Source organism: Aphelocoma coerulescens, chromosome 14, assembly GCF_041296385.1.
Source record: "Aphelocoma coerulescens isolate FSJ_1873_10779 chromosome 14, UR_Acoe_1.0, whole genome shotgun sequence".
NCBI classification, from domain to species: Eukaryota; Metazoa; Chordata; class Aves; order Passeriformes; family Corvidae; genus Aphelocoma; species Aphelocoma coerulescens.
The window spans coordinates 9,787,298-10,032,799 of record NC_091028.1 but is presented as its reverse complement, the minus strand read 5'-3'; the positions used below and the strand labels follow the sequence as shown (position 1 = coordinate 10,032,799).

At 51.4% G+C, this 245,502-nt stretch overlaps 4 protein-coding genes across 4 annotated transcripts; 2 read left to right on the top strand and 2 right to left on the bottom strand.

Annotated features, from left to right (window-relative positions):
• Positions 1-2,385: 2,385 nt before the first annotated feature.
• Positions 2,386-160,177, bottom strand: CACNA1H (calcium voltage-gated channel subunit alpha1 H). Its single transcript, XM_069029698.1, has 34 exons — positions 159,897-160,177; positions 109,999-110,110; positions 108,208-108,341; positions 103,528-103,625; positions 98,110-98,269; positions 91,472-91,784; positions 79,103-79,195; positions 76,470-77,262; positions 71,410-71,825; positions 47,666-47,817; positions 46,420-46,605; positions 45,761-45,878; positions 44,094-44,249; positions 41,023-41,113; positions 38,689-38,897; positions 36,554-36,985; positions 35,771-35,871; positions 35,292-35,415; positions 35,105-35,173; positions 34,811-34,995; positions 32,850-32,976; positions 32,412-32,537; positions 31,834-31,923; positions 30,895-31,108; positions 23,515-23,666; positions 21,635-21,744; positions 20,992-21,125; positions 20,177-20,247; positions 13,796-13,874; positions 11,824-11,945; positions 10,902-11,228; positions 7,364-7,547; positions 4,197-4,375; positions 2,386-3,496 (listed from the first exon to the last, which is right to left on the bottom strand). Exons 1-34 carry the CDS (start codon positions 160,175-160,177, stop codon positions 2,387-2,389), a joined length of 7,248 nt encoding a protein of 2,415 aa, XP_068885799.1. The 3' UTR covers position 2,386.
• Positions 160,178-172,950: 12,773 nt separating this feature from the next.
• TEKT4 (tektin 4) lies at positions 172,951-180,699 on the top strand. The gene is made up of 6 exons (XM_069030026.1): positions 172,951-173,469; positions 175,028-175,098; positions 176,352-176,495; positions 177,329-177,551; positions 178,741-178,895; positions 180,406-180,699. The coding sequence occupies exons 1-6, from the start codon at positions 172,951-172,953 to the stop codon at positions 180,623-180,625; spliced, it is 1,332 nt and encodes a 443-aa protein (XP_068886127.1). The 3' UTR covers positions 180,626-180,699.
• An 11,693-nt stretch (positions 180,700-192,392) lies between these two features.
• SSTR5 (somatostatin receptor 5) lies at positions 192,393-200,184 on the top strand. Its single transcript, XM_069029990.1, has 2 exons — positions 192,393-192,427; positions 199,095-200,184. Exon 2 carries the CDS (start codon positions 199,105-199,107, stop codon positions 200,182-200,184), a length of 1,080 nt encoding a protein of 359 aa, XP_068886091.1. The 5' UTR covers positions 192,393-192,427; positions 199,095-199,104.
• An 8,934-nt stretch (positions 200,185-209,118) lies between these two features.
• On the bottom strand, positions 209,119-214,337 carry C1QTNF8 (C1q and TNF related 8). The gene is made up of 3 exons (XM_069029754.1): positions 214,291-214,337; positions 211,957-212,185; positions 209,119-211,139 (listed from the first exon to the last, which is right to left on the bottom strand). The coding sequence occupies exons 1-3, from the start codon at positions 214,327-214,329 to the stop codon at positions 210,592-210,594; spliced, it is 816 nt and encodes a 271-aa protein (XP_068885855.1). The 5' UTR covers positions 214,330-214,337; the 3' UTR covers positions 209,119-210,591.
• Positions 214,338-245,502: the final 31,165 nt, after the last annotated feature.

The window sequence follows — 245,502 nt, the reverse complement described above, 5'->3', positions numbered from 1 at the left end:
TTCCTGACTCTGCCATGGCCTCAAGCCCTTCCAAATAGTTCTACAACCCCCTCTCCATCATCACCATCAGCCACCAACCCCATGGCGAGAGGCTTTTTCCCCGAAGGGAATTCAGGCACAGGGCCAGAAGGGAATTCAGGCTTTTTCCAGCACAGCTAAATAATCCCAGTGGTAAATGACACCCTGAGTGTCCCTTTATGCCGAGGGACACCCCGGAGCATCCCACACGCCTCCAGGCAGGATTCAGCTTGGAGCAGAGGGATTCACCTCCCCTCCTTAAACTGCAGCAAAAGGAGTTTGTCATCCTCCCCAAAGCACTGTTAATCATGGATTTTATGGCTCTTTTCTGGAATTCCTCGCTATCCCGCCGAGACACAATCATTATTTACAATAATTCTAAATGACTCTTAATTACAGCGGCGCAGGTGCTCCTCGGAAGCAGCCGGCACAGAGCTGGATCAACATATGGACACTCTTGGGTGAGGTGAGGGATTCTCTGAGCTCAGTTGGAGGTAGGAGAAGCCTCAAACTCCAGTGGGGATGGTTCACACCTGGGGGCTGCAGCTTTGAGAGGTTGAGCAGAGAGGTTTCAGGGAATGCCGAGCTCTGGGAGCGGGAGGGACACCTGGGCTCCCCCCGCTGCGGCACAAAGGGAGGCCACGCTTCCAGTTTATACAGTTTAATAGATGTGAAACAAGATACATTTCCTTTGGAGTAATGGATGCATCGATAACAGAAGATAAATGTGAATGCATAAATATGAGGCGGCACGGAAGGAACCAAACGGAAACGACTGGATGGGTTTTATCCCCCCCTCAATGTCCGGGCTGCTGCCACGGGCTCCTTCCTGCTCCTATTTCCCATGGCCAAGCTGTGCCGTGGACACAGGGCCTGCAGGAGGGGTGGGGAAGGGGCAGGGACCAGAGGCTAAAAAGGAAAAATCAACCCCAAAAGCTGCAAAAAAACCCCCAAAGTGGTGTTAAAAGGTGACCTGGATTCCTCTAGAGGCTTCTGGAAGGGCCTTGGGAAGAGAACATGTCCAGGTGTGGGTGCAGGGATGGGGAGGGAAGCACAGGGAGAGCAAACTGCCCGAGGGGTCAGAGTTGTTCTGCCACTAGGAGGACAAATCATCACCTTAAATGCTCACAAAGAACATCACCTATGACAGCTCCTTACACCTTTACACACTGTATCAATAATTTACTTAGAACTGCAGTAAACAAAATACATTTCTTAAATAATTTACTATTTATTTGTTCAGTTTCTTTTTTTTTTAATCTCTCGGTAAATGTAGTTTTCTTTCCTTTTTTTCATTAGTTGCTTCTCTTTGTAACACAAGAAACCGTCTCTGTGCACGTTAGTTCAGATTATTGCGACGTTTAACCTGAATTTCAGTTGAAAAGAAAGGGAGGGGGAAAAAAAGCAACAGGACAGTTGGACAGACAAGAAGAATGAATAACTTATTATTGCACTGGCTACAATTCAGTAGTGATTTGGTTTTTTGTCTGTAATTAGGACAACCTCTAAAGTACAAAAGAAAAATGAGCGAGATGTCAGAAGCATCAGCTGTGAGAAGAAGCTGGTGGGGTGATGGTGGAGGGAAGGGAAGCGAGGAAAGAGAAGAAACATTTGGAAAATGAATGGCTGGAATAATTAATTCCACAGAAAACCCAAGGAAACACCACCCATGTAATGCAAAAAACAGCATCTCTGTTTCTCTATAAAAATATGTGCATTATGGAGAGAGAGTTTTTGTGGGTCTGTTTTTTTTTTCCAGGTTTTTTCTTTGTTTGTTTCTTCATTTTGTAGCTCACAAATACAGGATTTCTATTTATAGAACTGCTGATATACAGACAATGTCCAGCTCCCGGGCACTCTGGCGTAACGTGACAGCTCGAAAAGGTGCCTTGGGAAAAGCTGAGCATCTTTAAAAAAAAAACAACAAAAAACAAACCCAACAAAACAACAAAACCCCAAGAGAATCCCCCCAAATCCCAACCGCCACCGCCTCGGACCCGAATCAATGTGATCGAGGCCACGGAGGGGGGGTGGGAGGAACGAAGCCACCCCTGCATCAACTCCACCTTCCCCTTAGAAAAGAAACCCCAAAACCTCTTGCCAAATCCACTCCCCATCCCCAAAAGACCCATCCCCAGTTTCGTCCAGCCGTTCGTTTGGTTTCTTTTTCATTTCTTTGTGTGTCTGTGTGTGTCTCTGTGTGTGTGTGTGGTTTTTTTTGCAAACTTCCACAGCGCTTCCCAACGAGTGACCGCAGCGAGGGGACGGCCCCGGTGACGGCCACCCCCGACCCCTGGGTGCCCTCGCTTTGGAACCCCCACACTGGTGACAAAGCCCTTGAGACCCCCCCGCTCCCCCGGCCCAGCAGCTATACTGGGTCATCCGTGCCTTCTTCTGTGGCAACAGTCATGGGGCCCAAGTCCTGCTTCCGCAGGGGGCTCTTGGCAGTGCCCAGCAGCTCTTTGCTCCTCTCGCCGTTGCTCCACTGAGTTTTTAAGTGATCCGTCTTTTTCAGCTCTGCGTCCGGCCGCGAGTCCATGGAGGCCGGCGTGGACTGGCCGCTGTCCAGCAGCTCTGAGAGGCTGCTCAAGGAGCCGCCGTCCAGCTGCTCGAAGGAGAAGTTGGGGATGCTGAGGTGCTCCCCGCGGCACGGGGGCTGGCTCTCCGCGAGCTCCAGGGATTCTCGGTAGGCCGGGAACTCGCAGGACGGGGTCCTCCTCCGCAGCAGGGTGTTCTCGGAGGGTTTGGTGCGTGGGGCCGCCCCGGTGTCATCCTCCATGGGAGGATCTATAGAAATGCAGGGCGGGCTCATCTTCTTCTTCCTCCGGGCTCCGTGGATGTAGTCGGCCTCTGGCTGGACGTGGGCAGGGGGCCGCTGCTTGTCCTCGGCGGGGTCCTGGAAGCCGCAGTCCGGGGCGCCGCCGGAGGGGCAGATCTCGATGGAATGGCGCCGCTGCTCGTCGGCCCAGCTGGGCTTGCTGAGGAAGCCCTTGGTGTCGGTGCTGTAGAACTTCTTCAAGTCCTTCTCCTTGCAGGAGAGGCTGCTTGTGCTGCAGTTCTTGAGGGGCACAGGGGACGGGGCCGGCGAGGTGAAGGGTGAGGTGGAGCGGCTGCTGGGGTCCGAGTGCTCCTCTGCCCAGTCTTTGGCTGAGCTGTTGATGTGCCGAACCTCCTCGTCAGCCAGGTCCGAGGGCTCGCCCTGGCAGCCCTCGGGGCCAGAGGGGCTGGCGGGGCTGGGTGGCCGGCTGGGAATGCTGTGCTGGCCACATGTGTGCTTCCGTGCCAGGGGGCCAAGGGGTCGGTGAGGGGAGGATGGGGGGGAGCGCGGAGGGGTGGCTGGGAGGGGGGAATGGAGAGGGCTGGGGGTGAGGGTGCTCTGGGGCTGCTTTGCTGATGGTTGGGGCTCTCCAGGCTCTGCTTGCAGGCTGTCCTTGCGCTCCTGAGTCTGTCCGTCCACCGAGTCCGTCCGAACGGCCTCCTGGAAGGGGAGGAGAGAGAGGTGGGGTGAGAGCCTGGGGACGTGTTGGGCAGCAGCACTTCCAGTGATGGACACAGAATTATAGAACCACACTCTGTTGGAAGGGGCCTGAAAGCTCATCTCCTTCCACACCCTGCCATGGGCACCTTCCACCAGGCCAGGGTGCTCCAAGCCCCGTCCAGCCTGGCCTGGGACACTCCCAGGGATGGGGAGCCCATGTTGGTGGGTCTAACACACCCCACCTCATTCCTGCCCCACCGTGCCAGTCCTGTCAGACCCTCCTGTACAGGAGGATAAACTTCTGCTGGCAGGAGCCTTCGTGTTCAGGGCTGGCATCTACTGGGCCTTGGTCTTGGTCCAGCCCCAAATCCTGAGCCAGCACAACCCATCACAGTGTAGGGCTCCCTGGAGGCTTCTCCCACCACACATAAAATGGATTTGGGCTTTAGCTCTTATTTCCTGGAATAGCACAGCCACGAAGATGGAAGGAGGGAAAAAGGGCCTTCCCACATGTCCTTTGCTGGGGCAGGAGCGTATTAAAATGACTAAATTATATTAAAATTAAAATTGCACGTTTTGTTCTAAAACAGGAACTCTACTCTTAGCTCCAAGCAAAGAAACCCAAGAGAGGACTGGGAAAGAAGGGAAGGAACACAGGTGACAACTCAGGAGTTACCTCTGGGTGCTCTTGGCCTCTCACCTGTCTGCAGAGCAGCTTGTTGAGAGCAGGAGATCGGGGGGTGCCGTGGGGGGGAAGGACCTTCCAGCGGTGCCGCCCTTCGTGGCCGGAGGAGCGCGCGGCCAGCGGCAGCGACTCCATGGGCACTCTCAGCGAGGAACTCGTCCCCACGGGCTGGGAGCGGATGGAGGTGATGGATCCTAGGGCAGGACAGAGGGAGCAGTCATTGCTTGGCCTGTGGGCTCTCTCAAGGTTTGAGGCAGAAGCTTCAAGAGGGGAGTAAACAAAGGAGGGAGAAGGAAAGACCCGTTAGGCCTGGCTGAAATCTCGAACATCAGTGTAACCCTTGGGCAACACTGGGATTAAAAACCCTTGTCTTGTCTCCTGCCTTGAACCTCAGCAGGGATGGCAGGGAGGTCACAGATGTTGGGGTGTCTGTGCAGGGCCAGGAGTTGGACTGTGAGCCTTGTGGGTCCCTTCTAACTCAGGATATTGTACACCTTCTCTGGGAGCAGACACCGCTGCAGGCCCAGGGCAGTTCTCCCACCCACCACAGCCCAGCCACCATCAGGGCTGTCCCCAAGGCACAGCTTGGCTCAGCGTGGTCCCACCAGGAGCTCGGAGCCTGTTCCAAGTGCTCTGACAGCTCTGAGCTGTGGGCAGGCTGAAATCTCTCTCTTCCTGAAGCTGCCTAGGCTGGGTCTGAAGGCAATCTGTCCTCCCCAGCCCCTCTGTGGTGCTGCTTTACTGTGCTTGGGAGTTGTCTGAGAGATCTGCTTCTCTGGTTTTTTTGGCTGCAGGATTTATTGTCCTCATTAGTTTGAAACCCAGCGTCTGTTCCTCCAGTGCTGCCCCACTCCGTGTTAAAAACACCGTTATCCATCACTCCAAGAGATCTCACCCAGGGCTCAGGGAACTTGAACCTCTGACAAAAGCCATCCAGACACATTGCAGTTGCATTTCACAGACAGATTTGTTGGTGGGGAGAAAGAAAAGTGAGTGTTTAATAATTTTTCTTTCGGAGCTTTTCTCCAGAACACCGCAGAAGGAATTCTCACCCCCACCCCACTTCTCCCCAGGTTTTTTTTGGGCTCTCCTAGATCCAGAGTTTCAGGTTGAGCCTGTGCTGTTCATGTGCTATTCCAGGCTTTATAAAATGCTTTTTATGATGCAGAAAAACTCTGTCATAAAATCTGTCACAAACATGGTCATAAAATCCAGACCCTATGCTCTACTCCCTGTCCTCAGTTGGAATTTCCTCCTGTTGGAAACTTTCCATCGAGCTCTCATATAGAAAACCCAAACCCCCTCCAAACTGGATGCTCAGGAACACTGAAGATCTCTGGAGCTGGATATTCTTTCTCTTGTTTTTCTAGGAAATCAGGAAACTGCATCTAAACCCAAAATATCCTGAGATCTGCTCATCCCACAAGATTTTCCCTGGGTGGTCGGTGGGGTATTGGGAGAAGATCAGACATCCTGAAGCCCATGGAAACACAGATGCTCATGGGAGTCTCCATGGGCTCAGTTTTACCTGGATTTAATTTATGGAACTGTGCCTTGAAGCAGAGTTTGGGCAGCTCAGCAGCAGCACAGCTCGGGGTGCTGCTGGTTTTCCCAAAGAAGTCATATCCATCACATCCCTGTCATATCCATCACATCCATCCCTCCAGTGCTCTTGGAGAGAAATTTGGGAAACATCAGAGAATTCTTGGTGGGTTCTACCCACCCCTGGCAGCATCACAGCAGTTTTATATGGATATAAATCCTGCTTTACAGCCACTCCAGGGATGAAAAGCAGCCCCAGGAGGCCGCCCCTGAAACTCAACCTCTGTTTTCTTTCCTTCGCCAGGAATTTGCAGGTGAATAATAACAAACACTGAGCAGAGAACATGACCTGGCTCCCAGAGAGTCTGAACAAACACAGAGTTCCTTCTCCCAGGGAAATCAGAGCAAATCAGGCTCTGCAAACCCACTGAGCAGTTCTTGCATTTCAAACCATGCCGGATCAAAGGAGACCAGGCTGGGAGAAGATCTTGGGAGCCACTCCAGGAGCACGTGTGCTTTTAGGGAGGCAGAGATGGTATTTCGTATCGATTTCTCCTTCAAACCAGCTCGACAAAAGGGACAGAAAAGCATTTTCAGGGAAATGGACTCGGATGCAGTGGATGAGTGCCCCCTCAAAGGCTCTGTGCACTTGTGATTCCTGGATTATGGGGTCACTCCATGGGGTCTGCCCATGACATTCATTACAAGGCCAGGCTTGGGAAGAGCCAGACACTGGTTTCTAATCTTTCTGCTCCCAAAGAAACTCCTGCAGCTCTGAACTCGATGTGTGGTGCTAAAGGCAGTGCCCTGAGGCTGCAGCCTGCCTGGAACGATGAGGAGCTGTGCCCGGAAGCAATCCTGACTCCGGCTTTTATTCCTGGGGATGTTATTGATCCGCAGGCAGGATTCAGAGGGAATGCACAGGGAAGGGAAATGCTCCCTTTTCCTCAGCTAACAGCCTGTACCCTGTGCCTCCAGCACTGCTCGGGAGCCTCACTTCTCCCCAAAGATCTGAGCCACCAGCTTGCTCCTGGGAAAGTGATGGAAACGTGGAATTGTGCCCAGTGTGGGAAACGTTCGTCGTGCTGATGGAATCAAATCGGAGCAAGGCCTGCTCAGGCCATGTTTGGGTTGGTTGCTCCCCACTGAACCCCCCATGTGCAGCTGCTGTCCCGTCGTTGTAATCATGGAATCATAAAGATTGGAAAAGACCATCAAATCCAACCATTAACCCAGCACTGCCAAGGCCAGCACTAACCCATATCCCCAAGTGCCACATCCACAGTTTTTGAACACTTCCAGGGATGGTGACTCCACCACTGCCCTGGGAACCTGTTCTGATGCTTGAACACCCTTCCAGGGAAGAAATTTTTCCTAATATCCAATCTAAACCTCCCCTGGCAGAACTTGAGGTTGTTTCCTCTCATCCTGTCCCTGTTCCCTGGGAGCAGAGTCCAACCCTGCCCCCTCCTGTCAGGGAGTTGTGCAGAGCCACAAGGTCCTGTTCTCCAGGCTGAGCCCCTTTCCCAGCTCCCTCAGCCGCTCCTGGTGCTCCAGCCCCTTCTCTGGACACTGCTCCTCTTGCCATGAGGAGCCCAAAGCTTCATCTCAGAGCAGGGGGAAATCCCCATGGGTGGTACCTCTTTGGGCTTTGCAGGGATACGTCTCCATCTCCACCTCGTGCAGGGGGAACGGGGCCTTTGCCGGAGTCACGGGCCGGAACATGTAGCTGTCGTTGGGCAGGGAGTGCATCCGGGCCACGGAGATCTTGCGGACGGTCAGCAGGTTGTGGGAATCCTGGGGCCTCAGGGAGGCTGCACTGCCCTGCAGAGCGAGGAGAGATGGAGATGGGGTCACCTCAGTGGGGAATTTACAGGGAACTCCTTCCCTTTTTGCTTCCAAACCTTGTGCTGATGTTCCCACTGGGATCTTCCCCACAAGCTGCGGCCCCGGGGACTGCATGGAACAGCAAAGTTACACTGAGGGGAGAGCTCAGGATGGAGCTGGAATAAAGGGAGGCATCAGTGACCCACCACTCAGCCAACTCTTGGACACACAGGAAAAGCCAGGAAAAAGGGGCCTATCTGTTAAAAACATGAGAAATGCAGCATTTCTCACATTGTCCTCATCTGATGTTCCAGGGAGGTGCTTTCAGGAGGCCTGAGGGTGACGTCCCCCTCCTCAAACAGGGGACAGAGGGGCCAAACCAAGTCCTTCTGGAAATTCACGTGTTACCTCCCCAAAACAAACTCACAGGGCAGACATTTAAACACATCGACACCACTGCAGACCCTGAGGCCTCTCTCTTACAACCTGGAGCATTTTGGGCACCACTGACCCCTGAAGAAAGAGGCAGCGGGAAGGAGAAGACATCGTGGCAGTGAGGCTGGGGGTGTGGAGCCTCTTTGGGGGTACAAAAGGGGTTCTTCTTTGCTGTCACTGGAGTGGCTCTGGTTGGAAGTGCCCACACGGAGCACACCACAAACCTTAAATCTGACTCCTCACAGGCACCTCACAGCAAATCCGTCCTGGGGTCTCAGGAAGCTTTAGGGACACAAATGACATCCCTGAGGTGCTGATGGAGAAGCTGAGAGGTGATGCCATGACTTGGCCAAGTGGTGGGGGAGCAGGAGCCCCCAGGCCAGGCCCTGCAGCCTGGCTGGACACATTCCCCTCCCAGTTTCCCCTTTTATCTAAAACACAACTAATCCCTCTGGTTTTCCTTTAACGTCAGTCTCCCAGTGACTGATTGAAAACATTTTCCCAGCTGCATGTCTTAAATTAAATGTATTTTGCTCTGCTCTGCCGGGCTGTTTTCCCTCTCTGCCAGCAAAACCTGGCCCTGAGATCCCTCAGGTTTGGGGCTCCCCAAGGATCTGGTTCAATCTGCTTTTTTCCTTGTATTTCTGCCTTAGAAATGTCTTTCCTCAGCTCCCTGAAGCCACACCTCCCAAGATGGATTACTCTGTGCTTTTACCCTGTGGAGCTTGGCTGGGAACAGGGGGAGGCCAGCAGGTATTTACAGCTCGTTGGCATTCAGCTCTGCCAACTGTGGCTGTGCCCAAGAGCCCTCCGGGTGCCACCCAGGGCTCTCAGCTGATGAATTAAAGCCTCAGCAGCCGGTGCCAGTTGGTCCCTGGCCATCCCAGCTAATCAGCTCCATCAGTACGGCATCACCTGAGCTGGGGGCAGCCGGGTGCTTGTTCACAGCCCGGAGCCACAGCGAGAACAAAGGGTCTCGCTCCACTCGCTCAGCACTTGGACAGAAGGATCTCAGGATTTGGCTCTTCAAGCTCAGCTTGTCTCTGGCTGGAACAGATGAACAGAAAGCCCTTCTTGACATCAGCCACTTCAGTTTTTAAGGGTTCAGCTGTTGAGACCTGACTGAATTAGGGATGTGGGCAAATTTCAAATGAAATAAGTGCTTGAAATATGAACCACGGATGGGAAATTTGTTGGCTCCCACCTGGAGAGCTGCTCTGGACAGTGAGGATGGTTTGGAGACAGCACTGCTGCTCCTCCTCCTAGCTGGGAAACACCTGCTGCACTCCAGAGCCTGATCCCATTCCCTGGAAATTGCGGGCATGTGGGGTGATCGGGAGGGACTGAGCAGAGGGGTTTGCTGGGAATCTCCCTGGAGCACCTCCTGAATCCACAGCTCTGGGGATTGCTGGAAGCCTGAGGTGTTGATCCCCTCTGGCCTCTTTTTCCTCAGTATCATAAACAAGTTCTTACAATAACAACAATAAAATCAAACCTGGCACTGTTTTCTCCACAAAGAAAAGACTCTGCCTTTGAAGTCACACTGCTCACACACTGCCCCGTGCACCAGACATACATTTTAAGGGCTAAAAAGAGGATTTCGCTCCTGTCCCACACAGGGCTGATTCCTCTGGGAAATGCTGTTTTCCCAGCTGGAAAGGACAGAGGCTGGAAAGGTTGTGGCTGTGAAGGGACAGGTTTGGGACAGTTCAGGCACAGCCCCAAAGCACATCAGCACGATGGGTGGGACAGCAGCCACCTCAGCCTGGTGGCCTGGGCTTCTGTGGGAAGGTGGCAGGACATGGTGGGAAGCGGAGCAGAAGGACAGGACGCTTTTCCCCTTATCACCTCTCCCTGTGGAGTTTCCAGGGTTAACAGGAGGCTCTGCCCAGCTCCTGATGTGCTTGGAAAGTATTGGAAGAGGAGGAAAACCCAAGGAGAATGGACTCGGTTTGCAATCCCAGCCTGTATGAAAGGACGTGCCCTCTCTCTCCCCACAATTAGAAAAAGCAACCTGTGCATTTCCCTGCAGGAATGTCTGTGAGGAACAACATTCAAATAGCCAATTCCCCATTGCTGTGTAACCAAATCTCCTTTTCCTTGCCTTAATGGAGTCTGATGGATTTCACAAAAATCTAATTTAATGTAATTTAATCTGCGAGCCCCCACTGATTTCACGGTAGATTTATTTGTGATCATGGTGACAAAGCAGTTCCATGTTCACTCTTAATCAACAGGCTGCTGACACGGGATGAGACAATTATCTCACGCCCTCCTTCCCCCTGCACTTCTGATTGTTCTCCTAGAGGACTGATAGGAATCAGAGAGCAGGCAGTGTCTGGAAAAGCAACCCAGGAACCTCCAGCTTCTTGCTGAGAGGCTCTGATGTTTCCCAAGTCATCCACGTCCTCAGCAGAGCCAGTGGGGAGCTGCAGGTTTACACCAGCACTGAATTGCTGCAGGATCCTCTGGAAATCCCAAAGTGGGATTAAAAAGAACCTGAGCAGTGTCACTGGGAAGGGAATTTATCCCAGTGCCAGCATTCCCGGGATTTATGGGATTGCTCCCTGGTGCTGCTGCCCTGATAAATGACAAGGACTGGCTGGGACAGCAGGACAGGGAGCTGTGGCTATTGTGGCTCTGAACTTAAAATCCACAACCTGGGAATGAACTGGAGAGATGGACTTTCACCCCTCCCCCGAACAACACTCAGGAGAGCATTTCCAGCAGCCTCCACCTGCAGGAGCCCTGGGAGCTGACTCAGGATGCGGGGTGGTGGTGACATCCCTGCTGAAGGGGGACTGGGACAGCTCCTTGTGTCCCATCCCTTTAGCTCCATGTGGAATCTGTGTTGGATCTGCTGGCCAGGCTGGTGGATCCATGCCCTCCCCACCCCAGCTCTGTGTGGGCTCTCACCAGGGCTTGGTGCTTCCCCTGCAGCACGGCCTTGGTGTGCTCCTGGTTCCCGTGCAGCGCCCGGCTCTCAGGGGCCCCCGCCCCTCCCCGGCTCCCGCCAGCAGCATTGGTTCCTCTGGACATCTCCAGCTCGATCTCAGCATCCATCTCAGCGTCCTCCTTGGCCTCCTTGTTGCTCTCCTCCAGGTGCTTCATCAGCACTGCCACCACCACGTTGACCAGGACGAACTGGGCGATGAGGACGAAGGTGACGAAGTAGACGGGGGAGATGACGGGCAGGTAACTGAGGCAGTGCTTGTCCTCCCGAGTGCATTCCCGGAGCGTGTCCTGCAGCAGGGAGGGACAGGGCAGGGATTAGTGGGGCTCTGCTTGGGCTCCAAGGGCAGAAACACCAAAAGAACACAAAGTGGGTACAGCTGAAACGGATAAAAGAAAATGCAGAGACCAGGAATTACATCAGCTACAAAGAGGGGAATGTGTTGCCCAGAAGTTGTGGATTCCCCATCTCTGGAGTGTCCAAGCCCAGGCTGGGTGGGACTTGGAGCAACCTGGGATAATGGGGGGTGTCCCTGCCCATGGCAGGGGGTGGAATGGGATGAGCTTTAAGGTCCCTTCCAACCCAAATCATTCCATGATCCTGTGATCCCATGACACATCCCAGAGGCACAGGACACAGAGCACATGGCTACCCCTGTCAGCCAAAAAAAGGGCATAATTTTCCTTAAATATTATATCCAGGAACAAAGTTTCAGGCTGGGACAAATCCCTGCTTGAAAACACACCTGGCTTTTAAATTAAGAAGTCTCATTTTGATGTTTTAAGAGGAACCATTTTTGTTTTCACCCAAGAGTTGCCTAAATCCATTTGAAAACTGTACCTACAGCTCTCTTGAGAGGAGGAAGTACCCAGAGATTGCACAGACCTTCATGATCCCATTCCAGTTGTCCCCCGTGGACACCCTGAAGAGGGTGAGGAAGGCCATGCCGAAGTTGGTGAAGGTGGCGTGGCGGCTCAGGCCTTCACAGGGGTTCTCATCACTGCAATCTGCGGGACAGGGAAGGAGCAGCACATCAGCCAAGCCACGCTGGATTATCCACAGCAGCCCCCAAAGCTGGGGGTGGCACCCTGAGCTATGTCCCATGGATATATGGCATCAGGGCGTGGTGACATCCTGCTCAGGAGGAACAGGGAGGACAGTGGGAAAGCTGTTTTCATCTGGAGAGCCCTGGGACAGGACACCAGGAGATAGGGAAGTGGTGGTGGTGGAATTTTCATCCCTGGAAACATTCAAGGCCAGGTTGGATGGGGCTTGGAGCAACCTGGGATAGTGGGAGGTGTCCCCACCCATGGCAGGGGGTGGCACTGGATGGGATTAAAAGTCCTTTTCAATACAAACCAATCCATGGTTCCATGATCTTATGATTTCTGTGATTTTCTTTACTCCTGCTCTATAACCTCCTTTGTTTTCCTCTTGTGCCCTTGCCCTGATGATTTTTACAGGGTACATCCACCACGAGGGATATTTTCACTGAGATAAAGTGGAGCAATTTGACATTTTCCCCCTGAGAATTAATATCCTAATGAATGCAAATTGAACATATGAAATATCCATCTTCCCATAAAACACAGGCTCGTTAAATATCCATTAGGACAGGCAGCAACAGCTCTTGGTTGGGCATTTCACTCTTAGATAATTATTCAGAGGTAAATTGGAAGGAAAAACAAAAAACCAAAAAAAAAAATCCAAGAAAAACCCACAAATGACCAGTTCTGGGGGAGAGAGTGCTGACAGTTCCTGTGGCTGGCATGGACCGATCAGGAAAAAGGAGGGAATATTCCCATCAAATTGGGCTGGAAAGCGGAGTCCTGCCCCAGAGGGGTTCCCTGGGCTGGCATTGTCCAGGTGTGTGTGTGGAAACACCAGAAGAGCCATGTTTCACCCCTGTGACTGAACAAATACACCCACAACTCCAGGGATGGAATATAAGCCCACACTGTTTCACTCAGGCTGGATGCAGGACTAATTCTTTCCCTGGAATTTGTGGGAGACTGAAAAATAATTTGGTTTTGGTTGAAAGAATTATTCTGCTCTCAGGCACTTGTAATCTGAGCAGAGGGCTGGGCTCATAAAGGGGATTAATGACAGCCATAAACTCTGCTCAGGAAGGGCCCTGCTGGTGCTCCTGGAGCTCTAATTGGGATGGAAATGTCGAGGATGCAGACACAGCTCCTTCCAACAGCATTTTCCAGGCTGGGCAAGGCAGGGCTGGGTGTTTGCTCTGATTTTAGTGATGGGCACATTCCTGAGCAGCTCCAGTATCCTCAAACTGGAGGATTAATTAATTAATGGTGGACAGCCAGGAACCACTGGATGCCTCCTGATGGATGGAGAGAGGGGAAGGTGATGCTGAGAGCACGGGGCAGACAAGCCCTGGGCAGCTGGAAGAGCAGTGGCAGCCAAGAGCAGAGAGCTGATGGCGTGTGGGGGAAGCTCCGAGCAGGGACATGTTTATGGTGGCACCTCTCCAGCAGGAATCTGACCCCCATGCAGCTCTGCAGACTCATGTGCTGTCTCCAGTAGCAAACTTCCATCTTTGTGAACAAATCCATGCTGGGCAATGAGATTGAAACAGCAAATAGCTCCTGCACAGCCAAGGGTGGCGTTGGACAAATCCCTAAATGTGTGTGTGTGTGTGTGTGTGTTAGACAGGCTCTGCGTTACATCCTCGCGTGTCAGCTGTGACCCTGAGATCAAGAGACAACTTTCATCTTCAGAACATGAGTGTGAAGCTGAGCAAGGCCCAAGAATGAGAGAGAGAGAGCAAAAAGGAAGCAGCCAGATACCAAATAAACATCAACCGGATGAAACGAGCAGCGTCAGGCCCATTACTCACCGAGCTTGCCAAACAATTCCACTCCCAGGGCAGCATAGATAAAAAACAGGAGCATAAAAAGTAGGCCAAGGTTCCCTACCTACACAAGGAGAAAGCAGAACAAGGGTCAGGCAAGTCGAGGTCATGAATGAAATCACTCCATCACATTTTTAACACAAGCAAAGGAGGGTGGCCAGAGGCAAAGCAACTTTCCCTTGGCTTCCAGCACCCTGGTCCCTCTCAGAGCTCTGCTTTAAGGGGCCCAGAGAGGTCTTTGTGTGGGGGAAGGAGCAGAAACGCTCTTGTGGAAAGCAGCAGCCTCTCCATGACCCTCTGGAATTTGGCCACCCCAGGGCACCCTGCAGGGCAGGGCTGGTGTGGGACCTGGGGCTCTGGTTTGGGTTTGAGGGGCCTTTGCCTTCTTGGGACTCTGGGACAGCAACAAGCCACAAGAGGAACTACCTGGTTTCCAAAGATTTCACTGGCATGGAGGGCTGTCAGTGCTCCAGGGAGAGGAGAACTCCCTGAGCCTTTTCCTTTACAGGCACTTCTCGACAACAACTTCCCGGATTTTAGCTTCCCGTGTCCCGCAGGAAAAGCCTCATCCCATACACCAACACTGCAGCTCCAGGTGCTGCTGGAGGTGCTCCAAGCCCCCCAAGGCGACTGAAGGGGGTGACAAGTGCTCTTCACACCACCAGCATCACAGTTCTCCGCGCTGGATTCCATCCCAGCACAGAATCCAAGCCTCCAAAACATCTCCAAGAGCACATTTTTGGTGACTCAGGCAGAGAGCACGAAGGGCAGAGTAACCTGACCTGCTATCACCTGCAAGGAACTGCTCACATTCATCTCTCCTGCCACTTTAATTGCTCCTGTTAGCAGCTCGTAACTGAGACAAAGTGAGTTCTTGGCACCACAAGCAGGATTTTATCCCTAAAAAACAAGGAATTAGGAGGTGATCCAGGCAGTCAGGCCCAGGGATTGGTGATCTCTGAGGTGTATTTTAGGGAACTCTTAGTTTTGGGAGAGTTTTGTTCTCTGAGGTGGCCACAACAGCATTGCTGGGTGCTTTGATTTAATTTCATCAGAGAGTTTATCAGTGTGATATCTGTCACTGTAAAATTAACACAGCTATTGCTGATGAAAGAGGGGAATTTTTATATTAAAGAAATGGGAATATTCCAATCACCCGGTGCAGGCTGTAATTGCTATAAAGCCTAAACTGGCTCTGCAATTTCCCTGACATTATTACCATCCTCCAGGGAATAATAAAGATAAAACAGGGATGTGGATGGCTGGGCTGGATTATCTCATCTGCCTCTGCTGCCTTCTGGAATAGCTTTTCCTACCTCACGTCTGCTGGACCACTGATGGTTTGGGAGACATTAGAAATGAGCAGGCTCAAGCACAAACACAGCACGAACGCTGCTGGGGAGGCAAACGAGCAGATAATTACAGGGAATTAAAATAAAAGTGATAAACTTTCGAGGCTGAGGTAACAGAAGAGGGTGCTGGATTTTGCTCTAAGCAGCCAGAATATTTTGATGCCTAAGTAATCAGCCTGCAAATGTATGGCACTGATAAAATTCCAAAGAATTTAGGCTAACTTGGAAGTTGATACCAGGTTATGAGTCAAAGCTGTTATCTGCTTTCAACAGAGGAGAGGGAAGAGGGAAGGGAGGAGAAGGAGAAGGAGAAGGAGAAGGAGAAGGAGAAGGAGAAGGAGAAGGAGAAGGAGAAGGAGAAGGAGAAGGAGAAGGAGAAGGAGAAGGAGAAGGAGAAGGAGAAGGAGAAGGAGAAGGAGAAGGAGAAGGAGAAGGAGAAGGAGAAGGAGAAGGAGAAGGAGAAGGAGAAGGGAAGAAGAAAAGGGAAAAGGGAAAAGGGAAAAGGGAAAAGGGAAAAGGGAAAAGGGAAAAGGGAAAAGGGAAAAGGGAAAAGTCCTTCTCAGCCCATGGCCTCCACCAAGGCCTGAGCACAGAGAAGGACCCCAGGCACATTCCCAGGGATGGGCTGAGGAGCAGGAGCAGGGTCAGGGACTGAGCACAGGGGGGGCAGCCCGTGTGTGTGTCTGTGACCTTGGTGAGTCATCCCTGTCCTGTAACTCCACGTTCCCCTTTGGAATTCCCTCGGGGATACGTAATTAATGCCTCCAAAGCACTCTGAGATCTACCGAGACCAGACAAGGAAAAGATGGTGAGTGAATCATGCTGCTGGAAGGAACAGGAGAGGGCAGGAGCTTTTCTCCAAAGGCTGGGCTGGATGCTCCACCAGGAACAGAAATCCAGCTCTGGGCAGGAGCCTCAGCTCTGGCAGCCCCAGCAGGCTCTGAGAAGTGATTCTGGCTCTGAACAGCTCAGCCCAGGCTCCCTTATCCATCCAACTCCCCCTCACTCAGGCACAGAAAACTCCAGACACCCCCTCTCTCTGGCAGCCAGGGGCTATCCATCATTTCCTGGGAATCCAGTGCCAAGGAGGAGCTGAGGACTGCAGGGAGAGAAGCACAGATGAAGAACATCTCAGAGATGTTGTTGGTGCCCTGAAGACCTCAGAGAAGCCACAAGAGCTGGAGATGCCAGTGAGTATCTGTGATTCCTCCCGGACCTTCCCTCTGGAATGCTGGCTGGCAGCACTGGCCCTGTTCTGGGATGCTGTGGGGACACGGGCAGAGTCCTCCATCCCCCCTCAAGGAGCAGGGAGAGCCTCCAGGAGGGGCTGCACTCTCTCCCAGTGTATCCCAGCTGGATCTGTGCCCTACCACTGCAAAAGCTCTGGAATAAGCTGCTCAGCTCAAGGGAAGGGGCTTCCCTCTCCACACACCCAGCTGGCTCTGGGAGAGGCACTGATGGAATTTGTGTCTCCTGCTGCCGCACTCCTGAGTGAAGCCACTTCCTCCTGTGCCTCTTCCTGCTCTGACATCCATTGGCATTCCCGGTGTTGATGCCCTCAGCTCCCTGGGATGCCTGTCCAGAGCGATTCCTCATCAAATTAAGCTCCTGCCAAGCCTTTCCAAGGCCATGAGTCCTCCCTATCCTCTTCCATCACTCTCCAGCCAAGGCAATAATCCTGGCAGTGGGAAAACACAGCCTAATTCATGCACTGGGCCCAGGAGTAAATGGACACCTCTGCCTGGAAAACAGAGGCCAGCTGTGAGAATTCCAGGTTTTTTGGAGAGACACAGCCTTGGAGGGTGAAGTCACCTCAGGCTGACCTGAACAAGGTCCCCTTTCTGTGTCCCCTCAGCCCCATGGAGCCCAGCCCCAGGAGCCAGCAGGATGTTTGTTCCTCTGGAATTCTGTATCACTGCTCCAGTCCCTCAGGGATCTCTGCAGCACAGCCCACACCTCCCTGTCTCCCCAAATCCATCATCCCCAGTGCTGGCTGCTCAGACATTCCCATTCCTGCTCTCTGAGTTCACATCCCTATGGCTCTCCAGGGGCTGGCAAAGGCAGGTTGTTGTTTTTGCCCCCCAACTGCAGTCGGACAATGCCAGAAAAGCTCTTCAGGAGCTGAAGTTGAGATAAGCCCAGGAATTCCAGCACCAAGAGGAGATAAACTCCAGGACAGGAGCAAACTTCAGGTCCTGCCCTTCAGGGCTCTGCTAGGATGAGGAGTTCTTTGCTTTTTTCTTGGCACAGAGTCCCTGTGGGGGCAGTTCCAAGCTTTTGAAGACAAAGAGGAGTCTCTTGTCCAGCCTGCAGGGAATTAATGTGCCATCCAAGGATCAAGCGAGACGAGAGAAGGGAAAACAACCCAGATCTTTTGATAGGGAAGTTTCACATCTCATTGGTGTTGGAGGATGGGAATTGGGCTGGATTCCAGTTGTCCTCTCCACCAGGAAGAGCTGTGGCAGCTCAGCAGTGACTGCGGGGGGATTCACTTCCACCGGGAGCACTTTAAACCAAATTTAAATTCCAACTTTGCTACAGAAAGGGTGGACTTTGGAAAGCTGGGAATGGGAAAAGGGCTGAAGGATCACTGTGAAACAGGAGGCTCAGGGAGCAGCCTTTGCCTCCAAACCCAACAGCCACCAGACACAGAAGCAAGGAGATAATCAGTGATGGATGAGCGGTGTAATTCATTATCGAGCCTCAGCGAGGACAGAGCTCAGAAAGAAGAGGAAAACACTTGAAGCAGGTCTTGAAAAGCTGCTCCACACTGAGAGATTAAAGGAGTTCATTTCTCTCCCGTTCACAAGAGATTATTTTATCTACCACCGCTCCGAAAAGGAGATGTGCTACAAGAAAAAAAGCAAGATTACATCCAGTGAAAAAACAAACGCGGCTAATTCAGACTGAAAACACCAGATTTTTTTTTTAGCAGGAAGAGTAAATAAGAATGTATTCCATCAACAGGGGATGGCTGATTCCCTAACACTTTGAATCCTTAAACCAAGAACCAGTGTTGGGGTTTTTTTCTGGGATTGAGAGGACATGGAGAAGGTGGGCAGAGAAGGTGCCAGTTTGAGATCATTCCCTGACCATTCTTTCTGTCTCTGTGGCCTCTCCTCATTTTTTTCCCTCTTCTCCATCTCATTTTTTCCAGAGATCAGGTGGAGGAGAAGGTCTCTGACCTGGCAGACAGAGGTTACCACACAAGGAAGGTGCAATAGGAACGGTTTGAAAAGAGCAACTCAAGCTCAGTCTGAAGTCCCAAAAGAGGAGATTAATCCTGTGACAATCTTGGATCAACATGCTACATTCCCCCAAATCTGGGGATAATTGGTTCTCCAAGTGTTACTCAAATTGCTGAATAAAAATCAAATCCAAAGCTGATGAAAATCACCCCCCAAAAATGCAGTGACAGTTCCTTGTCATTGTCAGCCCATAAATGGGCATTCTCCACACACCAGACAAAGAATTCCCCCCCAAACCTTAATGAATAAACATTAAATTAGCTTTTTTTTGTCACTTAGAAGCCACATTCAATGAGGATTTTCCAGCTGTGGTTTTAGGATGCTAATTTAATTAGGCTAGGAACTCATCCCTTGCCTTGGAAATGAAAGCTGCAGCTTTATGAAGAGTGATGGTTGTCAGAGAGCTCTTCCTAAAATCCCCTTCTCATTTTCCCAGCTTCACTGGAGGCCAAAGTGGTATTTTTTTATCTGCACGAGATCTGCTCGGAATATCCCTGGGGTCTTCCCTTTGCAAGAGACCTCGCCTGGAATGCAAACTGCAAGAACACCCCAAGGAAGCCAAAAGCCTGGCCTGGAGCCACCCTATTGTTTGTATGGGGGAAGAGAAAACAAGGAGGGAGAGAAAATATGGTCTGTGGTCACAGGGCTTTGTAAATTAAAAACCAGACACAAATGCAAGGATTCCATGAAATGCCAGCCCGGGGGTCAGGCTGGTGAATCCCTGCTTTAGTCTCAGCCGAAATCCTTCAGATCTGGAGAGCAAAGGGCAAATGCTCAGATTAGAAACATCTTCATGGCAATGATGAAGAACAAAGCAAAGGGGTCTTTCCAAGGTAAAAAGATTCCCTGTTTTCCAGTTCTCTTGGAACTGGATCATGGTTCTTGGATCGTGGGTTGCTCTGTACTTAGGAACTGAGGCCCAGGGTGGTTTTGGGTATGTTTGCTCCTGGTTCTCTTGTGGCCACTTGTCCTCTGGAGGAGACTCCCACATGATGTCTGCCCTTGGCTGCTCCTGGGATCCAGGGAATCGGAATGTGCAGGCAGCTGCGTTAACCCCAACCACAGAAAGCTCTGAGCTCACACCAGCACACCCATAAACGAGCAGAACACACCTTAAAAAGGGTAAGATTTAAAAAAACCCTCAACACCTTGGAATTCTGACAGAGGACTGAAAGCCGGCAAAAAGTTTCTTTCCTTCTTTTCTCAAATAAACAGATCCATAAAAAAGCAGTCCCAGGAAGTGAACACTTGTGGGATCCTATCAAATATCAGCCTGAGTCTGGCAGAGGTGCTGCTCCTCTTGCAGCTCAGGAGAGTTTGGTGATTGGAGACCCCAAATCAAGATTTTAACCCTCAGATGCATCTCCCCAGTTTGCCTTTCCGAGGCTGCAGCTCATCTGTCAGTAATTGTGGTTTTTCCTGCCTCCCAAACAAAACTCCTGAGTTGGAAGCTCCCAGTCTGCTCCCAGTGCTTTCTCCAACACCCTTCTCTGTCTATCCTGGCATTTCCCAAACTTGCCAGTGAAATGTGGGGTTCATTGGAGCTCTGCCTACAGGAGTTTGCTCTCTGGGAACTCTTTTCCCATCATTTTGGTTCTCCCATCAAACACGCTCCAGGATGAGCCGTGCAAAACTCCACTCCCAAGGCCTGGAGAAAGCTGAGACCCTCCCCAGGTGGCTTCTAGAGGCCACCAAACACGGAGCCCCAAAGGCACTTGTGTTCCCAAGGGGGACACCCTGGGCATGGAGGAATTTTGGGGGCTTACCTGGGGCAGGGCTTGCACCACCGTGTCCAGCAGAGCTCTCATGCCCGTGGCCATTTTCAGCAGTTTCAGCACTGAAATGAGGAGCAAATCCTGCTCAGCAGGGCTGGGGAATATTGCAGGGAAAATGCATGAAGGAAATCCAGGTTCAGGTCTGGCAGGGAGGGTTTCAATCTCTCTTACAGCCGTTTATCCACGTGGGGAGTTCTCTGCATCCCCGCGGGGCTGAGCATCCCACTGTCAGTCCCAAGGGGAATGGATTCCCACTGCCTGAGGGCAGGGAGTGATGGGATATTGGGAAGGAATTCCTCCCTGGGAGGGTGCTGAGGCCCTGGTACAGGGTGCCCAGAGAAGCTGTGGCTGCCCCTGGACCCCTGGAAGTGTCCAAGGCCACTTGGACTTGGAGCACCCTGGGACAGTGGAAGGTGTTGGGGTTGGAACTGGATGGGCTTTAAGGTCCCTTCCCACCCAACCCATTGTGGGATTCTATGAAAATGGACAAAAACCTGCAAGAACTCCACTGTGGGCAGGCAGGAAAATGGGAGAGGGATGGGGAGCCACCTCATCAGTGAAGAGCATTTTCCCAAGCTCCAACTGCCATCACTTCCCACTCTGCTCTGGACCAGTATAAAAAGCCTGTGATCCCGGGCTAGAATCAGAATCCAACCGAGGATGCCACTGGAAAACCCAATGGAACCCCCAACTTGTCTCTGAGCTGACATCTCATGTTCCCCACTGGAAGTGAACCAGCAGGGTGTGAAGGATGAACGTCCAAAGGGTTTCCTGGGGTGGCTGGAGACCCCCAGAGCAGGACACACCTCTGGCTATCCTGAGCACCCTCATGATCCGGATTATGGTGGGATTGATGGGAAGCGCAGCGTTCATCTCGATCTCCTCCAGCGTGATCCCCACGATTGATAGGAGAACTATGGCCAAGTCCAGCTGATTCCACCTATAAAGAGAGGAAGGACACACAAAATCCAAATGATACATGGATAGACGTCCAAGAGGAGGGAATTTTATGTTAATAACAGGCACCAGCAGATCCCAAGTGCATCTCCTCATTCCCATCTGGGCCCATGAATTTTAGGTGGTACAAAACCAGCTCAGAGCAGCTGGCACAGACATTCTGTGAGCCACAAAATCTGGGAAGTGACCAGGAGCTGACTGGGAAGTGTTTCTGACCTCTGAGCTGAGCTGGTCAGGCCTCATGGAAAGGGAGGTACTGGGGGAAAAGATGCTTTTGAAATTTTGGGAGATTTCCGGAATTCCTCCTGCAAAGCCCAGCCAGCAGTTCTTAGGATTTCTAGCTCTTACACTACAAAGTCTGCATGCACAGAGAGCAGCCCTGGGCTCTTCCTGTGCCACCACAGCAATGCTGCATCTCCCCAGCATCTGGCCCTGAAAGTGGGTCAATCCAACCCCAAATCCCAAATCCACAGGGCTTCAAAGTGCTCCCACCTGTCCTTAAAGAACCTCCGGAAACCAAATGCCACCAACTTCAGGAGCGCCTCGAACACAAAGACGATGGTGAACACGTAGTTGCAGTACTTGAGGGCTTCATCCAGGGACTGAAAAGAGAGATCTCAGTCAGGCCAGCCCAGTAAGCCCAGCCCAGTTATCCTTTCCTAGACCACCCCCTAGACTGGCAGGGAGCAGGGCGAGGGAAGCACAGAAATATCAGGAATTGAGTCGTAAAGGCTGGCAGAGCTCACTAAATCACCCAGCAGAACTCAAATAAAGGCTCAGCCCCCTAGTCAAAGAAAACCCTCCAAAGTACCAAGATTAGTTCTGCTAAAAATGTCAGGTTCAAGCTCAGTGCACAAATTGTTCAGTCTGGGCCAGACACAAAAACTTCACCCCTTCCCCATCTCCTGAAGATTCCTGGGTCTGAAGTGCCCAGCCTTGGGGAGAACAAAAGCCTCGATGGATCATTTCTTGATTCCAGCCCTCGGGACAAAGGCTTTGCTTAAAAAGCTCAGAAAAATAAATAAACCTTGGAGATGGATTAAACCTTTCCTTCTTGAAAAATGGGACATCTCCAGAGCTGGGCAAAGCGTGTCCATATTTGGTGCAACGTCCCCACTCTCCACGGAGCCGCTCTCGGAAGTCAGGAATCCACAGTGTTTATACTTGAGGATGATGAGTGTTTATAATGGATTTCATTGGAGCTCTGGGCCAACAATAGCAAAGGAATCTTGTGGGGCCTTAAAATAGACAACTGGGGAGGGACTGGGGACAGGAGGCAGTGAAAGGGAATTTAGCTCAGTGTAGCACGGGACTCTGCATTTCCACTAAAAAATGGGAATTATGAGCATCGAACCAGACAAAATTGGAAATAAATGCAACAGAGGAGTCTGCAAAGCACTTCTGAGGAAGTCCCAGGGCACAGGAAAGCTCTTTTTGTCCCCTTTGTGTGATGCCTGGGCTTTGCTGACCCCACACACACAGCGGGGTCACCAGGGCATGGCCATGCCCCGATTTTTGGGACTCAAGAGCTGAAAGTTTCTTCTGTGTTGGCAACAATCCCTATTTTTGTTCCAGGGCCTGAAATAAAATGGCAGCTTAAAAACCATGGGACAATTTCCTATTCCATCCAAAGCCTGAGCCTGACTTCTGCCATCATTTGTGACCGTTTGCATTTGGATTTACAACTCGGTGTTAAGTGAACGTAAACCAAGTGTAAATAAGACCTCATGTGGGTAAACATTTCCATGGGAAACAAAGGAATTTTCCTGCTGTAAAACACACACACACACACACACACACACACACACACACACACACACGTGTTACCCTCTGGCTCAGTATCCAGGAGGCATTTGCAGGTTACCATGGAATGCTGGAAAAGGAAATGCTGAGCCAGAGCTTCATCAGTGATAATGAAATGGAAAATTTATATATGGACAGCCCCCATGATTTATGTCCAAGGTGTTCTGAGGGGAGAATGATTTTATAATATATAAAAAAAGGGAGGATTGGGCTTTTAAATTAGTTTTTTCTAACTTCATTGAGGAAAGAAAACGCTCTGCACGCAGTAACTCCAAGTTTATATCTGCTAATGGAATGTTCCAAAACCCTGGACTGCTCTCCAGTGTGAGGCTCACTCATGTCTGGGATCAGGAGAGGAAATATTTGGATTGGTCTTTTCCTGGTAAAAGCTTAATTCACTCTCCATTAGCGGGGGGTTTTTACCCAAAGCAGGGAAATCAAGATTTTGCCTGAAGCAAGCGACTCCTGAACGGCAGAGCTGGATCAGAACGCCGAGGCTTTCCAAGAGCTGGGAATGGCCCCGTGGCTGCTTGGATCCCAAGGGAGCCGTGCTGAGCGGCAGCTCCTACCTTGGGCTGGTTGTAGTGCTCCATGGACATGGTGATGACGTTGACGCCGATGATGAAGGTGATGAAGAGGTCGAGGTAGTGGCTGGTGCACAGGCTGTGGATGTATCTCCGCGCCGGCGAGTAGTCGGCGTAGTAGGGCCGGCGCTGGGCTTCTGCAGGGGACACAAAGGGCACCAATGAGCCATGAGTGCTGCAGGGCTGGTGGCCACCACCACGTGGCCTGAGGGTCATCTCCCACCTGGACGCAGGGTGGAGAACGGAGCTGAGCAAACCACGGGAAGTGGCTGAGTGATTCCTGAGTGATTCCGCCTCCCAGGACTGCCCCGGTGGGGTTTTTGGGTTGAGCCCACTCTGGTGCCAGCCAGGTCCTTCCCTCTGCCCTCCCCTCATGGAATGGGAAGCAGGCAGGGGGAGGAGCAGGATGGACACAGGACCCAAAGCCAAGGGAAAAGCTTCAAACCAGCGAAGCTTCAGCTGCAGGTGAGGCCGAAGCTTTGGGCAGGGCTCATCTCTCCCAGTCCTGCTGGTGCCAGGCATATTCCAGGTGGGATAAGAACATGCCCTGAGCTCAGCTTGAGTGCCAGGAGGTTTTTGGGGCGTTTGGAAGGCCTGAGGAAAAGCAGCAGTGCTGTGGCAGGGCATTCCCGAGGGTTGGGAGCACACAGGACACGGCCACAAAGCGCTTGGCTCTGCCAGGACAAGCAGCACAAGCTCGTCTGCAAACAGAAATATAAATTTCTATTTATAAAATAGATCATTAAACAATATATCCAGGGCTCAAGGCACAGCTGCATCTAAAACCATTCACAACCACGTGAATTTTACATCTCTGCCTCTGGTTGTGGTCCCTCCTTTTTTTTCTCTTTGAAATGGGGGAATTTCTGCCTGTGACCAAATTCCTGGGGCTGCTCCAAGGAGAGTGTTTGGACCCCAGGACTGTATTTACTGCGTGTGTCTGTCTCAAATGAAACTGTGAGGGCACTGGATGGAGTCAAATTCCTTTCCAAGTGAAGCAATGTAAATATTCCAAGTTTACACAAGGCCAAGGCAGCATTGCTGTGGATTTTACAAGTGGAAGAGACACTGAGGCCGCACCAAGTCAGAGCAGGATTGTTCTTAACAGCGAATATTTTGCAAATATTTCATCAAATTCAGCTTTAAATGCATGAAAAGCTCAGAAGTTGCTTCACCTTGAAAGTAAGGAGGGAAATCAGTTGGGAAGTACTCAGTGCCCTCCTGAAATTCATCTCCCACTCCTCTCATCCTGCTAATACCTTTCAGATGGAAGGACTCTTGAAACGTGGGAGATTTTTTGTGCTGCAACTGATGCCAGATTAAAATCCAAAACTTTGAAATTAGTTGGATAAAGGGAAGCAGAATCTGCAGCTCTCTTTCAACTACATTTTTTTTTTCCTGGTCGTTAAAAGTACAGTGGAGGCATTTAAAAAACATTTCCTCCTGACCAGGGTCACCAAGCCTTGGGTTTTTTTTCTGCTAAGGGGTGTGGAAAAACAAGATGAAAACAACCAGAGTTGGTTTTGAATACATTTTTTTTTTCTCTTGCTTTCATGTGCTTAATCCTACGAGTCATCTTGGACTGCTGGGGCTGTCTCTGCTACTGAGCTCAGCCTGCCTGCAAAATAATAACAAAACCATTGCAGTATAATATTTATTTCAGCCCAGACGAGGTGCTTTCATGTGTGTTCAGCATTACAACATCCTTGTCCTTTTTTTTTTTTTTTTCATTTTTTAGGGAATGTCTTCTTGGGAGTGCAAATCATCAACTCCTTGGGAGGTCTGAGAAGACCCTTAAATGTTATATTTATTACTGATGAATGGTTGATGAATGGATTTCAGGACGTGAGCAGGGATGCGTTGGCAGCACGTAAGGAAAAGAGGTTGCAGGTGGCTTTAACCACCCCTCACCTGCCCAAATGCCCGATTTATTCACTATTCAGCAAAAGATCAGGTGTCTGTTCTACTTTATAAACCAATTACGTAAGGAGAATCACAAGAAGACATTTTCCACTGTCAGGCACTGAACCGAAAACCTCTTGAATTTCCTGGCAGCAACACAGCTCCTTCTTTGCATGGGCTGGAGAGGAGAAAACCAAGGAGCAAGCAGCCAGCCCTAAAGGTGGGTCTGTCCTACAGCACAGAGGTCTCTCTCTCTCAGCACTGCCTGGGCCTGCCCAAATTCCTGCTGGGAAACCTTGGGACAGGCTTAAGCTGAGGGAGCTCTAGGAGAAGCCTGGCTGCTTTAGGATGCACACAGCCCAAAGCTTAAGGGGCAGGAAGGAAACTCCCCCGGGGGGACACATGCAAGGACGGTGGGGATGGAGGTGACAGAGGTGACAAGAACCACATGCAGCAGGGCCGTGCTCAGGAGGACCCCATGCAGTGCCCACTCGAGGAGATGCTGCCCGTGCCAGGCTGGAGGAGGGAGCTGGCATGTGCCAGGAGGAGCCAGGGCTGGACTGGGAGATCCCGGGAAGGCAGAGGGGTTGCAGCAGGGTGGCAGCAGTGGGAGAGCAGCCCCACAGCTCTGGCAGGAGGGAGTTGCAGAGCTCCAGAGCCTCAGCTCTGGTCATTCCCAATCCTGTCAGGATTCCCTTTGGGAAGTTTTACCTCTGTTGACAGCACAGAAGGGGCTCTGAGCTCCTCTCAGGTCACATTTTTAACTCTTAGAGGGAATTTTAAGTCCCCAGATTGTGTTGAGGGTTCACTGCACACACCCTGACTGCTGCTGGCACAACCAGAGCTGTGGGATCTGCAGGAGAACCTGGATGAGGAGGATGCTGCTCTGTGGGATGTGGGCAACCAGGGGCCACCTGATCCATTATTAATCCCAGCAGGCAAAACACGACCTGTGCCTTGGTTTCCCTGGGAAAATGGTTTTTGGGATGAGACTCCCATCAGCCAACTGGCAGATTTCGGTCATCATGGAATGGGTTGGGTGGGAAGGGACCTTAAAGCCCATCCCATGCCACCCCCTGCCATGGGCAGGGACACCTTCCACTGTCCCAGGCTGCTCCAAGCCCCATCCAGCCTGGCCTTGGGCACTGCCAGGGATCCAGGGGCAGCCCCAGCTTCTCTGGGAATCTGTGCCAGGACTTCCCCACCCTCACAGGGAACAATTCCTTCCCAAAATCCCATCTAACCCTGCCCTCAGGCAGTGGGAAGCGATTCCCCTTGTCCTGGCACTCCATGCTCTGTAAATGCTCTCTCTCCATCAAACACAGACAAGTTTCCCTTCAGCTGCTGGTTCAAACTGGTGGAAACACAGCAGGGAAAAAAGAAACCATCAAACAGATGAAAAACAGGAAAATCCCAGCCCTTCCTCCCCCCACTTTTAGATGCTGGCTAATGCTTGAATCTCACCTCTCTGCAGAGTATTTAAACTTTGCTTGTGGTTCTGCTGACATGAAAATTAATGAAGCACCATCCCCTGGCTTAAAAGCATTTTTAGTTGGCATTACAATCCCCAGCTCCAGCTCCTCCATTACAACGCTCTGCATGAAACATTAGAAAGCCCTAATGGGGTTATTCATGCCTGGAACAGAGCAGCTCTGTACCTGCAGCTGCCTGGAAAAATAAGCAGCAGGGTTGGATAATTCCCTGCTTGGAAACTCTGAACACTCAGGGATACAGCACCCAAAATTGGAGCTCCAGCTCAAATGTTTCTGGCGAATACAGAGAGGGTTGTGGCACTGAGGGGGTGCTTAAATTGGAATATCACCGTGTGCCACCCTCTAGAGAAAGGTTTGCAGTCACTGCTCTGAAAGGCACCTCTGCCGGGGCTTAAAACCGCCTCATCCTTCCACAATTCCCAGCTCTGCCAGGAAAAGCCTCCGAGGAACAGATTTGTGGCCACTCTCCTCTCATAGAGAGGAAATGAGGAAAAAGTATATCTGAATTCTCAGTTTTTGGGGTCTTCCCAAAGGGACACCACTGGAAGGCACTCTGCTCCCAGCTACAGCCTTCCCTGGGCTGGGATTCTGGGATTTCCAGCTCTTCCTGCTCTGCTTTCAGCCCCCAGTGTCACCCAGACCCCCCTGCAGCCTTTGAAGTGCGGAGCTGACCTGACACAGCAGATCCACGAGGGCTGGATTTGGCCCTGGATCCCCAAAAGAAGAGGAGATCAAGCTGATCCACGTGTTTTTAATCAAAACCTTCAGTCTGGGGAGGCTGCTTTCAGTCTGTGTCTTCTGAGAAGCTCATTAAAAGGCTGAGAGCAGCAGGATTGTTAAATTACACTTGGATATAATGGATGGAGCAGGGACTGCATCAGGAAAAATATTCTGGTTTATCTTGATTTTTTTTCCTTTCACATAAAAAAGTTCACGGAGCAGTCCTGCCTTTAAAACCACATCAAATGCATTTCTCAGTGTCCTCACCCCCTGCCCTCCGCTCTCCTTGAGCAGAGTGAACCTGCAGCCAATCCCTTCAGCAAAGTGGCCCTCAGATGGGAAAGAGGAAATATTTTGGAAAGGTCTGAGGTGGTGACAGCAGAGAATTGGGCTGAGAGGGACTTTTCTGCTGAAAAATCCCCCCAAGGCAGGTGATGAATCCCCATCCCACCTGAGAAGGAGCTGGGTCCTGCTGCAGGGCCGTGTTCTCCATGGAGCAATCCCTCTGCCGGGCTCGAAATCCTGGATCCAGCCTGGGATCGGTGCCCAGCTCACCCAGCTGAGGTTTATCCCATTCCTAGGGCCTTGTTCTCCATGGAGCAATCCCTCTGCTGGGTTCCCAGGCTCCAAATCCTGGATTCATCTTGGGATTGGTGCCCAGATCACCCAGCTGAGGTTTATCCCATTTCCAGCCCCGATCCCAGCCTGCCACAGCTCCGTGGTGCATTTTTGTGTGTGCAGGTAGGGACAGATCCCCCAGCCCCCAGACCCCAGGGGACATCACAGACAGGGGACAGGGACAGGACACACAGACAAGGTGCCAGGCAGACAGCGAGCCCAGAGGGTGCATGTGTGGCTTAAATCTTGCTCCTCTCCTGGTCTCTCCAACGCTGGGAATGGTGACTGAGTTAAAAGCAGGGAGCTCTGTCAGCCTTCCCACAGTCCTCACTCCTCTCCCTGGGCTGACCAGGCTCTCTCCTGCTGCTCCACAGGGGTGGCACAGAGCGCTGGGACACATGGAAGCGGTGGAAGGGACACATGGAAGCAGAGGAAGCTGCCAGCTGCTGTCACCATGCAGATCCCACAGCTCCACGAGCACACATACACCCCACAGCCACAGCTCACATCTTTCTGAGTCTGCCACGGTTTTTTCATCAAATCCATTGTCTTTGAAATCACCCAGGAGGTGCAAACCCCTCCCAATCGAAACAAAAAAGAATCCCTTAAAATGGAAACAGCAATCTTCCCAAATGTGTATCAGATATTTGGGTTCACCTTGTTAACAACTCCAGTCTGGATGCCAAGCTGTACCTGAAGGTAGAGCCAGACAATTTCAGGGAACCTTCTGGAAGCCCAGCACATGGCCAAATGTTTCACTCCTCAGCTGCTGTATTGACTTGATCCCCTTCCAGAAATCTGTCCTCCTCCCTGTGTGCTCTCCGTGAAATGTTACAACCCTCATCTGTGCAATGGCTGCTCCGAAATAGCTCCTTGGAGGTGGTGGATAAAGAGGGACAATGTCACAGTGTCCATCACTTTGACAGGGACTGGCTCTTTTTTTGGTGTCTGAGCTGTGGAGTCACAGCCAGGCTTTAATAAGATTTATTTCCTAATCAGGAACTGAGCTGTGCCTTCATACCTGTGCCCCTGTTTTCTCTGAGGATGCTTAAAATTGCTTTATTTTTTAAAATGTCATATAAACTTTGAGTTTATCTGAATGTCTTTGAGGTCAGCACTTTGGAGCAGAAGCTGTACAAGGAGGACCCTGGGGAGCCTGTGACTGATTTCCCTGTGCTGGAAATGCTGCCTTCAGGATTTCCACCCTCAGACTCCCAAAGCAAAATGGGAAAAGGGGAAGGAAATTGCATTTGAACTCTTTGAAATCTCTGGAGAGAGTCAGTGTCTGCTTGCGCTGGCTTTCATTGTAAGCCAGGCACTGAACTCACAACTGGCCAAAATGAAATGGGCTTGGCTCTCCCTGTGGGGACAACGGTGCCACCATTTAGTGCTGAGGTGTCCCCTGGCTCTAACAAAGAGCACCAGAGGAGCAGGAGAGGGGCTGTGAGGGACACAGCTCCTGCCTCAGGCCTGGACAGATGCAGGGAATGGGATGGGGTTTCTCCCAGCAAAGCCTGTGCCTGCTGTGTCCTTGGAGCTGGGCTGTTCTTCCAGCTGGAAATGGATATCCATGGCTTGATGTTTGGGAGACAACAATTTGTCACAATATTGGGTCCTTCCAGGAGATGACACAGCCAGGCAGAGTCACAGCACTGCTGCAGCAAACAGGGCCCGAAAAGCTCAGCCTTACCCCTGACTAAGCTCAGCTTTGATCTCAGTGGCCAGGTTTCCTCACTCCTCAAAAATGCCTGGCAGGCTATCCCTGCTCGCTAAAGCTTGTGGGAAAGCTGTGGCTGCTTTCCTGGCACCTTTCCTGGGAATACCCACTCGATGCTAAAGGCAGCCAGTCCCAGGTGCAGCCTGCCCGGGGGAGGTGGGAATGAACAGGTTTGGGGCAGGAAAGGAGCACAGGCTCAGGTGGTTTTTGGGTTTGACAGTCCCTGCTAGATCCACTGAGAAGGAAATTTAGGCTAAAGGCCTTTTGTTGCACCTTAATGTCCCTGCCCCTGGCCAGTGTTCCAAGGACAAAACGAGTCCCGGGAGTGAGTCCCAGCCTGGAATGGGACAAGCATCTCTTGTCATGGACACCTCCCCACGAGGAATTGTCCCTCCAGCCCCAGCCCGGGGCTGCCCTGCTGTCCCCAGGCCGTGGCTCTGCCCATGCCCCCATGCAGTGTCCGTGGCATGCGGGGCCATGCTCCAGGACTCCCAAACAGCATCGCTGCTGTTTTATCTGAGAAAAGAACTCACAAATCAAACCCCGCCACCATCCTCAGATGCAAGCGGCGCGTTAAGGCACGGGGGAGCGTCGGAGTGGCCTCCAGGCACAGGGGAAGCACTGAAGCTGTTCACCCCTGTGTCCCTCGGTGCTGGGGACACTGTGGCCTTGCAGAGAGGACTCTGCTGGAGGGGGATTTTCTCCCCAGCCAGGTGAACAGGTACCGCTTCCCACCAGCTCATCCAGGACAATCCCAGGGCATCGCCAGCCCGCAGCTTAAAGCACCGCCAAAGAGGTAACGAAGCAACACAACCTCCTGGACCCCAACAAAAAAAAAAACAAAGGAAAAGGAAATCTTGCTTTGGGAGCAGGCAGGGCTCAGAAAGATTTTGGTTTGTAAGGCACTCTACCGACCAGACAGGTACATCTCCTTACTCCTGCGCTTTTTCTCCAGGCGGCGGAGCCGCTTCTCCTCCCGGCGCCGCGCCTCCTCCGCCTCCTGGTGCTGCCGGCACTTGTGGAAGTTCTCCACCACCACCCCCACGAACATGTTGAGCACGAAGAAGCTGACGATGAGCAGGAAGGAGATGAAGTAGAGCAGCATCCAAGGGTTGTGGTTCTGGATGGGCTGGGGGAGGTAAGAACAAGGGAGAAGTGGCACAGGCAAGGTGGGTTAAGTCAGGTTTTTGGGTGCTCTGGAGCAATGAGTTGTGTGGGGAGGAGGAGAGGACTGGGAGGAGATTTTTCCCAAAGCATTTTCCTCTCCTTCACCTTCTCACTGGCTACAATTCACTTTTGGTGTAAAGCCCACTCTAAACTGCCTTACAGGATTTAATTATTTTGGTATGTATTTCACACAGCTTCAGATAAATCTCAGTGGATGAGCATCATCCCACCAGCAAGATCGTTTCGGCTAAAGACAGGCTCCAGATTTTTAATTTTTCAGATGTGGGCTCTTGGTTAATGTTTCTCAGTTGTTACCAGATCTTCAGAAGTGGGGGAAATTAAGTCCAAAGTGTTACTGTGGCTCCGTGTGGGTCCTACTCATGGGAGACTTGACTTCCCACGGAAAATGCCACCTAACTCACAAACTGAACGTCTCTTGCACAACACTTCTGGTGGTTTCCCATCCTCAAATACCCTCATTCTAATTCAAAACCCCACTAGACCTTGCCTGTACTACAGCCACTGGAAAAGCAACTCCAAGGAGTGGAAAACTTTGGCAGCTCAATGGGTAACTGGGACCTTGAGGAGGTTCTACAGCTCTGCTCCTTCCTGGGACTTGAAAAACCCTGGATTGCCCACGCCTGAGGCTCGAGAGAGCAGCACAGCTGGGCTCTGCAGGACAGGTACCTGTTGGTCAATGCCCACGGCGTCCAGCCCATCGTACATGATGTTCACCCAGCCGTCCTTGGAGGAGAGGACAAACAGGGACATCAGGGCCTGGAAAATGGACAGAAGAGGTTGGTCTTGCCTTTCAGTCCCCAGAGAGGAAACTCCCAGCTCCTCCTGTGGCCTGGCTTTTCAGCCAGAAGGAAGCACCTTATTTTCTTCATTTGCAAACAGAACAGCAAGAAATCGAGAGGCTAAAAGGGGCAGCTGAGGGGTTGCATCCCAGAGCAGTGGCTTCAGGACAACACTCCTGAAAACAACGAACTGCGCAACCTCAGCAAGAGACCAAGTGTTGATCTGATCCATTTTTAGTCATTTAGAGCAAAAGACAGAGATTTCCAGATAAAGTCACAGAATGACCGAGGATGGAAAAGACCTCTAAGGTCACCGAGTGCAAATATCAACCCACTGATAGATGATTGCAACACTAATTCTGGAAACTTCCTATGATGGAGGCTCCACGCCCTCCTGAAGCCACACATTTTAAGTGTACATCCATGAAAAGCTGGCCCTGAAAATCTCTGCAGGGAGGACTTTACCTGCCCCAAATTGTCGAAGTTGTACTTCCTCCGGACCCATTTGTAGTGAGCGTTGGTGCAGTCGGCCTTCGTGGTGATGTTTTTGACATCAGGGCCATCACAGTAGTAGAACTTGCCTTTAAAAAGCTGCATTTGAGAACACAAATTAAAAAAAAAAATGAACAAAACCCAAGCAGCTTTAAAAAGTCTGATTTATCTTTCATTCCTTTAGAGGAGTTCATCAGGGAGGTCTGTCTGTTCTCCTAATCCTGAGATCCTTGCTGGGAGCAGGTGCCAACCCCACCCTTTTCTCCTAAAGCCTGGCTCTTCTTCCCCAGCTGAAATCTTCCTCTGGAGGCATTTCAGCTCATTATTTCCACCTCAACCCAGCAGGTGAGAAAAGCAGCTTCTCTTTGCAGCAGTTGCTTAGAGGCAGCCACAGGGAGGGAAATACTCTACCTGGACCCCTAAAATCCCAAAGATGATGAAGAAAGCACAGCAGATGAGAACAATATTCCCAATAGGCCTCAAGGAGGAGATCAAGGTTTCCACCACCAGCTTCAGACCTGGGGCTCTGCTGATGACTCTGGAAAAAAGAAAACGACAAGACAACGAAGCTTTTAATTGTTTTGTTATCACTGAGCTGCTTCTTGTCTGCTCTCTGAAGCTGGCACAACCCTCCTCCACCTGCAGGCAGCGCTCAGAGACAATCAGGGACTTCTTCAGACAACCAGAGCGTTCCCAGTCACGTCAGATGGAATCCAAGGAGTGACAGCTGGGCAGAGTGAGGAGGGGAGACTCCCTATGGGCAGGATCTCAGAGTTCCCCCGTTGGGGTGTTTGTACCTCAGTCCAGGGGAGTGATCCCTGCAAGGGCTCTGATCCCAGCCCAGGGACACAGGCAGGATCCTCCTTCCTCTCCCAACACGTGAACACCTTCCCAGCAGGACTGGAGAGCACGTCTGGTGCTCCTTCTGCAGTAGTGACCATGACAACTTTCCAAACAGAGTAATTCCAATTTGTTTCCTAATGAGTTCCTGAACTGGCTCGTAGCTAACAGGAGCCTGTGATCAACAGCTCCACAGCCAAAGGGTCAATCCCGTTGGGAAGCAGCTTCCTGGTGTGCTCTGAGGCAGGTTTTGGGTGTTATGAAGAACAGGAGCATTGCTTTCCTGGAGGAGAGCCTGAGGAATGCACTGCTGTCCCCTGGGATGTGTGAGTGGAACCAGCCCAAGCCAAGCTTTCCTGGGAAGGGCAAGGTGGGAGTTTTGCCTGGAAAACATCAAAGCTGTTTTTAGGAGGGGCCTGTGGAGGGTGAGTCCTTGCAGGGAGCTGCAGCTCACACCGATAATGATGCCTTGTGCCTGCCAAGCCCAGAGAAAAGAGTTTTGTGCTGCAGCATTTCCACAGGGTCTTGTTTGAGAGAAATCATGTGGAGACTGAACTGCACCTCCAAAGTGTTAGGAATGGTCCCTGGAGCCATCCTGTGCCGTGGTGAGAGGTGATGAATTCCTTTCTATTCATAGGATCTGGCCTAGTTATTCTCAAAGACCAATTCCCTCTTTCCCCCTTCCCTTTCCTGATGAACTGCCTGTGCCCTCAATTCTGTTCCTACTTATCTGGGTCACACAGGGTCACTTGTCCAGGGTGTCCTGGGGACCCTGATGCCACCAGCAGAACAGAGAAGAGCCAGAAACACCGACTGACTTGTCACTAAGGTGGCACAGAGCACAAAGAGCTGCTGTTCTTGAGGTCTAAAAGATTCCCTCTTCCTATCACTCCCACAAGCACAGCTTTGTCCCAGAAAGTTCACGGGTTTTTGGAGGTGACTGTCTCATTCCCCTGAAATTTCAGTAAAAAAAGGCTCCTGGTTCTTGCCAAGCAGGACGAAACCACAACAGGAGCTGATACAACTTCCCCCCAAGCATTCTCCCTCTTTGTTATTGCATAATCACAACCAAAACACAAATGATCTTTACTCCTGTTCCCAAACACCGAAGCTCTGCCCTCCTCTGCCTTGCTAAGGGAGGAGCTGCTTTGCAGGGATGTTTGGCAGGCTCGGGAGAGCAGGGAAGGATGCTGGAGCTTGTCAAATCCTCATCAGCACCTGTTCAACTGCAAATCCCTCTTTGCTGGGGAATGCCTGGGAGGCTGTGCAGCTGAAGAAGGAGCCAGAGTGATTTGGAAAGGGCTGATAAAAATGCAGTGTGGAGGAGGCTCTGACTGCACTCACTCCAAACTCCAGCCGCTCGTATCCAAGCTGGAGAAGATGAATTGGAATTCATTTCACTGTTTTCAAACAGTTTCTCACTGAGTTTAGAGCTCCCCAAAGATGCTCCTACCCGTGCCGTATTTCAGTTTTTCGTCTTGTTAAGCAAGACCTTGTGCATTTCCCACACGCTCTGATTTATCAGCGCGTACCGCAGAGGTCTCAGGGTCCGCAGAAGCCTCAACACACGAAGGACTCCCAGGATTTTGGCTCCTCCTGCTGATGCCATGGACACGATGATGTCAATGATGGATACAAAGACCAGGACTCCATCCAGGACGTTCCAGCTGCTCTGCAGGTAGGTGTTCTCCCCAGAGAAAAAGCCAAGGGCCACCACCTGCAGCCAGGAGAAGGGAGACGTTGAAATCTTCACCCAGATCGTAACTCTGGCACGGGCTGGTCTTTGCCAGAATTTGCTCTGAGCCATGGGATGGAGTTCTAATTACCTTAACCATCATTTCAGCCACAAAGATGGCAGTGAAGATGTAATTAGAGACACTCAGGAATATCCTTTCCTGGAAAACACAGAACAACGAAGAGAGGCAAGTTAAAACCCCAACGTTTATCTTGCAGGGTCTGGTCCTGAGGAGATGAAGATCTGGATGGTGGATGGAGGAAGGAAATGCCTCTCACCGTGCTCAGGGGGTCGATGTCTGGTCTCTCCAGAGCTATGGTGATGCAGTTGAGGAAGATAAAGACCAGCACCACGTGGTCAAACATTTTGTGGGCAATGACCTTCTGGCACATCACTCGGAACCTGCAGCAAGGTGGGACAAACAGATCCTTTAGAAGTTTGGCTCAGGAATAGGCTCCTCCCCAAAAGCTTTCTGCAGCTGTGCCACCAGCACCAGCCCAGGAGGTGAGGCAGCATCTCCCCAAGCTTCGGCCATGATCATAATTAATTATTAATAATTAGTAATGCTGGTGAGGCCACTGAAGCAATGGAGTGAACCACACAGTTCTTCCCACACCAAACGGAAAACGTGACCTCCAAATCAGGGACTGGATTTCTAAAACTCCGAAGGATTTTTCCCAAGGGGAGACTCGCTAGGAATGCAGTATTCCATCACCTCAAACACCTGCTGGGCTGGAATTTCAGTGGAATTTCTTACCTGTTCTGTGGGGAAAACAAGTAGAGGGACCAGTCCTCGTGAGTCTTGCACCAGCGGGGTTTGTAGGGCTCCAGGGCTTTGCGGATCCGGTAGCAATAACTCTGGATAAAAAAGAAGAAACACCTTTTCTTCCTCTTTTATTTTCCTGCCTCTCCAACTTTCACAGTGTTTTTGTGGAAGGAGGGGGGCAGTAAATGGCTTTTCATTGTCACTGTGGGCAGTCACAGCTTTTGGGACAGAGCTGTGGTGGCCATTGTCACATCTGTCTGAGAAAATAAGGTGGAAAGGGGTGGAAAAAGGGAGGACATGGCCATGACAAAGCAAGACTTCTAGGCCCAAGTAACTTTGAGATACAGAGTTGTTTTAAATCCCAAAAGGCCTCAAACAACCAAGAAGTTAAGTGGAAAACATTTCTTTTTAGACTTTTGAGCTTTCATGACACCAAACAGCTCCTGGAAGTAGAGCTATTTACCTGTTGTGTATGCAGCTCATTTTTGGAGGCATCGTGGGCCGGTGGGACAATCCCAATCAGCCCAAAAATGAGGCATTTTTGGAAAAAAGGAAGTTTTACCTCACGGGACACCACTGCAATGCCCCAGCCCAAAAAAGATCTCTTTAAAAAGGGATCTTTCAGGTAGTAAAGACCCATCCCTAGGCTCAGGATCGCCATTCCCGACCCCAGCCTTGAGGAGATAACACATTTCCACGCCGGATTTTCAACCATCCTTCCCAGGAATGGAAAAGCCACTTAAAACACGAGCACCCAACTCCCGCAGGACTCACATCCTCCAAGTCATCCTCGTAGTCCAGGGCGTCCTCCTTGTGGCCATCCACCCTCAGGAAGAACTCTCCGGGGCCGTGGCCCATCTTGCCATTGCAGTCGTGGAACTCGGCGGGCAGCAGGGCCGCGGGCCCCAGGCCGAGCTGGCGCACGGAGGGCACCCGGAGCAGCTCGGGCAGCTCCAGGGAGCCGCGGTAATCCAGGGATTCCGCCCGACGGGGCAGCGAGGGCCGGCTGAGCGTGCTGGACTTGGCGTCGTCCGAGTCGTCGTCCGTGCTGCCTTTTCCCTCTCCGGACAGCAGGGACTCCCGTTCTCCCGACTGGTTCTTCTTCTTGAGGCTCGGGGCCCTGCCCAGGCTGTTCCAGCTCGAGCGGCGGCTGCCCCAGTTGCTGCTGGTGCCCCAGTTGGCGCAGGGGGAGCTGCGAAGGCTGGACTGGGAGAGAAGCAGATGTGGGAGGGGTGGTTTGCAGGAGGAAGCCAAAGGATTGGGGTGCTTTGCCCAGTGGTGAAAGCCGTGTCCTCCCCTTCCTGGTTTTTGCACCGCTCTGATTCCAGCCTTGAGATGAGAGCAGCTGGCCAAGGCCACACTGAAGGTGCTCCTGGAGTACACCTGGAGCACAGCCACCAACCCTCTGTCCTGGCAACATCCACTCCCCATTAAAAACGAACCCAAAGACACTGATAAGTGGCATTTTGCTGAACTGATGTTTTCTTGCCTCACTTTCAAGTGCTTTCAGCTCACAACTTCCCTGCCTTCCAAAGGGAACCTGAGTCACCCAAGGGCCTGGTGGGAATTGTGCCCTTATTTCCATTACTTTCCCTCCATTTGCTGGGTGAGGACGTGGAGTGAATGTTTCTCCTACACAAATTTCAGCACGTGTCCGTGCACTCGGGCAGGTACCAGGTAATTCCCAGGACGAGGGAGCTTAAGGTCAGAAAAGCCAGGAGGAAAACTCCCTTTTCCCTCCATGGCTTCCTCCCAGCACAAATCAAGACGAACTGCCTTCCTCCTCCTCCTCCTCCTCAGTGCCAGCCGGCTCTCCCCTGACTGCTTCATCTGCCTTGGGCTGGTGGCACCGCCACGCTCCCCGGGAAAGGATTGGAAGGATGAACATCCCTCTCCAGCAGCTCACAATCCCATGAAAGCCCAAGGCAAACAGCAGTCATCTCTGTTTTCTTTTCAAAGGCATTAGGTTGACTAAGCAGCTTAGCAAGGGGGATGGTGGCTGTGCCTCGGCGTGAGGAGCCTTCACGGTCTGCTGCCTTGATTTGAACATGATCTCGCAGTTATGGAGCACAGGAGTGGGACAGATGAACAGCGGCAGAAATCCACTTTGCCTGGTGCCTCTGCTCCCTGTTTGCACAGAGCTGCCCTCCTGCCCCCCTTGCCGCAGGCACAGCTGCCAGAGCAGCAGCTCCAGCCAGATCCTGGTGCAATCCAGCAGCTCATCCCTTGTTCCCTCGATTTCCCTCCAACAGGGCTGCTGGACCGTAACCAGAGCTCAAGGGAAAATGCTTCATCCCCCTGACACAGCGTAAATTCAAGGTACAACCCTAAAACACCAGGGGTGAAACAGGTCCCATCCTCATGGGAACACCTGGCAGCTTCTCCAAGACATCCCCAATGGCCAGTGTGGTTGGAAAAGATTCCTGCTCCTCCTCTGAGGGGGTCGGTGGTGTTACTGAATGAACTTATGCCTTCTTTAGGGTTACATCTCTCCTGTGGCATGGTTTGGCAAGGGCTCCCAGCGAGGCACCAGGCAGGAAAACGCTGAGTCCTGGCACATCCCTGGGCTCCCTTTTCACGCTCACCATCCTTGGCTGTTCTGTGTCACTGCCCTCCCCCAGCACTGCACACCCCGACTCAGCTCTCCTCCCGCCTTTCCACACACTTCCCACCTCCATCACCCTCCTTTTTATTTTCCAGCAATGTCTGTCACAAATGTCTCCCATGACCCTGAGCTGAGCTCAGTTGGGGCTGATAACACCAAACTGGTGGGATCAATCCCTGTAAGGGCCATTCCCTTGATCCTTGTGGCTCCCTTCCACCCCAGAACATCCCATGACCTGGAAACAAAGGCCTGTGACCCCGTGCTCTGTGTCACTGAGGGGGACTTGCTGGCCACAAGAACCTACCAAGGACTTCTGGTCGTAGCCTGTGGGCTCCAGCGAGGCGTTGCTGCCTCTCCTCGAGTCCCCAAAGGCGTGCAGGGAGTCCAGGTGTGGGGAGCACTTTGGGGTGGGCATCGGGGTGGCTGCCGTGCGCATGATGATGGGCGGGGGCATGGCCCCCCTGCCCTCCAGGTGCCCGTTGGGGGTGACAGCCAGGGAGTACATCTTCATCTCTGCACAGGAGGGGACAGAGGACAGCACGTGAGGGGACACTGCTCCTGGGGACCTCCAGGAGCTCTGCCAAATGGAGTTGTGGGCAGTGAGATCCCCCCCACTGCGTTGAAAGGCAGTGGGTGAACGTCACAACCTCTTAAGGGGCCTTTGGGAACTCAGTGCCCTCCAAAGGAACCATGGAATTACAGAATGGCTTGGCTTGGAAGGGACCTTGAAGATCATCTCATCCTGTCTCATCCCATCTCCTCATTCCAAGTCTCCTTCCATGGGCAGGGATGCCACCCACTAGATCAGGTTGCTCCGAGGCCCTGGAGCCTTGAGCACTTCCAGGAAATTTTGCTCTCTGTTCCTTGAGATTTAGAGAGTGGAATTACAGTTTTGGGGCTAGCAGAGAATTTCCAGGCTGAATTCCACCTAGGAAGTTCACCTCCTGTTTGGGTCATGCAGGGCTGCACAGGGATTTTTATGTCTTCGGGATGTGCCTGAAGTTCCCTCACGGGAAAGGCACTTGGCAAACACTGAGGACAGGAAATGGAAGATGCTTTTACACCCCCACCCACAAGACAGAAATCCAATGGCACAGCACTGTGGCAACCCCAAAAATCCACTATTTTAGCTGTATGGCAAGAACAGGCAGCAAAAACCAATACTGCCACTGAACCAAGCCAGACCTAACACCCCGAGCCCCGTGGAGTCCCGTAACAGAACCAAAGGCTGGTGTCAAACCCCAGACTAGAGCTGAACCAACTCCTGTTTTACCAGGCTGAGTGGATCCTGGCTGCAAGTCACAAATCAACTGATACTCAGATTCAGCCTTAGGAGGGGGAAGGATCAGCAGGGAAGCAGTTTGGGTCTGCAGGGAGAAATCCAAGTGAGTGCCTTACCCCCGCTCTGTTTGTTCCTCTGGGGGCTCTTGCAATACAATTGGCTTTAATTGGATCTGTTCAGCTGCTGCTTTGTGCACAAATCCCTGATCTGCACCCCAGAAATCCATGGGAACACTGTCGTTCACCGTGAGGGTGGAAATTTCAGCTAAAATTTGCTAATCTGCCATACACATCCCTGCTGCCCCTGTGTGTGTTACACACCAAGAGCTTTGCACTGGAATTGTTAAAACCTTTTCACTGTTGAGTCACCAGCTGGCCCCTCTGAGGCTCGTGGGGACACACAGTCACCCCTGGACTTGGCCTGATGGCACGTTCAGCCCTATTTTCTATTTCTGTGTCACCTGAGCAGAGGTGACAATATCTATTCCCCCCTGAAATCTCTCATTATTTGAAGCTGGTGCAGATTTGGTGCTGTGGGCTCCTTCCCAACCATTTGCAAGGGACATTTGATCACTTGCTGTTGAGGATTTGCTGCTTCATCTCCAGACTGAGCAGCTCCATCACCTCTCTGTGATCCAGCTCTGCCTCACCTTCCCCAACAAATGATTCTGCCCCTTCCTCAGCTGAATTCCATCTGCTCCCCACAATCAACATTTCTGTGGCCGAAACGAATCCTGCTTTAGAAGCATTTGGAGGCATCCTAGTAGAGCCCAAGCTGGGAATCAAAGGAAGCAGGAACTGAAGTGGCTCCTGTTTACCATCATTCACTGTTAAAATGTGTGATCCCTTCTCGTCACCCCTCTGGCTGCAAAGGGAAGGCTGTCACCTACAATTCCATGGTTTTGGTACACCAGCACAGTGTGGGCCTTCCCTCAAATCGATTGCCAGGCCCCCCTGGAGCACAAATGAGCAGCAACATTTTCCATCCATCAAACCTCACTCGAATGCATTTTGTGTGGGAAACCAAAAGGAACAGATGAGAACATGATTGATTGGAAAAGCTGCCGAGAAGTGGGGTGAGAACATTGCTGTCAGCAAAGCACTCTGTGGTAATGGTGCAGGAGGAAGGATGAGACGCAGCTAAAAATTTCTTGGGGAAGTTTAAATTAGAAAAACATCTGTCTAAAGGAAATATCAGCGCTCATTTAGCTTCCCCTACACTTTGCAGAGCTGCTCTGCTGACTTAGCTATCAGATTAATTGCCAAAAAAAACGGATTCTTCCACTTTCTGTGGGAAGATGTGGAAGCAGAGTTGTAGCTCCCAGATTCCCAGGAAAATGCAGAGACAAAAGCCCACCTGTTGCTCGGAAGTCTTTCAGCTTCTCAAACTCATCCTCGAAGTTGGCAGATGTCTTGTCCTCATCTGTGTCTGACCTGTTGGCATCTCCCTGCAGAGAGGAGGAGGGTAATTAACAGACCAAATTAATATGGGTTCCTCAGCAGCTCAGAGCTGCCTCTGCTCCCCGTGGCTGGTTGAAGCCAAATTCCCTCTGGAATGATCCCAGGCAAGTCCCTCTTCCTTGTTTTCACTCATTTGGGACCTGGGACAGACAGGATGATGCTGTGGCTGTCACCACATCCCTGTACACTGCTCCAGCCTCCTGGAAGAGCAAATCCCAGGGGAAAACATCCCAGAGCAGCTGGAATTGCAGGAATGACTGAAAAACCTGGCATGGTGCGAGTTCCTTGTTTGCACTCTCTGTAATCCCAACTGAAAGCACTTTGGGTTTGATGTCAAAGGATGTCAGAGGGTTTTAAGTCTGTATTTGACAGCCCTTTAAGTTTGACTTAGATCTGGAAACCCTGATTTGCTTCCTCCATGCTGGCTGGGAACAGATTGTTTTGGGAAATCTCTTGGCAACCTGAGGCAGAGGGAATGAGGCCAGTTTTCCTGGTAGCCCTGCATCACCTCAGGACAGGGAACAGTCACCCTCACCCTGCCTTTCCTCCTGGCAGTGCCGCTCATTTTCCCTTTTGTACATATCTGCTACCAAAAATGATCAGCCTGGGACAGAGGAGCTGTCCTCAGGTTCTCCTTGCAGGGGGAGGGATTCCAGCAGAATGTCAGCAGGACTCTGGCCGGATTCCTCAGGACTGCAGAAATCTGTGCAAATTGATAGCAAATGGCTGGATTAAAGAGCTGATCCCAGAAAAAGGAGCACAGTTCCTTGCCTGGTGCCTGAACAAATCCCCACGGCTTCCAGAGACACGGTGCTGAAGTGGCAGTGAGCTTCATTTTGTCTGTGATTTATTGCCGAGCGCTGCAGCCAGAATGACTGAAAGGCTCGAGCTCCCTGATTCATCTTCTCTGTTTCAGAGCAGAACCACCAGTGCAGAGTAGATGAAAGATCTGCACCATTTTGGAAGGTTTGTCTGCTCTCCCAGAGCAGCTCCAGGGGAGGTTTCAAAGTGACATGGGAACAGTGTAAGCACAAATATGCAATTACGGCCCTGTTTGAAGTCTGGCTACTTGTGCTAAGCACAAATGTACTACAAATGGGTTTGTGGCCATTTAAGTCCGTTCTCTTCTAGGAAAACTGCTGGCAAACTTGCTCCAGAGGCAGAGCAGGACCTGGAATCAGGCTGAGAGCCTGTGCTATGGTTCACAGGACAATTTTTAGTGTCCTTGCTGAAACCCTGCTGATGGTTCTGAGTTGAGAGCAGCTCTCAGCTACACAAATCTCCCAGGAGTCCCTCTCCAGATAAATAAAAGAAACACCTGAGCAAATGGAGGAGAAATTCTCCTCAGAGACTCCTGTGACTGCTCAGAACAGCCCCTGTCAGAGGGCAAAGTCAAAGAGGTCAAAACAAGAATTCTGCCGCATTCCCAACGTAGCAAGGGAACCAGGGATGACAAAAGAAAACCCAGCTCCACTGAGAATTCTTCTTTGGTTTGCAACCAGAGCAGCCTGGTCCGGCGGAAGGCTCCCTGCCCAGGGCAGGGGGTTGGAACCAGGCCTTTAAAGTCCCTTCCAACCCAAACCACCCCAGGATTCCATGATTTCTCAGTGCAAGGCTTGAGAGGAGCCCTGGGAGCTGAAACGCAGCCTGGAGAAGGGTTTTCTGTAATTCCTCTCCCTGAGACGAGCGCCGAGCCCACAGGCCTAATGTCAGGTTTGATAATAAATGGGAGTGGAGAGCAAAATGTGCCCTGCAAATGTCATGCCCGTGGTTGCCGGCATTTGGGGAGGCAGCGTGGGGTGAATAAGCCGGGCCTGGAAAAGCAGAGCTTACACACATTTAAATCCTGGTCCATAACAGCTCTGAGCCATTAAGGCTGAGCAGGGAAACCACAGCCATTTGTCTGGAGGGGTAATCAGGCACTCAGAGAGTTCTGCCCAGCTCTGGCTTCACATCAGCAGGAGGTTCAACCTCCCAGAGGGCAGGGGAGGAACGGGATCTGTTCCCTGCTAAGCTCCCTATGGGCTGCCAGGATGCTGAGCAGAGGAAACTTCTGCCTTAAAGCATCATCCTAAATATCTGAGAATTTCACATTAGGAACCTGGAAACAGCTTTTGAACAGCTGTGCTCGTGGCCTTAAATGTCCCAGAAGGGACAGAGTTCCAAGGAAAGGCCTGGACTCCGAGCCAGGTCTCCTCCTGCCCGGTCCTCAGGACTAGGACTGGCTGGAACATGTGGAATCACAGAATATGCAGTCATGTGTAGCACATAGTCCTTCATTCACCTCTGGAATGATGGTATTCCATGAAAAACAGGCTGGAAAGGGGCAAATATCCCACTGTGAGCACTTTCACCACACAGGTGGTTTCATGAGAGGAAAGTCCTGCTTAGCAGCCCTGATTTCCTTTTAGGACAAGGTACCCACCCCTTATCAAGGGAAGCCAGTTGATGTAGTCTTTTTGGGTTTTAATAAAACTTTTAAATATATTGAAAGCTTGAGTTCCACCATAAAGAAACACAAACCACGGGATATACGGGAGATTTGGTGAGATTAAGATTAATCCTAAATTATTCCTTCTAGATCACACAGCAGGCCGTGTAGAAGATCAAAGTCCTGGTCCCCCAATTCCCATTCCACATCCAGTGCGCTTTAACTGCAAAGATTGGATTCAGAAGAGCTTCACGTGCCCAGCACAGATCATCTACACCCCTTAAATTTAAATTTAGGGCTGCAAAGATTGATTCACAAGAGCTTCACGTGCCCAGCACAGATCATCTACACCCCATAAATTTAAATTTAGGGCTGCAAAGATTGATTCACAAGAGCTTCACGTGCCCAGCACAATCATCGGCACCCCTTAAGTTCACGTTTTGGGCTGACTGCACGGGTAGATGTTTTCCCTGACATGGCTCATCCCCACAGGTGTGTGTCAGTTCTCTGCCCCTCCCTCTGCCTGGATCTCTCACCTCTGCCTGGAATCCTTCCACCAGGATGGCCACCAGCAGGTTGAAGAGCACGTAATTGCCAAAGGTCATCAGGGCCACGAAGTAGAGGGCGGCCCACGAGGAGGTGGAGGCCATCCCGTTGTACAGCACCACGTTCCAGTCCTCCTGCGTGAGGATCTGTGGGGAAAGGGAAGGGGAAGAGGCTCAGTGATTCCACTCCTCTGTGCAGAGCAAATCCTGCCATTTTCCCTCTCCTTCTGACCTTTCCAGCGAAACTACTCACAGGTCTCATGAGATGAGCCAGCAGAAATTGCCTTTATTTAGGTCTTTGCATGTGATTTCAGATCACATTGTAGAAGTGCCCCTAATTTAGATCTTTGCACCTCTCCTGGCCAAGCCTCCCCTCCCTGCGGGAAGGTCTGGCACTCTCCTGCCTGGAGAGGATTGGTTCAGATCCCAGATAGCCAAAGGTGAAGGATGCACTGTCCTAATCCCATCATTTCGTGGAGGTATTGCCTCCTCTGATAACCATCAGCAGATAACAGACCTGAGGCCACAGATCTTGTCTCCTTTCAGGCTGCTCTTTAGCAGACAACTGGAGCTGAAGGGAAGGGTAAGGGACAGGATATTAAATGACATTGGGTGGCTCCAGAAACTCAGGGAAGCAAAGTGCTTTCCTTTAGGTAAAAACACTGGGCAAAAAACCACCCATCACTGCCAAGCCTTGCTCTGAGGAATCTCCCTCAGGGATTTCCACTCTCCAGCTTCCCTGGAGCTCAAAAATCCTGGAGGCCTTAGAAAAATTGATGACAGGCTCATGTTCCACATTAATTCTTGCAATGAAAATGGCCTCAAACCCCCTGAACCAAGGTGGCTTTGGGGACAGCAGTGCTGCACTGAGTCATGCTGCTCAATAACCTTCCTGGGACACAGGACTGAGCCCTCGTGCTCTGTGCCAGCTGTGTTTCCCAAGGGATTGGTAGGAGAAATGCAGCAATCTGTGTGTTGGGAAGGGAAAAACGGGAACCTCTGAGGCTGGGGCTGATTTGTCCTTGTTCCTCCGTAAGAATTTCTCTCCACAGTGAAGGCTCTGGATTTCTGAGTGACACTGGGCTGAGCACCTACTCTGCCTTTACAAACTTTATTTCCACTTGTTGCACTCAGATTCTAAAGCCTGAGCTTTGAAACACAAAAGTCAAATCTTTATGTTTAAAAGACCCTCGAAATGGCAGCTGATTCCTCTGCTGGGACCTGCCAGGAATTTCAGGCACAAAGCAGAACCTGGCTGCAGAGGAAGCACAATTTTTTATATCAAGGCTTTCCCAGTACCTCCAGCTCTGATTTGTGAGGGGATTTGTCACTCCCAGTTACACAGAATGGTTTGCAAAGGGCATTTTGGGGGCAGTGAAGGAGATAGATCTGCAGAGCAGGAGCAGGATGGGCAGCAGAGAGGAAAACAAGGATGAATTCCCTCCTCAGACTTTCCTTTTACTGATAAGAGATATGGACAGAGCTGATTTTGAGTAGATTTCTTCTCCATCAGGGCTTTTAGACCCCGAAACGCCATCTCTGCCTTAATAATTCTACAGTGCTGCTTCACTCCAAATTTGACACCTCCTGGAAGACTTTTGTGCAATAAAAACTCCTCATGGTATCCCTTAAAATGTCCCTGAGGACCCAGAGCTTACCTGGAACACGGTCACGATGGCCCAGAGTAAGGAATCAAAATTCTTCCTGTCTGGAACTGTGTCTCCTGTGTCGGTTTTCAGGCTGAACTTACATCCAAAAAGGTGCATGCCAAGGATGCTGGAGTGGGGAAAGAGGGAGATGGGAGAAACACGTGGGTGAAACGTGGCTGCCGGGAGGATTGCAAGGGTTTTATGGATACTTTTCCACTCCCAGTGTTTTTCTGACCCTGCAGTTTGGTTCTCCTGCCTCACATTTCATTCCAGTTGTCTGCACTGAAGGCAAATCCAGGATTTCCTTTGTCTGGAGAAATGACAAACCACGTTGCCAGCTCCCTGGTTTCCAAGCAAAGGATCCTGAGGGCCATTAAGGGGTCAAACAGACAGAAATCTTGGGGTCTACACAACTTCCATCCCAAATCTAACACTGGTAGGGTCCAGTCAGTGACAGGCACAGCTCAGGATCCTCTGAGGGGCAGCTACTGCCCATTTGTGTCCTTCATTGACTCTGGAATGATGGTATTCCAAGAAAAACAGGCTGGAAAGGGGTGAATATCCCATTGTGAGCACTTCCCCCCCACAGGCGGCGTGTACCTGTCCCCACCCTCGCATCCCTTCAGCGGAACAACGCCTCGAGGAAGAGCTGCCGGCTGAAGAAGTACCTGAAGATGAAGATGAAGAGCATGAGCAGCATGCAGAAGGTGGCCACGTTGTCCATGGTCTTCATGAGCACCACGAGCTGGCGGCGCAGGGCGGGCATGAAGCGCACCAGCTTCAGCACGCGGAGCAGCCGGAAGGTCCGGAGCACGGACAGGCCCCCGTCCGACTGCCCGATGATCTCCCAGACACTGCGGGGACACGGGGACAACCTGCTAGGACCAGCTCTGCTCCGGGGAGCTGCTTCCCTCCAGGAATTGCCCCTTTGCCTGCTCCTCTCCTGCTTCTGGAAAAGCACCTTCGCTCCCCAGCTGTGCGGTCGCGCCTCTCGTGATACAGCTTATCTACTCTACAGCTGGTTTTGCTTTAAATTCCCTCCTTAATTCCCTTTTTTTTCTGGGGTTCTCCATGTCTCCTGCTAGGCTGCACCACTACAATAAGGTGGATCACAGTTTTGCCCCAGGAATATCCATTCCTGTGATGTAGGAATATCGGCACAGCTCTGCTCATTAAAACAAAGCGTTTTTCTTCCAACATCTCTTCAGAGAATTAGGGAAACAAATACCACTTTAAGTCAGTGGGATCAATAGTTTTGTGTCTCTTGAGGTGTTTACCTCCCTTTAGAACATCCTGAGGGATGTTTTGGGGGGTTTGGCTCGATCAGGCCACACCACGACCTTTGTTCTGAACCTTGACTGCTCCTCCCTTGTCTGAATCAAAGGGATGTGCCGAGGGCACTCTCCAGGTTTACACCTCTGTGTCCCTGGAATTCTTTGTTCCAAATGATTGATTGAGGGCTGGTCAGAAAGGATCCCAGCACAGGGGTGTGGCTCCCGTGCTGCGGCACCCCCAGTTTAGGCTGGGACAGTGTCCCCTGGAGAGCAGAGCAGAACATGGCCCTCCCTTCCCCTCCTGCTCGACCAATTCCAGCCTGGGATAATTTGGGAGAGGGAGGACACACTGCTGGGATATGGACTCTCACACAACGCCTTTCCCAGGACCAGCCACACTGCACTTCAGTGGAAAATCCACCCCGGTGCCAGATGTGTGTGGCATAAATAGACTTTGCTCTCCAGGTCCATTTACTTTGGACGGCCCTCCCAAGGACAGGATTCCCAAAGGCCAGCACAACTACAGCACATCCCAACCCTGGATGAACACGTGGAGCGTCACCTCTGATCCCCATCCTGCTCCCCAACCTGTCTGAGCCCTCAGTGGCAAAGCCACACTGGGGAAAGGACCGACAGTGACCTGATGACCACGATGATCCCGTCAAAGATGTTGTAGGGGTTCTTGATGTAGCCAAAGATTCCGAAGGCCAGGAGTTTCAGGAGCATCTCCAGGGCGAACATGCTGGTGAAGACGATGTTGCTGATCTCCAAGGCGTTGGTCAGCTCGTCTGGCTATGGGCAGAAAGGCAACGTGGTCAGAGAAAATGGGAAAGGCCAGAATGTTCCTCCCTCTGGGATTTGTGCTCCTTCTGGAAAGCCATGGAGAAAGATAAATGTCTGAGGGAACAGCAGATAAACCTCGTGGAGAGTCCCTGTGAGTTTTACTGGAATCACAGGATCCCAGCCCAGTTCTGGAGCAGCTGGAGAACAACTGTGCCCTATCCAAAATAATTCAAGCTATGCAAAGGAGAGGGCTTGTTCACTGTTCCAAGATGGAATTAGCCAGGGCTGGAATGATTTATGTGCCTGGATTCCCATGGATCGGTCTGCTTGCACTGCACTAACTCCAGCAGAACTTTATGGCTGCTGCTACAGCCCAACCAGGAATACTGGTTTGGATACAGCAACACCAGCACAGCTCTATTCATTAAAACAAAGACATTTTCTTCCAAAGAGAATTTGGAAAAAAAATACCACTTCAAGTCAGTGGGATCAATAGTTTTGTGTCTCTCAAGGTATTTATGTCCCTTTGGAAATTGTCCCCAAAACCCCAAAATGGTCTTTCCTAAAACCAGCAGATTTTAGGTGAAAGCAACACTGCCCTGAGTGTCAGGATTCCAGCCAGGATCAGTGTTGGTTTCTCCGAGTGTACAAGACTTAATACAGCTCAAAACCACGATTTTTCCATGCCCCTCCTCTATCCCAGCACCACATTCCCTTGGGCTCCAACCTTGTTTCCAGACAGAGCCAGAGACGTTCTGTTCCTTTCCTGGGAAGTGCAGCAAAGCCTGCCCAGTGCCCAGGCTCCCAAACGTGGCAGGGACAGATGGGAAAAGGTGGCATCGATTTGCTCACTCGCTGGAGCTGCTCCTTCCAATGGCACCAGGCTCTGCAATGAGCATTGCTTGTTCCAGGCCTGCTCCTTTGCCAGACAAAACGAGTCTTTTTCATTTCCTTTTCCTCAGTGTAATAACATTGTCTGGGAAAAGGTGAGTTTTTCATGTCTGACTCATCTCCTGGATTGATAATCATTTCCTTTATTCCCCATCCCTCGTTAGGGGGGTAAAAATTGACCCTTTTTGGGGATGTTGTCGCACTATTTGAGGCTCTAAGGAGAATCTGCTCTAACACTGTGGCACCATCATGTTGAACTCCACACTGCAAATCCAACCCTTGGCAGTGGAAGGAGAGGATGAAGGAGTTAACCGGGATTCAGGAGGAGCCCACACATCCCCTCCAGCCCGTGGGCTGCTAATGAGCCATCACTCACTGCTAAATGACTCCCTGTAATCGTCTGTCTGCTGCTCACCCATTTATCCAGGGGGAAGAGCACTCAGAGCTCCTAGTTCTAATCCATACACTCCAATTGCCATGGGATACCGGCAGAAGGACTGGCAAATGTTGGGCTCTTTAGTCTCCAGCCAGCACCTGAGCAGCAGGGCCCAATTCCCTCACATCAGTCAGAGCTCATCCATTCTATTCCTTTCCCTCACGATGCCAAAATAACCCGGAGAGAGGCAAAAAAAACCAAACCCAGCTGAGGCTCAGGGCTGCTCTGGGATGGAATTTAACCAGCTCTCCACAGAGACTGATCCTAAAATAGCCCTGCAGGCTCCCAGGCTGTCCCGCTCCAAGCCACAGTGGTGACAGGACACCGTGCTGGCAGAGTCCCCGAGCTCTTTGTCAGGACCTGGCACATTCAGGGTCCCCCCGGGCGGGGTTGGACGAGGGAATTCTTAACAAGGAGCAAAATAACTCATTAAAGTCTCGTGTCCCTGCAGGCACAGATTGAGAGCTCCTGGAACAGGGTGTTGGTGGCAGGCTGAGGAGGGCTGAGGCTGGGAAATTAAAGGCAATCATCAGGAATCACACAGAATCCCAGGATCGCTGAGGTTGGGAAAGACCTCCAGGACCATCGAGTTCAAGCTGTGCCTGATCCCCACCTTGTCCCCAGCCCAGAGCACCGAGTACCACGTCCATACATTCCTTGGACACCTCCAGGGATGGGGAATCCAAACCTCCCTGGGCAGTTCCAAGGCCTGACCACCCTTTCCATGGAGAAATTCCTCCCGCTGTCCAACTCGACCTCCCCTGACACACCTTGAAGCCATTCCTTCTCATCTCGTTGCTGACTGTCTGGGAGAAGAAGCCACCATCATTCTTGACAGGAATCTGCACCTTGGTGGGTTTGTTCTGTTTTCCCTGCTGCTTCCCAGCACTTTTTTTTTGCTGGGAAACATGGAAAAGCTGCCCACTGCCGTTCCCAGAACCTCATCCTCTGCCACAGAGCAGCAGCCTCACCCACAAAAGGCAAAAGTAGTGTTGGGTTCTCCAAGTTCCCCTTGCTGCTGCCAAGAGCCACAATTTTATCGTGAAAATTGGGCTTCCTGGTGATCACTTCAAAATCCCTAATGCTGGAGTGATGTGGATAGAGAAACAGAATCACTACGGCTGGAAAAGACCTCGAAGGTCATCGAGACCAGCATGATAAGACAATCTCAGAGTCATCACCAAAAAATTCAGTATTGAGTCTGAAAAGCTGAACAACCCCCAAAACACCTCAGGCAAATAAAAGGAATCTGTACATTGTTATCCTCTAAAATCCCAAGTTTTCTAAGGCAAACCCAAGATTTTCCCATGGCCTGTGGAGCACCGAGCCAATCCGGAATTTATTTCCCAATTCCCTTTGACAGTGTGTGCCCTTCTTGCTCTGTCTCCAGCACTGTGACTTTTGCTTCCTATGGAAGTTCAGGAGAAAATCTGCAGTGATCTGTGAAGGGAGGGGAGAGAAGCCACGAGGGACAGGGACAGGAAAGGACAAGAAGGTGGCCTGGAACGTCAGCAGCTGTGACCAGGAGCTGATCCAGCAGATTGGAGCACAGGAGGACGCCTGGGAAAGGTTGATGGACGGCTGACACTGCAAAATCTCACCTCAGGGATCTTCATTATCCTTTTGGGATCATGTCTGGAGCGAGGCAGCACCAAAGTGATGACAGGGCCAGCTGTGAACAGGGATGTTGGAGCGGGATCCTGCTGGGACACCAGGCAGGACCCGGACAAGGACGGATAGCCCTGAACGGCGGCCAAGCTGTGCTGGGAGCTTGGGGATTATTGTAGTGGAAGCTGAGGAGCAGATGAGCCAAACATCCAATGCTCCGGCCTTCCAGGGTAATTCCCTTCTCCTGACACCAACGGGAGCCCGGGAAATGGGGATATTTTTATTCCTTCTGAAATGGTTTATTGCTCCGAGCGCAAATTTCCCGCTTCTCTTGCTCCCCGACGAGCAAAGGGTCAAGGAAGGGACACTCAAGATGGATTTGGCCATTCCCCTGGAGTCAGCCACTAGGAGCCACTGTTGGTTTTTTGTCTGAATTAAAGCCAATCCCAGAGCAGGAATTTTTCCAGGAGTCTTTTTCTCCGGGTGAAACAAAGCATTGATTTGCTGAAAACAAAGCTTTTCATGGCAAGGATTATTTTCGTCCAACTTTCTGGCTGGAAGAAAATGAAATTGCAACAACACTTTCAAATTGCTGCAATGTCTCCTTTTGACCTTCTCAGCGCTGGAAACTCCAGGCTTTTGGCTCGGGAAGTGGTTGTGTCACGAAATGCAGCTCGGACTGGGATGGGTAACAAAGCTTGGCAGCAAAATGAGGCCCTTTCACGAGAGTTGGTCCAAAGTGGTGGTTTTTGCTTTTTGCCAATTTTTTTCTAAGCCTTAACGACTCTGACAGGGAAAATACCTGCCCACCATTGGGCTCCAAGCTGCATCAGGGAAAAAGTCCTTTTCCAAACACGGAGAGGGAGAGCACGACCCCCCAGCAGCTCTGGGGATCTCTTTTTGCTGCTGCTGTTACTGACCTTTACGTCAGCCCAGGATTCCAGAAGGTGACCTAGCATTGCAGGAGGATCCAAAATGCTCAGGAATGCCTGGATTATGGGAGAATTATGGCAATGCTGGCATGAGGATCCCCCACTCTGGATGTGGAGGCTGGAACAGGAATGACCATGCTGGGAACTGTCACCAAAAACAAGCACAGAGTGGTTTAACCCCAAGTCCCACTGGCAGGTCCCAGGGAAGGCTCAAAAAAAGTTCAGATCTGAGTGTAAACTTTATAATTTGAGATTCAAATAATCCTTGGGCTGCAGAATTAAGTTTCCCACTATTCCAGGGAAGGGCAGGAACTGTGTGGGATCAATTTGTGGGATTTCAGCATCCTTGAGTTTAAAGTAAGAGCAAGCCTTGACTGCAGACAAAACACGTCTCCCCTCTGCCCATTCCAGAGGTTCCAAACAATTCCAAACCATGCTTTTATTAGGGACAAACCTCCAACAGTTCATTCCAAGTTCAGATAAACAGACCAAAAAATCCTTTCCGAAATAGTTTAAGTCTGAAAACCTCGGAAGCCCAGGCCCTTTCTGAGAATCTGCCACTTCTGGTTTTAGCAAGGCGCAGCACAGAGCCCAGAGCCTTCCTGGAACCACGGAATCCAATAAAAGAGAAACCCACAGTGCTCAAATTATCGATGGCTCCTCCAAGCAGAGAGTGAAGGAGTGGAATTTGCAGCCTCAGATTCTCTTTGTGCACCTGAATTACCTCAGCTCTCCAAGGACTGGGATCTCTTTGTGCCTCTTTTTCCTCTCTCCCGTCTTCTCCTTCCTCTCCTGTGGTTGCTGCACCCACCAGCTGCTATTTTACATAATTTAGGCTCAATGCCAGCAGGACAACTGGACACCTTTTTGCTCTGAGACCCGCTAGAAATAATCCCACCTGCATCCCTCACACTGGAAAAAATGGCTCTTCCACACCACCTCCCTCCTGCTGCGTGACCAGCGAAGTTTCCAGAGTAAAAGATGTGTTTTCCCTCAGAAATCCCCCTCCAAAGCAGCTCAACTTTCCCCGAGCCGGGAGAGCCGAGAGTGGCAGAGCCCCGAGGAGCAGTAAACAACTCCAGAACATTGAGTCTCATAAACATCCTTTGCACTTGGGTTGTTTTTTCTCTAGTCCCGAGCCTAAAGCTGACAAAGGGACTTGGAGCACTTGTTTATGTTGGCTTTTCTGCTTTGTATTTTGCAGCTTAGCCCTCAGAGGCTCTGACCAGGCACGGTAATGATCTGTCAATCCCCGCTTGGCTCCCGGGCACTCCGTGTTTCCTCCCCTCGCCTCATTTTTGGGCAATTATAACTCTCCAATTACCAGGTGTTCCATTGCAGCAGACTTCACCTGTCTGCAGCTCCATGCCACGGAATTAAAATCCATAGGGAATGCAGAGAGAGACAGGGAGAGGAGAGAAGGAATCCAGGGATCTTAAGGACCATCCAGTCCCACCTTGGGACACCTTCCACTATCCCAGGGTGCTCCAAGCCCCATCCAAGCTGTCCTTGGACACTCCCAGGGATGAAGCAGCCACAGCTTCTCTGGGCACCCTGTGCCACATCTCACAGGGAAAAATCTGAGCATTCCCTGCATGAGGAGCAGGGAAGGAGGGAAGCTGTGACATCTCCCAGGTGGGGACTCAGTGCTGCACACAGAAGGGACAGGCTGCCCTCCACTCTGCAATCTGCTCGGTTTCATTTACAGCTGTGTCATTCCCATGCCTCTGAAGCAGGCTGGGAAAAGGTCCCTTTCCAGGGAGTTTCAGGAGCCAGGAGCTGGCAGCGGAAGCAGAGCTGTCAGGGGCTGCAAGTGACACCCCAGCAAAGATGAAGGCTCTGTTCTGACCTTTATTTTCCTCTCCTTCTTCGCTTGTCAAAGATCAAACCGAGCAATTCTGGTATTTCTGAGGTAAGTAAACAACCCAGCGAAGCAAACGAGCAGAAACCCCCGAGCAATTGAAGACCTGGCTGCTTCCTCCTCTGCATTCCCTGCCTTCACAAAGGAGCCAAACCAGGAATAATGCAAGTGGGCTTTCCAACTCCTGCATTTGAAAACATCTCCCATGTAAACCATTTGGATGAGGTTTATTTACTACAAGATCAGACTCTTCACATCTTAAAATCAACTTCAAACTGGTTTAGTCAACCCAGACCACAGGAATTGCCTTCCTTTATGGGACATAACTTCCTTAAAAAAGGGTTTGGGTTGTGTTTTTCCCAGGCTTGTGAGCACAGTTCAAAGTTATTTCTGCTCTCTGGCCTTGGAAAGGGATCAGGGACTTGAACCCGGATATCCCAGCCCTGGAAACTGAGATATTTGCTATTTTGGGGTGCCACTGCCCTGAATTTAACAGCCAGACACAACCACAACCTCTCAGAAGCACAAGTCCTGCTCAAGAAGGGTTTCTCTGTTCTTAGTGTCTCTCCTAAAAGTCGTGGCTTCAAGGAGCTCGTGCTTTCCACCAAAAAAAAAAAAGTTTCACTGTGAGATTTCCAAGTGGGCTCTGCTTCAAAGCAGGCTGGAAACAGAAGGAAAAAGAGATCTCCTCCTCGTGCCTGCTGATGGATGTTCCCTCTCCAGGTCTGGAATTAAAAATGGGGAATTTATTCTCTCAGTCACCTCCACTCTCAGGTTTTATGCCTCCCTCTAAATGGGATCCTTCATGTGGAGCGATAACACTTTAATTGAAGATAACTGATGGTAATTTTTCCTCCTTTCCATTGACCTACTTGATCTCCTAATGCTCTGTAGAATTCCTTTTAACTCTCTGCTCTGTGGTTCATAATTCCATACCCAGATGCAAAACTCTGCTCCTTCCTGGAGATGCCAACAGGACATTGGGGGGATGGAGGAAGCACGAAAACCCAGCAGAGTTCAGATTCTCCAGCAGTGACCAAATTCCAAAGCCAGGCATTCCCTGGGATTTTTGTGCCAGTCCTTCAGGTTTGGATATTGGGAAGGGATTGTGGGTGGGAAGGGTGGCACAGATTCCCAGAGAAGCTGTGGCTGCCCCTGGATCCCTGGAAGTGTCCAAGGCCAGGCTGGATGGGGCTTGGAGCACCCTGGGATAGGGAAAGTTGTCCCTGGGGACAGTTCTGGATGAGCTTTAAGGTCCCTTCCAATCCAACCCATTCCAGGATTCTCTGTCTCCTGGCTGCGAGTGTTTTCTTCAGAAGAATCCCTGGATGCCACATTTCCCTCTCCTGCAAGAAGAGCCACAGAGCAGAGTTTGTTCTCTGGGATAATCAACTCCTCCGTAGCTTCCTTTGGAAGCTTCCCGGGCACAAGGTCCCACGTGGCAGGACATATTTGCAGTATTACTTTCCCATTTCTCAGTTTCATTCAGCAAAATGCAATTTCATTTCCAGTGACATAAATGCCAAGCAGGATTAGATCAATTGCTGCCTCCTGCAGCCTCTGGAGGACGGGACCTGGGCAATCTGAAATGTTATCAGCAGAACTGTTTGGAAAAGCAGGCCAATCAGCCGGATTACATCCGGACAGAGGAGCACTTGGAGCGACAGATGGCTCTGAAAGAAGCCTTCCAATGAAAACAACCCACCCAAACCTACAAAACAATGCCCCGAAGCAGGCCAGAAGTGCTCGGGTTCAGTTATTAAATAAGAAGTCACAGCAGGAAGGGGCCAGCTCTCCAAACAAGCAGGGAATGGCTCCAGCAACGCCCCAGGAGCAGCTGGGAGAACTGGAATCTGCACACTGGTCCCACCTGTCAGGAGAAAGAGGGAAAATGGGAATACTACTGCCTGGAGGCCAGGGAACGTCTCCTGGGCCGGGCACAGGGATCGCCCTCAGCAGAGCCTCAGGAGATGCTCCAGCACCTTCCCAGCATTCCAGAACCGGCCCCATTCCTGGAGCCTTTTCCCTGGAAACAGCAGCAGGTTTCTCTCCACTGCCATCCCACCCTGCACGGCCTTGGCTCCTTTAAAAGCCTCTGGCCAAAATCCAGGGAATTCATCCAGCCTGAATCATTCCCATCCATATGCTGAGGAGCCCTTCAAAGCACCAGCGGACCTGCCGGGCGGGACATCTCGGAGCACGGCCTGGGCTGACTCTCATCCAGGAGATTTGGCTTCTCCCTCACCATAAAAAAATTACATTCACACAAGGAATTCTCTCCACACAGCTCCTGCCCAGTGAAAAGCTGTTCCTGACCACGCTCTGCGCTGAAGTCAATAATTAACGGCCCCAAAATCATCAGCCTGATGCCTGAAATCAGCTTTGTTTGGCTGGTTAACCACAAAGGATTAATTTTTAAAAAATACTGCCGCATTCCTACTGACTTACAGTCCCTTTTTTTATGGATTAACAAACATACTTTTATATTTAGGCTGAAGAGATCTCGTATTGCATTAATTAGAAAGAAGAACGAAGCTCTACCTTTTCCTTTCCGGTGTGAGCTGAGCGCTGGGATATGAAGAGATGGAATATTTAAGCTTGGGATACACACAAAACCCACGGGATATTCTACAGCCCCTCGCAGGCAAAAAGGAACACAGAGACCCTGCCTGAAGGAACCTGCACAAGAAATGAGGGTTAATAATGGATTTTTCTTGGAAAAATCCTCCACAACTGCCCGGGGGTTCTGGATGCCCATCACAGGTGGCACCACGTCCACTGACGGTGGCAGGACATGCACACAGAGAGAGTAAAGAACCATTTCCCAGCTCTTTGATGCTACTTTAGCAACGATTCCATGATCTTTATGCAGCTCCTGGCTCTCTGAAACACCGGGATCAAAGGCCTCCGGGTTGTCATCAGCAGGCAAACCCAATCGAAGTTGTTTACTTCGGCCGAATTAATGGCACTGGAAATATTTAATCAAAAAATGGACACGCTCCCCCTCTATTACTGCCAAGATGATTCAGAAGGGGCCACTTAAATCGGGTTTGTCAAGCCATTACTCATCCCCTGCTAATAGAGCTTTATGGAGAGTCCCTTGGAAAAAGGCACTTTTGGGATCTGCGGGCTCGGCAGAGATGAAACGCATCGGGAGAACATGGCAGAGGCTGCTGCTGGGAGGGAAGACGGGGATAGGCTTGGTCTGTATCCGAGAAAGAGCTCGGCTTAGTCATCTGTGCAGGCCAAGGAGAGGAGCTGGAGTGGCTGGAGGGGGAAATGGGTTCAAGGAGAGGGCGATTCCTGCGGAAAACGGGAGCCAGCGGCTGGACCCGACCTCTGAGTGCCCAAGTGGGACACGAAGAGATGGGAGAAAACTGGGAGAGATTGGAAGAGGTTCAAGGGTCTTGGAATAGGAGGAGGAAATGAAAATGTTGGAGGACACCAGGAGAAAAGCTGAGGGTGTGTGTCATTTGGGAACAGGGAGCTCTCTACAGGTTTCCCTTTGGAAAACAGAATCCCAGACTGGTTTGGCTTGAAGGGACCTTAAAGATCACCCAGTCCCACCCCTGACACCTTCCACTATCCCAGGCTGCTCCAAACCCCATCCAACCTGGCCTTGGGCACTGCCAGGGATCCAGGGGCAGCCACAGCTTCTCTGGGCACCCTGTGCCAGGGCCTCCCCACCCTCACAGGGAGGAATTCCTTCCCCATATCCCGTCTATCCCTGCCCTCTGGCAGTTTGAAGCCATTCCCCCTGTCCTGCCACCCCAGGCTCTTACAAACAGTCTCTCCCCATCTTTCTTGCAGATTCCCTTCAGGCACTGAAAGGCCACAACCTGGTCACCCCAAACCCTTCTCTTTTGCAGGCTGAACAATCCCAATTCCACTTAATCCCAATTAACCAGGAACATTCAGCTTCTCAATGCCATGGCCACCCTGCCAAGGGAACACTCGATCCTGCCTTATCTGAGGATAGACCAGCTGAGCTGAGCTCTGTTTTTTGTGATTTTTGTGACACTGGACTGAAAAGATCCCTTAGGATCCAAAGATCCAAGTCATTCCTGGCGTGGGTCACTCACATTTTCCATGGGCTGATGAAGCTCAGGGATATCCAATGGGGAGAGAACAGCTGGAGGAACCTCCTGGCCTTTTATCTCCCAAGACTGGACTGCACTTGGTACAGCCCCAATTTGATGCAGCTTCCCAAAGAGTTTAAGATTCCAAGGTTTAACGGCACGGAAATGCTCATCTGCAAATCCACAGCTGTAACCCAGGCAGCAGCTCCTCCGTGCTCAGATCAAACATGCAGCCAGGAGAACAAATCCAGGCGAAATCCACTTTTCCTCCCCTCTAGCGAACCCAAAGCGACCCCAGCGATCATTCCAAGCTTCTTTTTGTCCCGGAAAACACAAAGCTGTGACAGCCCAGGGTGCTCCAGCCCGCAGCCACAGCAGGCAGATGGGAACCTTGGAGTTCCACGCTGTTCTTCTGAATGAATTATTGATCCCTCCTTTTAGCCACGAGCACCGGGCTGGAGCAGCAATTAAAGCCCACCCACGAGGAGCAGGAAGGAAAAGCGAGAAGACAAAAAGGTACAAAAGCAGAGGCTGTGTTTGCCAGCAGCCTCCGGCACGTGCAGCTGGCACCGGGGATGAGCCGCTCCCGGGGGCTCCTGCTCCAGTTGAGCTCAGGAAATATGGAATCATGGAATGCCCTGAGCTAGGAGGAACACACAAGGAGCAGAGTCCAGCTCCTGCCCTGCACAGCCACCGCAAAAATCCCACCCCGTGCATCCCTGGGAGCGTTGTCCCAACGCTCCTGGAGCTCCGGGGCCGTGCCCATTCCCTGGGAAGCTGTTCCAGTGCCTGACACCCTGTGGGGGAAGAACCTTTCCCTAAAATCCAACCAAAACATCCCTGGCACAGTTCCACCAGGGAGCAGAGCTCTCCACAGCCCTCAGGAGTAGCTCCAGGCCCTTTGTGTCTGAGGAATTTAAAAATAACAACAACCGCCACCGACATCCCTCCTGCTCCCCAGGACAGGAGCAGTTCGTTCTGCTGAGGCAGGGAAGGACTCCAGAGGTCAGGAAGGAATTCCAAGGCAGAGCTGCCCTTCAGCACAGTTGGGTCACCTGGACACTGCACTGAGGGAAAGCCTGGAATTACCAAGTGGGAGCACAGAGCAGCAGGAGAGCTCAGTGACTCCTGCTCCTTGCCACCTGTTTGTAACCTATGATCCTATCCAGCTGTTTCACCTGGCACAATCCCTCGATTTCAGAGTCTGGAGATGGCCCAGTGCTCCCACATGTTCACCTTCTTGACAGGAAAACCTCTAATTAACTTCTACGAAACCACCACCAATATTCACAGAGATCACTGTGCTGGCTCGGCACTGTGCTTCTCCCGTCACATTTATTCCTAGCATTGGGAGAAGAACACAAAAGTCTGGAAAATAGGACTTCAAACTGAGGATGTGACTTTCCATCGGATTTTTCTCGTTCCTTTTGCAGGAACGATGCCTCACCCCCGAGCATGGCCTGGATTTCAGTGTGGTTTTATTGTTCTGGGAACAAAACGATACAGGAAAAAAAAATCAGTGGTTCTAATTTGATATAATGGCATAAAATCACTGCTAAAACAATGACATTCAGCTGTATTAACCCTAATAACAGCAGCGTTAATTAAAATCATCGCCATTCACTATTAATGAGTGAACACCTGAGACTCTCCCCAAGCAGGAGTGGATGGGTTTGGTTCTGGGGGTCGTTAGTTCAGCCATGGTGAGCTGGGCAAAGGGGGCTGTTAACGAACATTAATTACCTGCCACTAATTACGGCAGCAATAACAACACCGCTCCAATCATCCCGAGAATCCCAGGCTCTGCCAAGCCCCTGCCACATCCCACATCCAGCTGGGGAGAAGCTGGAAAAACAAACAAATGAGGATTTCACTGGATTGACCATCCCTGGGAGTGTCCAAGGCCCGGCTGGACGAGGCTTGGAGCACCCTGGGACAGTGGGAGGTGTCCCTGCCCGTGGAACAAAATCCCTTTCAAGGTCCCTTCCAACCCAAACCATTCTGGGATTATTTCATTTGCAACTTTCCCTCTTCCATGCCCCAGACAAGTTTTCCTCCCGGTTTTTTCCCAGCCCTGCCATAGTTCTGAGCAGCAGAAGTGAAGCAGCTCCCACAGGAAGAGCCACGAGGAGCAGACACAGAACCAGGGCTGCTCCAAACCTCTGCTCTGCCCACACCTCACGGCTGCTCCGGGGCCTGGATCCACCTCCTGCTCCCAGGAAAAAGCCAAGCTGATCCCTCCAGGCAGGGATGGAACAGGCGACACGAGGTTTAACTTGCAGAGAGTGGGAGTGAAAGAGAATTTAGATTGCAGCTCCTGCCTGGTGGCTTTAACAAACTCCTAAAGCCACACCACCAACGCCACGCAAACACCGAGCCCCCGAGAAAGCCACGAGCTCCCAAACACTCCTGCCCTGATGGAAACCCTCCCCACGGGCTCCCAAAGCAGACAGACCATGCTGAAAGGTGTCGAATTATTGCATTTGTGGCATCCACAGCGCATCTCAAGCAATTATTTGCTAAAAGCCCGGCTGGAGGAGGTGGCAGGGGTTTCCATGGCAATGAGCTGTCATTGCCTTGGTGACCACGGGCTGGCGGTGCTGCTGGAGCGCCGTGACCTCTGCACAGCTGGGCACAGCACGGAATTTCCTCCTTCCCTGCCTAATGATGGCTCTTACCGGAGCTCGGCCCCAGCCAGGAGTTGCCTCAGGTGGTTGAGCAGATCCAGGGAAGCATCCTCGGTTCGTGGCTGCCCCCGGTAGCCAACCCTGAATTAACCTTTCCCTCTGTCAGCTCAAGCCAAGCCCAGCTCCAATCCCAGCTGCTCCTGAGCCTCCATCCACCAAGTAGAAAATGAAGCAGAGGAGGCCCAGCACCTCATTAGCCCAGAGATCAAAAGCAAATTAATCTGTCTGCGTTTCAACCTTTTAAGAGAGGTCGCAGCGAGACACAGATGTGTTAACAAGGTGCAGGGGTGGGCTGGCACTTCAAAAAGCAGCTTTGCAGTTTCCTCCCAGGTAAGGAATTCATCCAGATTTCTGTGGAAGAGTCAGAACCGACTCTGTCTCCCTCCAAACCATTTCCCAGGTAAACTCTGTGTTATCATAAAAGCTTCATCCTGAGCTCACATGGCAGGAAATTGGTGCATCTCTGCCTGTGAGTGCTTCCACTGCTTCCCTTCCCAACTTTTATGGTTGGACACGCATTCCTGCCTGGCTGCCAGCCCAAAACCTGACCCCACTGAAGCATTACTCGAGTTCCTTTTCAAATCCAACCCCTGAACTCTGCAACCCCAAAGTGGTTTCCATGGAGATGCTAAAAAAGCAGAACAGCACCTTCGGGGCGCAGAACTGGGCACGGCAGAAACTTGGGAGAGCGGCAAAGGCTGGGAGAGAGGAGTGAGGAGAGAATTTGGGACCTGCTGGCTCTGAGCTGCTGGGAATGGGGTCCCAGTTTGGCTTCGCTCACACAACTGTGGAATCATAGAATGTCCTGACTGGAAGGGATCCACAGGGATCATCCAGGGCAGCTCCTGGCCCTGCACAGACACCCCAACAATCCCAGCCTGGGCATCCCTGGCAGCGCTGTCCAAACGCTGCTGGAGCTCTGGCAGCCTCGGGGCCGTGCCCATTCCCTGGGGAGCCTGGGAAGTGCCCAGCACCCTCTGGGGAAGAACCTTTCCCTGAAATCCAGCCTGAGCCTCCCCTGGCACAGCTCCAGCTGTTCCCTGGTCCCAGAGAGCAGAGATCGGAGCTGCCCCTCGGGAGGAGCTGCAGATCCCGAGGAGTCTCCCCCTCAGTCTCCTCCAGACAGACTGAGGCATGGAAAAGCTCATGGACACAGCCAAAACTTCACATCCTGCTGACACAACTCCCTTGAGCCACACAGAGCCCAAACCAGAGTGCAGTGACCCCAAAGAGACACAGCCACATCCTCTAATGAGTCCTTCTACTCCAAGCACACTATTCCCGAGCAGATTTGATACTTTCCAGCCCAAATTCCTCCTTTAAACAAAGGCCAGAAGCTATTTTGTCTTATTTCAGCCTTAAAATCACCCAGCCAGGACTCACACTTCAGACACAGCAGCGAGGAAGCACAAGGGGACAGTGCCGGAGTGGCAGGGGACACTGGGGGACAGGCAGAGCACCCCTGCCTTCAGCACAGGGATTGGGACATCTGGAGAACACACCAGAAGTGTTCTGGAGCACCCTCTGCCTCCCGGTGAGTGCTCACCCCTGGGATTTGAGCGTATGGCTGCAGCAAGCCTGCCCAGTGCCAGCCTGATCCTACAACTATCCAACCACCCCCTCAGGCTCCCCAGCCTCTCTTTCCCCCCCTGTATCATAAAGGATGAAGAATTCCATTTGGGGTCTCGAGAGTTTCCAATGAGGATATACAATTAGAAAAGTGTTCGCTGCAGATTATGATAAATAACCCCGGGCAGGAGAACCTTGGAAAAGATCTGTTCTCCAGGCAGCTGTGATGACACAGAGCTTTCTGCAGGGCTGTTCTACAAGCTCTCCCCTGAGCCCAAACTTGTTAACCTTCATTTCCCTGCCTGTTTGCAGAGGAGTGACAGCTGCAGCCATAAATCCAGCACTCAGGTTTGGTGTTAGAGTTAAAAAATCAAATGTGGATGAAACCCTCTGCTGTTACACGCTGACGAGCAAGGGGGGGGGGGGGGGGGGGGAGTGGGAAAAGGAGTGGGAGGAAATCCATGGCTTTAAAATAATTTCTGAAATACAAAAAGTCGGGTGGGAAACATCCACTGCACCGTTTGCTTCCCTCATTACCTGTCTGGGCGTCTGAGCCTGCCTGTCCATCACTCCCTCCCAGGTTAAACTCAGCCTCAGGAACAGGGACAAAGCCGTGCTTGGGAAAGGAAAGAGCTGAGGAACATCCCCAGCCACCCAAGTCCCCACGCTGCAGCCAGGGAGCGATTGCTGCCGCACTGGGGGTGTCTGTGTGTGCTGGGAGCCTGCCAGTGGGAAGGGAGGGATGGAAATCCCATCATTCCAGCCTGGAAAGAGGCGGCACAGTCAGGGGAAGAAGCAGAGAGATAGAGATGCTCTTTTGGATATCTCCCAGAAGTGTTTTGGGAGCTTATGAGTTGTTCCCTGCATCACCTCTGGCTCTAACGCTTCCAGAGGCATCCACAGCTCCAGTCCCAGCACAAACTGGGAATTCTGGCAGCGAATCCCCTGCGCTGCCCGCTCTGCAGCTCAGCCCCTGGCGCTCTGGCACTCGCAGCAGCGGGACCTGCCAGCACTGCAAGCACCACAGCAGCAGCGCTGCTTTGGAGACACCCGAGATGCTGATGGCTCCTTCTGGCAGCTCCCAGACACTTCAGCACCAGGGAGGGCTCTGCAGCACCGCAGGCCGCCGCCGAGGAGATAATCGCCCAGCAACCCGCGCTCCTCCCAGCCTCTCGGGCTCCAAAGCATTTCCACGAACGACTTTCAACTGTTTGTCCTCCCCGCAGCAGCGCCCGGGACGAACGATGCCCTCAGGGTGGATGCTTTGCCCCTGAACCCTTCAGGAATGAAAGGAAAACGCTGATTCTCTCCCCTGTGCTGTTCTCGCCCCGTGGTTGATCAATTCCCGTTTATCGATTGGATTTGAGGCAGGTCGGAGCTGGGAAATTCCTGCCTGGAGAACACAGAGCCAGGGATTTGTGCCCCTGATGCCAGCACTGCCGCAGGTGGAGTTCTGGGAGCAGCCAGCACCCTCTGGCCTCCCAAGCCACCTCGATCCAAAGGAACTGGGAAGCACGGAGCAATCCATGTATAGTCATGTCGAGAGGCAGGGAATTACGGGATCCATCTGTCTGCAGCAAAGCCAATTCCCTTTGGAGTATATAAAATTAACTCCTTTTTTTTTTAAACGTTCCTTTCTCTTTTTTTACTACAGTCAAAACTTTTGGATTTGCTGGCGTGTGGGACAAGGAGAGGACAAGGACAGGGAGAGAGGAGACATTAATCTGGACAGGGATCAGGCAGGAGAGAAAACTCCTGGGAAAGTGGTCTCCTGGCCCATCCTCCTTGCTCTGAAAAGCTTTGCCACTGATGCTCCGAGGCCTGTGCGCAGCGTTTTTCCCAAATTGGGAGTCAGGCTGTCTTTAGGGCTGCAAAGCAGACAGAGCAAACAAAAATAGAGCTTGAAAAGAATGTGAGCAGGGATGCCAAAGCTGCCTCATTTCTGAGAGTCTCGCTCCTCTCAGATCAGCTTTCTGCCCCCACCTCCCAAAGCCACTCCTGAAAAAGCATCCCCGTCTTGGAACACAAACCCCAGAAGGAGCTTTCAAGGTGACATCTCAAACTTCATTCATAATCCTGGGAAATCTCACTGTCCTGGGTGGAGAATCCTGGTTAAAACCTGAAGAAAATCCGGCTGGCAGCAGTGAGGAATGGGGCTCATTAGGTCCCCAGGGGGAAGGAGCTCCATTGTCACCCTGAACATATTTAATCCACACCTGGCTGCTTTTTCCATGCCTTCCCAACATTTCTCCCATTAAATCAGCTTTAGAGGTGCAGGGCTCTGTTCCCATTCCCAATGCTAGTATGACTTGCAACAACTCAGAATCACTAAAATTACAAAAAACTTCCAAGCCCGTCAAGCCCAACCTTTGAACGCCACCAACCCACATCCTGAAATGCCACATCCACGGATTTCCCCAACACTTCCAAGGATGGTGACCCCACCACTACCCTGGGCAGCCTCTTGCACTGTTTAACCACTTTTCCAGCGAGCGAACGTTCCCCAGTATCCCCCCTGACCCATGTGGCTGGGAGCCCCACATGGCACAGAGCACACTGCAATCCTTGTCTCAGGGAACAAAAAATCCAAGGAAACAAAAGCTGGATGCAGAAACATCCTCAGCTCACGGTGTTCCTGCTATACCAGAAGATGCATCCCTCCTGTGTCAATCCAAACCACTCCTTGCTTCCCAAGATGCCAAAATTTTCCTGCCTCGTGCCTGGCTTGGTTGTCCCAGTCTTTCACTATTCCCTCTCTGCTCTCCCTGCTTTTGTCCCCGCTTTTCCTGGGGGCACCCGGGAGGATGGGAGCTGCTGCCACGTGCAGGGGGTGCTGGGGGGAGCCGGCTGGGGCACTGTGACATCTCTGGGGTCCCCGATCACAGCTGGCACCGGAGCTGTTCCCAGAACTCGCCCCTTGTCACCGCCCCGCTGAGGGGCTGTCCTTGGAACAGGGAGTTTGCTGATCAAAGCCACCCTCCTCGCCCAAACTCGCTCCCAGATAGAAAGCATGGAGCTGGCTGGCAGCAGGAAGGCCCAGACTCGACACAGCCCTGCTCTGTGGCTGTGGAAGCCACTTCATCGCAGGCCCCCGTGTCCCTCTGCACAAAGCTGCCACACGGTGCCAACCCTGCCCAGCCTGGAGCACATCAGAGCCACCAGCTGGGATTTACACACATTCCTGATGGGATGCAGCTGCCAAGAGCTCTCTGCTCTCATCCTGGGGGCTGCATTCTGCTCGGTTTATTTTACCTGCCAGCTGAAACTCAAACAATCCGGCTGCAGCCGCCAGCTGCCGGCCCCGTGCCACCCCGGGGGTTTTTGGAGCAGGGGTTTGCACGGGATCAGGGCACTGGAGATGGCTCCCTGTGGGATCCAGATGGAAAAACCACATCTGGGGGGTCCTGCACGCTGTGGGACTGAGCACACCTCCAGCTTTCAGGCAGCAGGGAAAGCTGTCACTGTCATCTGCCTGGGAAGTTGGGATTTCTATCCCAGTCCCTCAGCACAGAGAACAACCAGTGGCGTGAGGGGAAGCAGTGGCAGCGGGAAACATGGCCGCAGTTCCACAGGGAATATCCAGATATTCCCATGGCTAACAAGCACATCCAGAGGAGCAGCTCTGGCTGGAAGGCCCCTGCTGCTCGGGGTGTCAGCACTGGGGTGAGTTATGACCTCAGCCCTGCCCTGCAGAGGTGCTGCTCCTGTCCGCTCCAAGGCCTGGGAATGGAAGGATCTCTGGGATCTCTTTTCCTTATATAGTAAAAAAAAATATCCCAAGAGAAGGAAAACAGAGCAGGGGAGGAGCCCTTAAATTGGAGAAAAGGGGGAGAGAGGAAGCTCCGTGTGGAAGGATGTGGTTTATCCATGACAATGATCCAACACCAAGCTGGGACACCTGGATTTTCCCTGCCAACCCTTGCCACCAGTTCATGCTATCCCACCTCTGATCCCTGATTCCTTCTAAGGTGGCAATGGCACCTTCCAGGGGCACAAAAGCTGGAAAACACCCCTTTCTTCCCAAAGTTCACCTGGCAAAGCCCTTCCCAGAGCGGAGACAGAATTCAGGTTATCCACAAGTTGTGGGAAAAGCTGAATTTCCATCACAGATGTGTTTTCCACGGATCCAACCAAAGCCTGGAGAAAGTTGTCCACTCGCTGCTGGGACCTTGGAGAGGGAGCAGGGAAGGGACAGCTTGGAATGCAGCTGGCACAGCCCAAGCACAGACCAAAGGACTCCTGAGGGCAGCATGAGTCTCACACCATTTATACAACAACCACAAACACACTGGGATGAATTTCCACATCCCAGCTTGGCTGGGGGAATCACTTTTCCTCAAATCCAGCCAGTGTGTGAGTCCTTAAAATTGGATCCTGCAAAAATCGGGAAGAGCGAACAAGTTTTACCAGCTGAAAGCGCAAATCTCAGCTCAGGGTAATATTTTATTGACTCACAACTCAAAAGGAATTTCAGCGATTTGATTCAAACACTGCTGAAAAATTCTGCTCTGCTTTCTGCGTAAGTGCTGAGCTTTCCATGCCAAACCAATTTTTCAAGGCGAAATTGGCAAATGCTAAAACAGGACGTCGCTGCTGAAGCGAGCGCTCCCCTCAATCACACAGAATGACTTTTACTCCAGAATAATAAAATGTTCTACTCAGAACTGGTGCTGCTCTCACTCTGACAAGCCACGGACCACTGGGTGCCCCTCAAGGTCAGCTCCAACCTGCTCCAAAGGCAGCTGCTCCCAACGAAACACGCCATGGATGAGGGATCAGAAAAGCAATTAAAAGCTCTTTGAACAGCAATAGCTTGGAACAAATACTAATTTGTACTTCTCTGCTGAGAAGAGAATATAAAATAACATTTCTAGTGCCATTTGATGTAAATGGAGCCTTTTATGTGGAATCATTACGAGTATCAACAGCTCCTTCAGTGAATTCTTCTGGGAAGCCAAGTGGGGGGCTCCTGGATGGTTTCCCTCTGCAGGGATAATGCCAACGCCTCTCCTGGGCAAGTGAAGGGCTCTGTCCTCCTCCTGGATAATTCTGGAGCTGGGAATCAAGGCAGGCTGAAGGTGCAATTATTTCCTCAGAGCACTCAGGTGACTCTGGGGCAAAAAGGAATTGGTTTTCCGTGGCAGGGAGGCACTTGGAAACGTCCTGGAATAGGATGCCTGTGCCAGGTGTCCCAGCCCACCATCCCAAAGGCATGGCACGAGCGGTGCCTTTGGAGTGCCCTATTCCCCGCTCGGTTGCTGCAGTGCCGTGGCACATTCTCACATCCTCTGGAGAGTTGTCAGCTGCAATGAATGCAGAACAAACTCATCCAATGTTCTGAAATTGCCTGGAAGATTAATGCAAGGATTACCTCCCTCTTTGTGCTTGGCTCTCCTCATCCGTGGGAGCGCTCATTGTGCTGGGGACAGATTAATTAATAAATAAATAAATAAATAAACAAACAAACACAGCACAGGAGGGGAAAAAGAAATACCCCAAGGACTCCAAACCAGGCAATTAACCTTTGAAATCCAAGCTGTGCTGCTGCTAATGAACAGCACCCTGGAACCTCCTAATTCCCAGCCATGTCCGAGGTGGAGCTGGCTGTGAACGCTGCGGATGCGCCGGGCAGGATCTGACTGCTCCCAACGCCTGGAATGCCAAGGAAACCCTTCCCATCAGCAGCTGCCCGGATCTCCTGCCACCAGCGGGCTGTGCTGCCATGAAATCTTTGCTGTGCCTCGTGAGAAAAGCAGCATCAGCTCTGCAAAGCAGCTCTGGCATCTCCTCACCTTCCCCATGAGCTGTCATGTCCTCAGGCACGGACAGGATCCTGGCCTTGAGGGAATGACACGGTTTGGAATGTGTCAGGAGGAGATTCTTCCCTTTGAGGGTGGGGAGGCCCTGGCACAGATTCCCAGCCCTTGGATCCCTGGAAGTGTCCAAGGCCAGGCTGGATGAGGCTTGGAGCAGCCTGGGACAGTGGGAGGTGTCCCTGCCCATGGCTGGGGTGAATGAGGTGATGCTTCCAGTCCCTTCAACCCAAACCATTCCATGATTCCATGACTCCACCCAGGCTCCGGGCATTAAAGGGGGTGGTGCCACTTAGCCAAAAGCAACCATGTGAGAAGAGTGGTGGGAGCTTGACATTCCCATAAAAACTTGGACTGAAGTCTTGAGGGCTCTGGATATGGACAGGGCTCTCTTTCATCTGGAGGCAGCACCTGAGGCTGTGGCAGCACCACCTACAGCTCCTCCCGATCTCTGCTCCCTGGGACAGGGACAGGATCCAGGGCACGGGAATGGGATTTCAGGGAAAGGTTCTTCCCCAGAGGCTGCTGGGCACTGCCCAGGCTCCTCAGGGAGTGGTCCCGGCCCCGAGGCTCCCAGAGCTCCAGGAGTGTTTGGAGACTGCTCCCAGGGATGCCCAGGGTGGGGTTGTTGGGGTGTCTGTGCAGGGCCAGGGATTGGGCTGGATGATCCCTGTGGATCCCTCCAAGCTCAGGAGCTTCTGTGATTCCAAAGACAAAGAAGGCCCACAAGCCCAGTGGGTTTTACCTCCAGCCTGGCACCTTCCAAGCACGAGTCCCTCACACACAAGAGCCGGACAATGATGCTCCACTGCCTCAAGAGGGCTCCGTGGGACTTCTCTGCAGAGCTCTGCCTCGTGCCAGGATGCCAGGAGCGAGAACGGCAGGACGAGCCCTGCCATCCTGCTCCATCTCCCTCCCCGTGCCTTCAGAACCCCTCATCCTTCCCACACACACAGCGCTGGTGCCTCGGCTCTGATCAGACCCAATACAAATCTATTTTCTGTGTCCATCTATCTGCAAAGCCACAGGTGACTGCTGAGAAGTTGGAAAAGAAAAGCAAGAAGCCATGAATAAATTTTATAAAAGGGATTGGGCATTTCCCCGTGGAGAGTGAGGTTTGGGATGGGCTTCCCTGGGGCTGCTGCTCTGGGTTGTTTCAGTTTGATACAATCAGTCAATGGCCTAAAATAAATGACCAAAGTCAAGAGCAGCAAAGCTGCTGAAGCTGTTTCACCCTGAATAAATGGTGGGAAGTGTTGGTGAGAAGCTGTGGATGTCCCATCCCTGGAAGTGTCCAAAGCCAGGCTGGAGCAACCTGGGATAGTGGAAAGTGTCGCTGTTGGACTGGATGAACTTTAAAATTGCAACCCAAACCATTCCAGGATTTTGTGATTGTGTTTTGCAGGGATTCAGGGCCCAGCAGACTCCTTCCCGTGCTGCCACCAGCAGGCACGGAGCACAGGCTTCCCAGGATTCCCTAAACTCTGCCCTTGGAGTAACATGGGACAGCCTGGTGGGAGCAAGGAAAACAGAGGAGAGCCACAAGGGAGCTCCTAAATCCTTAGGATTTGGGGAATGGCCTCCTGACTTGCCCTTGGGAGGAGAGAGATGACAATGGCAACACCCACACCTGGTTACAGCCTGGGGGAGGTGCAGAACTTCCCATTTGGAATGTTCTGGGAGCAGAGGTGACTGGGCAGCATCCAGAGAGGTGTGATCCCACTGTTTTTCCTGGCGGGCTCATGATCCCAAACGGAGCCATTTTCCCTCCCCTCCACCCCAACACCGCGCTGTGGCTCTGGGACACTTTGCCCAGACACCTCCTGCTGCTCTCCATACAAACCATCCCCATCCCGAGCCTTGCAGCCAACTCTCACACAAGGGGGGCTCCCAAATCGCCCCACTTTGCCCACAGATTTTTGTGCCAAATCTGGGAGCCCAGAGCCATTTTTTCTTGGATTCGGACGGTGCCTCAACCCCTGGGACACCGCTGAGAGGAGAGGGCTTGGGCGAGGTGTCACCAAGCTGGGCTCTGACACTCTGACACGCCTCATTATCCCAGTGTCCCAGGCACGTGCAGGAACTTTTCCAGGTTTCACTTCCAAATTCCTCCCCTTTTATTGGGCAGTGCCTGCGAGCAGAGCTGGCAGGAATCTGACGCTCCGCAGCCAAAAAGCTCCGGAATCTTTATTGCCACTGGCTTTGAGATGCCCTAAAGCCAACCTTTTACAAGGTAAAATCCAATAAAAGCCAGCCAGCTACAGCTCTCCTTTGTTAGCAGCGAGGCTGTAATTATCCCAATTCACTTTATGGGAGTGACTGGGGACATGCTCCATGCGATCCCTGGATTTTCTCCCTGCTGTCTGCCTCAGTTTTCCCCCAGCTCCCATCACAGCAATATCCGAGGGCTGACAAAGCTGTATCCGCCTGACAGAAGAGTATCCATGCAGAAATGAGGGATGAATGGCCTATTCAGAAGCCACTGACAAGGTGTATTTCCCAATTATAGAACTTCTTGTGGAACAGCTAAGCGGGATTCGACAGGGAGCTGACAGGGACAGCTCAATCCCTGTTGGATCTGGATGCTTTGCTGTAATTCTGATTTGTTGTTGCACGGTTGAGGTGGTTTTAGCTGAGTCCTGGGGTTTTTTTGGAGGAAAATAAGTCTCAGCCTAAAATAGCAGGGGTTAAAGCACAGGAGTGGAGAGAAAATGAAGTAGCAGCACTCCAGAGGGGTGTCTGTCATGGTCCTGAGCAGTGCTTAATCCTGGGAAATGATGGAGAAGGAGCTGCAGAGCCTCTCGTCCTGCCTTTGGGTGGATTATGCTGCTCTGCCTTTCCTCCTCATTCCCGAATGGACAGACCATGGCAGAGAGGAGGAGCGGCTTTAAAAATAACCCTGACCTGGTCGTGACCCTGCAGGAAAGGTTTTCAGGGAGCACTGGATGCCTTTGATCCCAGAAGAGCAGATCCTGGCCTCCCTGGGATACGTTTCCTGCACCTGACACAGAAGTGGCATGGGAAATTCCTGAGCACGCCTGGAGAAAACAGCGGAAAATCCCCAGTTTTTCCAAGAAAGAAAAGCCCAGAAGAACAGAACTTTGCCAGGGTGACCAAGTGGAGATGCTCAGACGTCTCATCTCCCTCTCGCATGGCACAGCCCCTCCAGTCCCAAGCTGTCCTCAGCTCCAGCACCGCTTCCTGCCACCCCAGAACCGGGAAGAACGGCACCATTCCTCTTCCCTCCCTCCGAACACTTCAATAAAGACCTACTCACACCTTGTGAGAACAAATTAAAGGGTTCAGAGCCTTCATCAGGGAGACCCTAATTTCTTCCTCTTTGGTGCTTTTAGCATTGCCTGATAGTTTAAGTCTTATCTGAAGGTCCAAATCAAAGAAATTCCTGTGTGGGCCATCTCCACCACAACCATCAGACCAAAGGTATTTCCACCACAAAAATTCCTGTTTATATGAACAATTCCCAGCCAACCAGCAGCCAGGCTCTGAGCAGACACATCCAACACACACATTTCAGCTCTGCACACCCCAGCAGCCCTTCCAGCTGTCCCACACCCCAAAGGATTCTCCTGCTCCTCACAGGATCATCTTCAGCCCCATTTCCAACAATGACAATCCTCGTTCCTCCTGACATCGCTTTAGAGCGACCCCAAGCCACCGCTCCAGGAGCACCTGAACCCCAAACCCCGAGGGTCCCGGTCACTCACCTGCTCGTGGTACTCGATGCCCATGCTGAGGGTGTTGATGAGGATGGCGATCATGATCCCGCGGTTGAAGTATTTGCTCTCCACGATCCGCTTGAGTTTGGTGCCGAATGCCCGCCACAGCTTTGTCACCTTGTTCCTCTCCTTGGCTTTCTTCTTCTTCCTCCTCCTCCTGACCCGCTGCTGCTGGAGCTGGTCCCGGTGGTCGCCGTGCCGCAGGTCCTGAGTGAACTCGTAGACGCCGTTGCTGTCGGAGTCGCCGTTGCTGTCGGAGTCGCTGAGGGCGAACTCGGGGTCGTCCAGGAGGCTGGCGCAGAAGGGACAGTCCTGCAGCTCGCAGCTCAGCCGGGGGCCACCAGGGCTGGGCAGTGCCCCGGCTGTGCTCAGCCCTGACAGCCGGCTGGGTGTCCGGCGGAGACCTGCGAGGGACAAGGGCACCGTGAGCCACTGAGAGACACTGCTGAGAGCCATCATGCTCTGAGAGCCACTGAGAGCCACCACACACCAAGAGCCACCACTGAGAGCCACCGTGAGACACCACTGAGAGCCGCCATGCACTGGCAGTGACCATGGGCCACCACATGCTGGAGGACATTGCATGGTGGAAGAAACCGTGCACCGAGAGCCACTGTGAGTCACCGTGAGCCATCATGCACCAAAAGCCACTGTGAGCAACTGATGGCCACCGAGAGCTACCATGGGCCACCTAGAGCTACTGTGAGTCTCTGTGAGCCACTGAGAGCCACCACATGCCAGGAGACATCATGCATAGTGAGCCACTGCATGCCGGGAGCAACTGCGCACCAAGAGCCACCGAGAGCCACTGCGTGCTGCAATTTACTGCGTGCCGGGTGACATCGTGCACCGGGAGCCACTGGGAGCCACTGGGAGCCACCAAAAGCCACTGCACACCAAGAGCCATCACACACTGAGAGCCACCGTGAGCCACCATGAGCCACCGCGCAGCTCGGCACAGGGAACACTCCGAGTGTCAGCAGCTCCTGCCACATCCTCAATAAAGGCAATCCCAGGATCGTTAAGGTTGGAAGAGACCTTCAAGGTCATCCAGTCCAACCTGGGACCGATCACTGCCAGCCCATTAAACCGTATTGGGAAGTGCCAGGTCTGCTTGGATTCTGAACACTCGCAGGGATGGTCCCTCCCCCACTGCCCTGGGCAGCCCGTTCCAAAGTTTAAACATCCTTTCAGTGAAGGAATTTTCCCAACATCCAACCTGAACCTCCCCTGGCACAACTGGAGGTCATTCCCTCTTGTCCTGTTGTTCCCTGGGAACAGAGCTGCGCCCCCCCGGCTGCCCCCTCCTGTGAGGGAACTGTGGAGAGTGAGAAGGTTCCTCCTGAGCCTCCTTTTCTCCAGGCTGAGCCCCCACAACTGATCCTCACAGGAATTATTCTCCAGAGCCTACAAAAGCCTTCCAGCCATCCATCCTCCCAAGCAGCTCTGGTTTGGCCTCATTTTCCCCTCTTGGTCCCTTTTCCCACCCTCTCCCTGCTCCATGGGCTCTCGTTTTGTGTCCCAGGCTGAGGGAAGAGTGACTGGCCCACCTCTCCCATTCAATTAGTCCTGATTATCCCTGAGCAGGCTCCCATCATTAATGATCTCTCAGTGCTATCAAGCTGTTCCACCCAATTTAGCCACTGCTGCCATTTAGTTCCTAATGAGCAGGGAGAGGGACAAGGGATCAAAGGTGGCTGCAGACCACGGATCACAGCTCGGAGAGTCATGGAGTCCCCTCAGTCTCCTTCAACCTTTAATAAAGCTCAGGTGGATTCGTTGCCTGAGGCTTAAGGGGTTTTAAAATCAAACACGCATTTTGCGGTGTGAGGAGAAAATCTGACTGTCCCAGAGCCAGGGAATGGAAGGACAGGGACAAGAGTAACTGGGATGATTTGGGTGGAACAGCAGCCAGATTTGATTTCCTCATATTTAGGAATCCAATTCATAAGTTTCCTCATATTTAGGAACCTTATTCTTAGTCTCCTTATATTTAGGAACCAGATATTAATGGCAGGAAAGAACCCTCTAGCGGGAGCACACTACTGGGAGCACGGGATCCTTCCCTCAAAATGTCATTTCAGCACCAGTTCCTTGGGCTTCAGGGATAAAAGGCAAAGGCACAATTTTCCCCTCTCATAGAACCATGGAAAAGACCTCTAAGGTCACTGAGTCCATTAACCCAGCAGCACTAAACCACATCCGTAAGTGCCACATCCACGTGTCCCCGTCCGGAGGTGGCACGGGACCACTTGGATCAGTTTTGGGGAGCCCAGGCTAAAAGCAGTGGCTGCTCCTGTCTCCGGGCCCTGGAGCTCACCCAGCAGCAATGCTGATTCCAGCCACAGCACGGAAGACAAGGCGGCACCAAACCAAGCCAACGCATCCCTTCGCTGGAACACGGGGATGTGACCAGAGTCAAACCACATTTTCCTTGCCTGAACGTCACAGGGATATCAGTGGCCTTCAGAACGGCCTTGGAGGACGGGCCTGGCTCCTGGGCATTGCGTCAAAGCCACCGGGAGCATCAGGAATATTTTGCCCCTTGCACATCAGCGCGGTGCTCCTGCTCGGGACTGAGCCAAGGAGGAAAGGCTCAGCCCAGCCTCGAGAGCAGCACAGGGAGGGGGCTGCCAGATGGCTTTTAATGCTATCAAAGTGTTAAAAACGATATGAAAAGCCCTGGCGCCGCAGATGTCTTCAAAATACCAGAGTCTCCTTGGCTGCCTGCTAAAATAACCTCCAGCATTGCAGGGCACGGAACACGGGGAACAGGCTGTACTCTGAGCTCTTCAAATCCACAACAAAAGAGGCAGGAGAATGCTCTCTCCCACAACTGCATCCTTCCCAGCAGACAGCAACCTTGCCTCCAGCTGGGGCTGGGAGAGCCCGGGCTGTTAATGCTCCTTAATGCTCTCAATTATCACTCCCGTGCTCCCCTTGCACAAGTCCTGCACTGAACATGCTCTGCTTGTTGACCTGGGAGAGGAGAGGGAGAATTAAAGGCTCTCTGTTTGCCCAAAATGCTGAGGAAGGGTTGGGAGAGCTTGGGATTCTTCCCCAGGCTCCTCTGCTAAGTTTTAGGGATGGAGAAATGGGAGCTAGGGCCTGTGCCCGGCAGGGAGACATCCTGGCACTTAAAGATCGTCCCAAAGCCTGGAAGTCACATCCATCACTCCCAGTGCAGAACTGACCCTGACTCAGCCCTGCTGTGGTGGCTGAGTGGGAAGAAGGGCCTGGAAAGAGCCAGATCCATGGAAGGGAAGAGCTGGGCACTCCCAGGGTCTCCAAGTAGACACGGCTGCCCTGAATCCCTCCCCAGCCCGTTTTCCTCAGGGGATGGATGAGCAGCCTCTCGCCACCTTCCAGCCCTTCCCAGCTGTGACCACACTTCTGGAAGAGACAAAACAATTCCAGGAGATTTGTTTAAAGCATTTTGGCATCCTCTGGGCTGAAATCCCTCTGTGGAAAGAGGACACTGTAATTGCATTACTAATGACAACTCAATCTAATCCCAGCTTTCAAAGAACCACCCCAGGCTGCAGGAAAATCTCCTAAATCACTGATTTGGCTTGGGGATGTCGCAGTTGGGACTGAGATTTGGGCCTTTCTTCTCCTAAAAAGGACCCCAGCAGCAAGCAGGCGGATCCAAACTCTGACTTCAACAGCTCTCCTGCTCCTTTCTTTCCCAATCCCAGCCTTCTGCAGAGCCTGGGTTTTTATCTCAAGGTAAAAACCCATTCTCCTAAAAACCGTCATCAATTTGCACAGCTAAGGAAGAAGCAGTGATTTATACAAAGTCCTTGCTGAACAACAGAGCTGTTGGCAGTAACCTTGCCCCCCGTGCCAAGCTCCCAAGCGTTCGGAAGCGTCTGCCCGAGGCAGTTTCTATAAACAATCCACTTTTACCCTTTTGTGTGGTCCTTCAAAACAAGAAAATGAACAAAGGCAAGCCACCCAACCTCTCTGTCAAGCAACCTTTTCCCCCAAGCCAGGCTTGGTATTTTTTTCAGCACATCCATCACCAGGGTAAATATTTGTGTCCATGCACACGCAAATAAACAGTTTTGGAAAACACAGGCACTGAAAAAACCCAAATGACGAGTTTGGCTTAAAGAGATTAAAAACCAGAAGCTGGATCTTTGTGACTTTTCACTGTTTGAGGGCTTAAGAGTATTTTGGAGCTTTTAGCTCCAGCCATGAGGGCTGGAAAAACATTTTATAAAATAGAAATCCAAGCGTTGCGTGTAATCACTGCTCCAGTGGGTGATCTATGTGTGAGAGGAGATAAAACCTCACTGGATATGCTGGAGTGGCTGCATCTGTGCAGAGGATGGGAAAGAAGCGCTGAAGAGTTCCCCAAAATGCTCCTCAGATCGAATGGAGCCCCAAATCTGCAGGAAAATTCAGCCCCACATTTCTTCTGCACACGGGGAAAGCCTGAGGTGTGCAGCTCTGCTCCTGTTGTGCCCTCCACACGTCCCCTGAGCATTGAACCCACTGCTCCTCCTTGCCAAAAAGAAATTCAGAGGCTCCAGGGCCCATCAGAGCAGAACTGGAAGTGTCTGGTTTGAGCTCTTTCAGCGCCTGCCTGTTTCAAACTTCTCAGTTTGCTTTATCTCACGCTTCTCCCGCAGCTTCCACCTGCTCATCCTTTTCAAGGCACCATCTCCCAGCCCCTGGGGGGTTCCCTGCTGATGCTGGCAGCTCCAGCACTCACTGCAGGTGTAATCCCATGGTTCTGGTTTTGGGTGGGAGGAGAGGGAGCACCTCCAGGGTATCACAAAGCACATGAGAGCCCAAATCCAGATTTTATAACCACAGGAAAGAGGCCTCCAGCAGTGGCCTGAGCCATCCAGTGATGGTGAGTACAAGGATGGAGGGAACAGAGCTCCCAGCCTTAGCCTGTCCCACCTCTGCCTTCAGCTCACTCACAACGCTCCCAACCCTCAGCACCCCCCAGGGCTGCCATTAAAACCTCGGTGCTTGAGCCATTCCCCCTTCTCCCAGTTTTCCTAAGCAAAAAAACCCCGCTTGGTTGCCCTTACCATGCTCTCCCACCAGCTGCTGCAGCTTCCCGTAAGAATCCAGGCCCAAATTCCCCGGGCTGTTCACCACGGCCACCGGAGAATTCCCGTTCTTCTTCCCTTTGGGAAGGGGCGTGGAGCCGCCCTTGCTGCCAGGGGAGGGCAGGATGGTGGGGTAGTTCATGTTGCCGTGGGTGGCCAGCCCGGCCAGTTTGCTGCCAGCAGGGGCACTGGGAGCCTTGCAGCCCCCGGGGGGCCCCTCCACGTGGCAATCCGCGTGGTAAATGCTGTGCACGGCCTCGGCGTCGGCACGGGGAGCAGCAGGGCCCTGCGGCCTGGGCGAGGGAGGAGGGGGAAGCATCAGCTGCCTGCCAGGCTTCATCACCTGCAGCTCCAGCTCGCAGATCTCGGGGTTGGCACGAGGCCCACGGGGGCTCCCGTTGCTGATGTGGTAGTGGTGGTGGTGGTGGTGGTGGTGGTGGTGGATCAGGTGGTGGATGGAGGTGATTCTCCTCCTGCTCCGCTGGCTCTGCCCGCTGCTGCTGCTGTTGGGGTTGACTTTTTTCCGGCGTTTGCTCTGCCAGTTGTTGTAGAGGCGGATTGTCCTTCGCTTCACCTTCCTGAAGATGTGGCAGATGTACTTGAGCAGCTCCTCGTAGCAGCTGCCCGGCTCGGAGAAGCTGGCGATGGTGCTGTCGTTGGACAGGTAGCGCGCCCGCTGCTCCTGCATCAGCTGGTTCTCCCGCTGCTTGGTCTCCGAAAACTGGGTCGCTATCACCACCAGGCACAGGTTAATCATGAAGAAGGAGCCGACCTGGTGAGAACACAGGGAAAGGAGTCAGCAGGGGGTGCACGGAGCAGGGGAGGCTCCTCACCACCACACGCGGTTCTCGGCGAGCCTGGGATCTCCAAACGTGCCAAATCCCAGGGTCTGCTCGCCAAATGCGCTGCCAACGTGTGCCTGGCCTGCTAAATTTGATGGGAACTGTGATCAATGGTTTTAGCAACAGCTCTCTCCCCTCAAAGTGACGACATTTGCTACTAACACAGGGTGCGTGAAACACAGCCAGGCCCCACTGCAAGGCTGATTTGGACATTCACAGAATCCCAGAATCCCAGAATGAACCAGGTTGGAAAAGACCTTTGAGACCATTGAGTCCAACCTGTGACCCAACACCTCCTCACCAACTAAACCATGGCACTGAGGGCCACGTCCAGGTGGTTTTTAAACACCTCCAGGGATGGTGACTCCACCCTCTCCCTGGGCAGATGATTCCAGTGCCCAATCACTCTTCCAGTGAAGAGTTTTTTCCCTGAAATTTGGCCAGCCTGCAGGGGAAGATGATTTCAAGTCCAATTTGTGCTGTTTTGAAGCATCCTCTTCTCTTCTTCAATCATTTCACACCCCAAAAGCGTGTGCCTTCATTGTGGGGGTACAGTCAGGGCCCATGGATCTGTGACCTTGTGCTCCTGGGACTCCCTGACACAGGAATGCATCTCCAGGACACTCAGTGCTCCTGAGGGGCTGATTCAGTGCCTGGTTGAGTTTATGCATTTTTGGGTGACACCAAGTTTTCAAAATGAAGTCCCAAGGACAAGAAAGTGATGTGACCTAAGGCCACATCCTCCCCTCAGCTGTCGAGCCCATAAAGTGATTTTTCACTGCTTGTGGTCCTAAATGAGCCAAAGGGAAATGTCAAATCTTCCCAGTAGGGAATCGCTGCCCTGAGGGGTGACAAGGGAGTGACGTCAGGGCAGTGCCACTGTCTGCAGGGCCAGCCCGGGGCACGGACAGATTTAATCTGGGATTGTCTGGTGGATCCTCAGGGAAGCTGTGTGGAGATGGTTCGTGGTGCTGCTCTCCGGTGTGGATGCTCCTGGAGAAGCAGCAAAGGTGCCTTTCCCAGCTCCAAGTGACTCGGGCAGGAGTCACCTTCTGACTTTTCCACACGGATCCACTTGGAGAGAACGGCTCAACGGAGCGGAGTGTAAATCTCTGCTCAAGGCCCATTGCTACAGCTCAGAAATCCCTGACTTCTCCAGGGCACTCCCACACTGCTCTGATCCAGGTTTTTCCCACTGCTGGTGGGAACTGGTTTGGCTTCCCAAGGCCTCCGAACCCACACTGACGAGGACAGGGTTCCCTCTAAGGATTACCCAGTCATAAAATCACTTTTAAACACCTCCATCCCATGTCCTGCTGACATCTTCGTGGTACCTTTCCCTTTGCTCCCTTCCTGCCTTAAGTATTTCACTTTTCCACTTCCTGGAGGAGGTTGTGCCCTTTGGAAAACCAGAACCTTACGGATATGGAATGGCAGTGGCCAGCACCAGCAGTGGGTAACGTTTTGTTTGTAGGAATGTGAGACCTCAGAGAGGTGAGAATTATTATTATTTAAAGGGTTCAGGTGAAATTCAAAGGTTTGAGGGCTCCCCAAAGAAATGAGGCTCCCTCTGGCACATTGAGGTCAAAGGAGGAGAAGCCTGGACTTTTTGGCACAGACACATCCAGGTGACAAGACCAAGACTGGGAGGGCAAAGGGAGGCAAAGCCCTGAATCCTGAATCCTTCCTGGCTCTTCCCAGTGAAAAAAACAAGGAACAGCTTCACCCCCCAAGGACAAGTAAAAGAAGTGTCTCACAGGTCATACTTACTATGATGAGCAGTATAAAATATATAAAATTGTAAAAAGAATGTGCATCCATCACGTAATACATGATGTCCACCCATCCTTCCAGGGTTATCACCTGCAGGGAGACAGAGAAACAGAGTGTGAGGACAAAAGTCACCCAAAAAAGCTCTTAAATGTCAATTTTCTGGTAGTGCCAGGTACCCATTGTTCCACAGAAACTCTTGGGATCCATCCAGAGCTCTGCTCCCAGTTGGTTTGGGAGAGAAGGAATGTGTGGCCAAAGGAAGGGCCTGAGGTTCCTACAGAAATCTGCTACAATTAAACCCATGAAACATTCAAATAAACCACCTGAAACATTGGTTCTGAGGCAAAGAAATTCCAAGGAGGGATTATAATCCAAAACAAAAAAAGCCTCTCCCTGCAGAGAGCTGGAGTTTTCACCTAAAGGTGCTGCTTTTGTAACGTAATCCAGAAAATTCCCATATTTTAAACTTCATTTTGTTTCCGCAGACCCCATTTCCTTGTGATTCCTCCTGGCTCAGCATCACAACTGCACCACCACTATCAGAGTGGGAGAGCGTCTGAATGGAAGAGAGACTTTAATTAAATGTAGGCTTGATTTAAGCCTCGTTTTCTCAGCCTTCCCCTAAAAAAAGCAGCTGAGGGTTTAATTAACACCACCCAGGCTGTGTGCAGAGCTCCACCACATAATTTACACTTTTTATTTAGATAAAACACACCCAACTTCCAGCGCTGGCTTGCTATTAGAGCTGAAATTCCATCCTGGAATTCCAATTTCCAGCAGAATCCAGGCTCCTGGCTGAACTCACTCCCAGCGATGTCCCCTACTCACCACACCTCACGTGGGCCTCAGAGGTCTTGGCAAACCCCATTTTCAGTGGCATCATTCCTGATTTAAACCACGTCTGCAGGGAAGGAGGTTGCTGTGGGAAGAGAAGGCTCAGACCTCGTGGATGTGGGGGATTTTCCGTGTGGTGCGTCCCCAAAAGCTGATCCATAAACCCCTCGCTCCTGAGGCAGTGAATAAAACCTTGCAGGGAAGTCACACCACGAATCCATGAATTCCCTGGGGATTTTTTACCCAAGGAAGCTCCTGGATGTGGATTTTCAGGACACGTTCACACAACCGCCAGTATCCACAGTTTCTCTGGGACTCAGAGCAGCTCAGGGCTGCTGGAAGGGAAACTCTGCCTCTTTGGGATTTCTCAGCCCAAATTCAAAACGCTGATGTTTTCCCTGCAAGTCCTCCAAGCTTCTTCCCGTGTGGGAGCTCGTGCAGCTGAGTGAGAAGGCAGCACAGCTCAAACCAACCAAGCTCATGTGCCAAGGAGCAGATCCTTTGTGGAATTGGTCTCTGCAGCCGTTACCCCGTGTCAGGGCTGTTGAAGGCTCATAAGAATCAGGTGTGACACGTTGGCTGCCTTCACAAACTGCTCCCACCTCTCCTGTTCCTCCTCACATCCATCAGCTGCTCCTTCATACCCCCCCTCGCTGGTCAGCAATCACACAGCAAAGCTTGGCTTCACAGAATTCCAGAGTGGTTGGAAAAGACCTTCAAGCCCATCCCATCCCATTCCACCCCTGCCATGGGCAGGGACACCTTCCACCGTCCCAGGGTGCTCCAAGCCCCGTCCAGCCTGGCCTGGGACACTGCCAGGGATCCAGGGGCAGCCACAGCTTCTCTGGGAATTTCATTCCAGCCTCTCCTCACCCTCAGAGGGAAGAATTTCTCCCCAATATCCCATCCAACCCTGCCCTCTGCCAGTTTAAAACCACTGCCCCTCGTCCTGCCACGAACGGCCCACAAGTGGGTTTAACAAAATCCCAGAGAATTCTTCAGCCACCATTGACCCCAGAGATCAAGCCATGAAGGCTTTTTATCCCCATTTTTCCCTGTGGTGCCATTATTCCCACAGGGCTGGGAAGGGGTTAAGCTGCCTGGGTGTTCATCCGTGAGGAACAGCCAAGCAATCGAACCCCTCCCGCCCTTTCCTGCCTCTCCCTTAACACATTTATGGAGAGCAAAGTCCTTTTGGGGCAGGTGCCTCATCTGTGAGGGCTCTGCTGCACAGCTGAGCCTCCCCCAGCTGTTGTGGGGTCACGGGAAAGCAGAGGGATCATGTCAGGAGGTGAGACAAGGTGACACCAAATCCCTGCCACTTACCCAGCAATTATTTCCTTTGTGCTGTCCAGCTTCCCTCCCTCCCTTCCCTCTGGTTGGTGCTCCAGCCATTCCCACTGAGGGATGACAAACGAGCCCAGGCACCCCAGGAATATGGGATGCACCTCTCCACTGGATTTGCCTGGAAATCCTCAAATCTTATGGATTAAACCCATTGAACACAGAGCAAAAAGAAGGAGTCACCTGAGGGCAGCTCTTGGGCTTCTGAGCCAACCCTGAGGGCCAACCAACACTTAGAGGGATATTTTTGTTGCCTGAAAGGCAGAATTTTCCACAAGAATCAATCAACTCCCCCCCGTTTCTCCTCTGGAGAGTAAAATGCTCATCCAGCTCCCCGAATATTCCAGGTGTAATTGGAATTTACATTATTTACTCCTCGCTTTTAAAGCAAAGGGCTTGTCCTCCTGCTTGAGATATTGGGGATTCATCCCTGGCCTTGAGGGCTGAGATTCCTGGGCTGCCAGGATCCGGGAGCAGCAGCCCTCCTGGAAAAGAGGCGGCTCCCAGACATCCGCCAGCTTCTTTAATCCCAGAGCTCTGGGGAAATGCAGCACAGCACATGCACGGCCACCTGCAGGGGCTGGGCTTTTTCCAGCCTCATTCCTGCTGGATTTCAAGTGCTCCCAAGGACTTTCCGAGGTCATTTTTCCCTGATCCAAGAGCTCCCTGCACATCCCCAGCAAGGCCCTGGTGGAAAAGGGAACCGGAGCACCTGGACTTGCCAACAGCTGCTGCACAAACCACCAGCCAAAGCCCTTAACTGCTTCTGGAACCAAAACAAAGGCACCTGCACAGCGTTCGCTGCTGCCCCGCACACTCTGCTCCCACACATTTCTCCTCAGACCAGCTGAACTCGTGGCTACCCCATCCCTGGATGTGTCCAAGGCCAGGTTGGATGGGCTTGGAGCAGCCTGGAGTAGTGGAAGGTGTCCCTGTCCAAACTGGATGGGCTTTAAGGTCCTTTCGAAACCCCTCTGGGATTCCATGGACTAGGAGGGAGAAGCCAGCGGCTCTCCCTGGTCCCCCAAGAACTCGGGATATTTTTTCAGCCCCGCTTTGCCTATTCCATCAAGGAGAAACGACTTCCTCCTCTCTTCATTCCCACTCTGATTAACCCACTTCACTGCCCCTCCAAGCCCTCCAGCGATGTCTCCCAAAGCCCTGGAGCACGTTCCTTGTGCTTCCCGATCTCAGCAATCCCTTCTCAGTAATTAAACCCCACTCAAGCCCTGCTTGTTCACACAGAGCCCCATTAAAGAGCCTCTCCAAAGGCTCCAGCTCAAAGCCTCCAACAAACGCAAGCCACAATTACTTATCAGTGAGATAAGAGGGTGAGAACTCGCTCCTAATTCTGCTGTGATGGGAAAGATGTGCAAGGCACAGGAAAATCGGTGGCTGCAGGGCCAGGGCTGGAAGATTCAATTAAGATGATTGGCAGGGTGGTGCTGGAAGTGCTGCTGGCCCTGCTCGTGCTCCACACCCAGGGACAGAGGAGGCGCCTGGGGAAAAGATTTCTGCCTTGCAAGGAGGGCAGAGGTGTCCTCTCACCCCGCTCAGCTCCTGGGTGATGCTCCCTGCTCCTTCAGTTCTTCACCCCTTCCCCAGAGCTGGGAGAGATCACTCCCATTAATCCCAGTAAATCTCTCAGTCTCGTGTCCAATCCTCTCTCCCCTCACCGCAAGAGTTTAACAGAAAGTTCCCTCAGGTGAGCACACAGAGAGGTTTCGATTCCACTGATCCTTGGCTTGAACACTCCCCGAGCACCTCACTCACAGGAGCAGGATGAGAGCGGACAAAACCCAATCAGATTGCATTTTTTTTTAGGTCTTCGCTGATTCCGATCCCCCGGCTCTGCTCATGCCACAGTAATTTCATCAGCTGTAATAAAGATGCTCGTCTGATTTATAGGAGAGTAACTGGGGACAGAATCAGATCTTCTAGGCAAGCTAATCAGAGTCAATCTAAAACTCCACAGTGAAAATCACGAGGGAAATGGAGATTAAAGATGCTGGCAATTAACTCAGACCTCCTCAGTGCTCCCAGGGAGGCAGCAGGTTTACGCTGGTTTTTCTGGGGTCACTTCAGAGGTCGCACAGAACGATTTCTTTTATTATGTCGAGAAGTTTTCATCATAAACCCCCCCTTCTCTGAACTCTGCCAAAATCTTTGCAAGTTCTTGGCTGCAGCCCACTCGAGAGCAGGGTATTTTTTGCTTCGGTGTCAGAGAACAAAGAGAAAAAAGAATCATCCAGGGGAAAAAAACCCCCAAACCTCATTCAAACTCCAACTTCAATTAGTCAGGGGCTGAATTCCTGGCTCTTAGAAAGCACCGACGCCTGGTGCCAGGGCTGCAGCTCCAAACCCACCTCGAGGTGCCACCAATGAATGGAGGGAAGTTGGGAAGATCAGAACCGAACGTGGAGCACACAGAACTCCAGCCCGGAGCTGTCTCATGACAAGATTTCCCTCCTCCGATTACTGGAACAAACTTCATTTGGAGTGACAGCCTCCCTGAGCACGGACCCCAAATCAGCAGCTCTCCCTTATTAAAATCCTGATAGAACACAGCTCTGGCAACCAGAAATTCCTTCCAATTCCAGGATTGCAGCTGCCGGCTGAGCTCAGTGCCTGGCTGAGGCAGGAGATGCTCTGGAAATCCAGAGAAACCCACATTTGAAGTCTTCATCTCGACTGACATCTATAATTTGCACTCAGCCACTTCTTCTTTGGCCTAAATTGAGTCCTCTGGGAGGAAAAAATTGGGAATTATCTGCATCCAAATCAATTATCCTAAGCCCAAAAGCAACTCTGAGGAGGGCCGTGAGCATTTGGGGTCATTTACTTTTTATCTCCTCGCTTCCCTGGGCCTGCTGCGAGGCTTTTTGATATTTTATTTTCATCAAACTTATCAAGATGAGATGCAGAGCTATAAATTGTGAGGGCTATTAATTACCCTGATGGGCTCAGGAAGTTTTAGAAGGCCTTTAGCTTCCATTGCTGAAAGCCTCTTATCTCCGGATTCCGCCCTCTCGGGCAATGTCGATTTGGCTCCCAAGCGCTGCCCAGCGAATATTCCAGGGAGTATTCCACAGGCAGAGCGAGCTTGGCAGATAATCAGATCCCTATTTTTGCAGCCAACGTCATCATTTTAATTATTTCCTCCCGAAACATCTCGTTAAGGAACCTCTGTGGCCAGAAAAACAGGTTTATTACACTGAGTAACATCCTTTGAACAGATGCTTTTTCCTTTCACTTCGAGGCCTTGCTCAGTTTGTAATTCCTTTACAAATTGAGATTTGCAAAGCAGGAATCTCCTCTGAAAAGTGGCTCTAAATGATGGAAAAAAGGAAATTGTGCTTCTTTCCACGTCCTGGGCTCCTGGCCTGTCAATTTTGTTCCCATGAATGCGACCCCTGGGCAGCGCTGGCAGCTCTTGGTGGATTTTGGGAAGCAAAGTGGGCAATAAAGTGTGGGATAAAGCCAGACACGTCACTGAGGCTGTTGTTTGTTGCTCCAAACCTCATGGAATTCTAGCTCTGGGATCAAAAAGTCCCACCTTTGCTCCAACGGAAGGTGAGTTGTTGTTGTTTCACACTAAATAACGCAAGGCCCTCACCCGACAGCAAAAACCTCCCCGATTTCACTCAACTGCTGCTCCAACAAATCCATCCCAGTCCATACTCCTGAGGTTTGATTTGCTGGGATAATGATGATCCTGTGTCTCCATGGTTTGTGTAAAGGATCCTTGGCGCAGGGAGGGGGTTTAACTGTTTTAGCTGCAGCACTGACGAGTCCATCAAATCCGGGATTTCTGGCAGGGCCAAGCTGGGAGACGAAGGATGAGGGAGGGAAAGGGAAGCACAGCCAGGCTCAGAGCTTTGCTTCCAGCTGAGGGAATTTTACCACTTATTCCAAATCACATCAGGGATCATCAGGGTGCACAGGCTGGGAAATCGGGATAAAGGAGCTGCACCCTTGGCTCAGGAGAAAGATCTCAGAGCAGATTTGGGACAATCCAACCAAAGTGAGATTTCCCTGGAAGAATGATGGATTTATGGAATATCCTGAGCTGGGAGAGACCCACAAGGATCGGAGTTCAACCCTGACACCCCAACAGTCCCACCCTGGGCATCCCTGGGAGCGGAGTCCCAATGCTCCTGGAGCTCTGGGGCTGTGCCCATTCCCTGGGAAGCTGTTCCAGTGCCTGACACCCTCTGGGGGAAGAACCTTTCCCTAAAATCCAAGCAAAACCTCCCTGACACAGCTCCAGCCATTCCCTTGGATCAATTGTTGATGTTCTTCAAAACCGGCACCTTTTTGATCTCCTGACTGGACTCCAGTTTAGGCCAGGGCCTGCTGCAGGACCCCTCCTCCTACTCCAAACACAAGAATCCATGATTGAGGTTGGATGAAACTCTCCCAAAACTCCAGATGTTTGGAAGTCCAAAACTTCATCTACAGGAGGCTTTAATCCCATCCAACAGCCCCATAAGGTTATGGGGCCACTCCTGGGATCCGGGTGGCCTCTCTGTCCTGTCCCACACGAGACAATTCCTCCCAACCTTCGAAATGAAGATTTTCCAAAGGCAACTAATCCCTGTTGGAAGTGTGCTCTGAGCTGCTTTAGAAGCAGCTGGATATTTTTAGATGGGGCATTCAGCCTGAGAGCTCTTCAAATGCAGCGAGCGCTGTTTGTTTGGCTGACCAAATTAAAAAAAGCAACACCAACAGAGCTCCAACCCCGTCATTTCCAGGGAAATATTTTCGGTGATCCAAAACAGATTCGAGTTGAGTGACAAAGCAGCATCTCCAAGCAGGGGGAATGAAAAGCTCCAAACTCTTTTCTTGCCAAATGCAGCACAGAGAAGCGTTGTTGACACAGATCTCCAATTTAAAGGCCGAGCCATTGGAGGAAAAAAATTCCTTTTGGTCCCAAATCCCAAATTTCTCTGCTTAACGAACACTGAAAACACAGGCACCCGGTGTGACAGCTCCTGAAAACACGGCCCCAAAACGACTTCGGGCACAAAAAACTGCAGCTGGAAACCTCAGACCTCTTCCTTCTGTTCCAGCTTTTTGGCTCTTTCCCAAAATCTTTCCAGCAGGACTGCTGGAAGTGGGAGAGCAGAGGGTGCAGCAGAAAGCGAGTGAGGGGTTAACAGCACCTTTGTAGGGTGCTTGAGCCAGTGGGAAAACCATTCCGGAGCTGGAATTGTGTAAGGAGCTTGAGCTTCCACAAACAGGAAAAGGAAAACAGGCCCCCAAAATGTCCCCATTAATGTCACCAGCCCAGCCAGGAGGGAGCAGCCCCAGCAGGATCCAATGGATTCCCACAGAGAAGCTCTGGCTGCCCCTGGATCCCTGGAAGTGTCTGAGGCCAGGTTTGGAACACCCTGGGATAGTGGGAGGTGTCCCTGCCCATGGCTTCAAGGTCCCTGGCTTTAAGGTCCCTTCCAACCCAAACCATTCCATGGTTCTCAGAATGACTCTGCCCATTCTGTCCTGCCAGAAGGTCCCAGATCAGAAATTTGGGACTTTTGCCTCCTCAGAGAAGATCTTTTCCTGCCTGAGTGACAGCACAGGGACCCCCAGCTCATTGCTGTGCTTGGCCCGAGCAGGAGTGCCCTGGAGCCCACACCATTTCTCCTTTACCTCCAAGAGAAGACACGGTTCCCACTGGAATTTCAGCTGGAAGATTCCCGGGTGAGGAAGGAATCCTCAGGGAGGGGTTTCAGTCCCAAGGAACAGCAGCTGGAGTGGGCAATGGCTGGGCAGCAGATCAGGGCAGCCCAGGAGAGCGGAAGGAGACAAACGAGCTCTTCCCAGCCAGGACATCTCCCCAGGCCCCATCCCTGCTCCCTGCGATGTGGGATCAGCCCCACGGACACAAACCAAGCTCCTCACCAGCACATCCCAACATGGAGAAATCCTTGATTGGATTGGGAGCTCCCACAGGCTCCCAGGGGCTTTTCTGATGAGCTGGAGCACAGAGGGGACAAATTCCCACGCAAACAAAAAGGATTTTGAGCAGGTGGCCCTCAGCAGGTGGCTGTCTCTCCCCTGTCACTCCTGCTCCTGCCACCGCCTCCGGAGCCAAGGACAAAGGAAGGAAGAAGTGGGAAGCAGCAATTCCCTGACTTCCCCGCCCCAGAGGTGTTCCTCTCCCGTGACACCCCCACAGCCTGGGTGAATCCAGGTGCAAAGGGAGCGTCTCCACCTGGAAGTCATGGAGGGAACGTCCTGAACTGCTGCTCCCCGGTCCCTTTGTGCCGCTCCATCCCCACACATCTTTCTCCGGATGATTCAGCTTTTCCTTTCCCAGGAACACGTATCCAGCTGGGCTGTCTGCAGCTCTCCTGAACACAGCCAGGCTTTTCCTGCTCCCTGACAGCAGCAAATTCCTCGGAGAATTCCCAGTGATGGGCTGGGGACGTGTTCCTTGGAGGACTCGATTAACTCGTTCCCTGGGATGTCTTCCTAAGGAAGTCTCGGAGAAGCAAGAGGTGCTCAGAACAACAAATGCAGAACAAGAGCCATGACCCAGCGCTGCATCCAAGGGCACATTCCAGGAGGCTCTCTCACGAACGAAGCCCTTAGGAAAAGGCAGCTTCCTCTGGAATCCATGGGAAGAGGAGGCCATAGGAAAGGTACTCTGAAGAGCCAGACAAATCTCTCTTGGATTGGATGGGCATTTCCTGAATTCCTGCAACATCCATGGAATTTTTCCTGACAGATTTGCTCTCGAAGTTCAGCCCTACCAAGCATATCCCGGAAGCACAAGGGAGGAACAGCGTGTTCCTCTTGGATCTGGGATGGTTTTTCCCTTCAGCTTTTGCCAGAAGCATCACCCCTGGAGTAAAATGTGAGTACAGGTCTCGCTTTCCTACAAATCCAATGGGAAATTATCCGATCCATGGCTCTCTTCTCTCCAGATTTCCTCCCAGCTTCCCAATCCCTTTCATTTCCTCAAGATTTCCACACTCAGGCCTGGCCACCCCGAGGCTGCCGGTCAGGGAGGTGGAAAGGTTTCGGTTGCTTTGCTGGGAGTGTCAGTAATTCCAATAATTCCAGTCAATAATTCCAATTCAATTGGACTTGGCTGAGGTGGGTAATTCATCATCCGCCGTGTGACACCAATACCTGTAATTACCGCTCCGATTGCTGGGGCTGGAATCCGCGTGCAATAAAGGGATCTTCATATCACGCCAAACCTCACAGTTAATTTCAGCTCCATCTCCTTTCATTTAGGCCGTAATAAGCTAATTAGTTCACCTAATTTGCCACTGAACGTGCCTTTGTAACAAATACAGACACGAATTAGCCTCTTGCACAACACATGAGGGGAAGCAAAACATGAATCATTTGCAGGATTACATAAGGAATTATCATCCCTTCCCACGCCCAGGGATGCAGCCATTCCCTTCATTATTTTTAGATTTTTTAATTTGCACCAGGTTCTCCTGTCTCGGACTTCTCTTCTCCTTGGAAGGTCGACAGCGCATTTCCCTGTTTTCCTGCTGTCACCTGTTCCAGCTCTGGGAAGTTCAGGATCACTGCCATGGAAAGAAATGTCTTTAACAAATCCCAGTTCTGGCAGCTGGAAGAGCTCACCCATCCTTGGGGGTCCATTTCCAGGATGTTCTGGAGTGGAAATCTTCAGATTTTTCTGCTTTTGCTTTGGTTTATCCGAGGTGTGCCCTTGGGAACTTCCTTCTGGATCTTGCCTCTGGGGGTCATTCCATCCCCCTCCCTCCCGACAGCTCCTGAACCACACCAGATCATGGAATCCTGGAATGGTTTGGGTTGGAAGGGACCTTAAAGCCCATCCAGTTCCATGCGAACACCTTCCACCATCCCAGGTTGCTCCAAGCCTCGTCCAACCTGGCCTTGGGCACTTCCAGGGATCCAGGGGCAGCCTCTTCCAGGCCCCCCCCCCCCCCCCCACCATTCCTTCCCATTATCCCATCTATCCCTGCCCTCTAGCAGTGGGAATCCATTCCCCTTGTCCTGGCACTCCAGACCCTTTCAAACAGTCCCTCCCCTCTTTCCTGTCAGCTCCTGGACTGTCACCCCAGAGCCCTCTCTTTCCCAGGCTGAACAAGCCACGATTCCCGGCTCATTTGGGATAAATCCTGAGGGAAGCTCTATCCAGCAGCCTCCCGAACACTCCACGGTGCCCACTGGAGCTCTGCCAGCCCTCAGGGCTCGCTCCACATCAGAACTCCTGCACAGCGCCATGGATTCATTATCCCGCAGGATAATGGCTCGGGAGGATCAGCCCTGTCTCCTCCCAGTAATTCAACACCAATCCCCAGGGAAGCTCCCGAGTTCCTAAATCCATCAGCTGGACTTTCTGCACCACTTACTCAGAGCCCTCATCCAGCTGCTGACCTGGTGCTCTCCAGCTCCAGCTATTAAATGGGATGAGAGCACAGTTCCATGGATTTATTTGCTAAATGTTCTCTGCTTCCAGCAATTGCTTGGATTTAGCACCTCCCCTCCTGCACTGATGATCTCCTCTTCCCACATCCAGGTTGAGCCAGCACCTTGCTCCCAACAGCTGCCTCTTTACCTGGAATGAAATCATTCCCAGCTCCTAAAAACGAGGCCTGGCTTCCAACAGGAAAAAAGACATGAGAAGAGTTTTTGGCTGGAAATCCTCTGGAGCCTTTGGATGGCCTAAGCAGCACTAAAACCAATCATCGACCTGCTGCCAGCTGCCAAAATGATCTAAGGACACAGGATCTGATTTTTCCAGACATTGTTCTGCTCCAAGGAATCAGCTGAAACCTCTCCTGGGGCTGGGGGGTCCTTTCTGAAATAGAACTGAGCTTTTCAGGATGAGGAAATCAAATGCCAGGATGGAAGGAAAATTTGCAGCCTGGAAAAAGGCTGGGGAAGGGAAAAGGAAAAAGGAAGCAGGGCCCCTCTGGAGAAGCTCCTGCTCCTCCTCCGTGCCCTTTCCCTGCCCTGTGGTGGGAGCCAGATGGGATCTCCTGGGAACATCCCCCAGATCCATCAAAGAGCTGTGCAAGAGCAGGAAAAGGAGAATCCCCTCTTCCCTTTATCCAGCACTCACTACCAGCCAGCAGCCCCTCTCTTCCTCACTAATTCCAAAGAATTAGCCCAGTGGGATCTGCCTGAACCCCTCTGGATTTGGTTCTGAGCCTCTGGCACCAGCACAGTCATGCGAGGGCAGCTCCTGTGGATGCTCAGAGCAAACATTCCCCACTTTACAACTCCCGGGCAAAAAGGGGAAGTTACGAAGTTCCTGGGATAACGTGGAACTGGAAGGAAATCCATAAAGGAAACACAGAGCTCTGGATGAGTAATTATCTATCATGAACAAAGCTACATGGAGCATTCTCCTCGAGGACCAGATGTCACCTGCACTTCAGGGCACTGAATCAAACAGGGCATCCAGCCAGAGCCTGAGGAATGCTTTAAACCAGGAAATGTCCATTAAATACGGAAAACAACACAGGGATCATCCCAGCTGGGGCAGCCCTGGGAAACCACAGCCTCAGGACTGTGTGGGTGAACCCTCCAATTTTCCAGAGCTACAGATGCTTGGAAAATCCTTCCAAGTGTTCCAATCCATCCCAGAGTGTTTTGTCACCTGTAAAATCTCCCCCCAGTCTCAGTGAGAAGCACTTCGGTCTTTTCTGAAAAGCCTGAAATTCCCTGCGGGCAGAATTTCCTCACAGGAATTCTGGCCAGAAGGGATTTTTCCCCCTTCCCAGCATTCCATGCTCACCGGGATCACCCTGTGATTTAAAACCAAGCCTAAGCCATGTCAGGTCCCTTCATTTTAGCACAAAATTAAGTCTTGCTTAAAAACCTCAGCACCACTTTCAGCTTCCTGATGCTACAACAAAAATCTCTGCTCTCCAAAATCCCTGGGATTTATCTGATTTGCAGAGGTGGAACTCGCCAGTTTTTCTACTTCAGGAATTACTTTCCCCCTTCTCTAAACTGCCCTAAAAATGAAGTTTCTTCTCTCCAAATGCTCTCTTGCACCATTTATTCCCTGATTCATTTATTCCCCATGTCCTTATTTGCAGTTTCACTCAGGGGAAGAGCAAATTCCTTCCTCCTCTGACAAATTCACCAAAACCTTCCCGAGCCAAAAATGCCAAACCCGACAAAAACCGGGGAAAAAACAAAACATTTTTGGGAGAATCCTACCTGAAAAATAGCAATCCAGGCATATCCAATATTATCAAAATTGATGGCCCCGTTGTGGGGGTTCACGTCCCCGGCCATGCACACGTTGTAGTACTGGTTCCAGTTGATGCAGGAATTCCTGCTGGGCTCGGGGCTGGCCAGGCTGGGGCTGTAGGAATCCATGCTCAGGGTGCACTCCACCTTGGACTCCTTCCTGCTGGGAATGTTGGAGCACCTCTGCATCCCGTTCTCCCGGTGCGAGGAGCAGATGAAGGGGTTCTCCTCCGCCTCGTCCGGCCGGTAGTAGGGGTGCAGGAAGGTCAGGTTGTACGTCCTGGATGGGGGGGGAAAGAAGGAAAAGGATGGGGAGAAAATGGTTCATCCCTTGTTATAGCAGCAGGAAAAGGTGCTGGTTGCTGTCCCTTCACCCTTCAGGAAGTTCCAGTCAAGATTCCAGCCCCTAAAATCTAATCCTTCTATACCCTGTAAGGCCCCAGTGAAGATCAGCCTGAGTTTCCCCAAGCAAACAAAGCATGAAATGAGAGGGGATGGAGAGAAAACCCCAGCGGATCAGGTTCTTCCCAAAAATCCGGGGAGTTTTTGGGTTCTCCGGAAGGATTTGAAGATAACCCATCTGATCCAGAGGAGCTTCCCAATAAAGGGAAGGGGGCTGAGGGGGCTGAGCTCTCGCAAGGACAGACCCAGGCAGAGGCCATCTCCCATTCCCTCTGTACTTCCAGGACAAAAGGAAGAGCCCACATTAACGGGAGCCACATGCTTCCTGCAGTCTCATTGGATTGGCTTGGATGAAGCCGATGGCTCTGTCACAGCCTGGATAAGGAAATGCTGGAATTGCGGCACGCCAGGAGCTGCTTTTGCCCGAGCTGCCTCCCAGACCTGGCGCTTTCTGGGCCGTGACCTCAGCGTTGGTGAGAGCCTGCAGCACTCAGGGCTCCAGCTGAGAAGCTGCATTGCTCCAAAGCCAACTTCACCCACTGTTTTCTGAGCTCCAGGGATCTCAGGTGCTCCATAATCACCCAGAGATAAGGGAGAGGCAAAACACACATTATCAGAGATGTGGGCAGAAGATAACCAGGTAATTCTTCCAGCCAGGACAGCTCTATTTTTATCTCTCCCTGAATGTCCCTATCCAGTGAAGAGATTTGGCTTTAACAATTTTTTGTGTTATTCCATACAATTGCTCGGAATTGCTGCCCAAAACCCTGGAGCCAAGGAGGAGTTTAAGGAGAGAACAATTGCTGCAGAGCAGAGCTGAGGGGAAATCAGCCCTCAACAACATCCCGGGGGAATTTGGTTCTCTTCCATCATCCAGTTCCCTGAGATGGGCGTGGAGGGTTCATCAGCTCCAGAAATGGGAGAGGAAAGAGGAGCACGTCCCGGGAATCGGGCAGAGTTGGCTGGGAATTATTTGTGCTCAGCAGCTCCTCCCCTCGCCTTGCACATCCCAGCCTCCAGCCGGAACTGTAACGTCACCTGCCCTGTCTCTGGGCCTCGGATCCAAGAAAAACCTGGAAGATGTTTTTCCTCCCAGACAGCCTGCAAGCCTTTTCCTTGCCCTCCCACCAGCTGGCTTCCCTGGGAGGAAATTTCCATATAAAACAGGCTGGAGAACGGGCCAAGAGCTGCAGCAGCAACATCAGGCACCAACCAGCAGTGGCACACAGAGGGGGGGACTGCAGAGGATTGAAACACGCTGAGCTGCAGGAAAACTTGGGAAGAGCTGGAAAATCTGGGAAAAGGAACAAGGAGCAGAGAGGAGACACCTGAGAAGTGACTTTAACCCCCAAAAGGCAAACCACAGGATAAACCCCCATCCCTCTGGAATGGTCCTGAGGAGCCACACACAGTTGGACAGGCTTTGTGCATCCCAGGAATCACCGTTTGGGGAGTTTTGGGATGAAGAACGGCTGCCTGAGGACACAGAGCCCCGGGCTGGGGTCTGAGAAGCTGTGCAGAGAAGATCTGGGCACAAAGCATCTGGAGAAGCAGCAAAACGGTGCAGTTTGGAGGCTGTGGGGGGAAAATCCAAGCAGGAAAACAAAACCCAGCTCGGCTGGGAAGGGGTGGGGGAAGCTGAGTCGGTTCTGCTGCTGCCTGACAGATTTGGTCCTCCCTTTTCCTCCTGCCTTTCCTCACTTTTGCAGCTGTCCCAAAATCATTTCCAAACTAAAACTTGTCCCTATGACAGAATCAGTCACCTGGGGGGCAGTTTCTGCCCAACTTTTCCCCCTTCCCTGTCTGGCAGGAGCCTCCATCCCACTGGGAAGGAGCCACTCCTGTGGGATGCTCCAGCACCACCCAGTGAGAGGGGAAGGGACCCAAACTGGCAGCAAACACTGCAAATTTCGGGCCTTTTCTTAAAACTTCCCCCCCCCCCCCTTTTTTTTTTTTCCTGGCAAAACCAAAGAGAGGAAAGAAGGAAAGAGAGCAAGAACGAGAAAAAAAAAAAAAATGCTGCAGAATGAGGGAATCCCCAACATCCCCCCAAAAATGGATGAGTTCTGCCAGCACCATCCACCTCCAAGTCTTCCTGACTTCCTTGCCAACAGGTAGAGTCACATCACTCATTAATGCTAATGAACCCACTAATTAGGAGAGTTCTGGGGGAAAGACAGGAGCGGCCAAGCCCCAGGATGGATCTGTTATCTCATGGCAGAGGATCAACACCCCTTTCCCAGCCCTGCTCCCTGCACAGTCTCTGGATTTCCCTTCCTCTGTCCCTGGGACAACAGAGGGGCAGGAAAATCCATTTTTCTCCCACTCCTAATGGATCATCCTCTGCTCCATCCTCCTCCAGGGGCAGCTTTCCCACCCCGTCCATCGCATGCACATATCCCAACCACTAGAGCACCGCTGAGCACAATCCTGCCCCGGCTTTGGGGAGCAGAGGAGGGAAGGGAAAAGGTGGCAGGAACTCAGCACCGAGTGGGATGAATTCCCTGTTTTCCCAGGGAATCCTGCTGAGCAATGCCAGGAGCAGCAATTCAACACCTTCCTGACAAATTCCGAGCTGCCAGAGCCTCCTCCCAGCTCGCACCAGCCAAAGGCAGAACAACCCTGAGCAGCTCCCGAGTTAATCAAGACTGAAAATTCACATTGGACGTGTCCTGAGGCAGCAGGGAAACACAAAGCACCTCACAGCTCCCTCCCCTCCCCGCCTTCCGAGCCGCTGAGTTCCTTGAAAGGCTCCCAGACTGGAAAATGCTGCTCTGCATCCCAACGCACACGGAGCAGCCCCAGGAGAAGAGCCCAGACGGGCTGGGGCTGACCCAGTTCCTTGATTTCCACCGGGAGCAGCTCAGGAGGGTGTGAAGGAGCCAGAGCGGGAGATAAATATCGTGGAGATGTCACCCAGGAGCTGCGGGCTCCGCTTGTCCTTCCCACCCAGGCACGCCAAGCCTTCCTCCTTCCCACCAAAAATCCTTGAGGAATTCCCCCTCCAGCTCCCACTGCCCGATCAGAGCAGTGGGATCATCCTGGCACTGCCAGGGAAGCACAGTTCATCCCAGGGAGCATCCCAGGTTTTGAAGGATCACTTTGGGCAGGGAGGGAGAGATTCTCTGCTCCCAACGAGCAGAGCCCCACTTCCAACGCACTCCTGGAACAACCCAGCCATTCCTTCAAAATCCCGACTAAAAATCCTTAAATAACCTCATTCCAGCCCTGTAACGGCACAGCTCCCAAAGGCAGGGAGGAAAAAAGCCAGCAGATATTCCCAGTGCACCTCCAAAAAGTCCCCAAATTTCTGTCACAATGAGGGAAACTTAAAAATAGTTGCTTTACTCGGAGCTGCCGACTTTCGAGGGGGATTGAAAAGAAAAGGTTTCTATGGGAAAGAAGAATGATGGCAGAAATCAAAGTCAGCCCTTCCACGTGATGCCTCTGGAAAAGCTGCAGGCCCAGGAACTGCGGCAGGACTCAGCAGGGCAAGGCCGAATTTGAAGCAGCTGTTTGTGATTCACTTACACCTCCTTTCATCCAGAAAATTTGGGGTTAGGACCCTTCCTTGCCTCGCTGGCCTCTGGATTTTGTCCAGATCCAGTTTTGGTTTCAGCTGGGAGAGTTTGGCAGCAGCGCCGAGGGGACACCCTCCAATAATTCAGGTTTTCCCTCTCTATGGGGCTGTAAAAGAAATCAGAGCCAGGAGCTCATGCTCAGCCCCAGCCTGGCTGTCCATCCATGCTCCAGCCCCTCCTGAAGTGTTGGGAAACCTCTGTGCCCAGAGAAATCCTGGATTTCCCATCCCTGGAAGTGTTCAAGGCCAGGCTGGAACAGCCTGGGATAGGGGAAGGTGTCCCTGCTCACAGCAGGGGCTGGAATGAAAATCTTTAAGGTATCTTCCAACCCAACCCATTCCAGGATTCCATGAGCTGTCCAACAGCAGGAAGATGGAACCTGGAAGTGCTTTCCAAGTCATTCCATGCCTTTCTTCCCTTTTCAATTTGCTGCTGGGCTGATAATGGCCACTGCAGGGCCGAACCACGTCCTGATGTCCGGATTGAGAGAATGAGTCAGAAATGCTAAAAAACCCCGGGAATAGTTCCATCTGGATTCCCTAAAACTTCCACCTCGAGCTCCAGTAGACCTGGGATAGCTGGAAATGCAGGGATTGGATCACAGCTGGATTTCTCAGGTCTGGAATTAATTCAGACCAAGAGCCCAACCCAGTAGCACCACTCGGGGTGAAGGTACCAGAGTACCCCACATTTCTCCCGCTGACAGAGCTGGAAGCTGGAATATTCCAGCCCCATGGGCACCCCAGCAGCCTCCTTTCCCCAAATCTCCCTGGAATGCTGCAGCTTCAATCACAAGAAGCCACAGGACTTGGGCAGGACCCCCCAAATTCACCATTCCCAGCTACTCTGGGGAGAGATCAGGATCCATCCCAGAGGGAAGGAGACGATCCCGGACAAACCCTTTGAAACACGGCTCATCCCAAAACCTTCCTGTGCCTTCCCTGACGAGGAGCAAGGCCCGATGAGAAAATCCTGCGAGGCCTTTGATGCTGCTAATGGCCATTACGTAACTGCTGCTTAATGGCTGTGCTCAGCAAACGCTTCCCCTGTGGTTCATCCTAAAAGCTCCGCTCTGCACAAAATCACGGAGCGTTTAAAATCCTGACTCCGAGAGACCGACAGGGGCTCGCTGGAGTTAATTATAGCGCCGGGGCCACCCAAGCAGGGCTGGGACACCACGATTTGGGCTTGGGAATGGCAGCTCGGGGGGGGTCACTCTGAGCGTGGAGGGTTTTGGTGAGCGGCAAATTCCTGCTGGGGGTGGCAGGAGAGGGTTTGGAGCATCGGGATGTGGGCGTGGAATCACACCCGTGGCAGAGTCATCGATTTTCCACTCTGCTGGGATGAATAAATGGCACCAGAGCTGGTCTAGAGGACAGGGAAAGGCTCAGGGAGCTGGAAGGGCCAGGAGTGAGCAGTGAGAGGCAGGAGCAGGACCTGAGGGATGAGCCGTGCCTGTCTCGCAGACAATCCCAGTGCAGACAGCAGATGATTACCCAGGGATGGAATTACAGGTTCCATCTCCTCTCCCGGAGTTAGAGCTGCCCTGAGAGCTGGGCTGGGGCACTTCCTCACCTCGGAGCTGCTGACAGCTCTGACAGGAGCCTTTGGGAGGATTTTCCCAGGGAGGTCTCCCTTTTCCATGCTGGCTGCACTCGGTTTTCATCCCAGTGCTGTGCTGCGGGTGCTCAGGTGCATCCTCACCTCAGGAAGGGGCAGGGGCACAACAGCCCCAGCTCAAGGAGTGCCCCAAAGCCTGGCATGAGCCAGGAGCCCTCGCAGCTCCAGCAGCACCTCCACGATCCCACTCTGAACCCATCAGGAAGAGCCCAGGGCTGGCTGGCAGCAGGCTCCAGAGGATCAACCAGATCCAGGACTCATCCAGGGAGCTCGGGCAGGAGCCAAAGGCACCAGGAACAAAGACAAGCACCAGAATCCCGACTAAAAATCCGTAAATAACCTCATTCTGAGACTAAGAGCCTGGGCTGGGCTTAAGTTGAGCTGCTGGGCCTTGGGCAGGGCTGGGGGTCCCAGGTGAGGATCAGGAGGGCAGTGAGGGTCAATTATCAGAGGGGCTGCTCCACGCAGCTGCCCGGCCTGGGAGAACCCAAAGGAAAATTTGCCTCCTTAAGGTTGGGCTCGATGATCCTGGAGGTGTTTTCCAGCCCTAAGGATCCAGGTGCTGCCCGTTCCCGATGCCTGTCCCACACTGGCAGCTGTGTCCCAGTGATTTGAATGCTTTTCACATCCAGCTGCTGATCTCCAAACCCCAGCAAGGATTTACCTCTGGGTTTCAGCAGCAGCTCCAACTCACCAACCCCCTGCCAGTGTGCTCGGTGACCCGAACTGTTGGGAGAACTGGGAATTCGTTCTAAATCCTCCAATTCCCAGAGTCAGGGATCTCAGGCAGGGCTGATCCAACCCACTCCCATCCTCATCGTGCGGGTGCAGCAGGAAAACACGGAAGAGCCACTCAAACCATCAGGAAGTCGCTGACAAATGGGATTTTTTCAGACAAAAAGCTCCCAGCTGGACCCAGAGCCCTGCTGAGGGCTGGGATCTTTCCAGCAGGGGCCAGAAAGGAAGAAAAAGCTGGAGAATTTTTCCTTTTGCTGTACTTACATGGCAAAATTCCTGTCTAGAAAGCACCTGTTCCTCAGCAGCCCCGCCCAGAGCTGGACCCCGACAATCCCGAAGATGAAGAAGACGAAGAAGCACAGGAGGAGGACGTTGCCTAACATAGGCAGAGTGTCCAGCAGCAGGGTCACCAGGATCCTCATACCTGTGGGATAAGGGAAAACTGCATTAGGATGGGAAGAACCCACCATTCCCAAGTTGGACGCACAGAAAATTTGGGATGTTGGTGTTTTTCCCCAAAGCCTGAGGCTGGAAAGGGAGGGGAAGATGCCAAAGGCTCAGCAGGGAATAGGAACAAACAGCAATCTCCAGAGGGTGGATCCAAGAGTGGGGTTTCCAGGTGTTTTCCAGAGTACTCAAGGACACACGAACTGCAAGAGGATTTTTCCTGGAGAAACACTCCCAGGAATCATCAGGCTCCGGAGGAATTGTCAAAATACGGATTTGTAAACACAGCAAACTCCTCTGATGGATCACAGAAACTGTTCCCCTAAAAACCACGGAGCCTGGGGTAGGATGGGAGCTGGGCCTCCAGCACAGAGAATTCCTCTTCCATGGAGAACTCCTCTCCTTGCTGGACACAGGGAAATTCTGGACAGCTGGGAAAGCAGGGGAATTCTGACTTTGAGGGTGGAAAGCAGGATGTAAATGTTCCTCCCTCCAAAGAAAGCTCTGCTCCCTTTCCCTCCTCATGCAGAGGCTGTAGGAGACCTTCCCACTGATCCCACACCTTTCCATGAGCCCTGGGCTCCCCCAGCCTCTGGTGCCAGGGAAATGCCAATTTCCATGCTAAATATTCCATCTCAAACATTTCAACTCGAGGAATGGGAGCCTTGCAGAGCCTCAGCCAGGCCTGGCATTCCCAGCACCCTCCTGGTGGGAGGGTAAGGAGGACTGGGAAAGGAGGCAGGGATGGGGCTGGGAGCTGCCCCTCTCACACCTCAGGGCACCTCCAAAGTCGAGGATAACACGGGAATAAAATGGGAATAATGACTTGGAGCTCAGCAGAGGTTCGATGAACCTCGGGGACAGGGCCAAACCATTATTCCAACAGCTGATAACGGATGAACTGAGGAAAAGAGGGAAGAGATAAAGGCAAATCCTGAATTATAGGAGGGAATAAAGTCAAATGCAAGCCTTGGGATCCACAGGGATCAAGTTCATGGCACGGTGGGAATTGTGACTGCTGGCAGGGAGACCCTGCTGGCTTTGGAGGGATTTATCCCACTGAAATCCTCTTCCTGTCTGCCCTCGTGGAGCCTTCTCTCCCTGAATATTCCTGGGATGTGCTCTCCATGAGTCATCCCGTTGGATCCAGGCACTCACTGTTCCCCAGCAGATTCCATTGGTTTCTCCCGAGCTGTGCCTGACGCCTCTCCCGTAATTCCATGGTGCTGAGCCTGGAATCTGCAGCCCTCGGGGGTGGGTGCTGGGAGCACCAGGGTCTCCAGGAGAGCGGTGTCTGTCCATCCCAGCATTCCCACCCGTCCATCCCAGCATTCCCAGGCACTGCTGGCAGGAGCTGGGATCCCATCACACCACTCCTCGTGTGGATTTGCCAGCGGAAATTCAAGGGAGCCAAATCCCAGGGAGCCAAGTGAGGCTGGAGCTGCCACCACCCTGTCAGGCGGCACGAGGGCATCCGCCAGCCTGGCCAAGAATTCCCAGCTAATTAATAATTAGGGATGAGTAACGACCTCTGCATCCAGAGCCTTCCGAGGTCTCCGTGCCCAGCTGGGCCTTGGCTCCGGCGCAATTCCAGCTGCTGGCACCGGATCCTCTCCGGAGAAGAGGCAACCTGTGCCAGCCACCCCATCCCTGTCCCTGTGCCATCCCAGTGCCACCCTGAAGGAAGGGACAGAGCAAATTCCATCCTCTGGAGCTGCAGAGGAAGCAGAGGGGGTTTGGAATTCCTGGTGTTTATTCCCAATGTGCCCCGTCACACAATCACGGAATACCCCGAGTGGGAAGGGACACACCAGGATCATCAAATCCCATTCCTGGCCCTGCCCAAGAGCAAATCCAACATTTTCCTTGCAAATCTATCTTTGGAAAACAAAACTCACTCAATCCCCATTGGAAAGACGATGCTGGGATCTTCTCCCGTTTTTTCCTCCCCACTCTCCCTGATATCCTCCCTCTTTTTTTCCAAAAATGGGTAAAATTTCTCTCCCTGTGCCAGACAATTTTTTCCTGCTCAGCTCCTTTTGGAATTTGGGGTTGTTCATCCTGGAGATGGAATCCAGCTGTTCTCCAGCCACTCCATGGGGTGTTGAGTGTGCCATGGGAAAAGAGCAGCACCGGGGCTGAACCAAGGAGCAGGATTTTCATTCCCATTCCGTGGGATGCCTGGTTGAAACCACACAGCAGGAAAATAGAAATGAAAAGGAAAATAAAAATTAAAAAATGAAAGAAAAAAATTTTAAAATAAATTAAAACTAAAAAAAAAAGTAAAAATGAAAATTAATAAAAATAGAAGTAAAAATAAAAATAAAACCAAAAATGAAAATAAAAATGAAAATAAAAATTAGAAAGAAATAATAATAATAATAATAAAAATTAAATTTAAAAAATAAAAGTAAAAGTAAAAACAAACAAAAAAGAAAATAAAAATGGAAATAAAAATTAAAAAATTTTAAAAAATTAAAAATAAATAAAAATTAAAAAAAAATAAAAATAAAGGTAAAAATTAAAATAATAAAAAAATTAAAATTAAATTTAAAAAATAAAAGTAAAAATAAAAATAAATAAAAATAAATAAAAATAAAAATAAAACAAAAAAAGAAAATAAAATTAAAAAATAAAATTAAAATTTAAATTAAAAAATAAAAGTAAAAATAAAAATAAATAAAAAGAAAAATGAAAAGAAAAAGAAAAAGAAAATACGATTAATAATAAAAATAAAGATAAAAATGAAAAATAAATGAAACTAAAACTAATAAAAACAAAGATGAAAATTAAAAAGAAAAAATGAAAATAGAAATAAAAATATAAAAAACAGAAATAAGAAAATAGAAAATTAAAGAAAAACCCCCAAAAATATTAAAAAACCCCAGTGAGCACTGCTGAAAAAATATCCGCGACTCCAAGCCCCTGGCAAGTGTACGAATTGCAGGAATTCTGTTTTTCCGGTGCTTCGGAAGGAATAATTTCTACCAGAAATGATGTTTTTATTGGCCGCGGTTCTTCTTTCTGCTCTCAACAAACTGCGCCCAGACGAAATCATCCCGGGGGTGAATTTATGGTGCCTGGAAGCAACGAGCTGACAGTGCTGGCTGGATCCCAGGAAGAGCCCAGGAATCCCAGGGATGAATCTCCAGGCTGGTTCTCCCTCTTTCCCTGGATTTAATGCCGGGTCCATCTCTTCTGAGCCAGCTGGGAATTTTATCTGCTCCACATCCTTGTGGAAAATCCCATTCCCAACTCCCAGCGCTGGGAATGGCATGGATGGGGCTGCGCTGTTGCTGCTGCTGGGATGTGCTGGAATTCCAAGGAAATCCCTTGGATGAGCTGTGCCATCCCCATGGATGAAAGGCTGAAAATGTAGCCACAAAAATCCAGGGATGTCCCCATCCCTTCTCCACAGGTTCTGGAATATATTGGTCTGAAACAGCAAAATTCCCGAGGTTCCAGGTGTGTGGGGTTGGTGTCTCCCAGACAAGTAGAGGCTGGGATGATCTGCCCTCCAGGAATGGGGATATTTCTGGGAATAATTTCTAGGAATCCTAATCCTGGCGCTTGCTCAGGGCTCGGGTGGTGGTGTCAGCCCAGGCCAGGTGCTCCTCAGGCACCTCCACTCCAAACTCGCTGGATTTTATCCCATGGAATATTAACCGAACAATGGGATATTTTCTATCACCAGTCTGTTGGAAAAATGTGCAAATCCCATGGGAAGGGCAGTGAAAACAGCCTGGAAGGCTCATTCCACGTCGGAGCTAAGGGAGACAAACGTGAGAGCAAAATTCCACCTAAAGCTGGAGTTGTTTGGATCCCTGGAGCTCGGTGTAAATCCTTAAATTCCCGTGGCTGCTGCCCTCAGCCCAGCTGATCCCAGCTTGAGATTCCCACTATTCCATGTGAGCGCTGTGAGGGGTTTTGTGGATTTGAAGGAGTTCAGAGGGAGTCTGATCCTCATTCTGGCCTGGGGCGCTCTGAGCCCAGCCAGTGCCAGGGTCCCTCTGCTCCACCCCATCGCAGAGAGGTCCCCAAATCCCAGAGGGAAACTTTCCTGGAGATCCGAATCCCAGAGGGAAGCTCTGTGTTGTGCTTTTCCAAAACCCTGGCAACAAAACCCCGTTAGGAAAACAAAGCTCCGAAGGGTTCCGTGGCTCCTTTCTGCCTCTCTTTTTTTCAGTCTTGTTTTTCCCTCAGGACGTCACTGTGGAATTCGCTGCTTTTATTCCTTGTTTTCCAGAAAAATCCTGTGGAATTGGAGTCCGGAGAGAAACTCCCAAGGCTCCTGGGTATAAACATCCATCTGCTCCCTCACATTTTCCTCGGAGGGCCTGGAATCGAGCTCCTTCTGGGGGAGGTTTTTTGGCTGTCCCTGGATGTGCTGACAAGGAATCCAGGCAGGATGTGGGGCTGGATCACCCCAAGTGCTTTCCAAAAGCACGGGAAAAATCCCTTTTCCCTTTCTGTGAGGATCCCTGTGATTTCCGTACAATGCTGCTGCATTTAAATTGGAGTGGATTTGGGTTGGGAACGGCTGGAATTGCTGTGCAATGAGCACCTTGTGCGGGATGGCTCAGCAGCTGGCAGATTCCAGCGGGGAATTATTCCAGCGGTGTTCCTCGGCTTTCAAATTGGATTTAGAAGCCAAGCAGCTGAAGCCACTTGAAAACGGATTTAGGAGCCACTTGAACTTCCTATTGAGGATGATCCCAATTTTGCTCCACACGGAGCAAACCCTCTGTGGGGTTTTAGCAGCAAGGAAGGCTCCTGAGCTGCTAATCCTGAACATAAAGTCATGGAAAGACCTTAAATCGCCGAGGAGGGAAAATTAACCCAGCAGGGCAAGAAGATCCCTCTTGGAAGTGACCTTTTCCCTTCCGTTGGAGGAACACTGTCTACTTTACACCACAAGAAGAGCTGTTTTCCTCAGAAAAGCCACAAAAACGTTGGAAAACAGCCCCGAGGGTCAATTCCCTGCTCCCTTGGCCTTTCCTAACACCAATTATGAGGATGATGAGCTCTAACTCACCATTAAAAATTCAAATCAATTAATTTCCTCTCAGTAGCAGGGGAGCAGATTCCACAAAGCAGAGAGCTAGGTGGGGTGGGGTTATTCCCATGTTTTCCCAGTTTTCCCAGACCGAGCTCAGAAATCCAGGTGGAGTGGGGTTATTGCCATGCTTTCCCAGTTTTCCCAGACCGAGCCATGCCCGGGATGGTGTCACTTACTTGGGACCCTGTTGATGGCCCGCAGTGGCCGCAGGACGCGGACGGTGCGGATGGCGGAGAGGCTCACGTTGTGTCCATCCAGGGAATATTCCATCATCCTGCAGGGAAAACAGGAAAGGGGTCAGGATCGGGATGCTCTGGCTTGGCATGGAATTGGGGTCAGGAAAAGCTTTGCTGCCTGCAAGCCCAGGGGTGCAAATCCACCCACTGTGTGTTTCCAGTTTTTCCAGTAGATGCAATTCCATGTGCCTGGGAGTGTTCCAGGCCAGGCTGGACAGAGCTTGGAGCAAACTGGGATAGGGAAGGTGTCCCTGCCCATGGCAGGGGTGGGATGGGATGAGATTTAAGGTCCCTTCCAACCTTTACTGTCAGCACAGGGAACACTTTGGAAAGCAGGATTTTCCTCTCAGGATGTGAAGGAACATCCAAGGAAACTGGAGAGGGAATCTTCAGTGGGAATTGTGGGGACAAGGCAAGGCAAGGGGGAATGGGTTCACACTGAAAGAGGGGAAATTTAGGTTGGATATTTGGAAGGAATTCTTCCCTGTGAGGGTGGAGAGGCCCTGGCATGGATTCCCAGAGAGGCTGTGACTGCCCCTGGATCACCGGAAGTGTCCAAGGCCAGGTTGGATGGGGCTTGGAGCAACCTGGGATAGGGAAGGTGTCCCTTCCATAAGATGATCTTTAAGGTCCCTTCCAACCCAACCCATTCCATGATTCCATAAATTTGCAGGACAAGGAGCTGCACCCCAGCTTTTCTCTCCCACTGTGACCAAACCTGAATCTCCAATCCAACAAACAACACACAAATAATTTAATTCCATTTGAGCCTTCCGAGTAAAGAACATTTCCTTCTTCATTCTTCCTCCCCATTCCCCCTAAACATTTCTGGGAAGGGCCTGGAGTCAGTTTTCCTTCTCTTTTCCATCCATGGGTGGCAAACGTGTGCAGAGTTGTTGTTTTAATGGGGTTACGACCACTTAGCCTGGCTGGAATTATGAGTTATGGCTTTCACTCCAGGGGAACACTTGGAAATACATCCCAAATCCCTCCTGTTCCAAGAACACAACAGCATCCAAAGCATCCCTGCAAGGGAGCTGTTGGATCCTATGGAAAAAGAGGTTTCGCTTTGGGTTTCCAAAGAAACAAACAGACATGGAAGGCCAGAGGCAAGTCTGAGCCGAGCTGCTGCACCCAGGCACTTGGGAAGGGTCAGTGGGAAGAGATTTCCAATGGAATCTGCAGCCAGGATGGAGCAAAGTCCATCAAAAATCCACAGCCTGAGGGCTGAAGGAGCAGCAGGACAGATTTGCGCCATCAGCAGACGGAATTCTGGGATCCTGCCAGCCTTGCTCCCGTTCCTCCCTACCCAGCTGGGCGCTGCCGGAGCCTTCCCGGCCTGTTGGAATCTCTGCCCGGCTCTCCACGGTTGAACTGGGAATATCTGGCTCTCCTGATGTTTCCCACTCTGCCGGCCGTGTCCTGCAGCTCTTTGAGGTCACCCCTGGCATCTCACTGCCGTGACTTTGCCTCTTACCCTCAATTTGCCGTGCAAAATTCCTGATGATTTGGAGCTGTTTTGGTGATCAACTTCCAAAGATTTTTTCTCCTGGGGGAAGGAGTGAGTCTTTATAAATCAGAAGCTTGTCCGTAGGAACTGAGCCAAAACCGAGGAACAGGAGCCACTGAGGACGTGGCTGAGTGGTGAAATTGGTGGTGGGGCTGGGTTGATCCGTTCTAACCTTAATAATTCCATGATTCCAAGGGCTTGAAACCCCAGCATTGTACAAAGCCAGGGTTTCCATCTGCCGTGTGCTTGCGAAGCTGGAGCAGAGCACTGGGAAGCCTCAGGAAGGACCACACAGTGGGAAAACCTTGGAAATGCCCGTTCCCACCTGCAGGGAGGGGTCTGGAGCCAGCTCCAGGTGTTGGCTCCAAATTCCTTGCGGGAATTGCCCAAGTGGGGTTTAAAGTCCCTGAAGTGCCAATGCCAGGCCCGGCTCTGTTCGCTGGTGTGGGCCCAGCTCAGCACAGCCCGGAGTTATCCAGAGGCTGAGGGAGGGAATCTGAGCGTAACTGATCCCAGTGGGGAACTCCTCATGGAGTGGAAAAGAAGCAGGGAATGCTCCAGGGGGAGCTGGGTTTGTCCTCCAGGAAGCACATCCATAATTAGCAAATTAACGGGACAACTCCCAGGGCCTCACTTTCACTTGGCCCTCGGAGCAGAGCTGATGAAAGATGGATAATCCAAGATCTGAGTTCTGATCCCGGTACTTTGGCTTTCCAGGATAGTCCATTGAAGATTTGAAGGAAACACTCAGGGGGATCCATGTTGCCCACCGAAGCCTTGATGGATGCCAGACTGGACTCCCTCCAAGCAGTGAAATTGTTGGAAACCTCCATGGAAAAGCCAAAGATTTCTTTGCAAGGCCAAGTGTGGGGTCCTGTCCTTAGATCCCACCTGTAGATCCAGAATCTCTTGGGAATGCCCCACAGAAACCACTGGAGATGGGAATTTTGGATGGATTGGCACTTGATAGGTAATTCCCTACCCTGAAAAGCAGGAGGCACAAGGCTTTGGAATGTCTTGTGCCATCAACAGCTTCCAAACCTTCAGCTGTCAAATCCAAGGCATATCCTGGGAGCTTGGGATGTCTCCAGGGACTGGATGCACCAGGAACCTCTTGATTTCAGCTCTCCTGACGCCAGGGAAACGCTTTCAACTCGGCTGCTGGGCAGACGGAGAGGCCGCGAGTTCTTCTGGGCTTGAAATTTTCCAGGGAACATTTCTCAGGCGAGGAAAACATGAAAGGACTCTTGGAGCTGGGAGGAACTTCAGACATGATCTGTGCTGGAGGCAGGAGCTGTGTTTATTTTGTAGCTTCCCTGCTCCCTTTGGAGCTGCTGCTGAGGCAAATCAGCTCCTCTGAGGAGGCAGAACAGGCAAATGAAGTGCTGTCCATCACTTGTTTCCCTTCTTATCCCAAAAAACCTCGGAATAACTTCAGCACATCCATCCCCTCGCTGGAAAAAGCAGCCTTGTCATTCCAGTGGGGAGTTCCCTGTTAAAAACAGCTCCAGGTTTAGGAGCACTGGATTGAAGGGTAGGGGCTTCTCCTCCCCCAGGGGTGCTCCCAGCTCCAGATTTTCTTTGGAGAGATGGGAAATCATATCCCAGGTACGGCTCAAATCCACCAAAACCAGCTGGAGATAGCCCAGGATCAGCCAGGGAAGGGGATTTTCTTCTTCCTATCTCCAGCCTGAGTAATGCCACACCTGCAGCGGCGTCTCCTGCTGATTTCATCCTCCTCAAACATATCCCAGCCATGGAAGGTGAGGAAAAACCTTGGAAAACTCCCAAATGGCCTCACCAGCCACTTTCCCCCTCATTCCAACAGCAAAATTCCTGCTCCAAAGCTGCCCCTGAGGATGAGCAGAGGGCTCAGCCCTTGTGCCTCCATGGGGTCCTCCAGTCCTGGGGTTAGGGCATCTCTGAGGAGCTGGGGATTTTCTGCTCATCCTCAGGAGAGCTCATCCCACATATCCAGTGTGGAAAAACACCCTCAGGCACGTTGGTTATAGGTGGCAGAATCCCGATCCCGAGTGTTCTCTGCTCTTCCCCTACCACTCCTCCCTTAAACACTGCAGCAGCTTTATAGGAAAACGTAATTAAGGAAAAAATAATTAATAATAAGGGTTTGGTTTTTTCACTGTCCCTGATGTTCCTTCCCGGGCTGGAACTGCACCCAAGTTCTGAGGAAGCACTGCTCAGGAGAGCTCATGTTTTATTCAGAGCACTAAAACCATCCCTAATTGTATTCCAGACAAATAACACGGAGCACAACAAAACCCCATTAGTGCAGGGAAGATGGCCCAGCACTAATGGAAGGGGAACAATGCCCCAACATATTCCAAGGATGTTTTAATTAACCCTAGGTCGGTCATTAGGAACGCAGGAACGCAGAAATCAGGCAGTAATTAAAGCTTTCCGTCCCTTCCCAGGATGTACGGAGCAGGTAGGAGAGCCTGGGGTATCCAAAGCCATTTATTTATTGGGGAAAAAAAAAAGTCTGAGCTTTGCCAAGGTTTTACTCCGCTCCATTATTCCCTGTGGGAGAGAGGGAAGTGGTGTCAAAAGCAACAGGATCTTCCTTGGAGCTGTTTATTAACACATCCTGCACAAACCAGCAGCTGGGGGAGAGGGAATGAATCCAGGAGGAATTGAAGAAAAACCAGGAGGAGTTTACAGGAGGCTTGGAATTTGGGTTAACTCCTGGTCAACTTTTCCCACTGGGATTTCAACCTTCTTAGTGGGAGTTTGGGGGCTGCGTTCTCCTTGTTTGCCCCATTCCTGCCTCACTCCAAGGGTGGTACAGGGTCGGAATGGGGCTGAGCTGCTCTGGGGGTTTTATTTGGAGACAACAGCACTGGGACACTGTGGATCAGCTCAGGATGCGTTGATCTGATGGACATGAAAGGATTGCTACAAAAACCCCACAGCTCTGCCTGATACTCACAACTCACCCCAAACCCAGCATGGTTTTTGGGGTGGAGATTAAAAGGTCTGACCTGGGAGGTTCTACCTCCCCAGGAATTCTGAAAACCAGCCAGGACAAGGCACTGATGTGGCTCGCTGGGATTTTCCCGCCCCCACGATAAAGGGATGAGGTGGTTACTGACCCTGCCATGACGATGAAGAAGTCCAGGCGATTCCAGGTGTCTCCAAGGTAACACTTCTGCCCAAAGATGCCCAGGGCCACCATCTTGATGACCATTTCCACGGCAAAGAAGGCGAAGATGAAGTCGTCAAATGCCTGGAGAGCGGGAAAAGAGGATTTGAGTCAGTCCTGCTGTGCTCGGAGAGGGAGTGATCCGAGCGCTCCCACCACGGGGACGTTCCATGTTCCCTTCACCAAAGTGCCACCTACCAACCCCAAAATCAAAGCTACAGGGTGGTGGCACGCCCTGGCACAGCTCCTGGCTCATTCCAGGGCTTGGGAAGTGCCCCCAGCTTCTGCTCGTCCACATGAGGATGTCACAGGGCTGGAGCTCTTTGGCTCCGGAGCCAGGCTGGGGGAGCTGGGAATGTTCACCTGGAGAAGGGAAGGCTCCAGGGAAACCTCAGAGCTCTTTCCAAGGCCTAAAGGGGCTCCAGGAGAGCTGGAGAGGGATTTGCCTTTATGAACCAACTTTCCCTTAAGAAACTACACAGGAATTTTGCTCCATAATTTCAGTTCATTTAATTACTGGCACCCAAACACCTCCATAACGAAGTTCAGGCTTTTCCACCTCGTGTTCCACCCTCCAATCCCTCCTGCAGGCTGGGACAGAGCAGGGATAATGGGGATTTTCCAGCCCTTTCCTGCCTAAAACCTGTCAGGAAGTGCCCAAGGCCAGGTTGGACGGGGTTTGGAGCAACCTGGGATAGGGAAGGCATCCCTGCCCATGGCAGAGGTGGAATGGGATAAGCTTTAAGGTGCCTTCCCAAGTTTGGGATTCCATGGAGGATCCCAGTGGCCTTCCCATATGGCTGGAACACCCCGAGGGAAGGAAAGCAGCAGCTCCATGCGGGATCCAAAGGAGCCACGCTCCTCCCACCAGCACATCGGTGATCCAGGGTCAATGTCACATGCTGGGAATGAGGGAAGTAATTCCCAGCTTGTGGAATGTGTGGGAAGCCAAGGAGCTGCCCACACAGCAGATGCCCGGGATGTGCTTCCAAAGCTGCTCCGGCGGGCAGATGGCAGTGAGGGGATGCCAGGAGGCAGCAGGGAGGGACGAGGGACAGGCCCGATGTCCCCTGAGCTCGGGGTGGCCAACGGGGCTGGGGGCTCTGGATGGGGAAGAATTCCCAAATCCACTTCTCCTGGCATGTGGAGGAGAGCAGGGATGGGCTCATCCCATGTTTTTTGCTCATGGAGAAGGGAACGGAGTGGCAAAGGCAGTCCCTGGTGCCACACTGCACGGAGCAATCCCAGCAGGAGCTGGCTGGAATGGAACCGACAGAGGGGAGGGAGAGATTTCCCCCTCATGGCGTTGGCTGTGGAATCATGGAATGGTTTGGGTTGGGAAGGACCTCAAAGCTCATCCAGTGCCACCCCAGCGAAGGGCAGGGACACCTTCCATAGACCAGGGTGCTCCAAGCCCTGTCCAAGCTGGCCTTGGACACTTCCAGGGATGGGAGTGCAGGAGTTTTGTGGCGTCCAAGGAATCCAGTGGGATTTGGCTTCCCCCTTCTGAGCCCCCCTGCCCTTGTTAAGGATGGACAGAAAGGATCTTGTTGGGACAGGCCCAAATTAGGCCTCACCCAAAGCAGAGCCCACACAGGCCAGGCTTTGCACGCTCCAGCCTATTGGAAAACCCATCCCTGCAGGAAAGCTTTTCCTGTGGAAAAGGAACACGATGGGGCTCCCATCTCCCAGAGCAGCCACCCCCTGCGTCCCACAAACCGCAGGGATGAGGGATCCTCACCTCCAGGATGGTGCAGCGCTCCGACTGGCATTCCACGTCCTCGCAGGGCTGGAACATGCCCAGGGTGACGCAGTTGAGCAGGATCACCAGCATGCTCACGTGCTCGAACCAGGTGCCACCGGCGTTAAGGACAGCACAGCTTTGCGAGGGGACAGCCCAGGCAACGTCCCATGGACACATCCAAACCCTCCTCCCATCCCAGCCCTTTCTCCCGGGCTTTTCCCAGCTCCCACTCCCGAGTTTTAGCAGGGAATCACCCCACATCAAGAGAGCAGCACCAGAATGGTGCCCAGTTCCTTGCTGCCATCCTGCTCTCCTTGTTTCCCTCTGGAGTTGTGGGAATGAGGTTCTCTCATTCCAGCCCCATTCCCACATCTCGAGGAGGGACAGATTCCACATCCTGATGGACGAAGGGAAAACAGAGCCAAGCTGGTGGGGCCAAGGATGGGAATGTTGGGATTCAGGATCGTGAGTGCACAGAAAAGAAGGAAAGGGCTCCCAGTTGGAGTCTCCAGTCTCCAAAAGAACCCCATCTTCCTTACAGGATCCACCAGCACTCAATTAACCGATAATTAATTGATCTAAGTAGGAAGTGGTGATTTGCATCAGTGCAAAATAGGCCCAAAGCTGCTGTTTGCAATTAAAAATCCCACAAAAAGATGGAATAATTCCATAAATTGAGCGGGAACGAGAGAACTGTTCCCAGGGAAAATAACTGAAAACATCTGGATGGGAATAAACGTTCTTTGCTTCCAAAGCCACACGTGGGGGAGGCAGAGAGGAGCACAGGCACTGAATTGTTTCTGATAACAGCAATTCTGCTTTGGGAACCTGGATAAAAAACCCTTCCATGTTTATTCCTTAGGAATATTTTATCCGGGATTTTATCAGTTCGGGATAAAAGTTATTCTTTTTCCAGGGCTTCAGTCTCAAACTGGTTTTGCCTGTTCTTATTTATCCAGATGGCAGGGAAAAAAGGTAAAATCAGTGGGGTCAAATCCTGCAGATCCCTAAAACCTGATCCCAATCCAGTTCTCGTTTTAGAGGGGCTTTAATTGGAAAATTCCGAGCTGGGAAAACCTTGGAGTTGGGAATGAACAGGGCAAACTTGGAAACACGCTTGTCTAAGATGGAAATAAATGTAGGAAATCAGAGAAATAAAGGAAATAAAATTCCAGTCCCCACGGGAGTGAAGCAGGAGAAGCTCCTGATGGGATTTTTCCATCAGGAAAATTCCCATGCTGCAATTCCAACGTTGGTTTAATTTCTCCCTCCCTCCAATGATTTCTTCCTGATTTTTCCCATCTTTAGGAGCTGTTTGGATGCTCTTCCCTCTTCCCTGACTGGAAGCACAGGGACAATCCTGCCCCAAATCAGATCCAAAAAAACCCCAACCACGGCCACTCCCAATATTTGCATGGAGTGATGGAATCCATGTGAAATTCCCTATAAACAGGGCTCCCGTGCTATTCCCAAGCCTCCTGTGCCATTCCCAGGGCTCCTGCAGTTGCATAAATTTCTTATATTATATTTGCAGGGTTCCCCCTCCCCCCCCCCCCCCCCCTTAAAGTCCCCAAAATTGGAGCCTGTGGATTTGGAACCATTCAAAGGCTCTGCTCAGCTCCCTGGAGCTTTGATCAGGTGCTTTGCTCATCCCACCTCCAAAAAATTCCTTTCTTTCCATCTTCTAACTGATCTAAAAGTGCCTTTTATGGCTAAATAATCACCAGCAGGAGAAGAATTGTCCCTGGAGTTGAAATCAGTGCCTTAATTCCTTAAAAACAGGCAGAGCCAGCTCCATCCCTGTGACTCCAAGCTGGAATTTGGGGGGTTTTAGGGTGGCAGAGGAGTGGTTTGGATTTTCCAAGAGAAAAGGTATGTGGTCGTGGATTTTTGGAGGGGAAAGGAAAAGGGAGGAAGGAAAAGGCGGAAAGGGAAAGGGAAAGGGAAAGGGAAAGGGAAAGGGAAAGGGAAAGGGAAAGTTGTGCTGCCTTTGCAGAAAAGGTGGAAAAGGTGGAGGAAAATCCACTTTGGGAAGAGTTTTGCTCTGGATGGAGAACGGAGCAGAGGAGGGAAGCAGTTCCCACTCAGGGCTCAGATTCCCAGGGATGCTCCTGTCCTCCCTCAGCCCCTCCAGCCCAAATTCCCCTCCTGCACCTCCGGCTCCCTCACAGGCATTCAGCTCCTGCCCTATTTAGTTCCCATCGGATTAATGCCAGGGAAATCCCTAATTGGAGAGTGGGATTACTCCCAGAGCTCTGCCCTAATGGGGCCGAGCTCCCTCCCGGCAGAAATTGAAGGGAATTTCAGTTCACTGCCCCTTCCTTACCGCTGGATCTGCAGGAGCCTCAAAATCTGGGATTGAGTCCCTGATTTCCTGCTTTTCCAGAGCCCCCAAAAGCCATCCAGGCTCCAGCAGCCCCATGAAAATGTCCCAAAAATCCCCCCTGGGTGGGGGGGGGGTGATGCTGCTTGGCAGGGTGGGATTATAGAGCACATTCCCAGCATCCTTCCTGGAGCCTGGAGCAGCTTGGAACATCCATCGAGGATGAAAATCCAGTTCTGGTAGGATGGCAAAACACCCAGAGGAGAAAAAGTGAGGAAAAGGTGAAAAAAATCCTGGAGCAGCACAAAGAGCAGGGAGGTGACTGGAGCCAGAATTCCCACAGAACATCCTTGTGGATGTTCCCACAGCAATTTTCCAGCTGTTTTCCAGCCAGGAGGTCAAGGAAGGTGAGGGATGGCACACATCCTGCTGGCACGGGGATCCTCCCGTCAAATCCCCTAAAACCGTGACTCTGCAGAACCGGGAACGCGGCAGTTACCATGGCAACTCCCAACTCCTTGGAAGGGGAAGGATCCAAAGGGGGGATCCGGCAGAACGGCTGGAAGCAGAGAGGACTGCAAAGGGTTTGCTCCGTATTTCCCTCTCTGGCAGAAATTCCAGGGAAAAGACACCTCAGAACATCTGGGCCAAGCTCAAATTCCCCGATTCCTTCGGGAAGGAGCAGCAGAGCCCAGGGGCTGCTCCCGGTTGCTTTGAGGGATCGACTTAAACTAAAACCTAGTCCTGAGTTTAAATGTGGCACCACAAAACCCAGGCTCTGCCCCCAGATGTTGGCCCCACCTGGTGCCAGCTCCATTCCTGATGCTCCTGATTCTCCCAGGAGAAGCTCTCTGGATGCTCTCTGCCAGTTTCATGTGGGATTTATGGAATGACCTCCCAGCAAAGAGCAGGGCTGGAGGATGAAGGGTTTGGGTCTCCTGGAGATGCCTCAGTCCCGCTTTTCCCACGGATCTGTGCTGGCCCAGCTCAGCTGGAGAGGCCTTGACTTGGTTTAGGAAGAGAAGTGGGAAATCAGGGATGTGTTGGAGCAGATTCCCACATTTTAGGCAGCAAATCTGTGTGGAGAGTTCCTGTTTCCGGAAGAGTTTCATGGCATAAAATGGGCTGGGTTGGAAGGGAATTTTAAAGCTCATCCAGTTCCAATCCTGACACCTTCCACCATCCCAGGCTGCTCCAAGCCCTGTCCAACGTGGCACTGGACACTTCCAGGGATCCAGGGGCAGCCACAGCTTCTCTGGGAATCCATGCCAGGACTTCCCCACCCTCACTGTAAAACCCTTCCCCATCCCTGCCATGCTGGGAGGAGATTTCCTGCTCTGCAGGTCAAAATCCTGATTTCAAATCTAAAATTCCTCTTTAATTGAAAAATGTGAGAAAAATTCGCTGCCTGGGAATTTCTTCCTTGGCTGGAAGCTCCATCCTCAATATCCCTTTATCAATTCCCTCAGTACAGACCAGGCTGCCAGGCCTCATCCTGGATTTTTCCCTTTGGACCGGTCACTTCCCGACTCCAAAGAAAGCAGCGGAACCTGCTGGGATGTGGAGGCTCAGCCATCCTGGAACTCAGGCGGTTCCCTCCCCGTTTGCATGGAGATCATCTCCACCATCCATCCCTCAAATCCTACAAATATTCCTGCAGGAAAAAGCTGGGAAGGCATCACCACTGTGACAATTCCACCGCTTTCATCCCCTGCCTTGGGGTGAAGGATCCACTGCCCAAATTCCCTGGTGTTCCAGAGGGATTGGCCTCAGCTTCATTCAAAAGTTCCCTAATTCTCATTCCATGTTGGAGAGAGGCCGGAGCCACAGGCCTGGCACCCAGGAACTTAACACAAAAAGATCATGGCACTATTTTCCCAGTTTCCCATAATCCTATTATTTTTAAACCATTTTAGGGATTTTGGAGACTTTACCCATTGTTTTCCACTGCCAAATCCAGTGGGATTTCACAGCATCCTGGTTATTATGGATCTCCACCATCCATCCCTCGAATCCTACAAATATTCCTGCAATAAACACAGCAGAAACTGTTGGGATGTCACAAATGCACTGTTTTCATCCCATGCCTTGGGATGAAGGATCCACTGCCCAAATTCCCAGGTGCTCCAGAAGGAGCAGCCTCATTTAAAAATTCCCCAATCCCAATCCTCTTTCCATACTGGAGAGAGTCAGGAGCCACAAGCCCGGCACCCAAGAGCTGAGCACAAGAAGATCATGGCACTGTTTTCCCGTTTTCCCATAATCCTATTATTTTTAAGCCACTCAGAGGATTTTGGAGACTTAACCCATTATTTTAACCCCTGGGATTTGGTGGGATCTGGGTTATTATGGATCCATCCCTGCTGCACTCGAGGCTGAGGGAAAACCCAAAGCCGTAAATTCCAGTTCTAGTTCCAAGGAAAAACCAATGTTTCCAGGAGGAGCAGCCAAGGGAATTTCAGTTTGTGGGGTTTAAGATGTGAGTGATGCCCTAAACACACACACAGAGCTCCTGGGAATTCCACAGCATTCCAGGGATGTGCTGCTCCTCTGAGAGCAGCAGGATTGGGGGGTGATTTGGGAAGGAAAGGAAGGGAAGGGAAAGGAAAAGGGAAAAAGAAGAGGGAAATGGGGGCAGGGGTGGGGGGGGAAGGGGGGAAAAAAGGGGAAAAGGGAGGGAAAAGGGGGAGGGAAAAAGGGGGTAACATTCCCAATGACCCCTCCCAGGGTTACTCAGGGAGCAGCGGAGAAAGGATTTTGCAGCCGTAATTGAGGAGAAGGGGAAGCAGGCACTGTCTGGCCCCAAATTTCGGGAAGGGGCAGCAGGAAGGGGGAGCTGGCAGCATTCCCAGCTCCGGGCTGGAGGTGGATCCGAAGCAGCCACACATTCCTGCCTCATTTTCCAACATCTGCTCCAGCCACGTGCTGAGCTGGAGGAGACAAATCCCTCCCAAAGCCGGATCCAGACAGGGAATGCCCTTTTCACCTCAGGGATGACGATCCGAGCTTCCAGGGGAACTCTCGGCTTGGCTGGGCCCTGCCACGCTCCAGGCACTCTTTTCCCAGCTTTTCCCCAGCGTTTTCCCTGGCTCTGGGATGTGCAGAGCCTCAGTGGAGCCGTGGCTTTTCCAGCTGGTCCTGGAGCGGAGCCACGGCCGAGCCCTCGGTGCTCCCGGTGGATCCCGAGCTGGGCTGTTCCTGGGAATGAGCGGGGCTAAAAGAGGTCACAGGGGGCAAAAAAAGAGGGATTTTGGAGCCTCCCAAGTTTCTGTTCCCTGCCTGAGCATCCCGGATACCCACAGGACACATCTGGATCTCGGGGTGTCTGTGCAGGGCCAGGAGTTGGATGCTTGGGAATTCCCTCCAGCCCAGATTCCAGAATTCCATGAACATTGAGTTTTAGGAATAGTCCATCCAAAATATGATCCTACAACCCTGGAAGTCCCCATGGTCTGCTCCCTCCATGCTCCCTTTTCCCAGGACAGGTCCTGGGATTTTTTTTGTTTCCATTTTCATTTGGATTCAGGTGGGAAAATGTCAGTGCCATTCCCAAAGAGCCGAGCGCTTTGCAGCCGGAATCTCGGGATGGATTCCCATAAGCAGCAGCATCCATCCCTGCCCGGTACCGCTCGCCTATCCCAGTCCTGCAATTCCATGGATTGACCTGCTCTGTTCGGGGAGCGCCACTGGAAGAGGAAAGATGGTTTGGACTCGGTTTATTTTTTCCCCCTGACTGCAACAGTGGAAAAAAGGGAAAACTAAAATCCAATCCCCAATCCAAGAGTTCCCGCTCCACTCGGGATCCCTGGCACATTCTCCCAATGAATAGAGGCAGTTATTTTTTCAGGATAATTGAGGCAGCTTTGATTCCAGGGGCAGCTTGAGCTGATATTTAAACGAGCTCAAAGTTAAGCTGAGCTTTATTCTCAGCTGGGATTTTTGACTTGGCAGTGCAAGAGCTCCCCAAATTCCCGGGAGCTCAGGAAGGACCTCAAGGCCAGAGTGACCTGGGAGCTGCTCTGGGATCAGGAAGGGATGGAGAGGCCACGCAGGGTCCCTGTGCCACATTTTGGGGACAGAGGTGCCACTGGGATCATCCCAGTGCAGCCCTTTGGGGTTTTCTCCCTCCCCAAACCCTTCATTTTATGCTGAGGGGTTGAATTTCCCCGGATAAATCCAGCTTGGATGCAAGCCTCATTTTTTCCACTCCGTTTTCCCATCCTGGATTAGCTGGAAAGGACTGGACACATCCCACGAAAGCTAGGAGGAATCCCAGGGAATACCAGAGCAGCTGATCCTCGGCCCCAAAAGCGACATGGGGGATATGGGGCACCCTGAGTGTGGGGTCCCACAAACCTTCCACCAGGAACACCAGGACACCACTGAGCCAAGGAAGTCCTAAGGAGCTGCTGGAGCTAAACCACCTGGAATTCCTGCCTGGGGGTTTGTTCCTGGATAAAAAAAGCCCTGCTGGAGGTTCCCCAGGCATTCCCAGGTTCTTCCTCCTTCCCTCAGGCTGAGCTGGGGATGGCTGAATCCACCCAGGAGCTGTGACACATCCCTGAGCTGTCGCACTGTAATCCCAACATAAACACATTCCCACACATCCCAGAGACGTTCTCCGTGGATTTCTATCCTGGGAATTCCCAGCCCGGCTGCTGTGGGATCCCAGACAGTCTCACGATGTTTTATGGCTGCTCTGTGTGAGTAATGCACCTCCCTGCACCTCACCCCGAACGATCTCTCATCCTCTCCCTGTGCTTCTCCTCCCTCCAGATTTATTCCCTTTTATCCGAGCTCTGCCGGGATGACAAATCCTCAATGCCAAAGGAAATGAGGCACAGGCAGATGCAGCACGGCTGAGATAACAACGGATCCCACATCCAACTGACCCCAAAAATAAGGAATTGCTCCTGAATCTCCTCCCAGGAGCTGCGGCATACAGGAATTTGGGGATAAATCCCCGGCAGGCAGGACTGGCAGTGGTGAATCCCTGGATTCCTTGCTGGAGCTGAATCTTTGGCAGGTTCCAAGAGGATGAAGGACAAATGAGTATTGGAAAAGCAAGGATTGGGATAATTTTGTAGCAAACCTCTGGGATATGGATTTTATGGGATATGGAGCATCCAACCAGGATCCTCCAGTCCAGCTGTGCATGGATCACACGTGGATTTAGGAATTCTGTCACCAGAAGAAGTCCATGGACTCCCCCATCCCTCTGCTCCACAGCCTGAAAATGTCCCACCAGCAGCATTTTGGATCCCTGGATACCTCCAAATTCCATGGAAAACACCCCCGTCGGTGCCTCTGGGAATGCAGGGCCTCTCTCCCAGGAGCCTCCTCATGCAGAGCCCTCCTGGAATTCTCTCCCACCCACCCAGGGACTGGAATCCCACTTCCACATGGGATGCCCAGCAGCTCTGGGATCAGGATGCCACAGTGGGAAGAAGGAGAAGTCACGGGAAGTGACTTTTGCTGCCACCTGTGACCCCAGAGCTGTCCTGGGTGGCCCCACCAGGCTCTGGAAACCAGGAGAAGCTCCCACCAGCCTGGAATTTTCCCTCTGCCATCTCTTCCTTCAGCCTCCAACTGGAATATCCCCCAAATAAATACAAAAACCATCTCAAGGTGCAGTAGGCAGAGAGGATGGAGCAGCACTGGCATCCCTTTGGATGAGGGAAAGGAGCCAATTCCCAGTGGATTTTCAGGCCACACAAGGCTCGGACGTGGAGTTTCCAACCCAAACTTTCGGGTTTGCAGCTGGAAAGCAGCTCCAGGAAAAGCCAGTGGGAAGCAGTGAGAAAAGAGGGATGCACTGCTCCAGGTGAGCAGGGACAGTCTGGGGAGCCCAGCATGAGGAGGGGAATCTGGGATAAAGAGACGGGATTTCCTGGAGAAGGGATTTCCTTCCCAGCGTTCCTGCAGCACAGTTCCCAAATATCTGTGTGGCTGGAGATGCCACCAGGCGCTGTCTCACGCACGAGTTCAGCCAGACCATAAATCACCTGCATTCCCACCAAGACTCCTTCTTTCCATCTAAAATCCATCACCCCAGCAGCTCCTCCCCAGTGAGCACCAGTAAGGCCCAGTGGCTGCTCCCAGCGCTGCTCCCTGGCCCGGCCCCACCCATTCCCACTCCAGGCTGACGCGTGGAATTCTCCAGATCCTCCCCGAAAGGCGCGGAGCGGATCTATTCCAACCCTTATTCCAAGGGATGCTCTCACGGAGCCGAGCTCCACAAGGAGCGGATTTGTAAACAAACCACCCGAACAAAAGGCTCCCAAAGCTTGGGATTAATGGAAAAATCACCGGGCTGCTTTTTTCCCCCCTTTTCCTTTTCACACAGCGAGAAAAGAAAGCTCCTGGAAAATTCCCCCCCGCAGCGTTTCCAACCCAAACAAGCGACGCTGCGGTGCCACGTGAGGAGCGAGGAGTGGGAGCTGCAAAGAGGTGACAAAATCCCTTTTTCCCACCCTTTTCCCAAGCTCTCCTACCTCAGAGCCCTCAGAATCACCAGGATTCCCTGGCAGGAGGTTCCCGGCCCTCGCAGGGGTCCCAGTGCTGCCACAGGAGGAGCAGAGCATGGCAGGGGATGAGCAAGGAAATCTGGGGTTGGATCCAGGAGGAATTTGGGAGAAGCTTCTCGCTCTCCCTCCTCCCACTAATTAAGGCCCTGCTCGTTAGGGGTGGCTCAGGGAGCTGCAGCTGGCCCAGAGCTGCAAAACCCCAAAACATCGTTTGTAAATGGTTACAGAATTCCAGGGATGCTTGTCCTGGAGAGCAACAGGTACCTGGGTGAGCCAGGCTTTAACCTGGGATGGAAATCCTATGGATTTGTCCCATCTTCCCATGTTTTTGCCTCCTGAGGGTGCTGCAGGGAACAGACTTTTGCTCCAAGCACTGATGGGTATTTTAATGTTGAGCTGCAACCCTGGGTGATGGCATTTAGGGCTTAGTCCTGGCTCAAGCACATCTGGAAACCCGACCAGAGTTGGCCCAAATCCAGCAGAGCACTTAAACCAACCTTTTCCTGAGGATTTCACGCAGGTCTGGAGCGGGCAGGGCTGGAAATGGAAGGTGAGGATGAAGCAGCAGGAGGGGAGGATGTGATGGGGCAGGAGAGGAATTCCTGGGAAGCAAAGAAGGGCAGGAATTGGTGGAGAAATTGAATTTGTCATGTTTGGCCAGGGCACTTTTTGTTATCTCCATTTCCTCCTACAAAACACTGCTGGAGGCTGATTTCCAAGAGGGAATCACTCCAAGCTTTCAGCTGGAATTGGGGAATTCTGCAGCAAAGAGACTTTGCAGGAAGAACAACCCAAATGGGGTGGTTTTTCCCACTCAATGACAGAGCAAAGCTAAAACAAGGCTGGGAATCAAAGCTCCAGGAATCCCAGGACTCGCAGAGCTCCAGGCGGGTTCCAGGCTGAGCGATAAACACGAGCTCAAATCAGCAATTCCCACCTCAGGCTGAACTTTCTGGAGCTCTCTGTGCCAAACTCCTTTTCTTGGATACAAATCCAGACATAAGTCAGGTATAAATTCATTTCCAAGCACAGCCAGGCTGGGAAAAATCCGGGCAGACAGCGGGATGAAGCTGCCAGGGCAATCCTTGGAAAAAGGCTTTGTGCTGCTCCTCGGGGAGAACGCGTCTCATGGATTGAATTCCAACGTACCCGGTGTTCCAGTCATTAACTGTGCGTAATAAATCCAGGGAATACCTCATCCCACTTCTCGGGGTTAATTCTGGGAGGTTTGAGCTGCCAGGATCCAAGGTTTGGAGCTCGTGGCAGACATGGTGCCTGAGTTTTCCTCCCGGAATTCCCACCTACCTCCAGCCCCGCGTGCCGCGTCTGAGCTGCCCCAGGAGCTTTCCCCAGCCTGGATTCTCCCAGAATCGAGGCCTTTTGGAAGTGCAGACACCGTCACACTTCAGGCTCTTTGGAATTTTTCCTGTGTGGCTCCTCTGGATTTTTCCAGGAGCTCTGGCTCATCCAACCTGGATAAGGTGGAGCTGCAGAGCTCTGCCCCGATGAAAGCCCTGGAGGGCCCAAAACTAATTTAGCAGCGTTAATTGCGGCCCTAATGAACGTGGATCCTGCCCTCACTGGGGTTTTGAGGTCACTGCTGTCCCCACAGACTCCGGGTCAGATATTCCAGACTGGTTCTGGATCCAGGAGATGTCTCTGGAGATGTGGGATGGAACAAGACAATTCCTGTCTCTGCCACTGCTCTGTGGCATCCAACACTGAATCCAACCCGTCCCCAGGAGCTTCCCGTGTCCTTCTCCATGCCTTGGACAAGGTGGGAATGGCCACAGCCTCCTCCTCTCCCGGTTTGAACAGCAGGACTGGACTTCTCCATGTTTCCCATTGCAAATTCCAGTTTGGAGAGCGGGATCTCCGCATCTCCTGTACATCTCAAGGGCTTTGATCCCCAGCCTGGTTGTGTCCAGCTCAGAGAATCCCAGGATGGTTCGGCTCGGAAAAGCCCCTCCAGTGCCACCACTGCCACGGGCAGGGACAATTCCACTATCCCAGGTTTCTCCAAGCCCATCCAGGCCTTGGACTGATCTGTTCAAACTGCCCAGTTCTCCTCCAGCTTCCCACCACACCCATGGGATCCATAAACCCATTTGCCACCATGAATCCATCAGAAAATTCCCAGACCTCAAGCAAAACCCAAACCCTACAATAACAGCATCACCACCAACAGAAGAAGCAGAATTCTTCCCAAACAATTCCTCAGATCCAGCTGCAAGCAGCAGGAACCCTTCAGCACTCCATGGGAGTGCTTTTTCCAGCTGTGAGTTAGATCCCAAAATCCACTTTTTTCCACCTGGGATGCTGCAGTGTCTGTAAGACCAAGCTTGGCATGATTGAATCCCTGTATCCCTCTATCCCTGCCGTGACCCGATGCTTCCCAGTTGATGTCAGCTGGAATTTTCCGGATTGTCCCTCTCTGACTGTGCCAAACAATTTCCCCAGCAATCAAAATATTTTGCTGTCTCCAGATCGAGTAAAAATAACCCTCAATTCCCTTCCCAATTAGTCGAGGGCTGGAATGTGCAGCTAATTGGGCCTTTCTTGCCTCAAATGATCTCTGGGAAGCAGCTCAGTCCCATGGAAGCATTGGGCAGCACAGCCAGGATGGGATAATGGGGCAGCTCATCCTGGAGGGATCTCACAGGGAAGGGAAAAAGGGATTTGGGGGGAAAAATGGGAGAGGAAAAGATGGCAAAGGCTGGAAAATCATTGGATGCTCCAGCTCTAAGGCACGTGGAGGAATGGATTGAACTTGGAAGGAAAAAAACCCAGGGAGATAAAAGAACATTTCCTCGCGGATTAGAGCCCGTTAATTGCAACGGATCTAAATTTGGGAATTAGCCTTTTGTTTCCCAAGAAACCCTTGGAAAATATTGATAGGGCCAGTCTCAAGTGGCCACTGCGGAGTCACTCGGTGTCCCCTGGGTGGCTCGGTGCCAGCTCAGGAGGTGCCACCCACGCTGCCTCCCGGGCACCCGCCAGCAGCACTGGCTCTTCCTTCCCTGCCTGTCAGCTCCTCTTTTCTCTCCGGCTGATGAATAATGGGAATAAAACCAGGAATAAAAGCGGCGTGACAGTCAATTACTGCCTGTGATGAACCACCCCGGAGCAGCTCCTGCTCCGAGCGCCGCTGGATGCTCCCGTTAAACAAATCCGTCCCTCCGGAGCGCGGGGTGGACGTGTAAACAGGGAAACAAAGGAGCTGCTGATTTATTTCCCTGTTTTCCTACGGAATCACAGCTTCCTAAATGTTAACGAGCCCACAGCACAGCACTGCCAGCTGGATTTGTAGGGAAGCCTGGAGTATGGAATGTGAGTGTGGATCTCCTCAGTGGAGGTGTTGGATGGAGGGGGAAGGAGCTTCTCCAGGGGCCACCCAAAGGCCAGGAACTGGGACAACTCCTCGGGATGAACCCAAAGCAAGGAATTTCGGCAAAGCAGCGCTCGGGTGGTTGTGGTTTGTTGGAATGGCATTTTATGGGATATTGGGACAAATCTGGCTGGGAGAGCTGTGGCTGCTCCATCCCTGGAATGTCCAAGGCCAGGTTGGACGGGGCTTGGAGCACCCTGGGATGGTGGAAGTGTCCCTGCCCAGGGCAGGGGTGGCACTGGGTGATTTTTTAAGGTCCCTCCCAACCCAAACCATTCCAGGATTCTCTGAAGGCCTCAAAAGGCCCGATAATAAATCAGACAAAAGCCCAGACTCCAAAACCCTCTCTGCACTGGATTTTCGGGATTTCTCCAATCCAGCTGAGGTTTAGCCATGACCCAAGGGAGAAGCACAGTGGGAATTCCTGCTTCCCTGTTTCCAGCCCTGCTCCTGCATGGAAAATCCCATTTGGGGTTTTCCATCCTGGCACAACCCCACCCTGCTGAGCAAGAGCCACACCCTGGCATCATCATGGCAAAAACATTCCCAACTTCCTGAGGCACCAGAGAGCTGGGAAGGAATCCCTGGGAATGCTGAGAAAGGAGCATCCCTCTCCTCCCCATCAATCCCACGGAGGCAGAGCTGCCTCCAAATCCCCGTTATCCCTCCAAATCTCCATTATCCCATGCAAATGTGGCTGTTCCAGCTCCATCAAAGTGTCAGGAAGGAGGATTTGATGGAATTGCATTTGCAGCAGAGCAGGGACAGCAAGGACAGGCGCAGATTTGGATCCGCTTCCCATCTCCTGTGCCTCACCGGGGCTCAGCAGTATCCACACCTCTCCCTTTTCCATCTTTTCCGGGGATGGTTCATTCAGAGGAGCTCAGGAGATGCCAATTAAACCTAAAGACTGCCTGTGCTTCCAGAGAGCCCGGAGCCTGCAGAGAGGGAAGGGCAGCAGGAGGACAAACTGCTCCACTTCTGGATGGTGGCCCTAGAGATCACCTTGTCCCATTCTCCCCATCAGGATGGAGCTGGTTTTAATTAAAACCCCGGAAGGGGGTGCTGGGAAGATGTGGCTGCACCATGGAAAGGGAATTTTGGCTCCAAGTTTTTCCCCCAGGGAATTTGTTGCCCTGAAATCTCCAAAACCAGCTCAAGTTCTCAGTAAACCTCAAGTCCAGGTTGCCTTTAGGACGAGCCTAAATCCCAGAATCAACAAATCAGAGGATTCTTAATATGGGGCCCAAAGCTGAGCTTTGTCCCCTGAGGTTTGGAGCAGAAATGGCTGCTGAGGGAAACAAAGAGCCCTCCCACAGCTCCCATCGATCCTTTGGGAATATTAACATTAATAATTAACCAAGTCCTTATGTCTCCTCATCCCCTTCAGGGCCTCATCCCTGGCTGGCAGGTTTGAGAGGGGCTGTGAGTGACAGAACGGGGACATTTGGGGACAACGTTGGAATAAAGAGATGAAAGTGTCCCGCTCCTTCCTTTCTCCAGCTCCTAATTTATTCTGCTCCCGCATTTGTTCTGTTTTCCCATCTCCATGCAGCTGTTTTGCCACGACAAAGTTGCCTCTTCCCCAAAACACAGAAACACGAGGCCCCTTTGAATTGGGACTAAAAACCCTTTGAAGGTTTAAAAAGAAAGGAAAAATCAAGGAAAAAGCCGAGGGTTTTTTTCCCCTCACGAGTGGTCCCAGTACATTCCATCTCGGATGGAGGCCACGGTGGAGAGGGAATATGTTGATGTTGGGAAAGTTGTGCCAAAGGAGACGTGGCTGCTGTGGGGTGGCCAGGGAGGAGCTGTTTGTTGGTTTAGTCTGAAGAAATACCTTGAAAGAGTAAAGCCAGACTTAAACTAAATCACCACAGGGTAAACCAGGCAGATCAGGGGGCTGCTGTGCCTGAGGGAAATGAGGGATTCCGAGCCTGTTCTCCCTCTTTCCAGGCTCCAGAAAACACGGAGCACACCCCAGTTCAAAAAAATTCATCCCTGAAAGTGTCCCTGGCCAGGCTGGAGCACCCTGGGATGGTGGGAGGTGTCCCTGCCACGGTGGGGGGGAAAACGAGATGATTTTTAAGGTCCCTTCCAACCCAAACCATTCATGGAAAAACTTCCAGTTTATCCAAAACTAGTTGCAAAAACCCCAAAGAAACCCCATAAAATCTGTCAGGTTAGGATGGGACACAAATTAAAGCACAGAGAAACCCCCCAAGCACCCAGGTTTGGGTGCAGCAATCCCATCAGAACATTCCCACCCTCCCGATTTCCGGAATTAAAGTGGGATTGCCCTGTCGTGGTGAGAGGAAAGCCTGGTACCCTCTGAAGGAATCCCAGGAATATTTGCAAGGAGTTCGTGCCTACGGAGCTGTTCTCCTAAAAATACTGGGAGCGTTTTGACACCGAGCGGTGCCAGAATTCCCCCAGGCCCAGGGAAGCAGATGCTCCATTCCTTTTCCAGGTCTCCTCCAAGAGCCGGGCTGGGAGCTTGGGGGTGGAGAAGAGGCTCTAAAATAGCGTTTTACAAACTTCTGGGGAGGCTCTTGGCAGAAAAGAGGGAATCCTGGAAGTGTCTCTGCAATCCCAAGCAAATGGCGAGAGGAGGGTTTCCCCCGTTATCTCACGGATAAATCCGGATCAACACAGCTCCTTCCCTGCCCACATCCCGGCTGGAGATGAATTCCCAACGGGCACCACCCTCGGGAGAAAGGAAAAGGATCATCCCATTCCCACCTCTCCACGGGCAGGGACACCTTCCACTATCCCAGGCTGCTCCAAGCCTCGTCCAACTTTGGACATTTCCAGGGAAGGAGCAGCCACAGCTTCTCTGGGAATCTGTGCTAGGGCCGCCCTCATCCTATAAAAACAAAGATATAAAAAATTCCTCCTTTTCCCCAACTCCTCAGAGATGCCTTTGTGAGTTGACAGCAGAGTGACAAAGTTGCCAGCGCTGAAGTTGCTGGTAAATCAATTATCCCTACTTCTGGAAGAGGGAATCCAATGGAATCAGCCTTCCCTTCGGGAAGCGCTAATTGCTGTGGAAGTGACGATCCGTTACCGAAAGGGCAGCAGCACCCAGGGAAGCAGAGGTGGCTTTGCTTCCATCCCAGCACCGTCACATCCCATTATCCCTGACAGCTCCCGAGGACACCCCGGACACGGAGGAGCTGCCCCGTAATTACAGACCTGGAGCTGAAGACATTCCACAAAAATTCCCTTGCATTTTGGGAGCTGGTGACAAACGTGCGAGTGAGACCCATTGGGACGGGAGTCGTGTCTGCCTTCCCAAACTGCCTGGGAGCTTTGGGAATGCAGAGTCCTGACCCCAATCCTGGGACACCCCCACCCACTCCCCACTCAATCCCTCTCTTTTTTTTTTTAGGAATTGGCAAGATTGGGGAAAAAGAGACCTGGAAAACAACATGTTTTTAGATCCATGAGGAATCTGGACTTGCAGAGCTTTGGGAATGTATCAGAGCAATGTGTGAATTTATGGAGCAGACACAATAAACCAAATCCTGGGATTACCTCCCACCAGTGGGGAATTCTGGCTCGGTGCTTTCCTTGCCTGGGAATTGTGATTTTTTGGGAGCTCTGTTACAAGGAGTGGCAATTAAATAACCATTTTCCCCAAGCCCTTCCTTTCCCTGCTGTATTCCCAGGATTCTGGCACATCCCTGTGGCTCAGCACCTCCCAGCCTCTCGGAGCTGCCAATGGGTTTATCCCACAGCACCCTCTGGAAAGCTCCTTTCCCGGGGATTATCCGCTGGTGAAGCACAAAGGAATTGGGACGTAACGAGGTTGAGTGATTGGCGCAAGATCACACGGGGAACTCATTATTCCTGTGGGATCCAGCGTTTTCCAGAGGGGAGCACGTGCAGGAGGGCGATGGAGGGGTGCAGTTCCAGGGGGATACAATTCCAAGAATCTGGCATTTGGTGACGGAAAAATCCGTGGCCACAGCAATCCAGGTGACCCCCTCCACCTCCCATCCCATCCATCCACAATGAGTTCTACACAAGGAAATCCTGGGATGTGGAGAGCAGCTGAGCAGGAAATACGGACGGCTTTGGATCCAGGGATGAGGCAAAATGGATGGGAAAAGGCTCTGCTTTTCCACCCTGGAATTACAGAGCACCTGGACTCCAGGGAGAACGGGGGTCTGAACTCAGGACTGCCCAACCCAGCCACCAAATTCCTCCTTTTCCGGCCAGGCAGCCTCACTCCGGGCTAAATCCAATATTCTTTGGGAAGCGCAATTGCCGGGTGTCGTCACAGCCTGCCCTGGTTTAATCACGTTAAAAGCCACGGAGATGGAATTATTTGGGATTAGGGATGAATGAGGCTTTTAAAGCCCGACTCCAACCCTCCCAATCTGCTTACACACAAATCCTTCCAATCAGGAAAAGTCCAATTGCTGCTCCCAAATGCACTTTAAACCAATCCAGCTTCCAAAGGCAGAACTGTTGGGAACACAGGAAAGCTGGAGGAAGAGAGGACCCTTCCCAATCCAGAGCATTCCTAATCCTAGGACACAGAGCAGGTAATTTAGGTCAAGGCTTAAGACATTAAACCATTGCTACAAAGCTTGGGATTTAACGAGCTTTGGGACTTAGCAAGCAAGGGATAAAGCAGCAGAAGTTTAAATACTTCCAGGGATATTCTTCTTCCATGGAAAGCTACACCCTGGGAAGTCTGGTAATACAGCATCCTTCATCCCTTTCTGGGGCTGTTCCCTGGGAAAGGGGAACTTGAGGGTGGTGGGGGATTTGGGAAGGGGATGGCCACACCTGCAGCACCAAAACGATCTCCCCTCAGCTCTCATCTTTTCCTGGAATTCCAGTTAATGAGGAATCCGTCCTGCATGGGTTGGCTTTTCCTGGATTTCCAAATGACTCAAATACTCAGAGCAGCCCCTTCCCTGAATCCGGGGAGAGACAGAAAAGAAAGGGAAGGGAGGAAAAAAACCATCCTCATGTGTGGGCTGCTAATTCAGATCCCGGAAAAATATCAGAGGGTTAAAGGAAAAATGTCATCGCTCCAAAGGGCCTCCCAGGGAGGAGTGTGGGAGGGAAATGCTGCTCCTTCCATCTGCTCTGAGCACGGAGCTGGAGCCGGCTCCTGCTGCAGATCCTGGCGGATCCGTGCCCTGCCTGGAGCTCGGAGATGCTCCAGGAAGTTTCTTTGGGAGCTGCCATTCCAAGGGATGTTTCCTGCCATGAGCACGAGTGCAGGGAATGCTGAGGGGGCTCCTTCAGGCCCCTTCTGAAACTTGGGAAGAGCTGTCCCTGCTGAGGGTGAGACAAGACAGGGATGTCCATGTAGAGAATTCCCAGAAAAAAGCAGCGGTTTGGGTTGGGAGGGACTTAAAGCCCGTCCACTTCCAACCCCAACACCTTCCACTATCCCAGGCTGCTCCAGCCTGGCCTTGGACACTTCCAGGGATCCAGGGACAGCCACAGCTTCTCTGGGAATCTGTGCCAGGGCCTCCCCACCCTTGCAGGCAGGAATTCCTTCCCAATATCCCATCCAAATCTTCCCTCTTTGAGTTTAAAACAATCACCCCTTGTCCTACACGGAATCCAACTCCTGCCCCTCCCAGGGAATTTTATACTTCAGATCGAACGCTTCCCCAGACACTCCTCATGTGGACATCGCTCCGACGGAGTTGGCTGCTCCAAATCCAGCCCCTCTCAGGGAAATGGATGGAAAAACAAAGGGAGCAAACTCCAAGCCTGGAGCTCACCCTTCAGAGACGCCCACCCTCCAAAAGCTCCCCAGAGTTTGCTGTTCCAAGATCCCGGTCATTCCTCCATCATGAGAATTCCCACAGGTTTCCAAAGGTGTTTTCCCACCAAAGGAAGGAGGAACCCACTGGAGAGCCCCGAACTCTGGTTCTGTCACTGTCACCATCCCGGGAGCGCTGCTCTCCATGGGATCCTCGGAGTTATCCCCCCTCCTGCTGCCTGCTGGAGCTGGCACAACCAACGCCAGCCTTTCCCAAACTCCCCCCACGGCTGGCACAGGCTCAGCCATTCCAGTGACATTTACTCCCACAAGGATTTCGAGATCAGCTCGACATTTGGGATGATTCCTCCCAAAGACATTCCGGTGCCTGCTCACTCCGAAGGGTTCCTGTTCAGCCGAGCTCCTCAGCACGTGCTCAACGTTTTGGGCTTGAGCCTGGCAGGCTGAGCCCAGGATAAGCTCAGTCTGTCTGAATCCCACCCTGGCTGCTGGGTAGGGATGATGAGTTATCAGACAGCAAAGCTTTGCTTGCCAGAATCCCAGAATCCTGGAATGGTTTGGTTTGGAAGGGGCCTTAAAGCCCATCCAGTCCCAGCCAGGAATACCAGGAGAATTTGGTGGCTGAGTGGGATATCAGGGCAGGAGGGAGAGGGGAGGGGTGGAACTGGATGGGCTTCAAGGTCCCTCCCAACCCAAACCATTCCCTGATCCCACACTGCTGCAGTGCACATGTCCCAAAATCCCATCCCAGGGATCTGGGAAGTTTCGAGCTCCTGACATGATTAAAATGACCGAGCAAGAGGTTTCCATCAGCAGATTCCGAGACTGCAGGGAAGGAAAACAGCACCAAACCAGCAAAATCTGGATTTGCAGGAAGCAAAACCCAATGGAAACTCCCTGGGGGAAAAGCCAGGTCCGGGTGGCTTCCAGCTGCGAGCCAAAACCCCACAGTGGGAACGAGACTCCAAGCTGGATCTGGATGATCTTTCAGGTCCCTTCCAACCCAACCTAGTCCATGATTCAACTTCCTGCTGTGTTTATCCCAGGATTTGGGATGCTCTGGGGGCAGCAGGCACAGGAGTGGGGTGGATGCATCGAGGTCGGAGCCCTGGATCAATTACCAACAGCTTCCCAATGATTCCCAGAAAAGGACAGGGATTCCCAGCCAAATCCCAACTATTGGGGTGGGACACAGCTCACACAACACAGCCCGGGGATCACCAGCCCCGGCCCCGGCCCCTCCACAAGTTCCTTTCATCTGCTGCTGCTGCTGCAAAAAAAAAGGCCCAAAATCCCAAATAAAGCTATTTTATGCCCAACCTGCTGCCAAAACCCCATTATTAGAATCCTCTGCCTTCCCCTCCCTCTGCGCCCGCCTGTTCCAGCTGAGCGAACAAAAGAAAATCCAAATAGAATCAAACGAGTGAGCCTGAGACAGAAACGGGGCCCTTTCAAGCCAGCCCAGCGTGACACTTTGAAGCCCCAGAGAGGCACAATGGCATGGCCTAGATTCCTTCCCCAGCTCCTTGCTTCCCTCTGGTTTCCTGGATTGAGAAAGGGAAGAGAAGCCCAACCTTCCCTGACTTTCCCTCGGAGCCGATGGACAAATGAATAAATGGAGGGGAGAAGGAGAGCAGAGCTGGCGGGGAGCTGCCACGAGCCCAGACTGCCACGGATTGAACACCGAGTTCGTTTGTTCCTCCTATTGCTGGAAAAGCTCTGGCATTTTTCCCGCTGTGTCAGTCATTCCTCGGGATGGGGAATGCTGGAGGTAACCCCAAGTTCACTCGGAGCAGCAGCCGGGGGAATCCGGCCTCATCCTTGGCAGCCGGGGCCAGGCTTAACTTACACGGTAAATCCCAAGGGTTCTCCCCTGCGAATTCCCCCATCCTGGTGGATACTTGATCCCTGGGACGTGTCAGAGCTAAAAATAACCCCTGGCTGTGAAAAAACCAAGAAGAGCCGAGCGTTAGAAGCCTTGGGGATGGGGCTCTCCCGGTAATGAAGTGGCTGGATGTGGGGTTTGGTGTTTCTCCCACACACCTTGCCATTCCCAGCTCCCGCCGTTGCCAAGGGAACGCTGCTGAGGCGCTTCCCAAGTACCTGGCAGCTGCCAGATTGGAAAGGGCAACCCAGGAATGTGGGCGAGGCTCTGCGGGTCCTGCCGAGGGGGCGTGGGCGGGAGCTGCACCTGAGCATCCTCAGGGTTATCCCAGAGTGAGGCTTGGCACCCTCGAATCATCCCAAAAACCACTGCGGGATGAGGCTGGCAGCCTTGGGATCCTTGGATTCTCCTTCTTGGATTCTCCTTTCTGGTTCACTTAACCACGAGGCTGCCCTGCTCCAACCTCTGCTGCCTGCAAGCCACAGGAAGCAAAGGGCTTTTCTCTGGAATATTGGGCTTGGAAAATAAAAAGGGGCCAGGGAAGCCTTTGCTTGAACCTTGCCAAGCTCTGGAAATTCGGGATAGCACTTCCAGTGCTTCCTCAAGGAGCAGCCTCTGGAGGCAAATGAACCAACAAGGGAAAAAGAGGGTCCAGACTGCTCAGGCTTCTCCTCCTCCGTGCCATGGCTTTATCCCGGAGGATGAGGAGCTTGCGGGGTTTGGAAAACCTCAGGGGAAAGGATTCCTCAGAGAAATCCAGCTTTTTGTCAGGAAAAGCCAAACCTGGGCTCTGGGAGCTGCAGGAACTGTCAAGCAGCAAGGAGTGAGTGCGTGGCCAGGATGCCCTCAGCCACGGAAAACCAGGAAATCCCATCAAAACAAATCCATAGCAACTGCAAATGGGCTTCTCCAGGGAAGGGAAGGAAGGAGGGAAGCAGGTGATCCATCAGCCTCGGGGAGATCCCAGCAGGAAAACCAGCACCGGCCCAGGGAGCGTGAGGATTCGTCAGGATTCGAGCCTGAGGAGATCAGTCCTGTTTTCCTGGCCTTTCCTTAATCCCACACCTCCCAAAAGGCTCCTTGGGAAAGCTGGGCAATCAGTCTCCCACAAACGTGAGGAACACCGGCATCAGGGATCATAAAGAACAACCTGGAGCCGTGAACTTGGCGCTCCCTCCGGAGCCACGCCCGGCACTCGGCTCTCCCGGCCCACAGCTGTTCCAACAGCTCGGGAGCAGCTTATCCCAGCCATAAAATATGGAAAAAAAGCCGGGAGTAATATCTCTGCTGCCTTCTCATCCCTGCTGCTCCATGAACAGCTGAGAAACAGCTGAGTAATTGCTGGGAGCAGGGATGGAGGAGGGGAGCCACGGAGCGGGGAAGCCCTGGAAGATGATCTGGGAGTGGGAATCCGGCTCACGGAGGCTGGAGCGGGATCCAGGATGATGGATCCCCCCCCAGTTCTAAGTTGGGAGAAGCGAATTCAGGGATGTCAATGGCCGGACTCGTGTGTTGTTATCCCAGGATAACACATGGCTCTGGAAGCGGCCATGGAGTGATGGAATGCTGGGATGAGGGTGCTCCAGGTGGGATAACCAGAACCCTTCCCACCCCGTGGTCTCCTCTTGATGCCACCCAAATTTTCCCTTCCTTGCTAAAAACAGGTGGAGAAGACCCATCCCAGATCCTGCAGGAACCTCCACAGGGCTCCAAAGGCCGGAGCTGGCCTTCCAGAGGATGGAGAATCCATCTGGTGGGGTGGGAAGGGTGGGCAAAATTTAAGCCATCCCAAAATTCCTCAGGGAATCCCAACACAAAATCCTTGGAAAAACAACCCCGTCCCAAAAAGCACAACCTGATAATCAGCTGTGGTTGGGATCATGCCCAGCTCCAGCTTTTAACAAGGATATTTATCCCATCCGGCAGGGACACCTTCCACTGGATCTGGTTATTCCAAGCTCAGTCCAACCTGGCCTAATTTCATCCCAAATAATTCCATGTATCCCACCAGGAATGGGCTATCCATTTATCCAATGGTCACAGCCCATCCAGCAGCACCTGCAGCTCCTCCTTGTGTCCCACACGCACAATTCCTTCCTTTTCCCGGAAATATTAACGGTTTTCCAATGTGTGCACATTCCATAAATTCCCTGCCACCACTTTGCCAAGACTTCACCCTTGAGCAGCTCCGGCTCTCTGCTCCCAAAGAGAATCAGGGAATCTCCTGAGCTGGGATCCCAGGGATCAGCAAATCCAACTCCTGGTCTTGTCCAGGTCAATCCCAATCCCACATCTCGGCCCTGTCCCTCAGGGAGACGGAGCGATGCCCGCCCCAAAAATGGGAGTTTCCATTTCCAGCTCATCCTCAGCGGCCCAGTCCAGGTGGGAAATGCCACTGGACACCCTGGAAAGCTCCAGAAAATCCTTGTTGGTGGGATCAGCGGAAAACACATTGGAGAGAGACCCAACACAGAAAGGTGGAGACAACTGGGAAAACACAAGGGGGATCCAAGGAAAAGCTGGGCTGCAGCGGGGAAAGGAGCAGCAGGTTCATGCCACGAACTTCAGCATGGCCGGAATTCCAGGTGGGAATACAAGCCTTGCTTAGAAATTCTGTGTGGAAGGGAAGTGGATTTGCAGCCCAATCCCAGAGGAAAACGGGGCTCTCCAAGAGCTGTTCCGTTGTTTAAACTCCCTCTGACATTTACTCTCTCTAATGTCAGCTCTCCCAATCCAAACATTCCAACGGAATTATTTCCCAACCTTTCCTTTGCCTTCCCTGATGAAGGTTAACTGCTCCCTCTGCTCCAGCCCAGCCACACGTGAGCCGTGTGGAACGAGGCAGGAATTCCAAGGGAAGCAGCTCCCGGCGCTTCAGGCGCAGACACCGACCTTTCCTCCGAGGAGAGCTGGATTTTGGGCACACAAAAAGCTGGGAAAAGAGGCCTGGAAAGGTTTGGAATGGGTGGGACAAGTTGGGGAGAGCGTGAGCTGGAAACTTTGGGAATGCTGGAAGGAGGAGGGATGCAGGAGGAGCTGCTCTGGGAGCACAGGGAACAGATGGCCTTTCCATGGATAACGCTTCATCATCAGGGTTATTTAAAGGAACTGCCCAAACGCAGCTCCCGAGCCTTGGAAAATCGTGTTTTCCAGGAATAGCAATGGATAAAAGGGATGGAAGCTCCTGGCAGCCCTTTCCAAGGAGATCTCATCAGCTGAGGCAGCTCTGGTAGGAGATATCCCAGGAATATTCCAGAATCATGGCTCTGGAACTTGAGGGATGAAGGAAAGAGACTTTTTACCAGGGTTGGGACAGGAGGGAATAAACTTAAATCCATTTAAATTGGATTTGAGGAAGGAATTCTTCCCTGCAAGGGTGGGGAGGGGCTGGGATGGAATTTCCAGAGACGCTCTGGCTGCCCTGGATCCCCAGAAGTGTCCAAGGCCAGGTTGGATGGAGCTTGGAGCAGCCTGGGATAGTGGGAGGTGTCCCTGCCCATGGAATGGGAATGGTTGAGCTCCAAAGTCCCTTCCCACCCAAAGCATTCCATGACTCTGTGATTCCATAAAATCCCGTGATTCAGGGAACCCCCAAATCCTCTTTGGCTTTGTGGAAGTGTCCAAAGAGAAAAGCCAGGAGCAAGCCAGGCTCATCCCAGCATTCCCAGAGTAAGGAAGACCCCAATCCACAAGGACTGAACAGCAGCCTTGGACACTTCCAGGGATCCAGGAGCAGCCCCAGCTTCCCTGGGAATCCGTGCCAGGGCCTCCCCACCCTCCCAGGGAGGAATTCCTTCCCAAAATCCCGTAAATCTGCCCTGCCTTCACCACTGCTGGTTCATCATCCCTTCTGTGTTTGGAAAACCAGGAATTTTGGGAATGGATTTGGCTGATTCTGTCACCTCGGACGCAGCAGAGATTTGTCCCTATGGATTTGTCCCTTTGGATGGCTGTGGATTGGGAATTCTCCCCTCCAGCCCAGCCTGGCTAATTACTGCACCCCTCTAATTACACCTCGAAGGTTATTCCTCATTTAAGTGTAATTTGCAGTGCATTAATTAATCCTTAACTAATGAAATACAGGTCATTTGTTTATTTAACTATTAATTAATCATTTGATTCATTAACAATTAATTATTCAATTGATTAATTATCGAGCCAGGCTAACCAGCACTAATTGTTATTCTCAGCCACCTCCCCAAGCCCCTGCTCAGCAGGATTCCAAAGAAAGGGATTTTTTCCATTAAAATCCACTCCGTGGAGGAGAGAGGGCAGGGAAGAGGGATAAACCCAGCCTGGATGTGCCTTGGGAAGCGTTTCAGTGGGAAAAGACATTCCCAAGCTTGGGATCACCCCATGGAATGGCACACCCAGGGTGCCGCTCCTGCTGCCGGCAAAGCAGCTCCGACTGCCCAGGAAAATCCAAAAAACGGGGGAGAAACGGGCAAAATGCATCTGGAGGCCAAAGGGGTGGGAGTGGCTGGGATTTTGTGGTATCCAAAGGCCCCTCTGGATCCCGGCCGGCAGCTCCGGCGGGAATTTCTCTGCTGTTAGGGAAGGGATTGTGATGAGTCACCCTCCAGCCAAAGTTCTGCCGGGAGGAAAGGGGGGGCCCGGCAGGGAGATTTCCAAACATGGCAATGTTTATTTGGAATTCGGGCCGAAGGAGAGATTCTGCGAGATCCAGAGGGAAGATTGCCTGGGGATGAAGCCCGCTGGGCTACTGGATATCGCCAGCAATGCAGGGAAAAAAACCTGGGATTGCTGCAAAGGCCGGAGCAGGCAGGGACAGAAACGCCTCCAGCAGTGCTTTCCCTCTCCATAAAATCCCAGAACCCTTGAGGTTGGAAAAGTCCTCCAGGATCATGGATCCCACCTTGTCAGCCCAGAGCCACATGCAGGCATTCCATGGACACCTCCAGGGGTGGGAAATGCTCCAGAAGGAGCCCCCAGGAGTGGGAATTTCCCAGGTTGGCCCATTCCAAGGGGATTCTTTGCCGGGTTTAGCCAGGCCAGATGTTGGGAATCACCTCCACAGCTGGCCCTGAGCGTGTCCCAGGATTCCTGGCCAGAGCTCCTGTCATTCCCATCCCACCACGAGGCTTCCAAGCCAAGCTCAGCAGCAAATCCTGACTCCAAGGCATGGAAAAACACAGGTGGGATTATCAGAACAGGGAGCAAACCGCAGCAGCAGCCTCAGCATCGCTCCCTATGGAACAACAACATTCCCTATGGAATAACAACATTCCCTATGGATCACACATCCTGATCCTGTCCTGCCAGTGGGGAGCAGGACAGGGAGAAGGGATGGAACATGCAGGAAAATGGGAATACACCAAGGGAATGAGGATTGCAATTTCCTTCTCTGCTGGGAGAAACCCCTCAGGCCCTAAAATCTTCTTCTGGTGCATCCCAAAACAGGAAATCCAGTGGGAATTGCAGGGTGGGAACTTCAGGGATATTTTAGGCTGAGGTTAAGGCAAGGACTGAGCCTTTCCAGCAGGAATTCCCAGGTGGGCAGAGCTGGGAATATCCATGGGGACAAGGAAGCAGCAATGAGCTCCCCCAGTCAAACCACAGCAATCCCAAAAGGAGGACGGAAACTCCTGGAAAAATCCTCTATTCCCACATCCAGATGAGTCCATCCAGTGCTTCCCAGGAGCAGCACAGTTCCCGAGCCTGGAGCTTCCCAGAACAGCAGCTCCTGGAGCACAGCAGAGCTGCTTCCCGGGATCTGGGAATGGCATCCTGCCAGGAGCAGCAATTACACCCCAATCCCTCGAATTACTCCTGATCCATCCAGTCATCCATTTGTGGGACAGCCCTGGCGACACGGAGTGTCCCATGTCCCTGTGTCCAGGCACCCCTGGATGGGAGCAGAGTGGGATCACTGCGGGATTTGCAGCAGCAGAAGGGCAGCGGATTCCTTGGAAAAAAATCCCAGAATCCCAGAATGGTTTGGGTTGGAAGAGACCTTAAAGCTCATCCAATTCCGTGGGAAGGGACACCTCCCGCTATCCCAGATCATGCCAAGCCTCGTCCAACCTGGCCTTGGACACTTCCAGGCATGGGGAATCCACAGTTTCTCTGGGAATCTGGGCCAGGGCTCCTCTGCCAGCCTCACACAGAAGCTGCGGCATCCCGGGTAGATCCGAACAGGGACACGTGCTCAGATTCCCTGGATTCAGAGGTGGCCACGGCCCTTCCCATCCAAGATCCCCCAGAAGGGCTCGGGGAAGCCCCAACAGGGCCTGGCAGGACCCCGGTGACTCCAAAGTGCTCTGGGATGGGCTTTGCTCCGTCCCACCCAGGAATTCCCACCCCGGCAGCATTCCATGATCTCTCCCTGAGCCAGGGGAGCTCGGATCCAGCTGCTCCCACTCCCACGCTGGGGTGTGGATGGTGGGAATCCCGCTGGGTTGGAATGGCATTCCCAGCGGGAGGAGAGGGACACATTCCTGCCGTCGGTCCCAAAGCTCCCGTGGCGCAGCTGTCCCTGCCCCAGCTCCCATCCCTGCGAATCCCGGCTGGAATCACGCACACAGCCAGGCCCTCTGGATGCTCCTCAGGGAGCAGGGATCCGATCCCGCCCAGCCCTCGGCTGCCGAGCATTCCCGCTGCGCGCACACTTCGGGACGGCTCCATATTTTCTCCCGTCTGATGGGATGCAGCTGGAGACCCCCGGCACACAGAATTCCCCGTGCTCCAGCGTCTCCAAGACTTTTCCAGGCTGTGGAAAAGGGGAGCGGAGCGCCCTGGCCGTGCTGGGCTCGCTGTGCTCATCCACCACCCCCCACTCCAGCACATTCCTTTGGGGACACCCATGGGGCGGCGATTCCCGGGATGGAGGAGGGGACAGGGACACCAGCTGAGCCCTGGCAGCTGGCCAGGAGCCATCCCGACACTTCCCACATGAAAGGAAAAATTCCAGGAGCGGGGGGAAGCCAAAGCCCCGCTGACAGCGCGACCTTGAGATTTTCCCTGGCGCAGCCAAGGATTAAAGCTCCCGCTCGGATTTCTGTGCCTGGGACAATTCCAGAGGCTCCAGGCTGTGCCACAGGGTGGGAATGTCTGCGCAGGTGGCGGCGGTGCCAAGAAAAGCCTCGTCCCGATCCCATTCCAAAGGGTGCTGCCTCCACCCAACCCTTGGGATCCCTTTGGATTTGCATCCCATTGTTTCACCGAATCCAGGTGCTCTGCAGGGTTAGGAAAAGCCTTTCCCTATGGAAAGAGGATGGAGCAGGGGGAGAGACTTCCCTGGGGCTCGGCTGCAGGAATTCCCACCCTTAGGACAATTTTATCCAGGGATCTCCATCCCAGCCCAGCTTTTGCTGCTGGATGAGACCTCCCCGTTCCTGCCAGGATGTTCCTGCTGAGCTTGGAGCAACTCTGGAAGCACCGGTGGCACCTGGAATGTCCCAGTGACCAAAAGCTGCGCTGGGAGGTGCCTTTCCCAAACTGTCCCTCCCTGCAGCAACTCAGAATTCCATGGAATTCTCTGGCAAGGGATTTTCCAGGTGCTGTTTCAAAAGTCGAACTAAAAAAGCCATTTCAGATCTCTTGGAATTCTCGGATCCAAGCCTGCTCTTCCCTCTGACTCCTGGAAAAAAGCAGGACCCAGCTCATAAATCCTTCTCCTGTCTCCATGCAGAGATCACTCCTTAATTCCCAGTAATTAATAGGGAATTCTGCAGGTGGGAATTAAGCCCAGCTTCCTTTAACCTCATCTAGAAAATCCGTGAGGATCCCTGCAATTTTCAGGGATGAACACACGGACATCCAGGCACCATCCTGCTCCAGCCTCACCTTCAAATCTCCTTTTAGAGCAACAATTCCAACTGGGAGCAACAATTCCAACTGGGAGCAACTGGGAAAAGGCAAATCCAATGGGAGAAGGAACTGGGTATCCAGAGGTTTATCCCAGGCCTTTCCCACATCATTCCCACTTCACACCTGTTGCTTCCCGATCCTTATTTTACCAGGAGAAACGGGAAATGAAGGAAAAGCAGCAGCTCTGACGACTCTGCTGCGGTGGAAAACGAGGATGCTCCATGAGCCAGAGGGTTTGGAATATTTTTCCTTTTCCCAAAAGGAAGATTTCTCCTCTTGGAAATGGATTTAAAAATAGACCCCATTCCCCATTAATTCCACAAAGTGGGATCCTTCCAAGAGCTGCCTTATAAGTCCCTGTTTTCCAGGAGTTTATGGCTTGGGAAAGAACAGAGACTCCTAGCTGGATTCGTCGCCCTTTTTCCCAATTCCTTCCTTAACCAGTTTGAAGCTGTGCAGGAGGAAAAATGGGGAATTTGCTGCTTCCTCTGCTTCCCAGGGATTCCACCCGATATTCCCAGTGGTGGGACACGGACAATCCCTGCACCGTCCAAATTATCCAATTATCAGAATTCCCATAAATTATTCTTTACAAAATTCCCTGAGAGGGTGATAAAAAAAATTATTTTTCCAGCATTTTCCCAGCACTTCCCAGATTTCCAGGGCACATTTCCACTTGGAAAGGAAAACCAGAGGAGATCAAAATCCTTGGACACCAAAGGATTTTCTGACATCCAAAATCGCTGGCTTTGGGATTTTTTTCCAGGACAGAAATGCTGGATCAGGAATTTTCCCTCCTCTGGATGCCGAGCCGAAGGCATAAAGCTGACACAAATTCCATATTTATGGCTCTGAGCAGCTGGAGAGAAATTTCCCCGATCCAGCCCCGGGTTGAACTCCTGGAGAGTCTGGAAGTGCTGGGAATGGGGATTAATGATCACCAAATCATTCCCAAAGCAACCCTGGATCATGGAAATGCTGGAATTGTCCTGATCCTGCCCCACAAAACAGCTCCAAACCTTTCCTCCCTCCTAAAGATGGGAGTCCTTGGAGGAGTTGGGAATCCAGGCTTGGATCTGGGAAGCAAAGGAGCCTTTCTGCTGTTTTCCAACCCCTCTGGATGTGCTGGGATGGGAGATCAGCCATGGAATTGTTGGATGCCCTTGGGGACAGCAGGAATGCCGGGAGGGGGACACAGGGCTGGCACCAACAGCCCTCGGAGCGCCCCAAATCCAGGGAAATCCCTGCAGCTGGATAAGGCCAGGAGGCTGGAATTTTGGGGTGGAATTCTGGGAGATGTGGCATCCCTTGAAGAGCTGCATTCCCAACCTCTGCTCCATGGAAAAGCGGGATTGGGGATCCCTGGGATGTCCCCAAAGCCCTGAGCAGCCCAGGTTATGCTGATCCCAAACTTTGATGCCAACTGGAGCTGCATCCAAACATTCCATGCTCTTTTCCCTCTCCATTCCCCCTCCTCAGCCTTAAATCCCATGGGATCTCAGATGATTCCCAAATCCCAGCAGGAATAAAGCTGGATGTTGGTTGTGGCCAAATCCTTGAATCCCAACGTGTTTTAAACTCTCCCTTCAGCATCCCATTCCCAGCGATCCCATCCCTTCTCCCTGAAGGAGAGATTATTCCCAGGAAAAATAACATGGAAAAGCAGCGGAGGAGAAATTCCCGCCTGCCGAGCACCTGGTTTATCTTGGAAAATGCAAAACTCCGTGGTTTTCCAGCAAACACCCGGAATGTGCTGGCGGTGGCTTCGCATTTAACGCGAAGTGACATCGGGAATGTTTTCCAACAGCAAAATATTCCTTCTTTTCCAACTGGGACAAAGCCTGGCCTTGTTTCAGTTCTGCTCTGACCTGGCTGTGACCGGGGTTTGAACTCCTGGGAAAAGTGGAGCAGGGAAAGGCGGGAGAGGGAATGGAAGGATAAAGGGGGAAGGAAAAATCGGGTGGAAGTGTCACAGGTGAGCAGTGACAGGAGATTTCCTGGGATTTAATGGGCATAGACTGGGAAAAGCGGCATGGAAAAGCAGGAACCCCACAGGACCCACAGCACCAGGGTTGGTTTTCTGGGATAAATATTCCCATTCCCAGGAAAAATCATCCAAACCTCCACAGCCAAAATCTGACTTTATCCAAGTTCAAAACCAATTGAATCCCATTCCAAAGCAAACGTTGGCTTCCCAAGAGCGACTTATCCCCAACAAAACCAGGATCAGTGGGAAGCTCCAATCCCAAAGCTCCAACAGCTCCACACATTCTGGAGCGGGAATATCCAGAGCATCCGAAGCAAAAGATTCCCGAAATCCCACATTCCCATGGGAGACAGGAGCCAGCCTGGAACGAGCTGCAGATCCCAAAGGCTCTCCCAGCTCCAAACAGATCCCTCAAGCCAACACAATCCCAACTTTTCCCAAAGTCGGATTTGCAGGATGCATAGGAGAAGATGAGTCAAGAAAATTGGATTAAAAGATGTTTTTCCTTTTCCGAACCGGCCAGAAAATTCCTGAGAATGGGAATTTGACTAAAATTGAACTTTGGGATCAAATTCCCAACTCGTTTTAAGCAATGAATTCTTGTCGGTGCCCACTCCTGGGATCTTGGAAGGATTTGGGAAGTGATCCAAGGTTCCTGGAGAACGGAATGCTGCATGTCCAGGGGAGATGGATGGGGCTTCCCTGCCAGAGGGGAAGTTTAGATGGAATATTGGGAAGAAATTCCCAATATGTGAGAGTGAGGAGGCCCCAGATTCCCAGAGAAGCTGTGGCTGCCCCATCCCTGGAATTTTCCAAGGCCAGGTTGGATGGGGTTTGGAGCAACCTGGGATAGTGGGAGGTGTTGGGAATGATCTTCAAGGTCCCTTCCCATGATCCCAAACGATTCCATGATTCCATGAATTCTCCAGTGCCGGACAACACCAAACTCCACATCCCCACCTATCCCTGATGGATCAGCCTGACTTTCCCGTTGCTCCAGAGGAAATGATCCCATTATTACGGCAGCTCCCAGCACCTCAAAAATGCCAATTCCCATTTCCTTCGCTGTATTTCTAATCCTGGGATACTCCGAGGATCGATAGCTCCGGGATGCGGAGGAAGCTGCTCCCAGTCAAATATCCAATAATTACTGGATAACTCGGCCTCGGCTGCCTCTGCTGTGGGCGGGTTGCCAGGTTATGCCGGCACAAAATTCCATTTCCAGAGGGAAAAAACCTCTCCCTGGGATCTGGATTGATGGTTGGAGTGGGATATTTCCATCCTGGGAAGACAGGGACAGGAAGGATGGAAAAGCTTTTGTTTCCCCACATCTCCTCCTGCTTTTTCTCCTCTCCCCTGGGACATGAGCAGCCAATATCCATGGATACAACACTGACATATCCAGGGTCAAATCCTGGCCTGATTATCCCAAATCCACTATCCCAACCCAGGAGATGATCCCATTGAACTGGGAAGTTTGGGATGGTACTGCTGATCCCTAATTCCAGACTGGTTTGGGATGGAAGGACCTTAAAAGTCATCCAGTTCCAACCCCAACACCTTCCACTGTCTGAGGCTGCTCCAAGCCCCATCCAGCCTGGCCTTGGACAATTCCAGGGATCCAGGGGCAGCCACAGCTTCTCTGGGAATCTGTGCCTGTTTTCCTCATGGATCAGCCCTTCCCTGCTCACACACTCATGGAGCAGAGGGGATATTCCTCTTTTTCCCCTGCCATGCTTCCTCTGTGATGCAAGCACAGAAAATCAGGGAATTCTGGATGCACCACCTGACTCTGCCAGCAGCAATTCCGAACTTAATCCCTGCAGGTGCCGGATTTTGGATGGCACAAAATCCAATGGATCCATGGAGAGATCCCTGCAATTACCAGGGCTGGGAGCAGAGCTTTGTACAGCCACCAAAAAAATGGGATAAACTCCTCAAAATGCCTGTGGCTGCTCCAACCCCAGCAGCTCCTGCATTCCAGAGGTTTCTTCCTTCCAGCTTCCCAATACAGCCACAGTGACTTCCAAGCAAATTCCAGGTGGGAGTTTTACATGACAAAAGCACTGCTCGGGATTCCGAATTCCAAAGGGCTCCTAATTCCAGCTGGAGGCTGTTCCGGGAGCTTGGAGCTGCAGAAGTCCTGGGATGCTGCCACTGTTTAGATTGGAGCCCTGCTGGGAAGTTTCTCCTGGAAAAGCCCCATATATGGATTGCACAAGGAGAACAAAAGGCAAGGAAGGAGCAGGATTTGGGATTCCTCAGCCAGGGAATGGGGCTGGATGTGTCCGGGAGCAGGGAAGGGCCTGGAATGGGGCACTGGGACAAGGCAGGGGAGAAGCAGGAGAGGAGTGAGGGCCAATTCCCTGATTTTTTCCAGCAAATCCCTCCTAGGATGTCTCCATGTCCTGACTGACCTCGGAGTCAGGAGGGAGGCCTGGAATTGCTGCTGGAGCTGGGAATAGCTGGGACAGATTCCCAGGGAAGCTGTGACTGCCCCTGGATCCCTGGAAGTGTCCAAGGCCAGCTTGGAAATCTGAGATAGTAGAAGATGTCCCTGCCCTTGGATGAGCTTTAAGGTCCCTTCCTACCCAAACCATTCCAGGATTCTCCAAGTGCTCCCGGGAAAACGTAGAGGGTTCCAATGGGATTGAAGACGTGTCCTTCCCCAATTCCCACCTGGATATTAGTCACTTAAAATTCAGCCCAACAAAAATGCAGGAATTGTGCCACAACTTGGATGGAATCCCCAAAAATCTCCTTTTCTTGCCACTTCGACTCCGTTCCCTCAGATAAAATCCCATCTCCCAATTCCCAAACACCACTGTTAAACATCAAAACTTGGGATGTGCAATTCCCTGGATAAGGAAGTGGCTGATCCCCCCGTGTTCTCCATCGCTCTGGGTCAGATCTCCAACAGGATATGCCAACATTGGACACTTCCCTTTTTAAATAGCCTTTTAATGGGAATTTTTCCTTGGAAACGAGCAGGAAAAGTGGGGATAAACTCCCTATTCCCGCAGTCCAGGAGTTCAGGGCCAAATCCTGCACTGCAAATCCACAGCACAACTCCACCCCTATGGAAGAACAAACTCTGGGATGCCTCCAGATGCTCGGCTCCAACAGGGACACATCCCTGGATCCGTTTGCTTCGGCAGGAATTGTTGAGTCTCCATTCCCTAATCCACCCTTGGATTGAGGCTGCTCCACATTCCTGCCAAAAACAGCCTTGCCATGGAATTGAGGAGGAGCTCCAACACTTCCGAGTACTTGGGCTCCTGGTGGAAAAGGGAAAAGAAGGAACAGCCCAAATAATTCCACGTAAAATCCATCCTCGGCAAAACCACAGGGATTTGAACCAAGGAAAATCCCTGTAAGGAGCATCTGCTCATCCTAAACAACACCGGGGTCAGGGCACCAAAATCCCTCATGGAACCTTCACCTATCCTTCATGGAATCAGCTGGGAATGGTTTTGGCTGGAAGGGCCTTGAAGCTCATCCAGAGCCATCTCCAGGGACACCTTTCCCTATCCCAGGGTGCTCCAAGCCCCGTCCAGCCTGGTCTTGGGCACTTCCAGGGATCCAGGGGCAGCCCCAGCTTTTCTGGGAATCTAGAGCCTTCCCAACCTCCCAGCCAGGAATTCCTTCCCAAAATCTCATCTAACCCTGCCTGCTGTAAGAGGGGAACTCGGGAGAGCACAGAATCATGGAATGGTTTGGAAAATGGGTTGGAAAAGATCTTAAAGCTCCTCCGTTCCCACCCTTTCCATGGGCAGGGACACTTCCCTGCAATCCCAGGTTGCTCCAAGCCCCATCCAACCTTGGAAAACCATGGGAATAACCCCCCAGCTCCCTCCAGACCATTCCCAGGATTAACAGCTTCTCCCTCCTCCCAGATCCCGATAACAAATCTGCTGAAATTCCAAAGTTTTCTACATTTCCCCTTGATCCCGGGATCTATAAATAGCCCTGGCATTTCCAGCGGCACATCCTGCCTGTGGAAATTGGATTGCAAAGGAAAATTGGCCTGAGTCCTTGTTGAATTCCCGTTGTTATCCATCTTTCCCGATGTCCTTCCCTCCAAACACCGTCTGAACTCCAGGCGGAGACACGGAGTGAAGTCGTTAGGAAAGATTTCCTGACAAACCTCGGGAACACCGAAGGGTTCCGGGCATTTTTTCCCTTCCATCGGATAAGCTCTGACACCTCCGTGCACTTCCCAAAGTTTTCCTTGGAGTCAGTCCTGCTCCTTCCCTGCCTGGCACAGGGAAAGGCCAAGGTTTGTGTGGAGTCACCTGGTTTGATCCAGGATTTATCAGATTTTGGAGGAATTTTGCTCAAAGAGGGAAAAATTTAAACTTTCCTGGAATTCTTTTTCCTTTAAAAGCTTCCTCCCTTGGAATGGCTTTAAACGGAAGAGAGGAGGTTTAGATGGATTTGGGAAGGAATTCCTGGCTGGGAGGGCGGGGAGGCCCTGGAAGAGAATTCCCAGAGAAGCTGGGGCTGCTCCTGGATCCCTGCAAGTGTCCAAGGATAGTGTTTGGAGCAACCTGCGATAGTGGGAGGTGTCCCTGCCCATGGAATTGGAATGGAGAAGCTTCAAGGTTCCTTCCAACCCAACCCATGCCAGGATTTGGGAATGGAACAGGACTTTTCCCAGGGATCTCTGGTAAACCCACTTTGGTCTCTCCAAGCCCTCAGTGCTGTCCCTTTATTCCCAGCCACATTCCCAGATCCGGTTTCCACATCCCCCTCTTCCCAAAATCCCTGACCACAGACCTGAGCCTCTCCCAGCAAAACCAAATCCCTGGATTCTGGCAGAGTTTCCTGCCATGATCATCCCAACATTTCTTTCCATGAATCCCCTTCACATCCACACTATCCCTGTTTTTCTCCCATGGATTCCCTCGGACAATTCCCTCAGCCACTCCCGGAGGATCCCTGGATCCATTTCCATCTTCCCGTTAGAAGCCAGGAAGGGCTTTCAGGAGTGCAAAATTCCATTAATTGATATCGAACAGAGGATCATGGAATGTTCTGGATCTGCTCCGACCCCCAGGATCAGCTGGAAAGGGACAGGGTTGATCCAGAGGATCCAAGATGGGATTTGCTCCATTGTTTCTCATGCCCATGCAGAGATTTGAATTATCCCCACAGAGAAATTGGTGTGGCCCCTGTCCCGGTGCCAAGCCAAATCCATGGATTTCTTATTTTCCTTATCCCAACATCAGCCTTTCCTGCTAGCCACACAGGGAGGACGGAGTGTCCAGCCATAAAAATCTGGGAACAAAGGAAAAAGAACAAAAATCCCAAAATCTGACCAGGAAATTGAGATTAAAAATTAAAACCGATGGATTTCTCCATGAATTACATGGATAAAAAAGGCTTTTGGGAATCCAAATCAACATCTGGGAAAGGCTGGAAGCTGCCTGGGATGTTTGGAATCGGTGCTGACGTGTGGGATGAGTGACATTGGCTTGGGGACACGGAATGGGATCGAGTGATCCCGATAATTCATTGGGAATCAATGAGGCCGAGCAGCGCTGCCACATTCCCGGGGCACCACACAGCGAGCAGGAATGCTGGGAATATCCCCCCGAATTCCTCTCCATCCTCTTTTTCCCCTCCATTTAGGGTGGAAAAGCTGCCTTTTCCAGGAGCCTGCCTGGCTCATTCCCTCAAAATCAGCAGGAGCAGGAAATCGGAATCCATGCAGTTCATGGAAAAGGTTCTCCAGGATGGGATGCCCAGGATGGGAGGGGATGGAGCCAGGAAGCTTTGCTGGCTGCCCTGATTTTTTAGGAATTTGTATTTCTGATCCTCAGCCAAGGATGTTGGGAGAAGGAGGGGAGCAAGGAGCAATTCCCAGATTTCTACAGAATTCAAGGGACGTCATGGGAAAGGACAAATTTAATCAAAATATTCCTCTTTTTCCATTCTGCATTTTCAGCCTGGCTTTGAGGCATCCTGAGTTTTAATTCCAAATCCCAAAAAAAAAAAAAAAAAAAAAAAGAAAAGCTTTAAAACCCCTCCCACATGGAATGCAATTGCTCCGGGAAAAAGAGGGATTAGAGCCGGAGGCCCACGGATATGGATTATTCCATCCTTTGGCAAATGGAAAATAAATCATCCCATTGGAGCAAGAGCCACGAGGGCGAGGGAGGGCAGGAGGGGCCAGAAAAATGGGAATGTGCTTCTTACTCGTTCCAGAGCATCCTTGGGATGGGCTGGATGGGCTTCCCACAGAATCGAGCACCACCAGAAAAAAAAGGGATTTAAAAGGGAGGGGGAAAAAAAGGGAACAACCAACAAATTAAATGGAAAAATCCAACAATGGATAATTAGCACATGGAAAAGCAAAGCTGCAATTTAGGTGTCTCCAAAGGGAAATCCCAACAAGTGGCTCCGCGGATTTCTTTTCCCTTTTTCCTTTGATCTCACTGGCTGGGAGGAGAATTCCTACAAAACTGGAGCAACTGAGAGCAGGAAAAACCCGGAGCAGAGACAGTCGGTGTCTCCCCCTCTCCTGACCCCTCTTCCCACTCCTGGGACTCATTAAACAGGGAAAATCCCGTGAGATCCAAAGGTTCTGGCAGGGAACACACTGAGATGTTTTCCAGAGCAAATGTTGGGCCATAAATAATGGATCAGGAACGGGGCTGGAATGAATGGATTTATCCCCTCCGGAGCTCCGGAGATGTGAGGTTGGAGGAGGCCGGTGTTTCAGTGGATTTTTTAGGAATAACCTTATTTTTTAGGTTTTTCTTTTGCAGGATTTTGCCAGGTCTCCTTTTCCTGCCATCCAACCCGTTCCTATGGAATGTGGACGGAGCTGCCACCAGCAACTCTTCCCTCTGAGGTGACATCCAGCCCTGTGTCCATGACTTCCTTTGGAATTCTTTCCTTCTTAATTAACCAAAATGCAATCCCAACCCGAAAGCCAGACTATTTCAGTGCAGAGGAGAAAGGATGGGAGAGAGGGAAGTGGTTTTCCAGGAAAACCTTGGATCAGGCAGACTTTGAGCCCCCCTCATTTTGCCACCGGAGTTTTGCTGAGTAGGAGCTCATGGATCCCATGGATCTCACGCCGTGTCCCGCGTCACAACTCTACCTTGGATTCAAGGGCATTCCCAGCTGGAATCTGCTGGAATGAGGTGTTGGGATAAGAGAGGAGACAACTCTTGTTTGCTCCCATGGATTTTCCAACGTTCCCTGTCATTCCCGCTGCTCCTCGTGACCTTCCGGGGAGGACAGCACGGATACAAGATCTCCCTAAATTCCATTAACTTCCCAAAATTCCCCTCTGCCTTTCAATGCAGGCAGCCTGAAATCCCAAATAATGAAATCTCCTGTCAGGATGATGTGATCCAAAGTGACACTGGAGAAAGAAAGGGGGGAGGAAAAACCAGGATTAAAACGGGAGCCAGGGAGAATTGGGTTGTCCTGGCAACTGGCAATTCCTTCCCAGCATTCCCAGATTATTTCATGGAACGAATGGTTTCTAATTAAATTGATAAAAGGTGGAATTTAGCTGAGGGTGACCACTTAAGCTTTGGTTGGAAAAATTTCCTTCTGCAATAATAGGAATAGCAGGGAAGGATTTAATCACGGCCTGGATTTGCTGGAAAAGCAATAATTCCATGGTTTTTTAAATGGAGCCAAGGAGTTTTATTTTCCCTTTGAACAATCTGAGAGGAAATAGGGAATAAAGCCTGAATCAGCCCCTCGGATTAGGAAGGAGCAGCTGTGAACAGCCTCTCCCATGGAATGATCTAATTCCAAGGTAATTATCCTGGATTTCTACCACGCTGCTAAAATCCGAACATCAGCATTTTCGGGATTGGCAGGCTGGGAATTCACGCCAAGGAGCCAAGTGGGAACCTGCAGTGCTGCCCAGCTTCTGCTCCAAGGTCAAGGATGCCGGAACATCCTCGGAAAAGCTGCCAGGATTCATAAATTACCCTCAAATCCGACCTTTCCTCTCCAGGCACCGCCTGGAATCCGGCATGGAATGGACACGGAAAATGGCGAGACTACATTGGCTGGGAGAGGGGCTCTGGGCATAATTTTGGGAAAAGGAAGAGCAAGAAGCACCAGGTTGGGTTGTAAATCCCTAAAAATCCTCCTGCTGTTGAAATTGCGCTGATCTTCCCAGGATCTCAGGGTGGATCGAGCCGGAGCCTCTGGAAAAGCTCTGGAAAAGCTTCGGAGCATCTCTTTGAACTCCAGGACCTCTGGAGATAAACAGTCTAAATTAAGCATCCAAAAATTCCAGGCTCCCTAGCAAAGCCATCCATTCGGGAGAAGCCCTTGGAAAACAAGGAATCCATTGGAGACGGCCATGGGACGGCAAAACATTGGAAAGTGACTCCAAGTGACCTTTCCTGGGATTGAAACAGAAACCAACTGAGCTTTCCTTGCAAAGGAGCTCCTCAGAGTGCTGCTCATCCAAACAAATCCCTTTGGATCCTGCACACACCGGACCGGGAAGAGGGAAGAGCTCAGGCTGGGAGGCAGGAATTTGATGGGATATTTATCATCCAAAAGCGACGGGAACGCGGAGAAGGGAAAGGGGAGTTTTAGAGAGGAATGAGCAGTTCTGAGGAAGAACTTTGGGAACAACAAAATCCTGTCCAAGAATGGGAATAAGGAATGGGAATGGGGAGGGATCTGCCCCTTCTCCTTATGGCTGGGGACAGGTTCCGTGGAGCTTGGAGAAATCATGGAATGTTTGGGTGGGAAGGGACTTAAATCCTATCCAGTTCCATCCTCAACACCTCCCACTATCCCAGTTTTCCAAACTCTAGCCTTGGACACTTCCAGGGATGGGGCAGCCACAGCTTCTCTGGGAATTCCATCCCAGCCCCTCCCCACCTTCCCAGCCAAGAATTCCTTCCCAAGATCCCATCCATCTCTGCCCTCTGGCAGTGGGAAGCCATTCCCTGTGTCCTGTCCCTCCATCCCTTATCCCAAATCCCTCTCCAGCTCTCCTGGAGCCCCTTGAGGCCCTGAGATCTCCCTGGAGCTTTCCCTTCTCCGGCTGAACATCCCAAATGTTTGTTCAGCACAAAACCCCTGGAAGCTGCGGGAGAACATCCCAGGGCAGCTGGGAATATTCCGGCACCATCACACGGGATGAGATTTTGGAATGGAGGAGGAATTCCATGCCACTGCCAGGAGGTGCTGGAGGGAGTTGGGAAGACACCCCTGGAGCACAGCAGGTTGGGAGTTCCCGAATCCTGCAGGAGAAACAATGGGGAAGAATTTTGGATCCTCCTCCGGGATGGCAAATTCCTGGATCATGGAATACAGCATCCAAGGGAACTGATCCCATCTGGTGTGGGGCTGAGCTCAGGCTGTTCTCCAGCTCCCAATCCCTTTATGGAATGTGGGAAAAGCCTGGAGAGATGGACATTCTGGCCACAAGGTCTTGTCCAAGCTGCTCCTTCCCAGGGGAGGCTCCCCTGGAAAAATGGGCATTTTTTATGGAATGCGGAACAAAGTCCTCCCTGTCCCACCAGGAGCCTTTTCCTCCTCTTCCCTAAAATTGATGACTTGAACTGGAAAGATTTCGACTGCCGGAAACAACAGCAGGACACGGAACTCCTTCCACATCCTCCCTTCCCAAAGTGCTTCCAAACCCTCCTGCTTCCAGGCAGGAATATCAGGAATGGCATTGGATGGGGAAAAGGGAAGAAAAAAATCCCCAAAAATCCCCAAAATCCCACAAAACTGAACTAAAAACTTGGTTTAGGGAGAAAAATACCAATGAATCGAAAATCCAAGTCCAGAGAATTCCCTGTGTTCAGCTCATGGCCTCTCCCGTCACTGCAGCTCCAGGTGCTGATCCTGGGAATTCCCACCTCATCCACAAGGTCCGGAAAGACGGAAAACCTCTTGGAATTTCTCATTTTCCACTTTTGGGCAATGCTTCCAACTCTTTCCAGGGAGCCCCAGCTCAAAGGGAGCCACCAATAATCCCCTTGTGCCTCATTATCCCGCCACAAAATTCCCACTTTTCCCAGCCTTCTCTCCCACATTGCAAGGTCACGGGGAGGGGGAGGAAGAGGAGGCAGCAAACAGCACATGGGAAGCGAGGGCTGGATTTGGGATGAAAAACTCCCCAAAAAAGGGGATCAAATTGAAATTTTTGGTCCAAGTATTCCCAAAAAACTCTCTGGAGTAGCACAAGGGAACACCTTTTCCCACTAAAAATTCCTTGGATGATGGAAAAAGGAGCTTTTTGTGCCCTTCCAAGGCGGTGGCCCCAGAGCCACACAGGGATCGGTGACATCTGTTGCCATGGGAACGATATTCCCAGGAAACGCGGCTCGAGTGGAGAGGAAACCCCAGAGATCCATTAGCAACAGGTTCCCATGGCAACGGCTCCAAACTCATTAATAATTCCTCCTTCCCTGCTCCCCATCCCAAAAAAAAAAACCCCAAACAACTTTTCCTGGGCGTGGGGAGGGGAAAATCCTTTGGGAATTTCACAGAGGGAATGCAATGGAGAACTTCTATAACAATTGGGACTGGGATTTCTCTCCAAGCCTGGTCTGGGACACTGGGAATGCTCTGGGACACCGGGAATGCTCCAGGATAAAAGGGATGCTCCAGGACACCGGGAATGCTCTGCTCCGGGACACTGGGAATGCTCTGGGATAAAAGGAATGTTCCAGGACACTGGGAATGCTCTGGGACACTGGGAATGCTCTGGGACACTGGGAATGCTCTGGGATAAAAGGAATGTTCCAGGACACTGGGAATGCTCTGGGACACCGGGAATGCTCCAGGACACCGGGAATGCTCTGGGATAAAAGGGATGTTCCAGGACACCGGGAATGCTCTGGGACACTGGGAATACTCTTAGATAAAAGGGATGCCCCGGGACACTGGGAATGCTCCAGGACACCAGGAATGCTGTGCTCCAGGACACCACACCCAGACAGTTCCTCCCATTCCTGCAGATCCAAGGAATTGTGGAACACCAGGAATGCTCTTCCCATCCACTCCCCTCACCCCAACTGAAAATCCATGGATTTTCCTGCTCACCACTTTTCCTGGAGTTCTGCAGACCCCGGACAAAGCTGGGAAGGAGCACAGGGAATGTTGTCCCGGGACACCAACCCCCCGTGCTTCACATTCCAGAGCCTTGGAATGGGATGTGGGAAACCGGGATCCCACTCAGCACATCCCTAAATATTCCCTTTTAGCCACCAAAAAGTGGGAAGGAGCCGGGATCCACCCCCTGCCGCATTCCCAGGTTTTATTTAACACTGGAGCTCTCCGAACTCAGAGCTCCGAAGCTTTTCCTGATGGGAATCCCAAATTTCATAATCCAACCCAGGCTGGGGAATTCTGAACTGTTTATTTTCCCCTGCCATGAGGAATTCCTATAAAACTGCGGAAAAATTCCACGTAAAAATCATTGTCACGGAGCTGTGCCGGGGATTGCTGTAAATCAGGGAAAAACGACCTTGGGAATTGTTTCAGAGCCTAAAAATAATTCCAAGCAGGAATTTTCTCTTCATGCTTGAACTAAGGAATTCCCAAGGAAATATCAAGATTTTTCCATAATTAAGGCAAAAGGAAACCTCAAAAAATGGGAATTTTGGGACGCAAATGGAGCAGGTGGGGAGGGACGGATGATTCCCGCTCCTTTTCCTGGTGGGATCACAGCAGGCTCTGGAAATTCCCAATTTCCTTCCTTTGGGGCAGCCAAGGGTTTTCGGGATGGACACGCACAGGGAACAGATTCCACATCCTAAATTTGATCCGAATCTTCCCAATATTCCCGCAAAGGAATGCAACGGGCTCAGGCCAAAGGTTTATCCACCTCTTTTCCTTGGAAAAATCAATACACAGAGGGAAAGAACATAAATCCAATGGAAAATCAAGTCAAAACTTTGCCTGGATTCAGCCACTGCCGGGATCTCAGATCCAAAGATCAAGAAAAGAAATTGAATGGAATTAAAATTCCCAACTTTATACAAGTGGCACTGGATCCCTGCTGGAATGGAATTTGCTGGAATAGAATCCCGCTGGTCAATGGAATTTTTCCAAGCAGTGGCACCAAAGACATCCAATCCATAAGGGCCAAGTCCTGATTCTGCTCCAATCCCACCGGGAATATTGGTGCCCATGGAAAATCCATGGAAAAACACAACAGCCGGGGGCTTTTTCCAGCCAGAAAAGGTTGGGAAACGTTTTCTAGCCTAAACACCGGCAGGAGAAACAGGAGGGAGGTGGACAATGCCCAGATCCCAAGCAGTGATCCCAAAAATCATTGCTAGGAAAATGGGACATCTGGATCCGATCCAAAGGGTTTGGGTGTAACAGTCAAGGCGAATATTCCGTGAGCCATATTCCAAAGGCTGGCAGGAGCTGTTGGCTCTGGCCTGGGCCGGTTTGTGACCTGGGATAAAGAAATTCCAGCCATTCCAAAGGAAAACCACTCCCTTTGGCAGGGAATTCCCTCATTCCTGCTGGTATCCTGAACTTCTCCAGCCCTCTGCAAACAGCACTCGGAAATTCATGGATCAGTCAGGCTGGAACCACATGGACCAGGATGTAAATCCAAGCACTCAGGGACATCCCAGATAATTCCACATTTATCCAGGGTTCTTCCAACCTGGAGAGATCCCATTCCCGGGAATATTTATGGACTGCTGACAACAACATCCATAGGAAGACCAAGTTTTCCCAACTCTATTTCCCACACCCAGACTAAAGGAGCTTGGGACGAGCTCCCAGGAAAAATCCGGAGCTTTGGGAAAGCTCTTGGCTTCCCAGCCCTCTGGAAAGGGCAGCACATCCCAGCATTCCGGAGGAAACAACCTCGTGGGATGCGCCAGCCGGATTGAGCTCATCCTCCTGGCAGCCCCGGCCCCGGAGCCTTTTTAGGGATGCTGGTCCAGGCGTTCCAAGGCAGACAGACTCCTGGGCTGCCCGGAGCAGCAGGAATTGTGGCTGCTTGGCACTGGATCACTCCAGAAGCCATTGGAAGGTGCAGAAACCTTGGATAACATCCAGCAGGAGCCGGGATCAGGACACGCTGCGGGGCCAAGCGCTTTCCTTGATGTCTCCCTTTTCCCGAGTCTCCCTGTTCCCAGCTCCCTGATTCCTGAGTCTTCCCATTCCTGAGATCCCTGTTTCCTGAGTCTTCCTGTTCCTGACTCCCTGATTCCCAATCTCTCTAATTCCCAAGTCTCCCTGATTCCCAAATCCCCATCCCTCAAGCAAACGAGGAGCAATCCCTTTGGGATGAGATCTGCGGGAGATCTGCAGCAGGGGAAAAAATTCCAGGCTCCCTTTGCAGGATCCGCTCCCTCTGTCTGCTCCCGGATTCACCCATCCCTTATCCCAAAGTGCTCCTCTGCATCCCGACCTTGATTCCCGTGCCAAGGCCAAGGCGGGATTTGGGGATAAGGGAATTCCTGAGGGCTCTGGGAAGGAGCTCAGAGGGAAAGTGGGACCAGAGCGGGCTCAGCTCCCTCCCAGCCATCCCAAACCAATCCCAGTGGGAATGCGGCATGCAGGGAATGCTTCAGCATCGCCAGGAGAATCCTGGGTTTTGCTAAGCCGGGTTTTAGGCCCAGTCTACAAAGACAAATCCCACTTTGGGCTGGGAATGTTCTATTCCAACCCCTCCTTTCCCTTGCAGCCGATTCCTGCTCGGAATCTGCCAGGGACAAAAGAATTCCAGCGATCTCAGGTTGTTTTCCTTGGATTCTGGAGCTGTTTATAACAAACCCTGCCTGAAGCTCAGCCCAGGGAGCAGAGGAAGGAGCGAGGAGGGTGCAAAGCTCGGCCTAAATCCATCACCTGCCCAAAGCCCAGCTCAAACTGGGCTCTGCTTCCATCAGGCTTCCCAGGAAACGTGAGGTTAAGCCTGGCTTAAATTTGGGCCTAAGGTGACTCCAGCAGGGATGATCCTGCCTTGTTTGCCCTCGGCTCTGTCCCAAGGGAAGCCGGAGATGGATTTGGGATCTCCAGCAGGTCGGGATTAAGCAGCCCCATTCCACCCAAGCTCAGCTCCACAGGGCTGGCAGCCCTTGGAATGAGCCCTTTCCCAAACCTAATCCCAAAGAATTCCCATTTGTGGCACCAAATCCCAGATTTTGAGTTGCCTTCCGTCCTTCCCTCCCTGTCATTCCCAAGAAAAGGTGTCAGCTCCTCCTTCTCTCCAGATCCTCGGAGACAGGAGCAGAATTCTGTGCAAACAACGATGTTCTCATCCCAAATCTCCCGGGAATTCCTGGGACAGCAGGACAATCCAAACAGGCAGAGAGGATCAAAGAGTTTGGGAACAACAAGTTCCACACGAATCCCATGGGATGCTCTTCCCAAAACATCCCTGTTTGTCACATCCATCCGACACCCCTTAAGTGAGGCTCCATCCCTCGGGAATGTGACTGCTGTCCCGAAAATCCACACTGCAACTGCTGGTTCCAGCAACATCTCCCAGGATTTTTGCTATCCGGGCAAACCCTCCCTGCCAGGATGGAGGGAAGGGATTGGGAGCAGTGACCCAGCTGGAATTCCCGGCCGGAATAGCTGCACACACACAGAGCCATCCCATTCCTCTGGAATTTCAGGGAAAAACAGCCAAATACTGGGAGCATTGTGAGCGCACACAATTCCCATCTGTCCATGGAAGGAGGGAAAATGAGATCCCAGAGCCGAGTGCTTCATCCGCTGCCAAATCCCTGCGCCTGCTGCAGTGCCCAGACCGGAATTTTATTCGGGAAAAAAAAGAGGGAAAATTGTCTTTTCCAGCTGCGTTTTGTCAAAAGTTCCCTGGGCAGCTCCGGATTTCCAGGGAGGTTGGGAAGAGCCCTGGACACGGAGCTGAGCAGCCTCTAATTGCCTTCCCTTGCTGCTTCAGGAAGAGGATTGGGAATTCTCCTGGAATTCACTCCGAGGTGGGATCGTGGAGTTACCCTGGAGTAACTTTCCTCCTATCCCAGGCAGGGAAATATTCCCTCCAAAGGGTCTTTTCCTTCGAATCCCGGGGATTAAGGGATTGGCCCCAAGCAGCAGCTGCTGTCTTAAGAATTAAGGGCAAAATCCGAGCTTCCAACATCTGTGTAAATATCCGGAACATATTCCCTGCATGAGGAATTCCAGCCTTGGAATGCTGGGCAGGCACTCCAGGGGATGGAATTGGGAGGGATAAACTCACCTGGGAGGCTTTGGATGGACATCCCTGGGATTGCTCCTGAATTTACAGCAGCCCAGGGAGATCCCAGACCAGGGAAATCCAGGGAAAACGTGGAGTGGGCAGCAGGAATTCCTGTCTGCGGCAGGAATTGGGAAACAAATCCCAAATCCACACAAACACAGGGAGAAAATCCTGATTCCCAGTTCATTGGCTGCACACAGGAGCGATCCCAGTTGTTCCCATGGAATTATTCCTAACACGGCGCTTGGAGCTTGGGAAAGTCAGGATTTGGCTCCCAAGGGATCAGCCTGAGCCCCCCAACACAAAACCAAGGGAAAGCTGAGCTTAAATCTAATACAAATCAATCTAATCCCATTTTTTCCATTTAAAGATTACCTGAAAACCAGCAAAATATCCCAGAAAAAATACCCACAGAAAACTTGGGATCCCACTGCCTAAACTCCATCCCTAGGGATGAGCTGGAGCCTCGGAGCTGCTGCATTTCCCAGCACAGTTCAACTCCTGGGATCCGCTGCTCCACACTTCCAAGGAATTTGCCATCCCAACATGCTGGAAAACACCCCTGGAATCAGGGTCCCGGCCTCTTCCCACTTCCAGAGGGAGTCCCGCGACTCCCGGGATGGTGCCAAACAAGGATTGGGATGAAGATTCCCGATGCATTTGGCAGGAGAGGGGTGGGATAGGCACGGATTAAAGCCGAGCTTTGCTGCTAAAGCTCCTCCAGTCTTACCCGAGAGCGATCGGCTGAAGGTGCTCCAAGTGATGGAGCTCAGCTATGCTCACTTCCAGCCACAAAATTCCCAAATCCCAAATTCCATGAGGCAGAGCACAGCAGGGAATGAGGAGAATTCTTGGGAAGCAATTCCTGCCCATGCTGAGCCAACAGCTCAGCCCAGCAGGAGGAAGAAGAGGAAGGAGACGAGTTCAAAGTGCAGGAGGTGTTCCAGTTGTCCCCAAATCCCTTTTTTCCAGCATCCGGGCTCTGGGGAATGCTGGAATGAGCACCTAGGATGGCACTGGGGATGTTAGGCCTGGCTTAACCAGCAAGGAGCCCTTTAGGAAGAGGAATTTAACAAATAAAGCCCAGCTTTGCTGTGAGCAGAGACTTGGCCCAGCAAGAGCAGAGCCAAGAGACCAGCTGGGATCAAAGAGCTCCATTTTCCAGGGAAAATAAATCAGAAAAGGGATTTTCCCTGCCTAAAGCCCCCAAATTCCAGCCCTTAAGGAATCCTGGAGTGTTTTCAGGACTAAAGAACCAAAGTTGGTCCGGCCTTAGCAAAGCCAGGCTTGGAAGCAGACTCCCAGTGCCACATCTCCCATCCCAGTGACAGCCCATTTTCCCAGTTTTCCAGAGAAAAAAACCCTTGGAGATGACCTGGGATGGATTCAAAGCTTCCCTCCACATCGGAACAGCTCCGGGGTCACATCCACAACCCAAAACTCGGGGAGACGCTTCCGACCCTTCCCGAGGCACGGGGATATCCAGGGATTCACCGTTCCCTTGAAAAAGCAGCAGCAATCCCAAAGATTCAAGGGAACCCCATGTGACGCTCCAGGTTTCCATGGATCCACTCGGGAAAAGGCAGGGAATGACCCCGAGGGGTGGCAAACCCCAAATCCTGCCGCGCCACCCGACGGGAACAAAATGCCACCCACGGCCCTCCAGAAATAAACCCACGTAGGAGATCTGGGCCTGAGGAAAACAGGGAAGTTTGCTTCCAATTTTAGGTGGGTTTGGAAAAAAAACCAAACGGGAAATTCAAAGCACAGCAGGGAAACAGAGGGAAAATGCACCCGGATTTGAGGGGAAATCGGACTTTGGTCACGGCTTCTATCCCAAAAGATGATGTTGGGGCTGTTTGCTTGCTGTGATCCGTGATTTTGGGGTGGGAATTGGGATTGGAGGTGACCCCAGAGCTTGGGAAGAGATTTCTGCGCTGAGCAAATCCAGGGAATGACACTGCACAGCCTGGAAAAGTGCCCTGGAGTCTCCTCCTTGGATTTATTTAATTAACACATTCCTCGTTAGTGCTCCCACCACCTCCAAAATCAACCCCTGCCAGAGCTTTTCCTTGAGAATTCCCAAGCTGGAATATTTATTAACCCAAACCTCTGGAAGCAGAGGGGGTGGGAGAGCAGGATCCTTCCCAGGATCCTTCCCAGGCTGTTCTCAGCATTCCCAAGGTTATTAAAAACCCCGAAGTGCCGCTCTTCCATCTGCCCACTCCCCGTTTTCCCGCTGATGCCTCCGGCTGGGAATGCTCCCCGGGAATGCTCCCGGCTCCGTAAGCTGATCCCGCCCCACCTGTCCCCTCCAGAACCCGGCTCCAGCTTTTTTTAGCCATTCCTAAGCCTCCCAGTGACCCCTTCCTGGATAAGCTCCACACAAACCACGTTTTTTGGGAAGATTCCCACCTGCTCTGGGCCGCAGGGCTGGGATAGCTCCGATTCCCAGAAATACTTGGAATATTTTCTGGAATAAGAACCTGGCAGCTCTCGGAAAAGCTGGGTTGGAAAGGGAGATCCCCATGGGATGTATGGGATGGAAGCAGTTGGAATTTTGGGTGCTGAGGTGCGGAATGGCACATCCAAAGGTAGCTCCGTTCCCGGAGAATCCTGTGGGATCAGCCACAAGGAGCTGCTGGAAAGTGGCCACTGGAATGGCACAGGAGGAGCATTCCCACACCGGGAAGCACAGGGAGAGGTGGGATACAGGAATTGGAGGGTGCAGAGCAAGATTTCCTCCCTCTTCCCACAAAAGAAATCCCAGTGGAAGCAACAACAACTTCCCGAAAAAGCCCCATCCCATGAGGACACTTTGGGAAGTTCCTTGGATTTAGGAGCCTCCCAGTCCCATCCCTCCCTTCCATAAATCCTAAGGCAATCCCAAGCCTTGTTTTCCTGCTTTATGGATTTGTGCTTCGGGAAGGGCGGGAAGAGTCTCCCAACTCACCCAGCCAGGAACCCCTTCTGTGGGATCTTTTCCCTCTGGGAAAAACTCCTGGGAATTCCAGCCCTCACCGCACGGATCCACCTGTGCTCCTCCTCAAATCCCCTCATCCAGCTGCTTCCCGAGTGTCCCACTCCATGGGGTTTTTCCCAAGATCCCGGTTTCCAGCTGCCTCTGGTCCAACACACTGCCAGCACCTGAGTGAGACACGGATCCCAAAAATCCCAACCAGCTCTTCCCAAAAAAATTGAATGAAAGGATTAGATTGTGGAGACTGGGAAAACGGGAATAAATCCCAGCACGGAGCTCATCCCTCCTGCTGCGACACCTTGGGAGCTCTGCTCTGCTGCAATCCAAGCACACCAGCACTGAAATCCAGGGAATTCTATGGAATTCCTGCTTGCCTGCTAACAATCCATCCCCATTTCCAGCTGGTGTTTTGTTGGATGGGGAAGTTTGGGAAAGGAACGTGCTCCGCTGGGAATTCCCAAAGGAAAAATCCAAGCCCAGCCCGAGCTCCAGCAGCAGAAGCACACCTGAACCCTCTCCCAACAAACCCACCTTGGAATCCTCCTCCTGCCAGCGGCACCAATTTCGGGAATGCCAAACCCAGAGACTCCCCCAAATCCAAAGGAAACGACTTTTCCCTCCCACAAGCTCCCAAAGTTTTCCTGGATTAAGGAATAAATCCATCCTGACTCACTCGCAGCTCTGACTGAACACAGTGCCCTCCCCAAGCCCTTCCAAGGCCGGCTCCATCCCGCTTTTCTTATGGAATTATCATCCCATGGGATATTTAAGCATCAGCTCCTTGTCTACTCCTCCTTCCCACCCTTGCACGTCTGAGTTCCCCCTCAGGGCTGGAAATCCCAACAGCAAAATTCCATATTTTGTGCAAACCTCCACTGAACAAAAGGAAACCCAAATCCATAAAAATCGTGGGCTTTTCCCTCTGGTTATTCCTCCAGCTCCCAGCCCGAGGCGGCATTCCCGGGAGGATTGTGCAATTCCTGGTGCTGGGGAGAACAAGGAATTTCTATGGGGAACTGAGGCAGATCCATAATCACCCTATTAATAAATAATGGGATTAATAGCAGGAGAGGGGGATTGGGGGCAGGGAAAAAAAGCAGGAATTCTCCACACAACGCCCATGCTAAAAGCTGACTTCCCAAAGATTCTCGCCACGCACCGACAACTCCCGCTCGCACCCAGCATTCCGGGGAAAATTCCATCTCCTGGATGTCACGACCGAGAGGAAAACGCCGCTGGATTATTATTTAACATTCATAAAGCGAGTAAAGGACACCGGCAACGGGGTGGATTTAGAGGATTCACTGTTCCCGTCCTTCCCTGCAACTTGCAGGAGAACAAAAGCGGAGGGGACTTTTCGGGAATGCAGGCATGTGCCTTTCCCAAAGCAACTCCTGCTCCCATTTTTCCACGTCGGGAAAGCCCCCGTGCACCGCCGGCTCTTACATAAACACGGAGGGGCTGAACCCCCCCCGGCACCCCATAAACACAAGGTCGCCTTTGGAATTCCGCTGCTTCCCACCCCAGCGAGCCACGAGTGGAGTTTCGGGATATTTTTCCCGCTGGGAATATCGGGGGGCCGCGGCTCCGCACCCCCCGAGCGGCTCCGTGCTGCCCGTCCCGGCCACTCGCGCGGTGCCGCTGTGGGACCTTGGCGTGTCCCGAAAAACGGGGGGACACGGCGGCCACGCTCCCTGCGTGTCCCTAAAAACGGGGGGACACGGCGGACACGCTCCCTGCGTGTCCCTAAAAACGGGGGGACACGGCGGACGCGCTCCCTGCGTGTCCCTAAAAGCGGGGGGACACGGCGGACACGCTCCCTGCGTGTCCCGCTGCCACCAATCCCTCTCGTCCCCCTCTCCGGGCTGGGATTGGGGACACACCGAGGACACGCCGGGCACCGCGGGGGCTCCGAGCGCTGCCGGAACCCGGGGACGCGCAGCTCTGCCGGGATGCTCCGGCCACGGGGAGGGAGGGTCCCGGAGGGTATCTCGGTGTCCCGAGGAGTATCCCGGTGTTCCCGAGGGAAAGGATATGGATTACAGACCAGCCTCAGGCACCAGCTGCGCGGGCGGGTGGTTTGCTTGAGGCAGAAGAAAGCGGTGGGTGCCAGCGCCGGGTACGGCACCTGCTCCTCCTCCTCGGAGCCCAGCTCGGCGGGCGGCTCGCGGCCGGGGGAGCCGCTGCTCGAGCCGGAGCCGCTGCCGGAGCCGGAGCCGGTACCGGCATCCTCGGGCGGCTGCTCGGGGCGGCGCGGCGCCGTGATGGGCACCCGCACCTCGGCCGGGCGCGGCTCGCGGCTGTCGCCGGCGCTCATGGTCGCGGCCAGCAGCACCTGCGGGCGAGGGCAGCGGGTCAGGGCTGTCCCCTCCCCGCTACCGGGGATGCTCCGCCGGGTCCCGGCGCTCCAGCCACAACAAAGGCGGGCGGGGGGAGGTCGAGCCTCCGCCCGGGCGCGGCCGCTCCCGCCCCCCGGCGAGCTGGGGGTGCCCCGCACCCTTCGGGGACCCCCTTGCAGACCCCCTGGCGGAGCTTTCCGGCGTTTTAGTTGGGGGGGATGGCGGATTATTGGGGGGTGTCCTACCTTAGCGGGGCGGAGCGCGGTGTCCCCAGGGGCATAGCCGTGCCTTGCAGCTCACATGGGACCGGCGACAATCGCAGCTCCCGGGGGTGCCGGAGCCCCCCCCACCCCCCAGGCACGGCGGCACCCCCAAAATCCAGCGGGGAGGAGCGGGGGGGGGGGGCTCTGGGGCTCGGCGTGCGGCGGCCGCCCGCGGGGATGGAGGATGGAGGAAGGCTGGGGAAGAGGAGGAGGAGGAGGAAGAGGAGGAGAGGTGGAGGCGGCGGGGGCCCTTCCCGAGCCTCTCCCGACGGTAAATCCCAAGGAGCGAGGAGGAGGAGGCAGCAGCTCCGCCGAGCTTCGCCCGTGCCCAACAGGAAACTTCGGATTTACCGGGGGAGGAGGGAGAGCGAGGGGAGGGGAGAGCGGGGGCGGCGGGGGCGGGGGCCGGGAGGAGCCGGGGCAGCCCCGGCGGGGCGGGCCGGGGGCGGGGGGGGCCGGATCGCCCCTTCCCCCGCCTTTGTTCGGGCTGCGGGCGGCGCGGGGGGACGGGGGGGGTCACCCATGGCTGGGGGGAGGGTGCGGGAGGGGTGACCCATGGGTGGGGAGCAGCGAGGTGGGGACCCCCCCAAAGCAGCGCCGGGAGGGCGGAGAGGACTCGGAGCGGGTTTGGCCCCGCTCCATCCTGCCAAGATGCGCGGCTCCGGGCAAACCCAAAAAGGGGGGGGACACCCCCAAAAAAGGGGAGGATGCGCCCCTAAAATGGGGGATGGATGCCAAAAAGGGAGATGCACCCCCAAAAAGGGGATTCCCCTCCCCCTCCCCGCCGGCGCTCCCGCAGCCCCCCGGATTCGTTGGTTTGAATAAAGAACTGAGCCCAGGTTGGAGGTAGGAGCGGTTTAATGACTGAGCTCGGCTCTGAGCTCGGCTCTGAGCTCGGCTCTAAGCTCGGCTCTAAGCTCGCTCAGCAGCTCAGCTGTTCAAGGGCTTAACTCCCAGGGATCCCACGAAACTCCCAGGGATCCCAAGAAACAGCTCAGGGAAAGTCCTCCCAGGCACCAGCCCTTGAAACTCCGCTCGGGAAGTTTTATTCCTTGGAGTTCCTTGGAATTCCATGAATTATCTCAGGATCCAGGGCAAGTTGGGGGATGCGGCGTTGGGAACTGAAATCCGGGAGCGGATGCGTTCCTCTCCCCTGGAATGTTTTAAGGAGTGCGAGTTCATTATCCAGCAGCACATTCCATTTGCAAATGCAGCTCCCGATGTTCTTCCCAGTTAATAACTGGGAATTGATTGGAAAAGAGAGGTCAGGCGGCTTTCAGAGCACACAAAGCCCAGCCTAATGGGGCTCCCAAAGAGCTGCGCTTCCATTGGCAATTCCAAGGGTGGTTTTATGGGAATTCTGCAGGTTGGGATGAACAGGGTGTGGCGAGTTTAGTGTGTGACAAAAAAAGGGAAAAGCCCCGAAAAGCAGGAGAGAGGGGAATGGGAAAGAGCTCAAAGATCAAATCCAAGCATCCCCAAAAATTCATCAGGATGATCCAACCTGTCTGCAGGGGGTCCCTGTGGGAATGTCACCGGGAAGGGAAGGGAAGGGAAGGGAAGGGAAGGGAAGGGAAGGGAAGGGAAGGGAAGGGAAGGGAAGGGAAGGGAAGGGAAGGGAAGGGAAGGGAAGGGAAGGGAAGGGAATTGTGCAAAGCAAGGATTGCACCGGAGATTCCCCACTTTTCTCCCAGCTACTTAGGACAAATCCTAAATTACCGAGGGAAGACGTGGCTGGGAATTGGCGGAGCTCTTCTGGAGACTCCCACTCTGGAATTCTCCAGCTCAGGAAAATGACCTTTGGAGGGAGAACAGGAGCTTGAGTAAGACGGGAATTGGGGAAGGAAAGGCCAAGCGACGCCTCCTGACCCCATCCCAAAGGCAGGCAATGAAATTCCTGGCTTTCCAGTGGGGGGTCAGGAGAGCAGGAGGCTCCCAGGAGTGTCGAATCCATCCTCGAATCCATCCCTCAATCCATTCTCGAATCCATCCCTCAATCCATCCCTCAATCCATCTCTAATCCATCTCCAGCCCATCTCCAATCCCTCCTGCAATCCCTCCTCGGAGCTGTTGTGCTTATGGAAAGGAGCCCACACTTTCCTGGCACAGGGATTTACGCCCTCCTGTAATTCCTGAGAATCCCACAAGGAGTTGGGAAGAGCCGGGCAGATCCTGCTCTGTTTATTCTGGGGCTCATTCCATTGGGTTGGAATTAATTACGTTTTTCCCACCCGGACACCTTCCACTATCCCAGGTTGCTCCAAGCCCCATCCTCGAACACTTCCAGGAATTTGGCTGGAGCAAGGATCCTCCTCATCATTTTGGAATTCTCTTTCCCAGGGTCAGGAATCCCAAAAGCTTGGGAAGCAACGTGCCTGAGATCCCCACACGATTCCCTTCCCCACGGATTTTGCCTCATCCCAGCCCTTCATCCCACATCCCTCCTATCCCAGCGGCATTCCCACAGGGATCCACTGCAGATGGCTTGGATCATCCCGATGAATTTTTGGGAATGCTCGGATTTGATCCTTGAGGTCTTTTCCATCCCAACCAGAGAAGCTGTGGCTGCTCCATCCCGGGAATGTCCTGGTTGGATGGGGCTTGGAGCAGCCTGGGATAATGGGAAGTGTTGGAACCAGATGATTTTTAAGTCCCTTCCCACCCATAGCATTCCATGATTCCATCATTGCAAACAATTCCGTGTTTCTCTCCACATTCCAACAACAGCAGGAATTTCTTCCCAGGATTTAGCGAGAATTCCCTCTCCATAAAGTCCCCTCTTAGGTGTTAGGGAGGAATTTTCCATGGAGAAATCCATCAAGAATTCCAAGGATTACAAAGACTTGAAATCCTCCCTAAATCCTGAAGAAAACCGGGATAATCCCTCAATCCATCCAAAGCTTTTGAGACTGAGTCCATCCTTGTGTTGTATCCTCCAGGAAAACATCATGAATCCAGGAAAACCTCCATTTTTGGGAACCAGAATTCCCTAAAAACATTTGGCACCATTTCAGCAGGATCGGGATTTCCATTCCCAAATCCTGCCCTCGCTTCGCTGTCTCCCCTCTCCAGCTGAACATTCCCAAATCCCTCATCCAAGGAAAGTTTCCACCCCACAGATTTTGGGTGGGCTCAAAAATTCCATAGCAGGATTCTCCACTTGGATTTCTTTATTCCCATCCCTTGTTCAGACTTGGGAAATATCCAAATTCTTCCCAATAACTGGAAAATATTCCCCAAATTCCACTGCTCAGCTCTGCCTTCCCATGTTTTAGGGTTGAATCCATGCTGGGAAGAGATGATTCCCGTAAAAAAGCTTGGAGAAAAAGAATTCCCATGGGAATTCCATGCTGAGCAACTGCCCCTGGAAGCAGGAGAGGAGCTCCAGGATGGCAGCAACATTCCCTGAATTCCTGACAAAGTTTTCTGGGATCATGGGATTGTTTGGGTTGGGAGGGACTTTGAAAGGTTTTTTTTAGTCCAATCCCAAATTCCCAATTTATTGGAAGACCGGGATGAGCGGGGAAGGGAAGCGGGAGCCGGAATTCCTGACAGCTTTTGAAATACCTTGGATAATTCTGTGGTAAAACCCAGCAATTCCATGATTTTCATGGAGCTGGGATTTCCTATCCTTGAATCCCAGTGATTGATTTATTCTGGGAAAACCAAAGGAATTCCGCTTTTCCGGGGATTGGTTGTTCATTAACTGGGCAAGAACAGACAAAAGTCAGGAATTTTCACTTCCTTGCCCTTCTCCAAGACTTTTGATGGAGACCCAATCCCACAAATGCCGCCCAAATCCCATTCCTTGCTGGCAAATTTGTTCCCTTCCCATTTGAAAACCCCACAAAATTATGGATCAATAAATCCCAATTCAACCCAAAATTCAATGGAATTGAGTGGAATTCAATGGAATTGAATGGAATTAAAATTCAACGGAATTTTTTCCCTTCAAGGACTTCCCTGGAGGTCAGGTTGTCCCAGAGGGAAAATGATTCCATGGATTCCGTTGTTGGGAAGGAATTTCTGTGGAGCAGAGCGGTTGGAATTCCGGAGGGCCCAGATTTGCTGCCCCTCGGTGCCACCAAACCCCAAATCCGAGCGGACAAAATCCTTGGAATTGCTGCTAATTCCTTCAATTAATTCTCCGGGATGCTGGTGGAGGGCTGGATGTGTTCAGGAGTTCATCCAGCCAGGGATCCATCCAAGAAAAGTGGGGATGGATAAATGAGGGATGTTTTTAGGAGGACTAATTGAATTTGGGATCCGTGGAGCCTCCGGATCCCTTTTCCATCCCAGAAATTGTTTGGCTTTTCCCTTCCAGCCTCCAAGTCAAATCCAAGCTCAGGGAGTGGATCAAGAGGGGGAATATCCCTGTAAAGTTTGGGATGGAGCGGGAAGGACAAAGCTCATTCCACAGGGGCCAGGAGACAAGAGCCGGGATTTGCTCCCACTCTGGGAATCACATCCGGGTCTTTCCATAATTTTTTATGGATCGCTCACGGCCCCTTCAGCGCTGCGCTGCTTTCATTGGGATTTATGGCATTCCCAGGCTTCCCTGGGAGGGAGCGGCTGGGATTTCTGGTCCTGGATCACATCCCAAACTCCTGGAAGTTCTAAGGGATCCCAATCCTTATCCCTGGGCGATCCCAAGATCTCATGGGATGAAGCCCCAGCCCCACCGGGATCAGCCTGGCCATTCCAAGCCCACATTCCATAGGGAATGCCCAGCCAGCCCACTCCCCCTTCTCCCATTCCCATTATGCTTTCCCTTCCCATTCCCATGGATTTTGGGCTGATATCCCAGTCCCTGCCATGGAGATCCCACATTCCTGCAAAAGTTGCCCGCCCGGTGAGGCAGAGCTCAGGAAAACGGGATCATCGGCAGGGACACAACAACGTTTTATTCCCAGATTTTTCCAGAGGGTCACATGGGAAGTTTGTGGCAAAACCAGGAGTGGATCCAGACTCCTCCAAGCCCTCATCCCAAAATTAATGTCTCCCCCCTGGAATATCTTGGAAGAAGTGCTGGTGGAATCCGAGGGATCTCCAGCTCCAAGAAAGTGAGGGAAAGGAACCCCTGGAATGCTGCAAACCCATGGAGAACATCTGGAAGTTGGGAGAGCATCATTCCTGCTCTTTCTGGGAATGATGGAAGGATCCCAAAATAATCCTTCCATTCCTTTGGACAGGGAAGAGAGGCAGGGATAGACGGGATTTGGGGATACTGGGAAGGAATGGGAAGGATGGGAATCCCTGGCAGGATGGGGAGGGGCTGGAATGTCTGGAAGTGTCCAAGGATAGAGTTCGGAGCAGCCTGGGATTGTGGGAGCTGTTGGGGTTGGAATTGGATGAGTTTAAGATCCCTTCCCACCGAACCATCCCGGAATTCCAGGATTCCCTGACTCTCAGCTCCCGGCATGGAGGAAAACAGGGAAACAAATGATTTCCCAGGAATTCCTCACTCAGCCCTCGTTATCCCGGCTCCAAGGAGCTCCCTGCTCCCCATGGTGCATCCAGAGCTTTGCCGGGAGGGAATATTCCGGAGAAAAGCAGGAAAACCAGGCTGGAGATCTTTGGGAATGACGGATGGCAGCAGGCTCCGGCTTGCTGAGCTTTTCCAATGGAATTTGACATTTAGGAACCCCCAGGAGCTGGAAGGAGCCAGGGAAATTCCCATTCTCCGAGGGTGGAGCATGTTAATTCCTTGGGATGGATGGGAGCTGCCTGGAAAAGAGGGAAGAGCTGAAGGAAGAACGTTCACTTCCAAGGAAAACAACTCCTCTGGATGAGTTCCCAGAGCGCCGGAGGGATTGGAGCTGGGGGAGGGGTAAACATCCAAATTTGGGATTCCAGAGGGAATTCCACATCCTAAATCCCGGAAAATGTGCCCAGATCCCGGGAGAGGGATCCCAAATCCTCCTGTTTGAGCCCCCTCACTCATGCCTGGGATTGGGATCCAGGAATGCTCCAGGAATGTGTCCTCTGCCTCCATCCTTCTCTTTGGGATGAGCACCCCAAAAATTCCCAGCTGGCCACAGAAAATTGGGATTTTCGAGGTCTCCGAGGGAGCCAAAAATCAGCTCCAAATCCCACAAATTGGGACGGAAGGAAATCCAACCAAAGCCAAGCCCGGTTGTGAGCAGGGAATAAATCCGTTTTTCCATGGAAAACACGAATCCCATTCCCGATCCTCTTCAACCTTGGGAATGTCGCTTCCTGCCTCCATTTGTCCTCTTGGAAAAGGGCTTCGGGAAGAGCTGGAAGCCGGAGCTCATGGATCCCATCTCCATCGATTGTGTGCCCCCTGCTGGCAGCCTCTTTTCCAGGGAAAAACGGGAAAATCCCGCCGGGAAGGGGATTTGGGGCTGCATTTCCCATCTGGGAAAATCCTTGGATACGATCTGAGCCCTCATCCTCCCGGGAATTTCCTTCTGCTCCTCGCCCAGGAGCAAGGAATGGGATCATGGATTTCCTCTGGAGCAGGTTGGATCCTGCAGGAGCTCCTGAATCCCAGGCATCCAAATTCCTGGAATACTCTGCTCCCAAAAGCCCTCGGGATAACCCTATCCCAGAAAAAAAAATGAGGGGAAAAGGGGGATTGAAGGGATTTATCCCATCATTCCCAGGGGATATCCAAGTTCAGTGGGAGAGCCGTGACAGGAACGGTTCTAATTCCCGGTTTTCCAGAGAATCCAAGGCCAGCTTGGATGGGATTTGGAGCAAACTGGGAGAGTGGAAGGGGCTGGCTTGGGATGGGATCAGCTTTATCCCCTTCCCAAGCAAACCATTCCAGGGATTTAATGAAACGTAGGAAAACCGGGAGAGGGAAATTTGAAGGCAGCTTGGAAGGCAGCGCTGGCGCTTTCCAGGAAATCCATTCTGAAGGGAATTTTGGATATCGGGAATAACCGGAATCAACACATCGGCACTTCCTAAATATTCTCAACGAAGTTCCTTCCCTCATCCCAACTTTTCATTCCTGCGATCCCGAAATTCAGGTCGGCACCTCGGATTCCCAGAATTCCACTTGCAAGCCAAGCTGTGATGGGTTTTTTTTTTTTTTTGGAAAGCTCAGCACTTTTCCAGTCGGAATTTGCAGCCTGGAATGGGGTCAGGGAACCTTTGGGCCGGGTTCAAAAGCTTGGAAAAGTCCAAGTTTATTCCCAATAATCCTCAGGGATGAGTTCAGGGATGAGTTCATCTCGCTGGGCCAAGGGATAATTGGATTGATCCAATTCCTTTTCCTCCTCTCCGGGATTATCCTTTCTTCGGGATAACAAGGAAATCTCTGGGAGCGAAGAAGCCGGAAAAAGGGAAATCACCTTTCCCACAGATAAAAGGGATGAGCTCCTTATCCGGCTCTCCAAAATCCGGGAGCAAGAGGGGTCAAACGAGCCCGAATTATTCAGTGATCCCAAAAAATGAGGTGAGAGCTCCGGAAGCTCCGTTCTTGCCCAAATCATCCCGGGTTTTTTTTGGGATAGAAAGGAGGAACAGCAGCCCCAGCTCCGAGGGCCGCTGGAATTCCTGGTGCTGCTGGAAATGGCGCCGGGGCTTCTCCTCATCCCTTTTTTCCTGGCATTTCAGGCTCCTTCCTGCCCCCACTGTGGTCTCAGGGAGACACAGTGAGAAAATTCCCAAATATTCCCAAATATTCCCAAATATTGAGGAAAAACTGTTTAATAATTCCTCCCATTCCCTGATTTCTCTCTCCGGTGCTGCCCATCCCACTCTGGAATTGTCTGGATTTCCCAGCTTTTATTTCCCGTGGCAGCTTCCAAAGGCTCCCATTGTTATCCGCAGGGTGGGATAAAAGCAGGAAAAGCTGCGTTTTTAGGGAATACTCGTTTTCCCAGTGCCTTTCCCCTCCCATTTTTCCTGCTTTTCCATGGTTTATATCCTGGGAATCCTGGGGATTTTGGGATTTCCCATCCCTGAGCAGCAGCGGGGTTGGATAAATCCAGCTGGGAGTCTCCGACATTCCTGGAATTCTGCTCCATCTTTATCCCTCTTCCCTCCCCATTTCCTTCTTTAACTCTCCCTAAAAATTCTTTGATTTGGGATTTTTTTTCCCTTGAAGTCCCCAAAAAATTTTGTCCTCCCAATTTCTTTCCCACCTGATCCCGATCCCGTTCCCAGAGAGGGGAATTTTGGGAAGACTAGGAGACTTTTCCTCCTCAAAATCCAGCTTCACCTCAGGCCAACGACAAACAACAACTCCCAAACATTCCCAGAGTTTTCCTGCCTCACAAATCCCATAAAAAACTCTCCCAGCCCCTCTGGAGCAGCTTTTTTGGGATCAGCATCCCAGGATTTGAGATGGCCTGGGATATTCCAGAGAATTCCCATCCCTGGAAGTGTCCAAGGCCATGTTGGATGGGGCTTGGAGAAACGTGGGATAGGGAAAAGTGTCCCCCCCTATGGAATTGGATGAGCTTTAAAATCCTTTCCATCCCAAACCATGCTGGGATTTGCTGATCCTGGAGTGGATTTTTCCCGCTGCCCTTTCCCGTGGGAGGGAAATCAGCCAGAGCAGGAACATTCCAGCTGCGGGTGGGAGCAGTTTGGGATCGCTCAGCATTTGTGGGATCACCGGAGCAGGGAGAGAGGGAACAGGGAACATCCCGAGCAGAGGCTGCAGGGCCGGGAATTCCCTCCCAGCTCCACATCCACAAAAACCCACCCAGGAAAACCGGGAGCCTGCGGCCCACGCGGGAACGGACTCGTGGCCGATCCCAACCGCGGAGCTCGCCGAGGACGGACTATTCCGGGCGGTCGGCATTTCCCATGGCAGAGCTGCGCCCCGGCTGCTCCTGACCTTGCGGGAAGGACACCCGGAGGCTCCGAGCGCATCCCAGCACCTCCAGCTGCACGATCCCGGACAATTCCCTCTCCCATGGCGGCAGCTCTCGGCTGCCTCCTCCCTGCGCTCCTCCGGCCTCCAGTATTCCTGCGAGGCCGCTCGGGAGGCAAATCCCAACTGCAGCCAGAATGCTGGGCCGGGCCTAGCTGAGCTGGAGCAATTAAACCCCACCTGGCCTGCTTTGCCTCATCTCAGGAGCTTAAAAGCCCAGCTTAGTCTCTAAAAGCGCGGCTTTGGCTCTAAAAGCCCGGCTTAGTCTCTAAAAGCCCGGCTTAGTCTCTAAAGACCCGGCTTTGTCTCTAAAGGTCCAGCTTTGTAAAGCCCAGCTTTGGCTCTAAAAGCCTGGCTTTGGCTCTAAAAGCCCAGCTTAGTCTCTAAAGGCCTGGCTTTGTCTCTAAAGGCCCAGCTTTGTAAAGCCCGGCTTTGGCTCTAGAAGCTCAGCTTTGCCTCTCAGGCCCAGGTTTGTATCTAAAAGCCTGGTTTGGTAAAGCCCAACTTTGTCTCTAAGGTCTGCTTTTGTTTCTAAGGCCCAGCTTTGTAAAGCCCAGCTTTGGCTCTAAGGCCCGGCTTTGGAGCAGCCTGGAGCTGTGGGAGGTGTTGGGCTGGAACTGGGTGAGCTTTAGGGCGCCTCCATCCTCAGCCATTCCGTAATTCCATGACTCCGAAGGCTCGGGATTGCCCTGCCAGAGCGGCTCCATCCCAGCAGGATTTCCAGGGAAAGCTGGAGCTGCTTCCTAAGGTTCTGGGCTCTCCATGGGCTTCATTCCCACTTTATTTCCCCTTTCCAGCCAACTTTTGGGACATTTGGGCTCCAGGAAATTGATCCAGCATATCCCAACGGAGATCAGGGATAACAACATTCCCAATCCAGTTTCATCCTCACTCCTGGTTTATGGCTAAATCCATGGCTTCTCTCCGTGGAGAAGATTCCCGAATTTGCCATTGGAGTTTGGGAATCATCCCAAAAACGCGGATTCGAAACCCAGGATTTCACTTTTCTGGGATCCATCATGGAATGGTTTTTCTCCATTCCCATTCATCCCAGAAAACCCCTTCCCGCTGTTTTCCCACAATTCCAACCCTTCAGGATCCGCACCACCTCCAATTCGGCATTTTTTCCCGCTTTTATTCTTTCCAGTTGGATTTTCCAGCTGCATTCCCTGATTTTCCCTTTTCCATGGGCTTTGCCAATGGGAAGGGAATCCCTGCTCCACTCAGGGATTCCCAAATTCCCACCTCAGCTCTGGAATTCCGGTTGTCCGTGGCAACCTCTCCTTTCCTGGGAGCTTTGCTGTGCTCAATGAGGAACTGCCGAGGTATCGGCAGGGAGCAAAAAATTCCTTAAAAATCCTTTTCCCTCCCAAATCCAGCAATTCCTGGTTTTCCCCAAGAAGAAAATCAGGATTTTTATGGATTCCTGACCTCCAAGCTCCTCCTATTCCCTTTTTTCCCCTTAATTTTCTTCCATTTACGCCTTAAAATTCCTTGAATTCCCAATGAGCTCCTGGTACCGCTGATCATCCCAAGGCAAAATGATTCCAAACCCTCTGGAATCTTGGAAAATCCCCTGGGGAGGGTCAGAACTCAGAGCAGCTCCCTGGAATTGTGCCCTACTCCCAAATATTCCCAGTTATCCACGCATTCCATGATGGAAAAATAAAGGTGCTGCGGGGGTTCCCTCAGGATTCCCTCCCTGGGTTTTTCCCGTTTTTTTTATGGAATGCCGACTTTAATCTCGTGCACTCGGAGTGTGAAATCCCGGCTGGGCGTTTCCATGGGAACCAGCCGGGTTTTCCTTGCGACGATTCCCGGGCTGACCTCGCTCCCGCTGGAATCTCTCCCACTCTCCGCTGGTGTTATCCCGGTTTTCCCTTGGTTTGATTTCCTTGGATTTCCCTCTGCCAGCCAGCTCCATCATTGCAAGGATGGAGATGGATTCCCAGCACAAAAAAAGTGGGATAAGCCCAGCTAAGGCTGCTTTTCCCAGGAAAATCCCCTCACCTGGGCAGGAATGATTGGAATCTCCAGGAAAGGTGGTGAGGGAATATTCCCAAGGGCACAGAATGCCAGGACAAATGGGAATGGCTTCCAACTATGCCAGAGGGCAGGGATAAATGGGATATCAGGAAAGAATTCCTGGCTGGGCTGGAATTCCCAGAGAAGCTTTGGCTGCCCCTGGATCCCTGGAAGTGTCCAAGGATGGAGTTTGTTGCAGCCTGGGATGCTGGAAGTGTCCCTGTCCGTGGAAAGGCTGGAATGGGATGCTCCATAAAATCCCATCCGATCCAAACCATTCCAGGATTGGAGATTAAAACAAAAAATTCCAAGGATCCTTTAAGCAAATTCCCTTTTCCGAGGTATTTTCCCTTCCTTGTGCAGGAACAAAGGGATCAAAGCTCCTTCAGGAAAAGCCATCCCGAGAAAGTCACGGAAAGGGCACATTAATAAAGGATGAGGCAGAAATGCCAGGAAAAGCAGCTCAGCCTCGTTATCCCAGACTGCCAAATTCCTCGGGAGGCTCCAGCGGAGCAGAGCCGGTGAATATTTTATAGGGAAGCTCCTTTTCCCTTCCTGCTTTTCCTTGTGGCCTCTCCCAGAATAAGGATTTGCTTCGGAGAGGGATTCGCTGGGAACTTGAGCCTTGTGGAAAACAAGGAATGGTCCCCACATGGAAAACAAGGAATGGTTCCTCACATGGAAAACAAGGAATGATCCCCGCATGGAAAACAAGGAATGGTTCCTCACATGGAAAACAAGGAATGTTACTGTGCGTGCATCCCATTAGGAGAACTCCTCCTGCTGGGAAAGCCAATGATCCCAGGATTTCCCGGGATCTCAATCTGTGCTCCTTGAAATCCAGGAGCTCCTGGGAATGTCGCTCAGGCTCTGCTGGGAATGCCGCACTCCCAGATCCCGGGAGAAGCTCCCTTCCCCCATCCATGCGGAACAGCGGCAGCGCCTGGAATTCTCATCACCCACCTCCATTTGGAAAAGTCATCCCGAGAAATTAAACCGGGAGAAATCTGGGAACAACATCTCCGTATTCCTTGGGAAAGGTCAGCTCCGAGCGGGAGCAGCCGGAGCCGCGTTCCAAGGAAACAAAAATACGGCAACAGCTTGGATTCCCATCTCCGTGTTGGACCTGCCAGGATTCCCAGCAAATTGCTCCCTCGGGAAGGGGTCAGTTGGAAAAGCAAAGCCCCAGGCACGGGGATTGCAGGGAGGGTGCATCGCTCTGTAGCTGCAGGGAGCGGATCAGAGGAAACGCCCTTAAACCGGGGCACGGGATTCCCACTGGATTCCAGGGAAATTCCTTTCACTCTCCATGTGCTGACATTGGAACAGGTGCCCAGGGGGGGCTGCAGTCACCGTCCCTGGAGGTGTTTGAGGCCCGCGCCGCCATGACACCTCCCTCACCCACGCGGCTCGTTGCCATGGTGACGGGGGCAGGCGGGAGCAGAAAGCACACCCGCCAATCAGCGCGGCCCTCGGGGCGTATCCGCGCTCTGATTGGTGGCCAAAGCCGTCCGTCAGCTCGCGGCCCCGCCTCCCCGTTGCTGTGGTGACGGGAGGACTCTGGCGGCGGCAGCGCCGGCGGCGGGGGAGCGGCGGAGGCTCCGCCATGGCGCAGCCCGACGAGCCGCAGCCCACGGCCGTGCCCTCCTGCCCGCTGCCCACCAAGATCTGCGATGTGCTCCGCAGCGACAGGCCGCGCTCCTGCTGCGGCATGGCCATGGCCGGCTTCCGCACCGCCAAGTACCAGGTGCCCGAGTGGCACCGCAGGAACGCGGGCGTCTACTACAAGGCGTTCGCGGCGAGCGAGGAGGCGGAGCGCGGCCGCGCCGAGTCGCAGCACCTGATGAAACATGCGGCTGCCAGCGCCCAGCGGGCTCAGGAGTACTCCAAGAGCACCCTGGGCCAGCGGCTGCAGGACATCCACTTCTGGAGGGTGGAGCTGCAGAAGGAGATCATGGAGCTGGACGCCGAGACCAACTTGCTGGCGGCGCAGAAGCTGCGGCTGGAGCGGGCGCTCGATGCCACCGAGGTGCCCTACAGCGTGGTCATCGATAACCTGGAGTGCCGGGAGAGGAGGCAGCCCCCGGACCTGGTGATCGATGAGGTGGAGAGGCAGCTGCTGAAGGTGAGCGGGACCTGAAGGTTGGTGAGAGCCCTGGCACGGCTGCCCCGCGCTCTGCGATGAGGAGCAGCGAGGAGGAGGTGAAACTGCGGCTGCTGGAAGTGTCTCCTGCAACGCACGGCTCTGAAGCACCAAGGATTTTCTGTCCCTGTGTCACTCCAAGGATTTTTCCCAGTCCTTCTTGTGTTTAAAAAGTGTTTCAAATCACATGCGTGTGGCTAGAGGAGAGCAGATCCCACCTCTCTCTCAGCCCAGACCCGAACAAAACCAAACCAGGGCTTTCCTGCACCGACACGAGCATCCCATTCTGTCATAAATTCCTTCTCTGTTTGCCTTAAATCCTCTCCTCTCTGCAGGGTACACTTTAAAAAGTCCAGAATCCAAAAGTTCGGGAGCAGTGGGACATTCCTTGCCTGTTTCCATGCTCAGATTGTCCAAATGTTGGTGTTTTCTGTCATTCATTTTCCCTGAGTCGTGCCAAGGTGATGATCCAACCCTGGCACAGAGATTCCCTTCCAAGCTGATGCCATTCTTGTGCTGGATGTTACAGGAAACACATTTCATTCCATCCTGGAATAACACCTATTCCAATATCCCACAAATTAATTAATGATTATTTACCTGCAGCCTCCAATCAGAGTCGGTTCATGATCAGTTACTCATTAAACCAGAGGATTAATATTAGAAAAATATTGATCAGACCTAAATGTTTGGACAGTGGCAGCTGGTGGGATTTTGGGGATTATCCTGGGCAGAACCAGGAATTCCTTGATCCCTGTGGATCCTTCCCAACTCAGGATATTCTAGGATTCCACATAGTCCATGGCAGGATCGGATTTAGGAATGTTTTTGACTGGGAATTGTGTGTCATTTCTGATTTATAATCAAGATCGGAGAGGTTTTTCCAGTCAAAAACAAACAGGGGACAGTTGGGGTAGGATATTTCCATGTGGGAATTGTTACAAAATTCAGGGCATTGGGGGAATTTTTAGGTTGGAAAAGACTTTAAAGGTCATCAAGTCGAACCTGATTAATCTGGTTCCAGGCACAGGGATGTTCCCTGGTTTTTCCCTACCTCAAAACTGAGCAAGGAATTCATTTATTCCATTTAATTTGATGGGATCATGGAATCCTGGAATGGTTTGGGATGGATGAGACCTTAAAAATCGATTTCCACCTCTTCCCACTGTTCCCACCCTCTCCCACTATCCCAGGTTGCTCCAAGCCCTGTCCAACCTGGCCTCGGACATTCCAGGGGTGGGACAGCCACAGCTTCTCTGGGAATCTGTGCCAGGGAAGAATTCCTTCCAGAATAGGATAGCACAGAGACTTTTTCATGGAATACACAGAATTCCCAGGCTTTAGAAGTATTCCAGGTTTTTCAGCCCCCATAGGTTTAGGGCTGAGTTCCCTCAGGATGTGCTGCCTCCAGAATTCCAGGTTTTACGATAACAACGTGAGCGTAGATAAGGAAGTTTCAGGATTTATCCGCAACTCGAATTGCTCCTCAGGATTGTGTTTCCTGCTCTGGATACACGGAATTCTCCCTGTTTTTCTTTAGGAAGCTGATCTTATCCGGGATATCCGGGATCTTCTGAAAAGAACCATAATCCAAGCGACCACCCAGATAAGGTAAAACGTTTCCCAGGATACTTCAGCCAAAGAATTCCTGGGATAAAGGTGGATAAAGATCTCACCAAGGCCAGGCTTAGGAGCTGTGGGAATTCCATTTAAACCTGGAAACCTCTGGATTTCCCAGGAGATTTAGATTCTCCTGCTTCCCAGAACCGTGTTGGATTTGTTTTCCAACACTAAATTCCAGTGCTATAAAATTATTCCCTGGATACCTCCTTGCACCTTGGGACATATTTGTATTATTAAAGGGATTTTTGGGATTAAAGGAGCTTCCCAAGAGGAATTTTTTCGCCACCAGATGTCAGTGTGAACTTTAAAGCTGGAATTTCTGTGCCGGGACGGGTGTTCCTTGCCTTTCCGAAGGATTATTTGCTTGGAATTTCTAACAGACCCTTTGGAAAGATGTTCCTGATTCCTAAATCTATCAATATCAATGAAGTCACTGCTGGAAAATTCCCATTTTAGTTTAAAAAGACCTGTAATCTGCTCCTGTTCTACCTGATAAATGAAATACTGCTTTTTAAAGGATGGCTGTAAATGCAAATTAATATAAAGTAGCCCTGTTGTGTTAATTAGAGCGCGACAGGAGCCTAATGAGTTTAATTTGGGTTTTTTTATTGTTTTAAAATCGTTTTAGCCCCATTTAGCTCCATTTTGTTCCATTTTAGCCCCATTTTGTCCCATTTAACCCCATTTCAGCCCCATTTTTTTTCCATTTTAGTCCTATTTTAGTCCCATTTTAACCCCATTTAGCCCCATTTTAGTCCCATTTTCCAGGAGAATTCCTAGTTCCTTGGGTGACAGTGACACCTGGTGTTGTCAGCTGATAACGACCCACAGGCTTTCGGATAATTCTAATTCTAATTAGCTGAGGGATGTGTGGCTCTAATTAACAACAAAGCAGCAATTTAAATCTGAATGTCATTAAAGATTGTCCTGTTCCTTGGGCAGGGACCTGCCACAATCCCAGCGTATTCCAACCTGGCCTCGGACACTTCCAGGGATCCAGGGGCAGCCGCAGCTTCTCTGGGAATTCTATTCCGGAGCCTCCCCACCCTCACAGCCTTTTCCCAAAATTCCATCTAAATCAGGAGATGCCTGTGGGAGGGAGAGTTTGGGAATTTCCAGACCGCAAGGAAAGTTCACGGTCCTGTTGTCCTGTGGAACACAAAGGGTGGAGCTCCATTCCCAAGTGGGGTGGGCTTGGGAATTCTCTTCCTTCCCACTAAGTCGCGATCCCAACTTTCCAGATCCAACCGGATTCAGAAGGAGAACTGCGAGCTGGACTGGTCGGATAAGGTGGAGACGTATCACATCGACGATAAATGCGTCGGCTACTGCACCGACAGCACCAACGTCCAGTTCCACCCCAGCTCCGTGAAATTCGAGGAGAAGTGAGTGATTCCCACCAGGATCCTCCTGGGATAGCACCAGCGCTTCTGCAACACTCAGTTCCATGTGGGATTGGACATGGAAAGAGCTTCAAGGCAGCTCCACAGATGTAAAGGCAGTGCCACAATGTGCCACAGGGAATGGTTTGGGTTGGAAGGACCTGGAAGCTCATCCAGTTCCAGCCCCAACACCTTCCGCTATCCCACGTGCTCCAGCCTGGCCTTGGATTCTTCCAGGGATCCAGGGACAGCCACAGCTCCTCTGGGAATTCTATTTCAGCCCTTCCCCACCCTCCCAGCCAGGAATTCCTTCCCAATATCCCATCCATCCCTGCCCTCTGGCAGAGGGAAGCCATTCCGGGTGTCCTGTCCCTCCAGCTCTTGTCCCCAGTCCCTCTCCAAGGGGCGCGGAGCTCTCCCTGGAACCTTCCCTTTTCCAGCCTGTCAAGATCTTAGGGGCTTTTTTGTTTGCAAATGAACACAGCTGGGAAATCCTGGATACATTCCTGCGTTTATTTGCTGGGATTGAACTGCACCAAAAACATGTGTGAACTTTTTTAGCAGTTTTAGCTCCAGATGGACGAGCTCGGGCTGATTTTATCTCAGGCTTTACTTCCCTCTGAAGCCACAGGAATGAGAGGTTATTAATTTATCAGAGGATTTTTATTAATTTATTAAGGATTTTTAATTAATTTACTAAAAGATTAATCTCATTCCTTATGGGAAATCACTGCAGGCAGGAGCTCAACCAAGCATAGGTTGATGCCACTTTTCCAGGGAAAGAACCGGTTTTTAAGGGCAAAATTCCTACTTTATCCCATTCCCTGTTCTTCCAGCGCCTCCACACCGAAGTCCTGGGCCCAGTTCAGCCATGACAACATTTCCAGTGCGGAACAGGAAAAACTGGCTTCGGTCCAGCTCCGGTCCTTGATCAACAGCATCATCCACGATGCGTCCGAGGACCTGAGGATGCAGCGGGCAGCGGTCAACGAGGCCTTCGACAACCGCTGCAGGGAGCTGGATGATGCCAAATTCCGGCTGGAGCAGCACCTGCAGCAGGTGAGTGGGATTTGATGGAATTTTGGCATCACAGGAGATTTATCCTCTAAAAAAATGGCTTAATCCGTGCTGGGAGTTTTTGTGTCAGATCCGGGGAGAGATTTCAGGGCTTTGTTGTGGTTCCAGTTCAGCTCTTTGTGCTTTTTGTTGGGATGGAGTTAAATGAAACACTTGAATCCTGAGCTAAAATCTAAAACTGGGTGATCAGGGAGCTCTGTTTGAGCCAGGATTCCCGGATTTCTCTGGAATGGCAGCAGCAGCAGGTCCTGGTGGGTGACAAGGGCTGACTTCAGCCTCCTCCAGCATGGAGCAGCTCCTTTTCTCTTAGGCCATTAGAAATGTGGGGAAAAAACCCAATCCCTTAGCATTTGGTGGCACTTCCTGGGGGTGGGATGTGCTGTCATCCCACAGAACATATGGAAGAGGTTTTGAGGGAATATTTCCTGCTTCTTTTTAGGCTGAAGATGGGATTTGCAGTGTAATAATCAAAATAAAGAGGTCAAAATCACCTCGGTATTTTTATTTTTCTATGAACAAGGGATGGCTTTGGCCTTTTCCCCTTTTCCAACATGGAGCAGCTCCTTTTTTCTCTGGTAGCCATTGGCAAGTGGGGAAAAAGTAATAATTCTTTAGGATCTGCTGGGTAATGACAGCTGGATATCTTTATTTTTCACGTGTGTGGCAGTGGTTATGAGGAGAAGAATTTCAGGATTTCCTGTCTTTTCCATTTTCTTCACAAATCCAAGCATTTCCAAGCAGATCAGCAGCTCTGCTTCAAAATAACTTGATTTTTTTGGTTGGATTTCCAGTTAAAATTTACAATTAAAAGCACTCCGTGGAGGTGGGATGTGTTGTCGTCCCACAGGAGACGTGGGAGAGGTTTGGGATCTCTCCCAAGGTTTTGGGACATGGGACAGGCTGCAGAATATTTTCTGTTTCATTTAAACTCAAGGTGTGATTCTCAGTGTAAAAATAAAAATAAGGAGGTCGAAACCACCTTAATTCTTGTATTTAATTTTAAAATAAAATATAATGAATTTTCTTATCACCTAAAATGCAAATTATTTTGTTCTCCTTAATTCTGCCCAAACAGGAGCTGAAAACTGTAACGCTTCACCAGGAACAGATAATTTTGGGGGACAATGTTTATCATTTTCTGAACTTTTTTTTTCTTGGATGTCTCCCCCAGATCCTGAAGGATATTGCAGATGAGGAAGCCAACATTGTGAACCTCAAAAAAGCCATCAGGGATAAGGAAGCTCACCTGAAAGTGGCTCACACCAGGCTCTTCGACAGATCCTTCAGGCCCAACATCGAGCTCTGCAGGGACGAGCCCCAGTTCAGGTAATTCAATTAACCCCAATTTAGGAAATTAACCCCAATTTAGGGAATGAAACAACTCCTCCAAGGGTTCTGTTCCATCCCAAAGTGATTTTAGGCAGTTTTGAGAATTTTTTTACCTCATGACTTTGAAGTTTTGTACTCGAAGGCAGAAAGGACTGGCTGAAATGAGTGAGGGAAATTTCATTTTCTCCTGCTTAACCACATCGAAAATCCACACGCTCAGCCTTCTCTGAAAAGAGAAATGCTTTCTTCCACGCTTTCTTCTCTGAACTCTCTGGTTTCTTTTGGATTTAGCTGCTCCAAAAAAAATCTCAGGATCACTTGCTAGGAAAAACCCGCCACGAGGTGGATCCTGGGAATTGTGTGAGGGAAATCTCGGTATTACAAAGGCAAATCCTGGGGGTGGTTGATTTTCTGCTTTAAAACTGCCACAAATCCTTTCAAAATCCAGGTTTGAGTGGCACGTTTGGATATAATCAGTCTGGAATTGATTCTCCTCCCTCACGTTTTCCCGCCTTTAGGAAAAGTTGGGATTCAGCTTGAGCAGGCTCATAAAATCCTTGCAGCAAAAATGCCAACCAATACTGAGTTCTTTATCCAGCGAGGAAGGAATTCTGGTTATCCCAATCTAATTTAAGATCCTGACCCAGAAAACCATCCCTATCCAAGCTTTCCAGGCTATATCCTGCTTTTCCTGGGTTTTAGGGACAGGGACAAATCCTTTGATTGCCAGGCTGGGGCTGTTGGCAATTCCTGCTCTGGCACAGATGCAGGGATTTCTTTTCCCAGGAATTCAGTCTCTTCTCCATAGGCAGATTGCAGTGGAACACCTCTCCCTCGTGGATTTTCATTGGAGTTCTCTGCTCTTTATGAGTTATTTACTGCTTTTTTAAAATGATGTCCTGCTCCTTCTTTAAAAACTTTGGGAGTAAAGATTTTCCTGATCTCTGGAGTTTTATACCGGAGAACAGAGATCAAAACCCAGCTGATCCAGCCAAATTGGGAGTTTTATTTAAGAATTTTTATCCTGTAATTCCTGATGCAAATATCGCACACAGAGGTTGGATAATTCCACTACTTTTAGCAGCAAAAAACATCCTTGGTGCTGCCTAAATAATGGAAAACTTGTGTGGAGAAGCTGGAAAAGTGAGCTCTGCTTTTCTTGGATTTCTCTGAGATCTTTTCCTGATAAATTCTCAATTCTGTAGTCAATCTTTATCCCAAATCCAATCTTTTCCTGGATTTCTCTCCGATCTTTTCCTGATGAATTTTCCATTCTGTAGTTGTTGATCCTCATCCCAAATCCAATATTTTTGAGTGATTTTTCTGATATATTTTCCTGATGAATTTTCCATTCTGTAGCTGATCTTTATCCCAAATCCAATCTTTTCCTGGATTTCTCTGAGGTCTTTTCCTGATGAATTTTCCATTCTGTAGCTGATCTTTATCCCAAATCCAATCTGTTGGAGCACCATCCCCTCTTTTTACGACTTAACCCAATTCCCTCCAGGTTGATCAGCGAAGTGGAAGAACTCACGGTATTCCTGGAAGCCCTGAAGCGAAAACTGATGGAATCTGAGCAGAATCTGAAGAATTTGGAGGAGACCAGGATGAAGCTGGAGAAGGAAATCGCTGTGAAAGCCAACAGCATTTTTATTGACAGGCAGAAGTGCATGAGCTACCGCGTCTGCTACCCCGTGGACCTGGAGGTGGCGAGTTACAAACAGTGATTTCTGTACTCACCCCGCAAAATCTGGGAGAAAACCACAATTCCTTCTTTTCTGTTAAGCCATTGGCAAGCATGGAAAACAAATCTGGGAGCTTTTGTATGGAAGAAATTGAGAAATTATACATAAAATGCTCTATTCACTCAATTTGCTTCTGGTCCTGCTGCTTTAAGTATCGTTGTGAGCTTTGTTTTCCCTTGAAAAGTCCTATAAAAGCCATAAAAATGGAGTTGAAAGCAGCTGAAAATCAATTTATTCCAGCTCCAAGGGGTCTATAACATATGGGCCTAATAATTTTGGGGGGGAATTTCACTTGAATAATGAAATAGAAATGAATATTTATTGGGAATAATACCAAGATCCAGGTGGAGAGGAAATATTTCTATCTTTTAAAGGTATAAATATTTGAATAATAATAATAAAAAACCCCCTGGGAAATTTAATTCATATTTGAAATTTAAATTAATTAATGAAAAGAATTAATATTTTTAAAATGTAATTAATTCATATAAATGTAATAATAATAGCTTGAAATGAGAGCAATAAAACTGAGGATCCACCCACTTAGCCAGGAATTTAAGCTGCTCAAACATTATTAATAAAAATCCCAAATTTTCCACAAGTTTTCTGGGTTTGATGCTAATCTGCCCCTTGGAAAAGCACTCCCAAGCTGAGATGAATCCAGAGATTTTTAACCTTCAAGGCAATGAAATTTAGGTTTTTTTTTTTTCCAGGAAAAAGAAAGAAATTGGAATTTCCTGGATTGGAATTCAGCTTGGGAATGCAATCCTGATTTTCCACTTGAGCAGTGGGATGTGGAATGGAGCTGCTGCTGTGTTCCAGCTTTTCCCTGGAAGCAAAGCCTGTGGATGAGCTGTTATCCATAGCTGGGAACACATCAGCTTCCCCAGCAAATTCCATGGAGCCATTATTGAGCGTTCGTTAAATATGTGATACATCCAAAAAAAACCAGGGAAAAATGACCCAGGACAGAATTCCATGATTTCCTGTATCACAGGGATTTTTAACTTTTAAAAAGCAGCTGCTCAAAGGGGGAAAAAAATCCTTAAAGGCGAAATTCCCACAAAATCCCCCTGGCCAGGGACCTTTGCAGAGGCCGTTAATGGGGGGTGTTATTGGGGTTTCTGGGCTTTTGTGTTACCTGAACTCAGGATGTGCCCAAATTATCCAGGAATTCCTGCTAAAGCTGCTCCCATTCCTTTGGAAATGGCACTGAGGGCTTGGGATCCAAGCTCTGTTCTGCAGCCCAGGAATTTGGTTTGTCCTTTGGGGTTTTTCATGGATTTCCTCCTCCTGATTCTGTTTTAGAGCCCAGCTCTTGGATCCTGAAGGAGAAATCATGGAATCCTGGAATGGTTTGCATTGGAAAAGTCCTTCAAGCCCATCCAGCTCCAACTCCAACACCTCCCACTATCCCGGGGTGCTCCAAGCCCCATCCAACCTTGAACATTCCAGGGATGGGGCAGCCACAGCTTCTCTGGGAATTCCATCCCAGCCCCACCCCACCCTCCCAGGGAGGAATTCCTTCCCAAAATCCCATCTAAACCTTCCCTCTTTTTGTTTGAAGCCACTAAATCTGTGTATAATATGGAATTATTATTAATTAGAGGATTATGACTGAAGGGAAAAATCTCTCAGGAGATTTTATCTCACTTTTCCCAGGATTCCAACCACCAAAGTGTTATTCCCATTCCTCCCACCCAGCAGCACTTGGAAAAAGGGAAACCTCGGCGTGGGAAAGCTCAGCCTTTAATCCATGAGAAGTGAAAAAATGGGCTGGGAAAAAAGAATCCAAACATCCCAACACATTGAAACAAATATCCCAACACATTGAAACAAATATCCCAACACATTTATCCAACGTCCCGACACATTTATCCAACGTCCCGACACATTTATCCGATATCCCGACACATTTATCCAATGTCCCGACACATTTATGGCCCTCTGCTGATAAGAGGGATTTTATTCCCAGCCTGTTTGAAAGTTGGAAGAGGGAAGGGTTTGGAAATTCAGGTGAAATGGCTCAGTTTTCCCATCAAATCCAACTGGGTTGCGTTGGAAAGGACTTTAAAAATCCCCAGGATTCTGGTTTGTGGGAGCATCTCCTCTGCTGGGGGGGTGGGGGGGGGGGCTCATCCCATTCCCACCCTACCAAGGGCAGGAAAATGTTGGGAGAAGCTGGAGAAGGATCCCAAGTGCAGTTGTGCCCCCCAGGGAGAATTCAGCCCCTTTCCCTTCCTTCCCAAACCATTTCCCTGCCATGATTCCAGTTGTTTTCCCACTTTTCCCCCGGGGAGCGGTGGCGTCAATCCCCGTGATTCAATTCCTGGGGATAATTGATCTGCAGGGAACACGGAATGAAAAGCAGAGTGGCCAGCAATGAGATTATCTCCCAGCTCCATTTAACTCCGTGTGCCCTCGGAGCGCACGGCCCTTCCCGAGGAGCGGCCAGAGCCATTTGTCTCCAGTGGGAATGTTTCATTCCCGGGAAAACAGAGCCAATTTGTCAGGTTATTATAATTATTTTAGACGGGCTCCGCAGGGGAGAGGGAGGCTGGGAGCTGGGATAATAAAAACTCAGGAAGAGCAAGGGCTGGGAAAGCTGCACCGCCCCAGGGATGAGCTTCGCCACGGGCTTGTGGGGCCGGGACTCTCCTGCTTCTGTGTATCCCAAATTTGGCAGCCGTGGGTAAAACTTTTCCTTTCCCTTTCCCTTTCCCTTTCCCTTTCCCTTTTCCTTTTCCTTTTCCTTTTCCTTTTCCTTTTCCTTTTCCTTTTCCTTTTCCTTTTCCTTCTCCTTCTCCTTCTCCTTCTCCTTCTCCTTCTCCTTCTCCTTCTCCTTCTCCTTCTCCTTCTCCTCTCCTTCTCCTTCTCCTTCTCCTTTCCTCTTTATTTTCTCCTTTCCCTTCCCTTCTTCCCTTCTTCCCTTCTTCCCTTCTTCCCTTCTTCCCTTCTTCCCTTCTTCCCTTCTTCCCTTCTTCCCTTCTTCCCTTCTTCCCTTCTTCCCTTCTTCCCTTCTTCCCTTCTTCCCTTCTTCCCTTCTTCCCTTCTTCCCCTCTTCCCCTCTTCCCCTTCCCTTCCCTTCCCTTCCCTTCCCTTCCCTTCCCTTCCCTTCCCTTCCCTTCCCTTCCCTTCCCTTCCCTTCCCTTCCCTTCCCTTCCCTTCCCTTCCCTTCCCTTCCCTTCCCTTCCCTTCCCTTCCCTTCCCTTCCCTTCCCTTCCCTTCCCTTCCCTTCCCTTCCCTTCCCTTCCCTTCCCTTCCTTTCCTCCTTCCCCCTTCCCCCTCCTTTCCCACTTCCTCTCCCCTTCCCACTTTTCCTTTCCTTTTTCCTTGCCCAGCTCCAGGAAAGTTCTCACCTTCCCAACCCCTCCCTGTGAGCGGTGCCAGAGCAGCTTCTCCCAGCTCCTGCTGCATCCTCAGGTTTCAGGGAACATCTGCTGGGATGGAGCTATTCCACAGGTGGAAAAAAGAGGGAATTAAATAAACGCCAGGAGCTGGGAATAAATTAAACCTCATTTAGGATGATGTCCCACAGGGAATGAATAAACATGGAATGGCAAAAATCCACCAAGGCAGCAAACATGGTGTTCCTGTCGTGTTTTCCCGGTGGGATTTGTCAGAGGAAAAAAGGGATCCTAAAGCTGGGAAGTGCAAGGAGCAGGGCCTGCTGTTGGTGGTGGAGCCTAAAGGATTGGGATGGTTTGATCCCTTAATTCCTGGGAAATCCCAGCTAATGTAGGCAGCTTATGGAGCCTTCTTAGCCAGGGAGGGATTTCCTGGAACATCCAAAACATTTCCTGACACAAACAGGCTCTGGAAGAGGAGCTCCATGGCAGCAGCAAGGGATGATTCCCAAACTTTCCAGGGAGAAAAACAAAGAATTCCAATTAATTTCCAGCTTTCCTCTTTCCCACAACATTCCCGGGAGGAATTACCCTGCTCGTTAAGGGCAGTAATTAACCTGCAATTAAAGGGACACCCGGAATCTGCTCCTGGTCCAACACCAGCAGCAATTCCCTCAGGTCACCTTGTCCGAGCCCAAATCTCGGATTTATCAGGGATAAAAACCCTCCCAGTGGGAATTTGCCAGGATCCAGGCTGGAAATCGGAGCTGGGAGATATCAGGCACTTCCCAGGGAAGTGAGAATCCTGGGATTTGGCATTGGCAGCCAAAGAATTAAAAATCAATTGAAAATTGTCTCCTGGATTTGTCCTTCCCAGGGATGTGGAAATTCCCATTCCTGTCCGTTTTCCAAGGAAGTGGAGACGTGGCTCCTACCCCATGGCTCATCCTGGGGTTTGATCCACCGCAAGAAATGACCTTGGAATTCCACTTATCTCTGTGCCCATTCATGGATGAAATGTTCCCAAATCAATCCCTACTTTTCCCCCAAATAACTCCAGAGGGGATCAGGATGCAGGGAATTCCCGGGGAGTTTGGAGAGGACGGGGTTGTGTTTTTCGGGATAACGGGCTGCTCTCCGTGGTGCTGCAGAGGCTCCGAACGCACCAAAATTCCTTTTTTTTGGCCTCATTCTTCCCCCAGCTCCCACGCTCAGCAGGAATTTATTCCAGCCAGAATTCCATGTTTTCCAATCCCCAGAATTCTGCAGGAAAAGCTGATCCTGAAACACAGAGTTTTATTCCCTCCCCATTCCCGCTAAACCGAAGTTAAACCCCATCCAACTTTTCCACTTCTAAAAAGTCAGAAACTTCCAATTGCTTCCAGCGAGTCATTCCTGGGTGGAATTGTTCCCTAAAAATCCTGGATTGTGCCTGAGGTGCCAACCATCAACACCAAACCCTTCTTGTTCCCATGAGGTTTGAAAAAATCCATTCAAATCCTGACAGTTCCCTTGGATTGTTCTCCCAGACAAAGCCGAACAAAACTCGTGAAAAATCCCTTTTTTTCTGGAATTCCTTCTTTTCAGCACCTCCGAAAAGCGGTGGAATTCCCAGAAATCCATTTCCTACCGTGCCAGACTCTTTAATAAAGTTAAGGAAAGGGTCTGGAAGGGAAAGGGGCTCCCAGAATTCCATGGATGCAAAGGACTCCTCCATTCCTGCTTTTCTCCTCGGGAATTGCGAGTGCTGATTTTTGGGAATATTTTCAATTTGCAAAGGGAATCTCTGAGAAATGTTGGAAAGATAACAATGGCCAGCTCTTCTCAAAATCCCTCAGGATGTCATTTCTGGAGCTAAAAAACCCCCAAATGAACCAAAACCGTTTGTGAGTTTATCCGTAAAGACCCAAACCGCTTGGAATTGGAATGATGGGAATATCAGCCTTCTCCTAAAGACCCCCTCTGGAATGCACTCGGGAAAGATCTGCTGGAAGGAATAAATCCAGGAGCAAAACCCTCTCCTGCTTCTTCCCAGAGCCCAATCAGGGAGATTTTTAATGTTTTGGGAACACTCACAGGACTCTGCTTCCCCCATTCCTGGGAGCAGCCGATTTCTGGGAGCCATCCTTGAAATCCCTCTTGGAAAAGCGGGAAATCCATAAAGATGGAATTCTCCAACCAAATCCACCCCTGAGTACTAAAAATAACATTTTGATGCTTCCGTTTTACCCCACAAAGGGATTTTTACCCCACATTTTGGGATTGGGGCGAGATTCAATTACGGACGTATAAAAAGAGACCAAGGCCCAGCTCAGCCTCTGGAATCTTGTGGAATTTGCTCCGTTCTGCTGGAAAATCCCAGAGTTTCCCCTCACATGAAGGAGTTCGGGAAGAAATTTTAAGGAAAAAAGAGTTGGGTTTTTTTGGAATGGATTCGCTTCAGCGGCAGCAGCAAAATCAGGGAATTTCCTCCCCCAAAATGGAAATGAAAGCTGGAAAAATCCACCAAAATCCCGCAGGATTTTGGGGACATCACTCCATTTTCCCTGGGCTTTGTTTCCCATCATCAGAGAAAAGAAAGCTTGGCCAAATCCCGGGAATCCCATTGAAATAATCCCATTGAAATCACCCTGCAGTGGCTGCAGGATGGCCAAGTTGGGAAAAACCATGGAAGCTTCTGGAATATTCCTGACTTAAATTCCCCAAAATAAAGCAAAATTAGGACTGGCTTGGTGTAAAACCTGGGAAAAGAGGCAGGAATTCTGCTCATTCTTCCAGCAAATGGTTGATCCCGAAGCTGCGGCTCCACGATTCTCCTGGCTCTGGAGAAAGCAGGGATCAGCAAGGAGTGAGGGGTGAGGAAAATTCCAGCAATAAATCCTTTGCCACCTGCTGGAATAATCTGCTCAAGCTTGCAAACACCGAGGTATTTAAGGAAAACACCAGAAATTCCCGCCCTGCCTGCGTGGGAATCCTTGGGAAAGCTGGCAGCTCCTTGCTGCCATTTGTTGTGGGGTGGGAATGAAAAAATCCATTAAAAACGGCACCAGAATAAAATTCCCAACCTGTGATTCCTGCAGAAAGTGCTGGGGTGGGAAGGGAAGAAGGACAGAGGAGAATTCCTGATAGAAATGTTGGATCTTTGGTCGGGTGCAGGAGGCTCCGGCCCCAAATGAATCCTGTTGGACAATGAGTCCGAATTCCCAGAGGAATTTTGGTCTATTCCAGGGAAAAGCTCCTTTACTTCTCCAGAGCAGCAGCCAGGGGGGATTTGAACTGATAGCAGCTGGAGAGAAAGTGAAAAAAATCTGATAAGGGTGAGAGATAAGAGAAATCCTTTTCTAGAGGCTCATCCATTCCAAAGTGGATTTAGTTCCTGTTTAAGGCTCGGCTTTGAGCACTCGTTTAAGGCTTGACCTTGAGCTTAACTGATATGAGGCTGGAGGAACAGGAAAATAAATCTGACAAGGGTTGCAGACAAGAGAAATCCTTCTCTAGAGCTTCATCCGTCCTAAAGTGGAATTAATTCTTGTTTAAGGCTTGGCTTTGAGCACTTGTTTAAAGCTTGAGTTTAACTGATATGAGGCTGGAGGAAAAGTGAAATAAATCTGACAAGGGTTGCAGACAAGAGAAATCCTTCTCTAGAGCTTCATCCATCCTAAAGGGGAATTAATTCTTGCTTCAGGCTCAACTTTTGAGCCTTCATTTAAGGCTTGAGTTTAACTGATATGAGGCTGATACGAGTCTTGTTTTAGGCTCGACTTTTGAGTCCTCGTTTAAGGCTTGAGTTTAACTGATATGAGGCTGGAGGAAAAGGAAAAGAAATCTGATAAGGGTCACAGATAAGAAAAATCCTTCTCTAGAGCTTCATCCGTCCTAAAGGGGAAATAATTCTTGGTTTAGGCTCAACTTTTGAGCCTTCATTTCTGGCTTGAGTTTAACTGATATGAGGCTGATACGAGCCTTGTTTAAGGACTGGAGTAGTTAAATCCAGTTCCCTTTTAACCTCAGACCAAGCGAGGAACTGAGGAGCAGAAGATGCTTGGGTTGCTCCCAGTTTTGGAGCCGTTGCTCCAAGAATGGATTGGATGCAAAGGATTCGGCGCAGAATTTTCACATCCCCCAGAGGAATAAGGTTGGAATTCCAAAGGAACTCCAAGGACTTCCAAACCCAATGGAATCAGTGTGGAAAGGCAGGAAAATCTGCAGAATTTGGCCAGGCTGGGAATCAGCTCCTCGGTGCTTCAGAATCTCCCCGAGGGGGGAAGGAACAGCTTTATTTTAAAAAATGGGAGTTGGAGGCTCTGGAAAAGCGGGAAGCAGTTCCTGGTTAAACAGAGGGTTGGGCTGGAGATTGGTCCAGCCCTCGTTCCCACAAAACTCCCTAAAATGCGGGATGGCCTTGGGAAGGTTCCCATCCCAGCCAGCCACGGCATTTCCAGTCAACCTGAGACTCAGTCCCAGCTCCTGAGGGACTCAGTCCTGGCCTTTTTCCTTTTCCTGGAAGTCCCGCCGTGATTTCCTTGAAGGATTTTAAACGTTGGTTTTTAACTCAACCAGCCTGAGAAAAAGGAGATGAAAGGGATAAAAGCTCTGGGAAAATCATGGATCAGAGTGGAAACCATCACTGGGAATTTCCAAATCCAGCTGAGATTTGGGCTCTGGTGGAGCCCTGATTTACTCCTGTTGCCATAGAAATAAATGGATCTGTTTGCTGCTGCTCGCTGCTCAGAAATATCCACAGATATCCATCACCACCTCCAGCCATGGCGTTTGGTTCCCAGTTTTTCCTTCTCCCAGGAATTCCAGGTGCAGCAGGAAGTTTTAGTTTTGTTTTCCTTTCATTTTTTTAGCCCTGGGCTGACGTTGAGCTCGAGCGCTTTGGGGGCTCACCGAACACAAGCTCAGCTTGGAACTGGGGGCCAGCAGCTGCTCTCCGTGACATTCCCAGTTTGCAGCCGAAGCTTTTCCTTGTGCCTGCGGAACGTGCTGAGAAAATCAGGAAAATCGGGAATTGCAGCAAGGCTGAGGCAGTTTCGCCTCCCTTTGTTCTGCTCCTTAGCCAGGGAGGAAATCAACGCCTGTCAAAGCCTCTCCAAGGGGCGGGAATTCCAGACCCGTCTGGTGTCAAACTGGGGAATTGCCGGCGGCAAGGGAGCGGGGAGATATTCCCGGTTGGATGGACACTGCCTGGGATTGCTCCCGCTGCGGAGTGCAGGCTGCGCTGAGCTTGGAAGTCTTCTTGGAGGAGGAAGCCAAAGGGTTGGATTGGCCACCTGGAGGGAACCGAGGCTTGGCTGGGAAAGGGAATTGGTTTTCTTTCCTTGACTTCCCACTCAGCTGTTCCCAACAGAGAAAAAAACAGGATGAGCAGAGGGATGGAGCAGTGGGGAAAGGCTGGAAGAGCTGGGAATGTTCAGCCTGGAGAGGAGAAGCTTCAGGGTGACCTCACTCAGTCTCTCTCTGTTGGTCTGAGGTTTAAAGGGATCTCGATTGTCGCATTCCCGTCCTTAATCAGAGCCAATCCAACCCTAAAGCTTCAATTCCAACATTTCCAGCCAATTCCAGCTGGGCTTGGACCCGAACCTCTCCCAGAGATGGTTCCACACCCCTGATTCCTCCTCACCAGCTCCTTAATGCCCATCTCCCCTGGGAAAAGCTGCTGCCATGAGTTCCCCAGGAGTTCTTCCTTCTAAAAATACGGATCCCAGCTCATCCCTGCTGCCTCAGCCGCATTTTGCCGAGGCAGATTCCCAAAGGCAGGAGGAGCTTCCCGAGCTCGTGTCCCCGCAGCTCCCCCGTGTCACACGCACACACGCAGGGAGTTAAACTGGGTTGGTGCCAGGACACGTGGCGGCGTTTCCCCATCCGTCAGCATTCCCGGGGGAAAAAAACCCATCCAGGGATCATGCCGGGACATGGAATTGCTGTGTGTGGCCGAATAAGGAGGCTCCTAACAGAATTAGGGGATTTGGGAGGGGTTTGCATATGGATCGCGGAATCCCGGGATGGGGCACGTCGGAAGGGAGCACAGGGGGTTCCATCTGCTCCAGCGGGGTCATCCCAGAGTGGGATTACATCCTGGAATTGTGGGATATCCCCAAGGAGGGAGACTCCACCCCCTCCGTGGGTTCTGTTCAGGGCTGGGCACTGCCCAGGGAAGTTCTTCCCCCTGTTCAGGTGGAACTCTCTGGGATCCCATTGTCCTTCTTGGCCGCAAGGACGCACACAAAGAGCAGAACCAAACCAAATCCCTCATTTCGAGGCTTTTATCTCCATCCCAGCTCTCCTTCCTGTCTGAAATGTCAACATAAAAAATGTCCCAAGCGCACAGATGATAAAATATTCCATCCAGCAAAGGGAGAGACACAGAAAAATGTGAAATAAAAGGAACTGTCCCACCCCCGTTGTGTGCTCTCCCCACAGACGTCCCCCTGTGCCACCGAGGGTCTCGATGCCACCCCCGGGTGCCAGGAGCATTTCCCCTCCCGTGTTTATCCCGAGGTTGCTGGAGCTGCTCTTTGCTCTCTGCCCGGGGGCGTCGGGCACTGAGAGCAGGATAACAGGGAATGCTCTCCAAGGCTTTGTGTTCCCTCCGTTCAGCGCTGTTGACTCGAGCGGGTAGAGAATTAAAGCAGCCTCGAGAGCTGTTGAAAATCCCGCCTCTCTCCCAGCACAGATCCCGATAAAACTCCTGCTTTTCCAGAGTGTTTATTTACAGGAAAAGCGCTGTTTTCTTCGGGACAACTTAGGCACCGCCGTGGTTATCCAGCAATTTTTTCCTAGCACAAGACGCTAATAAATCCCAAAAAAATAAGGGTAATTCCTTAAATGAACCCCACGTGGCTTCAAGCTGCCATTCCCATCGGCACCATTGCTTGGGAATTAATTGTGGGCATCTTCTGGGCGTGTTGGCAGAGCAGGTGATCCGAACCTCCTCTCCTGTGCTGTTTATCATGCCCAACTCTATTTTTATCGGCTGACTCTACCCATTGTCATGGCGAGAGCAGGCTGGAGTCTCGCTCGCGTTTAGCAACCCATGCCCATAAATACATCAGCAGATTGAATTCCAGGCTGACATGCCAGCAGCAGCTCTGCCTCGCTGGTTTTTTTTCCGCCCTGTGTTCACACGTCTGACTCAAATTGAAAAGCCTCGACAGAGGATTAAGATCATATCCACTATTACCAGCGCCACGCTCTGTGCATGCTGATGAGGAGGGGCTGCCGCGGGGAGCCCTGAGCTGCTCTGAGCCCCCCGCTCTGCCCAGAAATGGGGGAGAAAAGCACTTCGGGTGGAGCTGGGATTGATGTTTGAATGTGTGACAGCACAGGGAGGGTGCGAGGAGGAGGGGGCAGAACTCTGCCTCGCTTTTATCCCACTTGTTGCATTGCAAAATACTCAGAATCCCAAATATTTCAGCCCCTTCCCGCCCAGCAGCATCCCAGGGAGTTCGGGAGGGAATGAATCCGAGTTCTCCTCGCAGCCGGGATTTTCAGCCCTGCATCCTTCCACCAGGGAGCGATTTTAGGGCCTGACTCGGAGATAGCTGGAGGAAAACCTCTCCACATGGGATCCCATTCTCCAGGGAGAAGCGGGATGCGACCTTGGCACTCGGGCTCCCCTTCTGCTCGGGGACAGGGGCGTGAAATTCAAGCCCCGGAGGTGTCAGAGCCCTCCCGCTGTCCCCGAAGGAGCCCGCGGGCTCGGGTGCGGCGTTTGGGGGGTCCGGAGGGTCAGCCGGAGGCTTTGAAAGGACTTCTCGAGACTGGACCGGAGCTGGAGCAGGGGGAAAATGTGGCTCTTCCCCCTCCGGCCCCTCCCGGGAGCGGAGCGCGGACCCCGCTCCTGGCGGGGCTCAACCCCCGGGCCGGGCAGAGCTGCCGGAGCGGCACAGCCGGGTAAGGGCAGCCCGGAGCCGGGGAGGGGGGAATGGGACGGGGGAACAGGGATGGGAAGGGGACAGAGGCATGGGGAGACGGGCAGCGACGTGGGGAGCGGGACACAGGGATAGGGAGTGGGGTATAGGGCTGGGGTGGGGGACACAGGCATGGGAAGGGGGAGCAGGGATTGGGAGTGGGGCAGAGGCATGAGGAGAGGGGCAGAGACGTGGGAAGAGGGCAGAGACGTGGGGAGGGGGGCACGGGGATGGGAAAGGCGGAACAGAGGACGCGGGGAGGGGGTACAGCCACGGGGAGGCGGGCAGAGCCTCCCTGCGCAGCGCTCCCGCTGCCCGCAGCGGCGGCTCCCGGGCTCCAGCCCGAGTTCCCGAGCAGGGGGCGGCCCCAGGGCTGCGGCACCCCCGGCCCCTCCGAGCCCGGTCCCTCCTCCCGGGGGAGCGGCCGCGGTCCCCGCCCGCAGCCCGAGGGACGCGGCCAGCGCGGGGTGCGCTCCCGGGGAGGCTCCTGCTCCAGCGGGAGAGCAGCCCTGGAGCCGCAGGTAACCATGGCCGGGAGCCGGGAACTGCGAGCCGGGATGCGGGAACTGGAGGAGGATGGGGACGGGGCAGGCGGGGGTTTCGCAAAGCGCACCCCGCGGTTGGGGGCTCGCTGGGGTGAAGGGGGCAGCGGAGTCATCGGTCCCGCTTGCGGACGCCCCGAATTTGCCCTTCTGAGGGAGGTTTCGGTGCTAGGAAAAGGAGTGACGCCGTCCTGGTGTGGGGGTGGCAAGGGGGGACCCTCTGGGCAGTGAGGTGACCCCTCCTGGCTAGAGGGATGACGAGGAAGGACCGTCTGGGCAGTGAGGTGACCAATCCTGGTGTGGGAGTGCCCGGGAGGGTCCCTCTGGGCAGCGGGGTGACCCCTCCTGGCTGGGGAGTGCCCGGGAGGGACCCCGGGCCGGGGGGACGATGCCGCGTTTGAAGCAGGAGCAGCCTGAGCGCGGCTACGGAGCTCGAAAGGGACGCGAGAGGCACCGGCGGGAGGGACCTGCGGGCACAGCCCGGGGGCCGCTGCCACCCCGGGGATGTGGCAGAGCCCTGGATGTGCTCAGCCGGGAGGGAGAGGGCGCAGGGACCCCGGAGGGATCAGAGCTCCGCGCTGGATGCCCCTCCGGGATAACACACGGCAGGGAATGCAGGGATGGGATTGTGCTCCAGGGGGGTCAGCGAGCAGAGGATGCCGAGGTCAAGGTGACATCCTGGGGGTCAGGATGGATCTGGGCTGGGCTGGGAGCAGCTCTGGCAGCTCCCTGCAGCTCCCAGCGCCGGGCACAGCCTGTTCCCTGTTCCCAGGGCCCAGAGCTTGGCATGGAAGAGCGGGGAAAGAACGACCTGGCTCGGGTGGTTTGGGCTCAACGAGAGACTTTTTGTGGTTCTGGGGAGGAGGTGACCTCCGGGTTAAACCCCACAGCCGCTTCCAGGGTGCTGGGCCCAGCCTGGGAGCGCTGGGTGGGAAATCGCAGCTCCTGGGGACGCTGTCACCAGGGCTTCGTGGCTGCAGTGGAGCTGCTCTGCTGGAGAGGGATGGATCCAAGCTGGAGAGCCCAAACCTTGGAATTTTCCCCTCGAGGCTCCTCTTCTGGAGCTGCTGCACTTCTTGGAGCGAGAGGAGCTCTTCCTGAGCGCCTTCCCAATGCGGGGCTCTCCCTGAGCTGGAGGGAGCCGGGAGTGCTCCCGCTCTCCCTCAGCCTGGGAGCAGCCACAGCCGGAATTAGCGCTCCTCCTCTGCTCTGGCACATCCCTGAAATCACGGGATGTCCCTGGATTGCACAGGGGAAGGTCGGGAAAGAAACCTTTGGGGAAAACCCGCTGGGTTTGGGGATGTGCTGGGGCTGGAGCCGGATTTGGGAGCTCCAGCCCAGCCCCGCTGCCCGGTGGGAGCACAGAGATGGAGCTCCACAGCTTCCTCTGCCTGGAGCTGCTTAAATCCGGGAGCAAACCCAGTTTAAATCCGGGAGCAAACCCAGCTTAAATCCGGGAGCAAACCAAGCTTAAATCTGGGAGCAAACCCAGTTTAAACCTGGGACCAAACCCCGCAGCGTTTGCTTTGCACGAGTGTTTGTGTGGCAGGAGCAGCTCAGCCCGAGTGAGTAATCCCTGAGCACAACAGAGCCTGAAACGTGTTTGGGGAGGAAAAAAAAGGATTCAGCAGATATTTGGCCAAAGAAAATACGATTTCTCAAGGTTTTTTTAGGGGTAAAAGTGGGAAGAAGTTGTTGAACTTGGAATTCAGGTGATCAGAGCTCTGTCCCAATTCAGGGAGTCGGAACAGAGGAGCGATTTAATGTGACAAAGTTTTGTTTTCAGCAAAGAAAAATCCATAATTGGGATTTTCGGGGTGCCAAACGCCCCCTGAGAAGCAGCAAAGGCAGACTTGAACAAGGAGAAAGCTCCTTTTGGGGAGAATCCGAGCTGATTCCTTTGGTTTTTCTAACTCCAGGTGGTGGGATAGGGTTGGGAATGGGAAAACCGAGGTGTCCGTGCTGTGTGGGAGCTGCTGGAGTGGTAAAGAACATTTTGTAGCTCAGGAGTTGCAGCAGCTCTCAGGGTGATGCTGCATTTCCCTGCTGCTCCCACCGAGCTTTCCCTGGATTTTTATGTTATTCCAGAGCTGCTCTGCCAGGTCTCCCCAACTTCCACACCACCACTCCCTCCTCTTCTTCTCCTGCCTGCTCCAGCCACACAAATCCAAGGAACGAGGCCCCACGGGTGCTCTGGGAAGCAGCAGCTGACGGACACTCGGCTCCAAAAGGGAAAATTTACTAAAAACCCAGGAATTTATTGCAGCCAAATCCACGGGATGGGAAAACCCCACGAAGTTCTACCGTGGGGAGACAATTCCTGGAGAGTTCTCCCGCTGCTTTTCCTCCCGAGACTGTTTGAAAAGCCTGGGGTGTGTTATCCCTAATTATCCTGCGCCTGCAAGCAGCGATCTGCCATCCTGGTGCTGTCATTCCAGTCCCAGCAATTATCGTGGATGCTGCAGGAGAGAGGGATGACGGTTCCAGAGGCAAACAGGCAGCGGGATCCAACCTGGCCTCAGGAAATCAGGTTTCCTCCGGCAATTCCTGCCTGATTCCTGCCCCGCTCTCACGCAATCCTCTCCCTGGAATTATTTGTCCTTTCCTGCCGCGACCAGAGCCAGGGAAAATTTCAGCCTTGATCTGTCTGGGCATTTTTAATTTCAAATTAAAGGTTTTAATTCCAATTTTAAACGTTTGTTTTTCCTGAGGTTGGGATGATTTTTCAGTTCCTGTTAATCTCTGGGTTTTTTCCCCTCAGGTTTATTTAGGACTTCTCACAAATGTTAAATTCTGACACCATAACACCTCCGCTATTTATTCCCGAATTTTTTGGGGGGAGGCAGGAACAGAGTTACGTTCAGCTGCTGTGGATGCTGATTTTTTCCAGGATGCTGCTCTGTTAAAACTTGGAATTCTGTCAGGGATTATTCCAGTTTCAAGCAGAAAGCCCAGAATTTATGGACAATCCCAGGGCGGGGGCTCGGAGATCAAAGGGGAAAAAAAGATGGATGAGAGGAAAATCCCCTGGAGGTGCGTCCTTGATTAATCCCTTAGTTAAGAACACCAAACAAGGGTCTGAGGGATCAATCAGCGCGTCTTAATTACCTTTAATTATTACCTTTATTCACCCTTTGTGGAGGTTCGGGGTCGTTTGCTGCTGTGGTGACAAAAGGAGCTGAGGCCAAATCGAGCTGGTGAGGGACGAATTGTCACCTGGATAGGGGGAAAAATTCCCTGTGCTCATCCGAGGCAGCCAGGAAAACATGGATTTGCAGCTGGTCAAGGGTTTTTTGTTACTTCCTGGACAAATCCCAGAATCCTGGTGGCTGCAGGGCAAAGGCTGAGGGAAGAAAACATGGAATGGGGATCTGGGCTCGGTTTGCAGTTCTGGGGGACTTTAGGGCATCAAATCCTGGGAATGGGGAACACTGAGATGGTGCAAATTCTTTCCTGGTGCTGAAACCGGCAGGGAAGACATGGAAGGTTTTGCATCAGGGCCACAGGAAATGGATTTCCCCTCAGGAAATGCACTGGGACATCCCTGGAATTGTCCACATCCAGGTTGGATGGGGTTTGGAGCACCCTGGGATAGGGGAAGGTGTCCCTGTCCATGGATCAGCTTTAAGGTCCCTTCCAACCCAAACCATTCTGGGATTCCGGGATTCCCTTCTCAATCCGCTCGGTATGACAGGGAATACTGTACAGTTCATCCCATGGGACAAAAATCCTGAGGGGAAAGGTGAATATTCCCACAAACCCAAGGGAAGAGCCCCAAAATCTGAGGGGACAAAGTGTCCCTGACTCCAGGGAAAGTCTGGCACAGCTGCTGCTGCTGAAGGAGCCTGGAAGTTCCTCTCCATGGAAAACACACCCAAGTCCTTCATGTAAAACCTCTGGAATGCCAATGGATGGATGGGAGAGCCGAGGCCCTTTGGAAACAGGGATTTGGGGCTGGAGGATTTCTCCAGGGGGAGAAGAAATTGGAAGTATCCAAAGAAAAGAGCTGCTCTTCCCAAGGCCGGAACTCCGAAGGCGGTGGAAGGAACAGGATTGAAGTCATTGTGTAATTCCCACAGTGCCTGAATCCAAGGAAATGTGGGAAAAGACACTTTGGCAAAGGTGTCCTTTCCCATTTTTAAGAGGATGAGCCACACATGACTGCCCCGCCTGACCTTCCCTGCTGAGTTCCAGCCCTGCTCCTTTCCATGTGCTCCAATTTTTTGCAGGCTCAGAAGGAAAATTGGGTTTTTGGGCCCAGCCTGGATGTGCCGAGCTTGTCCAGGCTGCTCGTGTTGGGAAGAACATTCCCAATCCCAGCAGCATCCCAAGGATGCAGCTCCATGGATACGAGTTCATAAACACTGACTGCCCCATCCCGTGTATTTTTCCTTCCTGTTCTTCCCTCCAGTGATCCCAGCTGGGTCACAGCAGGAAAATGGGAACTTCCAGAGCCCTCCCAGCCGGGAATGAGGTGCTGCTTTGGCTTCTCCTGGATTTCTCCCATAAATAACCCGAGGATTTTCAAATGAGTGCCAGAGCAGGATTGAAAATTCCAATTCTTAGCCAGAAGTAGAGTTTTCCTTTGGTATTTTATCCAAGCACTGACCCACTCCTGTGTAATTTAAAAGGAGCATGGTCTTGGCTGAGCAGAGGGATTTTGGGAATTGCAAGGATGCTTCCTTAGCTTCAACACCTCAATCCCAAATATAACAACAGTGTTTTCAGCTCCTCCTGCCCCATCCTCATCCCCATCTCCCAGTATCTGCTGGAGCTCCTGCAGCTCCCTCCGCTCTCCCTGCCATCCCTGCATTCCCGATTTCCCTTCTCTGCCCAGCCACGTGAGACACCTACTCCCCATCTGCACATTCCCACGGCACATTTGTGATTCCTCCCAGGAGCTGCCGGGACTCCTCCTCTCCCCCAGGTTTTCTCACCCCAGGAGAAAGCCCAGCCACCAACGAAGGTGGCTTTGGATTGCTGCTGGAGACAAGGAGTTTTTCCAGCACCGTGGGCTGGCTGTTTGCGATTCCACGTCCAAACCCCCAGATTATTATGGGAATCTGATCGTCAGGTGATGGGAGTGAAAATTCCTGGGCATTTCTTCCACCTTCACTGGGGTTTGCTGTGGGATTTGATGGAGACCTTGCTGCTTGAAATCTCCCCTTTTTCAGAGGTGATGTTTCCAAGTTCCTCCAGGAAAATGCTCAATAAGCACCTCCTTTGAACCACACTCCGACAACAATATGGAGAAAAGGGCGTTGCAAGTTCTCCACCTCTTTCAGAATGGTTGTTCAAATTTATTCCAGCTCCAGATCTGTTCAGGTCTCCGGCAGCTGCCCACTGCAGCTTGGATTTCCTGTAGGAAAAGGGGATCTTTGGGATAAAAAACAGTTTGGGGTGAGACGAGAGGATGCAGGAACACAAAAAATAGTCTTGACAGATACAAAAAAAAAGGAGTATATTCCTTCCCATGTGTGTGCACACATCCTGACCCCTGGGGGAGTGACTTCACCCATGGTCCTTTCCATCGGAATTTTTTCCAAGGGTTTTCCATTGTTCTGGAGGGTTTTATTTCCTCACCTATTCACTGATGTTCCCTGAGGTTCTCCATTGGTTGTGCCAGGCAGCCTAAAAAGTGGGATTTAAATCCAGGTCTGCCACTCATTTTAACATCCTGAGTTGTGTCAAATCTCGGAATATTCATGGGGGAATTCCAGGAGAAGCCAAAGCAGCGCCTCATTCCCGGTTTGGAAGATCCCATTTTCCTGCTGTGCCCCAGCTGGCATCATTGAAGGAAAGAGTAGGAAGGAAAAGTGGGTTTATGGAAAAGGGAGACCTGGGAATCAGCACAGTGGACATTCCTGGAAAAACCAGGAATTGTCTTTGGCTCTGATTCCAAAAGCACCTGGAGTTTGGATGGAGTGAGGTGGGATTGAGTCACCCTGGAGTCCCCCAGGTCCCCATGACCAAGTGACAGCAGAGCTGCCCCAAACTGGGATTTAAAGAGCTCAGTACTAAGGGAAGGCTCTGCTCTGATCCTGGTGTGCTGCTCAGAGTCCTCCAAAACGATATTCCAACAATTTCTGTATCGGATTTTACATGGAAAATCAGGGGCCTTCTGGATTTTGTGGAATCCCAGAATGGTTTGGGTTGGAAGGGACCTTAAAGCCCATTCCATTCCAACCCCAATACCTTTCCCTATCCCACGTTGCTCCAAGCCCTGTCCAGCCTGGCCTTGGGCACTCCCAGGGATGGGGCAGCCACAGCTGCTCTGGGAATTCTAGTCCAGAGCCTCGCCACCCTCAGGGGAAAAATCCTTCACAGTTACAGCCAGACCCAGATCCTGTCGCGATGAAACAGAGCCCGGGATGTGCTGGGATGAGCACTGGGATTCTCCCACTGTGCAATTCCTTTGCTTGGGAATTGATCCCATCCCTCTCCCTGGCTGAATAATTCCAACCCAAATGCTGAACAGAAGAGAAAATGGAAGTGATTGTAAAAATCCTCTTTGAATTCCCTCTTCCTTTCTCTCTTTTCTTTCCTTTTCCAATTTTCCTTCTAGGAACAAGATGCCCGTGAAGTTTAATCTCTCCTAAGAGGAAAACCACCGAGAAAAAATTATGGATCCTTTGTACTTTTCCAGCACGTTTAGCATGGAAGCCGCTCCCAGCGAGGTGAACTCCTCCCTGCTGCCCAACGTGACGGAGAACGGGACAACCCCGGAGCAGCCCCCGTTCCAATATATCCACAAGGTGCTCATTCCCATCTGTTACCTGCTGGTGTGTGCCGTGGGGCTGAGCGGGAACGCGCTGGTCATCTACGTGGTGCTGCGCCACGCCAAGATGAAAACGGTCACCAACATCTACATCCTGAACCTGGCCGTGGCCGACGTGCTCTTCATGCTGGGCCTGCCCTTCCTGGCCACCCAAAACGCCATCTCCTACTGGCCCTTCGGCTCCTTCCTCTGCCGCCTGGTGATGACGGTGGACGGCATCAACCAGTTCACCAGCATCTTCTGCCTGACGGTGATGAGCATGGATCGCTACCTGGCTGTGGTGCACCCCATCAAGTCCACCAAGTGGAGACGCCCCAGGGTGGCCAAGCTCATCAGTGCCACCGTCTGGACCTTCTCCTTCTTGGTGGTTCTCCCAGTGATCATCTTCTCGGACGTGCAGGAGGACTTCCAGACGTGCAACATGAACTGGCCGGAGCCGGTCAACGTCTGGTCGGCGGCGTTCATCATCTACACCTCGGTGCTGGGCTTCTTCGGCCCTTTGCTGGTCATCTGCCTGTGCTACCTGCTGATCGTGGTCAAGGTCAAGTCCTCGGGGATCCGCGTGGGCTCCACGCGGCGCCGCAGGTCGGAGCGGAAGGTCACCAGGATGGTGGTGATCATTGTGGTGGTCTTCGTGTTCTGCTGGCTCCCGTTCTACACCATGAACATCGTCAACCTGATCCTCATCCTGCCCGCCGACCCCGTCCTGGAGGGGCTCTACTTCTTCATGGTGGTGCTGTCCTACGCCAACAGCTGCGCCAACCCCATCCTCTACGGCTTCCTCTCCGACAACTTCAAGCAGAGTTTCCAGAAGGTTCTCTGCCTCCGGAAGGGCGACGGAGCAGAGGATGGCGACCCCGTGGAGCACAGGCAGGAGAACAGCAGCCGCCTGCAGGAGTCCATGCTGACCCAGAGGAACGCGGAGTTCAACGGGCACATGCAGACCAGCAAGGTCTGAGGGCACGGCCTGGCACTGCAGAGTCCCCTGGAGGACTTGGGGACTTCAAGGAGGGCACAGCCTGGCACTGCAGAGTCCCCTGGAGGACTTGGGGACTTCAAGGAGAGCTCTATGTGTGGCAAAGGGAAAATGTGGAGCCCCACAAGCTCCAAGAAATGTACACAGGGGGCTCTTCCCTGCTTTTCCGGAAGTGCCAAGCTCTCGTGGTGTCCTGCTGGATCAGATGTTTGTGACCACTTTGGGTCCTCTAGGGAATGATTTTCAGGCTTTGCACCCCTCTAGTGATGCAAACCAATGCCCAGCCAGCTCTAACTCCCTTGTTAAGCTGGGTTTAAGGCTGCTTTGCACAGCTGGGATCAGCTCTGAGCAGCAAACAGCTCAGCCGGGGTCTCTGGGATTCTTCAAGGGGATTTCTTAAAGGAAAATGAGATTTCTTCAGAGTTTCATGCAAAAACGGCCCCAGCACTGCTCTGGAAATGGGTTCTGATGTGCTGGGTGGTGCCTTGGCTTTGTTTCCCTGTCCATAACCCATTGCAGGGAGCCAGAGCAGGCAGGAATCCTGCAAACATGGCCAGAAAGGATTGAAGGAAACGAGTAGGAAAACATTTTGGAAAGGAATCGACGTGCCCATAACATTGCCACCTTCCCACCCCGTAAACTGTGGTGTAAGCCCGCTGGTACGATGTCGGTGGGGATGATTACGGGCCCCTGAGGAGGTCTGGTGTCCATTCCTTGGTTCTGAGTGTAAGTCTGGACTCAAAACTGTATTTCCAGAACTTAAACTCGGCTCAAGCCCCTCCTGACCAGTGCAGTTGCCAGGGCGGTGTTTGGGCCTTGATCCTGGAGGTTTTTTTCCCACTTTAATGGTTCTGTCATTCCGTTTATTCCGTTGGATGTGCCACTCACATTCCCAAACCCAGGAACTCCCGGGATACACCGACACACAAGCACAGGATGTGTCCTGGGTTGGACCATGCGTAATTTACTCCCAGGTTTCTCCCAGTAGCAGGCAGTGCCCACCTGCTCTCCACCACATTCCAAATCCCAGCACAGCCAGATTTAAATGATCAATTAATACAATATCCATTATTCCTGGAATTGTCCGGCTCTTCCAGGCATAAATCAACCTCTGATCCGTTCCCAAATAATTGGGGCAGCCTTTCTGTCACCTCTGCCCACTCCAGTCGATTTTCCAGAGGTTCTTCCCCACAGACAGAAATAGAAAATCCCATTTTAGCTCCCAGCTCCTTTTGGAAGTGGCTGGAAAAATTCATATTCCCACACAGGGAGGTGCCCACGGTGCCCTGCAGAGCACAGGGATGCAGAATTCCAGCTGCTGGATTTGTCTGATCCTCTGGAGCAGCTGAGCTCTAAAGACAGGGAAAATTAACGGAAAATGGAAAATTAATGAGGAAAATCAGTGGAAAATTAATGAGGAAAGCTGGAGTTGGATTTGATGATCCCTGTGAGTCCCTTCCCACTCAGGGTGTTCCATGATTTTTCAGCCTGAGGTGTTTTGAATCCACAGGGACCTGCTGTTACTTCATCCCAAAAAATCAAAGCCCCTTCCCAGAGGACGTCACACCTTTGGAAATTCAACAACACATGGAGACAAATAAACCCCAAACCCAAAGACAACCAAAAACTTCCTCAGGAAAAACACACCCCCAAAAATTGGAAAACACTCACAAAATCCTTTGAAAATTGGAATAAGTGAAGTATCAATGATTTCTGAGTAATCCCAAATTTGCCTTCCGGGGAAAAATTAAGATTCCTTTCAGACCTATCCAAGGGGGAGCTAAAGACGAAAAGCTCCCAAATTTTTAGGCCACATTAATTTGGGGCAGTGTCAGGAGACTCCACCAAGCCCTGCTAAATTGGGGATGCTCTGTTCCCCTTTCCGGGATTTTAGGACCTGCTGGAAAGAAAATCCAACCGATTTTATGGCAAGGTCCTTTAGAAACATGGAATCGTGCTGATGAGGGAGATTTTAGCTCAGCCCAGGAGCGATTTGTGCCCAGAGAAATTTCTCTGTGCTTTTCCCAGTCAGGACTGGGATAATTTGTGTTGTGTGGAATTTCCATGGATCATCCAGCCTGGTTTTAGCCTGGTCCTACGGAGATTTTGCCTTCGCTTCCCTCTGTTCAACCATTCTGGACAAATTAAACATTGAATGAACCAAACTCAGTTTTATTAATATTTTCTGAGTCCTAAAAAGTCTTTTTTTCCCCAATTTCTTCTACTGGGAACTCTGAGGTCATGGAAAGCCTCCTCAGCAGAACTGTCCCCTGGGAGACACAGAGGGATCAGCCCCCCAGGAATATCCCTGGAATCCTGGATTTACTCCCACCTCCGGACTGAACCAAGTGGAGAAAACCAGTGCTGATTCCAGGGTCAAATCCAATTTCCAGTCCATTTCCAGCCAATCCCACATTTTTTCCATCACCTGTTGGATGCTGTGCCCACGAGTGATGATCAGAAGGACTCGAGGGATGCTGGAAAGCAAAAATCCATGTCCAGATCCATCTTTCTCCCTTGATTTCCAAGGAAACTGCTCTTGCTGAAGCACTGGAAATGAACTCTTTGCAAGCAACAATGGCCCCAGGAAGCAGAAAAGCACCAAAATCTTGGAATTTCTGCCTAATTCTCCTCTTGACTCACAGCAGGACTTGGCTCCTGGTAATTTTCCATAAGAAAACCCTTTGGAATTGAGTGCAGCACATCCCCAGGAGACTGGGAAAAGCTTTCCCATGAAATGGATTTGTTTTCCAATTCCCAACAAATCCAACCTAATTTTATTTACTGGGCAAACAGCAGCAGCCACGCTCCAGGGAATGAAAAAATGGTGGATTTTAGATGGAATTCTGATGTGGCAAACACATTCCATTTAATGCAATGCATTCCCATCAAAACTGGGGAATTCCTGAGGAAGGGAGGACTCCAAGCGGGCCTGGATTCTCTGGGATTAGGAGCTGGGCTTGGTATGGGGATCTCCAGATTTGGGGGGAGTTCCTCATTTGAACTTTTCTGGTTGGTTTGGTGTAAGCTGGGCTGTGATTCCCTCAGTTTTCCACCTAAAACGATCCCTCTTGGGAGCTGCAGAATGGGAAATGGCTGGAAAGCTCAAGGCTGGGGCAGGAACACCTTGGGAAGGAAAAGGATTTTAATAAAAGCAGATTGATGGGAAGGAGTAAAACCCTGGCATTTCTCGGGCAGAGCAAAGAGCATTTCTCCCCTCCTTCCATGGAATTTCATCAAATCCATGGAATTAACCAAGGGAAGTTTGATCTGGAGGGAACAGACCCCAGAAAAGAGGTGGATAAACCTGGGCTTTGTTTCCCACACACCCCACACCGAGCCCCCCTCTCTTCCCTCACTACCCCTGGGTCAGGATTGGGATCCCAATTCCCAGAAACCAGATATTCCCCTCCGACATTCCCATCGATAATGCTGCAATCCATCAGATTTAAGGAGCAAATTTAGGAAAACTCTCAATGCTTCAGTTCCCAGGAAAATTCCCTTTCCAGGCAGCAGCCCCCTGGGGAATTCAGTGCCATGGGAATGCTGCTTTGGAGGAGCTCTTTTCCCGGCCTAGGGAATTTTTTCCTGGGAGCAGCTCCTGCAGATCATCTCTCCCAGTGCCACACTGCTTTGCTCCACAGGATTCCCTCCCCATCCCAAAAAATCCTTCCTCAGGCCCGAGCTGTGCCTTTGGAAGCTCCACTGGCTTTTCCCTGTATCCCAAACGCCGTTCCTGGGTTTTTCCTGGCAGCTTGGCAGTGGAATTCTGAGGAGCCAGCTGAGCTGACAGCATCCCTGCACACATTCCATCAAAACATGTCATCCTTCCACAAAGACTGACAAATTCCCGGGAAAATCTGTCCTCCCAGCCAGCCCTTCCCGGGAAGCTCCAGACAGCAGCGACACTCCCCAGATCCATGGGTTTTTTCACACATTCCAACCCCAATCCCTCAGTCCCAGGGATTGAGTGACATTTTTAATATCTCGACAGACAATCCTTCCAAATTCCAGCTTATTCAGCTTTTCCTTTGATTCATCCAAGGATTCCAAACGTTGGCTCTGCTCTGCCGAAGAAAAAACCACCCACGGGAAGATCATGGAATGTTTGCCCGGTGCCCACCTGACCTTCGAGAGGTGGAAAAATCAATTGGATAAAATAAAAAATAAATAAAATAATCAATTTTTGGTTTTCTGGTTAAAGCTCCAGCTATGAATATTCAATGAGATCCATGGAATAAAGGGAATTCCAGCTGCTGGATACCAAAGGGCTTTGCTGAAAGATGTATGGAAAAATCCACCAAGCAACCTTTGGGATACAGGAGCAGCTTCCTTCAGGGATTCACTTTTTATTCCATGAAAACCAGGGTTTAATTGAGAGGTGAAAGCCATGGATTCAGTTTGGAAAAGTGGCATTAGGAGACAGCAATTCCAAAGGGCAGATTCCAGGTGGGTATGTCCGAGGGATCGGGATCCATGGGCTTCACTGGGCACTTCCTGGGTTTCAGCAGGGTCACCTGGAATCCTCTGGGTTTGGGATCTCTCCTGGCTGCTCTCCAAGGGAGGGGAAACCAGGAATGTGCCTGAACTGTGGAATTTGTCCTGGGATCCATGGATTGATGTTGGAGTAAGAGCAGGGAAGGGATGGAATTTTTGCAGCTTCCCTCTTTAACTCCCAGTTGAACCCAGCTCTCTGTTCCCTGAGGTTCCAGGGATGGGATTATCCCTGGAATCCAAACATTCCCTGTGACACAAAGTCCGGGCCCAGCCTTGATCCATCAGCAGCATCCTTAAAACCCACAAATCCCTGTTTCCAGTGCCTTCCCCTGCTCCTTGGAACTGCAGCCAAGGCAGGAGTTGCTGGTTTTATTCCTGTGATTTATTCCCAGCCTCTCGGTCACCTGGAATGCCTCAGCTGCTCACCTCACCCCGCTCCTGGTTTTCCTGCACCATTCATTCCCGCCCATTTGGGTGTTGTTTGGATAACTCCATGGAAATCCAGCGCTGTTGCCATGGGATGGGCGACGCTCCGGGGTTTCTGTGTTCCCTCTCCCTTCCCCCCTGCAATCCCGTAACACTTAATCCTCCCTATCTGCCCATCATTCCCTGGAAAGTCATGGAAGGTGAATCTGTCTCCGCTGCCTCCCTTCTCCTGAGCCTTTAAGCCCTGGATCCCGTTCCTGACCTTGAGCCGGGTGTTATCCCAAATACTGGATGTATCCCATTCTCTCAGCCTGGGATGAACCCGCAGTGCTTTTTCCAACAGGGGCACTGGAAAAGCAGCAGCCCTTGGAAAAAGTTGGGAATGAACAATCTTGGCCTGCGGGGATGGGAGATAATTCCCTCTGGATTTGACCCTGGATGCAAACACAGCCCAGCCCTGGAAGTGCAGTGACCTGGGAATTATCAGGGAAGAGTTTTCCCTTCATTTTCCACGGTTCACCTCTCCCTCTGCCAGGTGGATTCGGGTTTATAATCCTGGTGCATCCCTCTTGGATGGGAGGGCCAGAATTGCAGCCACCACTGCTCCAGAGGATCCCTAGTTTATATTCCAGAGGGAGATCTGGGGCCTGAGCTCCCCCTGCTCCAGGGGTGAATCCTGCTGTGGTTTTCTCTGGAGAATCTGGGGGGGAAAAAAGGATAAAAACCCCTCCCAAGGCCTCGAGGAATTGATGCTCTCCTGGCTTTTCCCAGCAAAACAAAGAATCATGGAATCATGGAATGGCTTGGGTTGGAAGGGACCTTAAAGATCTTCCCATTCCAACCCCTGCCATGGGCAGGGACAAATTCCACTATCCCAGGTTGCTCCAGGCTCTGGCCTTGGACACTTCCAGGGATGGGGCAGCAATCCTGGGCACAATTCCTGCTTCCAGGAGGGACAACAGAGCCAGGGAGCACAAATCCCAGGCACAATTCCTGCTTCCAAGGGGAACAACAGAGCCAGGGAGCACAAATCCCATCCACCATTCCTGCTTCCAAGGGCCAGGCAGCACCAGAGGAGGAACCTGGCTCGGGAGCCGTGGTGACAGCAGCTCCCCCGGGCAGGGTAATTAATTAATTATGCATTCCCAGAATTAATTAGAGCATTGTGTTTGCATCCCTGTCCCGTTTTTCCACAGATCCCAGCCCCATATGCCGGGTGCCAGACAGGGCTGGCAGCCCTGCATCCCACACTTGGAATGATTTTATTTCCTGTCATGCCTGTGCCTGGCTCCTGACAGGAGTCAGAGGCCTTTCCATGGAATTATTTCATGGCGCTCCATGGTGGTTGGATTTTTCCAGCAAAATTTCAGGGAGGGAAAAGCAGTTCCATGGATTTCTGACCCTCTAAAAACCTGGAGCTGGGCAGGGTCACACAGACAGAGCCAGGAAACGGGAATGGAGGGTTCGGCATCCCGGGAATCACGGGATCATTGAGGTCGGAAAAGATCTCTGACATCACTGACTCCATCCCTGTCTTTTCAATCCAGGAGAAATTTGGGATTCTGCTTTAAGAGGGATGAAAACACAGAAAAAGAAGGGAAAATGAGTAGGTGGAGGAATTGTTTTGGATTCTTCCTTGCATGGAAACAGAGAGATGATTCCCGTGCGATTCCCTGGGGATTCACAGGCTCTGTGCTGGCTTTTGGATCAGCAAATCCCAAAATCCAGTGGCAATTCCTCAGTTTGCTGCAATTTCACTCCTGAAATAACCTTTGAGGCAGGAGACTGCAGCATTCCAGCCAGGAGCCAGCAGAGAGGGATTTGCTCCCAGCACAATCCAGGGAGGAAACAATTCCTTGGAGAGTTGGCTTTAATGTCATTTTCCCTGGAAATAGCATTAGGCTGTCATTCCCAATGTCTGGCAGGAATTGTTGGGTTCCCAAATCCTCTGTGGCAGCTTCTGGCTGCAATGCAAATGCAGCTGTGGAGGAAACATCCACTGCGTTGGGAATAGGGAAGCAAATCCCTCCTCATCCCAGGGATCCAGCTCATCCTCCCTGTTTGCCCATTCCCAGAGGGAATCAAGCTCTGCCCACATCCCTGCCGTGGCCAAATCCAACCCTTCAAGGACACAAATCCAGAGTTTTCCCCACAGGAAAATCCTGCCCCATCAGAATCCCAGGGATTTTTACCAGAAGACCTGGGAGAAAACAGGGAATCTCCCAAAATTAAGCAAGGAAAAGGTTCTGAGGGCAGGGAGCACACACGGATTTGGCCTTTCCAGGTGCTGCTGCCTGGATCTTGCCAGGAAAAATAAAACCACTCTGGAAAATCAGGAGGAGAAGGAGGAAGCCCCAGGATTTCCAGGAACAGAGCATGGAGCAAGAACAGGGAATGCCCCAAATGCATCCCACCTCTCATCCTGGGGGAGGACGGAGATTCCCAGCCTGTCCTGCCTTTGGGAATTGCCATTCCCAGCCTGCAGGGAGGGTGTGGAAGCACAACCAGCACAGGCCAAAGTCTCCATGGAGCCTTTTAGCCGGGATTGCTCCCTGGAAAGCTTGGAAGCGCTTTCTGTTTGTTTTCCCACTTTCCCCTCCCATCTCCCGCATTTTCTCCTGCGCTTCCAATCCTTGGGAGCGAATAGATCCTTCCTGGAGTCATTAAATCCCATTGCACTCATCCAAAGGCAATCCATTAGCCTGATTTGTTGCCTGGTTTCCTTATCGGCCTCGATGTTATCTCCCCGTTCCCCATCGTAAATCCAAAGTTTCCTTATGGAGAGGAAGGAAAGAGTTTGCCCAAGGCACGGGCGCCTGTTGTTCTTCCCGAGAAAAATCCATCCAGAGGGATGAAACCGCACCCAAACAGGCTTTGTGTTCCCAAAACAGGTTGGGAGAAGATGGGAATGAGGGCTTGGGGCATTCCAAGGATAGAGGGATCTGAACACCACAAACACAGCAGGGAATTTCCCTAAAATTCATTCAAGTCGGATTTTAGGGGAATTTCCTTCCCAAAAGGGTGGCCAGGCCTGGAAAAGGGATTTCAAATGTGGCAGTGGGAATACTTTGGACATCCAGCTTTCAGATATTCCAATTTTTCCCAAAAACCTCGGCAGGCTGAGACTGCCAGTGGTTTTTGTGCCATTAGGGATAATTTGAATCCTGTGGGATCCTGTGGAAAGGTCGTTGTGCCCCTGGAATTGCTGTGGATTTAATGATTTCCCTGCTCCTGGCGCTGGGATGAGTCATGAGGGGTCCAAAATCCAAATGTTTCCCTTGGAGATGTGTTTATTTTGGGATAAAAATGATGGATTTTTGCTGCTTCCCAGGAGAAAGGGACTTCTCCAGAATTCCATGGATTGAGCATGTTCTGGATGTGGTTTTCCCAGCCCAGCTGGAGCAGGGAAGTTTTAATTGGAATTATAGCCAGTGCAGCAAACGGGAGATGGGAATGAGCCATAACAGTGGGAAAACTGCTGGATCTGTGAGGAATGAGGAATTCCAAACCACCTCAGCCTGGGAATGCTCCTGCTCCACCACAGAGCTCCTGCCAGCAGCACATCCAGCTGGGAATTCATTTTCCAGCCTAGGGATGGGACAGGGAGGATTTAGAAGCAGAAAAAGGAGGGAAAGAAGGATTTGGAGCTCTCCAATGCGGCTTAAAAAAGATGGGAATTTCCCAGGGTTCCTTTTCAGGATGCAGATTGAGGGATGCAGGAACACGCTCGGGGTTTCAAGGCTTGGGATCCATTTTCATTGGGAATTTTCTACTTCAAAGTCCCTATTTTCAGGGAAATTGGGAGATCTTGAAGATTTGGGATTGATTTAAAGTAGAAGAGTTGGTGTCAGCTTCCTTTTGGGAATTCTTTGGATTAAAGGAACTCAAATTGTCTCCAGAGACTTTTCCAGGTTCAGTGTGGTGCTCTTAGCCAGGGAATGTGGAAAGGCTTATGGAAAAACTTATGGATAAGAGAGAAACAACCCCAGGAACTCAAAGCAAAATCTTTATTTCAGCTACTTTTCCCAAAGCTGGGGGAGGTGAGGTCCAAGGAAGTGTTTTCCTGGAAGAATTTCCCTGGATCCTTTGTACAAATGGCTTAGGAAGCAAACGAGAGACTGGGAGAAAGGGAAAGAAGGAATGGGATAAAATGATGGGGTTTTGCTGCATGCACCACTAGCCCATCCATAATTTTTTAGGAAAAAAACCCAAATCCATAAAAATCACTGCTTGAAGAAAAGCTCCTTTTCCTTTCCAGTTTGTCCTTCATTTTCCAGAAATGATGACACTCCAAGATGGAAATTTCCGGGAAATAAAAAACCCCAAATCCCTAAAAATTAAAAAAAATATCCTTTTTCTTTCCAGTTGTTCCACCATTTTCCCAAAATGATGGAGCTCCAAAATGGTAATTTCCAGATGGGAACGCAGCCTGAAATCCCGGCTTGGCAAACTCCAAATTCCCACCATTTTGTTAAATTGGGAAGCACATTCCCAGCCAGCTTGGATGTTCTTATGGGAAGTTTTTCTCTGGTTGTACTGAGCCCTGTTTCCCTGGAAAAGCTTTCCCAAACCCATGTGCTGTTGTTCCTTTAATTCCACCATTCTGCTGGAATAATGGGATATGCCACGGAATGGAACAGAACCGGAATCTGGGATTCGTTCCTGTGCCAAATCTTGATTTTCACACCAAATCTCCTGCCTGAGAGGAGCCACCCTGGTGCTGCCGGGGGCTGGGGCTCCAATTAGCCAAGATTTTTTCAGGAATAATGACATTCCTTAATTAGCATCTGGATAACCGCTCTGCTCCTTAGGGATGATTATATTATCCTCATGAAAATCTAATTATTACAATTCCTTGTCTAAAGCACAGCAAAGAAGTGGAATTTCAGCTGCCAGCCGGGCCAACTCTTCCGGGATGTTCCTGAGGGGCCACACAGAGAGTTGGAAAACTTCTGGAATTCTTGAGCAGCTTGGAACAGTCGCCTCCATCCACACAGGCATGGAAAACAGCACTTCCAGGGATGCAGCCATCCCAAAAGGAACGGGAGACGCAGAGAAAGAAGGGAAATTTCTGCTGTCAATTGGACCAATTGTCCGGGAATGTTCCTGGGAGTCTGTACAGGGAGCTGGGAAGCTTCTGGAATTCTTGTACAGTGGGAACAGTCCCCTCCATCCACACAGGGGTGGAAAACAACACTTCCAAGGGCTACAAACATTCCAAAGGGGACAGGAGACGCAGAGCAAAGTGAAGTTTTTGCTGCCAACTTGGCAACTCTTCAGGGATGTTCCTGAGGGTCTTTACAGGGAGCTGGGAACCTTCTGGAATTCTTGTGCAGCTTGGATCCACACAGATGTGGAAAAACAACTCTTCCAGGGCTACACCCATTCCAAAAGGAATTAGAGATGCACTTCTAGAGGGAAGATGCTGCTGGACGGCCCAAAGCTTGCCCTGGAGTTGAGGAGCTCCTACTCCAGGGCGGGTTTGATCAGATGCCCGTTGAAAATGATGTAAACATCGGACTCCTCGCTGTAAATGGCGTTTTCCCGCTCCCTCTTGAACATCCTGATCCAAACCTCCTCCCCTTCCTGCAGATCCAGCATCAGGCTCTGGCTCTGCATGATGCTCCTGTCGCTGGGCTGGGCGTACAGGATGGCCACGGCCTGCTCGTTCCTCATCAGGTGCACGTAGGTCTCCTTGAAATTCCAGGTGTGCACGTTGAGGCTGAAGTAGTAAATCCCTGGAATGTAGCAGAAGAACTTCCCGGAGAACATGTTGAAGTGTTGGTAGAGGTTGACGAATTCCATGTCGAAGGTGACGTGCTGGAAGTAGTCGGAGCTGTGCAGCGGCTTCCGGCGGCCCACGGAGAAGGCGGCAAAGAGCTGCTTGCAGGAGTGGCCTTGGGGGCCGGGCTGGCCCTTCTGGCCCTTCCGGCCACTCAATCCACGTAATCCTCGCTCTCCCGCCTTCCCAGCTGCTCCAGGGAATCCCTTCTCTCCCATCTCACCCTTCTCACCTGGGAAGGTGAAGGAAAAGTGTGTCAAACACGAGCGTGGGAAGCACAGATTTCAGGAATATCCTGGAGACAGCCAGCTGGAGCATTGTTTCCCCAACCTGGGAATACTGGTCAGACATCAGCACCTTCACAGCTCCCAGAAGGATCAACCTGGGAATACTGGTCAGACATCAGCACCTTCACAGCTCCCAGAAGGATTAACTTTGGGGCACATTCGGGCACCACCACATTTTGGGCACCCCTTGACCTTATTTTGGGCATGCCTTGATCTTGTTTGGGCACTTTGGGGAATTTTGGGAACCACCAAATTTTGCGGACCTGTTAATTTTGTTTCGGGCACATTTGGGTACAACCACATTTGGGTCACCCCTCGACCTTGTTTTGGCAGTTTTGGGCACATTTGGGCACCCCTTGACCTTGTTTTTGGGAACATTTGGGCACGAAAACACTCTTACCTCATTTTGGGCAAATTTGGGCACGGCAGCTTTTTGGGTACCCCTTGACCTTGTTTTGGGCACTTTGGGGCACATTTGGGCACAACCACATTTTGGGCACCCCTTGATTTTGTTTTGGGCACATTTTGGGCACAACCATATTTTGGGCACCCCTTGACCTTGTTTTGGCACTTTTGGGCACATTTTGGGCACCCCTTGGCCTTGTTTTGGGCACTTTTGGGCACGGCAACTTTTTGGGCACCCCTTGATGCTGTTTTGGGCACATTTTGTGCATCCCTTGCCCTTGTCCTGGGCTGAATTTTGCTGTAGGAAAGGACCAAGGAAAAGCAGGAAAGAAAAGGACGGGAAAGAGCCACACCCACCTTTGAGGATGGTGATGTCTATGGTGGGCTGGATTTTGGGCACGGAATATTCGGGATCCCAGCTCATCCTGGTGGATCTTTGGGAGATGATGGACACGGGCTGCTCCGAAGGCCCGCAGCACCTCACGCACGACAGGCGCCGCCTGGGCAGCGCCTTCTCTGGCTGGGATGAGGCATTCCCGGCGGAAAGCAGGAGCAGCAGGATCACAACCCTCATCCTCGGGAGCAGCTGGAGCGGGAAAGGGAACACAAACCATTAATGGGATGATCCCAATCAGGGCCACCTGGCGAGTGCTTTCCTTGGGGTTAATTATTAACGGATCCTGGAGTGACACCAGGAGACTCTGGGTGGGAATGATGCCCCTCGGAGTGCCGGGAAAGGCAATCCCTGGCTGGAATTACCAGCGACAGCTGCCAAGAGACATCAGGTCAACAAAGGAATGGGAAAAAAAAATCCCAAGCCAAACAAAACCTGCTGGGAGCAGAAGCCCCGCTGGACAAGTCGGCTGCTCTTGGAACACCCCCTACGGAAAATTTCTGGGGAAAAGACAGAAGTGTTACTCTGTTGGTTTGTTGGTGCCTCAGCATCCCAAAAAATTCAAAATTCAAGGTAAAATATGGAATTTTATTCAAATGTCGAGCCGCAAACTGATTTTTTTGGGAGGAAAAACCTGGAAGAAAACTGAAACTAAAAGAAATCCAAAGCATTTCTGTCCTGAAATGTTCTCCTACAGCTGCTTGCTGGTGACTTCTTTCCATGGTTTCTCCATTCCCATCTTCTCCTCTGATAGGAATTCCTATGTGTATTTTCCAGTTTGATTTTCCAATGTGTGGAATGGAAATCCAAAGAGTTGCACCAAACTAGGACAAAGTGGGATTTGCTCGGCACAAAACCTGGGTTTGTGAATCTTTTGTTTTATTTTCATCTCCTCCTGGTGAGCTCCAAAGGTTCTGGATATCCAAAGGTTCTGGATATCCAAAGGTTTTGGATACTGGGAGAAATCCAGGGAGAAAATGCCTCAGGTGGGGAAAATGGAGGAATTTTCTCTGATTCCTCACTGACATGTTCCTAGGGAAAACTGGAGCTGATACTGGGAGAAATCCAGGGAGAAAATGCCTTTTTTCCCCGCATCTGAGGCATTTTTTTCCCTGGATTTCTCCCAGAATCAGCTCCAATCTTTCCCTAGGAACAGGTCAGTGAGGAGCCAGAGAAAATTCCTCTTCTTTTCACCTCTTCCTAAGGAAAGATTGGAGTTGATTTGGGAGAAATCCAGGGAGAAGATGCCTTAGATGGGGAAAAAAAAGGAATTTTCTCTGGCTCCTCACTGACCCCTTCCTAGGGAAGGACGGCAGCTGGAGATTGGACACTCATTCCCATTCCATGTGTAATTAGCATCATTCCACCAATTGCAGTGGTGCCTCATCCAGGACAGATTTCTTGGATTGATGCCTTCGTGGATGTTCTCCAAAGTCCAATGGACTCGGACTGACCCCGGGATGGGAATGACTCCTCTTCCAGCAGCTGGAATTCCTGGAATAGGTTGGGAAGGGGGTGCCTGGATGGCCTGGATTTCAGAAGCCATTCCATGGACACCCCGAGGGAGGGAAGGAGGGAGAACATCCAGCCTTGGAGCTGCTTCCCTGGGAACAAAATTACCCAGAGTGGAAAATAAGGGGGAAAAACCCGTCAGCAGCGGGATTGGAGCAGCATTCCCGGGAAATGTTTTCTTCCCGTTCTTCCCTGCTCCAGAAGAAGTGTCAGTCACACCTTTCCAGCTTCCTGGAAATCCAAGAAATCCTTATTAGCAGGAAAACAATGACTTCCCCTCCGAGAGCAAGGAATGTTCTTTCCTGAAGTCTGTCAGAACTGGAAATACCTTTGGATTTCTAATTGTGCCTCATTCCAACAGCAGCTGGAGGAGGGATCAATCCCCCTTTTCCATCACGGTTCAGGGCTTGAATTCCATGTCATTAAACCCTTTCTCATTTCCATTAATTTTTTAAGCCATCTTTGTGCTTCCAACCCGGAATGGAAATACAGGAAGGTTAAATGGGGAAAAAGTCCTAAAAACCAGCCCAGGATGGACCTGATGGTCCTGGAGGGCTTTTCCAATCTCCAGAATTCTGGGATTCCCTGAGCCATGCTCGGAATTCCTGCTGATATTTTCCTTCCCGTTATTCCTAGGGCTTCACTTGGAAAAGGAATCCATGAGTATCCTTGCTTAAAATTCGTGGAAAACACCAGGCACTGCCCCTTTAAATTCGGACAAAGCTGGATTAAAACCCCACATTAAACCCCAAACCTTTCCGGTGCCACGGAAATGGAAAACTCACGGATGTGCCAGCCCCGAACCTCGGCACCATTCCAGACATGGAAAATATTCCAGTTCTGCCTTTTTGACCTTTTGTCTTCTCTCCAGCCTCAAGCTCCTCACGGCTCCGGAGCTCCTTGGATCGGGAGCAGCGGGAAACGAGGCATCCGCAGGGCTGGGTTTGTCCGGACACTGCGCTTCCTCTTGGAAAGGATTTTTCCGGGATTTGTTTTATTTGCTTCCCCAGGAGGATCTAAAATTTCATAGTGGGCAGCTCCTTGTGGAAAAGCCCAAAACACCAGAGGAGTTTTCCAAGGAAAATGCTGCCGGATTCCAGTGCCGAGCTCCGGCAGCTCTTGTCCGACAAAATATCCCGGAGATCCTTCAGGAGCCAACTCCAGGAGTTTGTCTGAAGCTGAAGGGATTGGAGAACTTCCAGGCAGGAATATTTGCATCCCAAAAAGGAGGTGCTATAGGAATTCCCAGTGCCTGTCGTGGTTTGAGGATGAGCGATGTCCGTGTCCGGGGTGTTTATACAACGCCGGGGTGCTGGAGAAGAGGGGCTGGAAGTGCTGCTGGAGTTGTGAGAGAGGCAGGAATGGAGGGAAAACCGGGATCCAGCCATGGAGAGATCCTGGAATGGAGCAGCATCTGGATTTGCAGTGCCTGGGTGAATATTTTTCTGGGAATTTGCAGCTTCTTTCCCAATTATCCGGTTTATTTTTTGTTTTCTGGTGCTTTTTTAGCCCGGGCCTGTTTCCAGTGGGGGTGATTCCCTGAATTCCTCTGTCCTGGGAGGAGCCATCCCTGAGCAGCAGCCTCTGGGGCACTCACCTGCTCTCTCCAGCTGGGAATTCACCAGGAATGGGAAGAGACGAGGTTCCCAAGGAAATATCCCTGCACAGCTGAGGGATCTGATGGATTGACACAATTCCATGGAGGTGCTGTGGGAGGAGAGGCTGCATGGAAACACTCCCGTGCACCTGGATTCCTGCATATTCCCGAGTTTCCATCCTGCCCTGGGACAGGGAGCAGGAGGACGTTCGTGATTCCCAAGGGAACAGCTCTTCCCTGTCTCCTTCCCCGCGTCCCTGCCCGCACCTCTGACTCCTGCAGTGTCCTGGAATTGTCCCTGCTCCAGGTTGGGCGGCTCCCTGGCAGAATTCCCGGCTCCCGAGCGAGCCCAGGCTGTGATTCAGCAGGAATTACAGTAAAAGTCATTCCCAGGGCAGCTCCTCCCGCAGGACAAATCTCCCTGATGGAAGCGGCCGGCACCGATCCCTCCTTCACCCTTCCCGATGGAAAGGCCGCTTTCCCGGGATTTGCCAGTGCTGGCAGAAGTGAAGGAGTGGGGCTTGTCCCTGCAGAGGGTCCGGGCTGGGATTTTCCCACCGGGATGGGGTGCCTGGATCCCGCCCGGCCACGCTTCCATCCCAATCCCATCCCAAAGCCCCCTCCGGAGCGAGCAGCGCATTCCAAAGGGCTGGAGAAGCACAATTCCCTGAAAGTTTCCACGCCTGCGGAGACTCCAGGAAACGGCTCTTTCCTGCCCCGTCTCCCGCAGCCACATCGGATCCATCCCCATCCCGCTGGGAGCAGCATCCCGCGGGGAAAAAGCTCCGGCCTGGAGTGTCCAGGGTGGATAACGGGATAGGGAATTTGAACCGGAACAAATTAAAGCCAGCTCAGCACTGAGCTGGCACTTCCAGAGCCCCCTCATCCCTGTCTTTCCCAAGGAATCTGCTCAGCAGGGCGGGAATGCTGCGTTCCTGCAGCAAAAGGGGATTCGATCCCTTTATCCCAATCCCTGTAACTCACCTCGTCCTGCAGAATCCCTGGATCTTCCTTCCCTTGCTATTCCTCAGCTGCTGCTTCAGTTCTCCGGGCAGGCTGCAGCTTCCGTGCTGGGATCCAAGAGAAACACGGAAAGTCAGGCTGGGTCCTTAGGAACCCTTGGCAAAAGGAATTTTTTCCCTCGTTTCTTTGCTTGCACCAACTTGTGCTGGGCTCCGGCGCCTTTGTCCCGCTCCGGTTTCCTCGGGATTTGCTGCCAGTCTGGAATTCTGCAGGGCCTCTCCCAGGGATGGAAATAAAAACCAAAAAAGTTTGGGATAAAAAAAAAGAAAGGATGACAAAAACTCCACCACAGAACCCAAAACCACATCCAGGGCTCCGGCCAAGAGGAAAAGTGCTGGGATCACATGGAAAGAATTTCTCTTTGGGAGCTTTCAGCATCTTTTTAAGCAGGAGAAAAGGGAAAAAAGGAAATAAACGAAGCCACAATAAAATCTCTGGGATTTGTGCGTGAGCTGGAAAAGCGGGAATGGCTTTAGGCTGAAAGAGGGGAGATCTAGATGGGATTTTGGGAAGGAATTCCTCCCTGGGAGGGTGGGGAGGGGCTGGGATGGAATTCCCAGAGCAGCTGTGGCTGCCCCATCCCTGGGAGTGTCCCAGGCCAGGCTGGATGGGGTTTGGAGCACCCTGGGACAGTGGGAAGTGTCCCTGCCCATGGAACTGGACGAGCTGTAAGGTCCCTCCCCACCCAACCCATTCCAGGATTCCATGATTTTTGTGCCCACACTTCCTCACCCCCAATCACTTCCTTGGAAAAAGCACTTTGGGGATTTATTTAAGGTCACTTTGGGCTCTGAATTTGTTTTTCCCATTCCTTTTCCTTCTCCTGTTTCCGACTGCTTCCCATTAATTGCAGGAGGCAGTGGAAGATCCGGGTATCCCATGGCAGCTCCAGCACCATTCCTTCAGGAGGGACGGAAAGGAAAAGGGAATCTTGGGAACACCAGGAGGGAAAGGGGAATTCTGCCCTCTCTGTGCCCTTTCCCATTCCAGGTGCTTTAAATATTCCCTTCCCTGGAGTTTTCCTGACCCATCCGAGCAGGGACACACGAGGTGCTCCCAGAAATTCCCGTTCTGCCCCAATTCCCAGTGCTCCCAGTGCTCCCAGTGCTCCCCACAGCTCGGAGCCCTGGAGCAGAGGCGGGGCTGCTCCCGTGGAAAAGGTGACCCAGCTTTGGCAGAGCTTTTCCAAATAAAAGCAGGAAAACAACCTTGAAATCCGTGGGTGGAGCTGGGATAAACGAGGGGCGAAAATCTTTGGTGGATGATTTTAGTGGGGAATGGTTTGGAATTGGTGGAGTTGAAAGAGCAGGGGATGATTTTTTTTAATTAAAGAAGGTTTTTTTTAAAGAGAAATAAATGAAAAAATGGAAAAGAAAGAAATCTTTTTATGAAGAAAAGAGTTTTATAGAGAAAATGGGTTTTTATAAAGAAAAGGTTGTTTTTAAAGAAATATTTTAATTTAAAAATTCATAAAACTTGAGTTTTAATTCCAACACCCTGAGTGCCGAGGAGAGGGATTATGGGATGTCAGGTAAAGTGAAATCGTTTTATAAATAAATTATTTTTATGAAGAAAATCGTTTTAGAAAGGAAATGGCTTTCTTAATGGAAATATTTTTATTTAAAAAAAATTAATAATGTTTTATTTTTAATCCAGAAAATCTCCATCCCAAGTGACAGGAAGAGAAATTATGGGATGCCAGAGTGAAGGAAAATATTTTTATCAATAAAATCTTTTTATAAAGAAAAGTTTTCTAAAGAAAATGGTTTTATTAATGGAAATACCTTCATTTAAAAAAAACAGTAAAACATAATTTTTAATCCAAAAATCTGCATCCCGAGTGATGAGGAGAGAAATTATGGGATGACAGAGTAAAGGAAAATATTTGTATAAAGGAAATATTTTTATGGAATTATTGGAAATATTTTCATAAAACAATTAATAATATTCAATTTTTAATTCCAATTTAAATTATTTTTAATTCCAATTTTAATTTGGAGTGCCGAGGAGAGGGAATCTGGGATGCTGGCGGCCGGGGGCGGTCCCAGATCAGAGCGTTTCCACGCGGCACTGGTGGCACTGGTGCTGTACTGGGAGGAGCAGAGGGCAGAGCCCAGCGTTTTCTGCTGTCCTGGTGTGATCCCGAGCCAGATCCAGCTCTCCATGAGTCACCCTCTGGATCCCGGCTCCTCTGGAGCCTCTCATCCCTTCCCTGCCCCTCCTGCCTCAGCGTCATTCCCATCCCACTCCGGGATCATTTTCATCCCATTCCTGCCTCATTCCCATCCCATTCCTGCCTCATTCCCATCCCATTCAAGGCTCATTCCCATCCCATTCCTGCCTCATTCCTATCCCATTCCTGCCTCATTCCCATCCCATTCCAGGCTCGTTCCTATCTCATTCCTGCCTCGTTCCCATCCCATTCCTGCCTCATTCCCCTCCCATTCAAGGCTCATTCCCATCCCATTCCTGCCTCATTCCCATCCCATTCCAGGCTTGTTCCCATCCCATTCCTGCCTCATTCCCATCCCATTCCTGCCTCATTCCCATATCATTCCTGCCTCATTCCCCTCCCATTCCTGCCTCATTCCCATCCCATTCCTGCCTCATTCCCATCCCAGCCCCACAGGGATGGGCAGGATCAGACTGTGCCATGCAGAATTCCCCCTGAAACGGGCACTTGGAAATGTATCCGAGCTTTTCCAAAGCTGCCAGGACAGGGAAATCCTGGCTTGTGCCATTTTTGGAAGAACCTCCAAGAAAATAAATGACTTTTCCACACAACTTCCAAGGAAAAGCCTCTCCCATCATCATTCCTGCTCCGGATTAAATCCCAAACTGGGGAAATCTTGTCTCTTCCATCAGGATTCCCAGTATCCTGCTCTCCTCTTGCCACCTTCCATGGAAAAGAGAAGCTTTTCCCTGTGTCCTGCCCTGTTGGGGTTGCTGCAGCCATTATTTTGTTCCTACAATTCCTGGGATTCCAGAAGGGAATATTCTGGATGAAGGGAATATTCTGGATGAAGGCACTTGTGCCACAGCAGAGGCAGCCCATGGATGGCATGGATTCCTCGGAAGGATTTGGATCAATCTGCCCATGGAGCACCCTCTGGTCATCCAGCAAATAATTGGGATTAGAGGACAATTCATAGTTAATATTTATTAGCCCTGCCCAGCCTCGGGAATTGCTTTTCCTCAGGAATGTCCTGGAAATAGGAACAAACCCCCCTCAAAAAAAGGCACAAAATAAAATTCCGAAGCCTTTAAAGCAGAAGGATGGAGCCCCAGGATGGGAATTGGATTCTTGGTGTGGGGTTTGGGGAAAGCTCTTCCAGGGGTGACACATCTCTTCTCCCAATTTTCCATCCCTTATTTTTAAACCAAGCTCTCCAAGGCCAAAAAACCCCTCTGGAATTAGAGTGAGAACAACTCTGATTCCACAGGGGGGGTGAGGCTGCTGCTGGGAGCTTCCACACATGGAGAGGAAAACAGGGATTTAAGTGAAGAAAAACCAGGATTTGGGAGTCTGAAAACCTGGAAAACTGGTCCAGGAATGGTCTAAATGGGAGCTTTAATTTAGTCTGGGCTTTATGTAACCAGTGCTGGTGTCTCCAGAATAAACAGGATTTCTGCCTCTTGGAGTGCCACAGCTTTCTTTTGGGGAATAATAATCCCTTTCAGGGAAGGATATTCCTGTTTACACAGTTGATTTCCAGAGCTGGGATTTCGTCCATGTGGGAGAAAAAAAAAAAAAAATACAAAAATCTATGTGGAATAATGAGGAACGGAAAATCCTGGGAAAAGAGGGGCAGTGACTGCAAGGGGGAAAGAGGGAATTCAGCAATATCCAGGTAGGAGAGAAGAGGCTGAGAAAATTGGGGATGTTCCCCAGGAGAAGGGAAGGTTTGGACACCTCAGCCCCCTGCAGTGTCTGGAGAGGCTTCGGGGAAGCCAGAGAGACAGAAAAAGTGGGAATGGCTCCCCAGCTATAAAACCTCCTCATGACTTCTTGGACTTCGGAGCAGGGAAAATCCAGGTAAAAAAAGGTTTAAGCACGGAGCTTCTCCAAGGATCTTGTGGTCTAAATTTGTAACACAAACATTGGGAATGTGGGATTTTCTGGTGGTGCTTGGAATGTTTGGTTTAATCCTTGCGAGTTTTTATCCCAGCTGAGCCTCACCCGGGATTTTGGGCACCATCAGCTTCATACGGATTTAAAATATTCCAAGCCCAGCTCTTCCCTCTCCCCTGGCATTCCCAACAAAATAATGAAGGCTGATTCTGTATTTGTCTTTTCCAGAGGATGGAATGCCAGTGAATTCTTGCAAACTGGATTTAGAGCACTGTTGGATGCCCCAAACCAGGCTCCAAACCAAGCCCCAAACCAGACCCCAAACCAGGCCCCAAACCAAGCCCCAAACCAGACCCCAAACCAGGCCCCAAACCAGACACCAAACCAAGCCCCAAACCAAGCCCCAAACCAGACCCCAAACCAGACACCAAACCAGGCCCCAAACCAGACCCCAAACCAGACCCCAAACCAGGCCCCAAACCAAGCCCCAAACCAGACCCCAAACCAGACACCAAACCAGGCCCCAAACCAGGCCCCAAACCAGACACCAAACCAAGCCCCAAACCAAGCCCCAAACCAGACCCCAAACCAGACACCAAACCAGGCCCCAAACCAGACCCCAAACCAGACACCAAACCAAGCCCCAAACCAGACCCCAAACCAAGCCCCAAATCAGGCCCCAAACCAAGCCCCAAACCAGACCCCAAACCAAGTCTCAAACCCAGCCCCAAACCAGGCCCCAAAACTGGATTTAGAGCACTCTTGGATGCCCAGTGCCAGGCAGCAGCACGGGAGGTGCTCTGGGATAATCCCACAGCTCCCTGTTGGAATTGTGTCCCCTCATTCCCTGTCCCTCTGGAGGACACACCTGAGGGAAAGACCACATTCCCAGAGCTACAGATGTACCAGGATGGGGTTAATTCCCAGGGAGCTGCACTCCCTTCGGGCCTCCTGGATCCACAGCCATTTTTTGGGAATAATTTTCCATGATTTCACCATCTCAGGGAGGGTTTGGAACAGGACACAAACCCCGTTCACCGTCACCTCCAACCCAAAAGATCCTTGGATTTTCTATTTTATTTTTTGCTATTTTCAATTCCTGAGAAGACCAAGAATCCTGGAAGACTCCGAGCTGCTCCAGAGCTCCTGAAGGAGCTTTTCCCAGGCAAATTTCCCAAACCAACTGCAAGGCTCAGTGCAAAAGGGACTTTGTGGAGCAGCTCGAGCTCCTGTTTTTGTGGGAACAGCTTGAGCTGGAAGGTCAGGGAAGATCGTTGTGCTCCCGAGGAAAAGGAGCTGGGACACGGCTGGTGGAGCACAGGGAGGGCACAGCTTTCCCTGCCACGAGTCACTGCCGAGGAGCCAAGGGCACCTTGTCCTGCAGCTCCAGATGTCCAAAAACAGGAATTCTGGATAGGACAACAGGGAATGGGTTTGACCTATAAAGGGTTTGATTGAAATGAAATTTTAGGACGTTTTGTACAGTGAGGGTGGGAAGGCCCTGGCCCAGATTCCCAGAGAAGCTGTGGCTGCCCCATCCCTGGAATGTTCAAGGCCAGGTTGGATGGGGCTTGGAGCAGCCTGGGATGGTGGGAGGTGTTCGGGTGGGAACTGATGGGCTTTAAGGTCCCTTCCAACGCAAACCATTCCCACTCCATGGTTATAAGATTGTGCTTTCCTAAGGGAAATTCCTCCTCTTGCCTGGTCCAGAGCAGAGTCGGCCATGAATTCCCACGATTCCTGCCACAGCCCCACCTGTTCAGGGAGGTTTATGCCGTAATTCCCAGGAGGTTTTTGCCATAATTCCCAGGATGTTTGGGCTGGCTTTGCCCTGTTTCGGGCAGAGTCATCCCCTGTGACATGGGAACGAGGAGCAGCACAACGTAACCACTGGAACTTCCTTTGTACAGATCCATCCTTAGGGAAAAAGAAATGCCAATTTGCAGCCCCCAAAGCCAGATCCAAACATTTTTATGAATCCAGAAAGGATTTTTATGCAACTCCTCTTCCCACCTTTTTCCCCTCTTTGACTGAAGGACTCTCACTAGAAATAAGTGATGCTTTTTTTTGAGATTCCTGATAAAGTCTTGCCAGGAAACACCATCCTCACCCACCCCTTTTCCCTCTGTTTAAAGGGAATTTTGGGGATTTGCTGCTTTACCCAACATCCAGAGCCACTCAAATCATTGTCTTTTTTTTGGCACAGTTATTGATCATCATTTCTCTTCCTGCTGAACTGCAGAATTTCCAGGCGGTTGCACAAAGCTGGGGCTGAAGTTGGCAACAAAAAGAGGGAAATAAACCTGGAATAATCCAAAGAATTCCCTGGAGTGATTGGCACAGCTTTGGAGAGAGCTGGTCCTGATCCCCACTCCCAAAAGTGGTTTCTCAATGTTTTAAAACCATTCATTCAGGCAGGGGTTGGCTTATCAGGTGGGAATCAAAAGCTGCTGGTGGATGAAGGAGAATCCGGCTCGAAGAGTTCCTAGGGGGAGAGCAGATGTGGAATGTGGGGATTTATCCTGGGAAAAATGGATTTTACAGTGTTCTCTGTAAGTGCTGGAATGAAAATTCTGCAGCTGGGCCCTGGAGATGGCCCCAAACCCAGCCCCATACCAGGCCCCATACCAGGCCCCAAACCAAGCCCCAAACCAGACCCCAAATCAGGCTCCAAACCAGACCCCAAACCAAGCCCCAAATCAGGCCCCAAACCAGACCTGTGCCATTTTCTCCCTGCCCAGACACTAAAAATCACTGCCGACACCTGGCAGAACGGGATTTCGGATGTAGGACACCCCCTTTTCCAGGGATGCTCTGCCCACCTTTTTTTCCATTGGTTTTCCCGCCAGGCTCCGAGAAATAAAGTGGAATCAATCCCTTTAGGATGAGTGGATCCCTTTAGGAGGAGTGGATCCCTTTAGGATGAGTCAATCCCCTCGGGGTGATAACTGCTGGCTAAACCTTGGGGAATGGTTTTTCCCAAATGCTCTGATCTGGTCTGATCCATGTCCAGGCTTTTTCCCTACTTTTCCACCTCCCATTAACAGCAGGAAAAGTTTTCCAGTCGGATGGGAAACAACGAAACGACAAAAGCAGGGCTGATTCTCTGGTGTCCTGGCGGGCATGAGGAATATGAAAAATATGGAATAACAGAAGGAATCTTCACAGGATTTTTAAAAATAAATCTTTGTTGCAAGTCTTAATTTCTTAGAAAAAATATTCAGGATTAACTTCATCTCCCACTGTAAGAGCATCAGATAATGCAAATTTAAAATCCCCCCCATTTTTAGTCCAATTTTGGGAAGCTCAGGATTGATAAGGAGCAGGAAAACTATTGGGAAAAGAGGGTTGAGGTCTGAAAAGAGTTCTTAAGTTGTCTCCTAATTATGTTTTATTACTAATTAATAAGCCTGGACACTTGATTTCCATATCCTGGGAAGGACAGCTCAGGAGATGGCTCCACTAGAGGCCACTCTTGTACTTTAGGAAAACAATTCCGAAGGAAATTCTGCGGGAAATTCCATCGTTTAGTAAATTTTGTAAGGAAATCTTCAGGAGGTGCTGACCCTGGAGCCAAAGAAGTGGATTTTAGTGGTTTTTCTTCCCGAGGGAAGTAGAGGTGCCATGAGCTTTCCTCTTCCAGTTTTCTTGGAGGAATCAAAGCCGAAGCTGGAAATTGGGGAATTCTGCAGTCAACGAGAATTGCCACAAACCTTAAAAAAAGAGGAATATTTTACATTTCCCATGTATCCGGATTTTTCCTACTGATGTGATTCCCTCTCTCCCATCTCTGCTGGGTTTCCACATCTCCCTCATTTTCCAGGTTTGATTTAGAGGGTGAACCCATCCAAACTGGTCCAGTTGGACATTCCAGGAGTATTCCCAACCCTGAATCCCAGTCCCTGTCGCAGACCCACCAATGGGGACACCAAGGCTCAGATGGGCTCAGCCTCCTTCTCCTGCAAGATAAAAAGTCACAGAAATCCCGGAATTGTTTCCCTCCAGAAAATGCCTCCCTGGGAGCCCCTCAATCCCATTTTTCCATGCAGGGATTGGGATCGAGTTCCTCTCCCAGCACCTTCAAGGCAGGTGATGCTGATTCTCCTGAGCTGCTCCTCTTCCCATTAATTCTCTGACTCCAAATGATTCCTGATTTTATCCTGCGGTGAGTGGCAGGTAAATCTCTTCCAGGACAACATTTGGTGATCCCTATTCCCATCCTGGAAAAGCAGCAGCTGGAAAACCTCCTCCACTCCTGGCACGTCAAATATCAATTTAATAATCAAATATCACCTGGATATTTGGATTTGGAAGCGAAGCAATAAAAAACCACTGATCCCTGAGGAAGAATCAGTTTGGATATTCCGATGGATTTCATGGATGTGCCACTAGAGGGGAATAAAGATCCGTAATATTTCCCAGATTCGCCCTGAAAAACCTTCAGGAATGTGGGGCCTGGAGATGCCAGCCCCGTGTGGATGTTGCTCCTTATCTGCAGCAAGAAAACAATCACTGGGATTCATTGGAATGATCCCAGGCAAAGGAGAGCAAATCCAATGATTCCCAAGGATCCCTGAGTTGTGTTAACCCTGACACCTGGACCAGGTGATAAAGAAGGAAATCTGCCCTGATAACGCCTGTGCTGATAACGTTATCTCTAAATGGGGTGTTCGGGATAAACACGGGAAGAACACGTGTCAGACAGAGAGGGATTCGTTCCAAACCATTCCTCATTTCCATGGAGAGCTTCCCAAGCGAAGGAATCCTCTCCGTGCAGTTCCTCTGGCAATGGCAAAGGTGGATAAGGTGATTAAGATGTCGTTAATTAGGGAGGCATCACTCATTTGCAATAATCTGGAGGCGTTGGAGCTGACGATCGTTAATTAGGATGCTCTGGAGGAAACATGCAGGAGAGAAAAGTAGGAGGGAGCTTGGAATTCTCTCCAGAAAATGAGTTCCCAGATAAAAAGGAAAGGGTCAGAAAATTAGTGACTTAATTAGTTTAGAGGAAAAGTGTAAATTATGTGGAATGATAACGTTGGGAAGCTTTAATGCTTCAGGAGGGGTTGGAATATGGGTAATCCCAGCAGAAATTGGGATTTGGCAGGGATTTGAGTGGTGTGTTGGGAAGATTTGGGCATGGAGAGGGCAGGACACATCCCATGGAATGGCCTTGGAGCTCAAGGGATCTCCGGGATTGAGGAGGAAAACTCAGAAGAAGTTCTCCAAATCCTGCAATCCTGGTGTCCCTCCTCCAGCTGCTTCCCAACCCTTCATCCCAACTCTTTCTCCTCTCTTTAACCTGCCCCAAGTTCTGATGGAATGTCAGGAGGGAGGGAATGGGGTGTCCTTGCTGGAATAGCACAAAACAGGAACTTCCTGTGCTTCTCTGGATATAAAAATCATGGAAAAATGCAAAGGGATGCTCCTGAAGATCCAGCTGATTTCTCCAGCAAAATGTAAGCTTTTTTTCCCAGGATCATGGGATTTCCTTGTTCTGGAGGCACAAGTGGAAGTTCTCTGGGAGGTTTGAAGGGAAGAACAGGAGCGGTCACCTGGATTTGGTGCAAGAGGGACTTGGAGCTGAATTCCTCTCTCCTCGTTGAGGGATAAAGCAGCAAATCCTCCCTTTGCATCCTGAGCTTCCCAAACGGCTCCAGGGAAGCCTCATGTCCAGCTTGGAGTTTGGGCCCACAGCCCAAATCCTTCATGGCTCCCAGCCCAAAATCTGGGAGATTCCCAGACTGGATGAGGCTGGGACCATCTCAGCCCGAAGTCAGGTGCCACCTCTGAATTAAACCATCATATCCCAAAGGTCTCCATTTATTCAGAGAGAGGATCCAGCTCTGCTCCGAATACAGAGGGATTTGTTCCTCCCAAAGCATTTAATCCAAACTTCCAGAGCTGGAAAAAATCCCAGGGAATACAGCGATGTTTCCACATGCTGCAAATCCTGACAAAACCCTGCCCTGTGGCCACGCTCAGCTTTCCTGAGCCAAAATCCTCTTCCCAATATTTGCATCCTAACTGCCTGAAAGCCACAGCAGAAGGACCCTTTGGAAGTGACATTTGCTTCTTCCAATGTTGGAAACGATCCCTGATCTGCCAAAAAGGGGTGAACTCCTTCGGGATCATCCTGATGGCGGAGGACACCACACTGGGCACATTTTTTGGGACCTTGAGAGAATCACCATGGAGTTATGCTTTCCCAAAGGGCTAAAAAAGAGCTGGAAATCCAATCCCAGCCAAGAGTTAATGTTTATCTTCCGCCAGAGGAATGGGAAAAGTTGGAGCACGGTGGCTCCGCTCAGGGTGAAGTCGAACTCCCAAACTTTCTCTTAAATTAGGCCCAGTGGGGGCGGCGGAGCCTCCTTGGGGACCACGGAGCTGTGCAGCGAATGATGGCAGCTCCACCAACTCGTGCTCATTATCGGTGTCGCTCACTCATGTCACCTCCACAATTATTTTAGGACCTGTCACCGGGAACATTCTCCCACCAGCAACTGCTTCCCGCTCGCTCTTAATGGAGACGCTGAAGTTCCAAGCAAAATTCCCTCCTCCCTCGCGCTCGCCGCCTTTTCCCACCCCTGCTGAGCAGCCCAAGGCTCCGGGAAGCTTTGGAGGGAGGGGATGTGGGGCTCTGCGGCTTCCCACGCTCACATTGAGGGGGAGATGGGATGGATGGGCAGTGTTGGGATCTGGGAAGTGAATCCAGGTCTGGGATGTGGAAATTTCAATCCTGAAAGCCTCAAATTGGAGGGGGATTAATGCCAGGCTCCTGTGCATGGAAGGGGAGGACAAAGAGGAGGAGAGGGGAGTCTCCCCTGTTCCAGGGTTGTCATCCTGATCCTGGTGGCTTGGATACACATTTTGTAGCTTCCAGGTTTTTGGAATATCGTGGGAAATTGGAAAGCCCAGTGTCACATTAAGACAGGTCTGAAGAGACCCTGCAGGTCCTTAATCCAACCCCAAAAGAGGCATAAACTGAGGAGGAAATTCCAAGGTTTCCCTGGATGAGCATCAACCAGCTCCGAGGATGGAGGATCCACACTTTTCCTGTGCCCCTGTGCCAGGACTTTTCCCCTCTTTCCCCCTCTTTTCCTCACTTTTCCCCTGTTTTCCCCTTTCCCTATCTTTTCCCCCCTTTCCCTGTCTTTTCCCTTCTTTTCCCTTCTTTTCCCCCCTTTTCCCTTCTTCTCTCCCTTTTTCCCCTCTTTTCCCCCTTTCCCCCCTCTTCTCCCTTCTTTTCCCCTCTTTCCCCTCCTCTCTTCCTATTTCATCTTTCCTGGGAAGGGTCTGGCTCCACCTCTCCCATCTCCTCTCCATCTTTCTGTCCCACCCATGCTCCTGTGCCCACTTTGTCCCCACTTTTTGGCCACTCTGCTCTCACTCCTGGAGCCGGGAGAGGCTCCGGCTCCAACATGGATGTGACAGAGGAGCCACGGCCGGAGGCTCCAGGGATGCGGGAAGGGAGCAGCTCCGATTAAGTGGATTATGCTGGAAATAAGCCCCGGACAAAGCCCTGAAATGTTGACAAGAGCTGCAGCTCTGAGGGGAGGCAGTGATTAATCAGCTGCAGGGCTGGAACTAATCAGTGTTTGCAGGAACTTTGGACCCGGGAAGCAACGGCTGAGAAATCCTGGGAACGTTTCCTCCGGGATATTGACGATTCCTATCGGTATTTTCACAGGTTCTATTGATATCTCTCCAAATCCTGCTGATATATTCACAACTTACATCGATGTTTTCAGAGATTACATTGATATCTGCCCAAATTATATTGGTGTCTCCTCAAATCTTATGGATATCTCCACAGCAGGGATAAGGGCTGATGGTTCCTTTGGGGGAAGGGGTATTTTCATAGAATTATGGAATATTCTGAATTGGAAGGGATTAGGATCATCAAACCCAACTCCTGGCCCTGCCCAACACATGCCAACAATCCCATCCTGAGCTCCTGTTGTCCAAAGGCTCCTGAAGTTCTGGCAGCCTTGGGAATGTGACCATTCCTTGGGAAGCCTGGTCAGTGCCCCAGCACAGAGCCTTTCCCTGATATCCAAGGTTTTAGTGATGCTTTATCCATGCAGGCTCCCCACATCCTCGTCCCAGCTCCATGGCTCTGTGTGTGTCAGGATTTTGGGATCCCACCATGCTTCCAGAGGTTTGGATGCAGCCAGGATGGAGTGAGGTGTGTGGCCCATGGGAACCTCCTGGATTTCTGTTCCATCCCTCTGTTCCCTCCCATCCCATTCTGCAGCCAGACGTTCCCTGGGTAACCAGGAGCAAACAGATCAGAGCCCGCTATCGAATTTTCCTTCACTCCAAGTTGAGCTGGAATGGGATTTCCTAGGGAAGAACACCCAATTCCATCACTCCACGAGCCAGCAAACAAAAAACCCAATGGCTGGCGAAAAATTTCCATCCTTTTGGAAATATTTCTGGGGAAAAAATCCTTGGAGTCAAACCCGATCTTGCTCCCACCAGTGCAGACATCCCCAGATACCCCAGCCTGAGACAACAGGTGAAAAGCAAATTCACGGAGAATTTTTCCTTCCTCCAGTTTCCCTTTCCTTCCCCTCCCGCCTTTTCCAGCGCAACACATGGCGGGGGTCATGTAACAACAAGAATTCCCAATGTCAGGCAAATAATTTTTCCATCTGTGGGGTGTTTTTTCCTATTTTTTAACGGAAGTGGCATCTGCGAGGTGCTGGCTGTAAATGATCCCTGCAGGAGCTCTGCTCCATGCCCAGCATCCCATTTTTGGCTTCTCCAGCTGTTGTTGTGGAGAGGGCAGGAACGGGTTCAGCTGACAGCTGCAGGCACTCCGAGAAAAGGAAAGTTGTTTTTTCCTGGTCTCCAGTTGTCTCTCCCTTCCCAGACACCGCAGAGAGGTTTCCCAACAGGCAAAGGTTAAAAATGAGGAGGAATAGGCACAAGTGTCCTCTTGGTTTAAATCCTGATCCTTTTCCCAGCTGGATTTACCTGGTTCGGGAATGCTCAGGACACTGGGAAGCCCTGAGCTGCTCTGGGTTGTGAGAATTCCCATCAGGAAGGGGATAAGCGAGAACTGAGGGAAGAAAGTCCTCTGGGGTCAGTGTTTGAAGTGTTTCTGTGGAAACCAGCTCTGAGCAGAAAAATTAAGGAATTGGTGCAGTTTCCCTGGAAATGGACTCCAGTGGAGAGCCCTGGTGGGACATGTGAAGGGGATGAGAGGGTTGGAGCTCCTCTGCTCTGGAGCCAGGCTGGGAAAACTGGGATTATCCAGCCTGGAGAAGGGAAGGCTCCAGGGAGACCTCAGAGCCCCTTCCAGGGCCTAAAGGGGTTCCAGGAGAGCTGGAGAAGGACAAGGGACAAGGCATGGATGGACAGGACACAGGGAATGGCTTCCCACTGCTAGAGGGCAGGGAAAGATGGGATATTGGGAAGGAATTCCTCCCTGGGAGGGTGGGGAGGCCCTGGCACAGGGTGCCCAGAGAAGCTGTGGCTGCCCCTGGATCCCTGGAAGTGTCCCAGGCCAGGTTGGCCAGGGCTTGAACAACCTGGGATAGTGGAAGGTGTCGCTGGCCATGGCAGGGGGTGGAATGGGATGATCTTGACATTCCCATAGCCATACCAGAGGTCACCCACACCCCTCCGTTCCCCAATCCCCCTCCTGTGAAGGACCTGGCAGGGCTTTCACCCATTGACATGTCTGAGAAATCCAAGGATTCAAGCTGGGAGGCTCAGGTTGGACATCAGGAGGGATTTCTCCATGGAAAGGGTGGTCAGGCATTGGAAGGAGCTTCCCAGGGAGGTTTGGAGTCCACATTGCTGGAGGTGTCCAAGGAAGGCCTGGACGTGGCACTTGGTGCTCTGGGTGGGGACAAGGCGGGCATCGGGCACAGCTTGGACTCGATGACCTTGGAGGGCTTTTCCAACCTCAAGGATTCTGGGATTCTAAACCCCTGGCCCCCATGAGCCAGCATCCCAGCAAAGGAGAGGCTTTGGGAGAGCTCCAGCCACATTTGATGCTCCTAAAGGCACCTTCATGGAGGCAATTCCCGAGGTTTGCATGGAAAACCTTCCTGCCCAATGGAACAGCTCACCAGCTGGCATCTGTGCTGTGACCACATCCAAAGGCTGGCTGGGATGGTGTCATTCCTCATGGATCAGCCCTGGATCCAGTAGGATCCTCACCCTGTGGGAGCAGGGGGTGACCAATCCCACATCTCACATCCCGCATCCCTGCGCATTCCCACGGCGCTTCCATCCCGTTACACAACCCCAAACCTCGGCAGCAGGTCCTTCTCCTTCCCGGCAGGGTCTGATTCCTTCTGAAATGCCGTGTGGAGGTGGGAACGCTCCTTCCATCGCTTCCCTACCCACGCTCCTCCTGTGACATCCCACACACGTGGCAATCAAAGCCGGGAATTCAGCTCGGCTTCCCGAGCGCTTCTCCCCCGGCCTGGCAGCAGGAGCACTCGGGAATGTTCAGCTCCAAGGTGTCCAGGGGCTCTCTGCTCCATGGGAATGGCAGCTGGAGTGGTTTGGGATCTGCAGTGTGGATACAGGAGGAACGTTTCCCCTCAGCAGAGCATCCTAAGGCAAAATCCAGGATATTTATTTATTTTTCCAACACAGGCATCGTGGAAGGATCATTCCCTACCTGCTAAAATCCTGAGAAAATGGAAAAAAAATTCCTCATCTCTCCCTGTTTAGCTGGAAAAGCATTCCCAGCATCCTTCTTTTATTAAATTCCTTTTTTTTTCCAATCCTACATGAAAAAAAAAAGGGACTTTATTGGGTAAATAGAATGCAACAACCATGTGTTGTTTCCCACTCCATGGCAAATGTTTCCACTTCCTGCCAGGATTGATTCCAGATCGAAAAGTGCTGCTTCATCCCAGGACTTTTCACACAATCTGTTCCACTCAGCCTACGAGCCGTGGAAAATTTCCTTTTCCATCCCATTTCCCTGATTTTTAATTCAATATTTGGGGGGCCAAAACTCATACTCAAAGATTCCTTCCAGATCAATGGATTTTTCCCTTTGTGTGTTTCCTTTTGCCGGCTGCATATCCATGAAAAGAGAATTTCCTGATTGTGGAAAACAAAGGAGAAAGGGAATTTTGTGGAAAATTTGTTCCAAATTGGTCAAGTGCTGGTGCTCACCCTGATCCACCTGAGAATAAAAGAGGAAAATCATAAAATCCTGGAGTGTGGAGAGCTTGGAAAGGGCTTTTCCCGAAAAAGATGTGGATTGATGGATCCTCGGGACCAGCAGAAGGGATGAAATTTCCTCTGTTTGAAGAGGAAAAGCTGAAATTCCCACATCCAAACTCCATTATTTTGGGGATAGATTCCATCAAGATCTATGGAAAATTTCCCATGGAAACCGAGTTGCTGATGGAAATGAAGCTGAACATCCAAACCTTCTTCAAAAAAGCCAATTTCCAATGATGTGGGGTTGTATTTTCCTTCAAGAAAGCATCCAGAAAGCCCAGAATTCCTATGGATTTGCACAGATCTGATCGAGCCATCAGGAAGGAAATTTTGGGATGGTGAAATCAGGTGCCTGTCCTTGGGAATCTCTGCTTTGGGATGGCTTCCAATAAGGAAAACTTGTCACGACTGAGATCTCAAACATCTCCTGCCCCTGATTTTTGTGTGGGAACATCCAGACCTAATTCCAGGTGAAAAAGAGGTGGGAAAAGAGCTGTTCCCACTCTGCATCCGTGAAGCCCAGCTGAGGCCGGGTCCTGCAGCTGAGCCAAGCTCAGGGTGTGGGAAGCAGCGGCTGCTCTGGGTGACAGGGGGATAAAACATTCCCAAACACCCATCATTTCCTCACCTCTCCCAGATCCCTGGAGCAGGAATTCCGCCTGCACGGATGGCTCACCTCAGCACCCTCTGCAGCACTCCTGGATCTTCTCCCTGGCCTCCAAAACTGGCAAACTCCAGGCATGGAAATGAGATTGGGAAGAGCCAATTCAGACCGGGAAAAGTGTGAGGATGTTGGGATCAGGGCATGGAATATCTCCCATCCCTGAATGCCAGAGGGTTTTCCTCCAGCTCTTGGTGCTGGGGGGATTTTCCACCCTATCCCTCACAGCTCGTCTGGAGGATCCCAGTGCTGCTGGACTCTCCTTTCTTGGCTATTCTGTCCCACATGTCCAACCAAACCTGCTCTGATCCATGAATAATCCTGGATCCATTCCCAACTTTTGTCTCTTTTAGCCTCACTCAGGCACACACAAGTCCTTCACCTCCTCCATCAAATGGAGGGACCCAGCTCCTTCCAGACTGGGAAAATCTTGGCATCCAGATCCCAAGAAAATGATTTCTTTTCACTGTTTTATGTTGTTGACTTATCGAGGGCTCCACATCTCCTCAGCATTCCCAAACATCTGATGATTTTACTCCAATTGCCTGGTCATCCATGGCCAGCCTGCTTTTCCACTCACCCAAACCTCCTTTGGTTATGAAACACAAAAACTATGGAATGCTGGATGTTTATTTGATCTCTTTTCCCCGGAGAAGGAGTTTAATAATTTAGCAGCAGATCCAAAACTGCTCCATGAGGAATAATTTGGTTTAGGGGGAAAAAATGGGAGGATTTTTTTTTTCCCTCCCTCTCCCAGATTCCCAAATAAAGGTCTGGTTTGCTTTGGATCATGTTCACTCTCCGAAGACTTGGTTTTCCTATTAAAATCTTTATTTCACTCCAGATTATTCTACCATTCCTTTGTCTCTCTGCCTTTGGAATGCAGCTGTCACCATGGCTTTTAGGATCCTGCTTCCCATTGGTTCCCAGGAATGCTTTATATCCCCTTGGAACGAGCCAATAAAGGAATTCAGGTGCTTTTGAACCTGCCAAGTGCAGCTCATCAAGGGACGCATGGAAAGGAAGGGCAGGAAGCAACAGATTTGGGGTCACAATTTATTTACTGAGAGCATTTTTTGGAGTTTATTGCTTGTTTGGGCTCTTCGGGAATTGTTTTTCCTTATGGAAAAAAAGTGTCCCAAAATGAGGGATATCTGGGCCCACGTGCATCCAGGATATCCCTGCATCCCCTCCATGGAGAGCAGGGATCCATAAACTCCATTTCGAGACTGTCAAATTCCTTCCACACAATTCCCAGAAATTGTAGAGGTTTAGCAACCTCTGAGATCGCCAAGATTTTCCAAAGATCCACTCCCAGAGGATCTGTAAGATTTGGTAGCTCAACAGCCTCAGGGACAGAGCCATGCAGGGCTCCTTCCACCAGGAAAAATCCCAATCACTGCACATCCAAGCTCTGCCATTCCCCAGGATCCTCAGCCCAGCCTGAAACAGGAATCTCCTTTGCTCCCAAATGCATCCCCCCTCCCTGAGGATTAAAAACAGGAAAAAAAACAGGATTAAATCAACAAATCACAGCTTTTCCAACTGCAAACTCCTCCATGAGATCTCTGCTTCCCATCCTTCCCGAATGGAATCTCCACTTTATTTGGACTTTATTATTTTTTGTAAATTTGCTGCTTTTTTTTTAATATTTCTCATGGGTTTCTCCCTCCCCTCAACGATTTTTAATGTGTGGCACATAAAAACATGAAGCTAAGGACACTGCTCAGATAATTCCTTGGAAAACGCTCTCCAGATGTGTTGCTGCTTTTCCACAGGGGGAATGCATTGTGCACGTCTGGAAAAAAAAGGGGAAAACAGGGAATTTTTCCCTGAGTTTGGCTTTTGGCTTGAAATAAAGGAAGATGAGCCACACTTTGGGGCTGGAAGATAAAAACCAGCACACCCAAAACTTCCAGAACATAACGAGGATCCAGGAGAGGTTGTTCGAGGAAGGAAAAGCGGGAGAGAAAAAAGTAGGGAAAAAATCCCACCCAAGCTTAGGAATCAGGAGCAGAAATAGGAGCCTTGTTCCCTTTAAGCTCGGCTAATCTGAGTCAAAACCCACATGAATCAAGTTAAGCTGAGCTCAAAGTGCTGTTCCTGCCCGCTTGGACACACGCACACAAAATTCCCAACATTTTGGTTGCTCCTGCTTTGTTGGGAATCACAATTTGTTGCCTTCCCACTCCCGAGGAGGGCTGGGATTGTTTGGATTTTCCAATAATTGGGCTTTCACCCCCCTGAGTATTTTCAAAGCATTATCTGATAATCCTCGAGGGAGATGGGAAAAGTCGGGATTGTTATCCCTGTTTTAGAAAGCAGGGAGAAGCCAGGATAGGGGTGATCCCTGCCTTGCCCAAGGCCACATAACATGGAGAGGGCAGGATGGGATTAATCCTATGAATCTGCTGGATCCCAGCCCAGGATCGGGGCTCCATTCACTGCCCCAAGCTTCCCTTGGGATGGGAATGCAAGGAAAGATGGGACAGAGGGAGGGAGGCTGGGATGAGCAGGGATTCTGCACCACGAGGAGTCGCTCCAAGGAATTTTTTGCACCAAAAGGATGCGCCAGGAAGGTCAGCAGTGTCACTCCTACCCTGTCCCTCAGGATGCTGACGTTGGGATGGAGGAAAGGAGTTTTCCCAAGGTCCTTTCTGCCCGAGCTCCTTCAGACAAACCCAAGCTGAATTCCAAGAGGGAATGAGCAGCAGGTCCGTGCTAACGGAGCTCTCGGGACAGAGATGGATGAGGGAGCGCTGACCCCGGCAGCCCCGCTGGCAGGGGAGCAGGGACAAACAGCTGGGAGCTGCAATTCCCTCCCCCGGAACAGCTGGATCTGAGGGAGGACATCTGGATGCAGTCTGGGTGGTTTGGGAGGAACAACAACCACGGAGCGAGCCGGGATCCTCGGGATGTGGAACGCGAGCCGCCCAGATCCGCCACAGGGATGGGGCCACGGGGCAGGGGTGGGGATGGATTGGGCCTCCCACGGAGCAGAGGTGGGAGGAAGAGCCCTGTTAGGGGGTCACGCACTCTGAACCCTCCTCAGCGTCCAGGGATTGTCTGTGAACCACCAAAATTCCATAAATCCAACAGTGCGCACGGAGACTCCTCATCCTACCAGAGCCAAAGAGCCAAACAGGTAGAGGGAAAGCAGGAAATCTCTCCAAACTTTTCCCACAGCTGCCAGTCCTGGCTTAGCAAAGCTGCTGGAAGCTTCTGAAGCTCCAAGAGGGACTTTTCCCCCATGGATGTGCCAATCCCACATCCCACAGCTGTGCCCGGCGCCTCATGGGTGAGGCAAAAGCACCTGAGGACCCCAATTCCAGGAGTTTTCCAGTCCCTCTCTGGCTTCCAGCAGCAGGTGAAGCTCCACACCAGGGTGTGAGCACCTGAACAGCCTCTCCAGCCCAGCTTTCGGGAAGCTCACAGCCACTTCTGCCAAGCTTTCCCTGCTCCAGAACTGCTTCCTGATTTCCCAGAGCAAGACCCCAAGGCAGCACTCCTCAAAAATCCCTGTGATAGCCAGAAAATCCCATAAGTGCGGATGCTTCATCCGGGAGGAAAATGAAGGCAGAGCTTGCACCTCCTGAGACATCAAAGCCTCAGAAGGGTGAGAAATCTGTGTTGGAAAGCGCGTTCTGGAGCTCAGGGTTGTTTCTTACCAAGACCATAGGAAGTTCCCTTGGGATGTCCTTTTCCACATGAGCAGGAATGTTGGTTAAGGATTAAGTCCAGCTCTGTTTCCTCCAAAATTTTCCTGTCTGGAGCAGTATTTGCATGGAATTGTGTTTGCCCTGGGAGAAACCAAACATTCCCTGCTGGAGGCACCTTCTGCCCTCAGTCCCAGGTGACATCGTGTGGATGACAAACCTTATTCCAGCCAGATTCCAAACCCAGGAACAGTTGGATATAGGAGTGTCACACCAGCTCCACCACCTTTTCCAAACTGGCACCAGAGCCCACCAGGAGTTCAGGGCAGGAATTTATTGACTCCAGATCCAGGTAAAGCTGGGCTGGCCAGAAGTCAGGACCGGTGGCCACCACACCAAGCAGCTCCTGAGAGCTGGAATTCCTTCTCCTAACTTTGGCTGGAAGTTCATCCCAGTTCACAACCATTGTGTTTTCCCTTTGTTCTGCTTCCCTGCACACAAGCCCATGGCCTAGAGGGAGAAATGCTGCTTGAATATGCAGGAAACCTGGGCCAGATTCCCGTTCTTTTGCTCCTCCAACTCCTTTAAAAGGAAAAGGAGCGGGGTTTTCCAGCCACACGGGTGTCACATCCATGGATCTCGTTGGGAACTTGCTCTCCAAGCCTCATTCCCTTTTGTCTCCCGATCCAGGAGCGGAGCCAGGGGTGCTGCCAGACCATGGAATGCAGCACTCGCCCCTTGAAAAGTCTTTCAGGAATTCCAACTTCACACAGGCGTTTGGAGCCAGCCCAGCTGCCAATTCCACATGAGACAATCTGGAGATAAAGGGATGTTTGTGATCCTGCAGGTGCTGGAAAAGGGAGGAACCGTTCAGGTGAGGAGTTGATTGAATTTACCTGCTCGGAGTGATTGAACCGCAGGGTTCACCCACAGCCATCCAAACTTCTTGCGGTGCCACTTCTGCCCTGCTCAACACTGCAATTACCTTGATTCCCTTCCCTTTCCTGGTGTTCCCATCTTTGGGAAGCCTGGAGAGTTTTTCCAGGAGCAACCCATCACTAACAGGAGTGGAAAATGGTCCTGCAGCTGGGGATTTGAGCTCCTCAGGGGGAGGAAATAGCCTAAAAAAATAATGAAAAAATGGTTTGGCTTGAGAAATCCCACAGCAGATGCCTTGGATCCTTCCAAGGGAAGGAGTGACTCTCCCTGGTGACCCTCCTGGCCCTGGAGCACTTGGAGGAAAACTTCAAGCAGGTAGAATTCACCTGGCATGGGGATTTCATGGCAAACCCATCTCCAGGGCCAAAAGTTGGCTGTGTGGGGTGAATCTTTCTGAAGTGGGATTTGCTGGCAGGGAAAGGCTCAGCCCCGAACTGCTGGAGCCCTCAGGCTTCGCTTAACCCCTGCCTGCCCCCCCCCCCCCACCCCCCAGGTCTGAGCCCACGCTAAGCCCGGCTTTGATACGACCCCGCAGCCCCCAACAGCTCAGGGGGCATCAAATAAACCCCTGAGCCCTAGGGGCTCAGCCCTGCACCCCTCTGCCAGAGCCCATGGAGAATGTGGAGCACAGGGAGAACATGGAGCACAGGAAGCCCATGGAGAACATGGAGCACATGGAGAACATGGAGTACATGCAGAACATGGAGAACATGGAGCACATGGAGTACATGGAGTACATGCAGAACATGGAGAACGTGGAGCATGTGGAGCATGTGGAACCCATGGAGCCCATGGAGTCCATGGAGCATATGGAGCCTATGGAGCATGTGGAAGACATGAAGTACATGGAGCACATGCAGAACATGGAGCATGTGGAGCACATGGAGCCCATGGAGCCCATGGAGAACACGGAGCACATGGAGCACATGGAAAACTCAGAGTCTGTGTGCTCATTCAGGATCCTCCATCTGGCTGAGCAAGGCTTGCCAAGAGGGACGTGGTGGGACAGGGAATTTCCCAACATCCCAAGAAGCATCTGCCATGGACAGATGTTGAGACAGGGAATTTCCCAACATCCCAAGAAGCATCTGCCATGGACAGATGTTGGGCCTGAGCATTGCCTTGCCTTAGGTGTGCATCCTGCAAGGTCGACTCCGTGCTGCTGGCTCTGGTTTTGTGGGATATTTGCAGGTTTTGGGATCAGACATCACCCTGCCCTTTCCAAGCATCCTGCAAGGTCTGTTCCCTGCTGCTGGCGCCCAGTTGGAGGAGCTTTACGGAAACCAAGTGCAGTAGGAGCAGATGGACACAGCGAATCCAGTTCAAAGAATTTGTGGAACCGTGACCTCAGTTAATCACCTGTGGCCTCCTCCGAGCTGGCACCTCCTGATGGTGCAAATTTCCCGCAACTGGATGGGCAAGAGATGAGAAAAAACCATGAGAGAACCATAGAACCCTGGAATGGGTTGGGTTGGAAGGAAATTTTAAAGGTCATCTAGTTTCAATCTCCCACCATGGCCAGGGACACCTTCCACTGTCCCAGGCTGCTCCAAGCCCCGTCCAGCCTGGCCTTGGACATTTCCAGGGATGGGGAAGCCACAGCTTCTCTGGGCACCCTGTGCCAGGGCCTCCCCACCCTCTGAGTAAAGACCTCAGGTCACTCCTCCTGTGAGGGGACAGTGATCCAACCACGGCCACACTGCAGAGAGTGGCACTGACCCCCCGGCCAGGCCATGGAGCCTGTAAGGCTTGGGTCTCTCTCCTTGTCCTAATCCACGCTGGATCAGCTGATTTCATTTCTAATTTCCTCACACATGTGCTCCAGCACAGCTGTGGAACATGAGCCGAGTCTGCAGAGGAAATCCTGAGATTTACACAGGCCCCAGTGGATTATAAAAACCTGGAAACCGGACAGATAACACTCATGGAACAGACTCCAAACATGCTGAGGAGAACAAAACCTCACAATAGATTAAAACCTGCTGTTCCCTGCTAAATGTAAAAGTGTCCTTTCCAACACTTTGAACTACTGTGGTGAAACTCTGTAGGTAGCTGTCGTTTCAAAGGTGCAATCTTCAGGAGGATTGTTTTCCTTTTTTTTTCATGGATTTGCAAATGTTGCAATAAAAGAGTCCTTAAAAGGCCTTGACCTGGAGGGCTGCGAGCCTTTAGCCTGGAGAAGTTCAGCCCTAAACCCTGCTCAACTTCCAGAGCTTCTGAGAACTTCCAAAATCCAAGCTGGCTGTTGATGTTACAGCCCAAGGTGGTGGGAGGAAGAAGTAAACAGTTCCTGTTGGGAGATGTTGCGTTTTCCATCCCACTGGAGCCAGTTGGACACTCCGTGGGTTTCTGACAGGGGACAGGGCTGTCTTCCCAGCTTCCCACTGCCTGTGGAAAGGCAGCTGGGGGGGGGGGAATTATCCCAGAGAAAAGGAGGCTCAGGGGGGACCTTCTGGCTCTGCACAACTCCCTGACAGGAGGGGGCAGGGTCGGGCTCTGCTCCCAGGGAACAGGGACAGGACAAGAGGAAATAGCCCCAAGCTGCACCAGGGGAAGTTCAGGCTGGACATCAGGAAGAATTTCTCCATGGAAGGGGCGGTCAGGCATTGGAACTGCCCAGGGAGGTTTGGAGTCCCCATCCCTGGAGGTGTCCAAGGAATGTCTGGACGTGGCACTCGGTGCTCTGGGCTGGGGCAAGGTGGGGATCGGGCACAGCTTGGACTCAAGGATCCTGGAGACTTTTTTCCAACCTCAGTGATTCCATGATTCTATGATTTTGAATCCATTCAGCCAATGATCTCAGGGATGCCACTGTCCTGAAGAGATGTTTTCCGATTCCCCATCTCAGCAGGATGGATTTTTTCCACCCGTTTTCCAGCTGGCTGCTGGCTCAGAGCTGCCATTTTTGTGCTCCTGCAGGTCTCCAGCTGCATCAGTGGGATCAAAACCAGGCCTAAGGTCAGACTGGGTTTTCCTGAGCTGTCAAATGGGATTGATTGCTTCTCCCAGGATCAATGACTTCACAATCTGGGCTGCCAAGCTGTGCTAGGTCACGTCCATCCAGGGCCAGAACCTCTTGTTTTGAGGCCTCTTCTTCCCCCAAGAATTGTGGGAATCTCGCTTCCATTTTATCTTGAGCATCAAAAGAATTTCGAGGAGGGGTCAGATGAAAGTTTGGGGGGTTTCCTCCCTCATTTCTGTGAAGAACAAACCAGGATGGTTTGGGGTTTGTGAAAGCAAAATCAGCTTGAGCTGGATCTCAGATCTATTTTATCTCAGTCCCCAATCTTTCATTTAAATTTGGGGTTTCCAAACCAAAACCCAGGGAAGACTTTGTGAAAAAGCCAACCTGAACTACAACCTCCTCCACACATTCCAGGTGGTTGCTGAGAGGAATTCTCCTCCAAGTTCATCTGAATCAAACTGTGACAAGGAGAAACCTCGGCTGTCACCCACCTCCCCTCCAAAAGAGCAAATCCCACCCCAAGAGGGGCAGAAGGAAGAACAGGGAAAAACAGACAAGACCTGGCTTGGTGTCTATGCCACCAAAATGCTCCAAGCTGGAGATGTTCCAATGCAAAGCACCAACTGCAGGCATCTCCTGACCTTTAGCAGGGCTTGAGACACTCAAAATGTTGTGATATCCTAGGGCAAGACAGAGGAAATGCTGCTGAGATTTCCCTGGAATGCCGGAGCTGTTGGAGCAGCCAAGAGAATGGAGTGGTTGGAGTTTGGGCTCTTCACAGGTTGATGGAGAAGGTTTGAAGATGCTCCATGATGGTTTTTTGAAGGGCATTGTAACACTGCCCTCAAAAAGGGCGTCCCAGACGAGTTCAGTTTTAGGATTGTTTTATTTGGGATGTGGAAGAAGCTGGGCAGTGCACAAGGCTCAGGTTTAAACGTGGCCTTCCAGCATTTGGATTTTGAGCCCTTAATATCCAGAAAGAATCAGGTCTTGGCAGATGGTCAGTGACACAAAGGAGGAACTCAGTCCCTGCAGGTCAATTTTTCCACCAGTAATGTGATCCCACATTAAAAAAAAAAAAAATAATTTCCATCCTCTCCCCCTGAAATCTGTGTGTCTCCTCTTGGATCCAACTCTTTCCAAAAATCGCTTCCCATTTAAAAAATTGATTTCCTCAACCCTAAATCTGCAGTAAGTCCCTCATATTGTGTTTTCCGAATTATCCGTTCCGCTCCTCCCGTCAAAAATCATCCCCTGAGGGGTTTGTGACATAAACTGTGGCTTTTGACCCAGAACTGGAGCTTCCTGGGGTGTTTTTATTTGCAGTTCTCCCACTCCAGGAACTAAAAAGTAGCCAAATGAAAACCTGCCCATTTTATGCAGCCACAACACAAATAATCTTTTTCTTTTTTGCTCTCATTTTCAGTATTTATTTGCTGCACGTCACTCAAATTAAATGGGAAATAGAATGAATTTATCAGAATTTGTGGCGATGGCTTCATAATTTAATTTAAGAGTTCAAAAATGTGCTGTGAATGGTCCAGAGCAGAGATCCTGGGATGGTCTAGAAATGAAATCAGGGTGAAGTTGGGCATTTAAAGAAGTCCTCAGGGAGGGATTTTGACACCCACACCATCCCTTGGGTTACTTCTTCCCGACATGCCCAGCCCTTGGACTTCTCCACCACTTGTCCATGCCCACTCTGCTCTGGGCACATTCCAGGTGACACCAGGCTGTGGATTGTCCCACAGGATCCACCTTTTTGCAGGCACAGAGCCAGAAATCCCAAACCTGCCCCACACCCTGTGTCCAGCAAAGGGGACAGTCCCCAGCCCAGGCGCTGCATTTCCCCACGGATCCAAGCGGGATCAGGACGCCCCTCTGGAAAACCAAAGGCCCCAAACTGGGGATTTTATTGGAGCATAAACTTGGACCATTAAACTCTTCAGGGAGGAGATTTCTCGAGACAGTTTCATCAAGCAGCTTTTTCCAGCTGAGCCTGGGCCCCAAAATAACGAGAGCCCGAACACAGAGACGCTGTTTGCCGGTCGGGAGCGCGATCCCGGGAATGTCAACCGGGAGCCTGGTGAGTTTTCCTCCTTAATGAGGTGTGAAAAATCAACGGAGCCCCGTGGCTCTCGCAGGGGAGCCGTGGGGAGGCTGTTCCAGGGCCAGCCCCTTCTACCCTGCCCTGCTCCAAACCCCCACAATCGCCCTTTGACAGCCACACATCCAGCCCTGCTTCCCGTCCCAGATGGCAAACAGGGAGAGCCTGGAAATGCTGGAAATCCCTGGAGAGCCCAACAGCACCTGGCTTCGCCCTTTCCATGGTTTCTCTGCTGAGGGGATTCAACCACTGAAATTTGGCTGATTTTGGGTGTATTTCAGTGCCTCTCTGCAAGGTGGGTTTTGTCCTGCCAGGCTTCTGATTCAGTTGGGATGATCCTGATCCTGTAAGAACTCAGGAGCCTGAGGCACTGGGTTATTCCTTATTTCTGGGTTCCCAAAGAGCTGAAATCCTAATTAAATGCCAAAATTAGGGTGCTGTGGGCTGTGCTCCCAATGGGAAGTGGCCCAGCACTTTGTGCCATCACCTCCAGGGCTGAAGCCACTGGAGAAAATATTTTTCCTGGTGCTTATGGTAGAGAATTCCAGGTTAAAGTCAGCTGTACATTGGATTTTTTGGGGGAAATTTCCAGTATATCCCACCACAGCCTCTGAGATGAACTCCTCAGGCTGTCCTGGGATACTTCCCCACCACAACCTCTGCAGCCCAGGAGAAGTCGAGGGAATTTCCACAAGGAAAAGAAGCATCCAGAAACATTTCTGGGAGCGGAGCGGGCTGGGAAGCGGGATGTGGGATCCAGGGAAGCAGTGACAGGTTGCCTCCAAGCTGCTCCTGGCACATGTTCCCGGCCGCCTGTTGCTGTCTCCGAACAGATGTGGGCAGTTTGTGGGATGATGAAGTATTGGATCTGTTTCTCCTTCAGGGATTATTCCTACCAAATAAATCTGCAGGTTTATATGTTTAGCAGCTGACGGAGATCCCTTTTCCCTCCCCTTCTCCGTTCTGTTATTCCTTGCAGCCGGAGCCAAAACAAGGCTTTTAAGGCAGGGAGAGGAGGGGGAACGATCAGGATGGGATTTGGGAAATTTTGGAGACAACACAACAGAGAATGGGGGCAAAACATCCTGCCCAAAACACAGCTCATGGATCCATCTCAGCTTGTTCCAGGATGGATCCTGGACTCCAGGAGCGTTGGTTTAACCACCAGGTCATAAATTCGTCTGGGAGCTTTAGAATTTGTGGCCTGGGGAAAGATCTTTCCCTCTCTCCTGGTGGTATTGGATTTATTTGTTTTCCCTTTCTCTCTTTCTTTTGGAGCTGCCTTGGGCTTGGATTTGCAGCTGTTTAAAATCCTCTGAAAATATTCCCTGATCAGCCCCGCAATGAAAGACGGAGTGCGTGTGATGAAGGAGCCCAACCTGTTTGCAAGGGCATTCCAGGTTTTCTTTGGGAATGGCAGGTTGATCCAGAGGCATGAGCTGAGTCATGGATGTTGATGTTTGGACGTCTCCTTTTTAGGGAGAGGGTCTGAACTTCCTTTAAAGCCCCTCCAAACCCAGCCTGGAAGGCTCGGCGCTGCTCCTGTGGCTCCTGGATGTCTGGTGCCAGAGATCCTCCTGCAGGGCTTTGCTTCCCAAATCCTCCTTCCAGTTCCTAACTCCCCTTGTTCCATAAACATCCAGTTCCAACTGCCAGCTCTGGGGGAATACGGGACGTGCAGGAAACACTTGGTCCTTAAAACGATGCAGCCACTGCTGCACCTGAAAAGCTCCAAGACTGTTTTACCTGGAATATTCCTCAAGGGATGGGGGATTCCTGGAGATTCAGCTGCTCTGGGAAAGAAGCCCAATCCAGCACTCAGTCCCTGCACATGGGAGCGAGGGAGCAGCTGCTGAAAGGTGTCCTGGAATCACAGAATATCCTGACTTGGGAAGGACCCACCAGGATCAACGAGTCCAACTCCCAGCCCTGCACAGGACATCCCAAAAATCACCCCGCAGTGAAAAATCACATCCTGACACTTGGCCACAATCACCATTATCCTAATCCCAAAGGCACCATGAGGAGAGGGAAGTGGTTACGGACTCAGCTCATCCAGAGCCTTGGGAAGCCAAGGAAGCAGATCCTACTTGGGTGGAGCAGGAGGGCTCACGGTGGTGTTTGAACTCCCTGCTCGTTTGACTACGGATTGAAAAGCTGGGACCTCTGCAGGACGAAGTCAGGATTCCATGGGGAGGCTGTGAAAAACCAGGAAGGGTGACAGGGAATGAGGGTTTGGAGAGAGCTGAATGCCCTCGGTGACAAGGACACAGCTGGGTTCAAGCACTGTTGGAATTGCTGATCTTAAAGGGCTTTCCCAACTTCAAGGATTCTCTGATTCCATGTTTTCCTTGGCTGCTGTGTTTGGGATGGGGATGTGGCCGTTTCCATCCATCCCCTGGGAATGCAAGTCCATGTCCCTGTGGGGTTGGTGGGGCAAAGGGGATCCTTGGAGCAGATCTGGGACAAATCCCTTGTCTCATGGGTTTTTCAGCCTCACTCTTTGCTGCCTTTCCTGCCCCTCCATTATAATAATTAATGAGATAATTAAAGGAGCATGGATAAAATAACAGGATCTATGTGAAGATGGGGGAGCTGTTGGAATCCTGACTATATCCCTGACTCCTGTGGCCAATCCAGGGAACGTGCCTCTGGAGGCATCTCCCGGACCCTGCTGAATCACCCAGCAATTTGGGAAGAAAAAAGCCAGAGTGGTTCTCATGTTACCAGGGAAAAGCCAATGGAAGTAGGACAGAGCCACTTCCACATTAAAGCCTGGGGTTAACACATTTCACAACAGCCAAATCTTTTCCCAGCTTGTCCTTTATTTGATGGTTAAATGGGGGGGGAAATGCTATGGAATCCCACAGGGACAAACCTGCTCTTGGACTCATCCCACGGCAAAGCCGAGCGGGGGAAAAAATCCTATTTGTACCGTGTTTTAGACCCAAAAAACACAAACCCCCCATTTTTTTTTGCATTTTCCATCCCATTTTGCGTGGATGACCACGATATTACACCACTCTGAGGGAACTTTGGCAGCTTCTCTCGCTGTTTTACAGCACAGTTGTTCTTCGAAACAAAAGGTTTGGATTAATGGTGTTTTAATGTCCAGGATATGACAGAAATGAAATGCAGGAACAGTTGGCTCGCACGCTGGGAGCCGAGTCAAGCTCAAATTTGGCCGCCAGCCCTCAGAGCTCCTCCGGGACACCCGAAAGGGGTGTGAACATTAACTCATAGAGCCATAACCCCGCTGCTCCCGAGCCTGCTCAGCCTCCCACTAATGCAATAATTGAATCAAAACCATCTTCAGTTGTGTTAAAAACAACTTTGAACGCTGGAGAAAGACTCAAAAGCCCGGCAAACCGCACATCCCGAGCTATTTAAAGGTCTGGATAACTCCATTTTCCTGCTGAAGGTGAACCTCTGGCACAGGGCAAAGCTTTGGTTGCATTTATTAAGATTTAACAAATTACCCCCCAAAAAGCAGCACAGATTTGGCTTTTTTGTTGTTCCAAGGCAACATAAATCCTCTAAATACCCGGAGCAGAAGGCAGGGATAATTATCACTGAAATATCTCTGACATTTCCTTCAGGGTTTGTGAAATCCTCAAGGCCTCTTTCTATCTTTGTCAGTGCCTTCCTCTGCTTCCTACGACCACGTGCCTTAACTCCTCCATCTCTCCAGCCTCCAACTCTTCTGTTCCATTGTGTGCTTGACTTCATTTTGGTGCCAGCTTCTTCCACTCTGTTTTTCTTTCTTCTTTTTTCT

Bases quoted from the DNA above. Each gene is read 5' to 3' on its own strand.
- CACNA1H (XM_069029698.1), bottom strand. From the start codon at position 160,177: ATGAGCGCCGGCGACAGCCGCGAGCCGCGCCCGGCCGAGGTGCGGGTG. The intron at 77,263-79,102 runs GTAAGTATGACC...TGTTCTCACCAG, and splicing joins ATTTTATACTGCTCATCATA to GTCGGCTCCTTCTTCATGAT. The intron at 31,109-31,833 runs GTACCTGTCCTG...TACCTCCCCCAG, and splicing joins CCGTGGGCATTGACCAACAG to CCCATCCAGAACCACAACCC.
- TEKT4 (XM_069030026.1), top strand. From the start codon at position 172,951: ATGGCGCAGCCCGACGAGCCGCAGCCCACGGCCGTGCCCTCCTGCCCG. The intron at 175,099-176,351 runs GTAAAACGTTTC...CCAACTTTCCAG, and splicing joins CAAGCGACCACCCAGATAAG to ATCCAACCGGATTCAGAAGG. The intron at 177,552-178,740 runs GTGAGTGGGATT...TGTCTCCCCCAG, and splicing joins TGGAGCAGCACCTGCAGCAG to ATCCTGAAGGATATTGCAGA.
- SSTR5 (XM_069029990.1), top strand. From the start codon at position 199,105: ATGGAAGCCGCTCCCAGCGAGGTGAACTCCTCCCTGCTGCCCAACGTG.
- C1QTNF8 (XM_069029754.1), bottom strand. From the start codon at position 214,329: ATGTCTGGAATGGTGCCGAGGTTCGGGGCTGGCACATCC. The intron at 212,186-214,290 runs GTGAGTTTTCCA...TTCCCGCTCCAG, and splicing joins GGTTCGGGGCTGGCACATCC to CTGCTCCCGAGGATGAGGGT. The intron at 211,140-211,956 runs GTGGGTGTGGCT...TCACCTTCCCAG, and splicing joins AGACATCACCATCCTCAAAG to GTGAGAAGGGTGAGATGGGA.